The sequence below is a fragment of the Delphinus delphis genome, chromosome 6 (assembly GCF_949987515.2).
Source record: "Delphinus delphis chromosome 6, mDelDel1.2, whole genome shotgun sequence".
In the NCBI taxonomy this organism is placed as follows: domain Eukaryota; kingdom Metazoa; phylum Chordata; class Mammalia; order Artiodactyla; family Delphinidae; genus Delphinus; species Delphinus delphis.
Genome location: NC_082688.1, coordinates 51,826,604 through 52,114,961, shown reverse-complemented (window position 1 = coordinate 52,114,961; position 288,358 = coordinate 51,826,604). Strand labels below are relative to the sequence as shown.

The following is a 288,358-nucleotide window of genomic DNA, read 5'->3' as shown; positions in this document are numbered from 1 at the left end:
AGCCAGTCTGCTGGCAAAATGTCCTCTTCCTCAGAGGAAGTCAGTCTTTTTCTTAAGGCTTTCAACTGTTTGGATGAGGCCCACCCTCACTATAGAGAGCAATCTGCTTTACTCAAAGTCTACTGATTTAAATGTTAATCTCATCCTAAAACATACCTTCACAGAAACATGGAAGACTGAGAGTGGGAAACTGATGTAACTTAGGCAGGATTTTAATTTAAATATGTACTGCTTCAATCAAACTATGTTTGCTAACTCAGAAGATATCATTCCTTGCCTCCAGGCAAAGTGGACCGATCCCTTGCGTGAGGATGTTCGTGGACATTCTGTAATACTTGCCAGTCTCAGCTTTTTATGGAGTCACGACTTCTTCTTTCCCTTATCTCTTTCTCAAGGGAATTGTACTTTCTCATTTCTGGCCTCATCTCTGGTTTTATTTCATGAAAATTAAGTGCACTTCTGCCTTCATAGAGTACGCTCCCCCACCAGGAGACACAGATAGGTAGTTTACATGTCTTTAAAGGAGGGTCAAGTGAAGTACTCCTGAATTCAGGACCTCCCACATCTGTGTTTGTTTTCAGCAAGTTTCTACTGATCTCTCATGAGTGCAGAAAGATGCTAGCTACTCCTAAACTTAAGAGTACTACTACATGTATTACAGACATACCTCAGAGATATTGTGGCTTTAGTTCCAGACCACTGCAATAAAGTGAATATTGCAGAAAAGGAATTCACATGAGTTTTTCGGTTTCCCAATGCATATAAAAGTTATGCTCACAGTATACTGTAGCCTATTATATGTGCAAGAGCATTTTGTCTAAAAAACTGTACAGACCTTAATTTTAAAATACTTAACTATTGCTAAAAAATGCTAACCATCACCCGAGCCTTCAGTGAGTCATACTCTGTTTGCTGTGGAGAGTCTTGCCTCTGTGTTGATGGCTGTGATGAGGAGGCTGGCTGCTGAAGGCTGGGGTGGCTGTGGCGATTCCTTAAAATAAGACAGCAATGAAGGTTGCCTCATCAATTGACTCTTCCTTTCATGAATGATCTTCTGTAGCATGCATGCTGTTTGATAGCGTTTTCTTACAGTAGAACTTTTTTAAAAACTTGGAATGAATCCTCTCATACCCTGCTGCTACATTAGCAATTAAGTTTATGTAATATTCTAAACCCTTTCGCATCATTTCAAGAATCCTCGTAGCATCTTCACCAGGAGTAGATTTCATCTAAAGAAACCACTTTCTTTGCTCATTCATAAGAAGCAACTCTTCATTTGTTAAAGCTTTATCACGAGATTGCAGCAATTCAGTCACATCTTCAGACTCCGCTTCTAATTCTAGCTCTCTTGCTGTTTCCACCACATCTGCATTTACTTCCTTCACTGAAGTCCTGAACCCCTCAAAGTCATGCATGAAGACTGAAATCAACTTCTTCCAAACTCCTATTAATGTTGATATTTTTACCTCTTCCCAGCGAGTCACGAATGTTGTTAATGGCATCTGGAATGGTGTACCCTTCCCAGAAGGTTTTCAACTGACTCTTCCCAAATTCATCAGAGGAATCACCATCTACAGCAGCTATAGCCTTAGAAATATATTTCTTAAATAAGAAGACTTGAAAGTTGAAATTACTCCTTGATCTATGGGCTGCAGAATGGATGTTGTGTTAGTAGGCATGACAACAACATGAATCTCATTGTATATCTCCATCAGAGCTCTTAGGTGACCAAGTACATCGTCAATGAGCAGTAATATTTTGAAAGGAATCCTTTTCTCTGAGCAGTAGGTCTCTTAAAATATTCGATAAGCCATGTTGTAAACAGATGTGCTGTCACCCAGGCTTTGTTGTTCCATTGCAGAGCATAAGCAGAATAGATTGAGCATAATTCTTAAGGGCCATAGGATTCTCAGAATGGTAACTGAGCAATGGTGTCAACTTCAAGTCATCAGATGCATTAGACCCTAACAAGAGAGTCAGGCTGTCCTTCGAAGATTTGAAGCCAGGCATTGACTTCACCTCTTTAGCTATGAATGTCCTACGTGGCATCTTTTTCCAATAAAGGGCTGTTACAGCTACATTGAAAATCTGTTATTTAGTGTGGCCTCCCTCAAGAATTATCTTAGCTAGCTTTTCTGGATAGTTTGCTGCATATTCTATATCAGCACTTGCTGCTTCACCTGGCACTTTTATGTTATGGAGACGGCATCTTTCCTTAAACCTCATGAGCCAACCTCTGCCAGCTTCAAACTTTTCTTCAGTAGCTTCCTTACCTCCCTCAGCCTTCAGAAGTTGAAGGCAGTTAGGGCCTATCTCTGGATTAAGCTTTGGCTTACAGGAATGTTGTGGCTGGTTTGATTTTCTATCCAGATCTTTCTCCATATCAGCAATAAGGTTGTTTTCCTTTCTTATCATTTCTGTGTTTATATTTAATTTCCTTCGAGAACTTTTGCTTTGCATTTACAACTTGCTTACCTGTTTGGGGTAAGGGGCCTAGCTTTCAGCCTCTCCTGACTTTTGACACATCTTCCTCACTAAGCTTAATCATTTCTGGCTTTTGATTTAAAGTGAGAGATGTGTGACTCCTTCTTTGACCTGAAAACTTAAAGACCACTGTAGGATGAATTGGCCTAATCTCAGTATGGTTGTGTTTTACGGAAGGGGGAGGCCCAAGGAGAGGGAGAGAGATGGGGGAATGGCCGGTAGGTGGAGCAGTCAGAATAAAAAAAAACATTTATCAATTAAGTTAGCATTGTCACATGGGTGAAGTTCATGGCACCCCAAATCAATTACAGTAGAAAATCTAAGATCATTGATCACAAATCACCATGACAAATGTAACAATAATGAAAAAGTTTGAAATATTGCAAGAATTACCAAGATATGACACAGAAACATGAAGTGATCAAAAGCTTTTGAAAAAATTGTGCCTATAGACTTGATTAATGCAGGGTTGCCACAGACCTTCTAACTGTAAAAAAAAAAAAAAAATGCAATATCTATGAAGCACAGTAAAGTGAAGTACAGTAAAACAAGGTATGCCTGTATATCTTACTGACTATAGGCAATTGATTATTGCTTTGGCAGAAGCCTATTACAATGCACGGTGCCTGGCATATAGTAGCATCTTTTATTCTTGTGTTGGAGATGAATACTTGAAAACAAATTCCTGGACAGCAACAATCTTTGTCTAGAACTGTGTGGTACCTGCTGCCTGAGTGCCAATGGAGCTGTTATTAAAAAATTGTGAATTTATTGCCTGACTCCTGAACTTACTAAAGTGTTCTCAGTGGAAACTTTAAGGAACCCAAAGGAAAATGAAAGACCATCCCCGACGCATTCCCATTAATGTTGGTCATATAATTCTGCATGTATTGAGTAATGTCTCATCTTCTAGTATTATATAGAAACTCGGAGGACAACTGACCACCCAAGGAGGCTGCCCTATGAAGAAAAACAGTCTATCTTTGATTGACAGAGCAAGCCCAACATGGAGTATAAGAGTGAACAGCATATGCAGGCCATCTGGGGAAAAAAGGAAGAAAATTATATCTTTTAGACTCATGGGCTAATAATAACAGGAAGCTGGAGTGGCCATGGAAGTATGAGGACACAGTCAAGTTCAAGTGAACCTCAAAAATGTGTGGATGGAAAACTGGTTAGGCGCACTAGACAAGCAGTGAAATTCTTTTCATCCCACATCCTGCAGTGAATCCGAGTTTTAAAAGAATATAAATGCCTGCCATTCTGGAAACGCTAAATGCTCTCATCCTGGAAAGGAGTCATTTTGCCAAAATCTACCTTATTTCCACCAACCTTGCCTTTCCTTCTCTTATCTCTAATGTTGCAACTTCAGTAAGAGTCTGGCTTTGAGTAAGAATAAAGCTTATGAGACTGCCTCTACTCGACGAATTTCAACCGTTCCACTTAGACAAATTATTGATGTATTACTTTCAAATTCTGTTGTGTTGAATTGGCTTAATTCCCCTAAGGATTATGGACACCGTAAGTCCAACTTTCTAGGAATTTCCCATTCAACCAACAGAGTGCTAATAAGCACAAAGGAGCCAGAAAGAACGCATTGTGTCCAAGGCAATGCTACTTCTTTTATTTCCAATACTCACATCTATGTAAGGCAATTCAAACTGAAGGCAAAATTCTCCTAGCCTTTTCCCTTTTATTCATAATCAAAATATACCAAGATAAGGACACTTAAAACCAGTACTGTTTTCTACAAGTGGATCAGTAACAATTGAGTATGACCCTAAAAAAATGATTAATTTCACCACCACTTAAGGACAGAGGAAAAAATAATTTCATCTATTTATTTATGTAAGTCCTTTCTTCAAGAACAGAAAAAATATGAGATTATGAGTTGTGTTAGCATTAGAGGAGAGTTTCTTAATATGGAGGTCTAAGGACCCCTGGAAATCTGTGGAGAGAGAGAATTCAGCTGGCCTGTGAACTCAAATGAGAAAAAAAATTGCGTCTTCATTTTTGCCAACATCTAAGTGAAACTTAGCATTTCCTTCAACTATGAATGTTGACTATAAACCGTCGTAGTATTAACAGTACATGCGACAGGTATTTTCATATCATATTACGTTTTTTGTAGATATTTCAAAATATCATTAATACTTATCACTGGGCTTCCGTGGTGGCGCAGTGGTTGAGAGTCCGCCTGCCGATGCAGGGGACACAGGTTCGTGCCCCGGTCCGGGAAGATCCCACATGCCGCGGAGCGGCTGGGCCCTTGAGCCATGGCTGCTGAGCCTGCGCGTCTGGAGCCTGTGCTCCGCAACGGGAGAGGCCACAACAGTGAGAGCCCGCGTACCGCAAAAAAAAAAAAATACTTATCACTGCTTCAAAATTATAGTAATTATTAAACTCATCATGAGATTTGGTTTTTAATGCATTAATAAACATATTTCTGTATCAATTTTTTTATTAATTTTATAACTGTGTTTCATTGTAATTCATTTCCTTTGTAATCATATATGTTTTATGAGTTCAAAAGCATTAGGAGAAGGTGCCCATCTACAGTGTCTGAAATTGAGAAAGACTTTTTTAAAAATTCTGCTTCTTAATGGTTTTCATAATTTCTTTTTGAACTTTACAGAAACATTTCAGGAACTACTATCTCTGCCACTACAACTAGATTAACATGTTTCTGTTTCCTTTCACCTCTCCTTCTCTCTCCACAGAGAACACTTACTTCACCAGGGTTTAACTCTTTTTCTTTCTGTTCTCCAGCTATATTTGCTCAAGTTGTAGCTCTCAGATTTATATCAAGTTTATATTTAGATTTAACAGGTATTATATGAGTTCTTTATTTGGGTTCATTTTTTGGGCAAGGTATCACCAGGGAGTTGATTTTCAAGAAGTGCTCATGAGTGTTTATATTCCCTGATTTCATGATATTTTGAGATGTCTACAACAAATGTAATTTGTTTGCATCCGTCCTCAAATAGATTAAAATCTTAAAGGAGGTTTGAAGGGGGAATGAGCACACAAAGGCTGGGTGGGCAGAGGAAGAGGGCGGAGGGAAGATAGAGTGATTAGGGAAGACTTTCAAAATCGAAATTGAGCCAAGCCTTGAGAAAGGAGCAAAAGTAAGCTCATCGGAGAGAAGAGAGGAAGGACGTCTGGGCAGGGGCGTGGATAGCAGCAAAGACCCAGAGGTAAGGGTGCTTTTGGCCTGTTGGAGGGACAGATAAGCAACCAGTCTACCTGGAATGTGGGCGCTGAGGGGGCTCATGTGTCAGAAAACTGCCATACATCATCTGACACAGTTTTGCACCATTTTGGCCAATTGGCACTTGGCCTCCGAGGGTCTCCTAATTGATAAGTCCAATGGCTGCTACTTAAACCCCTTTGCCCTTTGATCTCTCTGAAGTACTTAACAATCCTGAGTACCTTTCTTTTTGAAATTCTGTCCTCTCTTGGTCTATCAGTTACCTTCTGAGTCTCTGGCCTTCTGTCTTGGTCTCCTCTGCATCATCCCCTTCATCTGGCCAGTCCTTGACTGTGGTGCTCCCATAGGGTCTGTCATTGGCCCTGTTCTCTTCACCTTCTACCATCTTTCCCTGGAAAGCTCCTCCATCTACTCTCACCATGTTAACTACCACCCCAAGGCCAAATGACTTCTCACTAAATATATGTAGTGCAAGCTGGATCTCTCCTGAGCCCCAGATCCCTGCGGATGGGACATCTCTACCAGAGAATCCCAGTTGCTCCTCGCATCTGGCATGCCCAAAGCTAAACTTGTGCTTCTATATACATAATACATAACCAGTAAGGACCTACTGTATAGCATAGGGAACTATACTCAATATCTTGTAATAACCTATAATGGAAAAGAATCTGAAAAAATATGTATATATATTCATATATATAAAGCTGAATCACTTTGCTGTGCTCGTGAAACTAACACAACATTGTAAATCAGCTATACTTGAATAAAAATTTTAAAAATTTAAAAAATAAAAAAACTTGTGTTCCCCACCCCACCCCGCTCTTTTTCCTATGTTCCTCATCTCAGCTTGATTCAGAGGTGGAGGGAGAAAGAAAAGCAAAGGGATAGGGAAGAGACAAAGAAGGGCTCACGAGTCCTGTAGGGCTCTTGCATGTTTCCCCTTCCCATCCCAACAACTAACACTTTAGGTCAGGCTCTCTTCCATTCTCCCCTGTACTCCCGTACCAGCCACCTGGTTGCAGCTGGGCATCTACTCTTCACTTGCTCTAATCCGTCTTCCACAACTGATCACAAAGATTTGGTAGGGGCTTCCCTGGTGGCGCAGTGGTTGGGGGTCCGCCTGCCGATGCAGGGGACACGGGTTCGTGCCCCGGTCTGGGAAGATCCCACATGCCGCGGAGCAGTTGGGCCCGTGAGCCGTGGCCGCTGAGCCTCTGCGTCCAGAGCCTGTGCTCCGCAATGGGAGAGGCCACAGCAGTGAGAGGCCCGGGTACCGCAAAAAAAAAAAAAAAAAAAGATTTGGTAAAACATGAAACTGAGCATTGAGCTTACCTTCATGGCCCACCTGCCCCAGTTTATTTTTCACCACCCACATCCTTGTAAACCCTCTTCCACGTACAAATATTTTTTTTCTAAAATCAAACAAAACTTCTTTGATAACCCCAAGCACACTCTGATCTCTGACTTCAGACTTTTCCCACACTACCCTGGTTCTTACCTCCCTTTACCTGGCCATCATTCACTGGCCCTGGAGGGCTCATCTTAGAAGCTCCTTTTTCTAGAAAGGCTTCTCACCATCCAGGCTGCATTAAGCCAGCCTCCTCTGTTCTCCCAGAGACTGGGTGTGCCCCACGACCCTGGACCCACCAGACTCTTTTGTAATTCTTTGTCTCCAGGCCTGCCTACCCCTCTAGCCTCTAAGCTCAGGGACACCAGAAACTCTAGTCTCTGTCATTAGGCCCTGGCTGCACACCTGGTGAATAGCAGTTGGGTGTTCTATAAATATTACTTATTTTAAGATCATCCCCCACATGACGGCGTTTCTGGAACATCTGAAATCCAGTAAAGACAACAGGACAGAGACTTGAAATGAGGACTACTTCAGAAAATACAGGCGGGTGGTTATTATAACCATACCTGCTGGGTGCCATGTGATTCATTCGGATTTCGGAACTCAAAGCTGTCCTTCCCCTCAGAGAACTCACCACCCTGCCTAACAGATATTTTTAAATAATGCACATTGAAACGACCTGAGAACCCCGAGTGCGTACTGCTCACTCCTCCCGCATAGGTCATCTGGGGGGTTCATTCAGAAAACGGTATCTTCATTTCTCACTAAGCAGTGAGCCCTGCGCTTTGCGGATTGTGTCCCGTCCATGAAGAGAATAACAAGGTTCAACCATACGGATGGGAATAACATACAGAAGCCACCATCCTGGACCTATCAGTCCTGACCAGGAGGCTCTGTGTGACTAGGAGTCCTTCCAGTCACATCGTTACAGTGGTTTGTCTTTCCAGCAAGTTCTTATTACTCATGACTGTCCTCAGTCTCCATTTCTTAATTTTGCGAGGAGTTCCCTGTGCTCTGCTCGGTGTTCCTTTCACGCTCTGTATCTACACCAACATGGAAGCACCAAACACAGGCTCCTTCTGTCGTCTCTGAAGCAAGCCATCTAAGTGAGGGTCCTGATAAGGAAAATATCCTGAAAAGCTCTAGCCTTTTACCAGGTTTATTTTTTTCTTCTCCCAGCACTCAGCGAACCCCCCAATACACCCATGCCTCACCTCTTTCTGCCTTAAACCCTCATTTGTCAGTTTCTACTGGTCTCTGAACATTTCTTCAGTGTTTGCAGATGGAACAAAGCATTTTGCCGGATATGCAAGGTGACCCCCTAGTGGTTAAAAGGATCACAGCAGGCTCCCTTCCTCGTTCCTCTTCATCTTCCCACCACACCTGGGAGTCTCCAGCTCTGAGCCTCATTCTCTACATGTGTAAATTGGAAATAACAATCCTCACGCATCTGTGAGTCAAACGAGAAAGTGCAAAGTACAATCGAAACTGCAAATTTTAAATACTGCCTATAAGATAGAATTTGAGGGCAAAGCCCCTTTAAGAAACAGGTCAGCTGGGAAATTGCCTTGTGACTCTAAGGAACACTAAACCACCACTGGCTAAATAATGCACTAGATAGAAACATTCAGATTTATCAGGGTACCGCTCAGGAAAAGTACTATATGTGCTTAAAGACTTTTATAACCTGCTTGGAAGAGGGAGAACACGACACTTCCAGGGACATGCTAGAGTGACCACAGATGGACACTATACTACCTTCTAGGGAGGGTGGGGCTGTTTTCTGCAGAGCTGCTGCTTTGCTGAGTGGGGTGTGGAGATGTGCCCAGAGCTGAATGACTCTGGACCATCAAGGAGGTATAGGGTGCTGCTCAAGCGGTCGGAATCTCCTTCCCACCCTTCCTCCAGACTATGCCAATGTTCTTTCTAAATAGGGGTTTAAAAAATATAAAGATTTAAAGGACCCCCAAATAATTAGCCTACCTGAATTGTCCCCATGTCTCCTCACTTCCAGGTATACCTGTTAGTATAAAGTAGGGACTATCTGTTTAAAAAGAGTAAATGGCAGCAGCCCAAGGGCCCTTGAGATGGGGAAAAAACTCTCTTCAGGTTAACTCATTACACAAATCTTTAACTCTATTTTCAGAGACAAGAGTAAGACGAGTATGTTATATTTCCTGGGTTCTAGTGAGGTGCTTGGCATTGCATATTGTCTTGTTAAAGGTATGAGATTGTGTTGTGCTGTTTTAAATGTCTGGATGGGAGGGGTTATGTTAGCATATTACATTCTCTTTGGGGTGGATCGTTTTGCAGAGTATCTTCAACAATGATATTAGACACAATTTCCTTCAGTCATGCTAACTTCAGGCCTACCAGAGGCCTGTAGTTTCCCATCCAGGCCCTTCAAGACAGTCTGCAGGTGATGTGCAGAAACTGAATGCATTCCTCCCCCACATCACCTACAATTGCAGCCTGTTTCTTCTGTAGGGCTTCACCATGCCCATAAAAGCTTGGATAATTGTTTGTTTGAATTCAATAAACTCTTCACTCATGTTAACGGGATTTTCCCAGCAGTCTGAGCCCCACCAAGAAATTTCATTTCTTCTTCTTCTCCCCACCCCTGGCTCCACTGTGAGCCACCCATGAAATACTTGCGCCACAACCCCATATTTGCATGGGCCTCCAGTTACAGCTTGAGCATGTTCATACTCCTGGGACACTAAAAGGTGTATAATGGTGCTGTGCCGTGCAGTGTCATCCAGGTAATTTCCCAACATATATATGCAACTATGCCCCAACTACTCTATACTTGGCAAAGTTTATACCCAAAAATCGTCCGAAGGATTGTGTCTTCTCTAAGGGGAATAACATTTAGTATGTTGTAGCTGATTTTTTCATTCTAAATTTCCATATTAAATGCACAGAATGATGTATATCTATATATTGATAGCTATATCTATCTATCTATCATCTGTTTCTATCCCCCAAACCAAGTAAAATCCTATATAATTTTGAGGAAGAGGGATGGAGTGGGGAGGGGGGTCATAGGTTATGCTATATGTGTTGAACCCACTGAGTTCAATTACAGCAAGTCTTGTTAAGCATCCTTATCTACATTCTCCTGCCTCTTTGGACACAATTTGTGAGTTGTGGGTGGTCTCACATATATATTCTACCTTAATTTAGTTTTTTCTTCCAGTTTTATTGAGATATAATTGCCGTACAGCACTGTGTAAGTTTAAGGTGTACGGCATAATGATCTGACTTACATACATCATGAAATGATGACCACAGTAAGTTTAGTGAACATCCATCATCTCATATAAATACAAAGTGAAAGAAAGAGAAAAAAAATATTTTTCCTTGTGAAGAGAACTCTTAGGATTTACTCTCCCGGCAACTTTCATATGTAACATACCACTCTGCCTTAATTATAAATTCCAACCCAATTTATGACTCATCACCTCAAGTGAGAGAATGAATGATGACATCTGCTCCAACACGGAGTACACTGAGTAATTATTCCTCATGACTCAGCCTCCAAGTGGTCATAAATGTGTCTCTGGCATTAAGAACCACTCAAATGTGGTTGCACTAAGATGTCTGGTGTGAATACAACGCATTTTTATTTGAAACGAACAGAAACCATAATCTGAGAATTGGAGCATTTTCCCATATTAACAAAGAGTTGATCTACAGAAGGTGCCACCCCAATTTCTGTAATCAGTTTCCACTGAGGACCACAGTATTCTGAAATAAATTGGAATAGTCACATTGAGATGAATGCCCTGGCTGCTTAACTGGAATCTCCAACTCCAGCTTAGTAAGAGTTATTCCTGTTTAATTCTTTCACTTACATTTAGCAATTATTTATTGAGTTAACATGGTCTACTGGGGGAAAAGAATACACATCTGGAATTCTGAGCTCTGGTCCCAAACACTAAATAGCAAACTATGTGAGCTTAGTCAACTACTTAGCTTCTCTGGATCCACTTCATCATTTATAAAAGGACAGGTTGTAGCTCACAGGGTAGTTGTGAATTTCAAATAAGACAATAGATTTAAAAATGCCACCAGTAAATTACTAAGCAATTATTATTTCCGTTGTTATCATAACAGTCTCAAGACACTGAAAGCCATATAAAAAGTGTTAAAGGATCAAGAGCTCTCAAAGCAGACTGCTTGGGGACAAACTCCAGCGCCACACTTACTACCTATGGGAATACAGGCAAGACACTTAATCGTATGTCTGTGAAATGGGGCCAAGCATTACCTTATTTACAGGGCCGTTATAAGGACTGAATGAAATAAAGCCCATAGAGCCCTACACAATTCCTAGAACATTCTATAAATGTTCATTTTTATGATTCTACCGGACCATCCAAGAAGAGACTCAAGAAAGAGGCTATAAGAAAGATTGACTCATCTCATCATTTTCCATTAAGACTGATAACAAGACAAGCAAAACTTTGGGAGAATTCTCACACCTCCCTTTTGCCCATTTTCATTACCCAATTGCTCTATCTCTGTAGTGTTTCCTAAAATTAAAATGAAAGGGTAGGGCGCATAAAATCTCTGATCTGAAAGGCTGTGATGTAACTGTATATACCGTTGGCCCTCTGTATCTACCAATTGAAATTTCCAGCCAGTCAGTTAAATCCACAGATGTGAAACCTGCAGATATGGAGAGCCCATTGTATTCATCGTATTACACCATTTTATATAAGGAATTTGAGCATCCAGCGATTTTGGTACCTTCAGGGGAAGGAACCAATCCCCTGTGGAGACCAAGGGAGGACTGTATATTCTTTTGGGTTTACGTAAAGAAAAAACATTGGTGTTGGGGAGCTTGCAATTCAATGTTTGCAAGGAAAGTAAAACAACAGAATTAGCTCAGTGTCAGAATATCTAGAATGCGCTATATGGTAAGTATCAGAATCTTAAAGATACTAAGGAGTTCAGAGAAGGGAGACATCAACCCAAACTAATTCCAGACAGTTCATCTCCATCCCAGCGCACTTAGAAGGAGTCTAAGAAACAATACCGTAAAGGTCCTGGTGAATGAAGCAACTAAGTCATTAATAAAAGTCAGTGAAGACTGTCCCTTTCACACTCAGCCTAGCTTTGTCTCTTGAGTAGGGACTGTAGTAACTTTCATTGTCAGAGAGAAGTGTGGCCTTACAGGGCTAAAACCGAGCACTAATACTAAACTCTACACAAGAATCTTAAAGGAATCACAAGATTCCTTAAAGGAATCTTAACGGCATGGTAAGTTTCTTAAGAAACTATTTTTGTGAGATCTCTGTATATTTTTGGTGTAAAGTTATGTGAACATCATGTGGCTTTAAGATTTTGGACGTTGGTCTTTTTTTTTTTTTTAACATCTTTATTGGAGTATAATTGCTTTACAATGGTGTGTTAGTTTCTGCTTTGTAACAAAGTGAATCAGTTATACATATACATATGTCCCCATATCTCTTCCCTCTTGCGTCTCCCTCCCTCCCACCCTCCCTATCCCACCCCTCTAGGTGGTCACAAAGCACCGAGCTGATCCCCCTTGCTATGAGGCTGCTTCCCACTAGCTATCTATTTTGCATTTGGTAGTGTATATAAGTCCATGCCACTCTCTCATTTTGTCCCATCTTGCCCTGGACGTTGGTCTTTTGAGGAGCCATTACATTTACAAAACTCAGATGTTGCATCTTTGTAATGAAATGACCAGCTATAAAGGGGGATTTTTTTTTAAGCCCATCTCTGTTCATTGAACTTTTACATGTCTCTGGGTCACTTACCAGTTCATACACTAATTCTGAATGTGTGACAATAAAGAGTAGAATTTGACATGAAGAAATGTTCTAGCCAGAGTTTTCATATACACTAAAAGTGACCTCTGTTTCTAAGATGCTTTTCATCTAATATATGAGAGAAAACACCTTCCTTACATTTGAGTATACACGTCTCTTGAGGACTCCTTTCAGAAGTGTCATCATCAACTTAGAGGCCTTCCCCTTTGTCCTTCTCTGTCTTGCCAGCTATATATACCAGAGACTACTGCCACCTGGTAAGGACCGCTAGGTTCATGTATTCATGTTTAATCCCAGTTTAGTGGCACTGACGCGTAGGTGAATTCCTGCATGAGCTCCAGGGATACATTTGTCGTGAAGAGAGCATTTTTAAAAAGGAATGTTTAAAATGCGATTTGGGGGCTTCCCTGGTGGCGCAGTGGTTGAGAGTCCGCCTGCCGATGCAGGGGACGCGGGTTTGTGCCCCTGTCCGGGAGGATCCCACGTGCCGCGGAGCGGCTGGGCCCGTGAGCCATGGCCGCTGAGCCTGCACGTCCGCTGAGCCTGCACGTCCGAAGCCTGTACTCCGCAACGGGAGAGGCCACAGCGGTGGGAGGCCCGCGTACCGCAAAAAAATAAAAATAAAAAAATAAAATGCGATTTTGTTGCATCTCCTTGATGAGCTGTTCCCTAAGTTTGCTTGTCAGCTCCATAACAAAAGTAAAAACAGAAAACTGCCAATGGTTTATACCCTAAAAATAAGCTAGTCCCTACTTGTCATTCAGGTACAACAAAAATGTATTAAAAATTGAAGGGATCTGAAAAATACTGGTTTCTCCTTGTGGCAGAAACCTCTAGCTATCTATCCATCAAAATCCTTTCTTTTTTTTTTAAAACATCTTTATTGGAGTATAATAGCTTTACAATGGTGTGTTAGTTTCTGCTTTATAACAAAGTGAATCAGTAATACATATACATATGTTCCCATATCTCTTCCCTCTTGCATCTCCCTCCCTCCCACCCTCCCTATCCCACCCCTCTAGGTGGTCACAGAGCATCCAGCTGATCTCCCTGTGCCATGCGGCTGCTTCCCACTAGCTATCTATTTTACGTTTGGTAGTGTATATATGTCCATGCCACTCTCTCACTTTGTCACAGCTTACCCTTCCGCCTCCCCGTATCCTCAAGTCCATTCTCTAGTAGGTCTGTGTCTTTATTCCCGTCTTGCCCCTAGGTTCTTCATGACCATTTTTTTTTTTTAGATTCCATATACATGTGTTAGCATACAGTATTCATTTTACTCTTTCTGACTTACAAAATCCTTTCTTTGCTTTGAGCAACAGCTAGACTATGATTCCCAACATCCCTTTTCGTTAAGTATGATCATGAGTCTAAGATTTCTCTATGAGAATGTAAGCAGAAATGATACCAGCCTTGACCTACAAAAACCTCTTATGTTTGATCCTCCATCCTCTTCCCTTCCAGTTGACTGGTATATTTATCTCCAGGTAGGGCGGCCAACCATTCCATTTCACCAGGAGTTTTCCAGTTTTAGCAATGAAACTCTACCATTCCAGGAAACCTTTTAGTCCCAGGCAAACTAAGATGGTTGGTCACGCTACCTCAAGGTGTCCTTGGAAGCTATAGGTTGAAGATGGTAGAGCCACTATCAATCTGAGCCCCTGAATGACCACATGCAGGAGAGCTACCCTGCTACACAGCAAGACTGTTACTTGAGCAAAAAAAAAAAAAAAAAAAAGAAAAAAAAAGTAACAAACTTCCATTTCATTGTGCCACTACATGTTTTGATTTTTTTGTTTTACAGTGACATGGCCTACTTTAATAAACTCTAAAAGGAGAAAGCAGAGCCATGTCTAAGTAAAACCACAAGAAATAAACTGTAGGAATAAATAGGTGAGGAAGATTAAGAGGTACAAACTTCTAGTTGTAAAACTAAACGAGTCTCGCGTATGAAATGTACAGTGTGGAGAGTATAGTCAGTCACTATGTGGTATCTTTGTGTGGTGACAGATCTTAACTAGACTCATGGTGGTGAGCATTTTGAAATGGATAGAAATACCAAATCACTATGTTATTTAATAGGAACTAACATAGTGTTGTAGGTCAATTATACTTCAAAAACAAACAAAGAAAACGAAACAAATTTACAGAAAAGGAGATCAGCTATGTGATTACCAGAGGGTGGAGTGGGGAGGGGGAATTGATTGAAAGTAGTCAAAAGGTACAAACTTCCAGACGTAAGACAAATAAGTACTAGGGTCATAATGTACAACATGATAAATATAATTAACACTGCTGTACGTTATATATGAAAGTTGTTAAGACAGAATCTATTGAATAGTTCTTCAATTTTGTATTTATATGAGATGATGGCTGTTTTACTAAACATTGTTTAGTCAACAATTTCATGATATATCTAAGTCAAATCATTATGCTGTACGCCTTAAACTTACACAGTGTTGTATGTCAATTATATCTACAAATAACTAAATAAGCAAACAAATAAATTGTAGGAACAACAGACAAAGGCAAATAATGGAAGAAGGGAAAGAGAGAAAAATGGAGAGGGAGAGGGAGAGGGAGGGAAGGAGGAGAAATGAAAGAGGGAAGGAAGGAAGGGAGGGAGGGGGGAATGGGTCAGGTGGGGTAACTTGATTTAGAGTTATTCAAATTATCCTTTTCATGAAAAACACATGTAACAGGGACTGACATCAGACCCCGAGTGCTGAGTAGAGGCCTCCCATCTCTGTTTTCTTCACACACACACTTCAGAGACCTACATACCTCTTCGTGAGGTGTTAATAATTACTGAGGTTTACTGGGAAAAGTACCATGTTTACATGTCTTGAGGTCAAAAGTTACAAACAGATAGGCTGCAAGAATGTAATTTACCAGCATAACATTTTTAAAACTTTTAATTTTGAAAACCTTGAAGCCAGAGCATACCCTTCCCACAAACACACACACACTTCCTATTATATTGCCTTTGGCACAATATCATTATATAAGTTTTCTCAACATGCATCTTAAAGCAAGAGTTTTCAAACCCTTTATTTGGCAACAGAAGTCTTTTTTTTTTTCAATGAAATCGTGCTCACTGTATATCCCTAATATATAAGCAGATGAAAGAGGTGCTGCTCTTTGAAATGGGAGCGCAAGTTCAAGTGTCAAGTGTTCTCTTCCTTCCCGTGGTCCCCAAGGCCCTTCTGCAGAACCCCCAGACTCCTCAGAACACAGTGTGAAAATCCATGGAACCAAAGAAGTTCCATGACTTATTGTTGTTTCGACAAAAGGTCCAAACATTCTAAATATTCTAAAGGTCTATATATTCTAAAGGTCTCCAAGATTTGGTCTAAAGTCATTTTAGCTTTATTAAACAATCTACTCTCTAGCCTAATGGGACAATTTCTTACTCTCTAAACATCCCCAGCTTCATACTTCCAACTTCATACCTTTTCCCAAGAGCGTTCTTTGGGACCCTCTTGTGCACTCTTGCCTACTGCTACCCTACCAAGCCTAAATGTCATCTTCTCCCTGAAGCCCCCACTATCTCTCCAGCCAGGAAGGCTTTTTGTTTCTCCTCTGTCACTCCACAGCGGCTTTCATGGGACCTGCACAGTCTGCTGAGTATCACGGTTATTTGTAGAAGTCATGCCATCTTATCTCCTTTGCAAGATAAAAAGTACTTTGAGGGATGGTAGTAGAGATACATAGCTATCAACCAAAATCCAGTCTTCACTTCCCCTCTAGTTAGAAAGTAGAAGCTGGGTACTTGTAGAGGCTAGATTTCCCAGTCTCCTTTGCAGCTCAGTGAATCTATGTGACTATGTTTTTGACCACAGATAGTGAGTTAAGGTGATTCTACAGCTTCTAGATCTGATTAAAATACGAGGTACAGGCTTAAACACATTCTTTCTCCCCAGGCCATAAGCTGGATCTTGGATGTGCCTACCTCCAAGCTTCAACCACGTGAGTGGGAACGACATTCTACTGAAGGTAGGACAAAATGCTGGAAAGAACCTGGTTCCCTGAATGACTTTGTGAGCCCAGTTTCCTTCTCATCCTGGACCACTCACCTCAGAATTGTCGGTGAGAAAGAAATGAGCATCTGTTTGCTTTCTGCCACAGTATTTGGGACTTCCCTGTTATAGCAGCTTATCCCTGCCAGTAGCACAGTCAGATCATGTCTTATATTTCTGTGAATTACCCTCACATCTACCACAATGGTTTATATAAAAAGTTGCTCAAATGTGTCTTTTGAATTGAATTACTGCTCTAGTAATTTTCTATTAAATCTTGTGATATTAATTATAGTACATTATATAGAAAGGGCTGTTTCCTATCATTTTAATTGATATTATTCACAAACATAAAAGTCCTATGTTTATTGATTGATGGTTTTGTCCCTCAGTTCCTGAGAATAAACAATCTGACCTATGAATTAATATCACCCAAAGAGACTTGAATAAAGATGATATGAGATATAATATTTGCAGGTTTCTTTATATTTATCTCCATGCCCTGTGTAAGGTACATCAGTCAGACTGGTTTTTATGTTCACGGTATTGTTTCACTTCCCTAGAGAGAATGTGGCACAAATGGAATGTGGTCCTGGAGTTACTGCCCAGGCTAATCAGCCGCTGAAGCAAACAATACCCTTTTTATACATGGTCCATGATGATAATAAAGGCTATAAGAAAGAAAAATAATCAGAAGTTGAAGGACACTAAAACTATTATATCACAAAGTAGCCGAAGTGAGAAAAATATTGCCCACAAGAAAAGGAGTAAAAACAATCTATCACAAGGAATGCACTTATGTCATCCTCAGTCTTTCCTCCCCTTGGCTTCCAGGCTTTGCGCTCTCCTGATTCTCCTTCAGCCTCAGTGATCACTCCTTCTCAGTTTCTTCTGCTGTTTTTCCTCTTCTCCCAGATATCCTACCACTGCAGTGAACCAGGCCCACATCCCTGGTCCTTCCACTTCCTTATAGATACAGTCACTTGAAATCGTGTCTCGGGGCTTTAAACCATCTATTTACTGAAACCTCCCGAATGTTGGCTCAGCCCATTCTTTTGAACTTCTGACTTCAATATCCAACTGTCTACTCAACCTCTCGACTTGAGTGTCTAATAGGCATCTTGAACTTAGCATGCCCTGGATACATTTGTGATCTTCCACCCACAACCCTGCTCCATGGGCTGTCTTCCCATCTTACCTGATGGCAACTTCATTCTTTGACTTTTACCAATAGGATTTCATTTTATAATATTTTCCCTCTCAGTTATGCATATCCATGGGTCTCCTCACCATTCCTTGAATTTGCCAACAAGTTCCCACTGTTCCTTGGGCCTTTGCCCCAGCTGCTGTCTGCCTGGGGATATCCCCCAGATGCGGCAAAGCTAATCCCTCACTTCCTTCCAGTCTTTGATCATATGTCACCTTTTCAAATGAGGCCTTCCACAACTACCCTATTTATAATTGAAGTTATATTTATTAAATAAGTGAACACATATTTCCTGAACACCTACTTTATGCCAGGCGTTCTGCTAGACCTCGAGGTTACAGCCTGAACAGCAGACAAGGGCTCTGCTCTCCTGGACCTCGGGATCTAGTTGTGAGCTATAAAAGAACCACTCACAAGAACTCAGCTCAGATTGCTACATGGTGTTACAGAAACAGGAAAAAGGATACATAACCAACTCTAACAGGGTGCCATGGAGGAGCATACCACAGAGAGAGGTTTTCAGAGGGCCAGCCTATCAGAAGAGCCTGTGGAAAACCTGAAACAGTTATTCAGCGAGATGCAGAGAGGATCCCCCCATCCCACTAAATGAATTCGGTTCTCCATTCCATAAGACTGACAAGGGTCCTGCGAAATGAAGGTTGTGCACAGAATCAGGAGCCCATGGACTCCTATTTAAAAGAGAATTTAGCTTAGATGAAGCATGGAGGATTTTCTCTAAATGTTTCCAAATTTTAGTGTGCTTTGGGAGACAGATCTTCAGGACAGGGATGCACTGTAGAGCGTAGTGATATTCATGCAATGTTGAACTTCGAGTGTTCAGAGGTCAGAGCTTGCAAGAAGAGCTAGGAAGCTGGAAGGCTAAACGTGAAAACGTACACAGCCCCTAATCCCCTCCAGCTCCTGCCCCACGAGCTCAGGAGCAGAATGAGGGCTGTAGAAGGACTGAAGGCTTTTGTAGACTGAAGCTGACCACAGATCTCCAGCACCTATAAGATGTCACCACTTTCACTATTGGCTGTGCGTATCGCACACCACTTCTATAAGTTGCAAGTCTTAATGTAAATTTTTGGAAGGCGTGCTGGTCTTTTCTCTTGGATACTGCCAGGAGACCCATGAAAGAAGCCTCTGCTAACTGGCAAGATACGAATTACCTGGAGAAAGTTACTTGAACAAAGGTACTGACTAAAGTGTTACACAACCCCAAATGCAAGACAAAGACACAGGCCCACGGCCAGGAGTTTTGAAAGTCCCCAAAGAGGCAGGAAAACGTGCTCTTCCTTCTGCACGCCGTATCTCCAGAAAAGAGGCCACCCAACGAACTACCTTAGTTATAGTCAGCACAGAAAGTGAAAAAGTGCAGAAATGGCATATTACCTCTACTTGAAACAAGGGACATACTGTTATATGTCTCAAAGGAAAGGAACTCTTCAGTTCTGTTTTGCTTCCATCATTTCTGTCATAAAAACACAGACTTTTCAGACTGTAAAGGGTAATACTGACAGTATATTTTTAAGTGAAAAAAATCATACTACAAAGCAGATTTTGCATTACTTCCCAAATTTTAAAATATAAACTTATGAACACGCATGTGTTTACATGTGCATGTATGTGAATGCATATATGCGTGTGTGTGCACATATACATGTATGGGGCAATAGTCATGGGAAGGCTGGAAAGACATAGCCCAAGATGTTAAAAGTAATCATCACTAGGTATTGAGAATATGAGGGATTTTTTTCCATTTTTATATATTTCACAACCTACTACAACATGTATTACTTTTCTAATCAGAAAACCACATACAATGAACTGATTAAAAGGAGAGGTTTATTGCCAAATATGGATGACAAAAGACAGAGGAAATGAATGAGTTGAGGTTTCCTGCGCTGCACATCAGATCCCAGGGTACTGAAGGAACACGCAGATGTGGTCACAGAACCAAGGTAAGCAATCCTAGAGGAACTGCAGAAAGCAGGCGTGGTTCCAGACGGCTGCAAATTCACAAATGTTGTCCAGATTCTCAAAAGAGGGAGATTGGTGAATTTCAGAGACTCAATCCCAGGACATATGACATCAACCCTTGCATAAATTCAAGCAGAGGTTATTAAACAGATGGCTTCTGAGCTCTTAGCACAGGAAGCTGTAGGCTCCCCGGAAACACATCGTGCCAAACTAACCTTGTTTCTTTTTTTGGGTGGACTAAGAGATTTGCAGGGGAGAGGGGCTGGGGCACCTGATAGCCTTCACTGACATCTGCTAACGCCAGAGCTTTCTCCACTGCTGGAATCAGGCAAACAAGGAGAGACAAGAGCAAGCACGCCCTCCAGGATGAAAGAGGCATTTGGGAAATTGACCACACGTCTAAGATGGGAGGAAAAGGGAGGAGCAGGTCATGGTGCAGCTCCCTCTACAAGAACACTTCTCGAGAAGCTCAGAAGACTGCTCTTCATCACTCAAATGTCACCTCTTCAGGGCCCCCCCGACCACCCAAATTGAAGTAGCCCCTCTCCAGCCTCTCACTGGTCACTCTTTCAATTTGTTTTTCCTTCAGAGCATGTCTCCCTATTTATCTATTCACTTGTCTGCTGTCTATCTCTTTTCACCAGAATGTAAGCCCTGCATGAGCAAGAATGATGTCTATGTTGTTCAAAGCTGAAGGCCCAAGGCCTGGCACGCAGCACAGTTCAACAAATAATTTGCTCAGTAAATGAAATCCGTTCCTACTCTGCATTCTGTTTCCTGGTGATATCCACAAAACCGCCTTATTTCAGAGAGCCGTGGCCTCCTTCCACTCACCTGTGAGCACTAAGGCCTCCAAAGGGGCCTCCCTGCCTCCAGCATCACTACATTTAATCCCTTCTCCTCACTATCTCACCACTGGCTCTGATGAGAAGCAAAGATATTTGGCAAAATTCCTCTCCCACCAGTAATGACAAGCACCAGGTATGAGGTAGATAAGCAGTGGGGACAGTCTAGCAAATCATTCATAATGATTATTAAGAACAAGGACTTTGGCCTCGGACTGTAATACGGAACATCTTACCCTGGCCAACACAGTTGGTTACCTGTGGTTATCGTGGCCCAGTGTAGGACAGACTTTCATCATTTCAGCAGCCAGACACATCCCTCCTCCACAGAGAAGAGCCAATTAGCAGGTTGCCTGTGGAGCAAAGCCCCTCGCTTAACACTTCCCCCCAGAAGGTAGCAGAGGTTCCCCCCCCGGGCCAACACAGCAATGGGGGAGACGAGACAGGCAGCCCCAGGATCTTAGAATTCTGCTGGTTCCTATGGAGTCAAGTCCTCCAGGGCTTCAGCTCAGCCTTCATAGTGTGACTATTACTTCAGTTTTATATTCTTTAGGCCAGAAAGGAAGCCACCTGGCACAGTTATTACAGGGATAGATGCTGGAACCAGGCTACACAGCTTTACTGTTCACTCTCCATGCTGCTTTGGGCAAGATAGTTAATCTCTCTGTGCCTCAGTTTCCCCAACTGTAAAATGGGGATAGGACAGCATCTAACTCATAGACTTTCTGAAAAAAGAACATGAGTTAATAAATGTAATGGACTTAGAACCATGCCTACATATATGAAGCACTATAGAAAGTTTTTGCCATTGTTATAAATCTGAAAGCACCTAGTATTTCAGTAAATCATCATAAGGGTCCTTAGTACGTATTAGCATTTTTATTACTCACTACGCTCGGCATTAAATTCCAGCACCCACGTTCGAAGAAGAACAAGGAGAAGCAGGTACCACACCAAAGGGTAAGAAAGAGCATCTATATTCACATTCTGTTTACACCACATTCTACCCATGAGGCTTTGGTCATGGCATTAGGGCTGTCCAAAATTCCACTTGACCATTCCTTATACTAAAATAAAAAAAATAGGGTAATAGCAATTGTTCAGATTTTCCTATGGCATTATTGTAGATCTAGGAGAACATGCATGTAGCGTGCTTTATAAAGAAAAAAGTACTATTATTAAGACATGAGGTGTTCTTACTGTCACCAGAACTTACTAAATTAGCCAATCATCAACAAAGAGGAAACACAGTTAGTTAAAGAAAAGAGCAACCTCACTGGTCCTCCAGGGTCTGCAGCTAACTGCCTGTGTGATCTTGAGAAATCTCTTTGGGCTTCGGTTTCCTCATCTACAAACTAAGGTGGAAAATCACGAATGTCCCTTCTGACCTGCCTCTCATGGGAGAATTGCAAAGCAGGAGTTTTGAGATATAGGTTTTGCACATGGCAAAGCACCATATAGAAAATGTTCACATTTTTAATTTAGTGATTAATTAGTAATCAACATGTTAGTACATGATTGTTGGTTTCCACTAATGAGAACATCTAAAACATGCCCTCACCAAATACAGGAATACAGACATTGAGTTATTACTCAGCAGGAATAATTTAACTCAAAGCATTATCATATAGTAAGAAGAGTAGGGTTTTGCAAGTTTATATGTCAAACAGAATAATCAGGACTATAATGCTAAACTACTGCTGATGTGCAATTCACTCATTCCTCAAGCATTTTTGAGTGCCTACAATTTTCTAGATCCTAGGAAAAACAACAAATATGACAGGAAAGGTCCTGGGCTCACCACACTTGTTCTAAGAGTAAACTAGAATACAGATAAATAAGCACAATGATAACAAATAAGTCAAAAAACTTGACAAATGGAAAGGTGTGCTAAGAGGTCATCTCTAGCAGGAGGTGTGCCATATAAAAGAGGGTGGTCAGGGAAGATGTCTTTAAGGGAATGACATTAAACTAAAATCCAAAAGGTAGGAACAATCTACCTTGTGAAGGGATGGGGACAAGTGTGTCAGGCAGAAAAAATAGCAAGAGCTAAGAGCCTAAGATAGGACAGAGCTTGGAATGTCTGAGCAATTGAATATGGGGGAAGGTGACCAAAGCAATACGAATGTTGGGGAAAGAAAGGAGTCGAGATGAAGAGGCCGGATTGGATAGAACTTTGTGGGACATGGAACAAATTTAGCTGTTATTCTAAGAGAAATAACAGAATTTAGGCTTAATTGGGACATGACGTCAGTCAACCTCTCATGGCTACATTCACATAGACCATGATGACAATTCTTCTAGTGTTCCTATTAACCACTTCTCCATTGTTTGGTTTTTTGTTTTTGGTTCTGCAATTTGCTAACAAGCTCCATCCACTTTCTGGATGAACATGTGGTATCTTAGATTATTCCAAAATACACCACATATCCAAGAAATCAGGTCTAATTTGGGTGACAGTTTTGGACCTGAAAGTTGATCAACCCTTCCCTGGATGGTCTTATGACTAAATAATCCCAGAGGCTCCAAATGTCTTTCATGAATGCCCAAGGGTTGTCAGGGACAGACACAAGATCAATAGATGACACTCGTAAAAAGGCAAATTTCAATTCAAAATAGGAAGGGCTTTCTAAAAGTTTAGTTTAATAAAATTGGAAAAGAGCAGGGGTTTACACACTTCTTCTGTAAAGGTTCAGAGAGTACGCTTTTTAGTCTTTGCAGACCATACAATTTCTGTATTAACTATTTAACTCTGCCCCTGTAGCAAAAAAAAGCAGCCACACACAATACATAAACAAATGAGCCTGGCTGTGTTCCAATAAAACTTTATTTACAAAAAAGTGGTGGACTGGACTTGGCCTGCAGGCTATAGTTTGCCAGTCCCTGGAATAGGCCAGAGAAGGCAAAATGACAGCTCACAAATGTCATCTAGCCCCTAGACATGTTTTTTAGGCCCAAACTGTGTTTTAAAATAGAAAACATTAAGAGTTAGAGGGTTTTACAAAAAATCCAGATTCCTAGCTGTTCTTAAGAAAGTGGAAGATTAGTAACACAGGGCCCACATTCCTATGTGTCAACAAGTGTCAACAGTTGACTGGAGCTGGGTAGTAGCTGCCCACTTTGGAGGGAACATGGGCCCTCTGGGTCACCACAGACCCCACCACAGGCCTCTCGCCTTCCCGACTCTGGGGTTTAATATCAGTTGCCACTTAGCATCATGCTCACCCATTTTTTTCCTTATACTAGAGAATTATTTCTCTGAACCTGCATCTATATCAAATGTAGGAAAATAAAAGACAGATTGAAAATGCCACATTTCAAGAAAAATGAGAACAGGCATATGGGTTTAATATGCAGACAAAGGATGCTGTGTTGAAAGAATCATTGTTTCTACTTTTCTGGTTTTTTTCAATTTTGAATTTAAAATATGTACATAGGGCTTCCCTGGTGGTGCAGTGGTTGAGAATCTGCCTGCCAGTGCAGGGGACACGGGTTTGAGCCCTGGTCTGGGAAGATCCCACATGCTGCGGAGCAACTGGGCCCATGAGCCACAACTACTGAGCCTGCGCGTCTGGATCCTGTGCTCCGCAACAAGAGAGGCCGTGACAGTGGGAGGCCCGCTCACCGCAATGAAGAGTGGCCCCCACTCGCCGCAACTAGAGAAAGCCCTCGCACAGAAACGAAGACCCAACCAGCCAAAAATAAAATAAATAAATAAATTTATTAAAATATTTACATATTTATATCATGTTACATCCTTACACCATAGCTCAGTAACCATAAAAATAGTTTGGATCTACTTCTACATCTGATTTTCTTGTTCTGGGCCTATTTCATTCATCTGTTACCTGACCAGCTCCCATAGTAGTTGAGTTTGTACCCTTAGAATAGACCAGTATATAGGCAGTGGGTACCCCACCCCTGGAAGACCGAAAGCTGCTGAATCACTCAACTGGAAATATTTGCATTATGGATGCTACTTTGGGCTAGAGGCTGTGTTCAATAATCTCTAATGCCTTGACCCTAGAACCTTGGCAGTCTGAATCCCAACCATGGCGGGGTAACTCAATTAATAGTATAGTTATTCTCACCAAATAATGGACTGGCCAAACAGCATTCCATCTATTTCATAAATACAGACATAGGTACCAACTTCATGAACAGAGCTCAAAGTGAAAGATATGTGGATAATCAATTTAATCAAGGAAGAAAACCGAAATAACAATTTAGGCATAGGGCAGACGGTGGCTGCGGAGCAGACTGAGGTAATCCCTTAATCCCACATGGAGCAAGTCCTCCCTTTTCTGTCCTCTGAGAGCGATCAGGGAATACATGCTTCCTTCCCCACTGGATGCCCAGCCTCTGGAGTCAGTTTTCATCCCATTCATTTCCTTGGCTACAGAGTCATCCAGCCTTTCTTTTAAATTTGTGCAGAATTAACCCCTTCTAAAGGGGGATGTCAAGGGAATTCCCTGGCTGGCCAGTGGTTAGGACTTGATGCTTTCACTGCCGGGATCCACGCTCGATCCCTGACTGGGGAACTAAGATCCCGTAAGCCTCTCGGCATGGCCCAAATAAATAAATAAATAAATGGGGATATCAAAAAATGAGAAGGAAGGAAAAAGTTGGGGCACATACACAAACCTAATTAAATACTCTTCAGCTTAAAGAACATCCAGGTAAATGAAAAACTACTGACGCTTATGGTGACTAAAACGATTTATACTCAAACACAATGATTGTAAGTGTGTAACAAAGACGTTGAGACTGATTGGAAACAAATATGCAAAAATGAAAGTTGTGGGAGACTAAAAAATTATGGGAGCTTGACATTGCTCTTAAATTCCCTGGAATTTTACATTACTTCTTATTATAAGAAAATAGAAGTGTAAGACATGGCATAAAATACATCATAAAGAAAAAAATCATTTGCAAACAAGTAAAGAGTACAATCTAGTGTGATTCTTGAATAACTGTGATGTCTTCTGATCGTTTAAAAAACACAAACTGAGTTAGCCTTTTTTGCCAGTCGGGAATATGAAGACAGTAGATGAAACTGCTGAGAACATCTGATAAGGAAGCTTTGGGCAAGGCCTGTCACACTATTCAGCAAGATTTTGTGCTCTGGTACTTGCTGAAGGAATTTCAGTTCACCCTTGGATTGTCTAAGGATGCCACTTAAAGTAACTAAGTTGCATATAATTAAAGTAAGTATTCTCTAGATGACTTTTATAGAACTAGAAAAATCTAATCCTTTGTCCTCCCCTGTCATAGCTTAAGTTTTAAGATTATCCCTTACTACTCATAACTGCATGGCTGGTCTCATCAATACAACATAAATAATTTACTTTGCGCATTTCGCTTCAGATCGGTGCTCACTCACTAAGTCTTTGTGACTCAGAATCACAACTTACATTACAACTTACATGTAAGTAAAAATCATCTAGACAAACTTACTCATTTAACAGATAAGCTAGGTTAAAGGGTTTGTACAACATCATACACGTACTCGGCACCAAAGTCAGGAAGTGGGCCTGTGTCTAAACAATTTCTGACGGAGCTCGGATACGTCATAACCTTTACAATGACAATGATAATCACAGACCACAGCAACTAGAACGCAGCGTCTGTGTTTATGAAGCAGGGAGGTGTTTTGTTGTTTCCTCATAACCTTTAGGCAAGATAGTAACACGTATACTGACATTTTTAGTTAATGTATTATATCAAAAATAATTATTAACTCCCATGGAAAATGGTCCAGTTCTTTGGCATTTTCCAAACGGCTTAGACATATCTTACAATAAAGACAAAATCCTTGAAGAAGGCCTTTGCCTGTGCTGAGTAAGCATCTTACCCCACGCCCCATAGACTGCAGAGCACCTACCATGAGCGACACAAACGGTACATTCATTACATTATAAAAACTGTGCCTGTGGATACATTAGCTGGGGAGGCGGGATCTAAATTCAATGGTCATGCACACCTGGGAATTAATTTCTTATGCACGGCTTTTCATTTGAAATCCATCCGTCAACTGTCCTCAGCGCATTTCTTGAGGTGCCGATGTCATGATTTCCCAAGTAAACCACAGTACAGATCACAGAAACCTCAATTTTTACACAACGAGCTTCTTCGGCCTTCCATTCCTCACCCCCCACACCCTTCCTTGTTATTTACCGCATTTTACACGTGTATTTTATTTCATGCTTTTATTAATCCAAGTCTTGCCTGCCTCCATCTCAGCAGTAACAAAAGAAGCTGTAGCAAATCAATGAACTCAGAGCTGAGAAACAGGGCCAGCCCTGCGTACCCTTTCGACCCACCGGGCACGGGCTTGCTGAGTGTAACCTGAAGTCTTAAAACACTTTCTAGACCAGCCCGAAAGTAGAAATGAGAACTGGTTTGTCTCTCAAGTCAATGCTTTACAAGAAAAGACTGGTTGGTGCTGTTTACGTTGAGGAAGAAAGGGTGAAAGACAGTAATCCTTGACCTAGAATTTCTAGGAGAAAGAAAGCAGAGTAGGAGTTCTGTTTTCACTTTGAAATTACAGAATTAAGACAGGAACAGAGGGAAGGGGGAGGGTGGGTGCAGAGTTTTGTGTGTTTGTCCTTTAGGCTCGGTTACACACACCTCACCATGGCTAAACGGAAAGGCCTGGGTTCAGCTAAAGCACTGGTATTTGGGTTTGTGCGGAACGGCGGCGACTCGGGAACCTCAAGGGCCAGCCCTGCTCTGAGAGGCAGCTGTCAACATGCACAGCCCATTACACTTTTCTTCCAACAGCATTCTGAATGGCTTGCAGGGGGGACCATGCCAGCCTGGGACAGCAGGATGTTCGTGATGTCTCTCAGCGGATGGTGGTTGAAATACTAAACCAAGTAATCTAAGAGGAGGTAAAAAAAAAAAAAAAAAAAAAAAAAAAAAAAAAAGAAGTCCCGAGGAGTCCTCAAGTCAGCTGCAGAATGGTAACTCGCATTTGCCTAATGGGATGTGCATCTTGCCTGGTTTGCAGGTTTCATGCCCTGAAATTTCCGCCCCATTGAGACCACACAGGTGACAAGCCAGGCCATGAGGTCTTGAGCCACAGCTGTCCACCTATTCCTCTCAGAGCCAACGTTTCCACTTCTGTAGGACAAAACTGTTAGGGGTGTCTGGCCCTTTTTGTTGGATGGAACTGTCCATTTGATTTGAAATCAGTCGAGCTTGTGACGATATCTTTATCACACACAGGGCACAGAAGCAATAGATATATCCTTACCCACAGAGATGCTATGGATGGTACACTGGAAATTTCTGTGGGGATATGGGCAGATAGGCCAATGTCAAGAGCTTCCCAGGGCAAGATCCCCAGCACATCTCAACATGATTCAGTATAGGGGAAAATTCAAGTAATAAGCACAGTTACATATCCCATAGCACAGGAGTAAAGGGACACACATAAAAATTAAGCTGATTTCTAAAAAATATAGAGATGCAATATTGCTGTACAGAAGCTTATGGGAGTTTGTGGTCTGAGATTCATATTTATACTTCCTCATATTATCTCTCTCTCTCACACACACGCATACATAAACACAGAGAGAGGTTTGTTTTTACCTGTTTAATTTATGCTTCATCTCTAATATTATCTTTTGATTATTATATGGGAGTGTTAATCACTTTAATCCTATAGCGACTTTCTGTTTTTCCCCTTCTATGATCTCTGTAGCTATTTTAGGAACTCCCTTACTTATTTTGTTTCCCTACGAGACAGGGGAATCACTTCTTATGGGGCACATGAAGCGTATGCAATTAACTAATACACCTCATCCTGGACAGTATCGAGGAGTGGCAGCTGGGACCCCAGCCTCACAGCATTCAGGAGGGAGCTGCTGTTTGCACACGTCAACCTGAATGTCAGGATGATTCTTTTGACTGAGTTGAAGTGGCAGCTTCTCTTTAAGCAAGCACAGCCTAATACCTGTCTTCTTCAATCATGTGTGACTGTGTGTAATTTTTTGAAATACTTATTGCTAGTCCAATCTTCAAATCCTGTTTTTTCCATACTCAATTTTAATCAGTCAGTCTGCAAATATTTACCAGGCTCACAGTCGACAATCAAAGCGCCCTAAATTCATATCCCAGCCTTGCTACTTGCCATGTGATCTTGGGGAAGATAATTTCTCCCCCTAAACATCAGCTTCCTTTTACTGTAAAATGAGAATTATAGTACTTCCCTCATAGATATTTTTCTAAAAACTAGAAATAAAGATTGTAAGGTACCAATCACGGTGTTCAACAACACACAGGAAGTATTTAATCAATGGGAATTATTATTATTATTTTATAACATTTATAACTAATGTTATATTCAAAAATACATTTTATATAAATACATATTTGTATAAATATAAATTAAATATAACATATTTTATAAATTTTATGATTTATAATATTCATAATTATTACTTTCTGGGTGCTAGAGAAAATTTAAAGATAAAAATGACATAACCCCTTCCCTTCAGTGGTAAGAAGTCCCATACACATGAAGAAACAATACATGAAGCTATGTATGCTTTACCTCAAACATCACATACTTTGAGATTTGAGAAACAAAAGGGAGCCCTTTGTTATGGGGTGAAGAGAGAATGTTTAGAATACTTACAACGTGACTCTCAGTCACGTAGCAAATAAGAGTGAGCATTCCTCTATGAGATATATTTCCCATGATGAAGAATTCAAAGATGTAGATGACTCAAGGTTTGAGGGCCCAGAAGTATTTCTATAAGCCAGAGGCTGCTAATACAGGTAGACCTATGACTACTTCAGGAGGGAAAAATCTTCTATCCCATGGCCACATAAAAAAAATCAACCAGTCATACTCCTCCCTCCAAGAGGTGATTCCTTTCTCCTTGAATATAGCCTGGACTTAGTGACTCACTTCTAACAGGAGTGTGGAAAGGTAAAAATAAGCATCTTTAGAGTGAAGAAACATGGCAGACCCCACCTCAACCAAGAGATCAAGGTCAACATGGCCAGTGAGAATTCACATAGATATCATGTACTCTGGATACGATGCAACGAGAAGGGCACTGAGGTATCCACCTCTGTGGTGTTCTTCCCGAAAACCCATAACCCCAGCTTCACCATGAGAAAACAACAGACAAACCCAATTGAAATACATTCTTCAAAATACCTGTCAAATGCTCTTCAAAAGCCTCAAGGTCACGAAAAACTGGAAAAGACTGAGAAACAGTCACAGTCTGGAGAAGACGAAGAAGGCATTCTGACTGCATGCAATGTGGTATCCTGGATTAGATCCTGGAATGGAAAAAAGGACATTAGTGGAAAACTGGTAAAAGCTGAACACAGCGTGTAGTTTGGATAATGGCATTGTACCACTGTAAATTTCATGTGTAAGACGTCAACTTTAGGAGGAGCCATGTAAAGGGATATTAGATTTCTGAGTACTATCTTTGTAGCTCTTTTGTAAATCTAGATATTATTTCAAAAGAAAAAGATTTCAAAATCAAGCCATCAATCAATAAATCTTGAATAGATTAGAATAATGGCATTCATTCTTACAAGACATCAGTGAGGCACTGTCTAGTTTTCTGTAGAACAGCACAAATAAATTAGTAATTTCCACCACAGTCTCTCTCTCTCTATATATATTATATATATAACTATGTTACATGTATTTATATACATAATGTATATATATACAAACTTTTAACTTATATAATTTTGTATGTAATATATATTACATACATAACTATATAATGTACCTTTATATAATATATATTATATATACATAATTATATATGGGTATGTGTATACACATACCCATATATAAGCAAAGCACCCCAACTTATGATGTTACAAAAATTTTTTAACCTCAAAAGTTACTTTCTCATAACAAAGGTATAATGGTTGGTTATGTTACCACACCAACTCAAAAATCTGTGTAGTGCAGAACATGGCTAAAATGGGATAAAAACAAACCATGAACCCCAAGTCCTTCAAAGGCCTCAAGGCTAAAGCAAAGTAGCACAAAAGAAAGTATACAGACTGTGGGATCAGAAGGAACTACACTCAAGTCCAAATTCTGGCACTTATTGTGTGATCTTGGGCAAGTCATTTTAGGCTTCTTAAATCTCTGGTTCGTTATCTATAAATGACAGATGTTATCTATATCCCAGAATTCTGGCAAAAATTAAATGAGATGAGGCATGAAAAGCACAGCTGCTAACAAATTTAGGCACAATGATTGGCAGCTACAATAAAAGCTCCAAGGCTTCCTGAGTCCTACTTGGTCCAGAATACAAGAGCTGTGTAGTAATGAGATACACTGGGTTGGGGATAGGAGTTTGCTGATCTGGCTTTGGTGCTATCAACCAGTGAGAGTCATGACAAATTCTCCATAAAGGACTCCAGTAGTGTCGATGGGCTGGGAGGAGAAAAGGGAGCTTTAGCTGTTAGCAAATTAGTAACTGCCTAACCATCCATTTATACTACACTAAACTCTTTGAAAGATCTTAAATAAATCCACATAGGTTACCTTATCTTGTGTTGCAGTTTACCAAGGCAGTGTGACAAGTCACCCTAAAACTTAGTGATTTAAAACAAGGAGATGTATTTTGTCCTCAAATCTGCAATTTGGATGGGACTCAGTGAGAATGGGTCCTCTCTGATCCACATGGTGTCAGGGTGGGCAACTTGAAATCTGAGGACAAGAATTATCTCCAGGCTCAGTCACATTCATCCCTCTGGGGATTGATACTGGCTGCTGAGGAGGACTTAGTTGGAACTATCAGCCAGAATACTTGTAAGTGACCTCTCCATAGGTCCAGGGCTTGCTTACAACATGGTGGCTGGATTCTAAGGACAAGCACACTATGAAAGGGAGCCAGGTGGAAGATACACCTTTTATGCCTTAGTATCAAAAATCGTGAAGCATCACCTTTGCCATAGTATATCCACCAGGACAGCCACAAAGCCCCACATCATCTCGAGGGGAAGGAAAACAGACTTCGTCTTTGGATGGGGGAGTGGTAAAGTTCCAAAGAGTGCACGAGACTGAAAATACCCCTGGGGTTATTTCTAGAAAATATAGTCTGCTACATCTTACAAACGGGTGCCACTCAGTTTAGCAAAATTAAAAGAAGCAGGAGCAAGAACAGGGGTCAGTTATTTTCGCAAAATCTGGAAACAGAAAACTGAAACACAGTCAAGTCTTAGGTGAACTGAGTGTCTTCACTAACAAAGTTCACCTTCCCCATATTTTAGGAACCACATGCCCCATTCTTTGTCTCTGTACACCTGCTACTACATTCTTCTCCTTCTGTCTGAAGATCAGCTTTCTCTTCTTTTATTTTTCTGTGTGTGTGATCATGTGCTATATTATTAACTTTTTAAACATCTTTATTGGCGTATAATTGCTTTACAATGGTGTGTTAGTTTCTGCTTTACAACAAACTGAATCAGTTATACATATACATACATCCCCATATCTCCTCCGTCTTGTGTCTCTCTCCCTCCCACCCTCCCTATCCCACCCCTCTAGGTGGTCACAAAGCACCGAGCTCATCTCCCTGTGCTATGTGGCTGCTTCCCACAAGCTATCTATTTTACATTTGGTAGTGTATGTATGTCCATGCCACTCTCTCACTTCATCACAGCTTACCCTTCCCCGTCCCCATGTCATCAAGTCCATTCTCTATGTCTGCATCTTTATTCCTGTCCTGCCCCTGGGTTCAACAGAACCTTCTTTTTTTTTTTTAGATTCCAAACATATGTGTTAGCATACGGTATTTGTTTTTCTCTTTCTGACTTACTTCACTTTGTATGACAGACTCAAGGCCCAACCACCTCATTACAAATAACTCAATTTCATTTCTTTTTATGGCTGAGTAATATTCCATTGTACATATGTGCCACATCTTCTTTATCCATTCAACTGTCAATGGACATTTAGGTTGGTTCCATGTCCTGACAATTGTAAATAGTTCTGCAATGAACATTGTGATACATGACTCTTTTTGAATTATGGTTTTCTCAGGGTATATGCCCAGTAGTGGGATTGCTGGGTCGTATGGTAGTTCTATTTTTAGTTTTTTAAGGAACCTCCATACTGTTCTGCATAGTGGCTGTATCAATTTACATTCCCACCAACAATGTATGAGGGTTCCCTTTTCTCCACACCCTCTCCAGCCTCTATTGTTTGTAGATTTTTTGATGATTGCCATTCTGACTGGTGTGAGGTGATACCTCACTGTAGCTTTGATTTGAATTTCTCCAATGATTGGTGATGGTGAGCATCCTTTCATCTGTGTTGGCACTGTGTATATCTTCTTTGGAGAATTGTCTATTTAGGTCTTCTGCCCATTTTTGGATTGGGTTGTTTCGTTTTTAGATACTGAGCTGCATGAGCTGCTTGCAAATTATGGAGATTAATCCTTTGTCAGTTGCTTCATTTTCAAATATTTTCTCCCATTCTGAGGGTTGTCTTTTCATCTTATTTATGGTCTCCTTTGCTGTGCAAAAGCTTTGAAGTTTCATTAGGTCCTCTTTGTTTATTTTTATTTCCATTTCTCTAGGAGGTGGGTCAAAAGGATCTTGCTGTGATTTCCATCATAGAGTGTTCTGCCTATGTTTTCCTCTATGAGTTTGATAGTGTCTGGCCTTATATTTAGGTCTTTAATCCATTTTGAGTTTACTTTTGTGTATGGTGTTAGAGAGTGTTCTAATTTCATTCTTTTAAATGTAGCTGTCCAGTTTTCCCATCACCACTTACTCAAGAGGCTGTCTTTTCACCATTGTATATTCGTGCCTCCTTTATCAAAGATAAGGTGACCATATGCGCGGAGGCTTATCTCTGGGCTTTCTATCCTGTTCCATTGATCTATGTTCCTGTTTTTGTGCCAGTACCATACTGTCTTGATTACTGTAGCTTTGCAGTATAGTCTGAAGTCTGGGAGCCTGATTCCTCCAGCTTGGTTTTTCTTTCTCAAGATTGCTTTGGTTATTCGGGGTCTTTTATGTTCTCTACAAATTGTGGAATTTTTTGTTCTAGTTCTGTGAGAAATTCCATTGGTAGTTTGATAGGGAATGCACTGAATCTGTAGATTGCTTTCAGTAGCATAGTTATTTTCACAATGTTGATTCTTCCACTCCAAGAACATGGTATATCTCTCCATCTGTTTCTATCATCTTTAATTTCTTTCATAGTGTCTTATAGTTTTGTGAATACAGGTCTTTTGTCTCCTTAGGTAGGTTTATTCCTAGGTATTTTATTCTTTTTGTTGCAATGGTAAGCAGGAACGTTCCCTTAATTTCTCTTTCAGATTTTTCATCGTTACTGTATAGGAATGCAAGAGATTTCTGTGCATTAATTTTGTATCCTGCTACTTTACCAAATTCCTTGATTAGCTCTAGTAGTTTTCTGGTAGCATCTTTAGGATTCTCTATGTATAGTATCATGTCATCTGCAAAGAGTGACAGCTTTACTTCCTATTTGGTTTTTCTTTCTCAAGATTGCTTTGGTTATTCCTATTTGGATTCCTTTTATTTCTTTTTCTTCTCTGATTGCTATGGCTAAAACTTCCAAAACTATGTTGAATACTAGTGATGAGAGTGAACAACCTTGTCTTGTTCCTGATTTTAGAGGAAATGGTTTCAGTTTTTCACCACTGAGAATGATGTTGGCAGTGGGTTTGTCATATATGGCCTTTATTATGTTGAGGTTAAGTTCCCTCTGTGTCTACTTTCTGGAGAGTTTTTATCATAACTAGGTGTCGAATTTTGTCAAAAGCTTTTTCTGCATCTATTGAGATGATCATGTGGTTTTTCTCCTTCAATTTGATAATATGGCGTATCACATTGATTGATTTGCATATACTGAAGAATCCTTGCATTCCTGGGATAAACCCCACTTGATCATGGTGTATGATCCTTTAAATATGCTGTTGGGTTCTGTTTGCTAGTATTTTCTTGAGGATTTTTGCATCTATGTTTATCAGTGATGTTGCCTGTAGTATTCTTTCTTTTTGACATCTTTGTCTGCTTTTGGCAACAGGGTGATGGTGGCTTCATAGAATGAGTTTGGGAGTGTTCCTCCCTCTGCTATATTTTGGAAGAGTTTGAGAAGGATAAGTGTTAGTTCTTCTCTAAGTGTTTGATAGAATTTGCCTGTGAAGCCATCTGGTCCTGGGCTTTTGTTTGTAGGAAGATTTTTTTTTTTTTTTTTTTTTTTTTTTTTTTTTGCGGTACGCAGGCCTCTCACTGCTGTGGCCCCTCCCGTTGCAGAGCACAAGCTCCGGACGCGCAGGCTCAGCAGCCATGGCTCATGGGCCCAGCTGCTCCGCGGCATGTGGGATCCTCCTGGACCGGGTCACAAACCCATGTCCCCTGCATCGGCAGGCAGACTCTCAACCACTGCACCACCAGGGAAGCCCTTGTTGGAAGATTTTTAATCACAGTTTCCACTTCAGTGCTTTTGATTGGTCTGTTCATATTTTCTATTGCTTCCTGGTGCAGTCTTGGAAGGTTGTGCATTTCTAAGAATTTGTCCATTTCTTTGAGATTGTCCATTTTATTGGTATATAGTTGCTTGTAATAATCTCTCATGATCCTTTGTATTTCTGCAGTGTCAGTTGTTACTTCTCTGTTTTCATTTCTAATTCTATTGATTTGAGTCTTCTCCCTTTTTTTCTTGATGAGGCTGGCTAATGGTTTATCAATTTTGTTTATCTTCTCAAAGAACCAGCTTTTAGTTTTATTGATGGTTGCTACTGTTTCCTTCATTTCTTTTTCATTTATTTCTGATCTGATCTTTACCATTTGTTTCCTTCTGCTAACTTTGGGGTTTTTTTTGTTCTTCTTTCTTTAATTGCTTTAGGTGTAAGGTTAGGTTGTTTATTTGAGATGTTTCTTGTTTCCTGAGGTAGGATTGTATTGCTATAAACTTTCCTCTTAGAACTGCTTTTGCTGCATCCCATAGGTTTTGGGTAGTTGTGTTTTCATTGTCATTTGTTTCTAGGTAATTTTTGATTTCCTCTTTGATTTCTTCAGGGATCTCTTGGTTATTTAGTAGTGTACAGTTTAGCCTCCATGGTTTTGTATTTTATACAGATTTTTTTCCTGTAATTGATATCTATTCTCATAGCATTGTGGTTGGAAAAGATACTTGATACGTTTTCAATTTTCTTAAATTTACCTAGGCTTGATTTGTGACCCAAGATATGGTCTATCTTGGAGAATGTTCCATGAGCACTTGAGAAGAAAGTGTATTCTGTTGTTTTTGGATGAAATGTCCTAGAAATATCAATTAAGTCCATCTTGTTTAATATATCATTTAAAGCTTGTGTTTCCTTATGTATTTTCATTTTGGATGATCTGTCCATTGATGAAAGTGGGGTGTTAAAGTCCCCTGATTGTGTTGCTGTCAATTTCATCTTTTATGGCTGTTAGCATTTGCCTTATGTATTGAGGTGCTCCTATGTGGGTGCATAAATATTTACAATTATTATATCTTCTTCTTGGATTGATTCCTTGATCATTATGTAGTGTCCTTCTTTGTCTCTTGTAATAGTCTTTATTTTAAAGTCTCTTTTGTCTGATATAAGAATTGCTACCCCAGCTTTCTTTTGATTTGCATTTGCATGGAATATCTTTTTCTATCCCCTCACTTTCAGTCTGTATGTGTCCCTAGGTCTGAAGTGGGTCTCTTGTAGACAGCATATATATATGGGTCTTCTTTTGTAACCATTCAGCCAGTCTATGTCTTTTGGTTGGAGCATTAAACCATTTACATTTAAGGTAATTATCGATATGTATGTTCCTATTATGATTTTCTTAGTTGTTTTTGGTTTGTTATTGTAGGTTTTCTCCTTCTCTTGTGCTTCCTGCCTAGAGAAGTTCCTTTAGTGTTTGTTGTCAAGGTGGTGGTGCTGAATTCTCTTAGCTTTTGCTTGTCTGTAAAGGTTCTAATTTCTCCATCGAATCTGAATGAGATCCTTGCTGGGTAAAGTAATCTTGGTTGTAGGTTTTTCCCTTTCATCACTTAAATATGTCCTGCCACTCCCTTCTGGCTTGCAGAGTTTCAGCTGAAAGATCAGCTGTTAACCTTACGGGGATTCCCTTGTATGTTATTTGTTGTTTTTCCCTTCCTGTTTCTAATATTTTTTCTTTTTATTTAATTTTTGATAGTTTGATTAATATGTGTCTTGGCGTGTTTCTCCTTGGATTTATCCTTTATGAGACTCTCTGCATTTCCTGAATTTAACAATTTCCTTTCCCATATTAGGGAAGTTTTCAAGTATAATCCCTTCAAGTATTTTCTCAGTCCCTTTCTTTTTCTCTTCTTCTTCTGGGATCCCTATAATTCGAATGTTGGTGTGTTTAATGTTGTCCCAGAGGTCTCTGAGAGTTTCCTCAATTCTTTTCATTTTTTTTTCTTTATTCTGTTCTGTGGTAGTTATTGCCACTATTTTATCTTCTGGGTCACTTATCTGTTCTTCTGCCTCAGTTATTCCACTATTGATTCCTTCTATAGAATTTTTAATTTCACTTATTGTGTTGTTCATCATTGCTTGTTTGCTCTTTAGTTCTTCTAGGACCTTGTTAAATTTTTCTTGTACTTTCTCCATTCTATTTCCACGATTTTGGATCATCTTTACTATCATTACTCTGAATTCTTTTTCAGATAGACTGCCTATTTCCTCTTCATTTGTTTGGTAGGGTGGATTTTTACCTCACTCCTTCATCTGCTGTGTTTCTCTGTCTTCTCATTTTGCTTAACTTACTGTGTTTGGGGTCTCCTTTTCGCAGGCTGCAGTTTCATAGTTCCCGTTGTTTTTGGTGTCTGCCCCCAGTGGCTAAGGTTGGTTCAGTGGGTTGCGTAGGTTTCCTGGTGGAGGGGACTGGTGCCTGTGTCCTCGTGGATGAGGCTGGATCTTGTCTTTCTGGTGGGCAGGACCAAGTCGGGTGGTGTGTTTTGGGGTGTGCATGACCTTATTATGATTTTAGGCAGCCTCTCTGCTAATGGGTGGGTTGTGTTCCTGTCTTGCTAGTTGTTTGACAGGAAGACAACTTCCTTCCTGGGAGGGGAGGTGTGGATAGTGACCTGTGCTTGCACACAGGCTTCTTGGTGGCTGCAGCAGCAGCTTCAGCATTTCATGCCCGTCTCTGGTGTCCGCGCTGATAGCCGCAGCTCGTGCCCATCTCTGGAGTTTGTTTAGGCTGTGCTCTGAATCCCCTCTCTTCGTGCACCCCAAAACAATGGTCTCTTGCCTCTTAGGCAGTTCCAGACTTTTTCCCAGACTCCCTTCTGGCTAGCTGTGGCACACTAGCCCCCTTCAGCCTGTGCTCACGCAGCCAACCCCAGTCCTCTCCCTGGGATCCGACCTCCGAAGCCCAAGTCTCAGCTCCCAGCCCCCACCCAGCGGGTGAGCAGACAAGCCTCTTGGGCTGGTGAGTGCCAGTTGGCACCGATCCTCTGCACCCCTTTGCTGCACTCTCCTCCATGGCTCCAAAGCTTCCCCCCAGCCACCCCCCCATCTCCGCCAGTGAAGGGGCTTCCTAGTGTGTGGGAACCTTTCCTCCTTCACAGCTCCCTCCCACTGGTGCAGGTCTCGTCCCTATTCTTTTGTCTCTGTTTATTCTTTTGCCCTACTCAGGTACGTGGGGAGTTTCTTGTCTTTTGGGAAGTCTGAGGTCTTCTGCCAGCATTCAGTAGGTGTTCTGTAGGAGTTGTTCCACATGTAGATGTATTTCTGATGTATTTGTGGGGAGGAAGGTGATCTCCACATCTTACTCCTCTGCCATCTTGAAGGTCTCTCCCTATATTAGTTTTTTTAACATCATCTTTATTGGCATATAATTGCTTTACAATGTTGTGTTAGTTTCTGCTGTGTAACAAAGTGAATCAGCTATATATATGCAATGGAATACTATTCAGCCATAAAAAGAAACGAAGTTGAGTTATTTGTAGTGAGGTGGAGGGACCTAGAGTCTGTCACACAGAGTGAAGTAAGTCAGAAAGAGAAAAACAGCTTTCTCTTCTTATTCATCAGCTTACACAAACCTAAAACTCTGCCCTCAGCCCCTCTGTTGAAATCACTCGTCTACTGATAGCAAACTGACTTGGTAATCAGGCTCTGTCACTGCCCTTCTCATATCCTCTCAGCCCTGAAGACTTCCGTACCTAAGACTCCTGAAATCTAGCCTAGTTTCCTGCCACTACCTACAACTCTTGACCCCAGTGTTATCTCTGGCTATTTGGGCCAGATGTGCCCCCAGACAGTGCCTGTGAACTAGCACCTCCTGGAAATAGCCATTAGCTAACAGGCAACACCAACTGATGGATAAAGGCCTTGGCTCCCTTGCCCCATAGCATGGGATAACTCCGACACTAAATTTTCTAATTGGATTAAGCTCTAGTCCCCAGTGGTCACATGTTTGATCAGTTACATTTTACTGGCATATTTCCCTTTCCTATCTCTCTTTTCCCTCCCCTACAGATGTGTCCTGAAAACTCCTCTCAAATAAACTGCTGCACTCAAATCCTTGCCTGGGGAAAGCAAACTAAGACACTTAATCTCTCTCAGTGCCCTGATTTCAGAACCCTAGGGGTGCAGTGTGATTAGCCCAACTCAAGTCATATGACCATTCTTATCCAATCTTCTGTGATTAGGGGAACAGATCATGGTATAATATGGCTTCCCAGACTTCTGATGGAGAGGTTATCGGTGGGAGCAGTATCCAGAGAAAGAGTCTATGGGCAGACTGGTACTCCAAACTATGGCCGCCAAATTCAAAGGATGCATTTCTAACTTGTGCATTCAGAGTTTCCTTTACACCCAGACATTGGTACCCAAATCTTCTAACAGTAAGACTCCAAACTTAAAACAGAATTTCTCACCTGAAATCCTGCCTTTACAGATATAGTAAGTAAAGCCCTTCATAACTTACAGGTAGCAGTCTACCAATTACTTAGAATCTACTGTGCTAGACCCTTTACATGCAAGCTCATTTTATCCTCACACCATGGGCATGTTTTGAGAAGTGGAAACAGATCAGGAAAGATCTTTACATCGAACAGCTCTTTTAATAGCCAACACATTGCAGCATGGAACAATAGTATTTCAGGTCACTCACCATCTCACTATAGATTATTGTAGAGATTCACCATTACTTGAAATGTCTTTTAAAAATAAAACCAAACACATAAATAATATTATCTAGAAAGCTGTGAACGTTTGACTTAATCTACTTTGTTGTAATAATTTACTTATGAATGATGCAGTTAAGAAATTCCTTGCAGGCTACTATCTCTGTAAACATAACCCAGAATGCTTTTCTCTTTTAGTCTAAAAGAATCCTCCAAAAGTGGTTACAATAATACATCCCTTCCTCCAAAGATTTTATTTATAAAAATTAAGATCATGGGCTTCCCTGGTGGCGCAGTGGTTGAGAGTCCGCCTGCCGATGCAGGGGACGCGGGTTCGTGCCCCGGTCCGGGAGGATCCCACATGCCGCGGAGCGGCTGGGCTCGTGAGCCATGGCCGCTGAGCCTGCGCGTCCGGAGCCTGTGCTCCGCAACGGGAGAGGCCACAACAGTGAGAGGCCCCCGTACAGGAAAAAAAAAAAAAAAAAAAAAATTAAGATCACATTGAATTCAAACACCTAAGTTACAATAGTTTTAGCAGCTCCTGTTCCCCAACAGTTAGACACACCAGGGAAGGACTGAGACTTCCTCAAAGTTTCCACCAGTATTTTCTAGAGTCCCCAGAGTGAACCATTTTATAAGCTGCAGTCACTACTGGCCTCCAATTTTTCTCTCCTATCCACATTGAACCTATCAATGTCGAGTGGTGCTACTTGAAGGAACCACCCCGATACTATGTTGATGGTGCCACCTTGAGCAATGGTTCTTGGAGTCCAAGAGCTGCCAATTCTCCACAAGTCAGGACTGTGCTAGATTATGAGCAGAGTCGACGAGACTGGCCTCTCTCACCTTGCTGTGCTCCACTTTCTGACCTGAGGCCAAAATAGCCCAGAATGGACCCAGAGTGCCCCATGAATTCAGTGCATTTCTGACAGTCATCTTCTATCAAAAGAGGTTCAAAGCCAGTGCATGGGATCAGATAGATGAAAGACACTATACAAGTCTCTTCATCCAACATTTCTGCCTCTTATCCAAATAACATTCTTTTATATGCCTACGTATTGAGGCAAACAGATAAGGTGAGAATGTGGAAGGAGGTGATGGTGATATTTCTCCTCATTAGTCTCTGACCCCACTTTGTCAAGTTGTCAGAAGCACTACAATGTTATGCCTCAGTCCTTGAACAAATTTATTATCGTTGCCACTCAGCTAAGCTAATTTTAATTGATGCAAAATGTTCATCAGTCAGATGGTACTGGAATGCATCTACACAATGCTCACTACCCCCCCTTCTCCAGGTTGGATTCCTCAGTGGCACAGGACACCACAAGACAGCCCAAGAGGGACCAAAGTGTTGTAACTGGAAGCAAGAAAAGCTGAAGAAATGCTCCAAATACACACTGAAGCATGGCTTAAAATAATAGAGTAAGTCTGAAGATGCTTGAGATTGAAATAGCAGACATCTCTGCCTGGTGGGAGACAGTTACATTTCAGAAATGAAATTCTAAGTGGCACCAGGCTCCGCATAGAGTAATTGCTATTTCACATCAAAAAATGACCTTTCCATGTGCACACCTTGGAAAGCACTGTTGCACCTTCCAAATGCACACATAATTCATCTCCCCACACAGGGCAACCCACTAAGTATCACCCCTAAAAATATGAGCACGAATATAAAGCAGCCTTCAGTTTTGTTAAAAATGTACTCTATGTTCAGTGGACACTCAATACCTTTGCTGCAATCTGCCCAATGCCCTGCCAGCATGGTCAATTAAGTATCCAGGCCTAAGAATATGAGATGGGGCCTAATGTTTGCTCTCAACTAGTTCTTTCAAAAATAATTTTTAAGGTAATATAAATTGAGTGCATTGTGCCAACACTGTGTTTTGTGTATTGAATGTTTTACCTGGAATATCTCATTAATCCCTATCACAACCATAAGAGGCAGGTCCTATTGTGATTAGAAACCCGGCTTAGAAAGGTGAAGGGATTTGCTCAGTGTCACAGTGTTTGGGCACAACACAGGCAGGATTCAACCCCCAGCAGTCTGACTGCAGATCTCACGTCTTAAATGACTCCAAGGTACAGCCTCCAGATTTTTGGTTCAATGACTCTGTTCTAGCCAGTTCTTCTGACGTGGACAGTCAGTCAGTGTGTTAATAGATGTCTCTTTCTGGAGTCCATTTCCAGGAACTCAATAATCCATCCTCCTTGAGTAACTGTTCTTCCAGCATCTCCTCATGTGCAGTAGTGTCTCGGCAGGGTTGAAAAGGATGGTTTGTGGTAAGTGGTTGGCTCCAATGGGTTTCAAAGCAAGAAGGGTACCATTTACAGAAAGATCAGCTAAAGGTACTGCCTACTTAACTGTGTAGTTAATCAACCCACACAGGGCAGTTAACTTAGTCTGCCTCTCCTCACAACCCACTCATACTATGGCAGAAACCTTTGCAGAACTGGATGACATTTCCAAAACATTCAGAGGCTGACCTCTTGCCACTGTGTGATGTGGCAAACCCACAAAATGTGGGAAGAGCCACTGTGCCCAGTGCACTAAGGGCCACCATCAATCTTCCCCTATGCATTTCTTCCTCTGACATGAGAGTAGCTGGTGTCACATAAAGGAAGAGGGGAGGAAGCTAAAATTCCTTATTTAGGCCTGTGCCGAGCCCTCAGTTTACAAACTTATTTATGGCTCATAAGAAGCCTTTGTGACTGATATTTCCCCTATTTTACAAATGGAAAAATAGATGTTTCAAGAAGTTATATACTGTGTCCAATTATATCTGACTGGTTAGTGCTAAGCAGATATAGGAACTCAAGTTTAATGTCAAAGAGCAAGCGTTCTGCCCACTGACAAGGCAAGTTGTCATAGTTTCCTGATTTGGGCCTGGATGAGGTCAAGAGAATCTTTGGATGCACAAGGGTGGGTTAGAAATATGACAAATGAGTAGACCTGATTTAAGAAACTCTAAAAATGGGAGAGGGAGAGGAAGAGAAAGAGAGCTGCAGAGGTGGGAAAATTCATACCTCTCCTGCCACCTTTCAATCCCCAAAAAGGCAGATTTAATCCTAGTAGTTTCTGGGATCTAAACACATTCAAACATAAATCACATGGGGAAAAAGAATCATCATTTTGGTAACCCACGCATGTGTTATCTGTGGAAATAGCATCCCCTCCACGTAGCGGCTCCAGGATCCCCACCCCTAGCCCTCAAATTAAGTTTACAAACCTATTACAAAGTCATTGCTGTTGCCTAGGAAATCTGGCAAAGGAAGAAAACAGTGGTTTCACAGAGGTCTGGGTGTAAAGTTAGAATAAGATATTGTATTTTAAAAATTGATTTTGTATACTACTTGGGCCAACTTCCTGGGATTAGAAGTTTCTTCCACACTCCACTGTCTCTTCAGACTTCTCAAATATCAGGAAAAATAAAGAAAATGGAGAGCACAGCAGAACAAAACCATAATTCAGGAGTTGGGTAATAGGTGAAAGATGCTAATCCCAGTTGAGAGAGGTTCATAAAAATGAAGCCTGGCCCCCCTTTGGGGAGCAGCAGTGCTGCATCATGAATATTTATGGTGGAATATGGGAAGTGTTGGGAAACAGACCCAGCAGGGGCCAATCTACCCGAACAGCTGGGAATCGTTTGGGTGTTAAAATGAAGTTTTAAGGGACACCATTTAGATAAAAATCATATTTGAAAAGAATTATGTCTGTGTTCCAAATAACGTCTAGTGTAGAGCAATTTTGAGTTTTATATGCTTTGCAAACATCTGCTTGCTTTTAAACTTTACTCATCTTGTGCCGTAAAGTTGGATTCAGTTTCAAAAATCTCCCATATTTTTCTTTTGGGGTGATCCATTGAAAGGGGTTTATGAAAATGTTTAAAAGAAAAATATTGTGTGTACATATATGTATGTATCATGAACTGACTTTTCAAAAACATTACTTTTAAACAGGTGATGCGTATAGTGGTTAAGCACATAGTCTCCAAAGCTGAATTCCCTAAGACCAAATTCCAGCGCCACACTCCCTACAGGCTGTGTGGCCTTGGGCAAGTTACTTAACTTCTCTGTACTTTAGTTTCCCGATCTGTAAAAATTGGGTCATAATAGTGTCTTCTCTTGTGGCTGTTACGAAGATTAAACAAGTTCCTGGTTGATACTAAGGAGACTGTGTTAGTATTAGCTTTCATCATTATTATTAAAATTATTTCATTGGAATCCTGAGGTAAAGCTCATAAAGTGAGAATCACGTTCTTACCCCAAAAAGTGTTTGAAAGAATTAAAAGAGATGAAGGACAACAGTACCTAGCTCAAATGCTATGTACAGGAGTTCTTAGGGGGAATAACTAAGGAGCCAAAGCCCACTTTTGCCACCAGCTCTCATCATTCAGTGTCCCTAAAATCAAAGTCATCATTTTCCAACAAAAGTAGTTACCACCAACTAAACCAAAATTACCATTAATGGTTTAATGTCTCAGTGTCATAACATCTTTTTATGTAGTAAGACTCAAGTTACTGTGTGTTATCCAGGGGTTTAGTCACATGGTATGCTGAGCTGAAGCTCTTCTCACCCTGTTTCACAGGAAATTTTCTTTTGGCCCCCAACCCTGATTTTGTTCACTTCTTATTGAATTCATTTATCCAAAACAAAAATAGTAAAGAAATAAAACCACTGAAGACTCCAGTAACAGACTGCTTGTAGATTTATTATTGTCATTGTAGTTAACTGTTCATTTCAGCTCTGCAATACTTCCAAATGATTCTGTGAATGATTAATAATTTACATATCCCTTTTGAGAAAATGCCTGAAAGCTGGTTCACTGATGTTTGAAATCCAGATTGCTGCATGCACGAAGAACTCTACGTTGCCCAGAGAGAAGATAACTCATTCCCCACAATCCATTTGCTTTATAGCAGCCAGAGTAAAGATGCAAATACAATCATGTTATTTCACTGCTCAAAACTCTTTAATAACTCCCACGTTCCCTGGGGATGAAGACCAAAATCCTTCACAGAGAATTTACAAGGCATGGCTTTGGACTAGCCTCCAGCCTTCCTCTCCCCATAGTTTCACTTGTTCTCTAGTTTTCTGTCTCTCTTTGGTTTTCTTTCGTCAATTATTAAACAATTTCCTAGGGGGCGGAACAGGATATTAAAAGGGCTTCCCATGGAGATCACGAAGACTATCGCTTGTTCTAGCCATGCATGATGTGGTTTTGGAATTTCAGATGACAACTGCCAGTTTCAGACATACCTGTAGTACCGAGAAACAAACCAGTGATGGCTTGATTTTATTTTGTTCTGTTTTGCACTCAACAATCCCCTCAGCTTCAGTGAAAGGGAGATCTCCTTGCATCTCTTCAGGAAGAGAAGAAGCCGCAAGTAGAAACCTGAGTTAGCAGGGACTGCCTTTCATAGCGAGTCTGGAAATGCTGTAGCACGCCTGTAGTTTGGTGGCCTGATGAGCTGTCCAGCTAGTCTGCTCCAAAACCCTGCCCTGCCTCTACTGGGAGACACTTTTCCATCTCAGCTTCTGGATAACTTCTTAGTTTTCAGGTCTAACACTAAATGTCACCCTCTCCAAGAGAAAGCCTCTGGTCCTAAAGATCAGGTCAGATCATTAACTGACTGCATTTCGCTGATCCTGTATTATTTGTATATTTTCACATCTCTGGAATTGGATGTGACTTTCTAACAGTGGGGTCTTCCATACTCAGGGCAGGTCAGATGGGCAACCTGACACGGCTGTCACGCCAGCACACGAGAGAATGTGGGTGTCAGCCCTGCCAATATGACAGCACACTGAAGCCCCTTGCCGTTTCAGTCTACAGAACATTTAAAGACCATATGAGGAAAGAGTAGAAGTCCTCGTCAATGTCTGAAAAGCTTCTGTTGACACCTTTTGGTAAGATGAAGAAAGCACCAGCATCAAAACTCTGAGAACTAGTGTCAGTTGCTGGGAAGAAAATTCTAGACAATAGTGAGGTGGTCTTTAAGAAATGTTGCTCCCCAGCTCTCTTGATGACCAGAGAATGACACTGTATAGAAAAGTATGGACATGGATGACGCTGCGTCAGAAAGTGACCCAAAAGAGTACAACTCTCAATGTAATATCTTATTTAATTTATAGTAGGTACAAGAGTGATGTGATAAAAAAACTATGTTGCAATTGATCCAAAATGAGCTCTTTAAATAAGTATGAAATAAAATATATCAAAAGCATAGGGTATTAATTTCTTATAATTAAGGAAGTATAACGCTGTAGTTTAACTGGCAGGGTTTTATCTTTCTTAGTAGAATATAAAATAGTGATGTGACATAAGCAAGTTTTATGAAACATGGTATATATTCATGCATGTACATTATGATCATACTAAAGGAAAGATTAGACTAGTAAGGGAATACTACTTTTCATTCATTGCATTTACCGTAACTGTAATTCCATTTGGGTAATTACTTGTTTAATATCTATTTTCCTAACTTGTCTATCAATATGGAGTGATGCCTGAAATAAAAGAAACATTCAATAAATATTTTATAGAGAATAAGGTATTCTTAGACTTCTGTTCCCAGGTGCACAAATGTCACCTGGGGTTTTGTAAATCCACCCACTGACCTCCAGTGCTAGATGGCTGCAGGCTGAATCTGAGCTGTGAATGTGTGCTGCTTCATGGAGTCTTCCCCCCGAAAATTTAATAAAATTGAATGTCTCTTGTTGGGGCATGTGGTCTCCAATTCCCTGCCCCTATGGCTCTTATCTATTTACAACTACATTATCTACCTGCCCCTTAAAGGCCTTTGAGTTTAAGATGCCTGCTCTGTGCTTTAGAGTAATACAAGATAATCATATCCTTTGTGTGGTTATAAGGACAGTCATTGATTTGTGGGAAAAAAAAGTCCCACCCAGGCCACAAATGAACCCATGGCAACGTTGGCTGTTGGGAAATTTTTAGACCATCAGAGTCAGAAGGTGGCCCGGTTCTTGCACTCATCATTCATCGCTGGTACTTCTCCACTTCTCCATGTCGGCGCTGAAGCTTACTGCTGTCCACAGGTGGCAGTGGTCCTTCACTATTGCAAAAGCCCCACATGCCAACGTTGTCTCTGTGCCTTGGAATCAAGGGCCCAGGGAGATGATATCTGTATTCCAGGGCAATTTGTCTGCCTTTATCACTCCACCTCTTGGATGTTAATGCTCATGTGCAGTATTTACACAGAAAGGAACTCAGGCCCTTGTGGATCATATGATGTGTTTACATTGCTGAGATTTAAAGGTCAGTTTGCAACTGAAAAGGTATTTTTCCCACGTAGAGTAAATCAAGTACCTTTTCCAGTCTTCCACCTCAAATAAGAGAGCAGGGAGGAAAAGGAGATTTTGCTGCCAATTTTATTCCCTTACTAGTCTAATCTTTCGTTTTTTTTGTGGTACGCGGGCCTCTCACTATTGTGGCCTCTCCCGCTGCGGAGCACAGGCTCTGGACGCGCAGGCTCAGCGGCCATGGCTCACGGGCCCAGCTGCTCCGCGGCATGTGGGATCTTCCCAGACCGGGGCACGAACCCGTGTCCCCTGCGTCGGCAGGTGGACTCTCAACCACTGCGCCACCAGGGAAGCCCTAATCTTTCTTTTAGTATGATCATAATGTACTAGCATATCTCCACCTTGAATTGTCACTATAATGAATTATAAAAACTACGACATTTTCACAAAATATAATATACAGTCTTCTTACATGTTTTGCATTTTTAGCACCATTCTGTGTGTGTAGAGACACACTGGAAAGCTCAGTTTTAAAGGAACTGAAATTAAGCAATATTTTAGCTCTAGCCAATTTTCCCAGGTAACTTAACACTTGATAGATGGAAACTTGAAAAACAAGGTTTCTGTGCATTACCTTTCTTCTATTTAAATCCTGGCAGAGTGTGTTTCACTTGTAACTCAGTGACAAGAGCACTGGTTTTCTTAAGAACAACCCACAAGTATAAATACTCCTCAATAACACATGACAAAGTTTTAAATGCTTTTTTGTTAGAGACCATGACATTACCTACAGCAAGGAATAAGTCACAGCAGATCAGTTTCAATGGACTAACTACCCTAGAGTCCCACTGTATACACGACCATTAGCAACGGTATTTGTTGGTGGTGGTTTACGTAAAATAACTTTCTTCACAAGAGAAAAAAATACATGGTTATAAAGGCAATACTTCCGTGGCCAGGATCAGCCGCTCGCTGCTTTTCATGACATGACATTAAGAAATCCTCAAGAAAAGCATAGCCTTTTTAAAAGCACATATTACTGAATAAATGGAGCCTGTTTTAAACAGGCCACTTGAATTGAAAAATCTTTTGCAAAATTGTTTTTGTACTTTTAAATCAGGAAAGGCATGTTAAAGACAAATGGCCCAATTAGACTTGATTCAGAAAAAGATAAGCTGATAAATAATAAAGGTTAACCATGTTGTTTTTCTCTACTGAGAGAGATTTATTTCCCCTTCCCTCTCGCTCAGAAGTAAAACAACCGGCGTGTGGCTTTTCTTGCTCTGGCAGGGTTAGCTTCCCTCGCACAGCTGTGCACATCTGGTGCCTGAGTCTGCACTAAAACAGAGCTCCACGGCATCATTACACAAGCTCTGTGCTCTGTGAGCTGAGCCCCTACTGTGAACGTCCTCCCCGGAGCTGTTTCTTCATTTGACTCCCATACCTAACCTCATCTCTGTCCAATGTTAACAGAGTGCCAGTTTGTTGACCTTCCACAGACTCTCAAAAGTTAGTTCATCTCCAGCTGTTGCAAAATGATGATACTGAACATGAGAAATAATACAACACCAGGCAGGTGTTGGAAACCACTGCACTGGTGTTTGTACATTTGAGCATTGGAACCTAGGGCAACACCCATCCTTCTACACTTTGTGGATAGGCTGACAAGGTGCTGGTTCCTCCATCATCTTGGGAACGGATCTTTGACCCAGCCAAAGTCATTCCCTTGGAGCTTCTGACTGAGCCAACAAAAGCCGATAAACTTAAAAAACACTTTCAGGGCAAATCCAGCAGATAATTCAAAAGCAATAGCCAAGTTGCTAACAGGATAGAAATGAGCACTTATTAAATTACTACTATGAGCCAGGCACTTTACATGGAGCATCTGAGTGAATGTTTAGAGCAACACTGTGGGGACTTCCCTGGTGGCACAGTAGTTAAGAATCCACCTGCCAATGCAGGGGACTCGGGTTCGAGCCCTGGTCCGGGAAGATCCCACATGCCACAGAGCAACTAAGCCCGTGTGCCACAACTACTGAGCCTGTGCTCTAAAGCCCGTGAGCCACAACTACTGAGCCCGCAAGCCACAACTACTGAAGCCCGTGTGCCTAGAGCCTGTGCTCCACAACAAGAGAAGTCACCACAATGAGAAGTCCGCACACTGCAACGAAGAGTAGCCCCCACTCACCAAAACTAGAGAAAGCCTGTGTGCAGCAACAAAGACCCAATGCAGCCAAAAATAAATAAATAAAATAAAATAAATTTATAAAAAAAAACCAGTGATAAAAATTTTATTAGTCCCCCTTACAGATGAGAAGACTGAGATTCAGAGAGGTTAGCTAACTCATGTGCCAAGTCACCCAGTTTATTACCTACAGCACATTAACCTAAGTCCATTTACTTGTGAGGCCTGTGGTCTTTTCACTAATTCATTTCCAATGTCACCTTTTCCTGTTTTATTGTCCCGAAAATAATTTTTAAAAATACATGCTTTAGAAAGGGCAATCCCAGTGCTTATGAAATGTATTCCCTCCATTCTTCTTTAAAGGATCTTGGCGGGGGGGATGGGGGGAGGAGTCAGGGGGAAGGAACTTGATAGCAACTTTGGATGTGACATTCACTTTTATAATAAATGTTGTTTTCCCTGAGTTCAATGATAGGCATCCTTGATTTTAATGAAAAAGGAGGTTCTTATTATAATGACTGATTTCAATACCAGTAACGTAAGTTACATAGATTCAGTTCCTGGATGTGTATATAATCACAGGTATGTAAGAGCAAGTGTACATTTTTCAGTGCAGTCCATGTGTTTCTGGGATCACTTTATCTCGGCCAGTGTCTTTAGCAAAGACATAATCAAGAATATGAATTTTCCCCAGAGAATTCTCAGAATATACAGCATTGCAGCATGGCCCTAGATTCTTACAGCTCCCACATCCCAGCTGACCAATGCAGAACTGCAAAGAGAGGTGAAAAAGAGATGTAGAATTATAAAGAGCATAAGCCTTTCTCCTTAAAGCTCTGGGTGTCCTACTCCCCGTGGTTCATGCCTGTGTAAAGTGTAAAGCAAGTCACCTGACTTTCAAAGAGAATTTCAGATTGACAGCTTTCCAGGGCATTGGCATCCATGGCGATCTCTTAGACACAGCTACAACATTTTGTGTTTAGCCTGTGGTTAGGTTTCAAAGGCAAACTCTTATTCTCTTTGAATGAGGATTCTGACTGCTGAAGACCTGGCCAGTCCAGTTGCAGCCCCTTCCTCCCTTTACTCAAGCAAGACGGAAGACTGGGAAATATCCAAACATTAACTGAACAGTTCACGTGTAGCCCTGTGCAAAGTACAGAGGGAGTGAACCCCGGTGATACTTGCCTTTTGGGACTTCTGCCCATCCATTTTTCTGAATTAGAAGAAAAAAAAGAGGAATTTGATAAATATTGTGAAAAGGTTCCAGACTGATGACTTTATTTCATTTTTAGAATTTAGAACTCTTAATGGAAAATAAGACAGCATAATTATCAGCCACAAGATCATTCTATATTCCTATATGGAATATTCAGAGACTTACAGTCATCATCTCAATTTTCCTTGTTTCTACTGTAGAAGAAAAAACATTTATCTCCACACGTAATATTTTTCTTGAGGTTGACTAGCTATTTTACAGATATATTTGTTGTTGCAAAGACCATCAATAGAAACTAAAAGTAAGTTGCACTCTAGAACACTCAGAACCTAGGTCCAGATTGACTTCCATTTGTTTATAGTGCAAACTAATTTAATTAAATATTTTTTCCAGAGTCCTGCTTCACTGAGGTTATGACCTAAGACTTTCTATGAACACAGATATGTCAAGTTTCCCTGTGCACTAAAGAGAGGCCTGGGGTCCACGAAAAAAGATCTGAGTTCACACCTCACTTTTAGAATGATATTGCAGTCAGGTGATATTCCAGAAATCTTGGCACCCGACTTTTTAGCCCTGTTTCTCGATCCACAAAGAAGGTGAAAAACTCCGTGATCTCTAGGGCCCCTTCAAGCTGTAACATATTCGTTCTAATGTACCAGGCACGTTTTTTAAAATGTATACCATAAAGAGAAAATTTCAGAATTTTTTTTTAAACTCAGAAATAGTATTTTTGATAAATATCGTATCTAAATTATAAGTAAAACAAAATGAGGATGTAAGTGAGAGAAGACGGAGACACAATTACTTTCCACATTGTGAGAGCGCCTCTAAGAAATTACCACTGTGGAGGAAAGCCAATATTCCTTTGTTTCGTCCAGCAAAAGTCACAATGAGCCACAGGTAAGACCACCTCAACTCTCCCTCCCCAGCAGTGCCGAACTGACAGAGTATCTGTGCAGGGGGGCACTGGGAGCTCAAGATGACTGTCACCACATCTGTGCTTCCAGAGTCCTTTCCAGCCTAGGCTATGGGACGTCCACCCAACACCGTGGCCGGACAGCACAGCCCTGGCCCCCATCCCCGGAGGATTACTATGAATATGGGGCCTCGGGGCACTCATCAGCCCTCTACCAATTCCAGAGTTTGCTTACTCATAATCCCCCTTGGACAGAGACCAGTAGAAACTCCTGTGCTAAAAAGTACCCAGCTGTCACCGTGTTTTGGAATGTAACCCAACCAAGTTAACTGTCAACACTGGCGGGGGAAGGGAGGAGGGGAGCTCGAAAGAGCTGGAGCTTTTTAACCCCAAAGGCTCCCACAACTTAGGGGAAAAAAGCTCTTTTATTAATCATTAGATGTTGCCTGCTAACAAACTAGAATGTTTAGATATCTGGTAAGCATTTAAGAAGTATGACTCACTGAGGCTATTTGACCAAATGAGTTGACATAGCTACTTCTTTCTGGAGAGTTGGGTTTCAGTGAAATCAAACACAATTTCAGCCGGGTTTTTTTTTAACCAGTGACCTGTATGCAACTCCCTCTTGTGCTCACCGTGCCGCGCTCTGTTATGCCCCGATTCAGACGCTGGGTGCCAGTGACTGAACAAAGGGGAGCTATTGAGCTAGGGATTCCCTTCCCAACTCTTGTCCCAAAGTTAGTCTCTGGCCCTGATGGTGGCACATTGGCTGTTTCTCCAGATACCATGGTTCAGTCATTTATTCAACAAGTACTTTAATGTCTGTAGTATGCCCTGGGGATGTAAAGATGAAGAAACACGGTCCCTGTCCTTACACAGTGCCCAACCAGACAGCAAAGACACACCTGAAGTGGCAATTACAATGAGAGAAGTGTGTACCAGGTGCCCATAAGGGGAATAGCCCCTACGTCTGCCTGGTGGAACCAGGGAAATCTTCACGGAGAAGGTAGTGCTTGAGGGTACACAGAGAAGATGAGTAGGCATGTACCTGCTGGACTGGTTTGGGTACATGGAGGATGACAGTGAAGTCTTAGGAAAGGCAATGTGCAAAGACACAGAGATATGAGAGAGCTTATGTTCTCAGAACATCAAGTTCAGAGATTCAGACCTTTGCCGACAGGGGGCTCCACGTCCCCCAGCACTTGTTTTGAATAAGGCCCACCTTATAAAGAAGGCAGAATGCAAGGCGTGAATCAGACCCTGAGGCTCAGGGGTGTATTGAGGGGAGAAAAGGGTGCTCCCTTCACGAGGGGATAGAGGTAGAGGTGGGAAAGAGTCTGGAGGTTCTAACAATGAAGGTCACATATCGCAATTTAATGCACCCTCATAAGGCTCCCTGAACCCCCTCAATACAAAGGGTCTCACTCTATCTCATATGTATTGCATAGGTAACTCTCTAAGTCACTTTAGGTCATTGAGCTGGATTGATGGAGTTATCTTACAAAGCTTAAAATGGCATGGAATCAATTTCTTTCACCTAATTCACGTTTTAAAATGGAGCCATGCTGCTACTGATGATTTGCCGTAACACTTGAGCAGGCTGGTGACAGAGGCAGAAGAAAGGAGAGTACATACGGTATCATACACCCCTGGAGCCACACCCACTTAATACACTGTTGCTCTTTTGTATAACTACGTAGTAGAAATTGCAGGGAGAACCCTCACAATCATCTCACAAAGTAGGAATCCCATCCAAGAAATAATGGAACCAGCAGTGACTCACTTGAATATTTGTTACATGAAATAGGAAAACTTATAATAAATCTTGAAGAGTTATTAGTGACTGTGCTTAGTATTCAAGGAAGCTGGAAGACTTAGTACATATAAAATCCTGACTTTTACACCTACTTAATATCACTGAGGGCCAGGCTGAGACATCACTGAAATCTTAAAGGGAGGGGCGAGCATAAGGATAACTAAAAATAAAACACCCACTCAAGATGACTCTCAAATAAAAGTTACAGAGTACACCAAAATAATCTAGTACTGGGTAAGAGAGCAGGTAATAAAAAAAATTGGCAGCCAAGAAACCAAAAATAATAAAGCAACTTGAAATGACTTTGTAGGTTTCTAAAACATTTAAGAGGAAAACTGTATCTATAAAACAAAAACAACAGGTTATAAAACCAATGCTTGTGATAATAAATTCATGAATAGATGCCTTAGAACCTATCTTTCTAAAACCTCAGCAGATGGGATAAACAAGAGACTGGACATAAAGATATAATTAGTCAGTTACATGATACAATTAATTAAATCACTCAGAACCCAGCACAGAAAGATAATGAGATGAAAATTATTAAAGGAAAGCTGATATATAAAATATATATTGAGGAACTCAAACAAAACTAATAGGTCTCCAGAGAAAATATAAAAAGGCATATCTGGAGATGTAATTGCTGGAATTTTTTTTTTAGGTCTGTAACCTAGCCTGGACTAACAGGCAAAGGCTTGCTCTTATGATTAAAATGAGCTCAAAAGTGAATGGTAACAGAGCAGTATCTCTAATCTTGTTGAATTTAAAAATCATAATCAAAGTCAGAAGGAAGTCTTGTTAAGTATGGATGTGTTGTCATTAGCAATTTGCATAAACCAGAGACGATGGTTATTGCACACGGAATGACACGTTGCCAAATAACAAACCTGTAACGTCCTATCGATTGGTCTCCTCTATTAATCCACTTTGCTGGGCATGTTTAGTAGATTGCAAATATTATTCTTTTAAGTTTGTTCCTTTGCTTAAGTGGTAAGGTATTCAATTTAGATTCCTTAATACACATGCACTAGACTCATTCGAGCTGAATGAGGAAACTTTCCTGGGAACCACAGTGCCTGCCAAATCCTCGTTTCATAAATGTGGAGCAGTAAGCAGAAAAACAAAGACCTGAGATGGAAAGGGAAGAACTTCAAATCATTTTGAGATGATCTTCCTTTTTATTGGTCTTGCAAATTTAACATGAATTTCCCCTCAGTGCTTTTAAACTACTAACATCCAGTGAAGACGACAAATATGTTATGAGATCTGATATTCTGAGGCGAGGCACAGACCCTACACAGTAAGATGAAGCATATAAGATATAAAAGGTAAGTGATGCTCATTTTGCTGGATGGTTGACATTAAAGGATTCATCAATGGAGGAAAGGAATGTAAGGAAAAGACAGTAGATACTGGGAAGCCACAGGAAGGCCAGAAGGACTTGCACTGATTTTAGAACAGATTCCAAGGGGCTGAATGTACCTCCCACTTTGGGGGGTGGCAAAAAATTCCAAAGCACTGTCAAGGTAAGCTAAGGACTTGGTACTGGAAGTTCCAAATTTATACACAGTTGGCCCTTGAATAACAGGGGGGTTAATCCACATATAACTTAACACTCTTTTAGCTGACCCTCCTTGTCTGTGGTTCCTCTGCATACACAGAGTCAAATGACAGCAGCAGATCATATTGTACTGTAGTATTTACCATTGAAAACTATCCACGTATAAGTGAAGTGGACCTGCGCAGTTCCAGCCTGAGTTGTTCAAGGGTCACCTGTAAAGATTTACTTAAGTCTTTTGATAAATTTATCCTCTGCTGATACCATGTCAGTAACTTCCTGAAAGCACAGAGAATGGAAATTCCATGAAGCTCTGAAAACACCATAAGCAAAAGAAATTCTAGTGGCATAAGCAATGGAAAACTTCCCCAAATGTCTTCACCAAAGCTTCCCCCTGCTTTCCCCAGTGAAATTACTAAGGAATTGGTAGACTCTAAGTTCTAGTTGTTAATAAAGAAGCTAATTTGGCCTCCTTATAATCCACTTTTAATCTAATCTCATCTACAGCATTTGTTTAGCCCATGATGTCATAATAATGACTTTAAGGTCACTTTGCTTAATTAGATGATCAAATTCTGCTTAAAAAAATTTTTCCTTACAGCATAAAGTGTATTTCTAACTTTTAAACTGATTGCTATAATACAAAAAATGCCCAGATAGAACAACACCAACTCCCTCATTGAGGGACAGTTCTGGTCCCTCAATGACTCTGAGAAAATGAAAATGTCCATGTTAGGCTGTTATGGTGACAGCAATGTCTTGAATCCTAATTCTGAGTAGTGACAACTATTTCCTAATTAAGAGAATCTTTGTGCCTTCTCCCTGCCATGATGCACGAGATCTTGTCCAAAATAGAACCACTCTGCACATTCACCCGTAAGCTTGTAACAAGTGCAACCCTTAAAAAGTCTAGCTGCCATGTGACCCAGTCTGGACACAGGTTTTCATTCAAAGATCAGTCAGCCTAGAATCATAAGAAAATTGCAGAGCTATATGGTACTTTATTGCAATATCTTGATACAATATCAAAGAAGGATCATACATTCATAATGTATGACCAAATCCTTAAAATCCTCTTTCCATACCTCCTGATCTCATTTCACACCAGGGGGAACTTTTCCCAAAGACTCTCCACTTCACTCTAAACCTCCCCAAATCCTGGCCACACTGACTTCAGCAGCTCTTCTCCTCTCCACATTTTTTGAATCATTCTCCCTTCAGCACTTTCTAATGAAAATCAAATCAGGTCAGTCTTGATTCTCCTCAATTCTTCCCTTCCTCCGTTACCCAGAATCTATTCAACAGAGGATTGGGAAACCCAGCAGACAATGGCAAATTCCCTTTAGTGGATAGGAAGAGGGAGAGGGGCTTCCTATTCTCCTGTAATAATAAGATCATATTAAAAAAAAATACTGATCACTTAAGAAGATGAGTCCCATTGGGATACTTTGGAAGAACTGTCAACAGTGGGGTATTCTGAGGCATGTTGTCCTGGATTCAAACTATAACCATATTTTTAGGCTCTGTGACTATGGAAACAGTGAGAGTACTTTTTACCAGTGATGTAAACTCCCACCACAGGCCCTGGGCTTCATTCCGCTGACTGTTGAATGGCTTTTTCTCTTGCAGAATCTGCATTTTGTTTTCCTGCATCTTTTGGAAGAAAACTTATGTAACTTCTGCATCTGGAATAAACTTTGACGGGTTTAATCAGATATTCACATGCTACACAGCTTCTGTTTCCTATGTTCTACTCAGGCCGTTGGTAAACTCTCTCGACATGCATACTGGGGGCAGCATATACATTAGAAGCTGTCCTTTAATCCTACGGTGTGAGGTAAGGCAGAGCCACGGCTTGAGCTAATGAGAATGCATCCGTCACAGGTACAGAGGGACACCACCCGATTTAAGAACTCTTGCAAAATTGCCACTTTGAGACAGATGGCACCATTCTGGCCCCAAAAAGTCTCTAGTGTTTTGAGTGTCTGGTTTGAAAGAGATCTTTTCATATCATATATTTGAGGCAGACAAATAGCTAGAAGGAGAGAATTGTTTTACTCAGGACTATGTTTTGTTTGTTTTTGTTTTGCTTCGAAATAAAGTTAAAGCTCCTCGTCTCACTAACCCAAGGAAGCTGATTGATGGATAACTGACTATTCAGCATTTCACCAAGTAGCCAGCCATTTCAAGCACAAAGTCTGTTTAATTCCAGGCTGGAGTTACAGTCTTCTGCTCTCTACCACTAATGCCTGAAAGTAAAGTTGAGCTACCACTCTTTTGAAGAGTTGAGGTAGAAGGGATAACTATTTTACTTTATTGATTCTATTAAAAAAGAAACTACTCTCAAGATACACATTTCTATAGTTTTTTTTTTCCTATAATGAAGATTTGCATCTACCCACTGATATTTTCTTATACCTGTTCCCCCAGGCAACCTACTATATGAATTTATACTTCAACCGACTGGAATACGAGTGGAATTAGGAGCAGCTAGTAACTCTGGGGCAGAGAGCAACCAGCCCACTGGCTCGCAATGGGATCAGTCTGTACATTCAGGAACACCAATACCACGCTGGGTCTCCTAAGCTGCCCTCCTTATTCTTTCCACACATATTTACTGAGTGTTAATTACACACCTGATACTACACCCAGGGCTAGGGAGACAGAGGTAAATTACGCAAACATGATCCCTGCCCTCCTGGAGGGGAAACAGACCCAAATGGTAAGCAAAGAAATAAGTAAAATAATCGAAAGTTCTAAGAAGTGACATGAAGGGAACCAACCAGGACAGGTATGCAGGAGAAGCCTCTTGTAGGTTAAGAAGTTCAGGAAGGGTCTTTTTGAAAGATGGCTTTCTTTCTTTTCTCTGTAATATTCCTTCAAAAATTTGAAGACGGCTAAGGCCTAAGAATACACATTTTCTTTTCTGGGCCCAACATTCACTGTTTGTTCGGCTTGTCCCCTGATAAAATGTTCAGGGAGGGTCCCTTCTACATCTTCCTTGGCTACTTCTAGACATGGGTCTTTCATAATAAGAAAAGGATCCAAAAGATAAGAGACTTTCTTCTGCAGGGGTAGTTGACAGACAAGTCAGAAAAGCTTTGATACTGTATCATTTACTGTCATTAGGAAAAAGCTAGAATCCCGAAATCTGATTCTCAAATCTTTGAGTGCAAATAGTCCTGGGTCTCTGCAAAAAAAAATCTCCCGCTTAGTACACTCATGGTGCCAGCTGCTACCAACTACCACTGGGGAGCCAGACCCACCCTGGGGTTTCCAGGGACTTGATATCCAAAGTCATCAGCAAGCTTCTGTTCTTAAAACCACCATCTATCCACCTTTATCTCCTGCGCTTGACTTCCGTCCAGTTCCCCTTCCACTTCCTCCTTGCCCCTGCTGTGCTTCACCCACAGCTGAGCTATCGCAAAGGTCCATCAAGAAATAAGGCGAGGGGATGCATTGCTCAACCCTGTTTACTTAGCTTCAGGAAGAACTGCATTCCCAACCCAAGGTGGGTATATGTGACATTCTGAGTAAATGAAACCAATCTGTTCACAAATGATGAAAACATTTTCAGCACAACAGGCAGATATTGATCATGCTATAAAGAAGGCTTTAATCTTATTTACTAAACACCCCCTTGGCTGGCCTGGGCTGCAGCCAGTCAGAACTATAAAAACGTTGAGTCCAACTGGTTTGCATATTGCTTTTTTTTTTTTTTAATTATGGTTCCTCCAATTGCCCAGGTTCTGTAAACATTTACTCAATATTTACTGCACTTAAATTTAAGAATTCGGCTGTCTCTCTTAACTGGTTTATGAACACCAAACAGAAAAACCAGTTCTTCAGACGGAGGTGATAGCATCTGATTGACACACTGAAACTGGATTACGTATTAAACGAGAAATGCCCTCCTTGAGCCAAGATCACTGTGAAGTGAAAAGCAAGTGACCTTCTCAGTTGATGATGCATCCATAAAATGGTTGGAAAGCTGCCCTATTTGTACATGGAATCAGAAAATAAAATGAAATAAAAAGATTCCATCCCATTCCTCTAATTTCATCATCTTGCTACAGCCATTCTCCCCAGGGCTTTCCTCTAACCCAGTTGCCAAGGAGGCGTGAGGGGTTATCCTCTCTGAAACGCCATTAAGGATTCTGTGGGCCCTCCTGGGGCTACTCTGAAAGAGCACTGTAGGGAAACTGGCTGCTTCTCTGGGCTCATCATATGGAAAGTATATTTCTCAACACAGCTGGCAAACAAATCTCTTTAAAGGAGATAGCCAAGAGGCCCAAGATTGGCCCTCAAATAATGAGTTCAGCATCTTTCACTCTCCCCAGTCTACAATATTCTTCCTCCCTTGTAGTTATTTATTATTATTCAATATTTATGCAAGCTATAAACGTGCAGAGCACTGAACAGTACCACAGAAGGGCCAGTGCAATAACAACACCTTCTCCCAAGGCCTAGGGAAGGACCTGCAAGTCAAGTCCAATGGCGGAGGCATCCAAGGAGAGAGAAGGGCAGGAAGATGGATGGACAGCTGAAGCCGTCCAGAGTCAGGGACCCTTTCTAGACACTGTCACATTCTGCTGGATGAGAGCTCCTCTACGCTGCTGTGGATTACAGGAGGAAACAGCTTGACCTCTCCATGCCTTTGGCTATTCCACACTTGTTTTGTAAACAGAAGTCGAAATAGTGACCCAGAATTAAGACATGCACCATAAACTACAACTCACATTCCTAGGCCCCAGCCAAGGTAGTGGAAACTATTAAAAGAGCAAGAGTTTAGAAAGCTGTGCTTTCACTCAGGGTACATAGCCTGTGAAACACCCCCCACCAATATGACTTGTGTCGATATACAAACTGTCCCGACGTCCTCCAACAATGGCCCGAGCATAGTCTCTGCTTACCAGGAAGGGAGTGTGCTGAAGTTCAGGCCACGGAAGCAGTACCCGAGGTGATGTCATCAGAAAATGACAGAGCTGAGCTCTGAACCACAACTCCCCGACTCCAAGGCCAATATTCCTCCATTACAGAACGGCTGCCTCTGCCTGCTCCTCCCTTGGTTGCTCTGTACCTTGGTTCCCTGGCGTCTTTCCTCTTCAGCTCTTCCATCCTATTTTCCCTAAATGGCTGTTCGCCTTGTACCTTGGACTCCAGGCCTCCTCCAGCCCCTTTCGCTTGTTATTTCTCTCCTCGGCCCCTCTGCTTTTTTAATTTCTGTGTTCTTCCCGGGAAATCGCATTGTCCCTCATGCTTTAACCACCAGCTCTATGTGGTGGACTTTCCATTGCCCCTCCAGCCCTACACTTGAGCTTATGAACTTGGGAGTCAGACAGGCTTGGGGTGAAATATCGACACTGCTCCACAGCACCTGTGAGACCTTCTTCAGCGGTCTAGAACCATTTCGCATCCTTAAAGTGAGAAGAGTATTTATCTCGAAGCTGAGGTCAGGATCTCCAGGGGCTCTGATGTCCATTCTCCCCTCCTTTTTAGTAGCAGAGTCCTGATTCGTAGCAGAGTACTTTACTGCCAGGCTCTGACAACATTTCTCAGCCTCCCCTTCAGCTTCATGTCATTATGTTCTAGCCAGTGAGAGGCACGCTGAGGCATCCAAGGGAAAGCCTTTTCTCTACGTCCCTCTTCCCTTTTCAAGATCACACATGTGATGGCCGAGCTTCATCAGCCGTTCTGGATCATGAGGAGACCTTGAGAGTAGAAGCCAGATGCTTGAGTTGGCCAGGCAGAAAGATATATGACTGGGTCTCCAAAGAGACTGCAAAACCACCATAACAGACCTGAACTGCCTACATTTTATATAATGGCAGGGGGGCGGTGGGGGGCATCACTGTTTGGCAAGTTTCTTTTCTTATATACATAGGCAGCCAAATCTAGCACATCTACCATGTCTTTTCTTCCTCTCCTCCTTCTATCTAGTGAGAAAAATACCCCACAAAAGACATACAGCAGCTACTGACACTGGAGATGCAACTGGAAGAAAAAGGAGAGAAACACCTTTCTCCTGTCCACCCACCTCCCACTATGACTCCCACAGACTAAACTAGCCAGGAGCCACTTCCGAAGAAGTCGTGGAAATGCTGTGACAAAGGACAGCTTCCTTCAATGGAGAACAGAGCAAAAAAGGGTGGGGGGATGAATCTGAGAACAAATGCCTGACGAATGATACGGCCTGCCCAGAGGATGTTAACTACACGAAGGCCCATTCATAAAGCATTTAGCACAGTGCCTGCCGTATAATAGGCATCCCCGAAACGCTGGCTCCCTGCCCTTCACTCACTTCTCTTCTGAGTTATAGATTCACAGAGTCATTCATCTCTGCATCTCTCCATACTATTCCACAAGTACCTCCACCCAGTTCGTCCAAGACAGAATTCGGCACATTTTGCTTCTACAAAATCCCCTTTCTCCTGTGTTCTAACACAGGCGATGGAATCATGACCATCCTAAGTACTGTCTTGATATCTCAGAGTCCTATTAAGCTCTTCCCTTTCCATAATCTTCCCTCCCCCAATTCCATCACGTTATCAAAATACAGATGTCTGCCTCCACGGATTTCCTGACCATCCCCTCTAACTCTCATGACCATGAATCTAAATTGCTCTCAGTGTCACTGCATCCTCTCACACACTTTCTGCCCTTCTCTGTCCAGCCACACTACCCAAATCTCTACCTTCTTTTTCACCAGCTTCTCATTTTTTGGCTCACATGAGGCTTTGAATTCACACTCAACTTCTTGGCCTCCTTTCACCATCAATTACATAACTAACGAATGTCTGTATCTTATAGATCAAGTTCACAAAAGCAAGACTTGGGCCCATTTATATTTTCTTGCTATACCGTTAAGTTGATTGCCTGTGGCTTAACTGCCTGTGAATGATATGTCTCCCATGACCTGTTCATTGGGAACTGAGAGGGGGCAGGATAGCTTATAACTGACATCTCTTTAAACAGCCCTACTACCACAGCTATTCCTTTCAAACTCAGATATGACCATAGCATCCTCCCGACTAAAACTCACCAAAACTTTGATGACTACCCAGAACAGGAAGAAAAAAATGTTTGGCTTACAAAATTTAATAGGAAATACTTCTGTCATTAAGAGATGAATGTCACTTTGTGATTCATGAAATGTTAAGTGAAATGTGCTCACTGGGAATCTTTCACAACATGGAAAAAATTTCCAAAGGATCTTTCTACACTCACCCTATGCTCCAGTGTCTTGGATCCGGTGTCTGGGACTTACTTTCCATTTCCAAATTCTCTTCTTTGAGCTTCTGTTCTCTCTGTCTGGAATGCTTTTTCCCTTGATATTTCTACATGTTGAAATCCTACCTAGCAATCCCAAGAAATTCTAACATGGTCTTTGCAATGCTACTGCCCTTCATCACCCCAGAGTTAGCCACTTCTAGACACAAATGGCCTCCCTCCCTTATAAGCTCCAAGAAAGCAGGCACAGCATCTGTTTTTTTGGCCACTGTATTCCCAGTACTCAGGAGAGACCTTGGCTTAGCACGTGCTCCATATGTATCTGTTGAATAACTGTGCACCCCACAGTGCATCATTTCTTCCCTACATGTCTACTGAAGCACTGATGACAGCCTGCCTTAGATTCCAGCCATGTCAGTTCTTATATCTAACCCCCAATAGGAATTGAATAAGAATATTATTAATCTTGGCATCTTCCATGCACCTAGAAGACTGGTTTAAACAAACTAGATTCATGATAAATATTTGTGAAACTGAACAGTTGAGTGTATTCATTCCTTTTGAGGTCAAAAGAAAGATTTGGATCCAATAAGATACTTTTTTCTTCACAAAGGAAAAAAAATTAATACTTGGAATCACCTACACATACAAAATAGAAATCTCTAAAACTCATGGAACAAAATTTAGGTTTTTGACATTCTTTAATTATAAGGTTTAAAACTGAAATAACTATTTCCATAGTCAGCAATTAATGTTGTTTTCATACTGTCGGCCACTCCTACAAAATAAGATATTCTTAAGTCTCAAATTGTAGAAATAATATATACTTTTTATTACTGGAGAAGTTATCTTCTTTCCAACTTTAAGTCACCTTCGGGTAAGATTCTTTTCAAAATTTATTTGAAGTGTCCTTGTATGATCAACAAATAGCTACGACATGCTTGCGAAGATAACTGTTGCTTTAAACAATCATTTATGATTACTTTAGCAGAAACAAAATGAATTTTAAAAAACACGTTTACTCGCATTAACTCTTTAGTCAAAGGTAACAGTGTGTGGAGTTAAACTAAAAATGAATGATTTTATGTTAAGGGTAAAAATGTCCATTGCAGGAGAAATTCCTTTTTTAATGGAATCAAAGATGAGGACCTAGTCTTTGAGGACAATGCTGAGGACCCGAGGAAGTCAGGAGGAAAATACTATCTATAGGAGATCATACAGATAGCATATACGAATCTACATAATATACAAATCTATACTAGATGAAGTTCAAACTATAAGGAAGAGGGCTTCCCTGGTGGCGCAGTGGTTGAGAGTCCGCCTGCCGATGCAGGGGACGCGGGTTCGTGCCCCGGTCCAGGAAGATCCCACATGCCGCGGAGGGGCTGGGCCCGTGAGCCATGGCCGCTGAGCCTGCACGTCCGGAGCCTGTGCTCCGTGATGGGAGAGGCCACAACAGTAAGAGGCCCAAGTAAAAAAAAAAATATATATATATATAAGGAAGAATAGCTCTCCAACATTCCATCCATGCACCTTAGTAAACAGAATCATGCAAACTCTGCTGTCATTTCAGGGAAGTTCTGGAACTTCTGCTCCTGTCCCCCACCGACACCACACTTCTTAGTCCTCTGAGTTGCCTTCATGGGACTACATTTCTCTTTGAGGGATTCATGTATCCTTGGGTGGCCTCATCTGTCTCCCAGACCAGAACTTCCTTGAGCTTGCAGGTTCTGTGGGAAATGCAGACCAGGCGGGACCTGTTTCTGGAAGGTGCAGCAAAGATCTTCTTCTTGTTCGGTTCCGGTTCCCCTCCTGAACAGTTTAGGTAGAACAAGCCAGGCCAGCCTTTCCATTTTGCCTGTTTTCAGCACTGGAGGAACTGAAGGGAAGCACCACATCGATTTTCATTCCACCTCTGTTGTTAGTAAAGCTCACCCCCTGATATACATCAGTGCCTCTCAACAGGCTGTTAAAAGCATTTTGGGTGCATCCATCTTCATTGTGTGAAACTGTTCGAAACATTGTAGGATGTCTCACTTCTCTGCTTCCCACCATTAAATTCCAGGAATGCCCCCCAGACACTGTGAGCACTAAAAAAACCCTCACTCTCTCACTTTGTCCCAGCTACCAAATGTAAAACCATAGCTAGTGGGAAGCAGCCGCATAGCACAGGGGGACCAGCTCGGTGCTTTGTGACCACCTAGAAGGGGTGGGATAGGGAGGGTGGGAGGGAGGGAGACGCAAGAGGGAAGAGATATGGGGATGTATGTATACGTATAGCTGATTCACTTCGTTCTAAAGCAGAAACTAACACACCATTGTAAAGCAATTATACTCTAATAAAGATGTTAAAAAAAAAAAAACCTCACACATTTCCAAACTGTCTAGAAAGATGGCATAGCCTCTGTGTCAAGGCTTGATTTGGTCCAAAATCAAAACTGAGGATGGCTGAACCTTCATCTCCCACACAAATAGTGAGCTATATATTTAGGTTGTGGTACTGGTACTGCTACTGTTAATACAGCCGGATCAGTCAAGAAAATGTATCATTTTTACTACTCTGAGACATGGGAGGCACGATTCAAAAACTGCTCTTGCCCCACAAAATTCTAATGAAAATATTATCTCCACTTAGGAGCAGATTTACCACTTCATAAACTCAAGAAACGGCAAGTGGAGTGTGTTCCTAGAGTTAAACTCTCTTCAGACAAACAAAGGGAGGCTAATCCTAACTGACCTCACCCCAAAAAACACACATGCAGAGAAGGTGGCTCCCCCTGTAGGTGAGTTATTTGCACCCATAGAGACAGTTTTGACAGTTGGCAGAAAGAAGGGTTTATTTGAGGGAAGTATATACTGAAGGTAGACTTTTCAGACAAATGCTTGTTAGTGCTGTACTGCTCCTCAGAGGACAGGGGGTACATCCTGAGGGTTAAGATCTAATGAGGATTCTTGGAGAAGAGACGAAATTGTAGCCACAGAAAATAAACTATAGGCAATTAGGTCTACATCTGATACATTTTCCAGCACACTAAGCGTCACTCATGACCTGTCTTCAGGTTCATGTGTTTCTGCAAGACCAAACCTGTTTTGCTTTTAAGAATGTAATTCACTGGACATGAAATGAAATGTCTCTGAGTTGACACCCAAAAGTCCAGCTACAGATGAAGCCAGATTATATTTGCAGGCAGCAAGGTATTGAGTTACCAAGTCCTTCCGGAGCATATTGGTTACAATCCTGTTGAAAATCAGCTGGCTTGGCAGAGAAGCTCTCATTTGCAAAGGAGAAAAATGAGGATTGTGATCACTGGGCTTCAGGTCTAGCAGGTGTTTGCAGTGGATACAAAACACTCACTGTAAACCTGGCTATATCAAAATTACCTGAAGACACTGCTGGGAATACAGATTCCCTGGGTTCCACCCATTATGGGCTCAACTGTGTCCCCTCCAAATTCTCATGCTGAAGTCCTAACCCTCTGCCTCAGAATATGACTAGATTTGGAGACTGGGTCTTTAAAGAGGTAATTAAGGTTAAAGTAGGTCAAGTGGGCCCTAATCCAATACCATCCGTGTCTTTATAAGAAAAGATTAGGACACAGACAAGCACAGAGGGAAGATCATGGGAAGATATAGGAAGAAGACAGCCATCTACAAGCCAAGAAGAGAGGCCTCAGAAGAAGCCAACCTGGCTGACACCTTGATCTCAGTCTTCTAGCCTCCAGAACTGTGATACAATAAACGTCTGATGTTTAGTCCACCCAGTCTGTGGTCCTCTGTTACAAAGCCCAAACTGACTAATACATCACCCTAGACAGACTGCAGCAGAATCCCTGGAGGTTGGGGGCAGAGGCGAGCCTCACACATCAGACAGAGTTTGAGAACCACCAACGTGGACTTCTTCCCAAGATGCTAACAAGCTTTCCCAGGTTGCCCATCACCTTGACCTGCTCTGACAATGGCCACATTCTGGGCCCACTCTTGCCACAGAAACACTCCTAGGTATCCATGGTGGAGCCTTGGTTCTTCCTCCTTCCCTTTAACTGGACTCATTATAAATTAAGTGTCACATTTTTGTTCTAGGAGTTTCGAAGGAGCTTCTCTCCTCAGAACCTGCTTCTGTCAAAGCTATTTGAAAGACAACACAGACGAGTATTTTAAGATGACATGAAAATCTATTTCTTGAAAACAAAAATGTAGGGAGAAAAGAGAACCAGGTCAAGTTGACCAAAATGCTGGACAACTGCTATGAGATGGAAAGCTGAAGCAGCTCAGTAGCTCAAGGATTATACGTTTAAGCATGAGGTGTCATGAGTCACTAGCCCTGAGAGCCTGCGGCTTTTCCTGGGCCTGCAGAGTCAGAGTGTACCAACCTCCAAAGGGGGCATCTGGGAAAGCCATGGCCATTCTCCAAGGGGTTATCATGGAATATCACTCCCCTCAATTCATAAACTCACAGGTATTAGGTCTAAGGCATTTGCCATATATGATCTAGCTGGAATATTTGCTTTTGTTCAACCAAAAGCAATGCAGGGATCCCTCACCTGCAGAGTTCCTGAGACTCTAGAATCCACCTACAGACAAGAAATTGGGCCCTTGCCTATCATTCTGTTTTAGCCACGGCCAAATACCCAAGCCTGAAAGGAAATTACAAAGCCGCTCTTATTTCCACCATTTAAAGTACCCAGTTGGTTCTCTAAATCATGTTTCAGGATCACTGCTCCCTGCCCCTAGATCTGCAGCTTTGCATTTTATTTGCCTAGAAGCAAATTTGGCCAGCAATACCTCCTATCTGGGCACAGGTACAAGTGTTTCTGTGGCCCAACCCTACACCAATTACTACCATCTAATATAACCTCTTAACCACTGAACTTCCTGGCATATATTCCCTTATAAATTCAACAAATATGTATTTAATACCTATTATCATTTGGCATATGCCAAGCCTAGGGATACAGTACTGAACATAGAATACATTTCTACTCTCATTGAACTTAATTTCTTGTGGTAGAGACAATAAACAAGTAAATAAATATAGATACAATTTGAGATATACACTGTAAGAAAAATAAAGCAAGGGATGAAATAGAGCAGTGGTTCTCAAAGTTTGGTCTCTGAATCAGCAGTACCACGATGATCTGGGAACTCATTAGAAAAGCAAACTCTCAGGCTTCACTCAAGACTTTCTGAAACAGACACTTGAGAGATAGGCCCAAGCAATCTGATGTACTCAAGTTTGAGAACTACTTATGTAATAAAGAATAATGAAGGGAGGGGCTTCCCTGGTGGCGCAGTGGTTGAGAGTCCGTCTGCCGATGCAGGGGACACGGGTTCGTGCCCCGGTCCAGAAAGAGCCCACATGCCGCGGAGCGGCTGGGCCCGTGAGCCATGGCTGCTGAGCCTGCGCGTCTGGAGCCTGTGCTCAGCAACTGGGAGAGGCCACAACAGTGAGAGGCCCACGTACCGCAAAAAAAAAAAAAAAAAAAAAGAAAAGAAGAAATAAACATGTGGGTAGCTTCTAAGACATGGTATGATGTTGAATCTTAAAAGAATGGGCCCATATTCTTTGAAACCATTGGGCCACTTCCCTAAGAGCAAGGGGTGCATAAAGAGCTAGCAACCCACACGCTCGCCAGAAAAACAAACACAGCATGAAAACATTCGTTAATCGACTAGGGTTAAACCAGTGTACCCTCATCCAAGTAGGACTTGAAGGGGGACTCAAACTGTTGAAAATTTTGAGGTTTGAAGGTCCAGTCTTATTTTACCTCTTATTACAAACTGAAATTACACCTATACTTAATGGAAACAAGTTCCCCTTTCTCTAATCCACTCTGAACTTGCACTGCATGCCTCTACCAAGCAACCAATTGGCGAAAAAAGAAAAGGGTTTCTTTGACTTTGCCTGCCCAAGGTTCAATCCTGAATGCTAAGAGGGACCTCCATTTATGGGCAGTTCCAAGGCCTGGTGTGTGTCACCTCACACGATCGGATGCATCCCTCCAGCCACTTCAGTTCATGAGAAATCTGGGATCTTTCTCACACGTGGTGCCAGACAAGGCACAAAAGCTGCTTTCAGGAACTCAGGCAGGTTTACGAGGCTGAAAGCGCCAAGATTTCAGGGTTACAGCACTATCCCACTCATGTCTTATTAAGATGTTCCTTCATCATCGGAAATTCCTTTCAATCCCAAATGGTTTCAGTCTTGTTATTGAGCCATTAGGTAAAAGAAAAGGCTTAGAACCAAAATCCTCATCTCCCCATCGAAACCATTAGCTTTTGGAGATTGATTTTTACAAGTTACCTAAAGGCTGACCCTGGAGAATACAGTGTTCTCTTAGGTGAAAACATGGGTAACGGATTTATTTTTCACCCTTAAAATAAAGAAATAAATACCTTTTGTTGATAAGTAATGTGTGGGAAATGTTCTGGAAGAGCTCAAAAGTGGACTTTCTCCCCGACTCTGCTACAAAATAAAGAGCTATCTCTCGTACAGAACTTGCAAAGAGGCTGGAAGCCAGAGAAACAGGATGGAGCCCAAGCCCTGTTCGTATCCAGCCTCATCTGCCTTCTCGCTTCAGCTGGCCCATCTGCCTCTCTCACCTCGTCTTCAAGCGGCTGGGCTAGATCAGAGACTTTTAAACTATGCTTCATGAAGTTCTTAGGGAAAAGGTTGCTAAGCCTTGGTCAGCATAAAGAATCACCTAAGAAGTGCGTTCACAATCCATACTCATAATCCTCCACTTCTGAGTTTGACTCAGTAGGTCAGGAAGAAAGGGGGACCCAGGAATCTAAACTGCTAACAAGCTTTCAGCTGATTCTGATGCAAGGACTGTGGAGGGAGCTTCAGAGTTTTGAGGTGAAGGGGTAGATGTGGAAAGGGCCCTACCATCTTTTTACCACCACATTCAGAAAAGTAGCTCAGCCTTCCTGTGGAATGCTTAGTGCCATTTAAGATCTAGCAGAGGACTAGATGTCCTCTAATGCTCTGTGCAAAGCCAATGTCTAGGAGTCCAGAAAGCTCATGGTGAGACACACTGAACTTGAAGGAGATACATGTAGTACATCAGTAGCCTCCACACTTTCTATGGGAAACTTCTAAAGTGGGTCAGAGAAGAGATACCCCCCCCAACACACACACCAGATTCCAGGGTATTCATCAAACAATTTCTTTGCCATAATAGATCAAACAGAGGCACCTCATCTCTTTAAAAAGTGATTTCAAATAATGAGTGTTATGGGTTGAATTGTGTCCCTCCAAAACATATGCTGAAGTCCTAATCATCAGTACCTCAGAATGTGACCTTTTGGGGGAAGAGGACTGTTCCAGATGTAATTAGTTAAGATGAAGTCATGCTGGAGTAGGATGAGCCCCTAATCCACTATGACTGGTGTCCTTAATGGAAGACAATGTGAAGACACAGGGGGAGAAGGTCATGTGATGACAGAGTAATGCAGCTGCAAGCCAGGGAATGCCAGCGATTACTGGCCACAACCAGAAGCGAGGAAAGAGGCATGGAAGAAATTCTCCCTCAGAGCCCTCAGAAGGAACCAAGACTGCCCACACCTTGATTTCAGACTTCTGGCCTCCAGAGCTGTGAGAGGATAAACTTCTGTCATATTAAGCTACGCTGCTGTTTGTGGTACTTTGTACGGCATTCCCTGGAAACTAATACAATTACTAAATTTGCAAATGATGAAAAAGAGCCTTGCAAAGGTTGCTCTTTTATCTTAATTTAATTTTCTGTGCAGGAGTTTGAAAGATGATCCAATCTTTGCCCAGGTATGAGTGAACCTTCTACCCACCCGCCTTCAAAAGGAACAAGGTCCATCTCTAAACTGAGTCTCAATGTGTCATTAAAACAATCTCTAGGTCACAGCAGGCCATGTGGCCCCATCACTCAGTGTGTCTCATCCTTTCACAGAAAGAGGTCATTAATTGGTTTCGGGCATGAAGTCAAAAAGCTTTAAAAAAATGTTTAAAAGGAATAAATGATCTCCATGTAAAAGGATTCCAAAAGCTCATGTTCCTACAGGGGGAAGGACAACATAGTACATTCTGAAGTTTCTGTGGAACTAGGTCACATTTCCATTTCCCTAAAAAGAACTTTCCATGTTTAACCTCAGTGAATACTGTGGTAATTAAAATGCCCTCTCAAAACACCAACCCAGTGGTACTCATAAGCCACTAAATTCAATTAGCCTCTTATTATTAAGGGTCTGTGATAAAATTTAAAATATTTCTTGAAGTAGTATACATTTGAATAGTACCCTCATTTCAGTGAGGGATTCAAAGGGGAATATGGGTTTCACCATTAGATATTCATTTTTATTCTGCAAGAAAAGGAAATAAACAGGAATCCAATTTAAGTAAAACAAATAGTCAAATCTGATAAATGCAATTAAGTGCAGCAGTTAGATTTTACAGGTCAAAAATGCCCATGATCTAATGTTAAAACTCTTCTCATTTTCAGTTTTAAAACTTTTTTATTATGAAAGATGTCTTCCATGTCAACAAATATACAAGATGAAAATATAAAAGGAACTCTGGTGTTCCTCCCACCTGGCTTGTGATACAGATTGGTAACTGACCAATAAATCCCTTGTAAGACCCTCCCCTGCTGGGTGGGTCCCTCTTCTATCTCCCCCACTCCTGCTATTCTGAGTGTCCTGTTTTAATTTTTCTAAGTGCAAACCTGAGGCCTAGGCAGCTAGAATCACATTCAGATAAGCTATACTGTTTAAAGTGAGAAGTATTTGACCCCTGTACCTTGACATAAGCAAAGCTGTGACATGACATGAAGATAGACATAACAAACTATCAGAAGTATAAATTGGAAATGACTATTTCTATCACGAAAGGAATCATAATGAAACTCTTTGAAATAACACATGACATTAAATATAATAAAATTTGATTCAAGAAGAATTCTGTTTTCATAAAGTTTTTAGGATCTTAAGTAATATACAAATTGAGGTAAGATGATTTGTGTTATATATATATATGTGTGTGCTCACTTGTTCAACAAACACTCATTGTGTATACCCATCGTGTGCCAGGAATCTCTTGGTGGTAGGCACATAGCTGAATAAGATGCAGACCTCACTATAATAGTATTTCACACAATCGCATCTCATAAATAAGCACAAGGGAAATACATGAAATGAACAATTGCTTGTGGAAAGTAAACTCCTTGACAAAAACACTAGGTTTCACCGACGGTTGTATGAGTTATAGCCTAATTTTTTTTTCCTTTTCTCTCACTCTGCTGCTTTCTTACACAGAAGGATTCTAAGTCTGGGTTCACCTTCATACAGCACAAAAAGCCATCCCAACAGGGGGGTGGGGGGCTACTGATTCAGAATTACCCAGGAATGTCAAGGAGCTACAAAGCTGAAGTCTCTCCAGTTTAAATGAAAGTCACCATAAATCTCAGCAAATTACACCTTAAAAGTATTTTCATTGGTAGAGTTCTACAGCTATACTTGATCCAGTTCCAGTAAAGTATGTTACAACTTTACCATGCAAACATTTTCAGTTCATCAATATTCACCTAAACAATTACTCCATCCTTCCCATTCCCAACACATATACATTAAAATAAATCTTAAATTGATTATCTTGTATATATAACCAATTGCTAAAAGATATGTTTGTCTGTTTTGTTTTCATGCAACAGAAATCAATTCTGATTAATTTATGCAAAAGAACAGTAACTGCTGGAACCAAAGGAATTGTTGAACAGCTAAGCCTTGAGAAAGACACCAAGACATCCCTAGAGTCTCCGTAACTAATTCTCTAATGAGCTAATTTACTCCTAACTTGGCCCCAAGGAGCCCTGGACTCCTGACTCTTCCAGTCCATGTCTCAGATTTCCAGGAGGAAGAATCTAGTTGGCCCAGTTTGGATCAAACAGTTGCCGCCAGATCAATCAAGGGGCAGCATCAGTGCACATTATGTCTATTTACAGAGACAGGTAAATGGTTGTGAACAGAACAGTTGTCTTTTGCATTAAAGTAAGTGTTTAAAATATTCATCCTCTTTAAGGAGTTAAGTTTCTAAGTTGAGCACATTGCTTCTTTTTTAATGCTTATTCTGTGGATAAAACAATTATGGGGACTGCTTAGAAGGAAGATGGGAGACATCAAGGTGTAAAAGAAGAACGAGTATAACATAGAACCTGACACTCTACACTCATCTCAACATGTAAGAACTACTTCGTGACTTATTCTTCATCTACAGACATGGAGAGCTCAGGAAAAACAAGAGTCACTTAGAGGCACAAACGGATCAGAATTCTAGAGTCAAGGGGCCAGAATGAGATTCACTCCAGAGCCCTAACTAGTACATTATATTCCACTGAACAGCCAGCAGAGCGATTCCACAGAACTAGTGTTTCATGATATCTCCAATATTGCTTACAGGCACAGAGTACCTTTCTTTGTGATTGATGAACAAAAACAAACAAATAACAATATTTACTCCAAAAAACAGGATGAGGAGGAAGCAAGGATTCCAAGCTGACATATGAAGCTGTCTAAATATAGAAATTTACTTCCTCAAGAGGCAACCGCGTCTACTGTTTCTTTCGGTTGGAAAGGTTGCTTGATGAGTTCAGTCTTGAATTACATGACAAGACTTACACACAGTGAACACTTTGAGTCTAATGAGAAATGTCAAATGGAAAATGTAACTGTAAAGGTCTTGCTCAAAAAGTTCCTGCTGATGAAACCTGAAATCAATATTGATGAATGTGGCTTGCTCAATTTTTGCTGAGTGGGATGAACTCGATTGGTAGAAGTTATTTCAGCTGTATTTCCTCCGCACACCAGTAGAGTTTTTTTCAGCATTCCTCCAGCCACACATGTGGCATACATTTATTATTTACAATACATACACAGGAAGCACTTGATTGATGAGATAACCCCCTTTTCAGAAAGATCTTTTCCAAATGGGGCTTTATACCTATGTGTTAAATGAAGTACCTTAAAGTCGGTAAGATATACTTTTTCACCCCTAGATGTTATTTCCGGTAAAAATACTACAAGGGTTTTTTTGGTAGATTTTATGTGATGTAATATATGGTTACAGATAAACATAGATTGTGCCTATATATTTTTCTCTTTACATGCTCTAAGTCCTCGTGCATGTTATTTCCAGTAAAAATACTACAAGGGTTTTTTTTGTAGATTTTATGTGATGTAATATATGGTTACAGATAAACATAGATTGTGCCTATATATTTTTCTCTTTACATGCTCTAAGTCCTCGTGCATGTATTAACATGTATACAAACACATGTTAATATAAGAGGAGAGAGAAAACAGGAGAGGGAAGAGATTGAGATTAGGATGGTTTCTGGATAAAATGCAATCATACAGAATAGATCATCACATTCATGTGGATTTTAATCCATACATAGGTATTTGTATCATACAATTATGTTGAATAAGAACTCTGAAGGTTCAAAGTCACATCTGTGGAGTTCTGTAAATGTTTTAAATTTAATTTTGAGACATTTGTATTGCTGTAATACGAATACTCCCATTTAGTGTTGGAAAGTAAATTTTGCTTTTAAAGGAGGGAGTAACACTGAGGACAATGTCAAATTCATATCCTTTGGTTTGGTATGAGCTATTGGTTTTAAGTTTATCTACAGCCAAATAGACTTCTCCTGCTTTAAGACTCCTTAAGAGTCTTATATATGTCAATATATGAAAGGTGAGGATTTCCTTTTTAAAAATAGCTCTTTTCTTCACAAATCATCACATTATAGGGTTCCTTTCAATAGTATTGGGGTGGTCAAAAAGTTTGTTCGGTTAGTGAATACATTGCTCAATAAAATTCTTGGTGAAAATGAAAAATGTCTTTTTACTTAAAACCGAACGAACTTTTTGGCCAACCCAATATTCTCCAAAAGTACACTTCATGGACAATTATAGTCACAAAAAGAAATTATTCATACATAGTGTATATGTGTGTTTTAATATATATATTTTACATATGTTCATATATATTCATTTATATGTGTGTATATATATATATAAAAAGATGACTAGGATTACATGTGACTTGACGTAATAATAACTTACATTCTTAACATATATCAAGCACTATTCTAAATGACTTACAGATATCTACTCATTTACTATGCATAACAATTCTATATAAAATAGGCATAGCTGTGATTGTTATTATTGTTCTCATCAACAAAGGATGAAACAGAGGTGCAGAGAGGTTCTGTAACTTGCCTTAGGTCTCACTCTAGGATGACTGAGTTAGGATTACTACCCAGCAGATGAGATGCAGAGGCTTCCTGCCCACCTACCATGTTAAAGATCAGGGGTCAGTTTTTCTGCCCCTTTTCTCTTAAAGCTCCATAAGCCACACACAATTTCTGTTGCGTGATCTTCTACTTTTTTAACAATCATTTAAAAATGTTCAGAGGCCATTACAAAAACAGGCCTCATGGCAGATTTGGTCTGTGGGCCGTAGTTTGCCAACCCAAGTTTATTACCAAATTTTCTCAAACAATAATTTTTTTTAATGTACATGCAATACCTGTAGATAAAAATAGCTCTACTTTTTGTGGACAACTACTTTGTTGACTGCACAGTTTCTTTCAAAGACCCACCAGTCATGCTTTCCTGAAACATATCTTCTCCACCCTTTAACCATCACATGGTTGAGCCCTGGTAGTCCAGTCCTGTGTGAACACACCCATCCAGTCTCGGTCGATTGGTCCAAGGTGATCATGTGAACAAATCTGGGTCAGAGAACTGAGAATCCTTACAATGAGTGACATTCTTTATCATTCTGCTTGGGAGTCTATATCGAATGAAAGAGGGGCTTTTCAGTGGCCATGGATTCTACCACCTGGACAGGAAAAGCAGGGAAAAAGAGTCTGCAAAGGGAGAAAAATGAAACCAACACAGGAAGAAGGGCAGAGGCGACAGACAGATGGAGGAAGGATCTTGATGGTGAGTCCTACGTTCAGTTTATTCCTAAGGCCCAGCTACATTCCTGTCCTTGGATTTCCTGAGAAGACCCCTATTTCCTTTTAATAAATCTCTCTCCTTGTCCCCCAAGCTATCTGGCATTGATTTCTGTTGCTTATGACCAGAACTAGTATTTTTAGTACCTACTTACCATTTTTAATTAACCAACATTTTTAGACAGGAAATTATTTTTAGGGAATTGCTCAAAGAGGAGGTATATTTTTCAGATTACTCAAGATGCTTTTAGTTTGGAGTTCTCCATTTAAACATTTAAAATACATCTCCATGGATGGACCTAGAGTCTGTCATACAGAGTGAAGTAAGTCAGAAAGAGAAAAACTAATACCATATGCTAACACATATATATGGAATCTTAAAAAATACTTGTTCTGAAGAACCTAGGGGCAGGACAGGAATAAAGATGCAGACACGTAGAGAATGGACTTGAGGATACGGGGAGGGGGAAGGGTAAGCTGGGACAAAGTGAGAGAGTGGCACGGACATATATACACTACCAAATGTAAAACAGATAGCTAGTGGGAAGCAGCCGCATAGCACAGGCAGATCGGCTCGATGCTCTGTGACCACCTAGAGGGGTGGGAGGGAGACGCAAGAGGGAGGAGATATGGGTATGTATGTATATGTATAGCTGATTCACTTTGTTCTAAAGCATAAACTAACACACCACTGTAAAGCAATTATACTCCAATAAAGATGTTAAATAAATTAATTAAATTAAATATACCTCCAAAGTGAGATCTTAATTAAACTGAACACTTTTCAAAATGTTATAGTTTATCAACACTATTCATTTTCCCCTATCACCTCCAGCAGCAGATCTAGCCATTCAAAGGCCAGAAGCTGATGTGCAGGGTAGTTTAACAATTTTTCTGGCATTTTTCTTATCTTAGGTTGTCATCCATGACCTGGAACAGTGCCCAGGCCAGAGCAGTCACTCAACACATATCAAGTTGAAGAATCAATTAATAGACATTTTCATGATATTTTAATGTTTAATAACACTCAAAAGGTACCTCTTTATTTGAAAGAGATTTTTAGTTTACATAACTGGTTATAGAAATGATTTATTTAAACCTGAAACTTTCCCAAAAGAAAAAAAAAATCCTAGCTAGAAATAAGGAAAAAGGGGAAAATCAGGCTGAGGGGAATCTTTTTTAAGATAGTTATGTTTAAGTGGAAATGTGATGAATGTAGCAACTAAGGAAAGGGCTTTGGTTTTCACCTTTTTGGCGCTATTTAAATAAATCAGATTGCAACAATGTGTACAGAATTTTCAAATCCTTTAGGAACATCTAGCCAAAATTCATGTGTGGAATTAATGCGGGCTATTTCCCCATCATCTCTTCTCCTGGAAGCCACATAAAACAGTCACACTTCCAGGGCAAATGGCAAAAATCACTCTCTCTTTTTTTAAACGTGTTTTGAAGAATGGCCAAGGAATCTGCCATCCTGGTGAGATCAGTCCACCAGCTGTTTTCCTGAGTTTATTCCATGAGACAAATGAATTGACTTACATAGATAACATGCTGTATGGCAAAGTGATTTCTTTCTTTAAAAAGTTCATCGATTGTTAAAGTAAATAACCACATGGACTTTTCAACATCGTAAGACTGGCCTATAATTTTTGCCCTGCATTATCTTCCAAAGGGGCCAGTTCCATTCGGAGTCCTGTTGAGCCTTCTAGACCAAACCAATGACACTGACGATAATTGGCCACCAAACGTTAGCTGGATACAACACACTTGCTATTTCATATTCTCATATGTATACCTGAAGATTCTTTGTTTCAAATACAAAACACCAGAAGACATATTCTACAGTTTCCACAGATCGAGTCTCATTTCATTTCCTCTCCACACAAAACTGCCTTCAATTGTTCTTTAAGTCTACCCCTTTAAGTCAGGAGGTCATTTGGAAAGAGTCCCATCTGAAGAGCAAGAATCTATATTTAAAACACAGAAACCCACTCTTCAGGGTTTGAAGGTATTCTTATTTAAGCACTCTGTCGATAACGACCATGGTCCATCAGTTGCCAAACTACCTTCTCTCTTGGGATCCTTAGTTTTGCTTTGTTATTACACACAATAACAGCTCTTTGGTACTCATATCCTGAAGAAGATTACTTTTCAGTATCAGGCTTCACCAATAAGCCGTTTCCCAGACAAGGACTGCAAATCTACATTGTGACTAAACAGGGTGACCTTCCAGGTAATACTGATGGTAGAAGAAAATAAACAGACAAACAAACAACTAAATCAGTGAGAGTGAAAGAGTTTGCTGAGCTTCACTGCATATTTAAGACTGCTTATAAATGAGCACTTCACTGGGCGGTCTCACGTAAGAGAGAAGAGTTTAGCCAGGACGGTGATGCAACTCCTCAACCACGCTTCACGGAATTGCCAATAAAGGAGAAAACAACATCCATGACTTAGGGTGGACCCACATCAGCTAGAAAAGGGATGTGGGGAGTTTCAAAGGCTTTCAAGAGATCCTAGTTCATCACAGGTGATCGTTTAATGTAGAGAGTCACCCAGGCCTGGTGCAGGCACTAGTTATAAGTCTACACACAATGAGTGGCTATCTTATTAGGGGGAGAAGGGAATACTAGACTTGGAGTCAGGATTTGACTTTGAATCTGGACTATTAAAACTTTCTAGCTAGTTAAATAAAAAATACTCGACCTCAGTAAGCTTCAATTTTCCTTATCTGTTAATTAGAAATCATAGTAGTCCACAATCTTGTTTCAAAAGCTAAATGCAACAATCTGTGTGGAAATGCCTAGCCAATACAATAGGCACATAATGATGAATCAGATTGTTTTCTAATGTCATCCGGAGGATAATGACAACACTGGCCAACTCAAAGCAGCTGAAAATGACAGCTGGCATGGCCACTAAGTAAACGCATAGAAAAAGGCAAATCCACATGAAGATGATGTCTTCCTCAGTGGACACTTTTCCTGCAGCTGGGAATTCAGAGAATGTCTGTGCCTCTAAGTAATGCAATAAGGGGATAGAGGACTACTGGACTACATGTAGAGTACACTTAAAATCCAACGACAATGTCAGGGAAGGCCACTTTATAAAAAAATTGAAATTAACAAAACTTAACCTACAATGGCCAGGAACAGTAGGTATCCCTTGTGTTTTATGATTTAAAAACTGTTTATCGGGCTTCCCTGGTGGCGCAGTGGTTGGAAGTCCGCCTGCCGATGCGGGGGCGCGGGTTCGTGCCCCGGTCCGGGAAGATCCCGCACACCACGGAGCGGCTAGGCCCGTAAGCCATGGCCGCTGAGCCTGCGCGTCCGGAGCCTGTGCTCCGCAACGGGAGAGGCCGTAGCGGTGAGAGGCCCACGTACCGCAAAAAAAAAAAAACAAAAAAAACCCCAAAAAAACCTGTTTATCTGTTATAGTTTGGGTTTCTCAGGAAATAGGCTTTGGGATGGAGATTTGCATGAAGGGAATTAATTGGGGACTAACTTCTTTGAGGGAGCAGAGTAGATGTTGAGCTGCAATGCCGTGACAACAGCCTCAGACAATTCCACAGGGGGTATGAAGCTGGAACGACCGATCATAGGTGTCCCACACTGAGACAAAGGGGGCCAAATATTTGTCCCCATGATTTGATCAGTCACTGAATGCAGGATACACCCAGAGGGAGGGTGTGAGCTTGGATGAGGCAGCTTTATCCAGCTGAGGGCATTTCCCCAAAAGGGACTCAGCTATCAGTGGTCAGCAGCCATCACTTCCGGTGCTTTAGTTCCTAAAGCAGTATCTGGGTGTACCACAGGTCCACAAGACAGCACTCCTTGCCACCCAAACCACTTGCTTCGGAATTGTGAGTCTATTCCATCTGGAAACAACTCTCATGACATTCTTTCTAGTTTGTATCTTTTCCTGGGGAACTTTTTAAGGGGACAGTTATTAAGACAAATTAGAACTTCTGCCTTTGCTGCTGCTCACGGGACACACTTGGTAGCCATGTCTTCTTTATTACCCAATCTACTCCTCTTAACCTTTGCTAGCACCTATGTAGGTCTTGGTGGTTTACCAGGTGGAGACCCAGACCCTCATCCCTAAGGGGTCTAAGCCCACGATCCTCTTGCCTTTCTGAGGCTGTAACTGCAGCACTTGAGCATGTGCCCATTTACTATCAAAATTTTACAGTAGAGAACCAAGAAGCGTCCCCCTTAGATCACCTGGGAACCAAAGGCACTCTTCCCTGTCCCCTGTTATATAAGAGCAGCCCTATCTCTAATGATCAGGGTCAACACTCCTGCTAAGATGATGACTTATTTCCTTGTCTGCCGATGTCTTGTCAACCAGAGCCCAAAGTGGCTCAGTGGCAGTTAAAGCTTAACATGTAATAGGATTCTTGCTGTGTCCCCCGATGGCAGTGTTCTGACTCTGGGAGCCTCTAGAACTAAAGAGCTTAGAGTTGCAGCAACACAAAGTATAAATTCCCCCAAGTAGGTCACCGGGAGTAATGATAAGCAGGGCTCCTTCTATTTCTAACCCCTGGTTCCTGGACCCAATTATTTCACCCATTAAGGACACGGCCTATGTAAAGGAATTTTGAGTGTGTACCACAACCTGTAGTATGGCACTCCATCACTGAAGGTTATCACCTCTAAACTATCATCTCAGCTATATTTTCAAAAGGCTATTCCACCTGCCTTGCAAGCTGATGGTTCTGAGTAGTGTGGTATGCGACAGGACACGTGGACCCTTGGTCGTATGCTCACTGCCACACCTCCTTTGATAGGAGCCTCTTGTCACAGGCACTATTTTGTGGTGTCCTGTTTCAGTGGATAAAACACTCTGTAAGGTATCAGATAGCGTGGGGTGCACTGCTCTGCCACCGGGAAAGGAAAACCCATACCTGGAATTTATATCAGTTCCAGTCAAGAGGAACCGCTGTTCCCTTTTACAGTGAAGGGGGCGTCCACAGTGACTGGCTGGTTTTGAAGGGCAGCGCTATACCAGGAGCTCCAGTTGGATAGGTTGGTAGGTGGGACATTCACAGCAGCAAAAGCTAGCTCAGCACTGTCGAGTGGGAGCTCATGCTTTTGGGCCCATGCATAGCTTCCTGTCCCTGTCATCAAGGATACTCTGTTGCTGAGCCCATTGTGCCAAAAATGGAGAGGTCAACTACACTCTGGCTGACATCAACTGTCTAGTGCCTCTTCAATGAAGGAGGTCTTCTGGTGGTAAATAACAAGTGATAGAAGGGCCTTCAAACTTCACACCCACTCTCAAAAGTCCATCCACATGCCTGCTACTTCCCAAATCTCCTTGTCTCTAATGGTCTAATCTTTCTCTTCCTCCAACCCTTGGCAAACCACCAACCATCCACTACTACTCATATCCATGTATATACAGTCTCAGAGCCACATCTCTTTCTCACTATGTGGATGCCAGATACACTTGCCAAAACTCTGGCCACTGGGAGGATTTCCCCTAGATCTTTCTTTCAGGGCTGCCCACGAGTAGGGCTGTAGTGAAGCACTAAGCCATTTTCATCTTGCACCCACCCATGAGTCAAGTTCAGACTTTCCCTCTCTTGTCAGCTGGACATAGGTACCCTCCCTTTGCAGGTGCAAGCTGAGGCAGAGAAACTGGGATAGTGGTAGATGATATGGCGGTCTGGCGGTGCTTGAGCACCTTATTTGCACCCTCTGGCCATGTTCATGCTCAACCCTAGATGTACCACTTCCATCTTTCAATGGATTTCTGCTGGGCCTGTCAGACTTTGGTAACCAGGTAGTTCTGACAGAACTGAGCTCATTATAGTCACTTGATGCTCTGTGTTCAGGTGTTCCATCTCTACCAGGCCCCAGTAGTACACCAGGAGCCATTTTTTTAAATTGAAATACAGTTGATTTACAACATTGTCTTCATTTCAGGTGTACAGCAAAGTGATTCAATATACATCTTCTTTTTCAGATTCTTTTCCTTATAGGTTTTTACATGATATTGAATATAGTTTCCTGTGCTATACAGTAGGACCTTGTTGTTTATTTTATATACAATAGTGTATATCTGCTAATCCCAAACCCCTAATTTATCCCTCTCCCCCATTTCCTCTTTGGTAACCATAAAGTTGTTTTCTATGTCTGTGAGTCTGTTTCTAAGTTCACTTGTATCATTTTTTCAGATTCCACATATTAGTGATAGCATATGATATTTGTCTTTGTCTGACTTACTTCACTTAATATGATAATCTCTAGGTCTGCCCATGTTGCTGCAAATGGCTTTATTTCATTCTTTTTTACAGCTGAGTAATATTCTATTGCATACATGTACCACATCTTCTTTATCCATTCATCCATCAATGGACACTTAGGTTGCTTCCATGTCTTAGCTATTGTAAATATAGGAGCCAATTTTTAAATAGTACATAATATTCTGCTGCAGATAGCATGGCCTTGCTCCAGAGCCCGTGTGGCTTTTCATAAACTCCACATGGCCTCTTTCCCATCAAACAATCACCTCTAATACCATAGGATCTACTAGGTTGTATGATCTAAGAGGTAACCACGACTTGCTACATAACCCTTTCCTGCTCTGAACCCCACTTAAAGCTGGCAGCCTTCTTGGTAAATGGGTGGGAGAAGTATTCCTAAATGTGGAATATGCTGCTTCTAAAACCCAAAGAGACCTACCAGATATTGTGTTCTCTTCTTAGTGATGCCAGGAACAAGATGCAATATTTTTTCCCTTTATTGAAGTGGATGCCCTAGCATGTACCAGACCACAGGACTCCTTACATTTCAATGATGTTGCAGGACCCTGAATGTTTTCTCCTACTCTCTGGACTACATGTGTTTTACCATGGCCTCCAGTGTATTTTCCATAGTTTTCTTATTTGGTCCAAATAACAAGATGTTATCAATATTGTGGACCAATGTCATGTTCTACAAAATATGCAAATGGTCCTGTTTTCTTTGGACTGTTTTGTGGAAGAGCAAACTTTCAGACTGTATAGAGGGTGGGAGAGTAAGCACAGCCTTGGGGCAAGACCACAAATGGACATTATTGAGCATTCCATATAAATGCAAACTGCATCTGGTCTTCCTTCTTCACAAGGCTAGAAAGAAGACTATTTGCCAAATCAATGTGTACATCCCACATACCTGAGGTCATATTCATCTGTAAAGGTTACTACATTTGACATAGCAGTTACAGTTGGGGAAACTGTAATGTGTGGAAGTCCACCATCATTTTCCAGGATCATTTGGTTTTTCTATGTGCCAGGGTGTGAATTAATTGGAAATATGATGGTAACCACCACCTCTGTATTGTTTAGGCTCTAAGGGCGGCATTAATCAAATTCTAGTGGGATGAACCATTATTTTATTCACTATCTTCAACATCAGTCATAGGGCAGATTCAGAGGCCTCCAATCGGTCTTCCTCTCTAGGAAGGCTCTTACCACATAGTCTAAGGAACTATTGGGGTATTTATTCCCATTGCCAAAGGTGTCCACTCCAATTATACATTCAGAGATCAGGGAAATGCCACTGTATGGGCCCCTGGACCAGTGGGCCCACTATAAGCAAAACCTAGCCAGTACCTCATTTATAACCTGGCCCCTATTTGTTCCTACTTTAATAGGAGGGCAGTGATGATGTTTCAGGACCCTATAAATCAATATCAACTTGGACTGCGTGTCCAACAGCCCACAGAGTATGTGGTTTATGCCCGTTCCCCAGTGTACGGTTTCCCAAGTAAATGGCCATAATTCCCTTCGGGAAATGACTGAGCATATAATTAATGTATACAATTACGGTGGTGTTGGAAGGCTGAATACTTAGCTTCTCCTTTAGTCACTGAGTTTCAGGTCTGAAGACTGGCTCAGGTCCTGAAGCAGAGCCAGGAACTGTGAGTTTCTATTAGACCAGCTACCCTCAGACTCCAGATGATCATCCTTGATTCCTCCGATTAAGTAATACCATCAATGGCTGCCCATCTATCTTGCCCCTAAAAATACTGTATTTTGTTACCTATCTCCATAGCTCTCTGTGGATCAGGCTGACCAGCTGCCATTCCAACCTTGCTGTGCATTACCATCCTCACTCCCATCTGGCTTCTGATGGGCAAGTGCCCCTGCCTGGCCTATATTATCAGGCTCCAGTCAATCCCATTGCATCACAGCCCGGTTCTATTCTAGCACCCCTTCTATCAGCCCTGGTTTCAGAGGGCAGCCACCACGGAGGCTCTCAACAGTACCGTGGCCCCTCTCACCAGTGCATTCTTTATCCTTTTGGTAAGTGGAGTGTTCTTTAAGCCCTCAAACAGAATAGAGCTGGTGGACACGTTTTGCAGACTAGCATGCCCCCTTCTCTGAACGTTTTGATCTATTCACCATGTGCGACAGTTCTGGCAATTCTGCTTCACTCAGTGTGCCCCATCACTTTCTGCAAGCTTTAAGAGCAATTCTAGCAGCATGTTAGATCATATTCTTGGGTCCTTTCCACGCATTAAATCCTACATCATAGGAGAATGTCCCCACATCAGTAAACATCCCTTACTCAACTGCATCTCCGCCTTCCCACTTGATTCAGTACCTAAAGGATCCATATTTTCCTAGTTCCTGCTGGTATAAGCTGACTAAGTCCTGCAGCTTCTTAGGGGTATAGTTCCTTTCCTCCTTAAACCTAAGAGCTAGGTTCCCTGCTAGGTTATGTTGTAATCTGACCCTAATTGTTGGCCTGCTAGCCAGAAAGGTGTTGAAGCTAGATCCTGAGAGAGCTACGTATTGTCATCCAAGACAAATACTTCTGTATCTTCTTCAAAGAGGGGAGAATGCAAGACTATACAGGAAGGAACGGGCCTACTGTAGGCCCAGAGTGTTCAGGGAGAAAAGAAAATATTTTGAGGGTACAAAATTCTCTAGTGTATTTTCACCGTGCCAAATTTCAAGGTCTCATTTTCTTTCAAGCTGTGTCCTAACCTTGGTAGAGCAGACTTGCCAGAGTCGAGATTTTAGCTCTCCCTGGTGCTCTGCTACCCTTAGAATTGAGAATTAAGTTATGGGTCATCTGGTTTTTTTGTTCTCCAACTTCAGGAGATGAGAATATTTCTATAAGCTGCCATGGGCTCTCTCGCTTTCACACTTAGGATTAAATTGGTAATTAATCGCCCTTGGCCTATCATTGTCTTTTTCCAGTTCCTCAATAGGCCCTAGAAAGAGCTATTCAATTCCATAGTCCTGATAACTACTATATGAACCTCTCAAAAACTTGAAATATTGCACCCAGCAGTTCATTCCCTTCCACCTATGTCTCATTCAAGTTCAAGACAAGTGAAAATTTTAACAAATGCTTTGCAACTACATGCCAGGGTTATTAATACTCCATCTACCACCAGTGAAGGAGGCTTTATTGCCAGGAAGCTGGCAGGTGATCTAGTTTCAAAATCCCATTTTGGAAACTGCTTCCTAGGACTGTTCTGGTACCAAGTGTCATAGGTCAGCTTTCCTTGAAACAGACTCTAATGTGAAGATTTGCATGAAGGAAGTTTACTGGTGAACTGTCTTGGGAGCAACACCTGTGAGGAGCACAAGAAACAGGACTGGGTGTGGGGAGACTAAAGTGGGTCACATTTGCCACTGAGGCCTCAGCTGACCTCATGGGAAGGTCTGAAGCTGAAATCGCTCTTGAGGGAGGTCCTTAACTGAGTCACAGAGCCCAAGCTCCTAGAGACCTTTGGACCAGCCATGGGATGTGGGCTTCCTTCAGGGAAGGATGTAACCTTGTGTGAGACAGGTCCCTTTGGCCAAGGGCAATTTCCAGAGAGAATTACAACAATCCATTTAATGTCCAAATAAGCATTCCTATTCATTCGGCAGTTGTATTTCTTAGTGTATGTAAATTACTTTTCATTCTTATTCATTAACTAGGGTTTTATAATATAATTACCTGTTAATAGGTCTAAATACCCCAAGGTGAGCTGATACATATTAATGAACTTAAAATACTGAGGCAGGATTTCCCCTTATATTGGAGAAGCTGGCTCTACGGGAACAAGCTCTCCTGCCTTCAGTGAACTCCATGCACTTTCAAAACTAAACAGTCTCACATTCCTTTATACCCAGAAACTATAGTGGTTATTGCAGGTCAAGACTAAAGGGGAAACGCCTAAGTCATCAGGGTAGACTTTGCCATGTGAACAATACATTACACATTTAGTGAGGAGAGTTGAATTTTTTAAAAGCATATTATGTCAAATAAGGCTTTGGAATTTATAAACAAGCCTGGGAAAGTCATTTCACTATGTTAAGGGACCGTGCCACACAGCAGCAGGGATCATGGGAGTATGCTAAGAAGTACTCTTAGAGTTGGGTTTTACTTTTTCCAAAAGTAAAATGTTAGCATAAGTTATTGGTAATGTGAGGATAAGTTACTGACATGGAAAAAAAAAAAAGTGGTTTCTCAAGGAAGAGGTCTGTATAGAGAATAAATCAATATGCAGCTTGTAGAAACTGTGTCGCAATCACTCAAGACCCCTGCCCTGGATACACTGCATTCACCACTACAGATCCACTTTTTGCCCTCCTCTGCCCTGCCCTGTGCCCTGAGAGGTTGACCCATATAGACTGTGTCAATGATCTGCAATACCTTCCAGCTTCACATGGGGATGATAAAGGGAGGAGATCAGAGCAGTGGAGAAGAGTGAGTGATCGTCTGTTTTGTTTAGTTTTATTTTTCCCCCTCTGGCTCCTTTGCTACCAGATCATGTAGTTTGACTACATCCTTACACCCATACCTCCTGCCTTTCCTGCAGCTGGAGCTACCATCTTCCCGTTTCCATCTACTTGCTCCTTTTGGCCTAGGGCGGTAAGGGCCCCATCGCAGCCAGGTCCAAGCAGTGGCAGCATCAGTGCTGCTTTACTTAATTCTTGGCCACACTTTTACGAATAGTTCCTTTATTGAATTCTCAATTACCTAGTTTGAGTGTGCCTTACACTATCTGTGGGGACTGTGACTTACACAACACACTCAACAAATGCTCGTCCCTTTGGCTCAAGGAGTACCTGTCTCCTCTCCACATTTGCACCCTCCCGCTGAGCCCCAAGCCCCAGGCCCTCTCCTAACCCCTTCTCCCTGCTTCATCATCAGCCACTCTTAACACTCCCAGTCTTTCTTGAAAGCAGTATCTATTGTACGCTGTGATCATTTCTGAGATCTAAAAAGTGATTAGAAAAATTGCAATGGATCCATTTTGTCCCAAACTCCCACTTGGTATGAATTAATACATAAGACCAATGTATTCAAGAGGAAATTCTTTTTATCTTTTAGTCATCTCTGAATCGTTTAGCCTCCAAGCCTGAATTCTGATGGACAACAGGTCATTTCTGCTGGATCAATGCTTAACTCTTTCACCCTTTCCCACATCAACTATGCCCATAGGGGTATAGGGAAGCCTAACCTAATCGCTCTGTTAGGGACCTATGATCATGATCACTGACTCCTTTCCCTACTTGACTGCTCAAGTAATTGCAAAGAGTCAATTGCAAAGCACACTGGACCAAGGATTAGTCAAGTCGTGGTCTAGATTTGACTCCGCCACTAACTAGCTGTGTGACTTAAATATGTCCCTTCCTTCCTCCTGGGCCATCATTTCCTTGTTCATAAGCAGAAGGCAGTTGAACAAGAACTCTTCCAGCTCACATAAAGGCTTCACTTTTCGTCTTTTAGCGTAGATTTTCCAACTTCTTCTAATCCCCTTCCCTTGCTGTATTCCTGAAGCTCCTGCCCTCGGTTCACTCCAGCAATGTTATGTCCTTTCTTCTTAATCATGGCTTTGTTTTTTGCCTTATGTGTGTATATATTTACTCTTACCTTAAACATATGTGTGTATGAGTGTCCACACACTTCTACATACCCACACATGGGAGATCACAACATTGCCCCATTTACCACATCTTCGAACTACAATTTATGATGAAATAAGAATCAGTCTACACGGTATATCTATCCAGACACCCATTGTCCTATCAATTACACACACGTTTTCCAAAAGCATAATGACACTTCAGTCTACAAAAGATGTCAGCTTTTCACTCTTTATCAGATATGTACAAGGTGTCCAGAAATATATTGTGGAGCCCACTTGTAGGAGCCAAGCAAAACACTTCGCCAAGAAGAGACCTGTTAAAAGTATCAAGTTTCTTCTCCTTGGTGATATCACATGAAATTTTTACAAAATCATAAAATGGGCATATTGATTTAAAAGGGGCATAGGGAGATAAGAACGTTCACTCAGGTTATGAGTTTAACAGGGCTCTGGTTTCCATACACACTCTATGTCATGACAGCAGTTTTCCTCTCTCAGTTGAGAAGTGAATCACTACCCCCACAGAATCTAACCATCTGGCTACCTTGTGGGCCCCTGAATATGGACATATACCTTTTTTGTTTAAAGTCAATAAGCATGTGCAGGGGGTCGAGACCCAAGTATGTGGGTTAGGTCAGAGTAGAGCAAAGACTAAACAAATTCCCCTTGACCGCCATACCAGCAATTAGTTCTGTTTTTCCCATCCAGATCATTACATTTTAAAATGCTAAGAGCATGGTTTGAGAGGGACTTTTGAATGTGTTATAATCCAGGCCAAATATCTGAATTCCCTAGAATAAAAAATCATATTTGCTACCATGCTACTCATGTAAAAATATCCTGCAAACCTTCTGGTGCGTGTGGGGATGTATATTACTTATTGCCTTTGATTCAGAGAGAGGAGGACACACATCGTTGTTTGACCTGGCGAGGTCAAGCAGCCATAACGAAGGAAAGAGTCAACTCCTATGAACGGCTCTACTGACCCTGGGTAAATTGAGTGGTACCTTCCGGGAAGCAGATTTCCTTTCTTTCTCCCCACTCACATGCCAAGATAGAGATGCAGCAAACCCTCTGCTCTTCGTCCCATTTCATTCATTCATATTTTTAATTTTCCTGAAGTTGATGCTTACTTAGCAGTCATAGAGATAATGATACTAAAAGGTAGATAACAAAGAACAACAGTCCCCTGACTCACCACTCCTTGACTCCTTGACTCGCCACCATCCTCTTTCCTAGAAAACAACCACTTTCAGCTCCCTGAGCTGTTCTTCTGATATGAAACTATTTTTAAAAACAGTGCTTTAGTGCCAATTTCAATTTTAACCACTATGTATCGATTTCTCACTATGGTAGAGAATTGGTTAGCTCATTTACATTCCATTCCTCATACCTCCACTAACCTTCTCTACAACTTACAATATAATACACTTTATATACACAACCTACAATACACAACCTACAATATAATACACATTATTGTGATTACTGAATATTGTTCACTGCTGTGACAAGTATTAAGCATGATTACATTTCCTTTCTCATAGAACCTTCTGCTTGTCCTAAGATTTGCTTAGTTTTCTAGGTACTTATGACCAGACCCCCCTACACTCTGTCAAAACCTCTCAATACAATTTTCCATATTCTCAAATATATAAAGTAAATTCATTAATTACGTTTTTTTCATGTGCTCTCTTCTTGCTCCAGGCTGAAATGTCACTCTCCAGTCCTGCTGCAGAGTTGATGTCCTGGGAGGTTTCTTCTCGTCACCTAGGAAATCCCTCTCACTACTTTTCCATGATGCGTTGTCTATTTCCTGCATCCTATGTCCTCCTCGAGTAGCTTCTAAGAAGCATGAGAAGAAGACTGCTTGCAAACCCACATATCTGAAAATGTCTGTCTTTGTTGTACCCTCACACTCAATTATGAGTCTCTCGGGATAGAAAATTCTATCTTAATCATTTTCTCTCCAAATTTTGAAGACTTTCCTCTGTTATCTTCTGGGTTGATTCCAGTGTTGCTACTGGACAATGCCATCTTTGTTTCTTTGTGAGTGAGTTGTATTTTGCTCTCTGGAAGATTTCAGAATTTCCTCTTCATTCATGTCATGAGAATGTATCCTGGTTCTAGTCATGGTTTTAGGGACTAAGTGAAATTTTGCAATATGGAAATTCATTTTCCTTCCATTATGGAAAAATTGTTTGTATCATTTCTCAAAAATGTTCCTCTCTTCCATTTCTGTTTCTGAAAATCCTATTTGTGCCATTCTCTAATTTTTTGCACCAATTCTCTAAATTACTTAAGTATTCTCTCCTATGGGTAACTCTTCAACTTTTTCTCTATTTTCTGGAAGTAATCCTTGCCTTCGCCTTCCTTAAAACTGATTACCATCTAATATGCTCTACACACAGTTTACTTGCTTAGTGAGTTGTTATCTGTCTTCCTTGAGGGCAAACAATTTGTCTGAATTCTTTCCTACCATGTCCCCAGATACTAAGACAATGCCTCAGACTAGTATATAATCAATATATACTTATTACTGAGTGAATGTACGAACAAATGAACAGTCCCAGAGTCAGATCTCAAGCGGCAGCAAAAAGACCTTATTTTGAGAAATGTGAGTTAAACAGTGCTCCTAAAATTGCTGCAATCAAAGACTAGGTTGCTCCTGGAGCCTAGGATAAAGCTGAGACTTCAGTTTGGGACTGAGGGGTTAGTTAGGTAAAATTCAGTAAGAGGATCATCAAAAGAGGCCACAGACCACGAAGAGCTACAGAAGAAGAAAAGCAAATAGCTTTACGGAATTCTAAGAGGAGGGTAGGGAGCTTGCACAAAGATGACAATAGCCTTTCAATCTTTCTTATACCTTCCAGAAAGGACTCCAAAAACACAGGGCTAAGAAGCCTGCCCCTATTTGAAATATCAATAGGAAGGTTTAGAGGCTGACTACAAGTCCCCCAAAACAAAGAAATAAAAGGCAATAGATTCCAAGGAGAAGCACAAACACAGCTCCCAGAGAGGGAGAGGGAGAGAGATAGAGATAAAGACAGAGACAGACAGAGAGAGAATGCAAACCACACGTCTTACTTGGCTAGCAAAAAAACCACATGTTCTGAGATATCAGAGGGGAACCTGAGCTTGGCAAGAGCCTCACCCTCCTCACGCTCTTTCCTGACCACTTTCTTCCTCAGATCCAATAAACCTTTTCATCTCTTTTCAAGCTGTCTGGAGGGAGTCATAAAAAGGCAGACCTGACAGATGCTCGTGTCAGCTCAACACTGCCAAAAGCACACATCCGGGCCCGCCACTCCTTGACATGTCACTGGAAGGTTTCGTTTGGGTGTCCTTCCAGGACAAGCAAAGTAAGCCTTTCTGAACCCACTGGGGCCACATAAAGAAGTAGCTCCCAGGAGCTTCTCCGTTCGGAGAAGCAGTCCTATGTCATCGAGTTTGCTAGATGCTCAAGAGCATGCAATGGAAGGTTCAAGGTGAATAAAACCAAGCAGAGCGTGGGAAAGCCTCAGAGGCTGCAAGATTAGATGCTTTCAGGGAAAACATCTATTTTGACATTTAGAAGGCACTGGTTGTACCGTTTTTTTTAAGGCACTCTTAAAGATTCAGTTGATAATATGATGGTAAGTGTTTAAAAAAAAAAAGGCAAGTTAATTTGTTTCCTAGTTTCTTCGTCACTGATGTCTAGTCAAAATGCCAGAGATGGGGGAAAATAAGAGGAAAGGGAACTTTGGAAAATTATTCTCATTTTAGTGAAAGAGCTGGGAGAATTGTTAGTGGGGGGCCGGCAGCAGCAGCAGCAGCAGGGACAGTCATCCTCTTCTCTGAGACTCTGTTTCTGGAGATGAGAAGGTGCTGCCTTCACTCACACAGCCTTCTCCATCTAGATGCTTCTCCTGCCACCTACACAACCACATCTTACTAATCTTCCAAGGCCCACGTCATAACCCACAGCTGTAAAACCAAACTCCTCTTGTTCCTTCTGGCTAAACACTTAAAACACTTTTTTAAAGTACTGTCATACTTTCAACCCTACTCAACAGTCTGTTTCTTAAGTTCAGGGCTCAAATTCATTTAACACGTCACCCCTACGGCACCCATCACGGTCCTCTGCCTAAAGCAGGTCTTCAACAAAGCCTTCATCAATACACAAATAAATAAATTAGAACCAAATGAAGATCTCAGGGGTAACCCCACGGATGTACTGGTGAAGAGTGATTATATTGGTGGGGGGAGGGGAGCAGTGTCACTTTATAAAAGTGGAGACAATGACTTTCCAGAGGAAAACCAGTATATTCCCCATGTTGCCAAACCACTGAAAGAGGCTTTCAGCACCACTACAACCATGGCATCACTTCACCTAAGACTAACAAAAATGTTCCAGATGTGAATTTCAATGAAGGCCACTGGACAAATGCTAGTTGATTACCAGGACAGTGGCCCAGGAATCTGGGACCAGAAGGGTCTTAACACATTCACATGGCTGGTGCTCAACAGAGCAGCATACATTTAAGAAAAGAGTCCTGCATAGAGGGTAGGAATATGGGTCTCCAGACTGCCTTGAACACAAACTCTGTAACCTTGGGCAGGTCCAATAACCCGTTGGACACATGAGGCCATCAGGGACCTTCCTGTCAATGAAGAGCTGCACTAGATGACTTTAAAATCCCTTCCAACTCTAGAATTCAGTGATTTTTCATCTGTTCCGCATCAGAAAGGCATTTTAGCTCTATCCAAAAGGCAGTCACCCTTGAAACAATTTTTTTTAATCCATGTCTTCAAAATTCTATGGACTCCCTGAAGATTTAGCAGTGCCAAGCAACAGATGACTGTTCAGGTGGCCCAAACTAAAGTCTGAACACCTCCTCCCAGATCCTTTCGTTTCATCCTTTTGGTTCCCAGCATCCCTCCTAGGTCCCTCAGCATCACTACCATGCCATGTCCCTCCTAGCCCCTTGTTAACATATGGTCTCCCTAACTCACAGAATTGTCTGCCCTACTTTTGGTAAAGCTACTAGTAAAGAGTTCTGAAATAGAAACCAGATGCACACTCGCACCTTGGGATGTATGTATTATGAAGATGAAACTGCCACATTTCTTCCCCGATGGCTTCACCTCCTTTTCCCCCACCTGGTCATGTGGTGTGCACCTGTGATACATTGACAAGGCTTTAGATTACAACATGAATGGTTATATCAGGTTCTAGGAAGGCCTTGGGCTTTTAATCCCAGCTGAGTTGTGCATGCATCAAGGGTTTTTATTCCCACCTCATCTTTATGGTTCTCAGGGCTTCCTCTTACACTCAAACTAATATTTCATGTAGACAAACAAACCCCTTATTCCCTTTCCATCTTCCAAACTTTTTTTTTTGGAAAATTGGTTTCCCCTCCTCTTAATTGTCAGTAGAAATACAAACATGTGCTATGGCTGGGGCTGTTACTCCCACTGTAAGACTGCTTGCCTCTTTTGACAGATTGCCTCAGACTGGAAGAATGCCTTCAAGCCCACAGTCTACAGGAAACCTCAACCTTAGAGTCCCCCTCACCTGCCTCTGCCCAAAAATGTCTATTAAGCAAATAAAAGTGGAAAAGAAAGCAACAGGGCTCTAAATAACCCCATGAAACTCCAATACCAGAGAGCCAGCCAAGTTAAGACCACAGATGAATGATCTATAAGTACAGTGACCAAATTTTCTGAACCAAAACATAGGATTCAATTTGATGAATGATGTGAGACTAAAGCAGAGCATTTGAAAGTATAAATATTTTGCAAAATGTAAGATCACAGTCGTTAAAAGTCATTACTAAAAAACCTGGCTCCTAAATTTCACGTCAACAAACTATTTTTAAACGCCTACTATGTGCCAGTCATTGTCTTCCTATCTTTACTTTTTTCTGTTTTTATAATCCATATGTAAAGTCTCAACCCAGTAAGAATGCAAAACTTTGGATATCCTTACCTCCTGTGGTGGCCATAAATTCGTTGCCACTCATGACATCAAAAAGTGGAATCTGTTTCTCCTCCCCTTGAATCTATGTTGCATTGTGACTTGCTTTGATTCATATGTTTTAGAAATGATGCTATGTAACTTTCTAAGGCTGGGTCCTAAAAGGTCTACAATTTCCATTTTTGTTCTAGCACTCCCTCCTAGAGTCTCTCCGAAACCATGGTGTAAGAAGTTCATACAATGTTGACAAGCCACATGGAGGAAGGCCAAGGCACTATGCCAACAGCTCAGCTCCCAGCACTAACTGCCAACCATGGGAATGACCACCTTGGATGTACCAGCACAGTCAAGCCTCTAGATTTTGCAGCCTCAACTGACATAACATGGAGCAGAAGAACATCCCAGCTGAGCTCAGCCAACCCACAAAATCATGAGAAAGAATAAGTGAAAGATTTTATTTTAAGCTTCTGTGTTTGAGATGCTCTAGTCCCCCATGATAGATAATAGAAATGCTTCTTTCCCTCAAACTCAATTCTTTTTACTTTATTATGCTACGGTAATTTATTTCTTTTTTTCTATATTCAATCCCTTCTGTATGTATGTACGTATGTGTGTGTGTGTGTATACACACACACACACACACACACACACACTTAGCTAAAACTTAGATCCTCATTTCCAAACCTACCTCTGAGTGGCACAGAACTGAAAAATGCTTTGAAATTTATATTTTTCCTGACACTCTACCTACAGGTATCTCTGAGAAAGAACAGGACAGCAATTTGTTTCTCCACTGATATTAATTAAAGTGCTACCCTTAAAAGGCAGCATGTCTATAGTCAGTTCAAGGTTTAAGCAGAGGCAATTTTACCCCGAAGCAAATGAAGCTTAAGGTCACTTGCACAGGTCCCATCCATGGTCTTGCCTTTGTGTTTAAAACAGAATATGTTAACTGTAATCTCTTAATGCTGCTATTTCCACTCTAGCTGCTTCTCTGCTACACTTCCCCTAATGAAAGGGTGGCTTCCAAGTGGCCACAGATATTTTGGGGGTCTGATGAAAGGGATAGACGAGCATAGATGTTGTTTGACTTCAGGGAGTTATATTTATGTGGTTTACAGTCACGTTTGTATCTAGTTATCACTAGCCATCCTGGTATAGGAGTAACAGCCAGGAATTCTCCTACAGCCCAAAATGCGAACTCACCCAACACTATAATACAGAGATGCAGGGACAAAGGTCACATCACAATGTGTCCTACGGGGCCCAGCACTGGATGAACTCTAGAATGAAAGAGACCATGTTATAAAATGTCCACACCAGATGTTGGTCTGTGGAATATTCTGCCAGTCACCCAACGTGTAAAATTATAAGCAGAGGATTAGAGGATTAGCATCTTATTGACACAGGCAGAATGGAAGTTCTCTCCTTTCAGGAACAAATGTCAGAAATGCACTGATGCCATCATAAACACATCATTTTTTTGTTGTTCTTTTTTTGATGGTAATTATATGAAATTAAATCTAACAGAAACGAATTCCTGGGTTTGATGCGATCTTAATCAGTGCTATGAGGAAGGAGGGCATCTCTGTATAAAATCATGGAGTCTGTGTTTATTGTTACTATTTACCAATAATAATAATCAAATTGTGGTGAACCGTTCTGTAAGTAAGACTGAAAACTTTCTATGCTCCCTGTCAAAATAATATTACAAAATCAGGGCCACGAGAAAAGGCAAAGCAAAAGATAACAGCCAAACAATGTAAGAAAAAAAGTATCAGAGGTGCACCAGACGATAAATTGATAAAAGTAGTTGAACAGTATTGTTTACATGTTTCAGACAGAAAGAAGAGAGAAGATGAGAGTCAAAGAGTGCATGTCGAGTGAATCTGTCCCTTCCTAAGAGCCTTTTCTAGAAACCTCATCCAGCAATTTCTTCTGATTTCTCTTCAGCCAGAAGCAAGTCACACGGCCACGCTAGGGTAAGAAGTAGAAGCAGAGTGTGTCTTCTGTTGAGCTGTTCATTTCCTGGACATTGTTGTTATTCTTCCCACCCAAAACCCTGATTATTTCTAGTGCAAAAGAAGAAGGGGAAAATGGATATCGGTTAAGCAACCAGCAGGATCTGCCTCAGAGTGAAAATCCAATCCAGCCTCATAGAGAGGGATGTCTGTTTACTGATGATTAGTGGTTTGAGAAAAACAGCCCTTTGCTTCAGCTAGAAGCACCAGCTGTCCATGATCATAAGCAAATACTTGATTTTTAGTTCACTGGATGGATCCACCATCTATTAACCTGATCATATACTGAAATACAGAAGACAGCTCCTAAGCCGTAACAGGTCAAAAAAGAACTTTCAAGAAAAATAAAAACATTAAAAAAACAGGGCTATTATCTGGCTTATTCCCTTTCTCTCCCTTCCCTATTGTAATTATCTATATTAAAGAGTTTAAGAAGTTAACAGAGACAACCCTACTACTATATTAAATATCCTTCCTGAGTATTACCTTAGTTCTAATGGTCTAAGAATATTGCTTGGTGAGAAACTTCTGTTTGCTTTGCATTAGGAAATAGTCACTCCTCTGCTCTGGTCAAGATTTTTAATTTGCCTACTAAACTGAGAATTAAGTTGTAGAGTCGCACACACCAGAGGTCACAAAGTGACGGTCCAGAGTAGCCCACCAACACATTTGTTTAGTCCTCATGGCATTTTAAAAATAAAGTAGTTGGGCTTCCTTGGTGGCGCAGTGGTTGAGAGTCCGCCTGCCGATGCAGGGACACGGGTTCGTGCCCCGGTCCGGGAAGATCCCACGTGCCACGGAGCGGCTGGGCCCGTGAGCCATGGCCGCTGAGCCTGCATGTCTGGAGCCTGTGCTCCGCAACGGGAGAGGCCACAACGGTGAGAGGCCCGCGTACCACAAAAAATTAAAAAATGAAAAAATAAAGTAGTTGTCAGCATTTAAGAACCAGGAACTTTGACTCAAAATTCTTGGTTTCTGCCTTTCCTTGAAGATTCCTAGGGTAAGGCAACACTAGCTTGTATTTGTACATAACAACTCTCATCTGTAGCTAGTTGTGTCACTCCTTGGGCACACCCCCTCCTCCTCGTGCAGCTCCAGCCTGACGCACCATCTCATTTGAAGTATCTGCCTGGCCTCTGCCTAGGAGTGTCTGGATTTATGAACCTCCACCTCTTCCCATATATGTAACTATAATAGAAAAATATTTTTAACTGTTAAAATGATTTCAGGAATTTACAGGAACCCATTAATCAATGGCTTCCCTATGAAAGATAAAAAAGTAGTGCTGGAAATAGTTCATGCCCTGAAAAGATCATAAAATCTAAAAGTTTTGGAAAAACCAAAACTTCAAAGTAGTTATAGTAGACATTTAGTGGGACAGACGGTAAGTGGCAACTGATAATTTCATGGTAGCTAGAGACGAACACATATTTCTTTTGTAATAAGAAAAAAAATGTAACCAAAAAAATTGCCCAAAAGAGAGATCATGTTTCTGCACTCAACCTTAGACAGCATCTGTCTATATTGTGGGCCAAATTCTGAAGCATTTTATTATCTTAGCCGACTGGACCCTCTTTAGCCAGCTAGTAGCGTAGGTTTTCCAATGTTAAGCAAAAAGAAAAGCCCTGGGCATATAGGGCCATAGTGGGGGTCAAAAGAAAACTGTCCCATTCTATAATGGGGGCTATTGTAAGCCAACAGCTTATCTGTTGTCAAAACGTTACCCTTTCTTTAGAGAAATGCATGCAGGAGAGAGGTAATATGTTTCTCTGACATTTTGTCATTATTTGCCAAACTGAGCGATAATCTATATGTTTTTAATTGTCATGACACTTAACACTGAGCACTTCTAATGTGCCAGGTACTAGACCAAGAAAAGTACAGACACACTATCTCATTTACTTAAATCTTCATCATAAAGACCATAAAATGAAAAAAAAAAAAAAAAGGAAACAAGGCAAAGAGAGTGATGTAACTTGCTCCAAAAGCTTTTAACCCCTAAAATATGGCATCTAGGAAATGGTGGGGACAGAATGAACTTAAATCTGTGTGACAAGAGTATCTGGGTTTACTGTTGTGCAATAATTATAGCAATAAATACTTTTGAAAAATAGTGTACAGGTTATAAAAATGTCTTAATAGACGTTAGTTCATTTGATCCTGACAATCCTGTGGCAGTTATAACTTGTTAATAAATATAGGATTTTTTTTTCTGTTTTTGTTGGAAAGAAGACTAATGAGCACTGGTTGAATGTGTATCATTTTCAAAGCACTAAGACATCAATGTGGACAACAGGTGAGAAGAATAAGACACAGTTCTGGTCTGTTACGGAGCACCACTGATGCAAGAATGAAGCGCTCTTTATAATTCCTAAGAGAATTAAATCAGTGCTTTAACAAAAATACAACTAAAACTGCAATGGGAACACAGAGAACTGAGTGATCCTGTCTGACTGAAGGAATTCAAGGAAGGCTTCAGAGAAGTGAAGGGTAGGATTTTTACAGGTAGGGATGGGAGTTTGGCAGATGTCTAAGTGGAGGGAACAACACCATGAAGCCATGACACATACATGTATGAAAAATAAAGGGTGTGTTTGAAGAATGATTCAGTATAGATGGAGCAGGTCAGTAAGTGAACAAAGTGAGAGAAAACAAGAAAAGTAGGATGGGGCTGAGTGGTGCAGGCACTGGACACAACACGGAGAAACCGGAGATTCGCGAATGGTGGGCCCGAGCACAACCTCACTTGTTTCTAAGGGTGATATCCAAGTCAGCCATGTGATGGACACACCAGATTAGCAGTGAGCGACTTGGACCTAGGGGCCACACAGAGCTATCCTAGCTTGGTAATGAAGTCTGTGATTTAATTACACACACTTCATAGGATGAAAGAATAGAAAGCCACTTTCATGTTACCACTCTCAAACATATCTAGCTGTTCACTTGCCAGTAGCTCAAAAAACACAGTTTTCTCATTGAAATTCTTCAATTTCATAAATCAATTCCTCTACCTTGGAAGAATCCATATATTTTCCTTTGAAACTTAATAAAGCTATTTTTTTCTTTGTGAATGAAAAACAAAAACTTTGACCAATGAATTCTTTTAAGTTTCCCTCAATTCATCTCCCTGAAAAAAGTATACACATCATTCTCTAGGTTATCCTAAGGAAAGAGGCAGCAAGGGCAGTCAAGAAATTACTGCAATAGTTTTGGTTTGAATATACTAGTGTCTGAGCAGATAAAATAGTGCCCCATGTTCATGTGCCATGCATGAGGCCACAGGAGGCGTCATCCCAGACAACCTCGTGGGGTTCTATATCTTGACTTTATGGACAGGAGAACGTAGACTCAGAGAAGTTACAGAGCTCTCCCAAAGTCACAGAGCTAGTAAATAGAGGAACCAGGACCGGACCCCCAGATCTGTCTACTTCAAAGTCCTTGTTCTTTACCATGATTTGAGAGCATCACCTAGCTGGTTGATGGCAAATGGACGGAGATATGTAACATAGGCAGTACTGACTCATCTTGACGTTGAATTGAGTGTAGAGGTTTGACGGGAAGTCCCGCTCTGTCTGCCATGTTAAGGATCTGGACCGTACACTGTAAGGGACATGAAGACAACTAAAAGATTTCAAGCAAAAATGTGATGTAATTAGATTACTGAAAATTGGAAATTATTGAAAAAGTCTACTGAAGACATGATGTAGACTTGGCCAAAGGCAGTGGCAATTTGGGACCTCTTTTTCTGAAACAAAAATTTCCAACAGCATCGCTCTAAGTCTGGGTTTTCCAACCTCAGCACTCTCGATATTTGGGGTGAATAATTCTTTGCTGGGAAGGGGCGGGGTACCCCCTGCATTATAGAACGTGTAGCCGCATCCCTAGCCCGTACCCACCAGATGTCAGTAGCACCCCCACCACCACCAGTTGGGACAACCAAAAATATCTCCCAACAGTCACCTCAGGCTGAGAATCACCAGCTAGAAAACGATCATAATAATCATTGTAAAAGTCTTGATCAAAACCTAAACATAGAAATATTTATAAATGAACAACAGGAAGACACACACTACAGCAATACTAAAAGTCAGGGTCCCGTTCCATGGACTCTATTTGCCCGATGCCTGTGAAAAATGCAGCTAAAGTCAGTCTCAAGAGCAGCATTTGAGGGTCAGGGATACATGAGCATCTCGAATGAGTGACTTTGATACATCAAAGAGGACTCGATCTATTTTTGTGCCTGAGGCTGCGTGAAGTCCTAATCTGCTTAGGTCTGATTGGATGGCCCTTTGATTGCTCTATTCATGTGTTCATTTAAAGTCTCTTTCATGCCAGGGTTTTCTGACTACACTCATAACCCAGCAATCATCCCACTATATCAAGCAGGATAATGTGGCTTTGCTTTAAGCTGAGCTACTCCACAAAGCATAAGCAGATTTAGATTCAGCTGAGGTTTCCGAAAGTTAAGAACGCAACAGGAGTTACCATTTAGGCAGCAAATACCAGAAGCTCCTGGTTTAGCTTTTCCTCCGGTTGCAAACATAGGACTTGCATGTTTCCTTAGATCCTTTTCATTAAGTCAAACCCTTTATGCCAAGCTTCCCCTGGATGCATCCCTGGCTTCTGTAAGGGCTGGCATTTGGTAGCTGATAGATGAAATCATTTAATGCACATCATCTGTAGTCACAGCACCCCCAGGAATCAGCCCCTGTTAGGTCCTCCTGTAGCACCATTCTACGCACTGCGAAGAATCAACTTGTTACCAGAAGGATAGCATATCCTCGTGTCATAAGCCATGGAGGAGAGATCACACGACTCAGTGTTTTCGCTGCTACCGGACAAAAGCCACTCGTGGAATGTGCCATTTAACCCAAGCCTGGTGAAGAATTCCACCTCATCTTTTATTCTGATCAGTACCCTTGTTACTCTCACACCCTTACAGAGACCCAAGGCACCCCGGTTGGCCTCCACCCCCACCCAGGCACGGAGTGATGGCAGAAGCATATGAGGAAGTCAGTTGACATCTTGACCCTACCCAATCATTTGGTGGCTGTCACAGGGATACCAAATGTGAAGCAGAAGTTTGTCAGAGGTGCACTGGGCTCTGAGAGAAGTTCTGAGAGCAACAGAAAGCCTAAAGAGCCTCCAGGGATCCATCTATCTTCCCAAGGAGCCTTGTGATCTGTGCTTCAGCATCAGGTGTGCCATCTTGAGAAACCATCCCACATTCCAAGCAAAATTAGTTTAATGTTCCCACATAAAAAGGTCCCGAGCCAGGTGGAGGATCATTATATGAGCACACACCGTGGAACTAAAAAGGTTTGCATGCTGCTGGAAGGAATTTATGGGGAAATTTTTTACAGATCCACTTCTTATGTAAATTGTGTCCCCCCTATGATGAGCTCAGTGAAAGTTGCATGGGCAGGAAAGGTTATTTGGGCCAAATATCATTAGGATTTTGCCTTTGAGAAATAAGATATTCTTCATCCAGATAGTCTTATGAGTCCCAAGAAAGAGAAGGGGAGGGGGCAAAAGAAAAAAAAATTCAAACCTTCTGTGAGAGTACCTCCTTTGCCTTTGTGGGAAGTTGATATAAATATTTCTAAGTTCTTCTTGCAAACTGGGCTAAAACTGGAGAATGGGGGGAATGAGAGGAGGCTGAGAAATGGCACTGGATGGCAAACACTGAAGAGCTGTGGGTGGGAGGGTTTTTGGCATTTCAGATTTTTTTTCTTTGTCTTCCACTGTAAATTCAAGGTCCCTAAAGCCATGGACAGGCCAGGTAACAGGACAGCATAGTAGAATGCCAAAGCATGGACTTGGAGGCTAAACAGATCCAGAGCCTAATTCTGGCCCTGTCATTTGCTAGCATGTAATTCTAATAATAGAAAGCAATGAAAATAACAACTAGATCAGGTGACTCCCGTATTCCATGCCTCCACTGGCACTCATTTCACCCAACATGGAAGCCGTGGCACTCATTGCAAGACCCTGGATGGCCCAGTCCCTGCTCTCTGCCCAAACACACAGTGTGACTCTCCACCTTGCACACCACTCCCACCACAATGGCCTCTGTATTGTTCCTGGAACAAGCAGAGCACACTTCTGTCTCAGGGCCTTTGAACTAGTTATCTCCTCTGTCTGGAATGCTCTTCCCCTCACACTTTTTTCAGATCTTTGCTCACATATCAGCTTAACAGTGAGGGCTTCCCTGTCTAAAATCACAAGGGTCCTCTCCATCCTGCCCCAGGATTCCCTGCTTCATTTTTCTCTGTAGCATTTATTACCAAGCAAAATAATATACATTCATTTGTTATATGGTGTCTGCATCCCACCCAAGGATGTATGCTCCATAAGGGCAGAGTTTTTCTCTACTTTATTCACTGTCATATCCCTAGAACCTAAAACAATCTCTGGTAAGAGGCAGTGCTTATGTGGATGTTTGCAATTGACTACCTACTATGTGCCAGGTGCTTTACATAGGCAAGTTTCTCTGAAACTCACTGCCAAGTTATATAAACAATGAATCAATTACACCCAGGTCTTGACGTAGAGCAAGCCAACCACAACAAATTTACATTTCTTTAAACTCAACTAATTATACCCTTCTAATAATACACAGTATTTAAATCAGGTAACAGAAAATGAACTCCTAACAATTGTTTGTTTTCAGGAATTCGCTTCCGGTTATCTACTCCTGCATAATAAATTTCTTCAAAGCTTAGTGATTTATATCAATAAGAATCTTACTGTCTTTCTCACTTTTGGAGGTCAAGAATTCTGGCTAGTCTCTGCTGGGTGATTCTTCTGTTACACATGGCATCCACGGAAGTTACTACATGACATTCAGAGTAATATGGGGTTGTCTGGATGCCAATTCTGCTTCACTCACACATCTGACACTCTGATGGGGAGGGTTACAAGGGGCTGTCAACTAAAGTGTCTACAAACTTGAGGCTTTACTTTTAAGGTTAGTAAAGCAGACCAGAAAGAAATTCAAGAAAAGAATCCCAAAACATTTTGAACAATGATAGTATTACCGAAATGGCATTCAACTTCCAAAAAATGTAACATCTTCATGTCCAAGTTCAGTATGCTTCTTGAAATAGCAATCTCATAATCTGATGTCACAGTTCACATACTTAACATTCAGTTCTTAAAAATAACTGATGCAGAGACAAAAACCAGTTTATAAGCATAAATATAATGAGAACTTAATTTTCTGTTCTTGGGATTAAACTCGGCAGGAGTTTAACTTATCCACTAGTGAAGCAAAAGCATTAAGGTTTCATGACCTCATAACAACAATAAATGAAAGATAAAAGGATAAGACAGAAAACGCATATCTGGGCCACTTTGTACATTTTTAAGGTGAGTATACTTCGTGTAATCTCAGGTTGAAGTAAAAAAATGGATGTGATGGTGGTTTTTTTAAGCAAACAGAAAGGACTATTTTCAGGAGCAGACCTACCATCTCACCTCTCCCATCTTCCCGCGCAATAGTTTGAGAGGTAGGGTGGGGATGTGATTCAAGAAGATCAGAGAAGCAGAACTCCCTCAATCAACTGTATTTAAAAGCCAAAATTATCCCAAACCACAATGAGATGCCATCTCACACCTGTCAGAATGGCTATTATCAAAAAGACAAGAAACAAGTGTTGGTGACGACATGGAGGAAAGGGAACCCTCTTGCACTGTTGGTGGGAATGTAAACTGGTGTAGCCACTATGGAGAACAGTATGGAGGTTACTCAAAAAATTAAAAATAGAACTATCATATGATCCAGCAATACCACTTCTGGGTATTTATCTGAAGAAAGCAAAAACACTATTTTGAAAAGATATATGCACCCTCCTGTCACTGCAGCATTATTTACAGTGGCCAAGATATGGAAGCAACCTAAATTTCATCAGTAGATAAATGGATAAAGAAGATGTGGTATATATACACAATGGAATATTATTTAGCCATTAGAAATGAAATCTTGGCATTTGCAATAACATGGATGGAACATGACAGTATTATGCTAAGTGAAATAAGTCAGAGAAAAACAAATACCATATAATTTCACTCATATGTGGAATCTAAAAAGCAAAAACAAATGACCAAACACAACAAAACAGAAACAGAGTCATAGTTACAGAGAACAAAAAGGTAGGGGTTAGGGGAACAGACAAAACAGGTGAAGAGAATTAAGAGATTCAAACTTCCAGCTACACAATAAATAAATCAAGAGATATAACGTACACACGGGGAATTTAGTGAATACTATTGCAACAACTTTGTATGGTGACAGATGATAACTGGACTTACTGGGGTGATTATTTCATAATGTATAAAAATACTGAATCACTCTGTTGTACATCTGAAACTTATACAATATTTTAATTAATTTTTATTGGAGTATAGTTGATTTACAACGTTGTGTTAGTTTCAGGTGTACAGCAAAGTGAATCAGTTACACATATACATATATCCACTCTTTTTTAGAGTCTATTCCCATATAGGCCATTACAGAGTATTGAGTAGAGTTCCCTGTGCTACACAGTAGGTCCTTATTAGTTATCTATTTTATATATAGTAGTGTGTATATGCCAGTCCCAATCTCCCAATTCATCCCTCCCCTCTTTCCCCCTTGGTAACTATAAGTTTGTTTTCTACATGAAACTAATACAATATTATATTTTAAGTATAACAATAAAAACAAAACAAAAAGAAATCCTGACTTCACTTAGAAGCATCTTCGAAAATGCCTATTAGAACCTTTGTCCCCAACAGAAGTTCTTCTGTCTTTCAAGGAGCATCTAGCCATGCTCTTTCATTTATTCAGACAAAACAAGGCAAGATAATGCCACACAGGACAAGATAATAGATTTAATCCCAAACTGTGCATTTGGTTGCTGTTTCTGTGTGTGTGCAGATTCACAGGAGCACTGGGGGAGAATGAGGGGAGAACGCGAATGCAATCAGACACACAGATCACCCAAGAAGGCTTAGAGCCTGCAGTCCACCTGCCTGTCTATTCTCCTTTTTTTTTATCTCCATAAGCTGCACTTTTAAACTTTTCTTTCCTCTTCCAGTTCCTCATACATGGATTGAGATTTTTGGTGAAATCCACATCCTTGTTAAAAAGTTTACGTGGTCTCCGAAATTAGACCATGAATTCTTCCCTTTCCCCCATTTGATTTAAAGACAGAGGTCATTTTGGAATTTGTCTTATCTATTGATGCTGAATCTTAGCAACAACATTTATAATAAGGAATATCAGCATTAACTGAATAATTTTTATTTGTCACAACTCTTCTAAGTGCTTTACATGTACTAATTCATTTAATCCTTAAGGTAACTCTAAAAGATAAGTCCCAGTATTATCTCCATTTTTCAATGAGAAAATTAGAGTTCAGAGAGTTGAGAAATCTACCTAAAATCACTCAGAAAGGTGAAGCTGGTATTTGAATCCAGACAGTCTGATCCAGAGCTGGTATGTTATGCTAAACTACGTCCATAAAGACACCAGCCTTTAAAGCATACATTTGTTTTCATCTGAGATGATAAATTATGAATTTGGTAATAAGCCTACATACAGATGACACCATACCATGGAATGCAGATTCCATGACAACTCTCATTCCCAGGATTGCATTCCCAGTGCCTGTGAGGATGCCTGGCCAATCTACCTGGGAATGACTCCTAAATTCGTATTACCTACCTTGACCACAGTGTTAAATTCCAGCCTCCTTTATCCACCTTCATACTCGATGTCATTCAATAATTCAAGGATCTCTGTCTTTTTTGTTAATGATGTATCTTAATCACAAAAAACAAGCAGTACTTGGCACTTGGCAGGCACTCAACAGATAATTGTTGAATGAATGAATGGATGTCTAAAAGATGTCTAAATATAACATGGCCAAAATAAAGCTTTCCCCTGCTCTCCCCTGCAAACTTGTTCTTCCTCCATACTCGGTTCATCGACCCAGCTGCTCAGCCCAAACCCTCAGAATCATTTTTACTTGCCCTGGTGTCATCCCCATAGCCAATCAATCAGCAACTAGTGCTTTTCTATTACCAAAGTATATCCCCAATCTTCCTGCTTCTCTCCATCTCCCCAGCTTGCCCTAATTCCAAACCATGACCACCTCTCACCTCCTAATGAGCCCCGTGCTTTCATTCTTCCCCAGGCTTACTTCTAAAACTCCATTCTTTGCTCAGCACATCTCTTCCTGCTGAACTTTGAACCAAACTCAAACTCCTGGCTTTCCTTATAAAGGCCCTGTGTGATCTGGCTCCTCCCATCTCCCTCACAACGCTCCCTACACATTGGCCACACTCCCCTCATTCTACTGTCTGAACACACAAGGTCATTCCTACTGCTACACTGCATCCCTACAGGCAGTTAGCATTTAAATTTCCTATATCAGATCTTAATACCCCAGGAGTTAACTACAATATAAGAGAACCTAATCAAGAATTAATATGTTAACTGGTGGTTACTTAGCACTTAAAATATTGTTATCCAAAAGCTGAGTTAATTACCAAAAGAGAGATCTGATTATTATTGGTAAAATGAGAGAATTCAGTATAGGCAATTAGTCAGAAATATCATTAAGGCTTCATTGCCCTGACATATATAAAGTACAGAGATATACTCAGCATCATCAGTTCAGCACTCAAGGTCCTAGTCTGGTTGTCCTGGATCCCTCCACTTAGATGCCCCGTGACCTGGTCCAGCTCTAAGACTATTTTTGCATCTGCTACAGAGCAAGTCTTGCATGCCAGGTGTTAGCTAGAGTGCCAAGGGTAGATCTACAGAACTGGTTGTAAACCTTTCTTCTGCCTGTTTGTCCACTTGTTAGAATTTGAGTTTGCTTTTATTCTGACAGTCTTGGTTTGAGTTCACCCAGAATCAGATCCTGAGACAAAGATCTCAGTACAAGTAATTTAGTTGAGGGGTGCAGGGAATATGGATGGAAGTATGGGATATGGGGAAAGGAAGGCAACCAATAAAGAGTACATTATCAAGCCAGCTAGCACTGTGGGCCCCTGGAGCTTAATCCCGCAAGGAAACTCTGAGAAATTATGCAAAATGGGAACCTCACAACCATCCCAACCCAGTATGCAAGGGAACAGGGGTATTTGTACACTGATTCCCAAGAGTTGTAGGTTGAGGACTGCTCCTGTGGCCTGCCATGCGCATGGATGGATAGCCTTGCTAGGTTCTGGAGAAAAGCCCTCAGGCACAAGGATGCAGAGGCCAACAGGAGGAACTTGATGGAGCACAATGAAATGTGCCTAAGGTCTGAGGGCTACGGGCAAGGCAGTGACCATGTCTGTGCATAACATCCCACCTTCCTGAACCATCACGAGTGAAGACCCATACATACCAAATGCACACCTTTTGTGTGTACTTCTATCTAACCTAGGTGAGCAGCACATACCAAAAGAATCTACTGAATGTTTGTCATTGCCTGCTGTGGGGTGTAGGCCAGTTTTAAACACACCTCCTTAAGGTTTTTGCAATTGCTGTTCCCTCTACCTGGAATGTTTGCAGGTCATTCTTTAAAGAACTCTATCTTCAAAACGTAATAACAGAAAGCTCTAAGCAATTTACTGCTCCTCTCCTTTCCCCAGAGGCCTCTCTCTGGCCAACTTAGCTCGCTGGAAGTTCCTCTCATGCAAAAGCATCCCCAAGACAGGCCCTAGGCCTCACCACCTAAAGTAACCTCGCAGAAGAACTTCCAAAAGAATTTCTAAGGGAGGAAAAACTTTGCTTCTCCACCAGAGGTTCTACCTCCAGTGAGAGAGGTGGAACAGGATAGGTAATTACTCTTTGATGCTTATAAGACGCCCATCCTGATTAGGGTGCAGTCAAAAAGGAAGAACGGGTGCGGAAATCTCTATCCTACATAAGTTGCTGATTTTAAGTGCTGTATCCGCTATCTCCTGCTACCATAACGCTGTGTAACAAACAACCACATAGCTTCAGTGACATGTAACAGTTTGTTCCTTACTTGTGTGTCTGAGGTCAGTTGGGAGTCAGCTGGCTATCAGCTGGGGCCACTGGGGCTCCATACTCCATATGTCTCTAATCTTTCAAGGGGTCTATCCAGGCAATTCTCCTGGCAACGGCAAAGGAGGAGCAGTGAGCAAGCCCAATCTCACAAATGCTTTTTAACCCTCTATTTGCATTATATTCGCTAACATCATACAGGCCTAGAGCAACAGTTTGCCGGAGCTGGCTCCTCCAGCTTGCAGGAGCCAACTGTGAAATATTCAGAAAGCTTGTGAATTACACCTATTATATCACTGATAGATTGAAATTTAAAAATCTGCCAACACTACAAAGCATGACTTCTTTTTTACCCCCAGAGAGCTGCTACACTACTTTCACAAAGCAAACTACACATTTAAGGTCAGGGCAAAAGGTAAGCCAGAAATACCCAGCCAGTGTGGAAGGACTCTGTAAAGTTACATGGAAAAGGGAGTGGACGTGGGGAGTGGTGAAGAATTGGGCCCATTTTTACAATTTATCACAGGTACTCAACCACACCAGAGGAACCATTTCTTTTCCAGGCTCCACTAAGTGTGGGACCAGTCAAATCACTTTTCAATTATTTATTTTTTTGAATTTTATTTTTTACACAGCAGGTTCTTATTAGTTACCTATTTTATACATATTAGCGTTTATATGTCAATCCCAATCTCCCAATTCATCCCATCACCACCACCCCCCTGCCCCACTTTTCCCCCCTTGGTGTCCATATGTTTCTTCTCTACATCTGTGCCTCTATTTCTGCCTTGCAAACTGGTTCATCTATACCATTTTTCTAGCTTCCACATATATGTGTTAATATACGATATTTGTTTTTCTCTTTCTGACTTACTGCACTCTGTATGACAGTCTCTAGATCCATGCATGTCTCTAAAAATGACCCAATTTCGTTCCTTTTTATGGCTAAGTAATATTCCATTGTATATATGTACCTAATCTTCTTTATCCATTCTGTCGATGGGCATTTAGGTTGCTTCCATGACCTGGCTATTGTAAATAGTGCTACAGTGAACATTGGGGTGCATGTGTCTTTTTGAATTATGGTTTTCTCTGGGTATACGCCCAGTAGTGGGGTTGCTGAGTCATATGGTAATTCTATTTTTAGTTTTTTAAGGAAATTCCATACTGTGCTCCATAGTGGCTGTATCAATTTATATTCCACCAACAGTGCAAGAGGGTTCCCTTTTCTCTATACCCTCTCCAGCATTTGTTGTTTGCAGATTTTCTGATGATGCCCATTCTAACCAGTGTGAGGTGATACCTCACTGTAGTTTTGATTTGCATTTCTCTAATAATTAGTGATGTTGAGCAGCTTTTCATGTGCCTCTTGGCCATCTCTATGTCTTCTTTGGAGAAATGTCTGTTTAGGTCCTCTGCCCATTTTTTGATTGGGTTTTTTGTTTTTTTAATATTGAGCTGCATGAGCTGTTTATATATTTTGGAGATTTATCCTTCGTCCGCTAATTTGTTCACAAATATTTTCTCGCACTCTGAGGTTTGTCTTTTCATCTTGTTTATAGTTTCCTTTGTTGTGCAAAAGCTTTTAAGTTTCATTAGGTCCATTTGTTTATTTTTGCTTTTATTTCCATTTCTCTAGGAGGTGGGTCAAAAAAGATCTTGCTGTGATTTATGTGAAAGGGTGTTCTTCCTTATGTTTTCCGCTAAGAGTTTTATAGTGTCCAACTTACATTTAGGTCTTTAATCCATTTTGAGTTTATTTTTGTGTATGGTGTTAGGGAGTGTTCTAATTTCATTCTTTTACATATAGCTGTCCAGTTTTCCCAGCACCACTTATTGAAGACACTGTCTTTTCTCCATTGTATATCATTGTCTCCTTTGTCATGGATTAGTTGACCATAGGTGCGTGGGTTTATCTCTGGGCTTTCTATCCTGTTCCATTGATCTATATTTCTGTTTTTGTACCAGTACCATATTTTCTTGATTACTGTAGCTTTGTAGTATAGTCTGAAGTCAGGGAGTCTGATTCCTCCAGCTCCATTTTTTTCCCTCAAGATGGCTTTGGATATTTGGGGTCTTTTGTGTCTCCATACAAATTTTAAGATTTTTTGTTCTAGTTCTGGAAAAAATGCCATTGGTAATTTAATAGGGATTTCACTGAATCTATAGACGACTTTGTGTAGTGCAGTCATTTTCACAATATTGATTCTTCCAATCCAAGAACATAGTATATCTCTCCATCTGTTTGTGTCATCTTTGATTTCTTTCATCAGTGTCTTATAGTTTTCTGAATACAGGTCTTTTACCTCCTTAGGTAGGTTTATTCCTAGGTATTTTATTCTTTTTGTTGCAATGGTGAATGGGATCGTTTCCTTAAATTCTCTTTCTGATCTTTCGTTTTTAGTGTATAGGAATGCAAGAGATTTCTCTGCATTAATTTTTTCTCCTGCAACTTTACCAAATTCATTGATTAGTGCTAGTAGTTTTCTGGTGGCATCTTTAGGATTCTCTATGTATAGTATCATGTCATCTGCAAACAGTGACAGTTTTACTCCTTCTTTTCCAGTTTGTATTCCTTTTATTTCTTCTTCTTCTCTGCCATGGCTAGGACTTCCAAAACTATGTTGAATAATAGTGGCAAGAGTGGACATCCTTGTCTTGTTCCTGATCTTAGAGGAGATGCTTTCAGTTTTTCACCATTGAGAATGATGTTTGCTGTGGGTTTGTCATATATGGCCTTTCTTATGCTGAGGTAGCTTCCCTCTATGCCCATCTTCTGGAGAGTTTTTTATCATAAATGGTGTTGAATTTTGTCAAAATATTTTTCTGCATCTATTGAGACAATCATATGGTTTTTATTCTTCAATTTGTTAATATGGTGTATCACATTGATTGATTTGCATATACTGAAGAATCCTTGCATCCTTGGGGTGAATCCCACTTGATCATGGTGTATGATCCTTTTAATGTGTTGTTGGGTTCTGTTTGCTAGTATTTTGAGGATTTTTGCATCTATATTCATCAGTGATATTGGTCTGTAATTTTCTTTTTTTGTAGTATCTTTGTCTGATTTTGGTATCAGGGTGATGGTGGCCTCATAGAATGAGTTTGGGAGTGTTCCTTCCTCTGTAATTTTTTGGAAGAGTTTGAGAAGGATGGGAGTTAGCTCTTCCCTAAATGTTTGATAGAATTCACCTGTGAAGCCATCTGGTCCTGGACTTTTGTTTGTTGGAAGATTTTTAATCACAGTTTCCATTTCATTACTTGTGATTGGTCTGTTCATATTTTCTATTTCTTCCTGGTTCAGTCTTGGAAGGTTATACCTTTCTAAGAATTTGTCCATTTCTTCCAGGTTGTCCATTTTATTGGCATAGAGTTGCTTGTAGTAGGCTTTTATGATGCTTTGTGTTTCTACGGTGTCTACTGTAACTTCTTTTTCATTTCTGATTTTATTGATTTGAGTTCTCTCCCTCTTTTTCTTTATGAGTCTGGCTAAAAGTTTATCAATTTTGTTTATCTCCTCAAAGAACGAGCTTTTAGTTTTATTGATCTTTGCTATTGTTTTCTTTGTTTCTGTTTCATTTATTTCTGCTCTGATCTTTATAATTCCTTTCCTTCTGCTAACTTTGGGGATTTTTTGTTCTTCTTTCTCTAATTGCTTTAGGTATAAGGTTAAGTTGTTTATTTAAGATTTTCTTCTTTCTTGAGGTAGGATTGTATTGCTATAAAATTCCCTCTTAGAACTACTTTTGCTGCACCCCTAGGGTTTAGATTGTCGTCTTTTCATTGTCATTTGTTTCTGGGTATTTTCTGATTTCTTCTTTGATTTCTTCAGTGATCTCTTGGTTATTTAGTAATGTATTGTTTAGCTTCCATGAGTTTGTGTTTTTTACATTTTTTTCCCTGTATTTATTTCTAATCTCATAGCATCGTGGTCGGAAAAGATGCTTGATATGATTCCAATTTTCTGAAATTTACTGAGGCTTGATTTTTGACCTAAGATGTGATCTATCCTGTAGAATGTGCCATGTGCACTTGAGAAGAAAGTGTAATCTGCTGTTTCCAGAATGAATGTCCTGTAAACGTCAATTAAATCTATCTGGTCTATTGTGTCATTTAAAGCTTATGTTTCCTTATTAATTTTCTGTCTGGATGATCTGTCCATTGGTGTAAGTGAGGTGTTAAAGTCTCCCACTATTACTGTGGTACTGTCAATTTCCTCTTTTATAGCTGTTAGCATTTGCCTTATGTATTCAGGTGCTCCTACATTGGGTGCATATATATTTATAATTGTTATACCTTCTTCTTGGATTGATCCCTTGATCATTATGTAGTGTCCTTCCTTGTCTCTTGTAACATTCTTTATTTTAAAGTCTATTTTATCTGATATGAGTATTGCTACTCCAGCTTTCTTTTGATTCCCTTTTGCATGGAATACCTTTTTCTATCCCCTCACTTTCAGTCTGTATGTGTCCCTAGGTCTGAAGTGGGTCTGTTGTAAACAGCATATATATGGGTCTTGTTTTTGTATCCATTCAGTGAGCCTGTGTCTTTTGGTTGCAGCATTTAATCCATTCACATTTAAGGTAATTATCGATATGTATGTTCCTATTACCATTTTCTTAATTGTTTTGGGTTTGTTTTTGTAGGTCCTTTTCTTCCCTTGTGTTTCCTGCCTAAAGAAGTTCCTTTAGCATTTGTTGTAGAGGTGGTTTTGTGCTGCTGAATTCTCCTAGCTTTTGCTTGTCTGTAAAGCTTCTGATTTCTCTGTCGAATCTGAGCAAGACCCTTGCCAGGTAGAGTAATCTTGGTTGTAGGTTCTTCCCTTTCATCACTTTAAATATATCATGCCACTCCCTTCTGGCTTGTAGAGTTTCTGCTGATAAATCAGCTGTTAACCTCATGGGAGTTCCCTTGTATGTCATTTGTCATTTTTCCTTTGTTGCTTTTAATAATTTTGCTTTGTCTTTAACTTTTTGTCAATTTGACTACTATGTGTCTCAGCATGTTTCTCCTTGGGTTTATCCTGCCTGGGACTCTCTGCACTTCCTGGACTTGGGTGGCTATTTTCTTTCCCATGTTAGGGAAGTTGTCAGCTATTATCTCTTCAATTATTTTCTTGGTCCTTTCTCTCTCTCTTCCCCTTCTGGGACCCCTATAATGCGAATGTTGGTGCATTTAGTGTTATCCCAGACGTCTCTTAGGCTGCCTTCATTTCTTTTCATTCTTTTTTCTTTATTCTGTTCCGCAGCAGTGAATTCCACCATTCTGTCTTCCAGGTCACTTATCCATTCTTTTGCCTCAGTTATTCTGTTATTGATTCCTTCTAGTGTATTTTTCTTTTCAATTATTGTATTGTTCATCTCTGTTTGTTCTTTAATTCTTTTAGGTGTTTGTTCTTTAATTCTTCTATGTCTTTGTTAAACATTTCTTGCATCTTCTCGATCTTTGCCTCCATTCTTTTGCAAGGTCCTGGATCATCTTCACTATCATTATTCTGAATTCTTTTTCTGGAAGGTTGCCTATCTCCACTTTATTTGATTGTTTTCCTGTGGTTTTATCTTGTTCTTTCATCTGGTACATAGTCCTCTGCCTTTTCATTTTGTCTATCTTTCTGTGAATGTGGTTATCGTTCCACAGCCTGCAGGATTTTATTTCTTCTTGCTTCTGCTGTCTGCCCTCTGGTGGATGAGGCTATCCAAGAGGCTTAAGCAAGCTTCCTGATGGGAGGGACTGGTGGTGGGTAGAGCCGGGTGTTGCTCTGGTGAGCAGAGCTCAGTAAAACTTTAATCTGCTTGTCTGTTGATGGGTGGGGCTGAGTTCCCTCGTATTGGTTGTTTGGCCTGAGGCAACCCAACACTGGAGCCTACGGGCTCTTTGCTGGGGCTAATGGCAGACTCTGGGAGGGTTCACGCCAAGGAGTACTTCCCAGAACTTCTGCTGCCAGTGTCCTTGTCCTCACTGTGAGACACAGCCGCCCCCCAACTCTGCAGGAGACCCTCCAACACTAGCAGGTAGATCTGGTTCTGTCTCCTGTGGGGTTACTGCTCCTTCCCCTAGGTCCCTATGTGCACACTACTTTGTGTGTGCCCTCCAAGGGTGGAGTCTCTGTTTCCCCCAGTCCTGTCGAAGTCGTGCAATCAAATCCTGCTAGTCTTCAGAGTCTGTTTCTCTGGGAATTCCTCCTCCCCTTGCCAGACCCCCAGGTTGGGAAGCCTGACGTGGGGTTCAGAACCTTCTCTCCAGTGGGTGAACTTCTGTGGTATAAGTGTTCTCTAGTTTGTGAGTCACACACCCAGTGGTTATGGGATTTGATTTTACGGTGATTGCGCCCCTCCTACCATCTCACTGCAGCTTCTCCTTTGTCTTTGTATGTGGGGTATCGTTTTTGGTGAGTTCCAGTGTCTTCCTGTCGATGACTGTTCAGCAGTTAGCTGTGATTCCAATGCTCTCGCAAGAGGGAGTGAGCACACGTCCTTCTACTCTGCCATCCTGAACCAATCCTCCCAAGTCACTTTTTATTGTTACTTACTTTTTAATTTTTTTTACTAGTCAGGTCATTTAAAGTGTCATATTGATTCTTCATTTTGGCAACCTTTCCTCTTCTCATAAAGACTAATGTGGTCTTGGATGTTAAAAGAACATTTTAAGTCTTTCCAAGTACTATAGCTAATAAAAAGCAGGGACCTGTTTCTTAGTGCCTGTGAGATCCAAGAGCTCTAGGTTGGGATCTCAAACACTGAAGAGATGGAAAAATATCTTGGAGAATTGAGAGGTGGAATCTATCCAAAATCAAACAAGTAAGAGCTGAGAGGAGGTCTCACAACCTCAAGCCCTTGGCTGCATCCTTCAAACAATCAGCGTTTTAAGGAGGCCCAAGGGTGTGTGTGCAGGGAATAAACGGAATAAGGATCAGTCAGGTGAATGTCCACATCATCGTGTCTAAAGCCTGCCTCCCTCATTTGTCAGATGCAGTAAACTGTTTCTCTAATGACTTTATAGAGACCATTACCTACTGAACAGGAAGCTGTTGTAAAACTCTCCTACCCTGTGTTGCCTCTGGGTTATCGGGTGATGGGTGTGCTGTGTCAATGACAGACATGGGAAATGTCATAGCCCGATTCACCTCGGATGTGCCACATACTTACAAAAAGCATTTTAAAACAGGTTATACCTGTCTTACCTGTGCTGCTATAACAAAAATATCATATCCTGCATGGCTTATGCAACAGAAATTTATTTCTCACATTTCTGGAGGCTGGAAGTCTGGGATCAGAGTGCCAGGATGGTTGGGGTTGTGGTAAGAACACTTTTCCTGGCTTACAGATGGATTTTTTCTTGTTATGCCCTCAGAAAGAGACAGAGAGGAAGCAAGCTCTCTTTTCTTCTTATAAGGGTACTAATCTGAGCTTAAGGATTTCACCCTAATGACCAAGTTGCCTCCAAAAGGCCCCACCTCCAAATGCCATCATACTGGGAATTAGGATTTCACCATCTGAACTTTGTGGGGGGGGGGGGCGTGCACAAATTTCCATCCACAACAATACCAACCCTCATCCTAGAGGGGCACGCTGCACCTTAGCCTGTGGAAGTCACTGAGAAGTCTTGCAGCAAAGGAAACTGTTTCCCCTTGCATAGCCCAGCATTTCTCCTCTTACTCAACCACAGAACCTTGGAATACGCATCAGCTTCACATGGGACAGTAGTGATCTGGAGAACATGGATGAGACTGTCCTGGCCTTGGTGGGATGCTTGCAGAAGGGGTTCAGAGGACCACTGAATAGCAGAAAGTACAACAAAGAGAGTGTTACCAGGAATGTTTCATAGCATCCTGTCTCCTTGCCACCAGTCACGAGAGTCTAGCAGAACAACCCCCAAGGCTCAGGAGCGTTCATCAACAAATGTTAATTTTGCAGTCACTCTTATGTCCTTTAGGCGTCAACTGGGGAGCTGTGGTCGACATGGTCACTCTGAGACCCAGACCGTCTCCAAACCTGTTTGCTCATCACCAGACAGAAAAGAAAGCATGGTAAAGTACACACTGGCCCTTAAAGACACATCACCTCCACTCGTGTGTCATCAGCTGCAGCAGCCACATGGCTGCATCTAAGTTCAAGTGGACAGGGAAGGGAAGTGAAATCTTACTGGACTAGTTTCCTGGGGCTGCTGTAACAATTACCACAAGACTGATGTCTTAAAGCAACACAGATTTATTATCTTACGGTTCTAGAGGCCAGAAGCTCAAAATCCATATCACTAGGCTGAAACCAAGGTGTTGGTAGGGCCACGTTCCCTATGGGGGCCTCTAGAGGAGAATTCTTTCCTGCCTCTTCCAACTCCTGGTGGCTGCCAGCATTCCTTAGCTTGTGTCCACCTCACTTCCATCTTCAAAGCCAGCATCTTCGAATCTCTCTCTGCTGTGTTTTCATACGACCTTCTCTGTGTGTGTCCAATCTCCCTCTTCCCCACTTATAAGCATACATGTGATTGCATCTAGGCCCACCAGGATAATCTACCCATTTCAAGGTCCCTCTTTTAACCACATCTGCAAAGACCCTTTCTCCAAATAAGGTAACATTTATAGGTCCCAGGGATTGGGACTTGGTGCCTTTGGGGTGCCATTATTCAGCCTAAGGAAAGAGAACAAGAATACTGTATTGATGAACAGCCCAAATGACTATCATGCTCTATTTTAGTCTCCCCTCCCACCAGCCTTCTCAACTACAGACACAGGGTTCTGAGCACTGTGCCCATCTCAGCTAAGCATTCATTCCATTTCAGATGGAGTCAGAAATTACATCCAGAGAGGGTCTCAAAGACCCAGTCGTACAGCGCTCTCCTTTTACAAATGAATAAACTGGAGCTCAGAAAATATCATATAGCCAAGAGTAGTATTGAGTTTGAGATAAAAATAAAACAGAAGTCACAAGTCTTGTAATGAGCTACCAGACACTACAGGGTACTCTGTCAGCTGTGTTATTAGCCAGTTGGTGGTAATCTGATTTTTGCCCTTTGAGATATACCTTTCATAGCCACAGCCACCTCAACTCACATCACTCTGTCATCAGCCATTTTCTTAGAAATTATTGCCATCTGACACTTCATCTGTATTTATATTTACTGGTTTGTTTATTGCCTGTTTCTCTCCACTACAATGTAAACTCGACATCAGCAAAATCTGTTTTGCTCACTGTTGTATCTCCAGTGTCTATAACACCTCCTGGCACATGATTGACATTCAGTATTTGCTAAGTGAATGAATAAGTGAATCTGGAGAACTGACTTCCTAATAGTTTACATAAAAATTCTGCCATCACGTTAATTTTGTGAAGCCTGATAATATCTTCTGGAGTATAACAACGAATTATGTTTTCAGCTTGCAACATGGTTGCAATTTTGTAAACTTTTTGTATTTGTCCTGTGCTACTTTATATTTTGTCCTGTCTTTCTAAACAAATTGCTAACTTATAACAATAAAATATATGTAAACTTAGATATCAATACATCTCATACAGCAAAAACGCCTTTGCTATAAGTAAACAAAAATCTAGAAAGACTTTATTTACATAAATGGTATTTTTTAACTGACTTAGGTTTCGTGGAGGTTTTTTTTCCAACTCATCCCTGTTTTAGACATTTGCAATCAAGTAAAATCCATCCCCTTTAGTTTTCCTACTTGACCTTAGAGTGATGTAATAATCCTAATAAATAGGTTATTATGTAAACTTCTGTGACACCAGGTTGCATTTTAAGACTTGGGAGCAGAGTCAAGCAGAATAGTAACTACGAATTATATAACTTTGGTTTATAAAACAAAGGTCTCTGATAATCAGCAAAAACAAAGTTATGAGCGTACGGGGAGGGTGAACACATTGTTTAATGCAGCAAGAAAGGCTGCATTTCCCTGCTTTTAGAGGTGCACAGAAAAACACTAGCACTTTAGGTGAAAACAACTGACCAAGTCCCTAACGTGGTGGAACAACTACAATGATAACAAGAATTTCATGCATTTCAGAATCTAAAGATTGGTGAAATATCAATAGTAACCAAAATATATGTATAAGGATTTCTAAGGTGATGGACCTAAAGTATTTACAACTAGGAGTCCCCCATCTTCAGCTTGAGTGCACTCAACGTGCACTCGCCACTCCCACCATTTGGATGCCTTCTAGGACCTCCAATACACTGCAGCCTCCCTTCCCTCTAAACCTTCAACTTACCATTCCTTCCCCTGGATGCTTTTCTCCCAAACAAGCCCCAGTCTGCCTCCACACACTCAGACTCAGTCCCTCAACCAAATCACGGGTATAATAATAATCCCTACTCATATAAGGTTATGAGAAAAATGAAATGAGCTAATACTTATTAGTGCAGAGTCCAGTATTTGGCAAGTGGCGAACACAGAACAAATGTCTATCATTCTGTTCACTATTGGTTTTCTCAGCAAGATAGTTTCCCTTGGACCAATATGCTTGAATGACTATTTGGGGCATTTGGCAGGTCAGTGGGGAGATGTTTGGGAACATGCAGTTCATTTGGGGAACTGAATAAACACTTCAGTAAGGTTGATTCTGTACCTGAGGCTTATTTCAGTTACTTCAAAGTGGAGCACAATCAGACAGAAAGCATTTAACTGGGAGTGAAGACCATTTAACAGGGCAATTCCAGGTCTACCGCAGCTCCAGGGCCTCCTCTTTCTGTCTCAGCAAGAAAATGTATGTATTATTAGCATTTCAGTCAACAGATATTTATTAATACCGATCACCCTATCTAGAATGTAGACCTTGGGAAAACAACCTTGAACCAAACAGACAAAAATCCCTGCCCCCATGCAGCTTATTATGCTAAAGGGGACAGACAGGCAATAAAGAAAATGAACAAGTAAATATGTGTTTACTAGACTCTGGTGTTATGGAGGAAAATGAAGCAGGGTAAGTGGGGTGATCAGTGCCAACCAGAGAGGTAGGTAGTAACTTTAAACAGGGTTATCAGGTTAGGTCTAGGTGTAAAGGTAATATTTGAGCAAACACTTAAAGGAGGAAAACGATATGTGGGTATCTGGAAGAAAAGTGCTCCAGGCAAAGGGAAGAATCAGCGCAAAGGCCCTGAGGCGGAATTATGGTTGTGTGTTCAAAAAAGCAGGAAGGAAGCCAGGGTAGCTGAAGCACAGTGAATCAGGGGAAGAGCAGTAAGGGCCAGATGTTGAAGGGCCTTGCAAACTATGTCAGAAAGTTGGCTTTCACCCTAGGAGAGCCAGAAAACCAGTTCAGGGCTCTCAGCAGAGGAAAGGCAAATTCTGAATTACGGGTTTAAACAGCTGTCCCCAACTTTTTGGCACCAGGGACTGGTTTCATGGAAGACAATTCTTCCACGGACAGGGGGAAGGGGGGATGGTTCAGGCGGTAATGTGAGCGCTGGGGAGCGGCAGATGAAGTTTCACTTGCTCGCCTGCTGCCCACCTCCTGCTGTGCGGCCTAGGGGTTGGGGATCCCTATTTTAGAAGATCCAAACATGGTGTGGAATGAGCCTAGTAAAGTCCCCTCTCCCAGCAACCCAGAAGTTTATGAATGGGCAGCCAACCTGCTATGGACTAAATTATGTCCATAATATACTTAATTTGAGCTTTAGGGATTCAGATCTTTATTCTCAGAGAGCCCTATGAGGCACATTACTATACAAATCCTGGGAGGTTGGGGAGGTGTTTCTAGAATGTGGGAATTTTTGCAACAAGAACAGAGGCTCTTTTAGAGGTATTGGCAGGTCAGAAGGCATCAAATGCTGTGGGAACAACCAGAAGTAAACTTAGGTGGAAGGTGCTGTGATGGTCAATTTTATTTGTCAACTTGACTGGACATGGGGTACCCTGATTAAAAATTATTTCTGGGTGTGTCTGTGAAGGTGTTTCCAGATGAAACTGGCATTTCAATTGGTGGACTCAGTAAAGTAGATTGCCCTCCCCAGCGTGGGTGGGCGTCATCCAATCCACTGAGTACTGAATGGAACAAAAAGTAGAGGAAGGAGGAATTTGCCCCTTTTTTGCTGCTGCTGAGCTGGGACATCTCATCTTCTCCTGCCCTCAGACTGAATTACATCACTGGATTTCCTGGGTCTCCCGCTTTCAGACAACAGATCTCAGCCTCTATAATCACACCAGCCAATTCCTCATAACAAATACATATAGATATATTTAATATATATTAACTATGATTTTATGCCATATATATATATATATATATATATATATATATATATATCCATCTTATTGGCTTCTTTTCCGTGGAGAACCCCAACCAATACAAATGTCTATAGGCACTGGCCTTACTTTAAGTTCGTAACTAAGCAACTGTCATATGTCCTATGAACCAAGTATCAATATGTATCATGGATAAACTGTATTTATAAACAACAAATTTACTGTATTTTCAAACTAGAACAGAGAGATGTTTCCAAATTGGACTAGGGGCCATGGTCAGGAAGGATCTAGAAAGAAAGGGCTGAAGAAGCCAAGGATGGCATCTAAAAGGTATGGGGAGTAGACTGATGGCTGGCTCACAGCCCAATAAGAGTCTTGTGGACCCACAACACACCCATGTGCATACAGTTTTTAACCTAGGCCAATTTCCTCATCTTGGAATAAGGTCACTTTCTCATTTTAAAAATAAACTCTAAAAAGGAGTGAAGTAAGTGATGATTCTCAACTATGGTATTTACTTGAGTCACCTAGGAGTTTACAAAGAACCTGGAGGCCCCCAGCTCACTGAAGGAGGAGGGGTGGGTCCCTGTGTTTTTATCAAGTTCTCCGGGTTATTCTGATACACACAGGAGTTTAAAGGCCACTAATACAGAGCGCTGGCTCTCAGACTTGACTACCTGTTGGGATCACAGGGGAGTGGTAAGAATTACTAATGGGGTCCCTCCCAGAGACTGATATAATTGGCCTGGGCATAGCCTGGGCATTAGAACTTTTCAAAGGTCCCCAGGGGCAGCCACTGATGGAGAAGATGAGCTGCCGTCCTCAAAGGAGAATAAGCCATTCCTATATATCCCAAACCCCATTCAATCATCATCTGAAATCCGTATTCTTATCTGCCATGTTTAAAGACAGAATCCAGAAACCTAGAGGCAGTGTTCATCACTGTTATTCAGTAGGATATAATGAAGTCAATAGCAGCATTATTTACAATTACCAAGATACAGAAGCAACCTAAGTGTCTACCAACAGAAGAATGGATAAAGAAGATGTAGCACATATACGCAATGGAATACTACTCAGCCACAAAAAAGGTGAAATTTTGCCATTTGTAGCAACATGGATGGACTTGGAGGGCATTATGCTAAGTGAAATAAGTCATGCAGAGGAAGACAAATACTATATAGTATCATTTATATGTGGAATCTAAAAAATACAAGAAAAAAGCAGATTCACAGATATAGAGAGCTAGCGGTTACCAGTGGGGAGAGGGAAGAGGAGAGGGACAAGATAGGAGTAGGGATTAAAAGTTACAAACCATTAGGCATAAAATAAATAAGCAACAGGATACATTGTACAACATGGGGAATATAGCCAATATTTTATACTAACTATGAATGGAGTATAAACTTTAAAAATTGTGACTCACTATATTGTATACCTGTAACTTAAATAATATTGTATAACATCTACACTTCAATTTAAAAAAGAATAAATAAGAATATAACGAAGTCATGGATTAAAAGAATAAAATAATTGGCAAAACCTTGAAAAACACCAACAGTTCTTTAGTGTTACCATTGTTTTCTCAATTATTATCAATAATGTTATCACTAGTAGTACCTGGAGCTCTGCCCTAACCCTATCCACAGCAGCTATTTTATTTATTACTTGAAAGAAAGCAGAGAGAGCCACTTATCTGAGCTTTCACTGCTCTCAGACAGCTTCGGCTGATGGCAACATTTACTGCAAGAGTCTCTTTTCCAGTGTCTATATCTGCCTGCAGAACATGAAACTTTACAAAATGGTAGGGCTTTCATCTGTTTTCTTGGTACTCTTTTTACCGTTCTTTAGTCCTCCATTGCAATTTCATTTAAATGAGCACCTTGAGTACAACTATAGAGAAATGGAAAACAGTCAAGTTTTGTATTTTTTATCAATTTGATGACTCGTTAGATGTGTGACTTCAGACAAGTTACTTAGCCTCTCTGAGCCTCATTTTTCTCATTTGTAAAACTGGAGCAATAATACCCACAGTTCAGGCATGCTGTCATGATGAAATGAGACCTTGTAGCTAGAGCACAAGGGTAGGGCCTGGCACACAGTAGGTATTCAAGTGCCTGGCACCAGGTAAGCGCTCAACATTGACATTATCCTACGTGGTACGAAAGGGAACATGGCCACAGATAAATCTTCTCTGCCTATTAGAGGGGCAAAGTTGAGAATTCTTTGTCTCCTGCCTCTTAGCAAATCTCAGGTTTATCTGGAGAGAAAAAATTCAGGTCAGTGATCTGCATGAGGGCTAAAAAATGCTGAAATTAGCAACTATCGATTTTGTCAACTTTGGGCCCCTGTACCATATAATCCTTTTCCCGTGTAGATTCTCAGAGACAGAAAGGATCTTGGAGATCATGAAGCCCCATGCATTTTAATAGTAATGGAGTCCCTGAATTTAAATGCTGCTTAGGACATGCTGGATACTAACCTGGGTCAGGATTAGCACCCACGTCTGGAAGAAGCTCTAGTAACACTTTATATGTGTTCTAAACATTTTACAAGAAAAGCACTTAACCCTAACATTTCTCCCCACCACAACCTCTAAGGCAGAGATGCCCAACCTCGGCACTACTGACATTTGGTACTGGATAGTTCTTTGCTGTGGGGCTGTCCTGTGCATTGGATCAATAGGCTGTTTAGCAGCATCCCTGGCCTCTATCCACTAGACGTTAGTAGCACTCCCACACAACCAGTGGTGACAACCAAAAATACCTCCAGACACTGCCAAACATCCCCGGGGGGACAAACTGGACCTCCAGTTGAGAGCATCGTTCCTTTTTTTTCTGTCATATATATATATATATTTTTTAATTTTATTGAAGTATAGTTGTTTACAAAATGAGATCGTACAACCATCACAGAACTAAGTTCAGAGAGGTTAAGCAACTCACCGAAGGACACGTGAGCTACTAACTGGCAGAATTGGGGTGGGGGGAGGTGAGAGGGAAGAAACAAAAACAAGCAAGTGAATGAAAAGAAAATACATATATGGCCTGACTCTTATTCTGGTGATTTCTTCATGTTCCTCTCTCAATTTTACAAATGAGGGAAGGTGAGTTTCATTCTTTCTTCTGTCCCTCTTGGAACAGAAAAATAAATATAAACAAACAAGAACTTGAAAAGCCTGTTGGGGCCAACTGTTTCAAACATGCTCTGCATGAAATATCAACAGTTTCCATCACAAGATACAGAAAGTGTGAGTTTACTGTAATTATGTTTAGATGAGACCATTTGAAAGCAAATAACCCACAGGGTATTTTGTAAACATACTTGAGTTATTCCTGCCCCTGGTATATATTGAACTCAAATTCTTCCAGTGCACAGTTGTCACCCAGCTCAGTGAGAGATGATTCCGTTTTAGCACTGGAGATAGAAAAGAAAAAAATTTCTTTTCTATTACAAATGGCCCATAATTTCCCTGAGGAGTGGTTATAAATGTTTGGCTCAACTCTTCAAATTAAAGCAGTTAGAAAGTATTTTAACAACCGCTAGATGAAGGAGCTAGCAATGATATTATGAGTGTGGACAAGAATGTGAGGGCTGAGAGAAAATGGAAATAAGAGATTTGACTTTGTCAAGGTGAGCGATGTTATCTTGAGTAAAAAGCTAACATGGTCTGCCCACCGGAGGTGGGAAAGGTGTTGGGTTACTGGCAGAGTGGCTTTGGCCATGACCCATAGGGCAGAGACATTTCTCCTCTGGGTTCCCGCCACAAAGAGGCATTTCCATATAACCCTGCGTTGCTGGGAAACCTTTCCTATTGTTTCTCTCATTCCTTCTCTCTGCCTTAGTATAGCAATTTCTGAAAAAGCACAAAGACAGTCAGTAAGCAGGGAAGTAAAACTAGCGGATACCTGAGTGATCTTCCAGGTGGCAGAAGACCAGAAATAGAATTCAGAATAGAAAAGAGGAAGTAAACTTGAACCAAAGCAGGCCCAAAGACAAGCATAAATGAAATACCCCATCTCTCTTAAACTTTGTGGGGAAGTAAGGACCATTTTACATGCAAAGCCTGGGAAGATGAGAAATAACTTTATGATTCAATCAAACTGAAAAAGATAGGCCTACTCCTTTGGCACGGACACAAGTGAGATATTTATCAACCATGCGTCCTTTTGCAATGTACCATATTCCTCTTAGCCTCAGTTTCACCATCTGTGCCTGCAAGGATTAGATGAGATTTATATGTTATAAAGGATTTACATGTTAGTTTCTTAGCACACTGCCTGACACAGAGAAATCACTCTATAATTCCCCTTCCTTCCTTCCTCCCTCCCTCCCTCCCTCCTTCTTTCCTTCCTTCCTTCCTTCTCCAAATCCATACTGGAACAAGGAAAGCCAAGAGAAATGCGGTTTGGGCTTTTAATCTACAACCTTCTCCTTTATTCTCTTCTAAGGGCACCATGAATTTATCCCTGAAGCCAATCCCTGAAAGAGGTCAGTTCTCCCAGAAAGACCCCAATTGCTGCTGCGTGGTTGTCTCAGGAAAGGGTACTGGTCCTTCCTTCCCCAGTGGGGGAAGCCAGTGCACAGCCCAGTGTCCCGACTGGGCTCATCAACCAGGGGGAAACAAGTGCAGCAAAGAAATCAGATCCGAGTCAGGGGTGCTCAGCGATGAAGTAGAAACACCAGAGGTTGAAATCAGGGGCAGATGGGGAAATGCATCAGGCAGCCTCTACCTGTTGCTCAGACCCCCAGCCCATTCTCAACGTTCCAGGGAGCAGCCTTTCTCCTGCTACTTACCTTTCTAGAGCTAAAGGCAACTGTTGACGTCATAAATTCAGTGGCTTCTTAATTTTCAACAAGAAAATTGAGGTTAAGAGATTTATGATTGCCCGAAGTCACATGGTCAGAATGTTTTTTTAATAACAAAAGAAAAAAAGAGGAAAACAAGCTTGTCATCCAAAGCAACGCTCCCTACTGACCAGAATTTTCTCTACTGAACTGTGCTCTCCATCAGGCCCTGATAAAGAATCATCTTTGTTTCTAACAGTAAAGAGAGAGCCAACAACTTGCAGACAGTGTGTTATTCTTGTAAATTTCATCTTTTCACTCAATAGAGTAAGAATTATGCTTGTGTAGGTGAGCATGATAAAAGAGACCGCCCAGTGGCCTTCTGGTTCTAGTCACGCATGTCTGTAGGGTCCCAAACGGGCACAGAATTTATCCCATGTCACTGAAATGAGATATTCATGAGGGACTACATATAACGGTGAGGGCAAGGTTGAAGGAACAAATAAGGGTGGGGAGACACCCAGAGACCAGCAGGCATGGGCACCTCAGGGGCTGAAGAGGAGGAGATAATGTCACTGGAGCCCCTTGAGATGCAGGGCCTGTCACAGAGGGAGGGCGGCAGCTAGCGCACCACTCTCCACCTGTTACCGGAGCCTCCCACTGACCTAGCCCATTTGGAAGCCAGAAGGCCCGGAACCACAGGTAATGCAGTTAGTGGCCAGTGGCAATTAACCAGGAAGGGCCATCTCCAGGACAGTGACAGAGACACCCTGGCTACGGACGTTGGGAGCTAGGGAGCCTTCTCTAAAGGAGTCTCAGATACCGCAGGGGCTGCTGGGGTACAGCTAGAGCAGTGGCAAAAATAAGGTAGACTTCAGGTAGGCCACTAGAAGTGGGAAAGGGGCACCAGAAAAAGGTCAGGAATGGGATGGTCCCTGAAAGAGAAATCAGCAAGAAGCCACACAAAGAGAGATGCTCTTCCCAGCAGTAATTCCTACAGTGTGATATCGAGAAGCATTATGCAGGAGATTAAGGTGCCTTAGAGACGCGGCCAGGAAGCAGACTGCTTGAAAGGATGTCGTGTAAAATAAGCCTCATACTCAGAACCGTAAGGAGTTACGGACGAGTATAGAAATGGGGAGAGGGATGCTGCAGCTCCAAGTGCAAACAGAAGGGCAGCAGGCAGCCCAGGGGAGGAAAGGAGGACTGGACATACGCGAGACGAGAGGCTCCAGCTTTGTCCAGAACAGGGAGTGGTCCTGCATAACATGAAAAAGGAAGAGAGGAACTGCAGCTGTTGGCGGTTGAGCACTGCTAACCTGGTGACCCAGGCAAAGAAAGGTGCTTCATCTGTTGCCATCTCATTGAAAATTTCATCTTCCCAACACTAAAGAAGCTATTGTTAACCTCACTTGACAGATAAAGAAACAGAAATAGGCGAGCTTACTGGTTAAGAGCAAAGGTGCTGAAGGCACATTCCCTGGGTTCCAGTCTTTGCTGTGTGACCTTAGGCAAGTTACTTAACCCCTCTGTGCCTAACTTTTTCATCTGTGAAATGAAGTTAATAATATCAACCTCATAGCATACTCTTAAATACTTAAAAATACTTGTAAGTTAATACTTGCAGGTGTGAATACCTGATCAGTGACTGACACAGACATTTAATAAACGCTAGTTGTGGGCACTGTGTACTTCCTAAATGCACAGAGGAGCCTGGAATTGATTCCAGATTTTTTGAACCCCAAATTCAAATGTTCTTACCACTCTGCCATGCTGCCACCCTGTCCCAAGTGGCACAGAGTTCCCAGGGAATACAGGGGCCTCTGTTCATGGAATCTCAGCCTCATGGAATCTCCTTCAGACCTTCCAGCTCTCCCAGCTCCAATCCTAAATTCCTCAAGGAACCTTGGGATTATTCTGGTTCCCAGGACGCTCAGTTATGCAGAGGAGGGGGCTTACTGATTGGTACAACCTGGAGAAGCTCAAGGTGATAGAAGAAGAAGTGTCAAAAGCAGTACCTGGCTTGGAAGTATCTACCAATCTCTGTTGGGCCTGAGTCTGTCCGTGCGCACAGCCGCCTCATGTGGGACTTAGTCTCAGAAGCTCCATCCTCTGGCAAAAGTGAACGCACTCCCTCCCACTCTCTCAGAGCCTGTTTGCCTCCTGGCATCTCCGGCCAAAGACATCTGTTGTCCTTTTGCTCCCCTCGCTGTGGCTCCACGAGGACCTGCAGCGCCCCCTCAACTGAGTGAGCCCAGGACTTGAGGCATGTTCTGCCCTTTCACTCCAATCTGTACCACGAGCCTTGAGCGCCTGTTCTTTTACCACAAACCGAACTACAAGACTGGAAGTGCCCTGGCTTTGCAAGTTATACAACGAAAGTCTCTGATAAACTCTCACAGTAGCTGCAGCACAGGCCATAGACTGAAAGTTTGTTTCTCCCCAGAATTCGTATGTTGAAGTCTAAATCCTCAATGTGATGGTATTTAGAGGAGGGGCATTTGGGAGGTAATTAGATCATAATGGGACGAGTGCCTTTGTTAAAAGAGGAGAGAAAGGTTTTCCCCCCAACCCCCTCTCTGCCAGGTGAGAATGAGAAAACAGTCGTCTACAAACCAGGTGGAGGGCTTTCACCAGCACTAGGTCTTCTGCTGGTACCCTGATCTGGAAGAGCCCAGCCTCCAGAACTGTGAGAAGTAAATGCCAATTCTTTTCAAGTCACCCAGACTGTACTTGGTTTTGTCCTAAAATATTTTCTGGAAAAGAGACAAATAAATTATGACTCAAGAACCTTTCTAGCCTTCAGAATCAGTGATTCTTCACCATTAACAACCCCTAAACATCAACTAATATAAACAGTTAAGAAAATAATCTATGGGAAGAAGGGAGTATGTATGATATTTACTGGTGTTATCCAGAAAACGTCACCGTGTTTGCAATGAGGAATCCCTTTGCTGTTCAAATGCCCACAAGAAAGTGATTTGTCCCACCAGTCTCAGAAAATGGGGATCCCGTAACCATCCCAGAAAGGCTGTGGTCAGCAGAGAAAGCTGAGCACAGCAAAGAGAGGCTGCAGGCTGGGACAGGAGAGTGACTGGAGAGAGACAGCTGCAGGGCCGTGCTCTCAAAGGCCACCAGGGTTAACAGCTAAGGGAAACGGACAGCGTTTTGCAGGACAAGCTAGAGAGCATCAAAGCCCTCTTTGTAAATCATCTGCTGAAGACTCCCCTTGGAAACGGTTCAAAAGCAGAAACTCAGGAGCAATGGCCTTAAAACCAGCCAAAGAGGGCTACACCCTTGCCTTTGAGAAACAAGAACCAAACAGAGCAGCCAAAAGAATGTTAGCAAAATTTGGGACAAGAAAAGTGCAGGCAAAGCTAGAGAAGTGACCATTGCTTTAACCCCTTTAGTAAAGAGGTGCTATAATTTAATATCAGAATCTACTGTATAGTTAGTATTCACTCCAATAAACAAACATTCTATGTTGCTCTCTAATCAGAGTGGAGATTCTGCCATCCTTTATACAACTTTTAAAAATAATGGTAAGAATAGCTTTTCAAATTTATGAATGTTTCATAGGTACCAGGTACTGCAGTAAGTGCTTCAAAGCCTATCTCATTTCTCAACAGGACCCTAGGAAGCGGGTACCATCATTATTCCTAATTCATGGAGAAGGAAAGTTGGACTCAGAGAGCTTAAAGAGCCCTTCTAGGTCACATAAAGGGGGACAGAACCAGGATCTGAACCCAGAGATACTGAAACTAACTACAAGAGCAGACACTTTCAAAAGCCAGTACAGATTATCTGGGGATCTTGTGAAAATTGCAGGCTCTCAGACCACACCCCCCGAGTTTCAGATTCAGTGGGATTGTGGTGGAGTCCAGGATCTCAAGCACCCCCCAGATGATTCTGGTGGGCGTGGTCTGGGAGCGCACTTTGCTGATGGCTTCACCAGACCATAACGCCTCTTTTGCTAATTTTCAAAAAGTTCCACATTAAAGATATCACTCCAGGTGTTATGTATGCATAGCTGGACTGGGCCAACCCCAGATGTCACAGTCAAGGTCAGGAATCCCAGAATGGGCCGATGCAGGTCAGCAGCTGCTACTCCTTGGAGAATGTTTCTCTCATGGCTTCTTTCTGCCTGGTTTGTTCAACATGAACGATACAGTATTTTCTCCCTTTACCTCATTGTACTGAACTTTGCTTTATTGTGCTTCATGGATATTGCGTGTTTTACAAACCAAAGGTTTGTGGCAACTCTGTGTTAAGCAAGTCTATGGGCACCATTTTTCCAACAATATTTGCTCAGTTCATGTCTCTGTCGTATTTTGGTAATTCTCACAACATTTCAAATATGCTCATTATTGTTATATTTGTCATGATAATCTATGATCAGTGATGTTTGATATTACTGTTGTAATTGACTTGGGGTGCCACAAACCCCATCCAAATAAGATGGCAAACTTAATCAATAAATTGTGTTCTCACTGCTCCACCTACCAGCCATTCCACCATTTCTCTCCCTCTCCTCAAGTCTCCCCCTTCCCTAAGACACAGCAATCCTGAAGTAATAACCCTACAGTGGGCTCTGAGTGTTCAAGTGAAAGGAAGAGTTGTACATCTCTCATTTTAGATCAAAAGCTAGAAATGATTAAGCTTAGTGAGGAAGGTATATTGAAAGCTGAGACAGGATGAAAGCTAGGCCTCCTGGTGCCAAAGAGTTAGGCAAGTTACAGGTGCAAAGAAAAGTTCTTGAAGGATATTAAAAGTGCTACTCCATTGAAAACATGACTCATAAGAAAGTGAAACAGCCTTATTGCTAATATGGAGGATGTTTTAATGGTCTGGATAGAAGACCACACCAGTCATAACATTCCCTTAAGCCAAAGCCTAATCCAGAGAAAGGCCCTAACTCTCTTCAATTCCATGAAGGCTGAAAGATGTGAGGAAGCTAGCAGAGGTTGTTCCATGAGGTTTAGGGAAAGAGGTCATCTCCATAACATAAAAGTGCCACATGAAGCAGCAAGTGCTGATGCAAAAGCTGCAGGAGATGATGCAGAAGATCTAGCTAAGATACTTCATGAAGGTGGTTACACTAAGCAACAGATTTTCAATGCTGATGAAACAGCCTTGCATTGGAAGAAGATGCCATCTAGGACTTTCATAGCTAGAGAGGAGGAGTCAATGCCTGGCTTCAAAGCTTCAAAGGACAGGCTGACCCTCTTTTTTAGGGGCTGATGCAGCTGACAACTTTCAGTTGAAGTCACTGCTCATTGACCACTCTGAAAAATCCTAGCCCTTAAGAAAGATGCTACCTCTATAAATGGAACAACAAAGCCTGGATGACAGCACATGTGTTGACAACATGGTTTACTGAATGTTTTAAGCCCACTGTTGAGAACAACGGCTCAGAAAAGATTTCTTTCAAATTATTACTGACATCTTGTCACCCAAGAGCTCTGATCAAGATGTACAACAAGATTAGCAACGTTTTCATGACTGCTAATACAACATCCATACTGTAGACCATGGATCAAGGAGTCATCTTGACTTTCAAGTCTTATTATTTAAGAAATAGATTTTATAAGGCTCTAGCTGCCATAGATAGTGATTTCTCTGATGCATCTGGACAAAGTACATTGAAAACCTCTGGAAAGGATTCACCGTTCTAGATGGTGAATTAAGAACGTTTGTGATTCATGGGAAGAGGTCAAAATATCAACATTAACAGGGATCTGGAAGAAGTTGACTCCAACTCTCACGGACGACTCTGAGGGGTTCAAGACTTCAGTGGAGGAAGTAACTGCAGATGTGGTGGAAAAAGCAAGAGAACTAGAATTAAAAGTGGAGCCTGAAGATGTGGCTGAATTGCTGCAATCTCAAGGTAAAATTTTAATGTATGAAGAGTTACTTCTTACGGATGAGCAAAGAAAGGGGTTTCTTAAAATGGAGTCTACTCCTAATGAAGGTGCTATGAAGATTGTTGAAATAACAACAAATGATTTAGAATAGTACATAAACTTAGTTGATAAAGCAGCAGCAGAGTTTGAGAGAACTGAGTCCGACTTTGAAAGAATTTTTAATTACTGTGGATAAGTAAAAGGAAATCTACAGATTTGGTGCAATGCCTCTCAAATTGCCAATGGCATTTTTCACAGAGCCAGAAAAAAATTTTTTTTAATTTGTATGGTGACACAAAAGACCCCGAATAGCCAAAGCGATCTTGAGAAAGAAAAATGGAGCTAGAGGAATCAGGCTCTCTAGCTTCAGACTATACTACAAAGCTACATTAGTCAAATTAGAATGACACTGGCACATAAAGAAAAATATAGATCAATGGAACAGGATAGAAAGTCTACAAATAAACCCATGCACCTATGGTCAATTAATCTAGGACAAAAGAGGCAAGAATATACAATGGAGAAAAGACACTGTCTTCAATAAATGGTGCTGGGATAACCAGACAGCTACATGTAAAAGAATGAAATTAGAACACTCTGTAACACCATACACAAAAATAAACTCAAGATGGATTAAAAACCTAAATGTAAGACCAGATACTATAAAATTCCTAGAGGAAAACATAGGCAGGACTCTCTGATATGAATCACAGTAATATCTTTTTGGATCCATCTCCTAGGGTAATGGAAATAAAAACAAAAATAAACAAATGGGACCTAATTAAAAGCTTTTGTACAGCAAAGGAAACCATAAAGAAAAATGAAAAGACAACCTACAGAATGGGAGAAAATATTTGCAAACAATGCAACCGACAGGGATTAATCTCCAAAATATACAAACAGCTCAATAGCAAAACAACACACACACAAAAAAAAAATCAAAAAATGGGCAGAAAACCTAAATAGACATTTCTCCAAAGAAGACACACAGATGACCAAAAGGCACATTAAAAGATGCTCAACATCACTAATTAGAAAAATGCAAATCAAAACTACAATGAGGTATCACCTCACACCAGTCAGAATGGCCATGATCATAAACTCTACAAACAATAAATACTGGAGAGGGTGTGGAGGAAAGGGAACCCTCTTGTACTGTTGGTGGGAATGTAAATTGATACAGCCACTATGAGGAACAGTATGGAGTTTCCTTAAAAAACTAAAAATAGAACTACCATATGATCCAGTGATCCCACTCCTGGGCGTACATCTAGAGAAAACCATAATTAGAAAAGATGCATGCACCCTAGTGTTTACTGCAACATATTTACAATAGCCAAGACATGAAAGCAATCTAAATGTCCATCAACAGATGAATGGATAAAGAAGATGTAGTGCATATATACAATGGAATACTAATTAGCCATAAAAAAGAATGAAATGATGCCATCTGCAGCAACATGGATGGACCTAGAGATTATCATACTAAGTGAAGTCAAAGACAAATATCATATGATATCACTTATATGTGGAATCTAAAAAAAAATGATACAAATGAACTTATTTACAAAACAGAAAACAGATACAGAAAACAAACTTATGGTTACCAAAGGGGAGCTGTTGAGGGGAGGGATAAATTAGGAATTTGGGAGTAACATATACACACTACTATATATAAGATAGATAATCAACAAGGACCTACTATGTAGCACAGGGAACTCTACTCAATATTTTGTAACAACCTATATGGGAAAAGAATCTGAAAAGGAATATATAGATATATATAGTGTTAACATAACTTTTGTATGCACTGAGAAAAATGACTCACTTTACTGCAATATTCACTCTATTGCAGTGGTCTGGAACCGAACCCGTCATATCTTCAAGGCATGCCAGTATTTCAAAAGAGAAGGCAGCAGAAAACATTACAGAAGAGATAGCTACTAAAACCATAAGAAGGATTAAGAAAACATATAATCTCACTCCAACTTGCTCTCTTCCTATTCAGCAAAATGAATCCAAGCACTGAAAGTTTCAACTCGAAGACATCAAGAGTCTCCACACCACCGTCCCTTTTATTTTACATTTAATAAGATTTTTAAACTAAAAGTCAAACACACATTAGGATGTAAGGTTATTTTTAAATGTATGAATCTTGATCAATATAGCCAGTTCAAGAAATGACTTAATGTCAAATGGGACTATTTTATCTTATTGGGAACAGGGTTTTGTGGTTTGATTTTGTTGCTTTGTTTTGGCTGGGAACTCTGTCTGAAGATTATCTACTTTTTCCTAACAGAGTTTTATTTCTTAGTAGGTTTCTCATACCAATGTTACCACTGATTCTGTATTACTTTAGAAAATGGATTTTCTAAGTAAAATTTATCCAGAATTTGCTATAACCTCTTGCTAATGCTTTTTATTAACTGCAAAAGTTACAACTGATAAAACTGACATGACTTTACTGAAATGATATATTTTTCCAACTTCCCTACAATGAACATGGTACCCTTTATCTAAAGCTAATAAAATGCTTATCTAATATCTCTATATTGCTAGCTTAACAGTGCCACCTATTATTAGTCACATTGAGTTTTAGAATGAGTTTATTAAATACTGTTCTTTGGCAACAATTTTGACTTGTCATAAAAAGTTAAGTTTCTTCATGCTGCATAATGAAAATGATGTAAGAGGTCACAGAATTATAAGCTTCTCTCTACTGACATCCTCCAATCCGTGCAGCACAGTGTAATCACTCCTGCATTTCTAGAATAATGTTTTCTAAAGTCTCTTTTTGTTGCACTTCAAAAAGTGCTGCTTAATGACAGAAGACGGCACTAAAAAGCCATTTTTCCTCTATTTAAAGCCAGTATTTTTACCATCATAAGTTACAATTTTCACTTTATCCACTTTAATAAGCTCTGTCATCTCTCTGAATTCAGCCTCACTCCATACAGAAGTCCACACGTTATCACAGAATGTGTACATATGTGCAGAGCCTCTGGAATGTTGACTCTGTCCCTGAGTGTCGGTGCCAGAGCTCAATTTTTAGCCTTATCACACTGAAGTGGGACTTGAAGGGTGAGTTGGGGATGATCTATTAAGACGGTAGGAACTTATCTGCACCCTCCTGAAGACTGTTTCCTAAAGTGCATTTCTGTATAACTGATATGCTACCACTTAAGAGAAAGAAATTCTTGAAGTCCTGGGGGACAGAGCAACACAGCCATGACTCAACAGGAGGTGCCTGCTTTCCCCAATGGCCCCTTCAGCAGCCCCAGAGACTGCAGAGCTGGGTCAGTGACCCAGAAGTACTCACAGAACCTGGCAGTGAAACCACACCAGGAAGCAAGGAGACCTCCACCATTGTCTTTAAAACAAGACAAATCTCACAGTCCCCAAGCATTAGAATGATAAAGCCTATGCAGTTCTTTTGGCAAATGAAGTAGAAAACATGCACAGCTTTCTTTTCTGTAGTGGCTAGAATGACCACTTTACACTTAAAAAAAAAAAAAAAAAAAGTTTTTCAGATTTTTAAATGTTTAAAATAATATGGATTAGGGGAACTCCCAACCTCTTTATAAAACAGCAGTGTTCGTCAAACACCAAGTTACATAAATTTGGTGGGCCACGCAAGAACTAAGAAGCTGATACTTCTATGTAAATCTGTAGGTAATCGATGGGTGAAGAAACTTGGAATACTCTAAAAGCTGATGATTGGGACAAAAAAGATATCAAACTTATTCAGAATCTAAGAACATCATGCTTCTTGACGTAATTTAGAATTTTAAAACTGAAAAGGGCTTAAAAGAGCATCTAATAAAACCTCTTTATTTCACAGACGAGGAAACTAGTTTATGGTTGGCCCAAAGTCTTATGGTTTCTTTTTCTGCTTTATCATTCAGCGAAGTTTACATTCAAGCAGAGCAAAGACCTTGTTAGAGATTTTCGTTTGATAAGCTGGCATCTTGAAACCGAGAGTGAAGAATCTGATTTTAACACAGATGACACCTAAAGGCCAACAGATTTTGAAAATGGAAACTACAATGCCAAAGTACAGGGTGAGAAGTAAGATCAGAGCTGGGCTGTTTTACAGTGATCATAAGTGAACTGGCAGGAAATCCGCATTTCGGTGACAAATAAAATCATCCTTAGAATGCATGGAATGTTGGGCCAGAGAGAAACCTTAGGACTCATCTAGTTTAAGCCCCTCTGCACAGATGAGGAAACTGAGGGTCAGAGAGTGAAAGTTACTCACTTATCCACATTCACACAGCTCGTTCAGAGCAGAGTCAGGCCTAGCATTCAGGGGGCCCATGACCGTTCCGTCAAGTCAAGCTGCCTTGCAGAACCCATATTAAGGTGCCGATTCTGAGACCTGAAAAAAAGAGGTCAGATCTTAAGGATGTGAAAGCAAGCAGCAGAGGATGTCTTTGGTTTTTTATATACTCTTTCCAGATCTTTAAACGTATGAAAGCCAGGGTCAGTGAGTCACAGGTTAATAACAGGAGTGGACTTTGTGATAGGGAAGGGAAGGCAATACAGAACTGGGAAGAGAAAATAAAGAATCTCAGCTTCCCATTCCTCACTCAAGATAGTGACAAAGCTCCCGATGGAGGCAGTGTACTCAGTATGAATTTGCAACAGTAAAGCTGTGAGTGCAGTAAGTGCCTTATTTCTATTTATTTGAAATAAAACATCTATCCAAAAGTAAGGCCCCATTTCTACCATTATCTGGGCTCCTACCCATGGCTACGCAAAGGTCTCCAGGGGTTTTTCGACATCAAAAAATTTTTACAGATGCCCCCTCTGTCCATCTCTCCGTACTCGTTGTTGTTGGGATGGCTCCTGTCCAAACCCCCAGGATTCCTAGCAATCAAGGGACTCCGCTACATCAGTGCCCTTGGGGCCTCGGAATCATTGCTAAGCTGCCTGGGGGCAACAATGCCTGGGATACACCAGCTACCATCCTCTGGAGTTCCACCCCTTCCACATCCTGTCTTTATTTAAAATATTGATATTTGTTCATCATGGATTTTTTTGCATTAATTTTAACTTTTTAAAATATTGCAATAAAATATAATTACCTTGATTACTGAGGGTTTTTTTAGAGTCCTCTCAAATTTTATGCCTGAGTCAGTTGCCTCACTTGCCTCACCCTAGTCCCAGCCTTGTCCTTCCCTTAAGGCACGTGAGAGTGGGTCACAGGTCATCAGCTTTCATGGGAGCCATGGACCATGACCCTCTGTCTCCTCCCCAGGCCAGGAGGAGACTCTCTGTCCATCACTTTCCATCTCCCCAACCTTCTACTCGCCTACCCTCTCCAGAAAAGCAAAAGCCAGCAGCTGAAGGAGGGCCAGGGAGCCACTTCAAGCACCTCATCTTCAGACCCATCTACAACCTTCCTCAAGGCAAGGAAGTCAAAGTTAGGCTTAGAATGGAGATAGGGAAGGATGACTGGGAGGAAAATGATAAAGAGCCACAAACACAAAATAAACATCTCATCACGAATCGTCTCCAGGAGTCGCAACAAGGAAAGAGATGTGCACAACTATGTGTGAAAAGAAAGATGTCTTCAGGAGAGAAAATCAACTTTGAGTTAATGCTCTCTCCAGTGGTGACAATAACATTTTTTGTTTTAATAAAGGAAAACCAAGAGTGATGGTGAGTGAAGGAAGACGGTGAAAGAAACCCAGACTATCAAAAACTTATCAGCATATTTCCAAGCTCTGGGGTCAAAACAAAACTTTAAATTACAGATTGTCTATGAAAATGTAGGAAATGCAATAAGAGGAGATACGATCTGGGAGGAAATCGATGTGGAGTGTAGAGCCAAAAGGAGTCGATGATCAGGTTAATGAAGAGTCAGGAGGGAGAAGGTGGAGAAAATGTAAGAAAAATGAAGTGAGAAGAAAATAAAGTGAAAAAAAGGTCTCCAGTAGTCAAATTGGCTTAGAAAGAAGAGAAACAAACTCTGCCCAAGGAGGCATGAGATCACTAAAAAATTCAGTCTGATCAATCTTTCTCTCCATGAACAGACCACAGGAGATATTAGCCAGAATGGAAGCTTTGGAAGGGAACTGGGGACAGAAACTGGTCACATTGCTGGATCTGAGGAGACACAGTGGGTGTGAATGTTCTGTTTAAGGCTTCTAAAGAGACATGCTAAGGGGGAGAAGGATATGTGTGGAGAGGTGCGGTTAAGTGAGGATTCTCAAGGAGAGGCTAACATAGACATGCTTGAGTCCAGAAAGAAGCAAGTCCTAAGAAGGTGCAGAGGATGAGGGGAAAAGGCAAAGAGAGGAAGAGAGAGAAAACAGGAATGAAGACAGGTAAGCATGAAAGAAACAGAAAAAGCGCTCAGTGGTTTTAAACAACACTCTTTTGAAAACCTGTTAGAAGAGCAGAATTTACTGTCTGAGAACTTACCAATATATAAAGTACCCTACACCCCAATACTGTCAGCTCCGAAAAGCGGAAACCCACATCCTGAGCTTCTTTGCTCCGTTCTGTCGGTCAAGGGCAGCTCTCCAGCTGCTGGGCTGGAAGGGAACATATTCCCCAGAAGCCCAAGCTTTGCTATTATCTGCTATCTTAGTAAAAGCATGTTCCCACTTTGCTTTTGGAATGGTATTCTTTGTCACACAGGCAGTTTTAAAAGCTCTTGCAAGCAGGTAAAACAAGTTTCTGTTAGGTATCTAATATAATCCAACACATGGAAATCATAAGAGAGTTTGACAGTTCCTTTTTGTTTCTAAATCAGAAATAGTCATCTGTGGTAAGTCAGTAAAATAATACCAATATAATTCCGTATTATGCCTTCAGCTCTTTTTCTACAGGGTCTATTTTTTAAGCCAGAATATGAAATCAAAAGTTATAAATTGTTCTATGTAGTTTATTTTTCCATCGCCTCTAACATCTGACAGTAAAGAGACAGATTTTTGTAAGATGTTGGACTCGTTTCCAAAAATGCGTCGTATGCATTTTTACAACATGTCTACTAAGAAAGTGTGACTTCACATGATCCTTAGTGGTTTTGTGATTTGTTTCTTGACCCTTATTCCTATATTTTGCACAACAGTTTAATAATACTTTGACTGATCAATTGAGACAGGGGATGGGTAAATATAACTTGTTATTAGGTCATTTCCCAGGCTAACAGATTGAATTTCTCCATGTATATACATAGACATAAACACCTTCAATAATCTAAAAAACGTTATGAATAGATGAGAAATACCATAAACATATTCTCTACATTGTTGTCATTTCAGTATTATCTTATGGTGGGAACTCAGAGCTTGCAACACTCAACATAAATGCTGCCAGCAATTTATTTATTTTTATTAAGACTTTACTTTTTAGAGCAGTTTAAGGTTCACAGCAAAATTGACTGGAAGGTACAGATTTCCCATATACCCCTGCTCCCTCACATATACAGCCTCCCCAATTATCAGCATCCCCCACCAGAGTGGTACCTTTGTTACCACTGATGAACCTACATTCACATATCGTTATAACCCAGAGTCCATAGTTTACGTTACAGTTCACTCTTGGTGTTGTACATTCTATGGGTTTGGACCAATGTGTAACAACACGTATCTATCGTTATGGTATTACACAAAGTATTTTCACTGACCTGAAGTTCCTCTGTGCTCTGGCTATTCATCTCTCCCTCCCCGCAGCCTCAGACAACCACTAAGCTTTCTACTGTCTCCATAGTTTTGGGGTAAGAACGTCATATAGCTAGAATCATTCATTATGTAACCTTTTCAGATTGGCTTCTTTCACTTCAGAAATATGCACTTAAGCTTCCTCCATGTCTTTTCGTGGCTTAACAGCCCACTTCTTTTTAGCAATGAATGATATTCCATTGTCTGAATGTGCCACAGTTTATTTATTCGCCTACTGAAGATATCGTGGTTGCTTCCAAGTTTTGGTCATTATACATAAAGCTTCTATAAACATTCATGTGCAGGTTTTGGGGGGAAAATAAGTTTTCAAGTCCTTTGGGTAAATACCAAGGAGCATGATTCCTGGATCAAACGGTAAGCGTATTTTAGTTTTGTAAGAAATTGCCAAGTTGTCTTCCAAAGTGGCTACACCATTTTGCATTCCCACCAGCGATGAATGAGAGTTCTTACTGCTCCACAACCGCATCAGCATTTGGTGCCGTCACTGTTCCAGATTTTGGTCATTCTGATAGGTGTGCGGGCAATTTATTTAATAAGGAAAAATGATAATCCTCAAAAGATGGTTTTGTTGAATAAACAATTCTTTAAAAAAAATTAACAGTTAAATCCCTGCTACATAATTTGCTTCCAAATACTGCAACAGATAAATTATAATAAACTTCACAGATAAATATCAAGATGTAAGAAGAGTGTGAGTGATAGACACTGCGCATCTAAACCTGTCAGCAATTCATGAGACCTTCAGTTTGCTTATCTCCATACCAGTAATACAATGACTGTTCAATCTCAGTGGAACTACCATTGGATTTGGAGCCAGATAACCCAGATTCTAATACCATCTAACTTTGCCTCTCTCCCTTTCCTCCTGAATGAAATGAAAGACTTGGACTGATCAGGCCTAGGGGGGTCGAGTAGGTAAGTTAAATAAGTGAAGCAAGAGCTTCCCTGGTGGCGCAGTGGTTGAGAGTCCGCTTGCCAATGCAGGGGACACGGGTTCGTTCCCCGGTACGGGAAGATCCCACATGCCGCGGAGCGGCTAGGCCCGTGAGCCATGGCCGCTGAGCCTGCATGTCCGCAGCCTGTGCTCCACAACGGGAGAGGCCACAACAGTGAGAGACTCGCGTACCTCAAAAAAAAAAAAAATGAGTGAAGCAAGCAAGATGGGGACTGCGAGAAGCTAGGAAGCTCCTGCCACAAAGAAAGAGGGAACTGTGCAGTCGACTGATGCCACGTGGAGTGTGTATCTCATTTTGCCGAATCTGCAGATTTTCCATGAGAAGCCAGAAATCTAGATTGAATACGATATTTCCTAATTTTTATCTATTGGAAACACGTTTTAAAATTTCAAAGATACTCTAAGCATGGGACTTCTACTTCTCACCAAGATGGAGGAGCAGGGATCAAACTTACCTTCCCACTTGAAATAAATAAAAATAGACTAAATATATGAAACAATGGACACTGGACATCAGTCAATGAAGGACACTGACCTCTGAGAAATGGAAAATGAGGTAAGCCCTACAACTGCCCCAGCTTGAGACTGTCACAGCAATGCAGTGAATAAAGAATAGTCTTTCCAACGAAGAGTGTGTGCTGGGATAATTCAGTATTCATATGAAAAAAAAAATGAACTTCCATCTATGGAACCATAGATACAGAACATAGATCATGTTCAAAAATTGACTTAACATGGATGTAGATCCTAATGTAAAACCTAAATTATAAAACTTCTACAAGTAAACATAGGAGGAAACCTTTGTAATTATTATGATTTTTAGATGAATCTCAAAATAATTATGCTGAGTGAAAGAAGCCAGACATAAAAGGAGTACATACAGTATGATTCCATTCAGAAATTCGTAGTTCACAAAACTCATACTAATCTATAGTGACAGAAAGTAGATCAGTGATTGCCTGCAGGGGCTAAGCACAGGAAGGAGGGATTACAAAGGGCAATGAGAAAACTTTCCGTGGTGAAGAATATGTTAATTATCTTGATTGTAAAGATGGTTTCACAGGTATATACCTGTGAAATATCAAATTGCATACTTTAAATACGTGCAGTTTATTGTGTCACAATTATACCTCGATAAAATGTTCACACACACACACACACACACACACACACAAACACATACAGATACCAAGCGGCCAAACAAAACCCAATTGTTGGCAAAATCTGGCATGCTAGCTGCCAGTTTTCAATTTCCATGTTCAATGGCATCTGGAGTCACTTCCAGTGAACTGTCATTGTTTGAAATTTACCCAAGGCTAAAGCTAAAATTCAGTTTCCACAGACAGTGGATGTAACTACATAAAGGCATTCTAGAAAATATTTGCAGTTGAAAAGTTGAATATATTGAATGCGTGTATTAGCATGTATTAATTATTGAATATTTATATTGTGGCATAATTCATAAAACAGATTGTTCGTTTTCAACAGATTTTGTTTCACTGTAATTTGGTTGAGCCTATAATTTTCTCAGTGCTCAAGCGGGTAAGAAGTGCAAACCTCTTGTGCTACATTCCAGGACAATTAAATCACAATGTCGCACGGAATGCTATAGAAGACGTTCTAAGACCATCTCCCTTTTCCCACAATTCTGACATTTAGCAGTGCTTTAGGATTTGTGTATTATGTGAGCAATAGTCACATAATCAATGGGTTTGGGGCTTTGTTCACTCTATAGTCACAGAAGCACTGTTCTCAGAGTGTCTACATGTATCTATATCCACATAGACATGCATCTATACAAACAGAGTCACATTACACCACATAAACAGGTGTACAAACAAACCCATATGCACCCATCATCAAGATACAATGTCTAATCCCAGCATGAATGTGTAATATATATCATATGAAGAGAACATAGGTGCCTATTTTCCTATTTTTCTTGTATATATTCTTGGATATATGGGTATATATCATTGCTCATAAACAATTTTTCAGGGTTAAACTGAAATTGCTAAAAGGACTTGGAAACAGAGGTTGTCCAGTAACCAAGTAGTCATAACGCTGCCCACCAGTATCAGTTTTCATTTGCCATCAGACAAGCCTAAAAGTGCTGGAGTTGATACAAGCTAGTCCCACAGGTAAGAAGAGTAGCAACGTATTTTGTGGTGGACTGCTACATGAAAAGGGGCCTGAGGAATGTCACTTGCTCTGCATCAAAACAATACAACAAAAGGATGTACTGTCCTTGGGTCACCCCCATTTCGGTCAGCTTAGTGTGGGTGGAGCCCCACAAAACCCCATCTGGAATGTTGGCCATTTGTTCAGAGGCACCATTTGCAAACTACTTGCTTTCTTGTTCTTCTTTAAATTGCAGTTTAGAAAAAATGCTGGAGGCATTAAGAATGTTTAGACACAGGACAATTTTCATAGCTCAAATTTCAGGTAGAATAAATGTCTTCTGTCCCTTGTTCGTGGAAGTCCAGACAAGTCCTTAATAGGAAAGGTAGACAACACTTCTTTAAGCTGTCCACCACCTCCCTCCTTCTGCTCCCGTTAATTAATACTGATTAACACACACTCTAATTTCATTTCTGAACAATTCATTCAATATCTGACCACTGGAAGAGTATAATGACCATCTTTAAAACAGATAATTAGGGAAAACAACCATTTTCTTGCTTAAGGCACACTGAAGAAAACTGGTCTAAGGCGCTAAGGGCAAGTTTAAAGATCTTTCTAATTGAGCATGCTTCCGCAAATGCACTGCAGGTGGATTTTCTCCTCTCGATTCTTAAGGGGAACATACATTTTAAAAATACATATATGATTTAAAATACATATAGTATTGAATTAAAACCCATAAGAAATAACTAAAACATGAAAACACAGCAGTCACTCCTGAGTACTAAATGTAAATTGATAGGATTGTTAGTCCCAGAAAGGCCCTAAAGTAGAGTATCTTTCTAAACGAGCAAAGAAATCTAAGTTGCATAAACACTTCTGTTGCTAAGATGGCAGTGAGAATTCAATTCTCTGATAAAGAAAATACCTCTTGCCTCCTGAGATAATAAAACAGCCAGTATTGATGCACCATGTATTATGTGCTAGGTGCTACTCTAAACATCTCATGTACATTGACTCATTCAGTTCTCAGAACAATGCTACGACATAGGCACTATTATTTGCCCCACTTTCTAGATGAGGAATCTGAGGTAGACAGCAGTTGAGAAACTTGCCCATCACACAGCTTATTAGCGGCAGACACAAGATTTGACCTTGCTAGTCTGGTTCCAAAATTAAAGTCCTTAAACACCATACTATCTTGCCCTTTGAGGCTACAGAGCAGTACTTTACCCACCAAGACCAATGTCCCCCACTAACTGACTACATGCAAGGTCTAGCTGTTTGCATGTGGTCACTTAATTCACTTCTAGCCAGCTCTGTGCTCTGCTGTGTGGCTAAGAAACCCCACCATTCCAGCTCTGTCCACTTAGCTTTCTGCAAACAATCTTTAAAAATGAAAACTGTTTGATACTATTGTTCACTTACATTTAAGAGTAAGCAGGCTATGGGCTTCCCTGGTGGCGCAGTGGTTGAGAGTCCGCCTGCCGATGCAGGGGGGCTATAAGAGCACATTGTGATGGGAAGCTATTGTTTGAAAAACACATTTTTTTAAAAGAGGACTCCTGGGAATGAGAAGTGCAGCTCCAGAGGCAAGAGGAGAGCACTGGAAGGAGAACAATGAGTAAAAGTTAAAATACTATTTTCTATAGCAAATTTGTAATAAAACGCTCTGAACACTCTTCTCTGGGATCCCATTCCCACTTTTTCTTAGCTTTGGAGTTGACCTCCGTCTCCAACGCCCCATCCCTCTTCTCTGCCACCTCTCCTCTATCGCAAGCCGTCTATCCTGTCTTACGACCACCTCCTTTGCAAACACCTCTCTCATTAGACTTTCGGGTTGTTTCGGGGTTGTGTGATCCCTAAATCATGTCTTTCACGCCTGGGTGGGAAGGTGGAGAAGAGCAGGTTAAGCCAGGGTCCACAAACAACAGAATCTAGCCTTTTCCAACTCCTAGCGTGGAACGGGCCTAGGGTACAGCAGGTACAGATGTGAAATACTCCTGATTAAAAGAGCAGTTGTTGGAGCATTGATTGGCCAACCTCAGAAGCACTTGCCATCCAAGGTGGTAACCAAAGGACTCTCTGGAAAGAAGTCACCTCCTGTCTGATCTTCAGTATCTGGACCATCACTTGTCTAAGCTGCCCTGGGAAGTGTCAGCAGCTCATGACAGCAGTTGGAAGAAGCTAGGGTCTGAGAGGACTTCCAGCTTATGCCATGAGGCGGGGAAGCTGGAGGGGAGGGTCGGCCAACCCCTTCCTAGCCATAGCGTGACCCGTCTCTATTACCTCCAAGGAGAAATCACAAAGGTTATTTTGCTTCCTGAGTGAACAAAAATTCTTCTGGAAAAGTAGGCTTAAAAGTGGAAAGTCCTAAATCAGAAATCCTCTTACAGGGCTGTGGGTGTTTCTCTGTATCCAGGCAACTGCTGACTGATTGCATAATATTCAGCTCTTAGTCGGTGCTGCCTTTTAGGCCTTAGCCTGCCTGACCCAACAGCTGCTTAACCTGGCTCCAAAACTTTATAACTTTATTTTGAACAAATCTCAAACAATTTCATTTGACTTTTCCCAGCTCGACTATGCAACTCAAAATTTGTTTTAAATTTTACGGTCCTTTCTTTCCCCCTTCTCTCTGTCTCTCTCTCCCCCCCTTTCTCTCCTACCCCTTCTTACAGCTGTAGCTTCGGAATCTGAGTTGGTTTTCTTTAGGCAGCAGATTTTGCGATGCAAAAGAATGGAAGTTTGCAGAAGGGAAGGGGGTAAAGCAGGGAGAAGGGGAAGGTCGGTTTACTAACTCTTTGGATCCCTCCAGAACAAGCTAAAACCTAATACTATATAAATACTGAAGTGCACAGTAGAGTCAAAGTATTCAATAAACATTTACTGTGAATGGAAGCATTAGGGAAGGCTTAGGCCCTGCCTGAATTCCCATGAAATTTGTAAATATTTCTTTCATTTGTTCTCCATTTACAATTAGTTGCGGTCAAGCTGATCAAAGCCAAAAGAGGCCTGTTGCATGTGAACCCGCATCCCTCACAATGACATCCACGAAGCAGAATGAAATATGGAATATCGGGTTTCCACGGATGTATGAACTTGTAAAAAATCTGAAAGAATAGGAGGTTTTTCACACTGAGTAATGTGAAACATTTGGTGCAGATTGTAGGCCTCTGAAGAGGGAAAGGGAGAGCCCAAATCTATCAGGCTATAAAACAGAAGCGGGCCCAGGCCAACATTAGGGTCTTCCCCGGTAGGCAGGCATCCAGTGATTTAGCTGTCACAGGCTCTCCACCCTCTGGACCCCCCTCTGGAGGTCCTGGCAAAGAAGCCCCTTGGGCAGGGGGAGAGAGGAGGCACCCAGGGCTCGGCCTGGGGTGACAGCTTTTCAGCGGCCCACACTCCACTCCATCCCACTCCCTTGCGTTCTGTTGCTGGACTGTTGAATTACTGCTCTCCCACCCCTGCCAAATATACACACCCCTCTATACTGATGCATTCACACATTTCCAATCAGAGAGGGGTTAACGTACTTGATACGTACTTAGACAGGATCTTCTACACACAGTCGAAGTCAATGAAGAACCCCTAGTGAATCCGGAAGTATATAGTAGCACAAAGCTTCAAAAAGCCACATATACTGTTCCCTGGCTCACTTGAGCGTCCCCTCTTTCTTTTCTCTCTTTCCTCATGCAGACCTTCTCCTCCCATAAAGCCCGCATCACTGTCAGCTGGGGCTGTGCTCTCCTTTTGTAACAATTCAGAGCGTTTTGGCTGTTTTTTAGTTCCTATTTTCAGCCCATAATGGAGTCGGAGGCGGGACATGAAGGGGCAGGGCTTTAGCAGTTTACATTCTTTTACCCCCAGAAGTGCCTAAGGCCATGAGGCAATGTCTGCTTCCTTACTGGAAAACTGAGCAGCCACTACGCCAGCTCAAATAAAAGACCTCAGGATAATGCATGAATACTCACAAGGAAATAAGCAAAGGCTACTGCCAAGGCCTTCAAACCAGCAAAGGCAGGCAGCCTGGTATCACGTGCAGCTCTTTGAGAAACACAAACAAACCTCCCTCCTTCCACTCCTCACCCTCCCCTCACCCAAGGGCCCTGTAATTCCACCATCTCTCCTCGCCAGACTGGTGAGGGGGGCATATTTTGTTCAAGGTGCATCCCAGCTGCAAAGCACCAGGAGCAAGAGAAAGGCTGAAATCCACTATATTTTACTAAGGTGGGGAAAGGTTTGTAAGGATTAAAGATTGGGAGTAGGCAGGCGTAAACAAATGCTAAGAGAACTGAGTCATTGCGAGAATCCAGCCTCCCCCATGGAATCACGCATACACCCCTCCTGCTCTCCACCAGTAGCCTGTACAAACGAAGGATGATGCAGGAGAAAGATCAGGAATATAGTGTCACCTTTGAACTGAAAGCCACTCTGTGATACCAAGCTGTTCCTTCAAGGAGAGTTCTCCAAAGCTCTGGGTTGAAGGTGACCTGGGCTTCTACAGCCAAACGGAAAGCTCCTCCCCTGGACTGGGGAGAACAACAACAGTACAGCAGTGTGGGAGGGTGAAACCTTAATGTTCATGGAATCAAAATAGAGAGAAAACCTTAACTTGACCTTGCATGGAGGCCTTCAGCTTAGAAGAACTGAATCAGCCCAAACGTTTCAGAATTTGTAAGGCAGGACAGAAGGAGAACAATTTTAAACAGTGTCACAAATAGTCTCCAAAGACCTTGTGAAAACAAGTAGCTGTACCAAAAACCATATTTTGACAATCTGATCACAGATGATTTGAAACATGATGGGTTAGGTTTGCTTACAAATGAATATGAGTTGATAGTTTTGAAAAGGAGATCTGCAAATGGAGATTTGGCCAAAATTGGCTTCATGTACTTAGTTCACTCACAATGCACGTCCTTCGCCAGGATGTGGTGACTACAGACTCACCGGGCAACGCCATCCAGCCCCACACAGGGGAGAGAAGTTGATGTGGTATTTTTCTTTAACACCCACCCTCCGTTTCACGAAACAAAATACCACCACACCCCAGAAGCCACTTATATACATCACAGATTAGAGCCCATTCCTTCCTCGTTAGAGGTAACTGTGTTGGTAATTTATAGTGTTTACTGCCTATGTATTGATAGCTTTCCTGAAACACTATATAGTTTAATGTCTATATTTGAAGTTTACAATCATGGAGTTAAACCAATATATTATTCTTTTATGACTTGCTTTTTTTTTTTTTTTTTGCGGTACACAGGCCTCTCACCGCTGCGGCCTCTCCCGTTGCGGAGCACAGGCTCCGGACGCGCACGCTCCGCAGCACGTGGGATCTTCCCAGACCGGGGCACGAACCCGTGTCCCCTGCATCGGCAGGCGGACTCTCAACCACTGTGCCACCAGGGAAGCCCTGACTTGCTCTTTTTAATTCAATACTGTATTTGTGAGATTGATCATTGTTGGTGCACGTGAATTTTTTCACATTCACTGCTGTATAGTGTTCCACTGTATAAGTATGTCTTTCTTTTGATAAATCCATTGGGGTTTTCCAGAAAAACAGAACCAAAATATATCCTATCGGCTCTGTTATAAATAGATTATTACTGTTATACACACACACACACACACATACACACACACACACACGTGGAAATTGGCTCATACTATTGTGGAGGCTAAACAGTTCCATGACCTGCCCTCTGCAAGTCAGAGATGCAGGGAAGCTGGAAGTATAATTCCAGCCCACGTTTGAAGGCTTGAGAACCAGGGGAGCTGATGGTGTAAGCCCCAGTCCAAAGGCAGAAGACAGATGCCCCAGCTCAAACAGGCAAGCAGGGAGCAAAAGTGGTGAATTCGTCCTTCCTCTGCCTTTTGTTCTATTTAGGCCTTCAATAGATTGGATAATGCCCATCCACACTGGGGAGTATAATCTACTGAGTCCACCAATTAAAATGGTAAACTCATCCAGAAACACCCTCACAGAAACACCTAGAAAAAATGTTCAATCTGGGCACCCCATGGTACAGTCAAGTTGACACATAAGATTAACCATCACAATAAACCAGTAGGTTATTTTTATATTAATCTATATTTTATTTATGTGTTTAACGTATATAAACATATATGTTATACTACCTCTGCTCATAAAAAACACCATTATGAAAATTTCTGTATATGCCTCCTGGTGCACATATGCAAGATTTTCTCTAAGGTATATACCTGGTCATGTAATTCATGGATCACAGGGCATGCTCATGGCTCAACACTGCCAAACACATTTCCAAAATGGATATACCCATTTCTACTCCTAACAGCAGTGGATAAGAATTCCTATACCTCCATATCCTAGTTAACACTTGGTATTGTTCAACAGCTGATTATGAAATGGTAGCTCACTGCAATTTCAATTTGCATTTCCCTGACTGTAATAAGATTGACCATTTATCCATCAGTCATGTGAAACTGATTTTTTTATTTTTATTTTTATTTTTTTGCGGTACGCGGGCCTCTCACTGTTGTGGCCTCTCCCGTTGCGGAGCACAGGCTCCAGACGCGCAGGCCCAGCGGCCATGGCTCACGGGCCCAGCCGCTCTGCGGCATGTGGGATCTTCCCGGACCGGGGCACGAACCCGTGTCCCCTGCATAGGCAGGAGGACTCTCAACCACTGCGCCACCAGGGAAGCCCGTGAAACTGATTTTGTAAAATTACTATTTATTTCATCTGTCCATTTTCCAATTAGGTTATTTCTCTTTCTTATTCATTAGTTGGAGTTCATATATTCTGAATAATATATTCACACAATTTGTAATATCTCAAAGAAGGACTTTTTAATTTTATTATAAACTATTATAATCAGTATTTCCCTTTAGAGTTATTCTTTTGTGTCTTATTTAAGTAATCCTCTACCCTAATGTCACAATGACATTCTCCTACATTAATTTCAAATAGTCTTACCTTTTAGGGTCTATTTAGTGTACCTGAAATTAATTTTTGAGTATCATGTTAGGTAGGAATCAAATTTCATGTATCTTCCAAATGTATAATCAATTATCTCAGCATCGTGTATTAAAAATACATCCTTTTTCTTCCACTCTCCCAAATAATTATAACAGATATCCTTATATTCATGGGTCCATTTCTGGTCTCTCTATCCTATTCAAGTGGTCCATTTTCTATCCCTCTGCCAATAACCATCTATTGGGTAGAGCAAGTCAGAGAAAAAGAAATGTAGGACCTTCACAGGAGCAATAGGAAGACTGACAGCTGATCTAAAAGAAACACCAGAAGCAAGGAGACAGGAGGAAATAATGTGCCCAGATATGCTTATTTGTCCGTTTCGGAAAAATTATAGCATTTCTTGAGCCTGTGGCTTGAAGCCTTTCGTCTGTTTTGGAAAATTCTCAGCCACTACCCTTCACCAACTACTGCTTCTGTCACTTTCTCTCGTCAACTCTTTTTGGACATTTTCGCTCTGTCACATATATATACCTTATGTTCTTCTAAAATTGTACATCTGCTTCCATTTCATCCTTCAATATGGGTATTTTTTTCTGATCTACCACTTTATTTCTCTTGTTAGATGTGTCTAATCTGAAGTTAAATCCACCCATTGAGTCCTTAACTTTAGTACTTCACTTTTCCATTTATAATATCCATTTGATATTTTTTAAGTTTCTCATTCTTGCCAACAGTCTCTATGTTTTCTTTTAACTATTTTAATGTACTAATCATAGTTATTTTAAAGTCTATATTTGATAACTTAAATATCTGGACCTCCCTTTAGGGTCTGTCCTTATTATAATTTTTTATCTTATTTTTCAGTCAAGTCTTGTCTTTCTATATATCCAATTATTTTTGATAGCATGGAGGACATTTTTTAGGAAAAACTGTCAAGGTAATACGCTGCTCTGGATATTATTATCCTCCAGAGAGGATTTAATTTGCAGTTAATTTTACATACAGTTAAGGTCGAATCAGGATTAAGCTGATTTGAGCTTCAGTCCTATTTGGACTTGTCTAGCTCTGGTTCACTTTTACTCCTAGAGTGTAGCTTTGTAGGGTCCTAACAAAAAGCTTGGGATATTGGGGCTTCCCTGGTGGCGCAGTGGTTGAGAGTCCACCTGCCGATGCAGGGGACACGGATTCGTGCCCCTGCCCGGGAATATCCCACATGCCGCGGAGCGGCTGGGCCCGTGAGCCACGGCCGCTGGGCCTGCGCGTCCGGAGCCTGTGCTCCGCAACGGGAGAGGCCACAACAGTGAGAGGCCCGTGTACCGCAAAAAAGAAAAAAAAAAAAAAAAAAAAAAAAAGCTTGGGATGTTTAACAAGGCATCCTCTTCTTGATGGGCCCTGAACTCTACTTTTCATTCCTCCAGCTCTGTAAAGCTGCTAACAGCTCTGGTCAGCTTCTGGATCTCTCAGCTATTGCTTTTGTTTTCAGAATGTGTGGTTGCCTCAAAATGAAAAGCAACCCCCAAATGCTGAATTCACTTTTCCTGAGGCTTCCCTCTTAGTCCAGATCTTGAATCTGAAAATTATCACTGCCTACATAGCTCTCTGCACCTTCAAACATTTATTTTTGTATTTTGTCCAGCTTTTCTCTGAGGATTGGTTTAAAATATTCTAGTCAGCCATTACTGGAAATGAAACTCTGGTATTTAAGATTTTTTTGATGCTCTTGTAAATGCTATCCTTTTACAACTAATTTTCAATTGTAGTTGGTGTGTAGAAATGATTGGTTTTACTAATTTTTTTATATCCAGCAACATCACCAAGTTCTGAGTAATTCCAATCAATTATTTATAGATTCGTTGGGGTTTTCTAATAAACCCTAGTTATCCATATTATCTGTGAACTGTAGCTTTGTCTCTTCCCTTCTAGTGTTTACATATATTTAATTTCTCTTACCTTACATGTTGGTTGGGAACTCTAAAATAATGTTGAATAAAAATGGTGATAGAGGGCACCCTTGTCTTGTTCACAATCTTAAAGATAATGCTTATATGTTTTCCATCAAGTCTGATAATTTGTTGTGGTAATTTGTAGATGCCCTTTCTCAGAATAAATAAGGTTTCCTATAATCCTAGACAGCTAAGACTGGATGTGTACAAACAAAGTTGGTACAGGGTGTTTAAGCAAACTCAAGAAACGCCAACTTCGTCAATGTCAATTTTCAGAATTCCAGGACAATTATCTTACTCCCAATACGGAGAGAGCAGGAACCTCTTACTTACCCTTTGGTAGGGTCCTCACTCTCCAGGTATATTATTAAGATCCATTTTTGCCTCTCAGGCCCCAAAGCAACATTAGCACATAAAAGTTTCTTTTCCTCATACCCTTTTTCACAGTCTCCTCACATTTTACATCACAAAGTTCTTCCTAGTATCTATTCTCCATTCTAATCTCCTTCTGTTAAAGAGCTCGGCTAATCACCATCTTTCAAACAAAAGCACTTTTTTATATTTAAAAAATGTTGTTTGCCCCTTAGTCTTTTATTCAACGTGCTAAATAACATCAACCTTTTTTACTTTACTTCAGGCCTTAGTATCTCTGAAAGTATCCAAAGTTCATCATAGTTGCACTTGAGTGCTAGCATCCTAACTTGGACAATATTATACAAGGTCCTAACCACATCAAGTACCAGGGGAAGTTTACATCATGGTTTCTTGCTCCCTGCATTTCACATGTTCTGATTTTTCTCTGCCTTTTAAATCATGCCCCTCCCTCCATTGCCGAATCATCACTCACTTGCAATTCACTCTAACCTTTGGATACTTTTCTGATGTGGGAGGATGGAGGCCCTCTGAGACGTAGCAGGACTCTTATACTTGTCCACACTTTCTTCCCTCTTGTCACAGTCACTGAACGTTTTAGTCCTGATGGGTTTCAGGATGTTAGCTTGCAGTCTTCCGCAATTCCCGATCATGGGCAGATGGAATCAGTATATCTTATACCTTTCTACATCACTGACAAACACATTAATTAGCACCACCCCAGAGGCCAATTCTTTCAGAACTCCAATCAGTAAAGCAACATTCCCATTTTCATATGGGGCACCCACCATCTAGCTGTACGTTATGGAACTTTTTTTTTAAATGTCAATACTTGGGCCCTACTCCAAAAGAATCTGATTTAATTGGTCTGGGGTGGGGCTGCCCAAGTGATTCGAATGTGTAGGCAAGACTGAGATCACTGACCAGTACCTGATACCCTGTACCATATCTAGTATGTTTTAGCACAGTGGTTCTCAAACTTCACTGTGCATACAAACCACCCTGGGGGTCTTTTGAAAATGCAGACCCTACTTCAGTAAATCTGGGGTGGGATCTGAAATTCTGCCTCTCCAAGAAGCTTCCCGTCGATGCCAACAACATGAACCACATTTTGAAAAGCAAAAAAGCAGAGACCCTCACTCAAATTGAGCACATAGTTCACTGCTGAACAGCCTAGTCTTTCAAGTCTAACTCTGACACTTGATTCAAAGTACTTTCTCGAATACCCTCAGCCTTTGCCTAGGTCTTGTGGTTATTCCCAGAGTTCACTCTTTGTCTGTTTGCTGATCCGTATCATACATGACATCATTTTCTGGGTTGGCGAAATCAGTGAGCATATGAAGCTGGGTTTCCCAACCTATATCTTGGCATCGTCTACTGCTGGCTACTGATCTCTCCCTCCTTAGAGAAAGATTTTGGCCAAGAAGCCTTCTTCTCTGAGGTTTGCTGGGTGCTCTGGAGGGAAAGAATTCCAACCAGCATTAGCGCCCTTGCCCACACAACACACACCTTACACACACCTGAGTCTCAGCATTTCACACGCAAACCACTGTATTGTCAGACCCCTGCCTCCCTAGGACCTTGAGGTTTCAGGAAAATGAAAACTAGCTGCTCTCCTCTTCCAAAGAAGCCTGGGACCACAGGTATGAAGGGACACTAAGCAAGACCCTCTGCCCAAGCCCTACCTATTTTTAATTCTATCATAAACCGTCCTCACATATATATTCCTTGCTTCCTCCAGCCCACTGTTGGAGCCATTCTACTCACCAACGCTAAGCATCATTTGGTTTTAGGGATGTGTAGCTGGATGCTTGTATCCAGTCTACTCAAGATTATCTTGGCATTGCTTTCAATAGGATTATGAGATCCTCACTGGGGAAATCCAAGAGGCTTTGAAGAAGGCAGCAATCCCAGCTCAGTCACTTACCAGTTGTGTGATACTGACAAGTTATTTGATTGCTCAGAACTTCATTTTCTTCATCTTACAATGATGCAAAATCTACCCCATAGGATTGCTGTAAAGATTATATGAGATGCACATGAAGTGTTCATACAGCGTCTGGTACTGACCACTGGTTCAGTCACGGGTAGTAACCGACATCAGAAGTCCATGTGAGTCCTATCTGGGATATTTCAAGGCCTGTTTGATGTTTCACAAATTCTGTTAGAGGCCTAGGAGAGATGTATAACTTCTGTTTCCAGACTGTGTCTCATAATTATTAAGCTCTGAACCACACTGTACACACTCCTGCTGGATATTCCTACCCCATCCCACCATCCTTCCCCCCGGCCCAGGAAAGTAAGAGAGAAATTTTTATCAGAAAATAAAACACCTTTGTCTTTTGATTTATTCTAACCCAAGTCAGGCATTAAATGTGGGCGTAAATACTCCAGCAGACTCCACTCTCCTTTACAGTTTCATTTTTCTTTCTAAGCCTGCATAGTTGGCTGCTGCAAGGAACTGAAGACAGAATAAGAGCTGTGCCTTTCCTGAGGGGCAGAAAAAAGAAACGGGACTTTCCTTCTTTCGCGGGGAAAATGATGAGCCACAGAGTGCAGCGGAAAGGCAGATTGGCCTCACAAAAGACAGCAATTCTATGCTTCCAGTCAATTTAGGAGGACTCTGGATAAGCCTGCAGGGCGTAGTGAAATCCATGGCCAAGCCTTGGCCTGATCTGGTTGGATGATCTTCCCTAGCTCACCACATTTGCTTTTGCTCAGGCTCATACAGAGTAGGAGAGGGAAGGGGGAACTACTTTCAAGTTTTTTTTATGGCAAAATAATCCCCCCTAAAATTTTTTTTGTAAACATGATCTTTAATGAGATCCATAAAAAGGCTCCATTTAACAGAAATGAACCCATGGCTGGAACTTCCCCTACCTTCCTTTGTGGTGTACTTGGCCATGCAAACTTTTTAAGTTGGAAATTGCTGTCGGAATTTAATTGCTGATCAAGGGAAAGGTCAACTGAGCTGAGACAGTACTGAAAACTATCAACGTACATTTACACTATGTCTCGGCTTCCTTTTTTCAACCAAAATTTAGAATTCCTAGTTTGACAAGAATGCATTTTGACTTGTGAAAATACTTAAAAGATTTTAAAATAAAATCATATTTAGTTACCTATTTAATGGGTTGACCCTCCCTCCCCCCCAAAAAAAATTACATGAAATTGTCATTGGATCATCCTAGGAAACATGTGACACCCTGAATACGCTTCCTCAGGAAACTGGTCCTCCCATGTGACTTCAGATAGCAGTTATTCTGCAAATACACTGCTACACTTGGGTTGGACAGGATCCCAAGTCTTGCTGGTCTCTCAAGATCACCATGAGGCTGTGCAGCTCCAGAGGAGACGGGAAGAAAGCCATAACTGTGTGAATTCAGCTGCCTATGGAAGGCAGCCTCTCCCCTCCAGTCTTCTTAGTTGACACATAAGACACATACACACCTGAAGACCAATAACAAAACTATACAGATTCTATTTGGTCTGGATTTTCAACCCTGTACTCTCAACCTCTAGGCCATTCTTGGGCACAGAGAGGGTACTCAATAATCTCACAACTGCCAAGTGAATGAATAAATGAATAAGTGACATATTACTGTTTCCTGACAAAACATTACTCCAAGCACAATAACCACCATTTTTTTCCAGAGTTATGAGAGGTGTGTAGCGCTGTGAGCCCAAAAGAGTACAATGTAAGTATTCACGCCTAAAGTATGAGGAGGGATGGGAAAAGGAACAAGGATTCCAGAGGTAAGGAGAGATAATCACATAGGAAGCCTATGAAAAGTAAGAGACTTAACAGAAGAGAGTCAGAGCTTGGTGAGCTCCCAAACCAGTGAAGTTAAGTGAGGGCACAAGAGAGAACCTTGGTGGTATTACATGGGGTCCTGTACAGAAAGCAGAACACAGCAGATACCCTAAGCCAGTGAGCCCATGACTTACTAGAAGGTCCTACCATGACTTCACCAAGTATCTTTGAACCCTCTCGCCCTATATCATTAAAGAGGTCAAAGACCCATGGTGGAGAGAGGGGGACACCAAGGTCATCTCAAAAACTCAGCGTGTACTTTTTTTTTCCTATTAAAAAAGAGAGACGGAGACTGAGAGAAAGAGCAGAAAATTCTCCAATTTTTGAGTTTTCAAGTTATGTAGATTTCAGATCCACTGTATCTACAATTTATATGCTGAGTTCATATTAGCTTATGTCTTTGAACACACATCTATCTAGAGGGGGATAGTTAATGGCATCCTGGATGAGAAGAGGAAGCCAGAAGAGATTTCAAAATCTAATACTGACGTTTGCCAAAGAAAACAATCCATAGCCAGACAGACAAATGCTGCCAAGGGCTGTACTGGGTGCTGGGACCACGAGGCCTGCCGTCAACGTGCCTGTGCATCCTTATACAGGCTGCAAATGCAGTGCTCCAGTGGGGATATCCTGCTTAAGGGGGGAGGCAAACCATAGACTCTGCTTCAGCTTGTCCAGAGAATTCTGCCGGAGCAGACTGGGCACCAAGCCAGGTCCACTCAACTACTGAGCATTTGACAGATTAGGAGATAGAGTTAATAGAGTTCTGGGGGTAGTTAAAAGATGTGTTTTGGACTAGCTCCTGGCTGGTAAGAGGAAAAGGAGAAGTCCCAAAGTCCTAGAGCCTTAGGAGAAGAAAGATCCATGTATACTATCAGTGTAAATGAACAGAATTTCAGTAAATCCCTCCTCGGGGGGGGGGGGGGGGAAATATCATCCATTGGTAGATAAGTGGATTTTAAATTCCTACAGGACAAGGAAGCTGAGCACCTTCTTTGCACACAACAAGTAATGCAAAAATGGCTGAAAGAGGAAGTTAGGTTGAAGAGAAATGCAATAGCCCTATAGGAATCTGTTGATTGTAGTAAGACTAAAATGCAAAACGTTCCCTGGAAATTTGCTGCCCCTGCCCCCCTTCCATACATATCAGTCAATAATGGAAATATCTGATGTCATATTAGTACACTTCAAGCCCCTCTTAAAATTCTCCATTTCTGAGACTGGAAAGAAATGGCCACCAAATCATGCAAGCATACATGTCCACCAGTGGCAAATTCTGTAGAACCAATAGGGAAAGTATGACCTATTTGTGACTCCAAAGTGGATCCCACCTTTGGGTGGCCCCTCACCTGCCCCTCAGTTCTCCACCTCAAAATCTAGAGAGCTCTACCATCCATGCCTTGGGAGCCATGCAGAATCGGGTCCATACACACTTGATGTTCATACCTCAAGGAGCCAATCTGTGCTTCCTGAGAGAGGGTAGAACACATGGCAGCTTTGATATCAGGAAGGTAGTTGAACAGAATGGGGCCACGTGGGACCAGAACCCTGACATCACTTAACTCCAGGGGCATCAACTGCATTGGGGGTGTTTACATAGATGACATAAATGGTGCCCCTTGGAGTTATACCACACAGCACTGCAGGGGACCAGAACTGAAGGCCAGATCTACCGGAGTGGTGCTAGAAGATCCCAGAATGAAATTTCTAAGGCTTCTGAGCCCCCAAATTTAAAATCATATTTTTAAGTTGGAAAAAGAAGTCTAGTGCATGACTTCACAGTGGTCTTTAAGTTTATGAAGTAACTCAACCAAACAAACCCTCATTCTTTATTGCCATGGAAGGCCACACAATAGAGATTAGGAATAGATAAGAATAGATTATTGCCTTGGGAAGCTAACCAATTAAGAGAACATTAAAATAGATAGATAGATACTAATATTTTTCTGCAGACAAAAAGTATAACCTCTGAAATCAAAACTACCTGGCTCCATCATTTTCTAGCTATATGACCTATTGATTCTCTGTTTCCTCATCTGAAAAACAGGAATAAAAATCGTACAGAAAACATAAACAAGATTTATACTTTGTTACATGGATTCTACAGGTAATCCCCCTTGGACCCACACTGGTGTTGATTAGCTGACAGGATTCTCCTCATACGCCACAAACAGGTCTGCTTTTACTTCAAGGGGGCCTGCACGTCCTCAGTTTCCCTTGATTCATACTCCCTTGGCTACTACCCTTATTCCTCTTGGTCTGGTCCCCATCTTACGCCCACCCACTCTCCAGCTCCTGTTCTAACCTTCCAGGCCCCACAAGGATCACATTTGACCGCATATTGTTAGAAATTCAACCGGTTTCTGAGTGTTAAATCTCTGGGGTCATGAACAGTTTCTGACAAAACTAACTCAACAAGTAAGACTTAACCAGCGTAAGGCATACAAAGAACACATTCATTCTATTTGCTTTATTTCGCAACTGATTCCCAGTTAATACATTCAAACTTTCTAAGAGCATAAATAATAAATAATTGGTTACAGAATACTCAGACATGTCCCATGTGGTTCAGGATTTTCCCTTACTTTCATGACACTTCCTTCCAGCTAGTAAGATAAGGTTTTATGGTGCAGCAACTGGCCAATCATGGGGACACAGCTTGATTACAAGGGCCCATCTAGGGAATGCATTTAATGGCAGAGAAGCCTGACAAGGCTTTGTTTTCAGCTGCTTGGTTGCTGGGTATGACACCCAACAACGAAGTCTGAGGACTATAACACCAAGATAGACATGAGAGAAGAAGTGACTTAGTCTGCTAAAGGCCCACAAATTACTGAACTTTGTTTCTGTAGGGATTCCTAGAACAAGCCACCTCAAATGCCATTACTGAAGCTAAGAGAGCTAGGTCCATTTCCAGGGCCTGGTCGTTATCATCATGCATGCCGTTGATCAAAGAACAGAACTACATCTCAGGATCTCCAGCTGTAAAATACATCTGATCATAAGCATGATGTGGAGGTCAATCAGTGCTCTGGTGGAGAACGCCAGCCAGTCTCCAGCAGAAGCATTGCCGTCAGCACCAGAAGGCAGTAAGGCAGAGAAACTGAATAATGTGAATAAACCTGGTCCAGAAAAGCCAAAGAAAGGACAAAGTCAGGAAAGTAAATATGTGTTTAGTAGCATGTGGTTTCATGCTTGTAAATTAGGCCACAAAGTTAAACTTTACTTAGGAGCAATAAAAGCTATTCTACCATAAAAAAACACCCAAATGGAAGATACATTATCCCCCGACCTAATCCTACCACAAGATACCAATTGTTTCCACCCTTGCGGTGGTTTCCATGGAGAAGACGAGGCAAATTTCCTTGATGCCAAACTGTTGGGCAGTTTTCAAAGCCAGGAGGCTGATGCCTCTCCTCTCTCCTGACAGAGACAACTGTGTCCCAAGGATGTTAAAACCATCAGTCATTTCGCTGGGAAAGATTTTTCTCTAAAACAAAACAGATGTTTGACAAATACATCCGTGTTTAAAAATACTAATAGTCATTCAACCAAAACCAAACCCTTTGTATTAATGCAGTCTTAAAATACCAAAATCTGGACTATCCCACGTGCCAGTGGGCAATGCCTCAATGCTCTTTAAGGGCATTCAACAATGATGTGGGGAAAATTAGGATGAAAAATATAAATCCTGCCACCATCACCAAGATAGAACAGTCAGTTTAGCGCCTATCTGGACACTTGTATTGCTGCCTCTCAACTGTGTTACCCTTTTCAGTCCATTACACTGCACCAAGCTTCATGCTTCCATGTCCCCCTGCTTTGTAATCATCTGCTCTTGTCCCCTACACGTCAACTCAGCCTGTCCCAAACCAAACTCATCCTCTTCCCCTCAAAATCTGCTTTTCTTCCCCATTCCCTATTCAGTCAAAGGCTCAGCCCATCTACGTCTACTTCCATATTCATGTTTCCCAGAGTTTCCTCCTCTCTCTTCCCACTCACCTCCCCATTCAAGGTAATCAATGTCCCTGACCTGGATTATTTCAAAAGCCTCCTAAGTTGTCTACCCTCTTCCGGTCTCTGCACATCCATCATATGCACTATAGCCTGGTTCATCTTTCTGAGGCATTGTCATGTCACATTCCCGCTCGAGAACTTTTGACAGCTTTCCATCCATTCCCAGAGAACAAAGTCCGCATTTCTTAGCTTGAGTCAAGACTCCCCCGACACACGTTCTAACTTGATCCAATTTATCTTCCCACCTTTATTTTCTACTGCTCCCTTTCATATGCCTTACTTTCCAGCCGATAGTTTTTTCGCTGTCTACTTCCCATTATTCATGCAACATATACCTCTATTCATATACCTCCTTTTCCCAGAGTTCCTTACTGACCACAAATATACATGTACCAATCATAACCCCCTTGAAGAGTCAATCCCAAAGCCACCTCCTTCCACAAGACTTCTCTGCTGATCAAGTTTTATCTCCCGCCTCAGAGGACACGCCATCAGTTGCTTTCTTGAATTGTAAGTATTTATGTGCATAAGCTTATTTATTCTACTAGACTATAAGCTTTTATGGTTAAAACAGAATATTTAAATTGTCTTTCATCCTCCAAGTTCCACATATAATGCCTTTCACATAACAGATGCTCTATGAATAGTTTTGGTTGAATAAACAAATAAATTATAAATTCAGATTTAAAGACCAGTTATCAGATCATGGCTCAAAAATGCTTAGAATGGATAAGGCTCAAGATGTCTTTTGATATGAGCAGTCACAAGGCATAATGAAGGAAGAAAGGAAGTTGGAGCCATTAATGGGCATTCACTCACCAGCTACAGTAACTTTGGGGAAATGATTTAAGCCTCAGTCTTTTATCTGTACTACTTACTTTACAGAGTTGTAATATGGGTTATAAGAAAAACACCTGGGCCAGATTTGGATGCCTAGTTAAGTGTTCAGTAAATGTTAGCGGCTGTGGTATTAATGACTTACTTACTGACCGCTTCCCTTCTGGTTCTCAAGTCAGCTGCAATCCACTCAACAGCAACATGGGTTTGGAGTTAACTGGCCAGTTTCAGGCTTTCAGAGTGGGAAGTTCTCCCATCTCAAGTCAGCCACAGAGTTTTTCATCTGTGTGAGACCTGGGCCAAGTCTGTGTGTTCAGTTAGACCAGTCCCAGCATAATGTTGGTTGTTCCATTTGCCATATTCACTTATTACATCATCTCCTAATTGCAGCAAGACAGGTTATTGATGTTACCCACTAAAAATTTAAGATGCAAAGATAGCCTATCATATATAGTCCAAACATTTGGAACATATTGGCCACTAATAATGTTGCTCTCCACCTGCCATAAAAAGGACTGTCAGGTCTTTTTCATATCCTTTTGTTGCTTTGAAACTTTTCCATGGAAAATATTTTTCAATGGCTTCTTTTCCTATTGATTCCAGATTTCAGTCCCTTTTAGTCATTGAAAGGTAAACAGCTATGCTTGTGGACTGTTTAGTACAGCAGTTTTCCACACATTTTAGTTTTTTGTCTGTTTTTTACCCAAAAAATCTCAATACATGGAGCAGAAATGCAGGGCTGCTCTTGGTGAAGCTATGGGGGATGGTGGGGAGAGATCCTCCTCCCCCAGGCCATCTAAAAGCTGCTTAAGGGACTCCATGTAGCAAGGACTCATACCAAACACCACTGGTCTAGGACAAACATTAGAACTGCTAGAGACCAGAGGAAAATGACATTCCTCCTCTCCCTTTTACAAGAAGAAAGCCAAAGTGATAGGTTGCTCAAAAACTCACAGTGGAAACACAATAAAAGCAGATGAGAATCCGCACCTGGAAGGCAGATCAATGTGCTTTTTCACTATTCCAAACTGCCACCCAATGAAAATCAAATCTCCCTAGAAAAGAACTGTGTTGGAGATACCACAGACCACATATCACATTTGCTATAATTCTTGGTACCGTGTGAGCCCCTGGTCCTATGCAAAAGCAGATATACACACACTGTGCTCTCAGTGCCCAAGACTGACTCTGAGTCACTATATCTGTCTTTCAGATCTTATATTCTCCCGTCCTTCTTGCCTACTCTTTTCTGATACCCACTGGTATGGCAGGGGAGAAGAGGCATGAGTGGATGGGGGAAACACACAGGATCCTAATGTCAACTTCTTAGATGTCTCCAAGTCACCACCTTTCTAGAGGCACATTATTCTTTCGGATGTAAGTAAAGTTGACTTCAACCCTCATTCCTACAGTAGAAATCCCAGCATTCCTCCCATTAACCCCAAGTCACCTCAGGCCCCAAGTTTCTGCTTCTGCTCAGTTCTCTCATTCTGTACTGGGCTTTGCTGGATACCTCACTTTACACCTGGCCTCACCACTGGCTCCCGGTTGTGGACTTAAAAGACTCTACTGAAGATTTCCAGCAAAGGAGAGAGGGTGAAGGTAAAATAATGGGCAGTGCAAAACTGCACAGTAAACAATGTAAACGTTCAGAGTTAGATATTCCTATTATTAAAAGTACCTCAGCCACTTCTTTCTCATGGGAAATTGTACTCACTTTTTTTCCCCACTCAGGGGCCTCTTGCCATGCTTCCGGAACCCCTTTGCTTTTCTTTTTTTAAATTCCTTCTCACTTCTCCCTAGCTTAACCCCACAAACGTCCCCAAATACCTTTTCATTTCTTACACAGAATGAGCTAGCTCTCTCTTAATCCGACCACTTCTTCAACCTACCTGTATCTTAAGGCACCGGTTCTCAAACTTCCTGACTGAAATCCATAATAAAAAATACATTTTCTATTGTGAACACACACACACGCACATATTCACACACATATATGATATATATACATCTATATACCAAAATTAAATTATGTTTGTGTGTATGAGAGAAAAAATATACATATTTATATATTTTTATATATATATATATATATATATATATATATTCCCAAAAGTTTCATGGAACAATAGTTACTACTATGTACTCTGATATTTTCTATTCTCCTCTATTTCCTTTTGAAAAAACTACTGGTCACAATATACTAATAATTGATTTCAGGATTTAATCACTTAAAACCCACTGTCTTAGCTCAGGATGCCATAACAAATTACCATAAACTACGTGGCTTAAACAACAGTAATTTATTTCTCACAGTTCCAGAAGTTGGGAAGTCCAAGAGCAAGATGCCAGCTGGTACATCTCCCCAGTAAGGGCCTTCTTCCTGGCTTGTATGTGACTGTCTTCTTTCTGCGTCCTCACATGGCAGAGACAGAGAGAGACCTCCAGGCTTTCTTCCTCTTCTTATAAGGACACTAATTCCATCCTGGGGGCCTCATCATTATGACCCCACCTAAACCTAATCACCTCTCAAAGGCCCCACCTCCAAATACCATCCCATTGGAGTTAGGACTTCAACATATGAACTTAAGGGGATGCATTCAGTCTATAATACCCTCAGTTTGGAAAACATTCCATGAAGGGCTCTTCTTCCAGGATTCAAATAGCCCATCAAGGGGTTTTGCTGAGAAGCATAATTCCAATCTCATAAAACATGAAAATTACATCAGAAAAGCTTGACATATCCTCCCAATGTAATCAATAGAGTGTAATAAGAAAAATGTATGGGCTCTGGAATGAAAAATGGCTAGATTTAGATCTTTGCTTCAACTTGATAACTTCTCTAAGTTTCAGTTACCTTTCAAGTATACTGATGCAATAATAGCTAATTCACAGGAATACTGCGAGGCTTAAACAAAATAAGGATATTATGTAAAATACCTAATGCAGCATTTCCCCACAAAGTAAGTACAGAACAAATGATGGCCATTATCATTATTATTATTCACAAATGCAAATGATATTTGAAGTATCTGGCTTATTGAAACTATCTGTGCCATTGGTTGCTTTTATTAGCCTGTGCAGTTGGAATGTGGCTCCTGTCTGTGGTCTGCACCCCTCTGGCGAGATAATTCCGCCATGTATGTTACCAAGGGAGAATACAATAGTTAAATGTGAGAGGTGACTTGATTTTTTAATTTATTTCCAAAACTATCACAACATTTCATTGCTTAGAACCAGAATTAGGTATCCAGGCAAATTAGGAACTGAAAACACAACCCACTGGAAAACAAATAGGAAACATTTAAAATAACCTCCATGAAGGGACTTCCCTGGTGGTCCAGTGGTAAAGAATCCGCCTCGCAATGCAGGGGACATGGGTTTGATCCCTGGTCAGGGAAGTAAGATCCCACATGCCGTGGGACAACTAGACCCACGTGCCACAACCACTGAGCTTGTGCGCCTCAACTAGAGCCTGCCTGCCACAAACTACAGAGCCCACGCACTCTGGAACCCACACACCACAACTACAGAGCCCATGTGCCCTGGAGCCTGCACGCCACAACTAGAGAGAAGCCTGTGAGCCCCAATGAAAGATCCTGCATGCCGCAACAAAGACCCCACATGCCACAACGAAGACCCGATGCAGCCAAAAATTAAATAAATAAATAATAAATAAATCTTAGGGGGAAAAAAACCTCCATGAACTTTCACTTGGTTTCCTTTGTTCCCCCATCACCTCCCAGAATTCTTCCCCTTCTCTGAAGAAACAAAAGAATGGGATAAAAGCTACTTCCATGACTGCATCACTAAGTGATGTTAAGAGTGGCTTGTAGAGGCTATGGGTCAGCTGTTTTGAAGCCAAGAACCCAAGGGCTTATAAAACAGAGTCTTCGAATCTCCTAAATTGGAGTGATACAGGGCAGAGCCATATTAGCCCGAGCAGAGCCTGGATTCCTAATACGCTATTCTGATAATCAAAGCCTACGGCCTTTCCCATCATTGAACTGGAGACCCAACATCAGCAAGTAACTGAGAAGCTTGGAGATGAACCCATCTTAGTGCTGACATTCAACGTCATCACCCTCCGGAGTGCCACATTGGAGGATTCACCTGCCAATTCTTTGGGGTTCTTTTAGGTTTATCATTTCCTTTGGGAAACCTGGAGAGAACTTCACACCCTGCTATGTGTACATCAGAAACAAAAGTGGTTTGTTTGTTCTGCCTTTAGTTACAGAACCTATAACTCACAGCCCTGTAAAAAGGAATGTCAATAAAATGGGGCGTTTTTTATCTTGTTTCTTTGTCCTGATCATAAAACTCCTTGAAGATGTCACCATACCTCTCATCAGATGAACCATCTATATGAGGCTACTTGAGCCAGACTCTCCTAGTTAACCCAGCTGCTACTTGAATTTTAACCTAGGGCAACACTAAAATGACTCGCCGGGGACACTGACCTCTACAGACCAAGGCCAACCCATGCAACCCTGTCCCATTGGACTCCATGATCATTGATCTAAATTCAGAATGCTAACCAAACTGGGGAAGGCCACGCTCTGTGGTCAGCCTGGAACTTCAGCTCTCTCACAATGATTGGTATGCCAGGGAAAACTCTCCCAGACTACAATCTCTTGACACTGTAGCCCCCATACCTATCACAGTGTCTGACACATCATACACTGTCAATAAATGTTCGTTAGATTGAATTGACTTGACTTGTGGAGGCCAATATAATGCGAACAAGAGCAAGTTGAGGCAGTTCAATTCAGTGCCTTAACTTCCCATACTGAATTTTTTAATTAAAATTTTAAATCAAAAGCAGGTATATATATCACCCTAAATTCTCTGATAATACTGCATCCTCTAAACCACCTAGCTCTCCCTGACTTTTATAAGCATAAATCAGAATATGTGGTACATGAATGGGGTTTTTGAAGGGTCTAATCTTATCTCATGACCATATTAAATCTGCATTTATTAAAAGTATGTCATTTTACAGGCCATTCCAGCCTCAGTCCAGCTTGTAGGAGGATGTAAGAATGAGTTTATGATTAAAACCCTTTTGGAAAACAGGAACAAATGATAACCAGTTGTGATACTTTTCCACATTTTTACAATATTTAAAAATATGTTCAGATATCCAAAACTGATCCCACAATTTGATTTATTTACAAGTCCCCTGAAGTGCTTAATAAGTACAATATGGTACAGTGAAAATCATGCTTATTACTGCTATTGGGTTGGTAATTCTCCAAGATGAAATCATACTTTTCAGGTTATAAATATACATTTTATTGTTGATTTTATGCTGCATTTTGAAATACTGCTTCTCTGCTTTCATATTTTCAGGGCCTTACAAGGGCATCATAAATCAGCCCCAAACTGGAGGAATGCTAATTGATATCAGGTGATTGCAAAATGAAGGCTAGGTTAAACTTGCTGTGTGTTTCATAAATTCCAATTCTTGTGGAACTCTTTCAAAACCAAGACATGCAAGGAATTCATCTTTGAAGATTAATTAAATAAATGTAAGCACATTAGACATTTTAAATATCTAAAAGAGGGCTTAGCAGAGGTGTGCAGCAACTCAGCTCAAATGCCAAAATATAGAAATATGGAAAAGATAGGATGTACATGATGTCTTGTCATAGGATCCAATACTTTCTTAGTTAAAAAAAAAAAAAAAAGCAAAGTTCTATTACCCACAAGTTGATCTGAATGAATTTTCTAACCCTCCTTTTGCCCCTTTCTCTGTTCTTCTGATCTTACAATCCATAAAACAATTTGTTGCACTGAATTCTAGGTATAGATCAACAGATGTTACTGGGAAGAGCAAAGTTGCCATTTCTCAAAGTCTGATAGACCAAAAACAATGATACACTTCAGATTTGGGAGGCGATGGTAATGGGAAAAAGCCTATGGACCAGCATAAATATTGGCACATCAACCTATGATTCCTATCAGATAAGCTATTCGGGACAGAAAAATTTAATTTTGAGTAGTTGTATATTAATCTCTCTCAAAAAATTACTGTAACAGCATTTCCCAAAATGTGTTATTTCACAGAAGAACACACACAAAAAATGTTAATAGTTGGGGACTGTGTGTATGTGTGTGATCAAGTCTATAAGTTCATGAATATTACTGCTGAGAAGAATAAGTTTTAACAGTTACTGAAATAATAATGAGCAAATAATTGTCTAGTCTTGGTAATGTATAGACAAAGGCAAAAGTATGGAGTGAGGTAAAATGAAAATCAGTGAATTTGGAGACTCATATATTAGAACATACTTCCAAAAACTCCTATGCTCAAATCATATATAATACTAGAACTAAAGATCTTAAAGATTGGTGTTGTGCAACTCCCTCATTTTAAACATACAGAAACTGAGGCCTGGAAAATTAAAATACTAGCTGAAGGCTACAAGCTTGTTAGCAGTAGAGCCAGGACAAGAATGAGGTTTCCCGCTTCTAGACTAGTTCTCTATTCATATGACGATGGTAAGGACAGTGACTGGGCAGTCTGCACCTTCTCCTTTTCCAGAAGGTAAATGATGCAGGAAGTATTTCTCACCTTGCTCAGCTCACAGGTCACTTGGGACACTGCTCAATCACACTAACAAAAGTTCTGCTAAAGGAGACAGTGGTGGTTTTGCTTTTATGACCTTTTAAAAGTTACTGAGAAAGACCAATATTCTAAAAAGAGATTATAAGCTGTGGATTATAAAGACATTTCTTGATCATTTCACTTTGATGACTTCCTTATAGATTGACTCTGACAGTATCCGAGCACCATGCAGCAAATACAAGGCGTCCGCTCCTTGTCCCACCTTTTCTCTCATCCTCCAATCACCTGTGGATATTATTCAAGAGTGAGAAAGGCACAGGTAAGGGCTGAGTGAATCCCACAGAGACGTTCAAACTGTGTATGTGTGCGTGCGCGCGCTTTTGCACAGGACTGGGTATCACCTGGAATAGGTGCTCACGGTGAGTATGTGTGGTAGGTGATATCTCCAACACTCTCCTTTTCCAGGCATATTTTCTTTGATCACCAAGAGAATCGGACAGAAGCCTAGTAGAAGCTACAATAACTTGACCTCCAACAAGAGAAGGAAAAGTGGATTCCCATATTTGCTGCTCTTCTGAGGAGAAAGTGGAGGTCTCCAATAACCAGAAGACAAGGCAAGGGAAGCAAGTAATCCAATACCTGCTATGAACCAGGCCTTGAGATATGTCCCACTAATGCTCACCTTGACCTTGAGAGGAAGAAAGTATCATCTCCATGGAGGATCTGAGAGGCTGAAGAAGTTGCCCAAAGGCACCCAGATCCATCTGACTCCAAAGCCCATTTTCTTAGTCCAATTTCAACTTATAGTTAAATAAAGATCCAAAGAGATGAGGTAACCTCTAGGGTCACAGACCAAGTAGTGCCAGACATGAGACCAGAATCATTGACTCTTAGAGAATTCTACAACTTCTAACTTTTAGAGAATGCTATAACTTACAAACTCAGAATTAACGACAAAACAAAACAAACAGGTTAGTACAAGACTGTTAGAAACTCCAAAGCAGCAAAATAAAACAAATCATACACCATTTGTAACATGTGAGATGTGTTACCATAGGGGTGTGTGTGTGTGTGTGTGTGTGTGTGTGTGTGTGTGTGTGTGTGTGTGTGTGTGTGTGTGTGTGTGTGTAGTTGCATATATCATCTGTATTATGTCAGCTATATGTGTGGCAAGGAAAAAAATTTAAACATTAATGAATTGCGCTTCTATTTACATTTCCATTACTAAAAGCTAATTGTTTGTAAGAGAAAAGGATTTCTTTCCCTTAAGAACATTTCTTCCTGCACTACAGCAGCAAATAAAAGGGTGTTCTGTAGCTGGCATTCTGGATGAACTTAAGACTGATGAAATTCAAACATTCTTGTGTAAAGCAAACAACATCTGTAGTCAAAAAATAAATCACTAAATGAATTCTATTCCCTCCCTGAAGATTAAATATCCAGGCACATTACTGGATAATTTACTTTCAAAAGAATTTCTTTAGTGTCAAATTTATATATCCTCTTTGCTGTTACTTTTTACTCTACCATAACCTTATCACCCTATCTTATGGATTTATTTGTTTTATATTAAAATACAATACCATCTTTGCCACACATTAAATGAGAAGGCAGAAGAGAATATGCCTAAAACACTGGCAAGGATAAAACCGACAGCATAATAATTAACATTAAAAACTCTGTGGCATTACCTGTTCGTCATTTATGTCATTATCTAAATGGGAGTCTCTGAGACAGAGGGTCTCTGCTCCACAGAACCATTCAGGAACCTAGGATTTTTCCATCCTGTGGCTGAACCAACTTCTAGGGATGTGAGGTTTTCTACTTGACCCTTGGGATCAAAGTGGTAGACAAGTGAAGAATGACAGAGCATGGAGACTGGGTGGGAAGATTTCAGGGGCCAGGGATGGAATTATGCTCATACACCATTGACCACAACCTACTTACATGGACCCACCTACCTGCAGAGAAGGTTGGGACATTTAGTTTTTCTGTGTGCCAAGGAAAGTTTTTTTTTAAATGGGGTTTGTTGTGCACCATAGCAGTCCTAACCAATGAAATCTTGATTACGGAAGAATCATATGTAAAAATTAAGGCATACTCTACTTATAGAAAGAAGGTTGACAATAAAGCAGAATGAAGTAGCTTAAACTAGCTCTGAATTTTAATTTAAAATGTTTTCTGTAAGCTGTGTCACATCATTTGTAGAAGGAGATGGAGTGTATGTATGTGCGTGCACACATGAGTATGTTATAAAAAATATCAGATAAACCTAAACCTATGTCTTTATGGCCACCATACCTCTTCCTTCGATGCCTAATCTATTCCTTCTATGCTTTAGTTTTCTCTCCAGATCACATTTCCTCCTTTGGTGTGAATCCTCCTATCCCAAGCAAATTCTACCTGTAACTTCTAAAGATGGTCTTGACTCTATCCCCACCGATACCTTTTCATTAGAGGAACTGTTCCACCAAAGGGGGGCACTTCTATGAACCAAGAAAATACTTCCCATACCAGCTGTATCTGAACTGACCAAAGATGGATTGAACCAAGCAGAGTCATTGTTGTAGGAATCTGTAGTTGTCTACAAAGTCTATAGCCCTGGACATGAAAGGTCAAGCTGCCTGCCTACCACAAAACCATCCTTAAGTCAAGTACAGCCCAAAGTTATGGGAGAAAAGTAAGTAGGAACCTTGCAGAGGAAGATGCTGCAGAAAGCAGAATGGAGCAGGCATGCAGAAAAGTAGACATGAGAGAAATACCCCAAAAAGAGAGCAAGGGAGACAGGAGCTGCCAAAGACAATGAGGCCCAGCTGAACCCCTACCACTGGGTTCCATGAGCATCCCTTACCTTCTCACAATCAATCCCCCCTTTCTCAGGCTAATTCAAATAGGCTCATCTTTTTTATAATTAAACGACTCCTGCCTGAGATACATATTAGCTCCCTTCATCTACTCCATTCAACCTTCCCCCATTTACCTAAGTAAAATGATCCCCAAAAACATTTCCCCTTAGCTTCAGACTTAATAAATGCAATTCTCAGGGGATCCAAGTTTATAAACAATGTGGAAAATCTACGAAACAGAGACAGCCAGGCAAGGTGAAGAATTGGTCCAAAGAAATCATTCAAACAAAAGGGAAGCAGACGAATGGGGGGGGGGGGGCGGGCACTCTCAGGAATAATATCAGTATTCTAGTTGCTTATACAATCTATCCACACCCTCTTATGATTCCCTCAACACACTAAATTGCCCTCCTTGAGGTTTTTACTTTTTTTTTTTTTTTTTTTTCTTTTGCGGTACACAGGCCTCTCACTGTCGTGGCCTCTCCCGTTGCGGAGCACAGGCTCTGGACGTGCAGACTCAGCGGCCATGGCTCGCGGGCCCAGCTGCTCTGCGGCATGTGGGATCTTCCTGGACCGGGGCACGAACCCGTGTCCCCTGCATCGGCAGGTGGACTCTCAACCACTGCGCCACCAGGGAAGCCCGAGGTCTTTACATTTTATAACCTCTGCTTGGAAGACATTTCACCCCCCAAATCTCCCCCATGTCTCGTCCTCCTCATTCAAGTATCTGCTCAAATATTACCTGTCAAAGAGGACTTCTTTGCCCATACCATTCTATGTTCCCTGCCCACCACTGTCAATCTCTAGCACACTGCCCTGGCACTCATAATCTGAACTTATCTCGGTTTTCTTTTTTATATCTTTGTTTCTTTATCTACTGATTTCCCAGCAGAATGGAAGCTCCAACGAGCACAATAGCTTCCTTTACTTGTCACTGCTATATTCCCAGCTATACTCAGAGAGCCAAGTACAGGCATTCTAAAAATATTTTTGTTAAATACCTCAAGTCCAGTGTCTAGACTCAGACTAGTGTCCAGCCACTGAGATTTGGACACAGGACAGACATGCAGAGAGGTATGCCTACATGAGATGAGGGCAGACAGCTTATGTCTGTTGTAAATGGAGTGTCCATGGTGCACAATACAACAAAAATAAAACACAAACTAAAGAGGAGATGGTAACACAATTTACAACACAAATACTAGTCATCAGGAATAATTCAAGGAAAGGATGTGCTTTCCCCACACCTTAAACAGCTGCATGTTGTTAGTAAACCCAGAGGTACGCCAACAAAATGAAGCCAGGCTAAACTAGGACATTTGGGAAGATGAAATTTTAATGTCACTGTTGGCCTATGTAAAGGGAATCCACAGCCAACCTCTTCCTTAACTGTTGACGAAACAACATGTCTTTGGAAATAGTCTCTTTCTAAAACCATCCCTTCCTGCTCCCATCTTTATCTTTCTCCAAACTTTTGTTTTTCTAAGGCTGACAAAAATACGTCATCAAAGGGTGGAGACAGCCACTGTAAGATTTACCAAGATGGAAAATTTTGGAGGAACACAGCTCCTGGAAGACCAGGGCTGAAGTTACTCACACTTGTTTCCCTTGTGCCTTGTCCAGGGCCTGGCATGGAACAGACAACTGATGTTGTTGAATCAATAAATGACTAATAACACTATCATGTAATCCTGGAGCTCGAGAGCTGGGAGGGTGCCTTAAAATCAGCTCAATTTACAGAAGACAGGACTGAGTCTCAAAGGGGATAAACAACTGTTCCGAGGTCACACTGACTCCCAGATCAGGATTCAACACACTCCTCTTTTTTACACTCCCTTCGTGCATTAGCATACTGCCTTCTAGATTACAAACCCTTTCTCACACATGGGAGGATCACATTTGATCCTCAGAGCCCCACTCTGAGGAAACAGCGGCAGGATGATTATTATTCTTATTTTGCACTATAAAGAAAGAGACCCAAAGAGGTTAAGACACTTACTTGCCTTTATATAATTTCTTAGTGATAGGTATTAGGACTAACTCCTGGTCCAGGGGTCTTTATAATCCGCTGAAATTCATGGAAGACGAACGCTTCAGTTTTTGTTTTTATTTTTTGGTTGCACCACGCAGCATGTGGGATCTTAGTTCCCTGACCACGGATCGAACCCTTGCCCCCTGCAGTGGAAGCATGGAGTCTTAACCACTGGACCACCAGGGAAGTCCAAGAGATGAACGCTTTGAGCTGAAAATGTATTCACTTGCTAGGGCTGCCATAACAAAGTACCACTCACTGGGTAGCCAAAGCATAGAAATTTACTGTCTCACAATTTTGGAGGATACAGTATGAGATCAAGTTGCTGGCAGGGTTGGTTTTCTAAGGGATATGAGGAAGGATCTGTGCCAGGCCTCTCTCCTTGCCTTGTAGATGGCTGTCTTCTCCCTGCACCTCTTCACATGTCTTCCCTCTATACCTGTCTGTCTCTGGGTTCACATTTCCTCCTTTCTAGGGACACCATTCCTAATGGATTAGGAGCCCACTCTACTCCAGTATGACCTCGTCTTAACTAATTACATCTGCAACAACCCCATTTACAAATAAAATCACATCTGAAGTACTGGGGGTTAGGCTTCAAAACATGAATTTGCGAGGCAGAGGGGGCAAGACACAATTCAACCCATAACAGCTAGAAAGCGGTATAAAAATAGAAAGACAGCTTTTCAGTGAATTGATTGATGAATAACTCGAATCAGCAAAGATAGAGACAGAGATTGGTGTGGCAGAGCCAATGCTTACTGCAGGAAGTGGTGAGAAAGGTAGACTGACAAGGTCGAGTGGCCCCAACTTGGGATGGAAAGGCCCTCCAGGAATCTCTCCCCACGAAGGGTGTGGCAGGTACCTAAGGACTATGAACATGCCCAGAGATTTTCTGATAGCCTTAGTCTCCTGCTGTGACTCTAAATAGCAAAGCTAATCACTTCAAATAAAGGATAAATCTGTTTCTATTTAAAAAGTGTTCAATGGCATCCATACACAGCATCTGGGATAGATCAAATAACTCGGAGGAGGAGGAAGGTTAAGTTGTTACAGTAGGTGGAAAAACTGTTCTTGGTGTCCCACATCACACCCTCTTGACCCACCTCCGACTCCAGGCCCCCCTCCATGGTAAATCATAAGAGTGTCCCCCTTCAAGTGCATGGTAGGTGCCTCTTTCTGCCATTCTGCTTTGAAAACTTCTGCAGACATGAGGGACCAGAAACACTGGATAAAGAGGACCCATGATGTGTCCTGAAACCCCATGATGATGCTGGACCAACCTCCGTCCTTGGGATGGACAATCCTAGGGGGCATTCTGTACCTTTCAAAAGAGTTCCTGTAAAATAAATCCTCCCAACTGCCTATAGCAGAGGCCTCGATAATTCTCTATAATGTTTTCTTTTGCTCCTTTCCCATCTCGTCACCTCTCCCCCATTTCCGCTTCTTGGGATCACCTCCAAAATATACTACCTACACCCAAGTCCTTGCCTCAGGCTCTGCTTTGGGGAAAATCTAGACTAAAATAGTAAAGAGTGAAACTGAGGTCAGCTACAAGGATCTCAGCACTTAAATGTTACCTACTATGACCGTGCACTTGCTCCCAGAGGATCAAGTTCAGTAAATGGTCTGGGTGTCTGTTGTGTGCCAGGCACTTGCTAGGTGCTGAGACTATGAAGTGGAGCAAGACATGGCCTCTGCCCTCAGGAAGTTTAGAATCTCCTGGAAAGGATTTATGGCTTGGAATATTCTCTAACTCCTGCTGAGACACAAAGATCCATCTCCATTTGGTATTTTTTTGATCCACGCAGCCCCCAGTAATTGCCAAAAAATCCACTTCTCCTGCTTCAGAACATCCCATTCAGTTTACAACCCAGGTTCCCACGGCTCCAATTTACATGTGATTCACATAACGTCTGTTTAATTTTAAGGTTTATATGGCAGCTTTTTGAAATCCCAGAGACTATTTCAACTTTTTCCCCCTCCCACACCAAGAGGATGGAGAAAATTAATTTCCTGTGTAAAAACGCAAGATGACAGAAGGTCTAAGGTTAAACCTATTTACGAAGGAAATCGTTGCCAATGTTTAGAAAAGTCTGCTTTTATTTGAAAAACTCAGTGATCTACCTGGCTTCTAGTGTCTCGTGGCATTATTACGATGAAAGAGTTTCGAACCATAAACTGCAATGGGGAGGAAAACAGTTCGCATTTGTTTTTCCCCAACGTGCAGTGAACTGTTTGCTAATAGGCCGATCAATTTGTTTCACTCAGCAGCCCCCTGGGAAGGTCCCCATTTTCCCTCTGGGGTTGTCTGAGAACACCACACCCCGGAGCCTCAGGTTGGCCCAGCTGCCCCTGCCCTCCTAGTGTGTTTTCTCTTTAAGTGCTGATGGCATGAACAGTTCTGGGCTTCACTTCACATCTGGCCTGGAGTGAGCTGAGCTGGGTTCCCTCAAGCTCACACTCCAGACACAACTCCTCCTGTGGAGGGAGGAGAGAAGGGTTGAGTGTTCTCCACAGTCAGCCAAAAACTGATGTCACTTTCCTTCCTCCATGCTCCATGCAGACAGCAGCTCCCTTCTTTCTCCTTCCTGTCCAAAAAGACTCTTCTAGTTTGGATCTTGATTTGAGTCTGGGGGCATCTTCTCAGTACATGAATGCAGCCTATGGCTCCAGCACAATCATGGGGTTTCAGAATCATCATGGGCCCTGGAAGGCCATGTCTCTTCCAGGTCCAGCTCAGCCACACAGGACCATTCTGCTGCTCTCGCCCCTGTAAGCTGACGCTTCTCTGTGTGGATCCACCACCTGCTCATTTCTACTTTGAGGTCTTAGCATCTAAGAGGAAAATGAGGCACAGGTCTCCTCAGCCCTCAGATCCCCCAAACATGTCAGGGACTGTGCTATGGGTTGAACTGTGCTCCCCCCAAAATTCGTATGTTGAAATCTTAACCCCCAAACCTCAGAACATGATCTTATTTGTAAACAGCGTTGTTGGAGATGTAATTGGTTAAGATGAGGTCATACTGGAGTGGGTGGGCCCCTAATTCAATATGAAGGTATCCCCATAAAAAGGGGGAATTTGAACACAGAAGCACAAACACAGGAAGAATGCCACGTGAAGATGACGCATCTACAAGCCAGGGAAGGTCAAAGATTGCCAGCCAACCACCAGAAGTGAGGCATGAGGCCTGGAACAGAGTCTCTGTCACAGCCCTCAGAAGGAACCAATCCTGCAACACTCTGATCTTGGACTTCCAGCCTCCAGAACTATAAGAAAACAAAACTGTTAATTAAGCCATTCAGCTTGGGATACTTTGTTATGGCAGCTCTAGAAAACTAATACAGATTTTATTATTGCAACCATAATAATCCTTCCTAAGGCAATCAATACTTCCAGTCCACATGGCTGAACTAGGGATAAAATGCATTGGGGAAAATAAAATATGATTCTACTACCATTTCATATAATGTAAGAAAGATCTATACAAAAAGGATTACTTGGGAATTCAACTGCGAAAATGTTAGCATTTTGGGATGCTATCAGCATTTTCCAATCTCGATAAAGTGACTCCTGGGTTGTTTTAATACCCAAGATAATATTATTATAAAAATTATTAGTTTGGGGTTTGCTTGGTAGAGGCAGTGGAAGAGACCTAGGCTATGAAGGCCCAATACTAGTTCCAACATTTGCTAACTGGATGGGACCTTGGGCAACACAAAATCCTCTCAGTATGTTTTCTCACTTGTGAAAGGAGAATAGTATCTTTTGGCAGCATTATTCAGGGAAGTGATAAAACAATTTATCAATAATATGAAGCACAGGGCTTCCCTGGTGGCGCAGTGGTGGAGAGTCTGCCTGCCAGTGCGGGGGACGCGGGTTCGAGCCCTGGTCTGGGAGGATCCCACATGCCGCGGAGCGACTAGGCCCGTGAGTCACGGCTGCTGAGCCTGCGCGTCTGGAGCCTGTGCTCCACAACGGGAGAGGCCGTGACGGTGAGAGGCCTGTGCACCGCGATGAGGAGTGGACCCCGCTCGCCGCAACTGGAGAAAGCCCTCGCACAGAAGCGAAGACCCAACACAGCCAAAAATAAAATAAATAAATATTAAAATAATATGAAGCACAGTGCCAAGCAGTTAAATGTTTTTTCACTTCCTTTCTTCATGCCCCTGAAAAAGTAGGTAGCAGGATCAATGAAATAGCCCTTTCATTTCAATGAGAAACTATGTTTGTGCCCCATCCACTAATATCCTACATACCAACAAGAATAAGGACCTTCCCATACCCCCTGCTTTCTTGAAATTAAACAAGGGACTCAGATGAATTTTCATCATCATAAAGCTCCTCCTCACACTGACTAAAAGAAAAAAGAAGCTCTGCTAATAAATCCTAGGAAATAAGATTCAAGGGTCAAAGTCATTTAAATATTATTTCTATCAGGAGAACATGATCACCTCTTTGATTCTGAAAACTTATTTCTGAAGTTGATTCACCCATGAAACAAAGGAGAAGAAATTGTCACCTGACCAACCGTCACTCACCATTCACAGTGATCCCCAAACCAATCCAGTTGCTACCTTAACAGGACCAGAGAGGTGGCTCTCTCTTCAGTTAACAATAAACAGTCACAGACTATCTCCCAGGAGGTGCCAAGGATCATGGGCTTGGCCTAAGAATCCAACTTCGGCAGCTCAACCACTGGTTCTCATACACATCTAATCAATACTGAAAGGCATAGGAGATACACTCAAAGTAAATAAATTCAAATGGTTAACAGTATATTCTTCCAGAAACTAACTAAATAGACATAGAGATGTATATGAATGTGTATATGCATGTGTACAACTGTATGTCTGAATATGTATATGTGTGTGTGTGTGTATATATACACACACACACCGATATACATACACACTCACACGTGGAATCAAAGTAATCAAATTATTCTGCAACCTTTTTTACTTTAAATATACATGCATATTTTTCCATATCAACACACAGTGATCTAACTTATTCTTGACAACTAGTTAGTATTTGTGCAGATATATTTTCATTTATTTAACCAACTCCACTTTAATAAATGTTGAGGTTGTTTCCAGTTTTTTGCTGTCGCAGATTTGCATGTATATTTAATACTTGTGCAAATACATCCAAAGGATGAAGGAGAATTGCTGGTTTAAAGGGAAGTGTATTTTACATCTTGATAGATGGAATCAAATTGCCCTCTAAAACAAGGTTCTTCCAATTTACAATTCTGCTACCAATTATATGAGAAGACGTACTAGGGATGAGCAGGGGTGATTCTTTTTAAAACACAGATGCCCAGGTCCCATGCTCTCAGAAATGTTGATGCAGTATGTCTGAGGTGGGGCCCAGAGTATCTATCTTTTTCTTAAGTGTCTGAAGAAATAGAATGATCAGCCAGGATTAGGAACCTCTGAGGTAAACCATCTACCCTTGCAGGAGGTACCCCATTAGCTACAGTTCAGATAATACCTGAATAATTATCAGTTATTCATCTTACCGAGAAATTTCTCACACACGTGGCTCTGACCTGTGTAGGGAAAAGTAGCATTTGAAAACCAGCTAGAATTAGTGCCAGAAAGAGAAGCCTGTTTGCTAATCCTACTTCCCTACAAATAGCTGTCAAATTTCCCAGTCTGTATTGCTGGGATCTGTTTTGAAGCTAAAAAAGAATGTTTTGTTTTGCTCTATTTAGGGATGGGGAGGGAGATAACATATTCTTGTTATTATTCCACTGGCAGTTTAGTGTATGAGTTAAAGAATTCTTAGTGCTTTGAAAAAGTTTCATGAACTTGAATGGAGCATTTGGCGGGTGGATAGTGAAAACAAATGACATTTGCTGCTACATGTACCAGTTCCACGGTGGAAGGAAGTTAAATGTTGGACTTGACCTCTTACATTGATGGAGAAGAAATCTGTCCTCAATCTTCCCAGAGAACTCCGGGAAGGAAGAGTAGAGTAATGAGGAGAACGCATGGATGCACGTAGATACTTATGATGTCCATTATCTAAGAAGCATCTCTTCGTCTTCCTGGCATGATGATAAAGAGCATTCTTAAGTTCAAAGACCTGAAAGACCCTATAAACCTCCTCAAAGGCCTAACCCAAGAGTTCTCAACTCTCAATGCACTTACGGAGCTTTAAAAATTACTGATGTCCAGGGCCCACTCTCAGAGACTCTGATTCAATTGGTCTGGGGTGGAGCCCAGGCAGCGGCATGTTCTAAACGTCTGTATAGATTTTAGTGTGCAACCAGCATTGAAAACCACTGTCATAACCTATTGTTCCCAGGACAAACCTGGCTTGCCTCCAATCCCTGCATTGTAATATTCTGGTCTGAATTAAGTTACCTACGAGAGAGGAGAGTAGGAATGGAAAAAGAAGAGTTAAGTGAAACCTAAAGAGATTTCCTGGCCAACCTTTCCTCTTTTTCCTCCCCTCAGTCCCTCAGCTTCAAATTATGTCTCTCTGTTGCCTGACGCCAAACTCAAACAAAAGAGTTTCGGAGCAGAGTGACTTTTAGGGGAGGGGTAGGAAACTAAAGTGCCCAGGGGCCCAGCAAGCCCCACAGATGAGGGAGGCAGCCCTCCAGGACTGTGGCAAACAACTGCCCACAGCCCCTCATTGGTTCTGACCAAGCACTGACATGTAATTATTCAACCCCAAAGGCCCCAGACAAAGTAATTTTCTAAAGAGGCCCAAAATACAATTTTACCTGAAATGTCACAATCTGTAAATGTTGGAAACTAACTCCTTTCTTTACTTTTTTTTTAAATTTTGAATGAGCTAAATAAAACACATCTGTGGGTTCAATGAAGCCCCAAGCTTACCAGCTTGTGACCCATGATTTCAAGGAACAATCCATTTTTCATGGTTCAAATCTGTAAACACCAATCTGAAGAGTGAAAACAGTGAAATGCAGCTGGAACCCGAACAGTGACAGGTTTGGTTAACTTATGAAAGGGCAGGCTTGAGTCTCTTAACCAGATGATGTTCCCCAAACCACAGGTAGACAGTGCAGGCCTTGCAGTTAAGAGTTAACCCAGATGGCCTGGGTGGAGCTGGTTAAAGCTGCTTCTTTCCTGGGAACCATTTCCCTTTCATTTCCTCCCCTCATAAAAGTCCAGGTGTGCCTTCCATTTTGTCATATGTCAAAGAAGAGACTCTTTCCAAGTGATCTTCATTCCTTTGGCTACCATCTGTGCTCCCAAACCCTGCTTCTAACAGGTATGCAGTTGTCAACACCTCAATAGGAAGCATTTTACACAATAAATTCAGAATTTTCTTCTGCATTCCCTTCCCTGAGATTAGATGGGTAGGACTTTGCCCAGAGAACATACAGGTAAGGCAGACCTGTGCTGACAAACCTAAAGGGTAGAAGACATACGGACCACAGCATCACTTAAACTAGTAAAGAAAAGGTAAGCACTAGATAAACTAAGTTAAAGAACTGGGATAGGAATATACTAGAGGGGGCTTCAGAAAGACAGTCTGTCGCTGGTGAAAGACAGAGGAAACCTCGTCCTTCTATTTCCCTTCTCTCATCTGGGAAAGAGGGGTTTCAGAGCCCTATACTGTCTGCTTTCTATGGTTGTTTTGAGTATCAGATCATACCAATGTATGTGAAATTGGCTTGCTAACTGGGAATTCTATACAAATGAAAGGGACTCCTTACAAACGTAAGAGCCTGGCTGGGCAGTAATGCACCTTTGTGGGAGACGTGCTCTGGAGGTTCCTCTCCCCAGCAGAAGCAACTGGCGTGAGCCCCAGTCACTTGGCCGACTGGGGCAGCCTGAACTGGAGACGGGCTGAGGAGGAGGAAGAAACAGCAGATCAAGGCTGCCGGACCCGATTCCTACAGCCCACCGGCCACTGGCTCCACAGTGGGCACCAGGCCTTGCCTGGCTGCCAGCTTGGAAACACAGAGATGGTTGTGGAAGGGAGACTCTTGTTTCTTCCATTTCTCCAGCCTCCGATGACACAGCCATGCCCAGCCCTACGGTAGTCATCTGGAGACCCGAGAACCATGGCACCACCAGCCTGACCTCCTGCATCACAAGAGCCACATGGTTACTGTAGGATGGATTCAATACAACAGTTATTGAGGGCATACCTACCCCATGCTTAGTACAGTTTTGTACTAGGCACTCTGAAGGATTTGAAATGATTCCCTTCTCTCCAGATGGCCACAGAGCTTAACTTTGTCTACGTTAGAAACATCAGAGAGCTACTCACTGAAAAAAATAGACCCTGAAGGATGGAAGAAAGGGTTGCATGAAGCAGGTGCCAGCTTGGGGTGCACATCTAGTCTGGAAAAGGGAGCTGAGTCTCCGTGACGCTGTGATGAGCAGGAAACATTGTATTTGTCACGCGATGTCATGCCCTTTGGTGTTTGTAGAAAGGTTATAGGAAAGATCTAATGGATGTTTAATTTATTTTAGATGTCAAACTTATGTATTTTCTGAATATGGCACTGTTGGGACTGGTCAGAAACAGGATCAATTTATTATGAGTTACAAGCAGAAAAGTTAAATCAAACACAGAGCTGTATTTATTTGTGAAAGTGTTGGAATATATTCTTCTGTCAGTCAAGGTTAGAGGCGATCTGAACAGTGAGAGACCAGCATGGCCAGAGCACCAGGGTAAACCATTATAAAGTAGATAAAACCAAGAAGGGCCCTGACGGTGGAAAGGATTTTATAGGCAGAGGAAGGGGGAGATTTGGTGAGATGTGGAAAAAGAATATGAGCAGAGACATCTTTCCTTTTAGGCCATAACTGCTATAAAAACCCAGGACTTTCCCAAGGGCAAAGTTCTTTCATAGCCATTATCATTATTATTTTCATGCTCACGAAACCATATATCCATATATTGCTACCCCATTTTACAGATTAGAAAACGAAGTTTTAGTTCCAAGGCTTGCTCAGAGGACAGAGCCAATAAATGGAAGAATCAGGTCTCTGATTCACAGCTCGGGAGTCTTTCCACCACACTTGTCCCTAAAGAGGAGCTGGGATGCGCTGAGCCCCTCACATCCTCCAGCACTGAACTTGGTGACTTCCAAAGCTTGCGCATGAGGGAGGGAGGTCAGCGAACAGTGCTGGAGGAAAGGAAGATCTCTGGGCAGGAACAAGAGGTGTGGTAATAAGAAAGGGGAGGCCAGTTGATAGAACCATGGAGAACAGAAGGAGGAGAGTTCAACCCTTATCCTGAAAGCAATTAATTAGCTGAGCACTTACCACTTGGAGATAGCCCCAAACATACCAAACATATGTGCTGTGTGGTTCACTAGGTCTTAAAGGATAGACATGTTCTCAGACGAGGGCCCTACCCTCCCTCTCCTGTGAAAAATAATGAAAACATTGACTCGAGAGCATAGCCACCCCCAGCAGCTAAAGCCTTTTAGAAGAAAGCAATCCATCTGTGCAGATGAAAGAAGTATGTACATAGAGGTAGTTTTGCTGTTGCTGGTGAGAGAGACATCAGCATACCAGCAGCTCAAAAACCCAGCTATGAAGTGTAAGGAAATTTGAGAAATCCAATCTTGCAGTATTTCAGATCACAAGGCCACAGAGGCAACAAAGAGTGTTTGCAATCAGCACCTAAAATTAACTCTCTTTCTCCTCTTTCTATTCGTAAGCATTATCAGGTTAAGAAATCAGACACTCTGTCTCTGGTCTATTCTGAAAGGTATTTTCCTTTTGTGTGTGTCATCACACACACACACACACACACACACAAATACAAGGTGTATAGAATTATTCCAACAGATGACAAGGAAAAAGGAAAAAAATCACTGCTTTCATTGCAGGATTACTAGGTGTTCTCTTGACCGCTCCTCTCTGCTTTCTTTCAGAATGTTAAGCAAATGGCAGAAGGGAAAGCCAGCTAAGTTTCAGTCCTTCATAACACGACCATGGCTGAGAACAGAGGCAGGTGAGAAAGAAAGAAAAAACATAGTAGAATGAAAACATTAGATTCAGTATCTGCATAGACTCCATTCGTTTTTAGAAAGAAATCATGATAGTTATGAGCTAGTACATGAACTTCGCCCCACCTCCTACTGTTTCCTCCTGTCACTTCCCAAGGGGTTCCTTTGGTGCCCCATGTAATGAAGGGCCCATTATTTTTTACATGTTAACTTTCTCTTTCCGAGCCAAACATCACACAGTGTTTCCCTGCTGATTACCAGCTGAGTGACAGTTATAAAAAAGCAATCCCCGTATTTATGTTGAAGAGAAATGTGTACACACTGGAACCTCAATCAACACTCAGTGTAAGTCTAGACGGCCCATTATCTTGTGCCAAAAAAGTCTAACAGGAGGGGATGGAGACTACTTATTTGAAGGAAAAAATCCTTGAGAGAGTCAGATGATGATTGAATATTAAGAGCACAGTAATCTATAGATATCTATCTGTTCACCTCACCTTTAATGTCTCTAAGAAACAGGGATTCCAAAATAAGATGCCAGTATCTTATAAAGCATAACATCCTCACCTGGAAGAGAAAAGGACGGTAACTGAGCTGTAGCGGGCCGCTACTCTGTTCTAGATGCTGTGGTAGGGACCTCACCATCTCTGCTATCCTCATAACACCCTGCAACAGAGGATTCAGCTCCATTTCACCCAAGCAGAGCAAAGAGATCAAGGGGGATGCCCAAGCTCACCCAGGACTTCAGACCTCAGACTTTGCATTTCTGTTCACTCACTCATTCACGTGCTCATAGATTTATTGAACCACCAACTCAGTAATGGGCTCTGTATTAGGCACCATGGATGTTAAGACAAACAAAACATACTCTCTCACTCACGAAAGCTTTTATCATTTGGCTGTTGTAATTTCCAAAACCACAGAAATCTTGTCGAATGACATAACCTAATGACTGCAAGAAGAGGACACTGCCTATGGTTAACGCTCCCTCTCTTCCTTTTTCTTCTTTCTGTCTTCCCCCGCTCCTTCCTTCCATGTCTTTCATTCATGAGGAGCAAAGAAGTTACAAGACTCAGTACATTAGATCCTATAGTGCAATGTATGATGGTCACTGGACCATAATGTCCCAAATCAGAGTTCCTCGGAGGACTATTCCAGGAGAGTCAATTCCAGATATATCAGAAACAGAACTGGTTGCACGGTCAAGTTCGTCAAATTGGGTACATGACACTCCCCTCCAATGATTCACAGAGCAATCAGCATTTGAAAGGCCGCCACAAGGACTTATTTAACATCGCTCAAGCCAGCACCCCCCAAAACTTTTTCAGTCGTTGGAATACTACATTGGAATAACTTGAGTTTTCCAAATATTAGCACCTGGAGGGAGAATTGCACTGGGGCATAGTTTAATACTTTGATTGGGGAAAAATATACGGACCTTTAATCCAAAGTACCACCTTGTAGAGGAGCACAGAATTTATTATCAGAAGACCTTGGTTCAGGTTTATAATCTGCTGTATATGAGCTAAATAAACTTAGACAAGGTACTTAACCTCTTTGAGCCTTCCCTTCCTTATGTAGTAAATGAAATGGATAATACATATCTTGCACTTATTATTGGAAAGATTAGAGATGAGGTATTATATATGTATGTATGTGTGTATGTATATATGTATAAATATATACACATATATAAATACATATATATTTTTTAATGCCTGGCAAACAAATGCACATTAAATAGTGTCTATTTTAAAATATAGAACATAATACAGTTGACCCACAATGAGAAAGGTATGTATTCTAATCTATTGTTCCATTATTTATGAATGTCTTTGAGTTGCCAGCCATCCCCATTTTTACCAGAGATCTTCGGAGAAATGGCATTTTTTTTTTAGAAACAATTGACTAGAGTCATTCCTACATGAAATAACTTTAGAATAAGAAAATTGGCTTTCACCGTGGTTGGCACCACGGTCCAATCAACTTAACTGACTTGCGAGAGACTGAAAGGAAATTACACAAAAGGAAAAAGAAAACTTTGCATGAGAAATCATTATTTTGTCAATTATTTTGTCATTGAGTTTTTCCTTTGTATTGTATTTGTTTCGTCCCGTTTCTTTTTTTCCCCACATGGTGTTTGCTTGTAAATTAAACAAAAAATTTTAATTTACATTTTTCTAGTTATCAAAATCAAGAATAAGTTGGGATTTCTTGACATCCTTTTACCTAAAACAAGGGATTTCCCAGTTAGGCTCTGCAGTCCTCTGTACTTCCATTTCCTAGTCTCTGCAGTAGCTAAAAGCTCAAATATAGTGAAGGGACAATTATTTTAACATATCTTTCCTTTCCACAATTATTTGTATTCAGCATTGTAACCAAATTTACAAAAGTATTTAGACAATCTTTTTTAGTTTTTTAATTAAGAATATTATGAAGAATTAAGTAAATTTATATTTATAACCACTTTGAGACGATCTTGAATTAGGTTACCAGAAGTCTGCATATAATAATCCCATTTCTTTACAAATATACTCAAAAATGTACCTTTAAAGCTGTATATCGAAATGACATTAACAATGGGTATGTCTGGCAAGGGAGATTATGAGTGATTTTAAACTATTTTGGCTACCTTGTATTTTCTGATTTTTCTAAAATGAACAAATAAGCTTTCTTTAATAAAGAAAACAATGGGCTGCTAGGTAAAGAAAGCAGAGCGGGTGCTTGCATTTGCAGACACTGCCCCCCCAACATTCTCCACTAAAATGACAATAAAGATATAACCCATTAGAATAAAGAGAACAGGAGAAAAGACAACAACAGCCAAATTTTGGAAGCTAGAAAGCAGATGGCCCATGGTAATTGACTTAGCAGACCCAAGAAAGCAGAATCCTAAGCTGACAGTGGGAAAACCCATGAAAAACCCAATTTACCCTGAAGAACACCCAACAGACTCAGAAATTGGCAGCACCAGGTATCTCTGGAAATGGGAGGTGAAGGTCAGACTAATGAAAGATTTGGGCAAGTCTGTTTAGAAGTAATGAGATCCCCAAGTCCCCTCCACTACTTCCACTACTTTGTGTGGCCAGGCAACTGCGTACCCCTCCTCCCAAGCTTCCCCAACCTATACATGATAGGATCAGATAGGTGAGAATGAGGGTACCGGGCCATACTGAAAATAAAGGGATTGAGCACATTCTGAATACCACCAACCTCTCCTTCTTTGAGCAGTTCCGACAATGCAGGCAACCAGGTTTTATGCCCTCTCCAAGCAGGAAATCAGAAGAGCTTTATCTGGTGTATCTGACCAGTTCAAAGAGAAAGACTTTAACTAACAGTAGGGCTTCCCCAGTGCAACAGCCCAGTCAGCTCAAAATATAGCAACACCAACAATCTATAAGCCCCATCCAAGTGCTCCTTGGCTGTGAATTGTATTGATGGAGTATTGAGAACATAAATACTGAATAGAAATAAAACCAAAATTGCCCCATAAATATGTAAATATATCAGGGGAAATGGAAAGAGTGTGATATGTGTGTCCGTGTCGGGTGAGGACCCCTGAGAGTGTCTGTCTGGGGAAATCAGAAGGATAAATCCTCACCCTCCATTGTGGGAAGGAGCAATGTAAGTATGTCTTGTGGAGACACAGAGGTAAATGCTAAGAGAATCTATTCAAAAAGCTGGAAGGGGTGGCCTCTGAGAAGGTAGAAATGATAGGAAGTCAGGGCCAGATGGTGGCTGCTTCTCTCCATAACAAGTTCCACTGAACTATCCGATTCACTCAGCTGTGTTAAAAGCAAAATGAGTGAGATGATTACTTTGTTTCATGATGAGGCACAGGGAAATCTTAAAAATATAGGCCACGTTCTTTAAACATAATACAGTGAAATTAGATATTTATAAACCAATGTTAAAAAAAAAATAAAATTAACAACCTTTCCTAATACAAACTCCTAGAAAATGAGGCGGGGCAAGAAGAAAATGTCATAAATAACCCCATATCAGGTTTAAAACAAAATCACTCCTTTCTCGATTAGTTCTGTGCCAAATAATTCAACAATAAAGGAGAAAGTTTCTGCAGCCCATCCTGTGAGACCAATGCAAACCTTCAGCTCCAGAGCTTGGTTCTCTGCCAGTCAGCTCAAAGGTAGAGTCTTGTCTTATATCATATGCCAAAATAACATTCGTAACAGTTAAAAGAGTCATATACTTCTTAAAATATAGTCCAAGAAAACACAGGAAGCTGTTTAACTGATCTGAGGCTGAGGAAAGCCATTCGCACTACGAGACAATTAGTCAAATCACAAAGTAGGTATTGGCATACTTGAGTACAATGATGTTTTTTAACTTCTGTATGTCTAAAAAAGAATCTAAGTTAAAAAAGTGTTGAATGATTAGTAAAAATTATTAGCGATAAATATGATAAAGGATTAACATCTATACTAAATGAAAAAATACGTACAAATTGTCGACAAGAAAAACACTAATAGGTCAATAGAAAAAGAGGGGAAAGAACATTAGCAGAAAATTCTTAAAACAACAAAGTAGATGCTAAGCATCTGAAAAATGGAAATCATGTTCGACTTATTTTTTTTAAATACAAATTAAAATTCCTATCACATGGAAATATATTTTTAAAGGTATTACATAATACTAGTAGGAGTGAGAAAAGCAAGTATTTTTATATATTGCTATTGGAAATTTAACTTGGAAAGCTATTTGGCAATAAGTATTAAGAGCCATAAAAGTGTTCATACTTTTGAATCAATAATACCACTTCCAGAAATCTATCCTAAGTAAATGGGGGATGTAGTAAAAGATTTATGTACAAAACTATTTATCACTCAATTATAATCCCACAATACAGAAAAGATTCAGTAAATTATAGTAAGGCCCTGTAATAGAATATTAGGTAGAAATTAAAAGTCATATTTCTGAAGAATATTTAATAGCATACGTAAATGTTTATGACAAAATATTAATGTTAAAAACACATGGTACAAATTATATATAGTAATGATTCCAACTTTGTAATATTCACATATATCAAACTCTGTTATATATGCATATTATTCTATACGTGTATTCAAAAATACTAGAAGGATATAAATGAAGGATAATAATAGTTAACCTCAAGTAAAAGGATCATGGGTGAATTCTACTTCCCTTTTACTTTTCTAAGTTTTCCAAACATTTTTATGGTATGAATTGCTTTCAACTGACAAATGTAAAAGACGTAAAGCAGTGACTAACTTTACCATAAAATACATAAACAATGACAACATATACATAACCCAAATTCAAATTTTTCATAATTCTGCATTTTTGAAAATTTGGACACAGACTGAAGTGTGACATTGCTTGGTAAATCCTTCGTAAAAGACATAATTCATGAATATGCATGAACACAATTATAAAAGGAAATATAAAGGCTTACGCTTATTGTTTACCATGTGCAAAGCACTCTAACCAAATATTTGCCCTGCATTCTCTCATCTGTGAGGTTCTCATTATGAAGTCCCCTTTTATGGAGGAGGAAACTGAGATTAAAAGGTTAAGTGGCTATTAAAGGTCACCCTGCTAGGAAGCATGCTTGCCAAGCCTCACAGTAAAGACTGACTCCAGCTGCACAGCGTTTGACCTCTTCATGGATCTCAAGCCTGACTACATAGTCCAACAATCAGAGGAGCTTAAAAAAATAAATCCAATGTCCAGACCCCACCCTCGAACAATTAAATCAGAATCTCTGGGAATAAAGACAAGGATTCTTAAAAGAACTCTCCATATAAATTTAAGGTGTAGCCAGATTGAGAATCTGCAAGTCTAGCCAAAGTTTCTCAGCTAGTAGCTATGACTGCCAGGAGGCTCTGCCAGATTCTGATGCATCAAGCCTTGGATGGGATCAGGGATCTGCATCCTTCACACACACTTCAGAGAGTTTAGTTCTGAAGCAGGTGGTCCACAGCTTGCCATTCGATTAAAGATTAGTATGCTCTATAGAAAATACACAGATACGTATGTATATACATTGGTATATGTACATGCACATATGTGTGGATGTGTGTACATAGACATTTGTTCCTAAATAGGCCAGTGTAGAAAACACCAAGATTATTTTCCTATACTTTGCTACTCAAAATGTGACACACAAACCAACAGCATTTGTGTCACCTGGGAACCAATTAGAATCACAGGATTTCAGGCCCTATCCCAGATCTACTAAATCAGAACCTGCATTTTAATAAGATCCCACATAATACACACACGCGTGCGTGCACAGTAAAGTTACAGGAACACTATTCTAAATCGAAATAAAGCTAGCTATGTCCATGCCTGGCAGAATGAGCAGGAACTCCAACTGTCTTAATCTGTTGAGGACTCTTCCCTCATCTTTGGGATCCTAGGACCACCTGGGGGTTTACGTTGTCTGGGAAGACTGGAGAAGGTCCTCTGCTGCTTGAAGAAGCATCTTGGTGGTCATCCCTGAGAGGCCCCTTGTCTAAGCAAGCACAATCCACTTGAAGGTGGTAGCTGCTGTGCTTGCAGTATCTCTCGTCTTTATACCCCAGACCCTTTGCCTGTGGACAAACATTACTTAGTGTTCCATCCTGGACATTTATACTGCCATCCCCCCATCAGTGGGCCTGCTGTTTCTGTGACATGACACAGGAAAGGGCTCAGTTCAGCTTTTAGAGCTAGCCACACTTCTTGTTCACCACATCACAGGAAATTCCAGCCTCCTCCCTTAGAAATCCTAGGGCTTCCCAACAAAGACTTGCCAGGGGCTTTCTTTAGCTGATCACAGAAATCCAAAGAAGCAACTAATTCTCTGGAGATGAGGGAGGCCAGAATATAGATACTGTCCATGGTTGCAAGAGGGTGGAATCATTGCTTTTCCACTTTTCTTCAGTCTCCTAACCAAAAAGAAAGCAGGAAAAAAATGGCATATCAAGAAATCATCCCTCATTATATTATTTGCATGCATTTTATATCTTCAGGGAGAAATGTTAAGCATTCTCAGGAATTTCTGAGATATCTATATGTATAAAATCAATCAATATGCCACTTACAAATTAGCATTGTATCTTACCCTAAGCCTCCTGATTGCTACTAATCAGAACGGTTTGAATGAATGGGTAATGAACAAAGGAACAAATGCAGTAATGGATGATATTTTTCAGCCACAGTTATATAATTTTCAAATCAGTATTTCGTGTAGTCATATTGCTGTTCTGTCAAATAATGATACTGTATTATAGCCCTTTTCCCCACTTACTTTCCATATGACACTTGTTAAATGTTAACTTCAATAACATTGAACCAAATCAAATGTGGGATCTAGATGGTAGGAGCACAGGCCTCTCCAACCTTTGTCCATACCTGGCTTACCATAAAACAGACCTTAATAGGTTTAGAGGCATGTTAATATGCTTGGTGGTTTTGTGATTCAGATTAAAGATCCAGCTCTGAGAGACAAGAATCCATCAACAGTTGCTTCCACATGAAATACTACAGAAAGAACCTAAAATCTGGGTCTGCAGGGAGAAAGACAAACTCTCTAGTCCAGGATACAAGCAGTTCAAATGATCATTTGTCTCATGAAGTGCATTTACTACAGTAGCTTTGGGACTTGTTTCGTTAACTGTCCTTTCTACAAGCCATAGTAAAGATCCGAAGTGCTTTGACCCCAACACCTGCCATAGAAAGAACAGATGACTCACAACCCAGAGGTCTTGGTTTTCAACAGGATGCTTGTGGCTCAAATTATTCATGGAGTGACGCTGCTGTGGTGATTAAAGCAGAGTGGTAATACTTTGCATATGTCTGTGCTATAGGCATTTTTCATGGCGTAACTGCAAATTTCTTATAGGGACAGCCAGACTAGGGTAAGTGAGAGGGATAAATCTTTCAACTCAATAAAAGAGGGCAAATTTAGAAGGAAAATCTTGGTGGCAGCAAGCCAGAAGCTAAAAAGAGTGAACAGAATTGCACCATAAAATTTTGTGGGTGATGATACACAAACGACAAAAAATAAAATATTACCACTTAGTATGTCTCTTAATTAAGCCCATGGATTGTACATTCTACAAACACCTATATATCATAAAGAACTCACAGGGGGGTACCGTGGTATATTCGAAATATATATAGTCTCCCCAGTGGAAAAGAACTGAGAGCAGAGAAATGAACCCTTGCTTACAGAGTCAACTAATATTTGACAAGGGAGCTAAGAATACTCAATGCTCACAGGAGAGTCCCTTCAATAAATGGTGCTAGGAAAATTGCACAGCTACCTGCAGAAAAATGAAATTGGACCCCTGTCTACACAGCTCACAAAATTTAACTTGAAATGAATTAATGATTTAAACGTAAGAACTGAAATTGTAAAACTCCTAGAAGAAAACACAGGGAAAACTTCCTTGACATTAGTCTTGGCAATGATTTTTTAGATATGACACCAAAAGCATGAGCAAGAAAATGAAAAGTTAGTAAGTGGGACCATATCAGACTAAAAAGTTTCGGCAGCAAAGGAAACTATCAACAAAATGAAAAGGCAACCTACAGAACAGGAGAAAATATTTGCAAATAGTATATCTGATAAAGGGTTAATATCCAGAATATGTAAAGAAGTGATACAACTCTACAGCAAAAAAACAAACAATACAATTTAAAAATTGGCAGAGGAAGTGAATAGACATTTTTCCAAAGAAGACATATAGATGGCCAACAGGTAAATGAAATGGTACTCAACATCACTAATCATCAAGAAAATGCAAATCAAGCCGCAGTGAGGTATCACCTCACAACTGTTAGAATGGCTACCATCAAAAAGACAAGAGATAAAAGTGTTGGTAGGATAAGGAGAAAAGGGAACCATTGCACACTGTTGATAAGAATGTAAATTAGTGTCTCTACTGGGAGAAACAGTATGGAGGTTCCTAAAAAAATTAAAAATAGAACTATCATATGATCCAACAATTCCACTTCTGGGTATATATCCCAAGGAAACAAAAACAGGATCTCAAAGAGATATCTACACTCCCATGTTCATTGCAGCATTATTTATGACAGTCAAGATATGGAAACAACCTAAGTGTTCATCAAGAGATGAATGGATAAGGAAGATGTGATATAAATATCACACACACACACACACACACACACACACACACGGAGCTGCCCTTTGAACAACAAAGGTTTGAACTGTGAGGGTCCACTTTCACGCAGATTCTTTTTCAATAGTAAATATTACAGTACTACAAAATCTGAGGTTGGTTGAATCCTCAGATGCAGAACCTCAGATACAGAGGAATCATGGACATGGAGGAATCGTGGTGTATATGGAGGAAGCAAATATACAGAGAGTTGACCATATGTTTCACTCATATTTTCCACTACGCAGAGGGTCAGCGCCCCTAACTCACACATTGTTTAAGGGTCAACTGTACTTGAAAGTTGCTAAGAGAGTATATTTTAAATATTTTAACCACAGAAAAGACATGTTTAATGATGTGATGTGATGGAGGTGTTAGCTAATGCTATGGTGCTAATTATTTTGCAATATATAAGGGTATCAAATCAACACATTGTACACCCTAAATTTACACAATGTTATATGTCAATGATATCACAATAAAGCTGGAAATAAATGAAATGAATAGGTTCTGAGAAAATTATCAAATAAAATATATTCAAGGGGGGAATATATATATATATACACACACACACACACACACACACATATATGTGGGGGGGTATGTGTGTGTGTACATATTCTTTTAAAAAGGTGTTTATTCAATGTTTTCTAAAGATAATGGCTTAAATATTTAAAGATAAACTATTCATTTCATAGAATAATTGTTTTCATAAATTAAATAAGTAACCCTTAATTGGTATGCCTTAGATATTCTGAGCTTTGGAATTCCCTTAAAAGCGTGCCCATCTTAAAGAATATTGTGTGGAAAATTCATTTCATACACTATAAACTCTCCAGCATTTTGTGTTGGATGTAACTTTCTACCTCCCTAGTTGAATGTCACAAGCCATGCAGAATATATCTAGGAATATACCTGGAAAATTTAAAGGCCTTGAGTTTTAAGGAAAAAAATATTTCACTAATCTTCAGCATTTTATTCTCAGGAAAGGCAGAGCAATAAAGACTCTGTAAACATCATTCAAAAAATTTCCTAAGAGTTCAAAAAGTTAAGGAATTTTGAAACATAAAGATTTCACTGAACAAAAAATTCCTAAAGTACTACCCTTGCAAAGTAGTTAGTACTTCTATTTTAAGTAAAATTGTATTTTGTTTAACTCCCTAGCCAACTCACTCAAACTCCCATCATGTATATCATTACAGAGAAATATCTCAAAAATGCAAAAGACCAATCACGTGTGGCTGCTTAGTTGGTTAAAGTTCCCATGAATCTTTCTATCCATGTGGATTTTCTACTTCTTGTCTGTTCTTTACAGGTTAAATCTAGCCAGGCATCATGAAAATTCATGTTTATCATGAAGTTGGGAGAAAATGGCTGCATTCAGAAATCCAATACCAGTTCTGGAAATAAGACCCAAGGGCAATTCTTCCATATGGTAGACCAGTTCTATGTCTGCCATGTACCAGAGTACATGGTTGGTTTGTAAGCACCTGGAAGATGACGACTCCACCTAACTCATCCCTATATCCACGGCACCAAGCACAGGGCTTGGCATGGAGCTGATGCTCAATAAACATTAAAATAAACAGAATATGAGTTTTAAACATCCACGTTTATTTAAGCATCCACAAAATGCTAAATAAAGCCTACCACAGAACCATTTGGGAACTTATATGCTACCTCTTCTTTACCCAGCTATATTCTCAATAATGTGAAACTACAAGAGAAATATACAATACAGCATCTGCTCGAGAGGCAGGGCTGAGACAAGTGTCGAGAGCATAAAAATTGGAATCAGACAGTTCTGGGCTCCTAGTCTGGCTTTGCTACTTGGGTAAGTTATTAACCAGTCTGAGCTGCAACTTTCTCAACTCTAAAATGGGATAATAATGTACTTTACAGAGTTACTGTGAAACTTAGAGGTGATATACATAATTAATGTGCTTAATACCAAATAGGTACCTAAAAATTATCACTACTATTACCAGATACAATGGTTTGGAAAAATTAGTGTAAAATTGTTATAGAATACACAAGACAAGCACTGAATTATGTAGAACTGTCTACAAAAGCAATAGGAGTCTAGAGAGAGGTGGGCTAGAGTGGTCAGGTAAGTCTTTACAGAAAAGGCAAGGAGGTGAGCTGAACCTTGAAGAGCAGGCAAGTTCAGCAGGGACAGTGATGGTGGGAGCAGAGGCCAGCAAAGCTAACAAAAGATGGTGGCTGAGTGAATGATGGGTACAGGGGAGCAAAGGATGTACATTAAGGAAAAGCAGAGGAAAGGGCTATACTGCTGGTGGGACCACTTAGAAGCAGAACACCTGGTTTCTCAATGATAAGCTAGAAGAAGGCTTTCTGTTTGATTTTTTCCTGAGCAATGATTTTCCTAAATGCATCAAAATTAGAGAATGAGGTTGAGACTTTCTCTAATAAAAGGAGTTGTCATAAAGAAAAGTTATGGGGCTTCCCTGGTGGCGCAGTGGTTGAGAGTCCGCCTGCCGATGCGGGAGACACGGGTTCGTGCCCCGGTCTGGGAGGATCCCACATGCTGCGGAGAAGCTGGGCCTGTGAGCCATGGCTGCTGAGCCTGCGCGTCCGGAGCCTGTGCTCCGCAATGGGAGAGGCCACAGCAGTGAGAGGCCCGCATACAGCAAAAAAAAAAAAAAAAAAAAAAAAAAACAAAAGAAAAGTTATAGGGAGGAAGGTAAAGAGACTTTGTGGTCCTACAATTCTTAAGCACTCAACACTGCATTATTTTCAGGAACTTGGGTCTCTGAAGCAATACATTAATTATCATTTGTAATTCTGTTGTATCAGTAAGTAAGACTTCCACACCCACTTACTTAAACAGCATCTCAATACACCAGTGTTCGATGAGAACTGGGGACACTTCAGATGACCAATGCACCAAATATGTCCATATTCTTCTACCCCAAACCACCAAGGGACAACTTGTAGACGTCTACAGCACGTATCCAGTGCCAAAGAAAACCCTGACTGAGGCCTCCCATGTCAGAGTAAAAAAGGACTGGAGTAAAGGCTATAGAACCCCCCGTTACTCACAAAACCCCCCTCTGGAAAAAACCAGCAGGCATGGAGAGTTTATACAATGAGAAAGTTGTTACATAATCCAGTTACGGAGGCCCAATCCCAGAAAGACTTTTGAGAATTGAGGGACTCAAAGACCTCACTGGCATCTGCAAAGGTAGGTCTTAATGTTTTCAGGCTTGTGTTCATGAGGGAACAATCCAATGAGAAAATATAATTGATCATTGCCAATGTCAACATTGTTCTAACAGTTCTCCTAATGCTTTCAGCTGACCAGGCATGGAATCACAAAGGCAGAATCTCCTAAAGGCAGAAGTGCGCTGTTCTTATGCAGATTTTCACTGGGCCATCTTTTCATGTAAATCACGTAGAAGAGCAGCAGGCCCCCAGCCAGCATGTGAGCTGTGAGGTTCCAAATACCAAAATCTGACCAGGACGCTGGAGTAAAGCCCTTTGTTCTCTCAGCAAATATGGCAGACTCATAAGGGAGAAGTGCGAGGTTTATTTTCACAAACACGACATTTTTCCAGCATGTTCCCCTTCCACCCTAGACAGGCTGCAGAGTTCTGATGTGAAGGCTGAGCTCTCTCTCCCAGGTAAGGATGTGTCACCCTCCACTGTGCTTGAATGGCTCAGCTCCCACCACCTGCCATCCCATTTATTTTCCAAATCTCTTTCGCTAGAAAGTTAGCAAAAGCTTTCTTTTGTTTCCCTTCAGCATCAGAGACACATCTGCAGATGTAATTGTCAAATTATGGAAGCACCAATATAATCTGTTGATGTTACTATTTTTCTTTTCACACACATGCTGAGAAGTGAAGATTGTAGGGATACATGAAAAGCCAAACAGGACCAAGGAGGGTTTTATGAGCAGAGAGAGGAAGAGGGAGAGGAAAGAGGATGCAGGGGGTAGGGGAGGGGGAAGGGAGAAGAGGGAATAGAGCCAGAGAAACAGAGAGAGAGACAGAGAACAGAGCCCAAGCAGGAAAAAAAAGTTCTTATAAACCTTAACTGCCCTCATCAACCTTCATCTCTTGTCAAGAGTTCCTCCCGAGTTTTTTACACATGAAACTTAACTCCAGCCTGTTTAGTTAATTATGAAAAAACAACATGGAAACCATTATTTCACCGTGTAAATTTATTCACCAGGTGTTGTCCACCCACTGCCCTCCTGTTTTCAAGCTGACAAGAGTAGCCTGAGGCATGTGAAAAGCCAGGCATCCACAGGGAGCTGTCACATTATTCCAAAAGATGCCAGGTGGAGGAAGCAAGGCTCCCTTTCCCCCACCCTACTGGGCTTGAATATTAACGAGGTATCTACTTGGTGAGGCCACGGCTGTATCCCAGGGTCAGTGTTAAGAGGGAGTTACCTGACTCGAAGTTTGACTAAGTGTCCCACAGACAGACAGACAGACACACACACACACACACACACACACACACCCCTCAGGGGTGTCTTGGAAGCCTGCATACTACTGTCTGAGCTCAAAGCAAAGGGCTGCCTAACCCCCAACCAATCTCTTCTATTGGCCACCTGTCCTAGGTTGGGTCACCTAAAAGCAAAAGGAAGAGAGGGATTCTTATGGAGTCTCAGGAGAAATCTGTAAGGGACTGAGGATAACAGGATTGTGCAGGGGAAGAAGCTAAGCACAGATGTGGTTTCAGCTAATGTGAGGCTTCAGGCCTAACGTCACTGGCAGCCCTGAAGCATGAATTGCAACTCAGCTACCCCCAATTACTACTCCCATAACATGCAGTCATTTGTTGTGGGTCATGCCTGCAGAAGGAGAGAGATGCATAATCCCCTATCTCCTGAGGGGTTTCCCTGCATATGAATGGACTGTGAACCTTAGTAGCCAACACTTAAAGCAGCGGGAGACGGGTGCTCTGGCCCAGAAAGAGGAGCTAGGCAGGATACCACCCGTAGCTCATGTGACCTGCCTCTTGTACTGCTCAGAGCCCTGTCCTTCCCATATTAAGTTCATTCCTCCAGACACAGTTTCTCCAGGAGTCAGATTAGTCAATGTTTCTGTGCACAAAAGGAAGAACAGTTTGAACAAGTACAGTACCAGCTGCTCAGTTAGTCCTGAACCAAAACTGATACTCATCGATGCATTACCCTCCTCTACCACCATTCTAGAACCTCTCACCCTCAGCTAGCACTTCTGCTGAGCTAGGTGATTTGACTGGTGGAGGGTTCAGACCTCACCCTTGAAAAATCGGAGCCCCTGCTTATCATGTCTTAATCAGATCAAGCTGCTTTAATTGCCCATTTCCACTTAGAACCAAACACAGAAGGCAAGTCCCAATCATCTGAATGCAAAACATCTTCCTCCCCACCAGCATGACAAAGCAGCTGCCCCACTTCCTACGATGATCAGTTACCCCTAATTCCTATCTTTGCCTGCTCTTCTCCTGGGAAGAGGAACCCAAAGTGACTGGTCACAGCCATAGCTTTAAATTAGAATCAGAACCTATAGATCCACAGAACCTAAAACTGCAGAGATAGGAAGCAAAAATTCCCCAAGTGGATCACAGGAATTGATGGGGAGTGGGGCCATTCCTACTTTCATTCCCAGGATTAAAGACCCATATATTCTACCCAAGAGCCATGGGTCAAGATGTATAGTACATCCTGGAGGAGCTTCAAAATGGTGGAAGAGTAAGACTTGGAGATCACCTTCCTCCCAACAAATACATCAGAAATACATCTACATGTGGAACAACCGCTACAGAACACCTACTGAAGGCTGGCAGAAGACCTCAGACCTCCCAAAAGGCAAGAAACTCCCCCACGTACCTGGGGAGGGCAAAAGAAAAAACAGATACAAAAGAATAGGGATGGGACCTGCACCAGTGGGAGGGAGCTGAGAAGGAGGAAAGGTTTCCACACACTAGAAGCCCCTTCGCGGGCGGAGACTGCAGGTTGCGTAGGGGGAAGCTTCGGAGCCACGGAGAAGAGCACAGCAACAGGGGTGCGGAGGGCAAAGCGGGGAGATTCCTACACAGAGGATCGGTGCCAACTGGCACTCACCAGCCCGAGAGGATTGTCTGCTCACCCGCTGGGGCGGGCGGGGCTGGGAGCTGAGGCTCGGGCTTCGGAGGTCGGATCCCAGGGAGAGGACTGGGGTTGGCGGCATGAACACAGCCTGCAGGGGGTTAGTGCGCCAAAGCTAGCCTGGAGGGAGTCCAGGAAAAGGTCTGGAGCTGCCGAAGAGGCAAGAGACTTTCTCTTGCCTTTTTGTTTCCTGGTGCACGAGGAGAGGGGATTAAGAGCTCTGCTTAAAGGAGCTCCAGAGACGGGCACAAGCCGCAGCTAACAGCGCGGACCCCAGAGACGGGCATGAGACGCTAAGGCCGCTGCTGCCGCCACCAAGAAACCTGTGTGCGAGCACAGGTCACTATCCACACCTCCCCTCACGGGAGCCTGTGCAGCCCGCCACTGCCAGGGTCCCGTGATCCAGGGACAACTTCCCCGGGAAAACGCACGGCGCGCCTCAGGCTGGTGCAACGTCCCGCCAGCCTCTGCCGCCGCAGGCTCGCCCCGCACTCCGTGCCCCTCCCTCCCCTCGCCCCGGCCTGAGTGAGCCAGAGCCCCCGAATCAGCTGCTCCTTTAACCCTATCCTGTCTGAGCGAAGAACAGATGCCCTCAGGTGACCTACATGCAGAGGCGGGTCCGAATCCAAAGCTGAACCCCAGGAGCTGTGCGAACAAAGAAGAGAAAGGGAAATCTCTCCCAGCAGCCTCAGGAGGACCGGATTAAACCTCCACAATCAACTTCATGTACCCTGCATCTGTGGAATACCTGAATAGACAACGAATCATCCTAAATTGAGGAGGTGGACTTTGGGAGCAAAGATATATATTTTTTTCCCCTTTTTCTCTTTTTGTGAGTGTGTATGTGTATGATTCTGTGTGTGATTTCGTCTGTATAGCTTTTCTTTTACCATGTGTCCTAGGGTTCTGTCTGTCCATTTTTTTGCTTTGTTTTGTTATTTGTTTTTTTAGTATAGTTTTTAGTGCTTGTTATCATTGCTGGATTTGTTTTTTGGTGCGGTTGCTCTCTTCTGTCTTTTTTTATTACTTTAAAAATTTTTTTTAATTTTTTTTTAATTTTAATAACATTTTATTTTATCTTCTTCTTTCTTCCTTCCTTTCTTACTTTCTTTCTTTTTTTCTCCCTTTTATTCTGAGCCGTGTGGATGACAGGCTCTTGGTGCTCCAGCCAGGGTTCAGGGCTGTGCCTCAGAGGTGGGAGAGCCAAGTTCAGGACACTGGTCCACAAGAGACCTCTTAGCTCCACATAATATCAAATGGCAAAAATCTCCCAGAGATCTCCATCTCAACGCCAAGACCCAGCTCCACTCAACACCCAGGAAGCTACAGTGCTGGACACCCTATGCCAAACAACTAGCAAAACAGGAACACAGCCCCATCCATTAGCAGAGAGGCTGCCTAAAAACATAATAAGGTCACATACACCCCAAAACACACCACTAGATGCGGTCCTGCCCACCAGAAAGACAAGATCCAGCCTCAACCACCAGAACACAGGCACCACTCCCCTCCACCAGGAAGCCTACACAACCCACTGAACCAATCTCAGCCACTGGGGAAAGACACCAAAAACAATGGAAACTACGAACCTGCAGCCTGTGAAAAGGAGACCCCACACAGTAAGTTAAGCAAAATGAGAAGACAGAGAAACACACAGCAGATGAAGAAGCAAGGCAAAAACCCACCAGACCTAACGAATGAAGAAGAAATAGGCAGTCTACCTGAAAAAGAACTCAGAGTATAATAGTAAAGATGATCCAAAATCTTGGAAATAGAATGGAGAAAATACAAGGAACGTTTAACAAGGACTAGAAGAACTAAGAACAAACAAACAGTGATGAACAACACAATAAATGAAATTACAAATTCTCTAGAAGGGATCAATAGCAGAATAACTGAGGCAGAAGAACGGATAAGTGACCTGGAAGATACAATAGTGGAAATAACTACCACAGAGCAGAATAAAGAAAAAAGGATAAAGAGAATTGAGGACAGTCTCAGAGACCTCTGGGACAACATTAAATGCACCAACATTCGAATTATAGGCATCCAAGAAGAAGAAGAGAAAAAGAAAGGGACTGAGAAAATATTTGAAGAGATTATAGTTGAAAACTTCCCTAATATGGGAAAGGAAATAGTTAATCAAGTCCAGGAAGCACAGAGAGTCCCATACAGGATAAAGCCAAGGAGAAACATGCCAAGACACATATTAATCAAACTATCAAAAATTAAATACAAAGAAAACATATTAAAAGCAGCAAGGGAAAAACAACAAATAACACAAAAGGGAATCCCCATAAGGTTAACAGCTGATCTCAGCAGAAACTCTACAAGCCAGAAGGGACTGGCAAGACATATTTAAAGTGATGAAGGAGAAAACCTACAACCAAGATTACTCTACCCAGCAAGGATCTCTTTCAGATTCGATGGAGAAATTAAAACCTTTACACACAAGCAAAAGCTAAGAGAATTCAGCACCACCAAACCAGCTTTACAACAAATGCTAAAGGAACTTATCTAGGCAGGAAACACAAGAGAAGGAAAAGACCTACAAAGAAAAACCCCAAAAAAAGTAAGAAAATGGTAATAGGAACATACATATTGATAATTACCGTAAATGGATTAAGTGCTCCAACCAAAAGACACAGACTGGCTGAATGGATACAGAAACAAGACCCATATATATGTTGTCTACAAGAGACCCACTTCAGACCTGGGGACACATACAGACTGAAAGTGAGGGGATGGAAAAAGATATTCCATGCAAATGGAAATCAAAAGAAAGCTGGAGTAGCAATACTCATATCAGACAAAAGAGACTTTAAAACAAAGACTATTACAAGAGACAAAGAAGGACACTACATAATGGTCAATGGAACAATACAAGAAGAAGATATAACAATTGTAAATATTTTTGCACCCAACATAGGAGCACCTCAATACATAAGGCAAATGCTAACAGCCATAAAAGAGGAAATTGACAGCAACACAATCATAGTAGGGGACTTTAACACCCCACTTTCATCAATAGACAGATCATCCAAAATGAAAATACATAAGGAAACACAAGCTTTAAATGATACATGAAACAAGACAGACGTAATTGATATTTATAGGACATTCCATCCAAAAACAACAGAATACACTTTCTTCTCAAGTGCTCATGGAACATTCTCCAGAATAGATCATATCTTGGGTCACAAATCAAGCCTTGGTAAATTTAAGAAAACTGAAATTGTATCAAGTATCTTTTCCAACCACAACACGATGAGAATAGATATCAATTACTGGAAAAAATCTGTAAACAATACAAAAACATGGAGGCTAAACAATACACTACTTAATAACCAAGAGATCAGTGAAGAAATCAAAGACGAAATCAAAAAATACCTAGAAACAAATAATAATGAAAACACGACGACACAAAACCTATGGGATGTAGCAAATGCAGTTCTAAGAGGGAAGTTTATAGCAATACAATCCTACTTAAGAAACAGGAAAGATCTCAAATAAACAACCTAACCTTAAACCTAAAGCAATTAGAGAACGAAGAACAAAAAAACCGAAAGTTAGCAGAAGGAAAGAATTCATACAGATCAGATCAGAAATAAATGAAAAAGAAATGAAGGAAACAAGAGCAAAGACAAATAAAACTAAATGCTGGTTCTTTGAGAAGATAAACAAAACTGATAAACCATTAGCCAGACTCATCAAGAAAAAAACGGGAGAAGACGCAAATCAATAGAATTAGAAATGAAAAAGGAGAACTAACAACTGACACTGCAGAAATACAAAGGATCTAGAGAGATTACTACAAGCAACTATATGCAAATGAAATGGACAACCTGGAAGAAATGGACAAATTCTTGAAATGCACAACCTTCTGAGACTGAACCAGGAAGAAATAGAAAATATGAACAGACCAATCACAAGCAGTGCAATTGAAACTGTGATTAAAAATCTTCCAGCAAACAAAAGCCCAGGACCAGATGGCTTCACAGGCGAATTCTACCAAACATTTAGAGAACAGCTAACACCTGTCCTTCACAAACTCTTCCAAAAAATACCAGAGGGATGAACACTCCCAAATACATTCTAGGAGGCCACAATCACCCGGATACCAAAACCAGACAAAGATGTCACAAAGAAAGAAAACTACAGGCCAGTATCACCGATAAACATAGATGCAAAAATCCTCAAGAAAATACTAGCAAACAGAACCCAACAGCACGTTAAAAGGATCATACACCATGATCAAATGGGGTTTATCCCAGGAATGCAAGGATTCTTCAATATACGCAAATCAATCAATGTGATACACCATGTTAACAAATTGAAGGAGAAAAACCACATGATCATCTCAATAGATGCAGAGAAAGCTTTTGACAAAATTCAACACCCATTTATGATAAAAACCATCCAGAAAGTAGGCACAGAGGGAACTTACCTCAACATAATAAAGGCTGTATATGACAAACCCACAGCCAACATCGTTCTCGATGGTGAAAAACTGAAAGCATTTCCACTAAGATCAGGAACAAGACAAGGTTGACCACTCTCACCACTATTATTCAACATAGTTTTGGAAGTTTTAGCCACAGCAATCAGAGAAGGAAAAGAAATAAAAGGAATCCCAATCGGAAAAGAAGAAGTAAAGCTGTCACTGTTTGAAGATGACACGATACTATACATAGAGAATCCTAAAGATGCTACCAGAAAACTACTAGAGCTAATCAATGAATTTGGTAAAGTAGCAGGATACCAAATTAATGCACAGAAATCTCTTGCATTCCTATACACTAATGACAAAAAATCTGAAAGTAAAATTAGGGAAACACTCCCATTTACCACTGCAACAAAAAGAATAAAATACCTAGGAATAAACCTGCGTAAGGAGAAAAAAGACCTGTATCCAGAAAACTATAAGACACTGATGAAAGAAATTAAAGATGATACAAACAGATGGAGAGATATACCATGGTGTTGGATTGGAAGTATCAACATTGTGAAAATGACTATCCTACCCAAAGCAATCTACAGATTCAATGCAATCCCTATTAAACTACCAATGGCATTTTTCACAGAACTAGAACAAAAAATTTCACAATTCTTATGGAAACACAAAACACCCCGAATAGCCAAAGCAATCCTGAGAAAGAAAAATGGAGCTGGAGGAATCAGGCTCCCTGACTTCAGACTATATTACAAAGCTACAGTAATCAAGACAGTATGGTACTGGCACAAAAACAGAAATATAGATCAATGGAACAGGTTAGAAAGCCCAGAGATAAACCCACGCACATATGGTCACCTTATCTTTGATAAAGGAGGCAAGAATATACAGTGGAGAAAAGACAGCCTCTTCAATAAGTGGTGCTGGGAAAACTGGACGGCTACATGTAAAAGAATGAAATTAGAACACTCCCTAACACCATACACAAAAATAACCTCAAAATGGATTAAAGACCTAAATGTAAGGCCAGACACTATCAAACTCTTACAGGAAAATGTGGGCAGAACACTCTACGACGTAAATCACAGCAAGATCCTTTTTCACCTACCTCCTAGAGAAATGGAGATAAAAACAAAAATAAACAAATGGGACCTAATTAAACTTAAAAGCTTTTGCACAGCAGAGGAAACTATAAACAAGATGAAAAGACAACCCTCAGAATGGGAGAAACTATTTGCCAATGAAGCAACTGACAAAGGATTAATCTCCAAAAGTTACAAGCAGCTCATGCAGCTCAATATCAAAAATACAACCCAATCCAAAAATGGGCAGAAGACCTAAACAGACATTTCTCCAAAGAAGATATACAGATTGCCAACAAACACATGAAAGGATGCTCAACATCACTAATCATTAGAGAAATGCAAATCAAAACTACAATGAGATATCATCTCACACCAGTCAGAACGGCCATCATCAAAAAATCTACAAACAATAAATGCTGGAGAGGGTGTGGAAAAAAAGGAACCCTCTTGCACTCTTGCTGGGAATGTAAATTGATACAGCCACTATGGAGAACTGTATGGAGGTTCCTTAAAAAACTAAAAATAGAACTACCATACGACCAGCAATCCCACTACTGGGCATATACCTTGAGAAAAACCATAATTCAAAAAGAGTCATGTACCACAATGTTCACTGCAGCTCTATTTACAATTGCCAGGACACGGAAGCAACCTAAGTGTCCATCGACAGATGAATGGATAAAGAAGATGTGGCACATACATACAATGGAATATTACTTAGCCATGAAAAGAAACAAAATTGAGTCATTTGTAGTGAGGTGGATGGACCTACAGTCTGTCACACCGAGTGAGGTAAGTCAGAAAGAGAAAAACAAATACCGTATGCTAACACATACATATGGAATCTAAAAAACAAACAGAAAAAATGGTCATGAAGAACCTAGGGGCAAGACGGGAATAAAGATGCAGACCGACTAGAGAATGGACTTGAGGATACGGGGAGGGGGAAGGGTAAAGTGAGAGAGTGGCATGGACATATATACACTACCAAATGTAAAATAGATAGCTAGTGGGAAGCAGCCACATAGCACAGGGAGATCAGCTCGGTGCTTTGTGACCACCTAGAGGGGTGGGATAGGGAGGGTGGGAGGGAGGGAGACACAAGAGGAAAGAGATATGGGGATATATGTATAAGTGATTCACTTTGTCATAAAGCAGAAACTAACACACCATTGTAAAGCAATTATACTCCAATAAAGATGTTTAAAAAAAAAAGATGTATAGCACATTCTAAAGGGTATCACTCTAGCCCCAAGGATATAATCTACAAGATGACATTTCAGCTGTTACCTTCAAAAAGTCATTCCACCATCATATTAGGCCTGCAATTTCTAGAGGGTATGGCGTGAGGTATGACCAGTGTATCCCAAGATCAGTGTCATGGCTATTTTGCAGTAGATTGGGTCCCCTTGATTCAAGGCAATGTTTTTCAGGGTCCCTGTTAGTTTTTTTGACAATCTGTAAGCCCTCAGATTGCCACACCAACGGAGTCATTGTGGGCAGGAAAGGAAAACCCACACCTAGAATATGTGTTAATTCTGTGCAGGATAAATTGTTGATTTTTTTTTCATATGGAAAAGTTTCAGGGTAATCAAATTGTCAGTAAGTTGGCCAAGGACAGGGCTGGCTGACATGCTGTCCACGTGGTTATTTAGTGATACTTCTGCCGTGGATATTCTCTGGTGGCATCACTATGCACCACAAATCCCCTCACACTGTACCACCCCGACAGGCCCATCCACATGCTTCTTTCACAGACCACCTTGTCCCCAGTCTTCTAACCATGCTCTTTCCAGGCCCCTGACCACTCATTAATTTTCCAATGCCCTTAAGGCTGTGTCTATGTTTACGTCTGACCACTTCTCACTCCATACAAAATGAGTGACCAGCTTCCCTAACTGAAGCTCTGCCCTGCATGAGGATTTCCCTCCTTTGGGTCCATTCCTCGGTGGGGTCGTAGTGCAATAGCTATTTGGGGTTTGAACCAACATACTGCACCAATCCCTCCATGAACCAAGCTCAGGGCTTTTCCTCTTCTATCAGTTGGTCATGGAGAACCCACAGGGGTGAACTGAGGAGAGGCATCAGTGCAGAAGTGGTAGGTGACATGGGACCTGCACCATCTGCTCACTGTGCTATTTGTGCCCTCTGAACTCACTCAAGTCCACACTAAATGGAACACTTCCTTCTTACAATGGGTCATTGTCTCAGTGGGTCTGACATACCGAGCTCATGATTGAATGGTTCTGACCATGTGGTCACTTGCTCTCCCATAATTAGACACTCAGTCTCCTTTCAGGTCTCAAAGCTTGCCAACAGTTGCTTTTCAAATAGTAATAGTTTTCTGCCACAGATGATATGGCCTAGCACAAGAATCCTAGCGGTCCGTGCTGTGACGCTCCACCTGGGCTGGACAGAAGCTCCATGTGACTTCTTTACCTACCACAGACTCCTCTAAGGCCATGGAATCTGCAAATTCATATGACTCAAGAGGCAGGACTCTGTACCACAGCCTAGGCCAGTGGCCAGTGCAGAGCTCTTTCTTCTCTGAGGCCCGCCCCAGCCTAGCAGGTTGATGCTCCACCTGGTACAGTCCAGAACAATATTCCCAGGTGTGGAATATGTCATCATATTGTGTCCTCTTGCACTCACTCTCTCATGCCTATAAGGATATGAGAAGACAGAGCTGGCTCTTAAAAGCACTCAGGGCTCAACCTATGAGGGTGTCCTTCCTCTTCTTGCGGGCTTAATGCTCTGGTCTTGCACTAATGTTTCAGAATGACCATGAACTTCCCTTTGAAGTTCTACCATAAGCTGCCATGGTAAATGCAGTCCAGGTGAAGAGGAATCACTCCAGGCTTAAACAGAACCACACTTGTACAGATCCACTATAATCAACACTCAGAGATAACTGTAGAAATAATTCAGATCACATCCTCACTGTCTTGCTTAACCCCTTTCACTGCCCTCTCAAGCTTTCTTGAGTGTGGTACGCAGGGCCCTTCTGGATCTGGCCCCTGCCCACCTCTCCAAGCTTCACCTCCCTCCTGTCCCCCACCACGTTTACTTACTCTGACTGCACTGAGCTAATTATTGTCCCTTTATGCAATATTTCAGTGCATTTGGCCTCCTTAATTGTGTCAGTATAGAGAGGGTAACTACTCATCCCCTTAAACACACACCAATGTCCTCTTCTCCCCTGGTAGGGTCAGGTGCCCCCACTACTCTGCCTGCACTGCCCCTTCCTTATGGCCCTGATCACACTCTACTATAATACTGGTTTACTAGTCTGCCTCCCTCCTTCCCTAGGCTGTGCGCTGCTTCAAGTTAGGCACTAAGCCCTGTTCAGTTCAGTCTTTTTATCCTCATCACTACTGCAAAGACTGACACAAAGGTATCAATAGATGTCCAATTAATAAATGAATAAATACATGTAGGTAAGAGTATGTATGTTTCACATACACACACATAAATGATCCACACTACAACAAAATTATTCATAAACTTAGACAGCTCAAACCGCTCCCACTGCAGAATTCTCCCATTTGAGAATCTGAGGTATTTGCAGGAATGGAGTACTACTTGGTATTTCTGATCATTTACAAGTATCCTAAGCCCTGCCCCCAAACCTCAAGATGTCCCAGTTGCAATAAATTTATAACTCATCCCCATTCTGCTTTCACTGATCACCAGAGGTCCCCAACCTTTTTGGGACTGGTTTCATGGAAGACAATTTTTCCATGGATGGGGTGGGCCAGGGGGTATGGTTCAGGCAGTAATGCGAGCAACGGGAAGCAATGGGGAGCAGCAGATGAAGCTTTGATCGCTGGCCCACCGCTCACCACCTGCCACGCGGCCCAGCTCCTAACAGGCTGCGGACCGGTACTGGTCTGTGGTCCAGCAGTTGGGGACCCCTGCTAATCACCATTACCAGTCTCACCCTACCAACCACCATTACCACCACAAACCCCTTCAACATTCCCTCTTCTTTGCTTTCAAAAGGATGACTCCAGCTGAAATGGAGCAACAGGCTAGAGGTTTCTGGGTTCTAAATTTTCTCTGTTCCCAGTGGCCATTCCTGCTGCCTCACTGGCTATGTCAGCCACTGTACTCTTTAATAATACCCAACCATGAGATACAGCTTAAACCATTCTTGGTAGATGGGAAATTTCACAGCTATTCTCAGCCCTTCTTCTAGAGGGCAATATTTCTGCTAATCACCAATAGCAGCTCCAAGGTTTTTTAGTTCTTTCAGGTAACGGCTCCTGAAGAATGTGTGAATCCCATAAAAATCATATTCTTATCAGGACACAGAGGCAGGGTGAACGTCCTCTGCTTCTCCTTTGATCATAGAGGTGACTCTGACCATCTCAAAATGTTGCACAGTAGTGAGCATCATAGCACCCAGGCACCGCCCAAAATCAGGATGCAACCACAGTCCCAAAGTCTTCGTGGATATTTCCATAGACAGTAAACAGGAACATATACAAACTAGATCCTGGAGACAACCTCGGGTCTCCCCCTAATGTGGTTAGAACCACAGATATTTAGCTTAGCCAAGTTTATCGTTGACTAAACGTTTATGTATGTTTTAATATGGTAATAATTATTCCTAATATTCTCAACACAGATTTATGTCTCAATCTTGGTTTTGAGAAATTTCTTACAATGGATATTTCAGAACAAAATATATCTAATCAAAATTGACATTATTAATTTTGATTTTGAAAAAGATCTCAGCTCTGGGCCACTTTTATGAAGCTACATCTCTCCGAAGAGCCAGCCTGCTGCCGTCAGCATCCTTAAGCATTCACTCTACTGCACCCCGGCCAGAACACACTGGGGTCTGGCTCTAGTATGGATCCCCACATGGAGGCATAGGACATACCAGAGAAATCCATCTGCAGTTGATTAGCGTGGTGACTGGATTTGAACCCAGGTCTTGAGAGGAAAGGTTTAGGAGAGAGGGTGCCTTCTGAAATCGAGTAAACAACAAGTGGTCATGCCCCCGGCAGGCAGTAAATCGCTAGTCTAAAATCAGTTTCAGTTTCTGCTTTAATTTCTTTTTGAACTCTATGTTTGCTGACGAAATTTGGAATTCTCCATAGAGAATATCTGACTGATGTGTTTCTCAAAGGTTTCGAGGGCTTGCAAAAGAAATGTGATTTTAGTTTACAGCTTTTAAAACTCACTCTGCTTGAAGTGGTTTGCACATGAAGGTTGTAGCTACATGTCAACACAGCTTGCTGAAAAGTTTAAAATATCAGTCTTTAAACTTTATTGTTGGTGGTGGTTATTCCTTTGGTCGGTTTATTATATAAGTTGAATAACCAGTCTGACTAGTTCTCCCCCTGACTGATTCGACAGCTGATCTTGGTGTTATTGTTGAAACAACCTGAGAGCTGCTTTGGCTCCCAACTCCCTAAAAGTTAAATACCGAGGGCAAAGTTCATAACTATGAAAACCACCTTCAGGCTTATAGCCTGGACTGATCATCAAGTTTGTATCAGCTCTCAAGGTGGGCTTATTAGAGCAGGACTAGAGGATAACATTTCTATTCCTTAGTTGACATTACTCAGGGGTAGACTTAGCCTTGTCTATACGCTCCCTCACCTATGAGGGGAATTCATAAGATAGGAAAGAGAATGTGTAAACCAGGGTCAAACTTAAGCTATGTGTCCGATGTGTCTATCCGTAGTAGAATCACTTGGCATATCTCACCCCAAAAGTCTTTTTCTACCCTACCTGCCCACAGACACAATCCCTTAGGAACCATCATGACCTTACATTCTCCACCTCCCAGGTTTTACTCTCTTTTAATCACATTAATTAATTTTCAAATTGACAACGAACATGCAATGAAAAGAGAAAACTAGTTCTCATTCTTTCTGGCTTCTGTTGGTCTCTCCCTCATCCTCTCTCTAAACACAACAAAAAGATCTTTTCTCTAAATTAGCAATTTTTCACAAGCTTCCTCTCATTCTGGACTTTTGCCTCCCTGATATCTTATTTCATGTTTTCTAATCCTGCATCTCACACACTCAAGGTCATTGTCAATGTCATTTGTCTAGAGCAGAATGGCTGCCTTACGGGGAGTGGATCGTCTGTCATCAGAGGTGTCCAAACAGAAGGTGAATGACACTTACCTGTGATATTATGGAGTAGGGGTTGTGTTACATGGGTTGGAGGTCCTTTTCAACTCTGAGATTCTATGTCTGATTACTGAAATTCGTGTTTCCCCAGACCATGTCAGCCTGGGATATATGGTGTTACATTAACAGCAATAAATGACCTTCAACAATTAGTACAGCCACCCAAAATCATTCCTGGTTGTTTCTAGGCGTCTCTAGCAGTGTTTCATGTGTTCTTCCAAGTCCTTTCAGCCATGTAAGGTCTGGCCCTTTCTCTCCTGCTCTACCTCCTGTTACCAGTGCCGTCTTCTGAATATCTGCTATACTAACCTGCTTGCAGCACTTGTCACAGTTTCCAGAACACAGTCCAGCCGCCCTTACCAAGCACCATCAATCTTGCTAGTCACTGCCATCACCTCCACCAGGTGCTGCCTGGAGCCTCCAGGTGCCAAGGCAGGTCTGGACCTCGGGTTCCTCAACGTAGGCTGTAGAGTGGGCAGAGGGGAGGAGAGTGTCATTCTCCCCATTGGTGATCACACTGTGCTACATGGGTACGGTGGTGGCTTCACTTCTGCACTCCCCTATGGCATAGCACATACCCACGTCCTCACCATGCCCTAATGAAGGGAAGAGTGTCCTTCCCCGTCCTCTCACTTGTGCCTTGATCATGTGACTTGTTTTGACCAACATGACGTTGATAGATAAGACATTAACAGAGGCTTTAAATCTGCTTCTGGCATCACCATGACAACCTACTCTGGGAAGCCTGGTCCCCAACATGAAACACAGGGAGAAGAGCCACGCCAGATTACCTGCAGACCCACAGCATGAAACAGTCACCCCACCAACCTGAAGAACCATGAGAAGAAATTACTGTTGAATTAGCCACTGAGTTTTAGGGTGGGTGCTTGTGGAGCATTACTGCGGTGATAAATAACTGATTAGGCTAGATGGAGACGTCCCTAAACTTCCATACCCCCATCCTGCTTTGAACAGGGCAGCTTGCTTCATCAGTCTGAGTTTCTAAAAACGATGCCTAAGATTTTGTATTCAAAAGAAGGGAGTCTGGTCTTCCACAAAACAAACTTTAAAACTACTGGATTAGATGATCCCTTACAGTGCACACCATCTAGAACACTGAGGGAGCTGCTGAGGCCCTGCTCTGGCCAGGACTTTCCCAGCTTTTGCACTAAAGTCCCAAGTTCATGGAAAACCCTCTTCCAGGGCCTAACAAAGCAGTCTAATTTAATGCACTTTTCTAAAGAAAAAGCTTCAGGACTTTCTGGCACTCTCCTCTGCCTTCCTTTCCTCTCTGTGGCCACTGTCAAGTACTACAAAGTCTCATGAGGCCATTTCTCCATTTCTGTGCATCCTGAAGGGGGAAATGGAGCTGCTAGACCCCAACCTTTAGTACCCACCCCCCTCAACCATTCCATTCATTTCCAACTGTGTTACCCCCATGACTTGGGTCTCCAGCACTGACAGCTGATGAAGAATGCAGGACAGGCTCTGGCTGTCTGAGTGTAAGATATGCCCTCTCTCCCTTCTTTCTACTCTTCTGGGAAAAACTGCCTCAATTTCTGCCTAACATTATATGAACAAGCAATGGAATCCTAGAATACCTGTGTCTAGCAACTGAGCTGGCTTCAAAATGAATAAAGATATAGAGCCTTCACTAGAAAGACCTTGATTATCCTATATACACTAGTTTAGAAACATGTATCTTTCCGTCTTGGCATTTTCCATCTTTCTTTTGAGCTAGACCAAATGAGTCATGAAATCACTCGACAGTTTTGCAAACAGCAAGATGAAGCTCACCTGATCATCATTCGTTACTGTTCACCCAACTATCACTATTAATGAAGGTAGCTGGCACTGACCCAAGCAATGAAAATTAAACCCTTCTTTAAAAGACAACCTGTTTTAGACAGGGAAGACCAAAAAGAATGCTTATTGAACATAAAGGCTTCCTGAATTCAACTCAACTTGACTGTAACAAGAAGAAGTTAGTATATACATCACTACAAAATTACACTGTTGATAGAGGATACTATTAAAATGTCTTTCTTAAAGTAATGTTCAAGTTTTATTTCTAGTATTGAAAACAACTTAAAAGTGGAATGGCAAAGAAATTGTGATGTATTCACACAGGGAAATTCTACACAGCAGTGGGAAAGAGTGAACTACTCAGATAGGCAAAAATATGCAAGAATCTTTGTTATTGGATGAAAAAGCCAGACACAGAAGAGTATCTAGTGTATGATCCCATTTATATGAAGTTTAAGAAGAGGTGAAATGAATCTGTGGTGATAGATGTGAGAGCACACTTTTTGTATTCTCCTATGGAGAGGTTTGGGGAAGAAGGTGTCCCCACTACCTTCAAGAGAGAATGGCCTCGAATTCTCCACCGAGGGATGACCTCGCAGAACCATAAGGACTCCATGACCCCAGAATGTCACTGTGCCTCTACTATTTCATAATAGAAAAAAGAATAAGGAAAATAGGAATCCATCTCACAAATCACAGGTACTGCAGCCAAAGGTCTTAGCAAACACAAAGCACTTAGAATGTACAAGCCCTTTTCTAAGTGCTCATTTAATCTTTTCAATAACCTGGGCGATAGTACTATTATTATCCTCATTTTCCAGGTCGGAAAACTGACACTAGTAAACAGCAGAAATGGGGCTTGGAACACACAGTCTGATGTCAGAGTCTGTACCCGTGATGAGTATATATTATATTGCCCTTAACCTGCTTGATATTTCTTTACGTTTTCCTCCAATGTAATACCGTATTCCCTGAAATACAACAAATCAGATAGCTTCATCATTATTCTTTATTAGAAAAATGTTATCCTTTTGTTCCTAATGCTATTAGGGTCATGGCAGACTTGGATTCCGAATGTCTGTATCTCTTTTTATCCCTCCCACCCCATTATCCCTTTCACTCTTAGGAAAAATAGAAAATTGCCATTCACTTTCCGTCTTCTCATACCACTTTGACCAAAGCCAAGCTTCCCTAGTTAGCCACGTCCGGCATTTCCAGCAGTAATCTAATGTGCCATAAAATGTTTCAGAAAGATATTCTTTTACTCCTTGGAGTGCTGATCAAATTCTCCTAAACAGAATCAGGATGAATTTTATACCAAACAGAGACCAAACAAGGGAGGAAGTCAAGGGTCTCTGGTTTAAGGTAGAGTTATCTGAACCCTTTTTGTTTCCCCCACCCCTCTGCAGTAAGGAAAAGAGTGCTTTAAATCACAAACATCACTGTCAATGAGTACTGGAAAACTTAATGCACCAGAGGGCAGGCAGATCAAAGCTTAGCACCTGGAGAGTCCCACATGGTGTAGATTAATAAAACAATGCCCTCCATTACATAAATCTTGAGCAAGGCTGCTCACGGATACACACCCCCCAAAAAATTACTGTATGGGTCAGATAACTGATATACAATACATGTAGTCTCCCTACTGGGAAGCCTTCTCTCACCCTAGTTCAGTTGTTGACACAAAGCAGGGAGACTTTACTTTGTTTCAAACTTCTTTTGTCTAAAATTGACATTACAGATTCTGGACCTGGACACAGCACATCTGCAAGCCTGCGGAAATACCAAGATCCTGCCTGCTCCTTTGATTGTTACATTTAAGATATCATGTGTGCTACCAGCTCAGCTGCTGCAAAGCATTAGAAGCCATTACTCTGGGCTTGTAAAGTACTTTGGAAATACTATAGACCAGGATTAGAGAAGATGAGTATTCCACATGGTTTCAGGGGGGACGATCACCAAGGGCAGTGCTATATAGTTAGATTGATCTATGATCCACATGTGGGAAGCAATATCTTAAGAATCCTGCTGAAGGTGTCTATGTGAATATGTGTGTTAGTGGTTTTGAAACGAACATGTTAGTCAAGCTCTAGAGGAAGGAAAAAAGTGGGAAAGGGGGGCATACGCGTGTCCAGGCTTTTTGTAGTTTTCTGTGACAGGCTGAAAGCAAAACCAAAACTGAATCCAAAATATTCACTGCTGAATGTCACTTTGGAATTTGGCTGACAAGACCTGTGGCTTTTTTATAAGTGAGAGGCAAATCATATGGAAGTCGTGAGCCCAAGTGTAAGGTAGCAGAGGTTTCAGGATTACATTCCATGTAGGAAATTTTAGCATGCGTTGATACCGTCCTGGAAACTTTCCCAGTGATAAAAATAAGGTAACTTTCATTTGCGTAAGCTATTTAATGCCGCTAGATCCCAAGCAGTGCATAAAATTCTACTCAGGTATATCTAAGACTTACACATCATTGGTTCATAATGCTCACGAGCTTTAAGCACGCATGAGTTATGTGTACAGGATACTCACATGATGATAAACAGGCACTGGCAGAGAATAAACATACTGCATATACAACCGAATGATGTCTCACCATTGTGTAATATGGCTCCCCTAATGGTTTTCTCATTTGAATCTCACAAGTGGTCTATGTGTTTGGAAAGACAAATATTAATTAATATACCAAAATTACAAATGAGAAAACTGCATCCCAAAGAAACTTAGTGACTTATGCAAGCTTTTGTGATTATTAAGCAACAACTTCATAGAATTCAAGTTGTCTTCCTACAAGTCCATCATAAATTCCACCACACCACATAGAGAGCACAAGAAGTTGACTTTATCTGCTCTACCCTGAACTATTCTCAAGAAACTTTGGGATTTACAGAGACTAAGAGAAATGGAAAAATGAAAGTCTCTCCCACGTCATTTTGTCATCATTACCTCTCTCAGAAAATATATATACACCATCATTTCCTGCAAGGAGTTTAGCCAGACATGGAGGGCTGGTGCAGATACTGCAGTCTCGGCATCTACCATCATTCTATGCAAAGGATCTACATGCTTATCTTTTTTTGCTAAGTGGCGCAACAAATCCTTCAGCTCATAGAATGCATTAATTTTGAGGTGTTTGGCTGGGAGGAAGCGAAGAGTAAGGGAAGATCTGTTCTGAGTTTATGCATATCTTTTTATTGTCTTTTTTGTTGTTGTTTGTCATAAGTAAGGAAGCAATACATGGTCACTCTGGAAAATCTGGAATATACAGAACACATAATCATTCTGTATATACTTTTCTATAGGAGCACATCAAAATTATAAACTATTATCCAGTCTATTTAATTTGAAAACCATCATTTCTGTTATCCCAAAGGAATGAAACCAGAATGGCCCAGAGGGAAGGGGTTGGATGTTGCAAAGTGCAGCATCATGATGTTGCACCCAATTCCACTGCAGATGCTTATGTTACTTTCAGACACTGAGTGTGGACCAAGTGTGGACTTTCAGACAAAGTGTGGACCAAGGAGCTGTTCTACAATGCAGATGCCATAGCCTGTCTCTTTATCAGGGCTGGAAAAGAGGATGCAATGAAAGAGAAAGGAGATTCAGGTTCTGGAGAAGAGTTTGGGAACTGGTTTAGAAAAATAGCCAAACAGACTAACGGAGAGCTCGATCACAATAATAGAACTTTTTTGGAGACCTTACTGTGTTCCAAGTTCTGTATTAAATACTTTTTGTTTCATTCATTTATGGGTTGTTAATTGTACATTTTATGTTTGTTTTACTATTTTTAACAAATACTTGAGGTAGCATATACAATTTTTTATGCATCTACATTTTACTGAGGCACCACACGAAGTTCAGAGACATCAGAGCCTTACCAAGGTCACGGCGGAAGCAGTGGTAGCGCTAGAACGTGAACCCAGCTCTGAAGCCATAGAAGCTGAAGTCTTCAGAAAAACTTGATGCGTATTTAGTGTAAAATACTGAGTCGCGCTCATTTTGCTTTTCCCTCTCAAGTCCTTTCTATCACTTAATCCTCACCCCAACTTCCTGAGGTAGGTATTATTAGCCCCACTTTAAGTGAGAAAATTGAGCCCCCAGAGATAGGGGGGGGCTTGTCTAAGATCATCTTGCTGTGAACTGGCAAAGCTAGACTCGGACACATATATGATGGGTCCCAAATCTTTCGTTCTATCCTCAGCATCACACCCATTCTCTGGCTCACTTTGTCAGCACAGAGAGGCCAAAGCCAAACCTAGTCCCAAGTAAGAAGTACCTTCTTAATGCTATTCAGCCAGGAAACCATCATTTCTAGGCTGCTTCCCTCTTTTCCATCAACCAAAAGTCCATTATCACTACTCAACCCATTAAGACCCCATATAACTGGTGTAAATATAAAAGAAACCTAGCAGAGTATTTTAAACCAGACCCAGTCATTCAGAATGGGACTTAACTATCTTGCAACTGCCATTTCAGAAAAAGCCGGCATGACTGTGGAAGGCCATAGAACTTTCTGAACAGCCGGCCTATCGAAGGCAGATTGAGATGCTTTAAGCTGATTGCTTTGATCCACATTTCTTCAGCTCCAGGCCTCCCTCCTGTGAGTAGCCCTCCCATTGAAGTCCATGAGAGGCTGGAACCCCTGGGAAAATAGGTAATATAGAATACAGCCCTTTGTTCTTTGGCTGGCCTGTCAAAAGTCTTTAATTTAAAATAAATCCCTTTTCTCACTTGTATTCAATTATTCCTTTTTGGCTAAAATGTCTCACTGAGTGTGTGTTATTTCCTACTTAGTCTTTTAAGGTTTTTGTCTAAAAAAAAAAAAAAAGAAAAAAAAAGGGAGGTCCTTCTATCTTGGAGAATAACTGCGTCTTGCAGTTTGAAGCAGAAACCATACTGACAAAAAGCTTTTTATTTTTTCAAATACATTAGCTGCGGTTATAACTTCAAACCCTGGTAGGATTTCAATCACATTGGGATACATGCAATTTATGGCAAAATAAAATAATACCAGGGCATTTGGAATATAAGAATATTCCTAATTTACCTTTTTTGAAATACTGTAAAAATATACCTTTGTGCATAAGTGGATGTATCAGGTTTTAAAAGTTATTTTCTTCACAATCATAACAAGGGTCCAGGAGTTAGGGTTCAGAATGGCTTTTCCATGAGTTTCCAGGAAACACATTTCTGTCCAACAGTTGACAGAAATAGAGAGGTTTTGCTGAACGTGCTATATTTTCATGTGCCTCTTGCCTCACAATTCTGAAGGACACAAATTACTAGCCATAAATCTGCCTTCTCTCCTAAGACCAAATCCATTGATTGAAGTTGTACTGTTTGGGTGATGTTTTTGTTGTCATTCGGCATGCTGTAGCATTTCTTTTGCTCAACTATTTGAAAAAATATTTCCTATTCCTCCAATGATCTCAATTACATATGCATCATATTACAACATAATCTAGGCTGACCATCCTGACTTGGCTTCAAGATTCTTGTAAAGAGTGTTGACAACAGACCAGATCAGCGCCCACACAGTGGACGTTCAACAAACTGATGACGTGAATTAAACAGGCTTATAATCCTGTTTGGTAGCTGCAGATTCAGAGTTCAGTATTTAGCAATAAATGTTACCAAATAATGTTTTAATCTATGCTCCGCCTTTTTTCCTTTTTGAATATGGCCAAAAACACAAAAGATAAAAAGTATATGTAAGTGAATATTTGTGTGTGTGTATGAATGTATTCAGGTTTTAAGCCCTCCCCCTGCCAAATGCCAGAGTTGATATCCGATGAGGTTCTACGCTGGGCTTTTTACACACATTTTAAATGGCTTGCCTTTAAAGACACTTGCTTTTTCACTACATCTCTATTGTATAATATATGCGTATATGCAATTTATATGTAATATAATAATTATAATATGTATAATATTACATATGATATACAGCGACACGTATACATAATTACATATATTTTATATGTGTATACGTATAAAAGCTTATTTCAAAATCCTCACCAAAACTGACCATATTCCTTTACCTTTTTTGGAGCAGGGACAGAGTTTTTTCCTTACCCCCATAAGGGAAATGAAAGTCATTTCTAAGTGTCCCACCATGGGACTGTGTCTCTTTTGCTTTTGCCAGCTGACCTCTGCCTCTGCTGAATCTTTGGACCCACCAAGTTGTCAAAATCCACTCCCTTCTGCAGCTCGTGGCACATCAAGCCAGGAGTTTTACTGCTCAACAGAGATGTAGTGAAAAGGCAAGTGTCTTGGCGGCCATTTAAAATGTGTGTAAAAAGCCTGGAATAGAACCTCATCAGATATCAACTCTGGCATTTGGCACAGGGAGGGCTTAAGACCTACCCAGCACCGTAATTTATTTTGCCAGGAAGTAAGAAACTGAGCAGGATTCAGAATGTAATCCTTCTTCAAATATTATTTCTGGCAACATTTTTCTCACCAAGCATGACCCCACAAATTGAATCTTGCCTTCCCATCTTAGGTCTGCATTCCATAAGTTCTATTCTAAAAGTGAACTGTTTATATGGGCAAGAAGAAAGTTGGTCCTATAATGAAGCAGAGAAAGATTTAAGGTTTTGGGGGCTTCCCTGGTGGCACAGTGGTTGAGAGTCTGCCTGCCGATGAAGGGGACACGGGTTCGTGCCCCGGTCCGGGAGGATCCCACATGCCGCGGAGCGGCTGGGCCCGTGAGCCATGGCCGCTGAGCCTGCGCGTCTGGAGCCTGTGCTCTGCAATGGGAGAGGCCACAACAGTGAGAGGCCCGCGTACCGCAAAAAAAAAAAAAAAAAAAAAGATTTAAGATTTTCTATCTAATCGTTTTTTACCTTCTTCCTTTTACCCCCCTCTAGATTACCTAAACAACTTTTATAGCTCATGTTTTAAGTAGACCTTGTGAAAAGCTGCCACCATACCGAAGTCAGCACTCTTTTAATTAACTGTGGGTATGGATAGTCAGGAATGAATGCAAAATTTCAAACCTTAGATAATGCACAACGCAGAGTACGATCATGGCACACCACGGTCCCTGTGGCAAACCTGAGATGATACAAAAGCCTCACTTAAGTGAATAATTGCGTTTACTTCTCTTTTTCAAACTTCCTCTCTATCTTTTGACCAAAAGAGCATCTGTTTAAAAGGAAATGTTAGCACAACTATTTCAATCAATCAAAACTAATAATAGTTAGCAATAATACCCAAACACTTGTTTCCTATTTGCCAAAGACTATGCATTTTATCTGTTAATTGTCAGAGTCACACTATGAGGGAATCTGTTAGCCCCATTTTAGATGAAACTGAGGCATAGAGATAAATCTAACCTACTACATCACACAGATGTAAGAAGTATCTTTTGACCTAGTAATCCCATTGCTGGGAAGAAAACAACTCGAAAGAAAGAAAAACCTGTATACACAAATATATGAATGGTTTTGAGATATGTATTAAATAACTTGCCCCAGATCACACAACTATTTAGTGAAGAGCCAGGTTTTGAACCCAAGCAGTCTGCACCAGCAACATACACTTAATTACAATGCCATACTACTTGCTCTAAGCTACAGAGTCTATACAAACTTGGCACTGTGCCTTCAAGTGCTTGCAGTATAGCACAAGGGATAATAACACTGGGAAACAATTAGAAGACAAGTAAATGATGAAATGCATGACAGATACTGTAGTGGATTGCGCTGGAGCATCCAGAGAAGTGTTCTGGAGGAAGAGACTTGAGCCAGATGCTGAGGATGACGGGGCTTTGGAAGATAGGAAGGCAGGGCGCTGATGAATAATAATTATCCTTTACTGGGCACTTACTAATAGCTTTACATTTGCCAACTAATTTAACCAAACAGGATGCAATCCTTCTGCTCAGAGATGCACCATATCTGAGGGGTTAATGTTACCAGCTCAAAGAACCAGCTTTCAACTTGAAAACTCAACCATAGAAAAAGACCACACCTCTAACTACACTGTAGCTTTCCAGTGAAAAGTACCTTTTTATTAATCTACCCCAACTCATCAAATAGTATTTTGAAGAGGGCTGAGCAGAAAAAAGAAAGACAAAATGTGCTCCAATTTTCCAGACTCAACCCAATCGGCCTTCCAAAAACACCCATCCACCATATTCCTTGCCTACTAGATATCTACCCTGGCTCTGTCATTTTACAACCACATCCACTCACTCATCCACTTGAACTCATAGTAGGTTGCCAATACTATAAATTTTACAATCAAGGAATATATAAATATTTTCCACATTAAGAATGGTCCTCACTAGCCTAGTATGCTTAACAGGTGCTTAAAAAGTAAGTGCGTTTTCTCTTCCAAGAGTTTAATATTCCATACAGTGTTATTAATCATTTTATTATGAAAATCTTCCCAAAATGTATTTAATTGTTGCTATTTGATCCATCAGATAAAGCTGTGTTAAAGGACCTACCAGTGGACCCTTGTGTTTCTAACTTTTTTCTTCAACTAATTTTAGCCTGTATTATTCCATACATATTCACAATTGTTACATTTGCATTGTGGATTATACATTTATAGATATAAAATAACCCTCACTGTTGATTTAAATATTGCTCTGATGTCCAGAATTTGCATTTGACAGCACAGCCAAATAATCACTAGACCAATAAAAGCTTATTGAGATAGGCTGCTGAGTACAGTGCCACAGAGAGCAAACAACTGACATCAACCATCACAACAGAAAATAAAAGTCCCTCACCCAGATCTAACCCCTTTACCCTCCCAGAGACCATTTATTGGAGGGGAGATCAGGTCTTCTTGAGGAGAGATCTTGCAGTGCAACTATAAGTACAATGGTCAATGTTCCTCTGCTACTTCCCCAAGGAACTTTAAGTTAATTGCCATGGCAACTGTGTACTGGGGAAAGGGAACACGGGCTTTTTGAAGACCAACAGATACAGAGTCTGAGCTGATACTAATAGCAGAGGACTCAAATGCCAGCACGGTGCTCTAGTTAGAGTAGGGGCTTTGAAGGTCAGGTGTTACATTACTATGTATCCTAATTTTACCTCACACTTACTACAACGGCTTATGTCCCCAAGCCCTGAGTGTATAATTAAAGTACTTAGCAGCTGTCAGAATCATCACATTTGTAACCTGACATGTATAGTAGGAGCCATTATGGTGGGAAAAGCCAAGTGGAAGCACCTGAAACTACCCCCAACCTTGCCCAACCAAGATTATAACATGAGAAGCAATACCTCACCACTGCAAAAAAAAAAAAAAAAAAAAAAAAAAAAAAATTAAGGGATACAGGTATATAGATCCCTATCACATCCCTGTTCAATTCAATTGTCTGACTCCTAAATAAATGAGATTAACTGTGACAGATGATGGTGAATTACCATGAACTCATCCAGGTAAGTGCTGCTCTAGTAGATGTGCCATTTTCACTAGTGAGATCAATACAGCTTTTGTCACTTGGTAAGCAGCCACCAATGTGGCAAATGTATTCTACTTAATTCACAACACTGAGGAGAATGAAAGGCAGCTTAGCTTCATGTCACAGGAACAGCAATACATGTTGACTATCTTACCCCAGAGTTATGTTATCAATAACTCTCCTGTTCTCCATCCTAATACCGTTTGTAGGGACCTTGATCTTCTTGAGATTCCACTGGACTTTATGGTAGTCCGCTATATTAATGACAACATGTTAGCTGGACCAAGTTAGCAAGATGCCCAAGAACCATCTGTATGCCAGAGCCTAAGAGTCTTGGCAAGCTGCCACATCATTGAAGTTGTTTAGAGATACAACAGATACAGGTACTATCTCCAGGCCCCCCAGGACATCTCTTCTAAGGCTAAGAGCTAGTTGCTCTGGGCTGCTCATTATATCATGCACATCATACATTCAAGAAAGTGGCACAGTGATTTCTGAGTGTCTTTGGGTTTTGGAAGCAGCATTTACTGTCCATAGAATACTGCTTTTATTTATTTATCACATGTCTTGGGTTGGGTTCCCCAGTAGCAGTTGCCAAGATAAACATGTGAGTAGTACAAGCAGTTTATTTGAAAGGGCAAACTAAGAAAATTAGAGAGGAAAGGGAAGGATCATTAAAGGATGTGTTATGGGCTACCCTGGTGGCGCAGTGGTTGAGAGTCTGCCTGCCAATGCAGGGGACATGGGTTCGTGCCCTGGTCTGGGAGGATCCCACATGCTGCAGAGCTACTGGGCCCGTGAGCCACAACTACTGAGCCTGCGCGTCTGGAGCCTGTGCTCCGCAACGAGAGGCCCGTGCACCGCGATGAAGAGCGGCCCCCGCTCGCCGCCAACTAGAGAAAGCCCTCGCACAGAAACGAAGACCCAACACAGCCAAAAATAAATTAATTAATTAATTTTAAAAAAAGGATGTGTTATATCAAGATTACCATCTTGGGCACCGGAGGCTCAATCCTACTGGGGAATTCTGGGAGAATATGTAGAACACACCTCAAAATCATCCCAAACAAGTGGTTAACCCATCTGTAATTGCTCGAGAGTTGCTTCCAGAGGAATGAATTCTCTGACACTTCTGGTTTGCTCTGTGCGTGGGCTGTGGATGCTTCTAAACCTGCAGAGGGTCGTGGGTATGCAGAGTGAACAGCTTTTGATGTGCACAAGTCACTGCCAAGGATATATGAGCCAGGCACTGCAACTGTTGGCTCTGTGTGGTGACTTGTAAGGCCGCCACAGTTTCAGATGTGGCCAGAACCCAGAGGAGGTCCAGCCCGTGGTAGAAACTGCCCCCGTACAGTCTATGTGACCCAGTGTAAGCAATGCTGATAAGGGTAGCTGTAGTGGATAAGGATGCTCCATGGAGTCTCTGGCAAGCCTCAACAGGACAGTTGCTCCACATGTCCCAGAGGTTCCAGGACAAGGCCTTCTTTAGCAGAGAACTACTCTCCATTTGAAAAACAGTTACTGTGCAGGACATCAAATGATGCTGCACCTGGAGCTATGTTTCAAGAGTTGGGTACTGTCATATCCACCAAGGTATGAGTATGAGTATGCATAGCACAGATTTCTTGTATAATGGAAATGGTATATTCACGATTAGGCTCAACAAAATCCTAGTAAATTTCAAGGACAGGGGACCCAGACTCATGCCACCTACCTTTAAGGCCTAATGCCTAACCCTCAATTGCATTCTCTCCTCAACCTACGGCCTCACTGGGCTCTTTGAATCTTCTTATCTTAAGAAATGGCTCTTCTTTCAAATCCACATTGTCCAATCAAGTTTGGGAACTTCAACAGCTCTTGATTTTGATGTAGATTTTCATTTAGACAGAGTGGTGGCTTCATATGGAGGCCATGCAGCTATTCAGTGAACAACAGAAAGGGTTGGCTACTTCAGAGCCTCTTCCAGCTGCTAATCAGGGTTCAGTAAACTGTGAAGATAACAGATTTAAGTTCCAGCTTCCTTTCTTCCATGAAAAAACATCTATGGGAAAAGCTGTCAGCAAATCCAATGTACCCCTTCTGGGAAATGTCCTTAAAGAGAATGGGAATGATCTAAAAGAACTAGTTTGGAAAGAGTTTCTGAAAAGTTTCCAAATATCTCATTTTCTTGTCCTAAAACTGCAAAGGAATTTATCCTCAAGGGGAAAATGGCTCTACTTACACCCATTTATACTAAGCATTATATGATATGTTTTACATACTAAATCCTAGTAACAGCCCTACGGTGTCGGTAATATTAGGCCTACTTTACAAGTGAGAAATGTCAAAATCACAGAGAGAGAAAGCAATGGAGCCAGGATTCTAACTCTGCCTGAGCACGGAAGCTCATGCTTAATCACTATATTGAATGCCTAGTCAGATGGTCAAGTTTCTGCCTGCTGAAATCATCTACTAGGTGACACCTCCAGGAAAATCCTCTGCTGAAAAGAGCCTGCAATCATTGGCACAAGCATGGAATGATTTTTTTTTTCCCCTCACAAAAGCAAATGGAACCAATAGGCTCTGGTCACTCTTCTTCACTTTCCAAGTACTTCCAAGGCCCTTCACACATAAAATTCTAGAGGCAGACAGTCATAATCCTCAGAGAAAGGGTCAACCCTGCTGTTCTACTATCCTCAATACATGGTTTCCACCTCGAAGTCCAAAACAGAGGCCCTGAACAGCTGTGTCCCTTCTAAAAAGAAAGACTGACGGAAGACAATTCTCTGAGAAGGAGACAGCGATATACTAGCTGCCAACACACTCAGCTGCTGGAGGATGGGTGTCCCAGTCCAGTAAAGGGGAGCTAAACAGGACATCGACAGTGTCCACTACATTGTCCCACCATCAAATCCATATTCTGGACAGCAAAAAAAAAGAGGAAGGAGCATCCTCATTCTCTTTAAGGGCATTTCCCAGAAGGGGTGGATACTGCCTCTGCACGTCATGTTCCTTTTGTCAGAAGTCAGTCCCACGGCTACAAACAGCTTCAAGGGAAATTGCAGTATATAGTCTTTATTATGGATAACTATTGCCCAGCTGTAAACTGGTGGCTCAATTATTAAAAATTAGCAGTCTGTAGTCCAAGTTGCCAATTTGATCCTCAGTGTTCCTCCCCCACGGCAGGGCATCTATTAGTCCAACTATTCCAGGCATCCTTCCCGCTGAAGGTGCCCTGGGAAGCTCCACGTTGAGTTATGATCACGGGGCCTTTTTACACCCACAACTTAGAGTCTTGACATCTTTGTGGTCAAGAGCCACCTACCACCTCTGTTTCCCACTTAGGATCCCTTCTCTCAATCCTGGCTTCTGGGCCTCTGATACCTTTCTCTCCCTCACGTGACTGACATAAAAAGATAACATCACCTTTAGTAGGAAATGGCTCCCCATGCATACTTTAATGTAGCTTTTGCCCTTACTTGCTAACAGTTCCCACAATTTGATAGAAATTGTAACTCCATGCTCAGAATAACAGGACGATGGTTTTCCTACACGTGGAGATGGCAGCAATGGTAAAGTTGCTCTGTGCACAGAGAGTACTTTTTTCCCTTAATTCTCAGGTTAAAAATTGACTGCAAGGCAGTATGCTCCACAAAAAGGGGTCGGGGTGAGCATTCTGCACCAGATTTTTAAATTATAAAACAAGTCATAGAAAGGTATAAAACCTTAATACGAAGTGGGCTAAGAATATGAACAAAAGTAGAAATACAAATGGGCAATATCTTTGAAGAATTGTTCAACTTCATTAATCACCTAAGAATACAAATTAAAGCAGCAATAAGACATCTTTATCTTCTACTTATCTGACTGATAAAGATTAAAAAGAGTCATGCAGACATAGGAAGCAAGGCACTGTCAAATTTAACTGACTGCAGTTGAAATTAGTACAACCTTTGGAAAGCCAATTCGGGAAAATAATCAAAAATATTTTTAAAAATACTTTGATCCCAGAAATCCCCCTGCTGGGAACTGGACGAGTAAGAAAAATGTTTGTACGAGATGGTTGACCTCAGATTTGTTTATAACAGAAGAAAATCCAAATGTCCAATGTTAAAAGAATGGTCAGATATATAAAGAAATGCTCTGTAGCCATCTGAAATTCTGAGCAACATCTAGAGCCACGGAAAGATGTTGTTATATTTTGATTTAGGAACATGTGTTTAGCTTATATAACAATACATGCTCTGTATGCAATACAATTTTTGTAAAATGTGTATAATTGTCTATTTTTCTATATTTACAGTATAAATAGTCTAAGAGGATTCATACCAAAAAACGTTACCTATGATTTTCTCTGGGAAGCAGGATTTCTGATTATTTTATTGGGTTTTTCCCTTTCCTGAATATTTTTATATTTTAAGCTTTCCACAGAGATTTCACATTACTTGAGAAGTTGCTTTTATATGTCACAAATAATTGAGAAGAATATGGGATTGAATAGTAACCCATTCTTCAAAGAAGAAATGACTTTCTAAGTGATAGAAATCACCAAGGAAAAGGTTGATTATTTACCAAAAATGACAGTTTTGTAGTGTCAAAAAAATAAAAAGGCAAGAAGTCTGAGGAAAAATAATATTCACAGTAATACTTATACCAAGTTTCATATAATCCAATCAGAAAAACAGTATTCTAAAAGTTAAATTGAAAAAGATCATGGACTATGTAAACAGACAATTCACAAAATGGAAAAAAACAGTAAACACATTAAGGAATTAATTTCACTATTAATTTAATAAAAATGAAAACTATTAAATTAATAATTATTATCGAGAATTGTGAGAAGTTGGCTCTCTTGTACAATGTTCGTAGCTGTGTAAATCAATGCAATACTTTTGGAACCCATTTGGCAACAACATCAGAAGCTGGAAAACTGGTTAGCCTTTGATCCAGTAATGTTCTAGTGAAACAATCCAATTAAAGAAAAAGCTTCAGGCAGGAGGATGTCTATAATAGAAAATTAAAGGAAATATCCTAAATGTCAACAAAGAATGCTTAAATATACTGTTGGTAAATCTACTAAATGGTATATAATGCAATCATTAAAATTCTGTGATTGATGATTATGTAATAAACAAGAAAAAGTCTCATGCTAAGTGCCAAAAACAGGATAGTGAATTGCATGGTAGTTTTAGAGGACAGATAAAAAACAGACCAAAACAAAATACACAGATATATTCAAACGATTAACAATTTTTAAAGTATTGTCAATATTTTAATTAAAGAATATGTATTTTTAATCACCTATATTAAGTGTTGGCTATAAGAACTATGTACCACCATGGAAAATTATAATACCATGTTATCTGAAGAATGTATATTCAGTTGTATGTACATATATAGATTGCAACAACCTACTACTTTTTAAGAAAACTATTGTCTGCTATGATAATGGATTTATGGGTGAATTTTTAGTTCATCTAATAACCAAAATTGTATAATTCTCTAAAAATAACTCATTTAGAAATGTAAAGTATATGTGGTACAGCATGATAATATATCAACAAATGTATTTTCAGAGCAAAATAATAGTCTGTGAAATATCCGGATGCAGAGAACAAACGTATGGACACCAAGGGGGGAAAGTGGGGGGCGGGTGGGATGAATTGGGAGATTGGGATTGACATGTATACACTAACATGTATAAAATAGAGAACTAATAAGAACCTGCTGTATAAAAAAATTTTTTAAAGTTCGTGAAATATCAAGAGTAAGAAGCTTAGATCTAAATTTATCATTTTTCTTCTTCTGTTCAAAAACTAAAAATCATTAACCAGCATTACTTTTCTTAAGAAACAGAAAACAGCTTGGCAATGATTTTGACAAGAATATAGGAAAGGGAGACAGACAGTATCCTGTAAACTAATTTCTTAGTGGCATTAACTAGCCAAACTCCTGAGGTAAGGACATGAGAAAGGACACAGGGCACTTCCTAGTTCCCGAGTATTTCATAATCAGTTTTCTATGATCAGTCTTCCACAAGCCTGGCCTGGGTCCCAGAAAAGAAAATACGAAACTTTCTACTTCTCCACTGGCCTGCAGTCCAACTAATGAAAGAAAAAAAAAGATTGCTCTAGGTCTGCTCTCTTCACTCAGCAAGTATTTCCAATGTACCAACTGCTCACATGTGGCTTCTGAACTTTCACCATCCATGCACAGTGTTCGACAGGATTTGTAAACTACCGGTAATTCTCAGGAAATGGAATTCTCCTTGCCACCTTGGAGATGAGCAAGGAGGCATTTGCCATGACAGGTTCACCTGCAGGCATCCAGCTGGTATCTGCTCTTCCTATACGTCAGGAGGAAGGGAAGGACTCAGAAACACTGATTAGCAACCATGTTGAGCTATTCTCTATTCAGCACCCCAGTTTTCAAGATGCATTTGAGATAAACTGGAAAAGAAGCAGCTAAGGAAAAGGCTGGCTGCCTGACAGTTAGGTCTTTGAGTTTAGTTAAGAGCCATGACTTAACGAAACTGAACAGTACAATGGCCCTCATCTTCTCCAGAGGGTCGTAAGCATGCTTTCAGCTGCTTGTTAAGATTTAGTCCCACTTGCTCACATCACCTCTTGGAGGTTATTAAAGTGCTCAGGTATTTTTCTAAGCAGCCTGGTGGCTAACAGTACTTTAGCCTAGCAGTTCTCAACACTTTAACAACAACACAGAAGACCAATGACATTTTGCACCTATGGGCAAAGTCAGATCTGAAGAACTCCCCTTTCCTGCCCAAGAATATTTGGCAGAGAAGTTAAATACTAAACTAATTTTTAACCATTACTATTCACAGTACCTCTGAGTGAAATGCCACCCTTCCCTGTCCCATTCAGGAAGGCATACAGAACATCAGTGCACAGGGACATATTTTGAGGGGAACTTTCAAGTCACTGAAATTTGTTTAAAAGCCAAACTATTAGAAAACAGACATTGCAGTTATTAGTAATAAAAAATGACTATGACACAATGCAGAGCTATACTTTAGGTGAGACTTGCTGCCTGAACCACTCAGCAGCTCAGAATGCATTGTGACTTCTAAAGATATGAGAACAGCTCCATTCCTGCTTTAAGAGTGATAAAAATGGGTAAAGATGGGTTTAGTCCTTTGTGGCTTCCATCTTCACTTCTTTGCAAAGCCCATGGGGTGTTCCCATTGCTCTTTCCGTGGCTGATACTCCTACAGAATCAAACCCATGTTGTTCCTCCTCTTGTCGAGAGCAATATCCATCATAGGTTATAAAAGTGCAAGATCCAGTAGAAAGAGCTCAGTGGGGACGCTGAACCAGGCTGCTGCCAGCTGCCGTTCAAGGCCCAAGCAGCACAAAGGTGCTATGCTTACTCCTTTGCACTCTCCAAATGTCATCTGTTGCCTGTTGGATTTTCTCCCCACAGTTTCAAATCCTGCCAGCTAAGATTTGTGGCTAGGCTTATTTTGAAATATATTATGCATACAAAAAATATATAATATCCCTATGTACAGTTAGAAGAATAAAAAAATAAATACCCATTTACCCAACATCTGGCTTAAGAAAAGGAACATACCCATAACTTGAAAGCTCCCTCCCTACTGCTCTCCCCTCACCTACTACTACCCCCACACTTCACAGAGGTAACGACCACTCAAAAATTAATAACTGTTCCTTTGTTTTTCTTTAAGACTTTATTATGAATAATACATGTCCAAACAAATGTATTGCTTGATTCTGCCTGGTTTTGAACTTTATATAAATGAATGATATTAAACATAGTCTTTTCTGACTTCTGAAGAAGTAAAATTATTTTTTCAAGATTTCATCTCTCTCAATATCTATAGCTGTATTCCATTTCTTTTTTACTGCTGTATAGTATTCCATTAAATAATCCTATTTTGTCCTACTAAAATGTTTCCAATTGTGTTTGCTTGCTTTTTAAAAAATTGTGTCTGTGAACAGTCTTGAACCTGTCTCCTGGTGTACAAGAGCAAAGAGTTTTCTAAAGGTTTTCCTTAGGAGTGAAATTGCTGGTTCATAGCGTACCCACATATTCAACTGTATTATAATCATATTTATATATACCCTGACTTTGTTCTGAGCTTCCTATTCCGTGCAACTGGTCTTTTGTCAATTCCTGCAACAATATCACAGTCTTAATTACCACATCTTTATTAAAAGTCATGGTAAGGCAAGTCTTGTTCTTCTTTCTCAAGTCCCTATCCTGCCCTACTTCAGGAGTATTTTTATTCTTCAGGAACACTTCGCTTATCCAAATAAAGTTTATAGCCTCTTAACTAACCACACTTAAAAAAAAAAAAACATCGAGGCTTCCCTGGTGGCGCAGTGGTTGAGAGTCCGCCTGCCGATGCAGGGGACGTGGGTTCGTGCCCCGGTCCGGGAAGATCCCACATGCCGCGGAGCAGCTGGGCCTGTGAGCCATGGCTGCTGAGCCTGCGTGTCCAGAGCCTGTGCTCCGCAACAGGAGAGGCCACAACAGTGAGAGGCCCGCGTACCACAAAAAATAAAAAGAAAGAAAAAAAGAAAAAAACATCATTTGGATGCTGATTGTAATTACTATGAATCTATGAAAAAATCTGAAGAGGACTGACATCTTTCTATCCAACTATATGAAACGTCTCTCCTTTTATTTAGCACTTTAATACCATGTATTAGCACCATAATTTCCTGGATGAAGGGCTTATATTTCATTTTCATTGATCCCTGTGTACTCTATAATTCTACAGTTACTATAAAATACAAAATTCTTTGAAATCACATGTCCAACTGATTGTTGATGGTTTATAGAATTCAATTGACTGGAATATCGATGTAATATGCAGCAACTTAAGTGTACCTACTTTTTCTAATAACTTACTCAAAAACATGTTTGCATTTTTATACAATTATTTCACCTTCAATAATGACAGTTTTAATTCCCCCTTTCTAATCACTAATCTTGGGCTTCCCTGGTGGCACAGTGGTTGAGACTCCGCCTGTCAATGCAGGGGACACGGGTTCGTGCCCCGGTCCGGGAAGATCCCACATGCCGCAGAGCCGCTGGGCCCTTGAGCCATGGCCGCTGAGCCTGCGCGTCCGGAGCCTGTGCTCCGCAACGGGAGAGGCCACAACAGTGAGAGGCCCGCGTACCACAAAAAAATTAAAAAATTAAAAGAAGTTCTAATCACTAATCTTTAATCTTTTTGTTTTGTTGCCCAGCTCACTACACTGGCTAGACCTACAGTAAAATGATGAACAGAAGTGGTTATAGCAGACATTCCTATTCTGCTCATCTCAGAGGGAAAGTTTTCAACATTCTACCATTAATTATGACTTCTCATCTAAGCTTTTGTAGTTGTAGAGGTTAAGAAAGTTCCCTCTATTCTCAGTTTGCTAAGAGTTTTTATCCTAAATGATTCTGTTAGCCAAATGGGACTGCTAATACTGAAACCTAGAATTAAAAAGACATAAACTTAGGCATCCAGTCATGAAAAGAAGGATCTCAACAGCATACCCTCCTCACAGGGGAGACCCCTCCACAGTATTTGGCATCGGAGCAGAGAACTCATGTCCTCTGTGGAAAGGCATAGCCCTAAATGAAAGGAGAGTAAAGCTGAGATAAGCATGACCAATAGTATTTCCAAAATTTACCAGTCAGGTGAGTCAATTTATCTCCCCTAAGGTAGAGTGAGTAAAGGGCCCGATAGGGTTCTTTCCATCAGAGGGTTTAAAAAAAAAAAAAGTGAGAGAAAAAGCATTTTTCCTAAGTATACCCTATTTTAAAGATGAGTCTTTTGCACATGTTGAAGAAGCTGTTATGTAGAAAGTTCATGGGTCAGGGATGCACAATGAAGGGACTAGGGAAGAAAACCACTGTGTCGTCTGAATGACTTTCTTAACCTATGTGCAAAGAATGAAGCAAAGCAGTCATTCCCATTTCAAACCATCTGCTTGAAGGGAAGGACAAACAGGACAGGTTCTCCCCCATCTAAAGGCTGAGTCTATCAGTCCATAAACCCTAAGTACACAACCAAAACAAAAATATCTTTCTAATCATCCCCCATGGAGGAGTTAGCTTTCAAACTTTCTCAACTGTAGTCCACAATAAGAAATATATTTACAAGATGGCCTTGCATATGCCCCACACACAAAAATAAAACTAAAAAAGGTTTTCCAAAACAATTCTTACCCTTACTTCATGTAGAGCAGTAAAGCACTTCAAGAGATCCACGTTGCTCACCTTCCATAATATATGAGTTAGGAAGGAAGCAACGTGTAAGTATGAGAGTGCAATGGATGCTGTTGGTGCCCCACCCCTTTCAGCAGGCCTATGCACCCATCCACCAGCACCTGTGACTGGGGGCTGCTAACAGCTCAAAGCTGGAACCTTCTCTGGGTAATTGCTCTTGGCCTACAGAAGCCATCTTGACAGGAAATGCTCAGAGGTGACAGTCCACCCTAGGTGCAGCCCACAGCCAAAGACTGACTGGTATGGGGTCAAAAGCCTAGCCACACTGCCTTAAAATGAGACAACTCTGTGGTGCATCTCTCCTTCAGAGCCCCTGGAGATCAGGCTGAAACTGCACTTCAGCTGAAGCCAGAGTGTACTTAGTTTCTCCCCTATCTCATCCTGCTTCCCTTACTTGCTTTACTGATTTTTCCTGAAACCCTCAATAAACCACTAGCACAACATTCTTCATCTCCGGCTCTGCTTCCGGGGGGCCCATCCTAAGTCAAGGAGCTGGAAGTCAGAAAGGAAAAAGTACGTTTGAGACATTCCAGTGCCTCTTAGCAGCTCTTTCTTGTATGTTGGTCACCATGTCTACAGCAAAACTCTCACCACTTTAAAAATACCTCACATATCTTCTATAACCACAGTTGGAGGAATCAATGATTCCAATGGATGCACTGTCTTGGTCAATGAAATTCCTTTCTTTTTTTTTTTTATTGAAGTGTAGTTCATTTACAATGTTGTGTTAGTTTCAGGTGTATAGCTAAGTGTTTCAGTTATATAGATAACTGAATTCAGATTCTTTTTCAGAGTTTTTCCATTATACGTTATTACAAGATATAAATTCCCTTCTTGTTGATGAAGGATCCATTGTTCAATCATTCACACATTCTGTGAATTATAGCAGTGTGCTGCTCTATCTCTACCTTCACATTATGCTTTAATTTGATTATCTGACCATTTAATTCCTCCCTTGTTTGTGGCCTCCCTGCCTTGTGTAGAAAAGACAAAGAATGAACCAAAACAGAATCTAGAGAAGGTCGGGAAAGTAGAAGTGATGGCCATATTTCATGCAGCAATGTATGAATCACAATTCAGATACATCATCCCCTCCATGAGAGAGGCAAGTAGCAGAAAATACACTCTCTCACCTTCCAGTAACAACCAGTTCATTTACAGGCTAACCAAATGGAAACTCAGACCACCTGACCACACTTGACAACTGGTGCTCCATCCTTGCCTTTCAACTGAAATCCTGGATCTCTAAGTATTAAAGTGCTAATGGCTCCCACTGGTCCATGGGAGTATGGTATCCTATATTATAAAAATATTTCCTCACAAGGGACCATGTCTCCAATGGGCATACAAAGTGTGGCTTCACTCTTTTAAAATTCATCAGAACACATAAAGGTAAAAGTTTCTCCTTCATATAAAGAGTTAGAAGCCGACAGTTAACAGTGTGGGCTGTGGAGAGATAGAGTCCTGGGTTTAAATTCCAGGTTGGCCACTTATTGGCTGAGTAAACAGGCAAATTATTTAACCTCTGTAAGCCTTGCTTTCCTCAACCATTAAAATGAGGATAAAAACTAGCCCTACTATTCATTTTAGTGAAGACTGATTCTCATGCGTGCAAGCACTTAGTATAACAGCTGACACAAAGGAACTGTTCAAATAATGGCATCTGTTGTTATGGTTATTTTCAAGGCTTGTGTTTTAGAGTTAAATTTAGTAATACGTAATCCCATTTTATAGTCAAACATCAGATGAGTGAATACAAGTTCCCAAGAAGTGCCCAGTGCCAGCGTATTGCACATTCCAGCGTCTCCATCCACACTCTGCCATTGCCATTTACGCTGTGGTGTAACCCTCACTGGGTTGTGAGCCTGGGAAGCCTTACCTGAGTCAGTCCCGTTTATTGCTTATCCTATTGTTTCCTTCAAAGAGACTAATCATAGTCATCCATGTCTGAAACTGTGTCTATACATTACAAATGGCTCCAGATGACTTCGACAAAAAACAAGAGCAAACTGATTAACATGATAAAGTTAAAGCAAGAGCTTGGCAGAAAATGAATATCTGAAGTCACTGATTTTTCAGATGCCTTCCCTACTCTTTGTTTTTCCCTCTAATTCCTTTTAAGCCAATTACCTCTGCTCTATGTTGTTGGTGACAGCAAAAAAATTAAAAATGAAAAGTAAAAAGTTGCCTGCATGATTGTGTGCTGGTGATCATCACTATCACTCTCTTAGAGTGTTTATTGTGCCCCTTTTTTCCTCTTCTCTGAGCACCAAGAGCTGACCAATAGTGGACTGCATCCTTGGGCTCTCTGTCCTCTAGCTTCTGTTTGAGTTTGGCCAAAGAAAGGCACTAGCAAGAAAGTAGAAAAAAAAAAGGGGGGGGAGGAGGTGTTTGAGGTGCGATATTGACCCACTCCCTCCCTCCCAGGCAATTACAGCAAGTTCACTATGTCCCTCAACTGAAGGCAACTCCTGGAAAGTGGCCCTTTTCATAAAGCTCTCTCCTCCCCCTCCGCCTGGTCCTCCAACTCCCTCTCCTTTTCTTCTCCTATTCCTTGCCCCTCGTCCTATCCCTCAACCTCTACCTCTTCTTCCTCTTTCACCTCCTTCTCCCTCTGTTTCCCTCGCTCCCTCTCTCCCTGTGGGTTCCAGTAACCAACAAGTCCCTTTCCGCTTCGGGCCTAGGGACGGGAATGACTTCCCATTGTTACCAGCCTCAAGCTATGACACCATCCTTTCTTGCTTTCTCTAAATTTTGCCTGCTGTTTTGTAAATAGGGTATTTTTATTAGTCTCTTCTTAAATTCTCCAATTTGAGTGTTCCACCTGTTTTTTTCTGGGACTTACAGAATACATTTAAGGTCAAAAGAAAGAGGTCTGAGGATCTAATGGTGACTACAGTTGATAGTACTGTATTGCAGAATTAAAATTTGCTAGGAGAATAGAATTTCAGCATTCTCCACCCTACCCAAAAAAAGAGTAAAGTAAAAGAAAGTCCACAGAGGGTATAACTTAATTTTCATGTAGGGAATTTATTTTAATTCTATTTATAAATGTCCAAGGTTCTCTACCAATAGTATGTGAATTTCTTCTCAACATCATTTCCACCAGTGACAGTAACCTTGACTCAGGGAAGAATAACAGATTTGTAATAAGAGGAATCTATCCTTAAATTGTGTTTATTCCCAAAATAGTCTCATTGTTTTCATTATGATAACTGATCGGCTTAAGCAACTGGAGTGGAGCTTTATCTCAGTCCACAAAATTGAATCTAAAAGAAATAGTACATCTGTCTTTTCTAGAAATCAATTTTGAAATTAATCGCTCATACAGCTAGTAGGAAACAATCACAGTGGTTCTGTGGTCACCTCTCTTTCCTCAGGTTGCATCTAGGTTGCTAAGGCATGGAGGGAAGAGGGTTCGTTGGCAATCATTCATTTACCTACACAGTTTGCCAAAGAGTTGCCACTGTCTTGCCCCTATGGCTCCCTGGGGCCCAATTTCTCTCTGCTGTTTCAATAGTCCAATAACACTTGTTTCCCTGAGAATTTCTCTGGTCTTATCTACCTAGACATGCTTGCTAGTGTCTTGCATCCTCTGCAGGATGCTGTCAGGATCCCACTTCTCTAGGGCCCACCCACCTCTCACTCTCCGCTATCCAGTCCAGGAGAATATTCTCCTGGTCTGCAGTAAGCCCTTCTATGAACCCCCTGCATCTGCCAGGTCACTCTGCTTCTTCCTGTGAACAACCCTCTCCTTTTCTCATCCTTGGTGGATACTTTAAGCCCCCTCTTGACCTTTGAAAACATGGTCTTGACCTTTGAAAACAAAAGCTAGGAGGGATTGATGACTTTGTCACTTTCAACCCTGCTGTTGACCTCCCTGAGGAAATGACTGGATACAGAAGGGAGAGAAAGGGGAAACTAATTATCACAAATAACTATCCCAAAATACATCTAGTTACACCGTCAAAATCAGTTCATTCCAGGAGGAAAAAGCTATCATGTGGCCTGTGACTTTGCCCTCAGTGCCTCTGTTTGAGTTTTCATGGACAGGATAGCTTTCACTCTGCCACTCTGGACCCCCCCGCCCCAGGAAGACAGTGGGACCTGAACCTGGTGACCCAAACGTACAAGCTTATGAGACACAGACACCTGGATTGACCAATATTGTTCCACTCAACCCCATTTTCTATGTAAGAGTATAATTTGCTAGTATATTAATTAATTTAAGGGACTTCCCTGGTGGCACAGTGGTTAAGAATCCACCTGCTGATGCCGGGGACACAGGTTCGATCCCTGGTCCGGGAAGATCCCACATGCCGCAGAGCAACTAAGCCCGTGCGCCACAACTACTGAGCCTGCACTCTAGAGCCCACGAGCCACAACTACTGAGCCCATGTGCCACAACTACTGAAGCTCATGCGCCTAGAGCCCGTGCTCTGCAACAAGAGAAGCCACTGCAATGAGAAGCCCGCACACGGTGATGAAGAGTAGCCCCCGCTCACTGCAACTAGAGAATGCCCTCGCACAGCAACGAAGACCCAACGCAGCCAAAAATAAATAAATTTACAATAACCTGCCATTGCTTACGTTTTTAAAGAATATCATTTACGAAAAGATTTTAAAAGCAGGAAACCTTAGGTTCACAACTCCAAAAGCTTGATCTACCTCTCCTTGATGTCAAAACCCCTACAGCACTTTTCCAACCAGAAATAAGTTGTTTTCCCTTCTCAGAAAGGCAGGGTTCCATCATGAAGTTGATTACCAGAATAAATCACTGAATATTGGATAATTAGCCATTACTGTAGCAGATTTGCAGTTCATTTCCAAAATGAACTTTAAGCTTTAAGGGGATTGTGTCCTACTTTCCAGATCAGATTGTAACTTTTTTAAATAGCAAAAACGGTTAACTACATAGATTTTTCTAAAGCAGTATCACCACCAAATATTACCCCCACACACAAAGTTATTATTTTTTAAAATTTTCAGCTACTGTGCACGCAGCCTTTGTTAGCCAGAAAGAAATGTGTGGTGCATTGTTTTGTGGCAATACCAAAGTCAGACCCAGGAGACTTTGAAGGGAGCATGAAAGGACCGCATAAGGATTCTAATATTTAAGCCCAGCAGGAGAATGTTACAGCTCCTATAGCGCTCCCTCAAGATGTGACAGGACTCCTTGCATTTCCTGCTGTAAATGCAACCTCCTCCAACCTCAAATATCCTGGAATACTTCAAGCATTAAGAAAGCTCATACCTTGGCCTTACATAAGTTTGACTTAACACACCACCTCACTTTACCACAAGGCCTTTCCTTCAGGTCCATCACTGACAAGAGCAGAATCTGAGCTACTTGGGTTAGGCTCATAGTCAAATTCCTAAGTTCATTAACCTAAAATGACAAATCACAAGAGTCCCAGAGGTCGAAAACCTCAAGAAATAGATAGGACCTTCAACTGCCTATGACAAAAACACTCCCAAATCCCACCTTCTCTCTAAGTGGGTCTTAGAATGGTCAAGTGAGGTAAGTGACTCAATCCGGTCTGCTCAGCCTCTCTATTTGTATTCTCAAAAGGCAAGGTGCAGAAACTACTGAATATATAGTTCAAAGACCAAGGAACAACCAAGGCATGGGCTGCCTGGTAATTGCTTTTAAGGCTACAAATAAAAATAAATACTTATTAAAATGTTGAAAGTCCCAGAGAAAATCTGTCAAGCAGGATCCTGTCCCTATTCAGGACATGTTTGTTTCTGTGTATTTTACATCCCATGGAATTAGAAGCTATTATCCAATGATGCTTCTTATCAACTCCAGGCATTAATCTTGCCATGGCTTTTCAGTGAATTTCTTTGTAACTAATGCCCTTTTGTTAGTCGTTAGCTTGCCTGGGAGAAACAGGATAATTTGGAGTCTCTGAAGTCCTAAAAGCAGGTATTCACCAAATTCTTTCCACTTGTCTGAGAATTTTTACTTTTTTTTTTTTTTTTTTTAGCCTTCTAAGTGTAACATTCCATAAACCCCACTGACACTGTTCTCCAAACACGTGGCTTAGTTGTGGAAAGGAAGAGAGCGGCTCAGGGCAGGAAGAGTGAACCAAATGAGCCCTGGCCTGTTTTCATTTATGAAACCTCTCCCCCAGTGGACCAATGGAGAGGTGAGGCTGCAGAAACTTCTGGAGGCATCAATCTGCTTGAATTAATGTGTTGCTACCCAAAATCTTAAGCACTTACATTTGGGGAGAAAACACCATGTGTGTCTGGGTATGTGGTATAGACTGACAGGGAAACCAAGGCAGGCATGTGGCTTACTTTACAGAGCATATCTGGATGCTATAAATCACTATCTGTACACATGTTACTTAGAATATCTGTACAGAGGGAACTCAAGCATTATTACGATATTAGAACCATCTCCCCTTTCGGGGTATTTTTACACCTAGCTTATTGAATTAGTTATATATAAATCATTTTTCATGTCTCTTCTTTTAGTTGCTTGACTTAGGTTCCAAAACTACTGTCATTTGCATACATTGATGTATTCTTAGAAAGCTCAACAAAATTAACTGAAATTTTCTTAGAATTAATACGATTTTTAAGTGTCTAACACAAAATATATAGGAAAAATTTAATAGCTTTCCTGCCTAGCAGAAAAAGACACAGAAAATAAAAGGAAAACTGAATCAATCTATATTTATAATAGTATACACTTCAGAATAACTTTAGTGAGAAATAGGAATACCCTTATAAAGAAAACTACAAAACTTTCTTGAGGAAAGTTAAAATTTTTTGACTAGATGAAAATTTATACCACATAATTGGAGGGAAAGAATGAATATTCTAACAAGGTTAAAAGCTGCCAAGTTAATGTGAAGGTTTAATGCAATTCTAACCGAAATATCAATTTAATTTATTTTTGTAAGTTAATAAAATCACGTTAAAGTTCATCTGGAAGAAAAAAATAGGCAATAACTAAGAACTGAAAAAGAAATGCAATATACACCATAGTAGTTAAAATATAACACAACCAAAAATAATGGCAATAGCACAAGAATATAAAAATAATCAGATAAAATTGAATACACACACACCAGAAACTGATCCTACTAGTCTATACTTTTTTTTAAAATGCAAATTTAATATGCGATGAAGGTTTCAACACTAATCAGTGGTGAAAGGTGCTGAGACACCTGGTTTAGTCACTTGGGGTCACCCAATCCGGTATCCATTCTCCCTATATTTTGATCACTTCCCACATTGTCAGGACTGCCTTCCCAAAATACTTTCCAGAAAAATTGCTTCCTCTATCAAATGCAGCCACATGAGGCTTTTCCTCAGAAGTGAGTGGGGAAACCAGCTCTAAGCATGGCCTGACCTCAGTTTTGCTGGTACAGGTGGCAGCAGAGGCAGCTAGTAGATACCTCACCTGGCCAGTCCTGTGGCACCGCTCTGGGTGTTATTACCAGAAGTTAGCCCTGAGCCCAGAAATTTTGTAAGCCACCTAAATTCCTCAGAATATTCCACATCTGCTTAAGCTAGCTAGAGTGCATTCTGTTATTTACAACTAAGGTACTCAAAAATTGCTTACTGGGCTTCCCTGGTGGCGCAGTCGTTGAGAGTCCGCCTGCCCATGCAGAGGACACGGGTTCGTGCCCCGGTCCGGGAAGATCCCACATGCCGCGGAGCGGCTGGGCCCGTGAGCCATGGCCGCTGAGCCTGCGCATCCGGAGCCTGTGCTCCGCAACAGGAGAGGCCGCCACAGTGAGAGGCCCGTGTACCACAAAAAGAAAAATTTAAAAAATTGCTTACTGATTTAAAGAAAAAGCATATTTATTTATTCTTTAACATTTTTATTGGAGTATAACTGCTTTACAATGGTGTGTTAGTTTCTGCTTTATAACAAAGTGAATCAGTTATACATATACATATGTCCCCATACCTCTTCCCTCTTGCATCTCCCTCCCTCCCACCCTCCCTGTCCCACCCCTCTAGGTGGTCACAAAGCACCAAGCTGATCTCCCTGTGCTATGCGGCTGCTTCCCACTAGTTATCTATTTTACGTTTGGTAGTGTATATGTGTCCACGCCACTCTCTCATTTTGTCACAGCTTACCCTTCCCCCTCCCCATATCCTCAAGTCCATTCTCTAGTAGGTCTCTGTCTTTATTCCCGTCTTATGCCTAGGTTCTTCATGACCTTTTATTTTTTTTCTCTTAGATTCCATATATGTGTTAGCATATGGTATTTGTTTTTCTCTTTCTGACTTACTGCACTCTGTACACTTCACTCTTTCTCCACACCCTCTCCAGCATTTATTGTTTCTAGATTAGAAAAAGCATGTTTAAATTCTCACCTCATACACATGCATTAAAGTAAATGTCATGCAGATCAAGTGACAAATTTGTTTTTAAATCAAACCATTCTTAAAATCTAGAAAAAATATAGATGAACTTTGGAAGGAGAAGAACTCTCTAAAGAAGAAAAGTAAAAAAGAAAACAAGATAGGGCTTCCCTGGTGGCGCTGTGGCTGAGAGTCCGCCTGCCGATGCAGGGGACACGGGTTCGTGCCCTGGTCCGGGAAGATCCCACATGCCGTGGAGTGGCTGGGCCCGTGAGCCATGGCCACTGAGCCTGCGCGTCTGGAGCCTGTGCTCCACAACGGGAGAGGCCACAACAGTGAGAGGCCCGCGTACCACCAAAAAAAAAACAAGATAAATATACTTTAGCACTCAAAATGTTACATTTCTATACCTTGGAAGTGGGTACATAAGACTGAAAAATATGCATTTGTTTGCTTATGTATTTTTTATTAAGCTCACTAGTAATTAAATAAATGCAGTAAAAATAAGATATTTTCACCTATCAAGTTAGCAAAGGTTTTATTAGTAATAATAAATTCCAATAACAATATATTCACTTAATTAGCAGCAAGGTAAACTGGTACAAGCTTTCTGAAACATAATTTCACAATATGTATATTAAGGATCTTTAAACTATATTCTACATAAAACTAGTATTTGTACTTGTAGGAATCAGTCTAAGGAAGTAATTTATACTTTTCTGTATTACTTTTATAAGCAGAAAAACAAAGGTATTACGAAAGTACTAAATAAAGTTTTAATGGAAAAAGAGGCCACAAGCAAATCTTCCAGCAGGACTGCTTTAATATAATACTGCCTACTCCAAACATTTAGAATTACATATGAATGACTCAAAGGAAAGAAAGGCATATTTAGTCTACAAGTCACAAACCTATAAAAGGAAGGTAACTCTGTCCTTCAGCCTCATCAGGAGGAAAATCAGGAGAGGTAATCACGTGATCATATTCGCTCTCCGAAGCAGGAGAAAAGGAGGGTATATCCAGGGGCTCACATGCCTCTGTAAACCAGCCATGTGCAGGGAAAAAAGCAAGGAAAGTTTTAAAGGACTCCCAGGATTTCCTCCAAGCCTGGGCTAAAATGGGTGCTTCCCAGAAATACCCCAGGGAAACTGAAAGAAGATCTCTGAGAAAAGGTTTTATCCTTTCCAGGACAATAGTCTTAACAACCCCAAAGTTATTTACTCCTATCCAAAATCAAGACAACAACTCCCTCCCTGAAAGCTAATGGCAGAATCCAGGGAACAAAATGGAATTCAAGGGTCTGAAGGGCCGCAGGAAGTTTCAGCGCGAAGCCAGTACCAGACCAGATCAGACGTCGACAAGCATCCTGGGAGAGGAGAACCAGCTCAGCTAGGGGAATCCACAAGATCAGAAAAGAAGCATGAACTATTTTCTAAATTAAGATTGGAGACATGGAATCTACACTCCCACTTGACTTACAGGGATGACAGTACAGACCATTAACACTGGAACTATTCCAGGACACCCAGTCACATGGTCATGTGTGATCTGACATCTTCTGTATATGTACGAACCGGTGCCCCTGTGGGACCCATCCTTTTAAGGTAAGCCAGGATATTTTCTACTGCTCAGGTGCTCATAGGGTACAGCTCTGGCTTAGATTAGTCAGAGATATAGTTAGCGACAGAGTAAGATCCAAAATTTAGTATAAACTAGTTTTGGAAGCAAAAGTAAGACCTAATTCTGGATACAGTGAATTCAAAAAGTATAGTAAAATACAGAATAACGGCCCGTCATCTGAATTTTCACTAATACAGCTGACGCAATCACTTAAATCTGGAAGTCATTTCAGAAACTACCATAGATACTTGACTTTTGGATAATTCTTCAAAGACTTGTAGTAAGTTATTAATTATATTCCTCATTTAAAACCGGCTTATAACTGTTTTTAAGTATCACCTGTTTTGTAAGGTGCCTGAGACATTTGGTTCCACCATTTTCAAGCTGCCACAAAATATCAGCACAAGGCAAAAAATTCTAGGATGAAATGGTTCAAAGATGCAAATACCAGAAGCGGGATGTGCATGAGGCTGAGAGGCGGATGCATTTAGAGGGGTAGCCCTGTCCTCCGAAGCTGCTCCCTGAAGGGATGTGCAGTACCCATCTTTCCAACTGTACCCACGTTTACCAGGAATTAACATTGGGAACATCTGTAACATCCCTGAAGCTGGAAAGGGCAGATTTAGGGAGCTGTTTTTACTCATTCTGGCAATTCTAAATTTTCCAACTTTGACTCTATCTAAAGCTATAAATGTAATTGATACAAAATTATTAACTTTTAATGGAAGTCACCATGCCTGAAACACTGACCATGGGTCTTGAGAAATCAGAGAGGGAACCTGAGAAACAGCTCCCATGTCCAAGGAAGGCAGCAGCCCAAAGATGACCCACTCCTGATCCACAGGGAGAGTGAAAAAAATAACAGTACAGGATTCTTTCAAGACAGAAACAACCGTGATTCAAAATACCAGAATGTGCCCTATGGCATAACTAGAAAATAATCAACCATCATATTTTTTGTGACTATCCCAGAAGAAGACTATAGGGATTAATTGAAGGTATATTCTATACTTCTTTAAAAATCCATTTTAGGGCTTCCCTGGTGGCGCAGTGGTTGAGAGTCCGCCTGCCGATGCAGGGGACACGGGTTCGTGCCCCGGTCCAGGAAGATCCCACATGCCGCAGAGGCCCGTGAGCTGTGCGGCCAAAGTAAATAAATAAATAAATGCTCTTAAAAAAAAAAAATCCATTTTAAGAGTTACCATATGACCCAGCAATCCCACTCCTGGGCGTATATCTGGAAAAGACGAAAACTCTAATTCAAAAAGATACATGCACCTCAATGTTCACAGTAGCACTATTTGCAAAAGCCAAGACATGAAAGCAACCTAAATGTCCGTTGACAGATGAATGGATAAAGAAGATGTGGTACATATATACAATGGAGTATTACTCAGCCATATAAAAGAATGAAATGATGCCATCTGCAGCAACATGGATGGACCTAGAGATCATCACAGTAAGTGAAGTAAGTCAGATAGAGAAAGACAAATATTATATATCACTTATATGTGGAATCTAAAGTATGGCACAAATGAACTTATTTACAAAACAGAAACAGACTCTCAGACATAGAGAACAACCTTACGGTTACCAAAGGGGGAAAGGCGGGGAGGGATAAGTTAGGAATTTGATGCGTACACACTACTATATGTAAAACAGGTAAACAATAAGGACCTACTGTATAGCATAGGGAACTGTATTCAATATCTTGTAATAACCTATAACGGTAAAGAATCTGAAAAAAGAATATATATATATGTGTGTGGATATATATGTATGTATATATAAGTGAATGTATAACTGAATCACTTTGCTGTACAACTGAAACTAACACAACATTGTAAATCAACTATATTTCAATTAAAAAAAAAAAGTTTTAGGGAATTCGCTGGTGGTCCAGTAGTTAGGACTTCATACTTCCACTGTACGGGGCCCGGGTTTGATCCCTGGTCGGGGAACTAGGATCCTGCAAGCTGTGTGGCACAGCCAAGAAATAATTAAGTAAATAATTTTAAAAAAAACATTTTAGTATTATTTATGAACATATGAAATAAAATCTATCCCATATGGGCTTCCCTGGTGGCGCAGTGGTTGAGAGTCTGCCTGCCGATGCAGGGGACACGGGCTCGTGCCCCGGTCCGGGAAGATCCCACATGCCACGGAGTGGCTGGGCCCGTGAGCCATGGTCACTGAGCCTGCGCGGCCGGAGCCTGTGCTCCACAGCGGGAGAGGCCACAACAGTGAGAGGCCCGCGTACCGCAAAAAAAAAAAAAAAAAAAAATCTATCCCATATATGCATAATAGAATCAATTAATTATTTCCTCAGTTAATGTAGAAATGAACTCAGACCAAGGCTTTAATTTAACATGAGGTAGAAAGGTGCCTTCTTGAACTGTAAGCCTCATTCAAGGAAGATATATTAGGAGATGTTTTCCAAGAACCTGCAAGGCTGAAAACTAGAGACTATCAAGATCTCTCCCCATAAAACGAACACTTCTCCCAACTCTACCATATGCTCCTCAGCAAGTTCTTCCCCATTCCTGCTCCCTTCCACAGGCCCCAGGTGCACGACATGGAGACTGGCCCTTACTACAACCAAACCAAAAGAGCTCTGGGGTGAAGGAGATTCAACTTGTCTACAAGGCCCTTCCTGGTATGGACGCTGCCTTGGACTGTTTCCTGCTGCACATGGACCTTTCAGCTCCTGGAAACTAACCCTCTAGGCTCTTGGTCCCTCTTAGCCTTTCCCCCAAGGCTTCTGTATCCTCTGTGTGTTAACAAGTCCACTAACACTCAAATCACCCATCCCTATCACCAAGGCTTTCCCCACATATCCCACAGTAACTCCAACAACTGAAACTCTGGCAGGTCCCAGACCCAGCCCAATTCTTGAGCCCATCAGGTTGGAGACAAAGACATCCATACCCTTGTTTCCACTCCCATCTGATGCAACCAAGAACTAAATCAGTTGTATACAGCCAAGGTAACTAGTAAGCCTCTTTCTGAAAAACAAGCTTCCCCGTCTCTCATATTGAAGCTCTCCAGGGGGTAAGGTTCCTGCCTCAGTTTCCCTGTTTAGCACTCGTGTTGCCCAGCAGCACTAGCACCGTGCCCATCATAGTGTGGGCCTGTAGTTTGGAGTCACCTTCTCCCTGTGGGCTGGATCTGGCTGCCTGTGACTAGGCCCAGACACAAACAGACAAGTTACCTGGCCATGAACAACTGCCATGTGGCTAGGTTTGCATATATGCGGGTCAGTCTCTGTTTTCTCCTCAACTCCAGCTATGCTCCACCCTTCAGTGAATGCCTGGCTCCGTGCCCCAGGAGGCTGACCTCATGGATTCCCTCACTTCTATCTTCAGATTGGGTTTCACCAATGGGAAGAGCCAAGAAGAGATGAGAGAGAAGGACAAGAGGTCAGGGTATTTCTTCTACACTCCTCCTGCTACGGTCTGAATGTTGGCGTTCCTCGAAATTCACATTTGAAATCCTCATGTCCAACGCGATGGTATTAGGAGGTGGGGCCTCTGCTTATTAGAATGGAACCCTCATGAATGGGACTACTGCTCTTTTAAAAGAGACCCCCAGTGAGCTCCCTAGCCCTTCCACCCTGTGAGGACACACACAGGAAGACGTCTGCAACCCAGAAGAAGGCCCTCAACTACCAAGCTGGCACCCTGATCTTAAGACTTCCAAAACTGAAAAATATATTTCTGTTGTTTATAAGCCACTAAGCCTGTGGTATTTTTTTATAACAACTTGAACGGACTAAGACGCCCTCCCCAATCTGCCTAGCAGTGGCTGTGGTCCTCTGTGATCACAACACTGGTCCGGCTGCCCCTACAGCACAGCTTCCACTCTCACTGGGCTGCAGAAACAACTGCCCCCACCCTTGCTCCGTCAGGTACAGGATGGTAACAGCTCCCAGCTGTCGCTAGTCCCTGAATACTTCACCATGCTTTGTTGGCTCACTTATCCCTGTCCACACCTTCGTAAGTTGTCCCTTCATCATAGTGTCTTGAGCTGTCTGAACTGGATTCTATTTCTTGCAAGCTCCCCAACTTATATCTTCCATCATATCCTTCCCGCCACCCCATTCCATCTGCCATATTATCCACCCCCTATCTAGGCCAACTCTGCCTGGTGCGCAAGGCATTCCTTTCCTCTGCATCCCACCAAGCGTCCCAACCACACTATAAAACATAGGCATTAGGCTCTGCACACTCCAACTATACAAGCAAGACACCCATGACTTCACTATCTAGCTGGACCATTTCTGACCTGTGACTATCCCAATGCATACCATTCATGCACATCCTCGTTCTGACCCACCTTGCACTCACCATCAGGATGGCGGATGTACCTCGCTCTGGGGTCTTCCCCCTGTATTGAAGCCCAGCTCCACCCTGACTACCAGCTTCCAAATGTTACTCAGGGTCTAGACTGCCCTCATATCTGCCCTTCCATCCCATGACTCTGCTCCAGCTAGCACCTCCTCATTGTAATCCATTGCTGTACCAGCTCTGTCAGCGGACATAAGAAGATGAAAGCCAGAAGACCTCCCATTGAATAATTAGCCTTCCATTAAAAACACTCAAATTCTAGCAGATTCCTTATCCATAAAACTGAGCTATATTTGGCATCATATGTAGAAGCATCATGGTCTTGGGTGACTTTGAAATAGCCAATGATAATTATCCTTGGAATGCCAAGTTCTTTGGAGTTAAAAACTTCCTCTTCTTGCTAGAGTTCTTCATGACTAACTGCTAAATGCCTCCCTCATCCAGTGTCTGACCTCACTCTCTGGGAGACCCACTCCACACTCTGGCAACATCTACCCCAGACTAGAAGCAAAACACCACTTCTCCTGCTCCCTGAGGGTCTGCCTCTTTGCTCTCCAAAACACCACCCCCTTTCTCCCCAGCCTCCCAGCCCTCCCCCTCCAGAACATCAGCCCTCCTGCTTAATAAATAATTCTTACATCTTCCTCCACAACACTTCCTCTTTCTCTCTTGCCGCTTTCATTTACATACTGATGTCATAAAGGAGGCGGGGGTGAGGAAGGGTTATAGCCAGGAGAGAAGATACATTATCTTCTTGGCATTTTACTAATAGGTCTTTTTTTTCTCCTCCTTTCAAAATTTGAAGGGAGCTACACAAGCTGGAACAAATTTCTTTCAAGCTCGTTTAGCCTTTCTTGTGCTTTTTCCATTATCATTTTATAGCGGAGATTTCAGTGAGGATTCACAGTGAGTCATTTTATGAGGCAGCTCCATCTGTACCATCTGCAGGCATGACTTTCCCATCACTCTAGACATTACGTATCTCCTTATGGCAGCCCGGACAGGGGGTGGAGACTGCCAAGCCAGGTCACATGCCAGGAGTCCATCACTCATCTGAAGGGTGTGGGAAGGGTCTGCTTACAATTAGATTCATCTCCTGGTTCTGGATAATATGTCCCTCTGGCTTCAAATTCTTTCTTGCCAGCTCCCTGCTGGCTGGGCCCAGGAGGGGTTGAAGTCCTGCCTTCCTGCTTTCTTTCCTCTTCTCTCTCTCATTCCCATCTCTCTCTCCCCCTTTCTCATTCTCCATTGTCTGCATCTATTTCTCTTTCCCCCATTCCATCTCTTTCCCCTTCTCCACCTTCCTCTCTTTCCATCTCTCCTCCACCTTTTCCCCACTTGGCCCCATTCTTCATCTTCCTGCTCTTATCTTTCCCTCTTTTCTGTCCTTCTCGCTGTTTCTGGTCCTTTGAAAAGAAAATTTTCAGGTCACCCTAACAGGGATCATTGCTGTTTCTCACAGGGTAACCAGACTGCCAAAAATTTTTTAAGTCCATCTCCAGAGGGAGATAATCTCACATTTAACATGTTTTTTAAGACTCATCAGGGCTTGTATATAATGCTAATTGCTGGAGAAAATATACCTAAGCCTTTAGGGGTAGGGATAGGAAAGCCATTTGTAAAATGAAGATTAGTGGGGAGTAGTCACCACTGAATGCGGAAGTAGGACTCCTCAGAAGAGGCATTTCAAAGCTGTTAGTCACTAATGCAGCTCAAAATTTAATTTAGAATAAATTAAATTTTCAGCCATCTCTCCCACGTTCTATTCCATCCATTGTAAAACATCATAACCAAAGATGAGGGGCTTAAGCAATTAATGTCCCTGTAATTTACATTCATTTGCATATAATTTACATCTTACTTGTGAAATCTACCTAAATATATACACGAAGACTCCCAAATCTTTGACACTGTCAATTCAATTTAAAGGGTGTCTAACACTGGCAAAAAGGTCTATCTTTTAATGACTAGTAGAACTATCACTCCATTAAACCGATAAATCTACTTCGTGATTTTGGGGCACCAAGGGGGATTACTGTGGCATGCATGCATGCATTCATTCATTTATAGCATTGCAGAGATACTCATGTAGGTTACATTAGAGATACTCAGTGAGTTATCAAATTCAAATCAGTATGTTCAAATCCCTGTTGTTCTAGCTTACATATTACATGGTAGTTACTTTACCTCTAAAAGTCTCAGTTTCCTCATCTCTAAAAGGTGCACAATAACACCCACCCTTAAAAAATATTATGAAATACACCCTCTATTCTAGTAGAACTTATTGGATGATGCCTGATGCCTTTTCCTTGTCTTAATAAGCTACTCTATTCAGCATTTCTTCATCACAAGATCAACATCAACTCTGACATGGTAGGAAAACCATTTAAAATGGAATCCAAGTTCTGGGTTTGAGTCCCAATTCTAACTGCTAGTTGTATGCCCTTGGTAAAGTCCTATCACTTCTCCAGTTCTCAGTTTCCTCAGCTTTCAAGTTAAAATATGACTGGTATAAAAAGTTGATGAGGGCTTCCCTGGTGGCGCAGTTGTTGGGAGTCCGCCAGCCGATGCAGGGGACATAGGTTCGTGCCCCGGTCCGGGAAGATCCCACATGTCGCAGAGCGGCTGGGCCCGTGAGCCATGGCCACTGAGCCTGCACGTCCGGAGCCTGTGCTCCACAGCGGGAGAGGCCACAACAGTGAGAGGCCCGCGTACCACAAAAAAAAAAAAAAAAGAAAAAAAAAGTTGATGATTGAGCTGAACAATAGCTGTAAAAGTACATTTTACATAAATGTGAAGTATTTTTCTTTTCCAACACAGCTTTTATAAACAACAGTGTGAAAAAGGTGAGCTGCCCTGAGATAAGTATGGGGCTGAGAGATATTTAGTCTGTGAGCCACTTGGCCAAGACAAGTGTACCATATCTGCCATCATCCACCATCTAAAGACTCTACCAAGGGGGTGGGGATGGTGGAAATTTTGACAACTCAACAGTAAAAAATAGAATGTATACATTAATTCACAACAGAAAAGGAAGTGTAAGTCATGGCAGAAAAAAGAAATCTATACCTTTTTCTATACATCAACATTTTTATCTATACATTAATACCACATTGTCATTTGTGAAGTTTAACTTGCAATTTACTCCAAGGCCTAGAAAAAGAATTGGAATATAAGACCCTTGTGGAGTGTCATTCTCTTTGCCCAGAGATGGTTCATGTCCATCAACAACTTCTGGTGTCACTGACCACAAGGGTTTGTTGATTCCTCTGTTAACTCTTCAAGGGGTAGGTGGAGTCACCTTCCTGTAGCCCCTGTCTCTTCTCTCTTGGGAACTTTCAAAGGACTTGGGGTACAACAAATGCTTTCCTGGGCCCTGTGTGGTGAGTTTCCATTTTATCATCACTTATTCAAGATTCAACATGGATATGAACTTAATATAGGAAACCAGAATATAGATTCATGGTTGTAGAGTTACCAGAAAACAGAAAGTACAGCTCTTCCTGTCCTTTCTTTTGTATCCAGGCGGGAAGATTTGCTCCCTACACCATTTCTCATCAGAAAGTAGATAACCAACTAAATAGAAAACTGCTCCCAGATGGCATCATTCAGTAGTGGGAGATCAACATCCTGGAATTTCAGGATCTGCTCTATAACTCTGTGTGATCCTGACAAGTCCCTTAATCCTTCTGATCTCAGTGTTCTCATTTGTAAAAGTATAGGATTCAGTGAAATGGTCTCCATCTAAGCCCACGACATTATCCAGTAATTTTCAGGGTTAACTGAATTGACCAAAGCTAAAATATGGATTTCTGATCAGACACATTATATTTTTTACTCCAAGAGAAAGATTCCTCCTTTTTAAAAAATAGATTAAGAAAAATAAACTGTTAGCTCTGGAGATGTAATGTCATTTTGGTTTTCCTATGTAGTCCATGGTAGACTTTAGGAGCAGAATGATGAGTGTAATTTTAGCCCTGCGATTAAACATGGATTTAAAGCACCTAGCACACGGGCAGATCCAAGCAAATGTTATTTCCCCTTATACAACCTTTCCCAGGGTCTTCAGTGTACTCCTGAAACTGAAAAAGTGAAAGCTGCTCAAATATCTGCTTCCAGAAACACATCTCATCCATGCGATGCCAACAATAGCAAAAGAAATCCCAGTTTTAAGGCAGATGTTGCACACACTCACTGCTTCCTTGTCTTCTGGCACAGGAACTGAGATCTGATACTTGGGGCTTCAGTTTTCCTTTGTGCAAGATGAGCATTAGGTCCTTTGCTTAGAAAGAGCTCAATTGATCTGGCTCCAGGATGACGTGCATGATAAAAAGAAAAACAATGTAAGTGAGGGGAGTTTCTTTTTGTCTTGCAGGTAGCCTCAGAACACTTCTTGCTGCTCAAATGTCGTTTCCCTAATAGTAGGGTAGTAGTGTGGAATGTGAAAAGATTACTCAAAATTAGGGCCATTTTGGAGGCCAGGTGTATTAAAAACTATGCCCTTCCTGCCCCACCTTGACAGAGAAGAACACAGAGGGAAGAAATCAGGACAGGGTTTTCTGTCAGCTCCTGCAATAATAAGATAGTTCAATATATGAATCTTTATTTTTTATAATATATTTTTTTAATTTTTTATTTATTTTTTATTTTTGGCTGCATTGGGTCTTCGTTGCTGCACGTGGGCTTTCTCTAGTTGCGGTGAGCGGGGACTAATCTTTGTTGCGGCGCGGGGGCTTCTCATTGCAGTGGCTTTCTCGTGCTGCAGAGCACGGGCTCTAGGCATGCGGGCTTCAGTAGTTTTGGCACATGGGCTTAGTAGTTGTGGTTCACGGGCTCCAGAGCACAGGCTCAGTAGTTGTGGCGCAGGGGTTTAGTTGCTCCGCGGCATGTGGGATCTTCCTGGACCAGGGCTGAAACCTGTGTCCCCGGCATCAGCAGGTGGATTCTTAACCACCACGCCACCAGGGAAGCCCAATATATGAATCTTTATACCAAAAATTTCAGGGCAAAAATTTCAGTTGATTGGGATAACAAAGCACAAACACCAGATTCCAAAAAGCTTCTCATTCCTTGACTCAGATTCAGAGGCAAAGGCTCACGATGCTGATGAAACAACTATCTAAATAAATAATACAATTTTAATGAAAAACACAAGAGACTGATACAAAAGAATGCAGCCTCCTGCTGCACCAACACATAGCCCCAAGTATAGACACAATCATTTACAACAGGGGTAAAGAGATCCTGTTCTCCCCACAAGTCCTATATGGTAGCCCAAGCCTAACTGATGAAAGATGCCAATTTTTCAATGAACATCCTTTTTCTGATTTTTTTTTCTTTAAAATATTCCAAGAGGTAGAATTATGGATGCCAAGTCTATGCATGTTTTTAAAGCTACTGAGACTTATCCCCAAACTAGTGCATTTTTCTTCAAGGGAAGCCCCTCTGTTTGGTGTGGTGGCATGTGGGATACCCAGGATTGGATGTTAAGTGGCATACAAATCGCAACCTCCTTTCCTTGGCACTGAATAGAATTTAAGGTGCTGCCTGTCATCTTCTTTGCAGCCCAGGCCTACTTTCAGCAGCTCCATTCAGTTTCAAGAGGCTGCATGCTGGACACCAGAGGACAACCACAGAACTGGCTCTTCTCGACACCCTGTGAAGGTCACACGAGCACAAGCCTTTCAGGGGAAGCCCAGATGTCAACAGCCAAAGGAAACAAGAGAGTCGCTCACTAAGGCAGCACTCCCTGCTTTTTTCAACATAAATAATCTATGTTTATTACAGAAAATAGACAGGATAATATTTTAAAAAGCAAAGTCACCCATAACCTCACCACCCAGAGACAACCATCTTTACATGTTTATATATGTCCTTGTATTGATAGAATTCATTCCATATAAATATATAAGTAAACTTGCATTTTATAAAAACAGAATTATAGCATATATATACTATGCTACACTTATTTTTTCAGACTTAGTAATATACAACATTCTATACTTTTGAAAACATCAAATCCTGTACGTTGGCATATTTAGGGTGTTTCCAACTTTTCTCTGTTAAAACATGTAGACACACACACTTGCATGGCATTTAATTCTGGAAGGATATCTATTTTTTTTAAATCGCACTACAATAAACATCTTTGAACATGTATGTTTTCAATGGACATCCTTTTTCTGATTTTTTTTTCTTTAAAATATTCCAAGAGGTAGAATTATGGATGCCAAGTCTATGCACGTTTTTAAAGCTACTGAGACTTATCCCCAAACTGTAGTGCATTTTTCTTCAAGGGGAGCCCCTCTGCTTAGCGTGGTGGTGGCATGTGGGATGCCCAAGATTGGATGTTAAGTGGCATACAAATCCCAACTGCTAAGAAGCCGATGGGAAACAAATTGGAACCCTTTCTAAAGCGTCAAGGTGATTACTGCTTAGTACCCAGATATCTTCCAGCAACTTCATATAAAATATTCCTTCATGTCAGACCCATAATCACCTTTTCAAACTTGTGCCGTGGAGAGTCTCCGATATGTGTTCAGCCTGCAGGGCATAAATCTCTCAGAGCGCACAGCAACCTGCAGAGCTTCCCTCCCACAGGCGTGGGGCTGCTCCGCGGCAGCTGAAAAGCACATGTTGTGGTCCTCCACCCTCACCTCTTCTCCCACACCCTCCTCCAGCTTCCTTCTGCCTTTGGGTTTGCACATTTCTCCTTGACAGTTGCTTTCAGAAAAATATTTCTAAGATGCTTACCTATGCAAATCTGTCTTTCAAAACAGTACCCACAATCAAACCTCAGCGCACGAAAGGCTACACTCATTGGTGGCCAAACGAGCATGTCAGGATGACCAAAGAGGTAGGGATTTGCTGAGCGCCAATATACAGCCCAGAGCCCTTCTGGCCTGAGTTATTTGTCCAGAGGAGGGGAATTTAGATGCTCTGCCCTTCCACTGAAGAGCTGCACACACAAATGAGGACCAGGTAGCAGATGGATCAGGCAGGTGTCGTTCCCCAAGAAGTTGGCATGAAAGTTAACATAAGAGAGGAATCTTTCTCACAGTTCTAGGGTGTTCGCCATCAGACGTGTCATGTCTAACTTCACTAGGAAAAAAACTAATCCATCGAAGCACAAACAGCTTCCCAAGCCCTGTGCTAAGGAGTCCAGCTCGTCCCAAAGCTGCCAAGAGTCCCCATTCATGTTTCCCAGCATCCTCTGAGCGCAGGTAGGCTTGGCTGCCCTCACTTATGTTACCACACACAGGCCTACAAAGCCCTGGCCTGTGTGCATGCAGCATTTTCTGACACTGCAGCACGTGAAATAGCTCTGCTGACCAGAGGGGAAGAGGGGGAGGGCTAAACTGGGAGACTGGGATTGACATATACACACTACTATATACAAAATATATAACTAATAAGAACCTACTATATAGCACAGGGAACTCTACCCAGTACTCTGTAATGACCTATATGGGAAAAGAATCTTTAGAGTGGATATATATGTATGTGTATAACTGACTCACTTTGCTGTACACCTGAAACTAACACAACATTGTAAATTAACCGTACTCCAATAAAAATTTTTTTTAAAGGACTAAAAAAAAAGAAAGAAATAGCTGTGCTGTTATTTCCATTGTGGTCTTGCAGCAAATGCCAAGTGACCTACAAGCACCTGAAATGCACCTGAGACCGGTCACGGGAGAGCTATTTCAAGCCCACGTCTGTGCGGGACCTGGAGCATCAGGGGAAGATCCTAGTGCTGTGCGCTTTGGCCGCCGCTGCTTATGGTCATTGCCACCTGAGTTCATTGCCATCCTCGGGTGTTAGAGCTCAGGGGTAGTTGCTGGGGGAAGGGAAAGCTGGTAAGGACTTGGACAGAATGGTAGGTGTGTATGACAGCTGTATAAAGCTAGCCTGTTAGTGGGAGATGGGGAGGTAGGCGGCACTGGGGGCTCCAGAGGCTGAAAAAATACACCCCTGGTGAGTGGGTATTTTTCTCCAACAGGCTTTCAGGAAGGGGTGAATGCTTTTCTCTCTGCTCAGCATCTCCCAAGTGATGACAAGTTTCTCAGCCAGATCCCCACACTCAGAACGGTCTCAGTCCCTAAACACCACCTCCTGAGAATCCCCAGCCCACTGGTGGGTCGACAGTAGTGATAACAGCACCAACAATAACAGCATCTGTGACGTGTGGAGCCCTACATGCCACTGTACGCTTCCTCGTAAAGACAACTGTACCCAGTTTTATTGAATCCTCCTAACATCTTTGTGAAGTTGGCGTTATTATTCCTCCTTTTATAGATAACTATCCTGAGGCCCAGAGAGGTTACACTGACTGCCCGAGTCAAACAGCTGGCAGACGGCAGAGCGGGGATGGACTGCTCTTAACCTCTGCACCAGGTACACACTCATCTGTTCACTCAGAACGGGGCAGGTACCAAGGGCACGTACTAAGAAGACGAACACATTCACAAGTTTTGCCCATCGGCTGTTTCCCCAGCTTGTATCTCCAGAAGGTTTACTGGGCCACATCATGCTGCCCCCAAACCCACACAACCACCCAAAAACGGTCCCAAACAAAACCGTCCTCTTTCATCCAAACATTTCTTCAGTTCTCACCATGGAACCACCATATCTACATCAACCCTGTGGGAAACTACAGTCATTTATCTAACGCTTCTTCCTTACCTCCATGCAGTAAGTCTTGTTTTTTCTCCTCCAAAATGGTTCTTCAAGGTAGCTGATCATCACTTTCTTATTCCAACTGCCTTGGAGCTGTGCTCCCTGCCTCCAGCACCTAGACCCTCTATTCCGAACACCACACCTTCAGCAGCGCTTCTGCCATTTCCTACCTCCCTCTACACCTACAATCTTGAGGTGAGATTCCTCTGTCTTGATATCAAGGCCCCCTATAGCTGGCCCCATCCTACCTTTCCATACTCCCACCTTTGTTCTACACAATATCACCTCCACCAATCCCCTCACCAACAAGACCCACCTGTCAGTCTGTACCACTCCAACCCAAATCACTGTTCAAGCACCATTCTCATGATTACACAAGTTTAATATTATTGCATTTCACAGAGAACCCAGTGTATAGGACTCAGTCAACACATCCATTTCTAAATTAACTATGATATAGTCTAGACAATTTTCCTGAATCAAAACACGTAGCTTGGGGCTCCCTGGTGGCGCAGTGGTTGAGACTCCGCCTGCCGATGCAGGGGACGCTGGTTCGTGCCCCGGTCTGGGAGGATCCCACATGCCTCGGAGCGACTGGGCCCGTGAGCCATGGCCGCTGAGCCTGCGCGTCCAGAGCCTGTGCTCCGCAACAGAAGAAGCCACAACAGTGAGAGGCCCAAGTACTGAAAAAAAAAACAAACAAACAAAAAAACACGTAGCTTGGCTTTGTATGAAACAGATCTTGGCCATTTATTGACCATAAATTTAAGTGAACCAGTTGAGGAACACAGCCACTTGAAAAAGCCAAGACAAGGCAAACCAGGCCTGTGTCATGAAAAGCATGGTGCCCAGATCATGAATATAGGTCCCAAGACAGCCTCCACCGACCAGGGCACATCCTGAGTGACGCACGCAACTCTGGATGTCCTGCTCAAATTCTGTGTATCACCTGGTCAAGATATTGATCATCCCCAGAAGTGGGATAAAGCTAAGGAAGGGACAGAGAATTGATTACGAAGGAAAAACCGTGGGGCTCGCTTCAGCAGCACATATACTAAAGTTGGAATGATACAGAGAAGATTAGCATGGCCCCTGAACAAGGATGACATGCAAATTCGTAAAGCATTCCATATTTTTAGCTACATGTAAAAGAATGAAATTAGAACACTCCCTAACACCATACACAAAAATAAACTCAAAATGGATTAAAGACCTAAATGTAAGGCCAGACACTATCAAACTCTTAGAGGAAAACATAGGCAGAACACTCTATGACATAAATCACAGCAAGATCCTTTTTGACCCACCTCCTAGAGAAATGGAAATAAAAACAAAAATAAAGAAATGGGACCTAATGAAACTTAAAAGCTTTTGCACAGCAAAGGAAACCATAAACAAGACAAAAAGACAACCCTCAGAATGGGAGAAAATATTTGCAAATGAAGCAACTGTCAAAGGATTAATCTCCAAAATATACAAGCAGCTCATGCAGCTCAATATCAAAAAAAAAAAACCAATCCAAAATATGGGCAGAAGACCTAAACAGACATTTCTCCAAAGAAGATATACAGATTGCCAACAAACACATGAAAGGATGCGCAACATCACTAACCATTAGAGAAATGCAAATCAAAACTACAATGAGATATCATCGCACACCACTCAGAATGGCCATCATCAAAAAATCTACAATCAATAAGTGCTGGAGAGGGTGTGGAGAAAAGGGAACACTCTTGCACTGTTGGTGGGAATGTAAATTGATACAGCCACTATGGAGAACAGTATGAAGGTGCCTTAAAAAACTACAAATAGAACTACCATACGACCCAGCAATCCCACTACTGGGCATATACCCTGAGAAAACCATAATTCAAAAAGAGTCATGTACCACAATGTTCATTGCAGCACTGTTTACAACAGCCAGGACATGGAAGCAACCTAAGTGTCCATCAACAGATGAATGGATAAAGAAGATGTGGCACATATATACAATGGAATATTACTCAGCCATAAAAAGAAACGAAATTGAGTTATTTGTAGTGAGGTGGATGGACCTAGAGACTGTCATACAGAGTGAAGTAAGTTAGAAGGAGAAAAACAAATACCGTTCGCTAACACATATATATAGATTTAAAAAAATGGTTCTGAAGAACCTACAGGCAGGACAGGAATAAAGACATAGACAGAGAATGGACTTGAGGACACGGGGAAGGGGAAGCTAGGACAAAGTATGAGAGTGGCATGGACTTATATACACTACCAAATGTAAAATAGATAGCTAGTGGGAAGCAGCCACATAGCACAGGGACATCAGCTCGATGATTTGTGACCACCTAGAGGGGTGGGATAGGGAGGGTGGAAGGTAGACGCAAGAGTGAGAAGATATGGGGATATACGTATATGTATAGCTGATTCACTTTGTTGTAAAGCACAGACTAACACACCACTGTAAAGCAATTATACTCCAATAAAGATGTTTAAAAAAAAAAAGGAAAGAAAAACCATGGAAGGAATCAGTACGTTCAAAGGACCATCCAATAGAAGGGACATTCTAGCAAAGACAGAGATTTTTTTCTATGTTCCTCCATTAGGCAGAAGCACTAAGGTGCAAGTTTTAGGCAAGGGACGCAAAACATCCCAATTTAATATGCGTATTAAGTCAGTATTATAAGTAGTAATTCCCCTGTCATTAAAAGTGTTGGAGCAGACATGAAATGTCTACCTCCAGAATGTTTTAGAAAGAATTCCTATACAACATGGTAAAGCTACTATACCCCAATAAAATTTTTAATTAAGTATTTTTTTAAATGTTTTAAAGAAGAATTCCTACATTGAGTGGAAGCTACAATGAGACGGTCCACTAGAGAAACTCTACCACTTTCTTTGCTGCTGCTTTTGCTGACATTGAGGAGGTCCCAGATTTCTCTTGCCTCCTAAAAACATGAAAGTAATTTAGTTCCAATATTCCCAGGCTACACTCTTTTCCTTTCTGAACCAGCCACAGTGAGTTGTGACAACAAGTGAAAACCCGAATGCCTATAGGCAGGTGATTAATTTTCTGCAATTAAACAATACAGAATAGAGAGTCCAGTGTACAACAAATAAGTTCATGCACTGCTCAAAGGTATTTAAATTCCAGTTATTTTTAAATATTGTGCCAAGAAAAATGGAATAACCAGTTTACAACCCCTGAAACCATCATAGAACAGAATAAAGTATTGAAGAATTTTGCTTTGTTTTGTTCTATTTTGTTTTTGCTATGGTCATAGATCACAGTGATTAGTAGCATGGGTTCTGAAACAGAACAACTGGGTTCAGGTACAAGCTCAGTAATTTCCAGTTATTTCGCTTCTCTGAACCTTAGTTTTCTCATCTTTAAAACATTAAGTATACTCACCTAATTGGTTTGTTTTGAGGAAAAAATGGAATAATATATACCACATGCTTAGAGCAGTGCCTAACATTTAATAAGCACTCAAAAACGAAGGTGAAATTGGAAAGATATTCTAAAAGGCATTCTTTTTAGGAATCCCCAAGTGGCCTAGCTTACCTTAGAGCAGCATTTCCTGATCCATAGTCTTTGAAAGACTTGATAGTAAGTGTTCTGCACTAAGAGGGGTCCATGATTAAATAATTTTGAGAAATGATACACACTATAGGAATCCCTTTGGAGATGGACACTAGCATACATTAACTTGATTTACTCTGGTAGATTTAATCACAAAACCTCTATCCTTTGAGATACCCAACTAAAACCCAAAGATCCAGTATTTTTATGAATATATTTTAGAAATGCCTCCTTCTGGGAGCTTCCAATTTTTTCTTAAAACATTTACTCTTTCACCATTTATATCCACTTCTGCTTCCAAGAAAGGATTTGAAGCACATGCTAAGGGGTCAAAGAAATTTATTTCTCTAGAGATTGTAAACCTCAACCTCCTCTTTGCTGGGCTTCTTTCCTCCCCCCAGACCCACTGCAAAACTTCAAAGCCAGTTTTGATATCCATTCCTTCATGCTGGTTCAATGGTCCTGAAATCTACATACCTTCTGCCTAAATGATCACCTCTTCTGCACTACTGAGTATCTATAGAACCGTTCCCCCTTCCTGAAGTCCCTGGGCCACTTTCGTACCTCTCCAGGTCAAATTATTCCAACCATTGTGCCACAAATTGTAAGGGACACAACGGTAGCATAAGATAATGTCCCCTAGCCGCATGGAGCTTACCTTATCCTGGAGAGGCCAGATCTACACTCCTGAGCGAGTCAGAAATCAGAATTCACAAGCAAACTCTGTGACCCGAGAGGTGATCTGAGAGCTCCTCCTTCAACTTGACATTGACTTTCTGCATTGCATTTTCAGTGGAACGGCTTAGAGAAAAGGTGAGTATTTTCCCACGGCACGAACTGCCCCTATCAGGGGTAAGTGATGGGTACATCAAACCTCTAAGTGTAAGTGCTATGGTTGAACCTGAGCTGCCTGGGACCTTAACCAGAGAAATGTGGAAGGTTCCCATTCCTGAGAGTCTTCATAAACAACTTCCTCAAATTCACTCAAAACTTGTATTGCTTCTAGAAGAACTCAGAGGAAAATATTTTTAATTAATGACATGGTCTAGAAATCAACTGTGGACTAATTAGCAGGGAATTTTGAGTTTCAAGCCATTTGGATAATTTGGGGTGGTCCAGATCAAGTTTGGAGCAGTCCCCATTTAAGTCAGCCTGTGAGACTTCCAGTGTTTGGAGTGTGACTTTGGGGGTTGGTGGGGGATTTGAAGGTGAGGGAAGGTTCATTCATGAGCTAAAGAGCAGATCTGGCCCCTGAGATAGACTGTGCTCAGCAAAAAACGCCCTTCCGTGTATGAAGATGCAATAACTGGTTCTGTAGTTCCCCACCACAGGGAAAGTTGGGGAAAACAGGGGAAGGAAACCAAGAACAAGAATACCAGGGACTCAGTCCCTTCATTTGGAACAATTACTAAATGAACATTTGAAAAGGTGTTACATAGTTTATGAAACAGTATCACATGCGCTATTTAATTCTCACAAGTGTCCTTTGAGCTGGGATCCCTGTCTCCTATTTACAGATGGAAAAACCACAGCTCAGAGGCAGAGATAAAATGGTTTCCTCAAGATCCCATGGTTCATAAGTGGCAGAACCAGGACCCAAACACAGAGCCTCATGTATCCAAATTCCACATTCTTTTCCTCTTTAATCACCTTTAATTTTTTTTGTTGTTTGTTTGTTTGTTTGTTTTGCGGTACGTGGGCCTCTCACTGTTGTGGCCTCTCCCGTTGCGGAGCACAGGCTCCGGACGCACAGGCTCAGTGGCCATGGCTCACGGGCCCAGCCGCTCCGCGGCATGTGGGATCCTCCCGGACCGGGGCACGAACCTGCGTCCCCTGCGTCGGCAGGCGGACTCTCAACCACTGCGCCACTAGGGAAGCCCAATCACCTTTAATTTTTGACTGGACTTCTTTGCTACCACCTGAGGAGTTGAGATAGCAAGTGGCTGGAAGAGGAAAAGAATGTGGAATTTGGATCCATAAGGATCTGTGTTTGATGTTGTATATGAAAGCTGTTAAGAGAGTAAATCCTGAGTTCTCATCACAAGGAAAACATTTTTTCTTTAATTTCGTATCTATATGAGATGGTGGATGTTCACTAAACTTGTGCTCATCATTTCATGATGCATGTAAGTCAAATCATTATGCTGTACACCTTAAACTTATACAGGGCTATATGTCCATTTATCTCAGTAAAACTAGAGGAAAAAAAAAAATTAAAGGTGAAAAGGCAGAAGAAGTTCTCCATGCCTACGAAACCCCTGCAACAAGTGACATTCCAACGTCAGCGAGCAGAAGAGCCTATCTGCTCCTGACGCATGCAAGTCCTCCAGATCTGTCCAACTCTTTGTCACATCCCTTGTCCACAAGCAGTAAACCAACCATTTCAAAATCATATGGAAATGGTACATCCAGACAGTGGAATATTATCCAGTACTAAAAAGAAATGAGCTATCAAGCCATGAAAAAAAATACGGAAGAATCTTAAATGCACATTACTAAATGAAAGAAGCCAACCTGAAAAGGCTGCGTACTCTGATTCCTACTATATGACATTCTGGAAAAGGCAAAACTAAGGAGACGGTAAAAAGATCAGTGGTTACCAGGGGTCGAGGCAGGGGAAAGGATGAACAGGCAGAACACAGAAGATTCTGAGGGCAGTGAAACTATTCCGTATGACACTATAATGGTGGATGCCTGTTATTATACATTTGTTAAAGCCCATGGAACATACAACACCAAGGCTGAAGCCTGATGTAAACTATGGACTTTGAGTGGCGATGCATCAATGCAGATTCATCATATGTAACAAAGGTACAACTCTAATGGGAAATATTGATGGTGGGAGAGGTGTACATGTGCAGAATCAGAGTTTATACGGGAAATCTCTGTACCGTCTGTTCAATTTTGCTATGAACCTAAAACTACTCTAAAAAAAGTCGGTTCACATACTCAAGTTGTTCCAAACATACTTAAAAGTTCTCCAATGACGTACTTGCCTATCAGTTTTTAAGTTTAAATTAGCTAAAAATAAATAAAATTTCAAATTCAAAACAAAAATCATATGGGGGTCACCACAGAGCCTCGTCGTCATTTCTTTCTAACTAGAGGCTTCTTATAGTCCCTTCTTCCCAGGAGCAAAAGACCATTCTGAGAATCTGTTACCTAGATTTGGAAAGCCTTTCCCCGGTTGAGGGGATGTACATGAACATCCTAGCAAAAGTGAGTTGTTACAGCTGGAACACCACCCAAATATGGAACCATTCAAACGTCCATGCTCCCCCTCCACAGCATCACTCTGAGCCCCAAGATTAGCAAGGGAAGTCTGTGGAACTGTCTTACAAAAGTGGAAGCATATTGCCAGGTTGCATCAGTCATCCTGGTCCAGCTGGCATCTGCTTCTCCCACCAGAATAGGGATACTTCTTCCCCATCCGCTCCTGGAAAACACCTCCTAATGATTGTGGATGGTGCCCGAGATGAGGGGAAGGAGGAAAAGCGCCACCTTCCTGACCCAACAAGCAATCTGTTCACACCTGGCAGCGTGAGCTTTGATTATCCTCGACTCAGGTTGTGTAACTACAGATGTCTCTAGTTTTCACAAAGCAAAGGAGCTCTTGTCTGGAATAAATGAGATAGATAAATTAGAGGGGGAAGGGAAAGAGTCAAAGGTGTCCCCCCCACTTTTCATCTGTGGTGATCTGGGCTCTCTAATCTATTGTACAAATGTCTGCACACAGCATGCCAACACTTGCTTGTAAACTCACGGGAGAAATATCACCTGGAGACAATGAATAATGTCTGCTTCATGCCGTTCTCCCCTAATATACTTTTTGTTTTGAAGGCATCATATGGATTAAGTTAGTAACACCCATCCTCACGTTTTCAAGCCGCTATCTCCCCCTAAATCATCTCTCTTTGGAACTTGACAGGTTATCACACCTTGTCTCATTTCATGCTGCAGCTTCCCATGAGCAGATTAGTCTTGCTTCACAAATCACAGGCTCCTTTCCCGAGTGAAACACCTTCAAAATTACAGCAACTTTCCCCAAGGGGTATCAAAGTTCTCTTTTCCGAGGTCTGTGGTGTTCCACTAAGAGGCTTCACTGTTCTGAAGCACCACACCTTGGATCATCTCCTTGGCTGAGGGTATTATCATAAAACAGCAAGAAGAGGATTCGCCAAGCCCGTGATAACTTCATCTCTGTATTTAACAGGGTGTCCTCCGGGCACGGCTCCAGGTGGTCTCCGCCTTACGAACCTTCAGAGGGGCAGGCAATGCCTGGAGCTGCTCTCCCAGGCCCAAGGTGCAGAGAGAGACAGGAAACAGTCTATCAGCAGCATCCTAGTGGTTCTGTGGTTTATGAAATTCAAGCACAACCGCTTGCAATTTGCCAACTCATTCCAACCTATGGTTAGACAACCATCTGTGGCAGATTCTGTACAGACACACACCATAGAAGTGTCAAAGAATCTGCTTCCTCCAAGTGTTCCTATGATATTCTTCATCCTTGCAGTGGCTGTGTATTGCTTCAACCCACTCAATAGTCATTCCTTTTCTTGTGCTATTAGTACCTCAGTTTCTCCTGGGAGGATCACGTCTTAGTGCATAAAACTTGGTCCTAGCACTCAAGGTGAACATTCGACCAGGCCTAGTCAATGAGAAGACTCCATCACCCTGGCTACAGCGATTGATTCAGTGACAGTCGTATGACCCACATCTGAGAACTTCAAGAACAATTAAGAAAGAGATGATCCCTTTCCACAGGGGGTGCTAAGCTGGTAAAATGTAACTCTGGATCTGAGGGTGGCTATCTTGCTACCACAGGGTGAGGGTGGGGGAGATCCTATGTGAAAATAGTGCCCTTGCAGAAGGAAGCACTGTCAAAAGTGAGAGAAATACACGATAACATTGTTTGACGCCTGGATCCAGCCATGCCTGAAGTCACTGCCACATTCTAATCGTAAGAACCAATAAATTTCCTTTCTTGCTCAAGACAGTTTTAGCTGGGCTTCTCTCTTGAAAACAAAGAGCTCTGATAAATACACTGCCCAATAACTTAAGGAAAATAAAAGGCATCAGCAGTCCCAAATGATTCATACACTGATTTATGGTAAAATACATATTGAATACCTAACCTATGTCAAGCTCTATGTTTGGTGTTAGGGACACAGAGACAAATAGGACACAATCCTTGCCTTAAAGGTTTTATATTCTAGTATCCACTTTAGCAACAAAATCCACAGTTTCAATAGCTCAAGGGATAATGAGGATTCTTGAATTTCTATTAAGAAATGAAATAGCATGGATTAGCACAAGTATCTAGCAACTTCGTATAATCCAGACGAGTGTGCCTCAGTACTTAGGACGCAACTTACTTCTATTACATGCTTTTGTGAAAAGAGCTAAATGCATATCTAATAAATTCTGGGAAGAGGAGTATGTGGCCACGTGTTGTTTATGTTTGCAGAGAGTCCATTCCTTCTTCTGATAATGAATTTGGGGAACCACCTCCACCACTGCTTGCAGTCTTGGTGAGACTGTCTATTTGGTGACTCTGTCAACTAGGCAAGACTGCTCCCAACCCAGATCAAGGCATGGCCATACGACATAAGTTGGTCCAATCAATTAGATCACTCCTTCTCAGTCCCCTTTTCAAGTCTTCCCCTCCCCCATATACCTGCCTCGGGTCTCTTCTCTTTCCCATCTACATTCACTCCCAAGGTGATCTCAACCAACCTCATGGCTTTAAATACCATTCACTTAATTTAATTAAATTAATATCCCCATCACAGATCTCGCCCCTGAACTCCAGATCACCCACTTGCATGTCCAACTGCCGACTCTTGATACTTCCACCTGATCTCACCCTTAGCATGCCCAAACCACGCTCCTGAATCCTGCAGACTTGCTCTTTCCTACAGTCTTTTCCATCTTAAGAACTGCTCAGGTGAAAAAACTTGGGAGTCATCATTGATTCTTCCCTTTCTTTTCACACTCCATATCCTGACGGCCGTCAAATCTGACAGCTCTTCCTTCACAAGAGATCCAGAAGCTGGTCGCTTCTTATCATCACCTCCACTAAGATCACTCTGGACCAAGCCCAAATCATCTCCTCGCTGGATGATTGCAGAAGCTTTCTTATCAGTGACCATGATTCAGCTTTTGGTATATTCAGTATATTAGCAACAGAGCAACCAGCGGGATTAAGTCAACACTATTCCTCTGCAAGGAAATGTCATCTCCCAACATCCACACCAATCTCCTCTAGGTCTTGCCTCAAACCTCACCTTCTAGATCAGGCGTTTTCTGACCACTCTATTTGAAACTGCATCACCCTCCTGCTGCAGGTCCCTATCCCATTATACCCTCCTTCATTTATACTCCATAACACTTACTGCTACCTAACATACTAAATATTTTTGGCCTTTTTTCTTATTAGCTTATTATCATCTCCCCCAACTAGAATGCAAGCTCCATGAGGGTAGGGCTTCTGTCTGTTTTGTTCACTGCTGTAACCATAAAACCTAGAAGAGTGCCTGGCACCCATTACCTGATGAATGGATGAATGAACAATGAACACGGTGGTCTCTTTAGAGGAGGGACCCAGTGATGGAAAACAGTGCAGACTCATTCTGGAACGAGTGCCCAAAAGAGATCACACTTTATTACCTGCCACCTAAAGCTTCTGAACTGTCCTTCTACCTTCACTAAGGCCCAGTTCTTCTGCATTCCCATTGATTCTATGAGCTGCTCCTATCCAGCCAGTAAATTTCCCATTTTATATAAGCCAGGGTCAGTTTCTGTTGCTTGCAACCAAAGATTCCTAGTTGATTCAAGGAGCCAAATATCTAGGCTCTCACTACAACACCATTTATTGTCATAAATGTACAGAGGGGTGGTGGCCTGGTACTTTGGGTGTCCTACTCCACAACAAGAGGTAAGGCTTTAACTGCAAATGACACAAGAGCTGCTTATAAGTTAGATTCACACAAAAGCATTAAGCAACTTCTGAGTCTTTTCTAAAATGACTATGCTGCTTATTTTAAACCAACAAGACCTCATTCATTTATTAAGTATATCTTATCCTTATAAAACAAAGATGTATGCACAAACATTCTAGAGAGGTTTTATAAGGTAATGATGAACAGCAGATTCATGAAGAGAGTAGAATACCTTCACTTCCATGTTAGCAATCAGGACCCTAACAACAGTAAGTCTGAGAAGATAAAACATGAAGGATATGAAAAATAGCATACATGTCTTTAAGCATATTGATTCCAACTTTTATGTGAAGGACAAGAAAAGAAAATATACCAAATCACTAGCAATGGTTCTAAGTAGAGCAATAGCGGTGATTTGTACTTTTTATTTAACCCTTCCTGAATTTTCACAAGCTTAGTAGTTAATAAACATAATTATTTTAATAAAGAAATAAACAGCATTCTTTTGGAATTTGAAACAACAAAAATATTTAGGAGGCATGAGAATCTGAAAAACAGTGTGCTGACACCTTCTAGCTACTAACATAAAGTGATGGGAAATTAAATAAGACCCTCACCTTCAGAAACTCCTTTCCTTCTGGAAATCATCAGAACATTGGTATGAAGAAGGAAACAAGGGAACAGAACAGACTATGTATCCGTGCTTCTCAAACGACACTTAGAAAACCATCCGTAACAGAGTCACCAGGGGCACTTGTTAAAAGTAAAGATTCCCAACAGCCATTTCAGACCTGTTACACCACAATCTCTGAGGGTCAGACCCAGGAATCTGCATTGAACAAATTCACCCAGTAAGTCTGACACCTGCTCAAGTCCAAGAACCACTAGAAAGATGAAGGAAGCTACGTGAAGCTCCTTGGGGATTCACCACGCCTCTGTTTGAATGATTTCAACTGAATAATAAAGCTTAAGTCAGCAGAGAGAAAAAACTCCATCAGTCAAAATCATCGCCAGGTTTCCACTTTGCTTTCTGTAGTGTAGACACAATCTATATCATATGCCAGCAGCATAACATCTGCAGGCCCAACCCCCTGACAAACCCATCAGCCAGTTGTTGGATAATGCAGTGGAATCTTCATTATGAAAGCATATTTGACAAGTTCTGATAATTGATAGTTAAACCATTTTTCCCATAACAAGCCTATCATCAGTGAAAGCCTGATCTAACCCAATTAGCGCTAAACGTATTGGTTAGTCCTGTTTTCAGTATTTTAAAAGGACAGCACTGTAATATTTAATCAGTTCCATACTGGCCTGGTCCTTCCCCATCTTTTCACTAGACATTTTCCAGCCAGAATGAACGACCCTTCAGACTGTTCTGCACCTTGCTCCCCGGATATGCCACATCCAACCCCACCTCTGTGCCTCCTTGAATGTCCCTCCCCTCTCCTCTCTGCTTTCCTGGATCCTTAGGACTTGACTACCTAGAGCATAAACCCAATAACCATGGCTTAACCCAAGAAGCTATGGCTTTTCTTACCCAACAAGAAGTCCGGAAATGTACCTTCCAGAGTTGGTCCAAGTGCTCAAGGATGTGATCAAGGACCCAGGTCTCTTCCCTCCTCTGGTCCACCCTGCTTAGCATGTGGCTTCTGTCATCTAGGTTTTAAGATAGCTAATCCCACCCATGAGCATCACATGTGTTTTACAAACAAAAAGAGGTGAGGAGTAAAGGCAATTACTATTGGTCAGAAATATGCAATTTTACCACTTAAGCTGCAAGGGACTAGTTTGTTTGTTTGTTTTTTTAGCTAGAATTGACTAGAACAAAAGACTGGGGGAAAGGATATTGGATAGACGACTAACAGTTTCTGCCACAAATATCTGCAATGAAGTTTTGAACTCCTTTTTCCCATAAAGATCTCTCCCACTGTAAAAATCCTTCATCATTTACTGTCCCTGCTCCTCCCACTGGAAGTCCAATCCATAATCATGAATCTAATAGAGATTTATCTACATACATATAAAGTAGATGTAAATTTCAACCTACAATCTTGATGTATAAAATAATATCTCCATTTTCTTTAACATTGAATCTGACTCGTGGCTTGTTCCCCGTGGACATCAGTCATTATGTGAAATGAAGGATACTCCTAAGTCACAGTCAAAGGCAAAACACTTGCCTGTTATTATGAATCATCCAGCCCATCACTGTTCTCACCAACATCCTTATTGTCCAAGTCCAGTCTATTTCATTGGAGTTGGAAGCTCTGTATTCAAGTCACATGTGGGCTACAGGGATTCTCGGAGATAGGAGTTCTGGAACATAGAGCCAGCCTCACTAAGGGTACGATGCAGTTATTTCCCTCTGACATTTTCCATTGCCACAGACCAAGAGATGGGCCCCACTCTTCTTTTACCCACCTCTGATTTTTGGGGTGGGGTCAGGGATTTCTGAGTTCCCTGCCCCCTACTGTTTCCTTCAAGGTCATGAGGTATAAAATTCTTCCCCATCCACTCCAATGAGCCAAGACTTTAAGAAAAGTCAGCAAGAGATGGGTCTTGAAGTCAGCCTATGCTTCAAGACCTATGGGAGGGGCCCATGAAGGCCTAACTACCTTTGTAGATCAGGTGAGGGAGAAATACAATAAGGGGATGAAAATGAGTCTCTTAAGAAAGTTTCCTGCTACACGTGTATGACTCGTGTCCACATCTAGGGAGAAGCTCCCAGCCCTCTCAGAAGACACTTTGGTATTCCATACCTAACTTGTCATGAACATAGCATGCTCAATAAATGTCTTTCCTGTGGTATTGAGCAAGTCGCCCAAAAGAAAGTTTTGCTCAGTCACATGAGAAATGAGGAGTGTATGCACAGTGCCTGAAGACGGTATGGACAGCTACTGACTTGATATGACTGGGTCCTTGAAACACATTTTCTCGGACTTAATTGTGGGTACCAGTCAATGTCATCAATAGGGATTGCAAGTCTTAAACCTAGTGAGCAATTATTAAAAGAACTCTGGATATAGAGAAGCCCATAAATACCACAACTGAGAGGTGAAAGCAAATATAGGCCAGGCCAGTTGCGGAGTACAGAGAAAAAGCACGTGGATTTCAGAGGTCTGGGAGACCTCACTTTCTATCTCAGTCTGTGAATGAGTTGCTGAACCTCTCTGATCCTCTCTTTCCTCACCTGTGAAGTAGGAATAATACCTTCTTGAGCACTTTTTTTGAGCACTTCTAATCTTCATATCTTTACCTAAATCAAAGGAGGGTTAAGTGTCTTGAAGATGAAAATGAGAAAGCATGCAAAAACACAAGGCTTATTGCCCAGGAGTTGGTAGATCCTTCGGGAAATATTTGTTTCCCCATCTGCTTTTCTTTCTCCAGAGATTTACTCTGATCTTGAGCTCCTAAGTAGTGCATCATACTGTCAAAATGATTGCCTTTCAGTTCAACATCCCATCTGATTAATATTTTAAGCATCAAAACCCACACACTATTGAGATAAACCTAAGAGTCATCAATAGTTTAATTACTCCTACCTCTGGGCACTTTCCCTTGGATGTTCCAGAACCTTCTTAAAATCACCTTCTCTGAAATTAAGCTTGGCATCCTCTTCATCAAAACCCTCTCCCTGGAATACCCTGTTTCTTTTGGTCCCTCTGATTTGAAAAACAGAGTCATTTGTGTTTTCTCCCAGCCCAGGCACTAATTTTGCCAATTGTCCCTTCCCCAAACCTGTCTTAGTTACCTGGTCTATTCATTTTCTTCAACCACCTCCTGAGCCTCGGTTCCCTTCACCTCACACACAGAGTGTTGCCAAAGCTTCCTAACTCCTTTGCTAGTGGTGATGCCTGAATTTGCCAGCTATCTCTTCACCGAGTTCAATTCTTTGAACCTCATCAGAGGAGAGGAAAGTGTCTCTCTCTCTACAACTAGCAAGTGCAGACACATATGGGGTCCTCAAGAAATACCAGATCAATTGCATCACTGTTACATCCAGGTGAGGTCGGCCATGCATGGCGGCTGGGGTGCTGCTCTTACGTGAACCGGTGCTTTCCCTTTGTACTACACATTTGGTTCCAGAAGTTTTTTCACCTTCCAAAGATGCATTCTTTGAAAAATAAGTGTACCTTTCTTTTATTTAACAATTCACATAACCTTTTTATAAAAAATCTCTTGGTATTTTCTTTAGTAAATGTATGATTTAAACTGGTCGTATCTTTTTTTTAACATCTTTATTGGAGAATAATTGCTTTACAATGTTGTGTTAGTTTCTGCTTTATAACAAAGTGAATCAGCTATATGTATACATATGTCCCCATATCCCTCCCTCTTGTGTCTCCCTCCCACCTTCCCTATCCCACCGCTCTAGGTGGTCACAAAGCACCGACCTGATCTCCCTGTGCTATGTGGCTGCTTCCCACTGTCTATTTTACATTTGGTAGTGTATATATGTCCATGCCACTCTCTCACTTCGTCCCATCTTACCCTTCCCCCTCCCCGTGTCTTCAAGTCCATTCTCTACGTCTGCATCTTTATTCCTGTCCTGCCCCTAGGTCCATCACAACCATTTATTTTTTTATTCCATACATATGTGTTAGCATACGGTATTTGTCTTTCTTTTTCTGACTCACTTCTCTCTGTATGACAGACTCTAGGTCCATCCACCTCACTACAAATGACTCAATTTCATTTCTTTTTATGGCTGAGTAATATTCCACTGTATATATGTGCCACATCTTCTTTATCCATTCATCTGTCGATGGGCACTTAGGTTGCTTCCGTGTCCTGGCTATTGTAAATAGAGCTGCAGTGAACATTGTGGTACATGACTCTTTTTGAATTATGGTTTTCTCAGGGTATATGCCCAGTAGTGGGATTGCTGGGTCGTATGGTAGTTCTATTTTTAGTTTTTTAAGTCACCTCCATGCTGTTCTCCATAGTGGCTGTATCAATTTACATTCCCACCAACAGTGCAAGAGGGTTCCCTTTTCTCCACACCCTCTCCAGCATTTATTGTTTGTCGATTTTTTCATGGTGGTGATTCTGACCAGTGTGAGGTGATACCTCATTGTGTAAACTTGTCGTATCTTATTTTAATCCTCTGAAAATGGAGTTGCAAATATATTTTCTCCCTCACAGGCATATTATTTCTCTTCATGGGAGAATTTATTGCTTGAATTTATTTTTCTCTTTCAGCAATTTAACAAGCCAATGCAATAGCCTCTATCTAAAAGGATGAGTTTTTTTTTCTTTCAAATGTTACTAGCAGACCTTATGTTGAAATTTCCCTTTTCCAAGATGTGAAATGTGAAAATGGAATTATTATTGAAAAAGTCAGGTTCTCCCCAAAATACAAGCAAAGCTTCACTTGTTCATCTCCCTTTCCTTCTCGATGCTATCTGACCAACCTTGTTACCCACTTTACATAATGTTTCAGAGAAAAACAAGATGTTTTGGGAAGTTTGCTCTGTAAACAGCACTTTGTGAAACAACTTTAAAAAGGGCTTAATGTCTATCCATAAACACCTCCTCTGTGATTGCAACAAGGGTCACAGTTGTAAACAGTTTACGGTCAATTACTTGATCAACAATTGTTGAAATAAAAGGTATGCTGGGTTCTTTCTGTACGTCTACATTCCACGCACTCCTCCCTTCCCAGCCAAAAAACCAAAAGCCTTTTAACCAACTGCAGAAGGACTTGTTCACAAATGTTTCTAATTCAGCTAAACATCTTGATTGGAAATATCATAAGTTATATGTATAGGCCTGTCAGTACAATTTTCAACAGGAGTAACATGAGTTCAGTTTGAAATAAAATGAAAACTTAAGACCAATTTTTGAACTTGCTACCTTGAGTTTTAATCCAAAGCCCAACCGAGAAAGAGAAGGCAAAAATTCTAGTCCTGTTGGATAAGAACCTACCACTGAGAAAGATACTTATAGTGCCTTGAAATTACTTTTTATACTCTTCTGGGAGCTGGAGGGAAAATATTCAAAAGCATAAAAATATTCAGGTAGAGAATCAAACCTAGCAAGACCTTTGGTGCATTTAAATACCCACTGCATTACCCAAATTTATGCTTGGCTTCTACTGAGGGAGTCTTGTGGATTTTCCCCATCCTAGACAATTAGAAAAGGGTCTCCTAAGGGCAACAGTATGTGACCCTACTAGACACTAAAATGCAAGAAGAGAGGAAAGGAGAAGCTGGATTAGGGCCAATGATCTTGAATATTAATTACTTTTAATATGTACTCTTAAGGTTTATTCACACAAACTAACACAACATTGTCAGCACATAGGAACGTCTCTCTTTGTTGTGGGATTATCTAGAAAGAAAATAAGCATATTAACAGCTACCTGTAAAGAGCACATTCAACTGACTAGAGAATCAGTGCAATATAGAAAAACAGGAAATACTTTCTTTTTCTTTTCTTAGTGTAAGCACATGTATACACGTGTATTCTGCTTCTTTTGCTTATGCATATGGTGAAAAAGATTTCCTTCAACTCCCCATTCCTAGAGAACAATCCTATACTCCATGAAATAATTTTTTGTTTTTAAGTATAAAGTGAAGAGAAAGGTTTAGCCTGACAGATTATGACTGTAAAAACAATTTGTTCTCCATTTTCACTCACAAAGAAACCTATCTTAGAAATCATTTGGGGACTATTAAAAGTCTAAAATTATATAAACAAAAAAAAAATCCATCCAGGAAGATTCAGTATAACTGATACCAAGATTTTCTTCCTTTCTTAGCAAGAACATTTTATATTAACTTCAGAAACATAATCCCACCAGTTTAGTGTATCGATATGGACAACAGTATAATGAACTTAACTCCTTGTCCAGATTAACCAAGGAAAATTAAGAGTTCACTGGCATCTAAACTGCAGTTGGGGGAGCTGAAATGTACTTTAAAATATCTATTACATCCTGTACGATTCTATTCCTGGGACATTCTGAAAAATGTAAAGCTGCAAGAACAGAAAATACATCGGTCACAGTCAGAGGCCAGGGAAGGGGAAAGGTGACTGACCACTAAGGGGCATGAGGGGACTTCTTCAGGTGATGTACCAGTTCTATATCTTCATTGTGGTGGTGGCGAAGTAAATAAACATTTTTGTCAAAACTCAGGAACTCTAAACCTATATAATATATGAAAATTATACCTCCATGAAACTGACCTTTAAAAATATCTATTGAGAAAACAATTTGTTGAACAGTTTGAGTACAAAAATAAGATTATAAAATTTTGAATTACCCAAATTTTTCAAGCAGATTAAAAATAGTGTCTGCATACAAAGGGTGTGATCCACTGAAATGTCAGCATAAGGAACAAAGGGTAGGCTATTACTGATATATGCTAATAACAATGCTTCCTTCGAGAAGGACCTCTGCTAACATCTGGTGATTATCCTATTTCCCTTTTGTGCACTTAATTGGAAGATCATTTCAATTTCAGATACACTGCAATCAAGTCTAGCTTTTCCTCACTTGCATGAATTAGTCATGTTTTAGTCTAGGCCAGAGGTTGGCCAAATTTTTCTGTAAAGGACTAGATGGTAAATGTTACAACTAACCACCAAGGCAGCCATAGAGAATAATAAATGAATGAGTAGCTGTGTTCTAAGACTTTACAGACACATTTGAATTTCACATGATTTTCATGTGTCACCAAAAGAAATTATTCTTCTTTTGATTCTTTGCAACCATTTAGAAATGTAAAAACCATTCTTAATTCCCGAGCTATACAAAAACAGGCAGTGGGGCCATAGCATATCAATCCCTGACCTAGGCTATTAGTGGTTAATTATAATGGCTTCTTCCTCATGTATTTCTCGTATATTACAAACTCCTTTCTGTTCAGGCTGTCCATCCCAAGAGCCACTGTTTTAAAGTCCCAGAACCGTGCCTTCCACACAGAACTACTCAGATTGCCTTCTCTAAATATCTGAGAAGATAAAAGGTGAGGAAATATATGGACCATGAAAAAGAAATTCTGCCTGCAGTAAAAGAAAGCAGAAGAAAAACACTGGATCCACACATTTCCAACCAAGGTTTTTCAGGTGCCGAGACCAAATTGCCTAGTAAACCAGGTCCAAGCACCTCAATTTGCTCCCCCTCAACGTGTAAGGGGTTAATGTTACCTGTTTGTGTAATAAATTGCTAATATTAATTTTTTTTCAAACAGCGGTTAAACCGACCATAACTTATGAACTTTTGTATTTTTAGATATACAGGATGACTTGATTTTTCTTTTCTGTTCTGTTCTGTCTTAGTGAGGACAGGAATGGGGTGCATTTATCTGAAACAGATTTGTGTGATGGAAACATTTCCAGCTGCACAAGTGTTGTAACATCTACACCCAAATTAGCTCATGAGTCAACATATCTCGTTTGTTATTACATTTATTGCATCAATTATCTACAAATGAAATACAGCTGCGTTGTCAGCATCCCGATGTTCAAGCATCTGCTTAATGAGCTTGCAAGGTAGGAAACATCAGGAGCACTTGCTGACAACAAATAAAGATGAAACCCAATCCTCTCGCTCTGGACAGACACTGCCCAGCTGAAATTCCTTTCATTTATGGGCAGTAGTAGTCATATTTTAAGAGACTAATCAGGTATTTATCCCAAACACGAGCAGCAGTACATTCGATTTATTTGCTAAATAGAAATCGGGTAAATCTGGCATCCAAATCACAGTCACCACTTTGCCTGTACAGCCCAAGGTCACTTAGGTCACCCTGACGGGAGAGGAGGGGGGACAAGGCAAGGGACGAGAGCCGCTTTCCCAGCAGTGCCATGCCCAGTCTGACATTTTGACAGTCTCTCTAATCTTTTTCACATTTCTTTCTACAAAACAGGATGGTGGAACCATATGCTCCCAGTTTCCCTGAAAGTTTTCGGATTTTTTTTTTTTTTAAAGAGATGGGTCTGGAGGCCTGGATCTAGGTAGAGTCGGAGCTGGGAATTATCTCCATATTTCTACCAGCTGAAAGAATCTCCAAGGATCTCCCCCATTGCCAGTATATATTTTATAGGCACTAGGAAGACACCTGTTTTCAATCGCACCTTGAGATCAGAGGAGCCCTCCAGGAGCAGCCTGCGAGCTTAGGCCTGGCCCAGAGCAAAAGAACAGTGGCCTGCCCAGCGCTGTCTTCTCTGTTTGCTTTCTAAATGATTTCTGAGCCACGTGTGGGAGAAAGGCCTGCCCAGGCTCTTGCTTACATCATGCATGTGGAACTCGAGTCTCGCCATAGGAATGCTATAGAGGCGGACATTTGTTTAAGCTGCTGGTCAGCCGGGGTCTTCCTCATTGTAAACGGATTTGGGCTCGTAAACTATGGAAGATTAGCTTTAAGCCCTCACACTAGACCTTGCTGAGCAGATTCCAGGTGACATGAAAGGCAGAGGAGGGGCACCCCCCCTCGGGATGTCTGGACTCAGAACCCAGGGTGTGGAGATGGATGTCCACAGCAGCTGGATCAAGAAGATGTAGCCAGGGCAGGTTCTGCCTAAATCAGCCACATATAACATACCTCCCCCACCAAAAAAAACAGAAAATTCACTGGAAAACAAAACCCTTTCAACTCTAGGTATAAATGGGATTGTCATTAAAGGGCCAGGCCGCCGCCTCTGGTGGAATCTGACCTCTAAAGCACATGTTGAAAAACTCCTCAGCCAACAAGTCCCTCAGGACCAGGAAAAAGGATCTAGGATACTGATTCCCCGCTTAGAGAAACCTGGGTTCAAATCTCACCTTGAGGGCTTCCCTGGTGGCGCAGTGGTTGAGAGTCCTGCTGATGCAGGGGACACGGGTTCGTGCCCCGGTCTGGGAAGATCCCACGTGCCACGGAGCAGCTGGGCCGGTGAGCCATGGCCGCTGAGCCTGCGCATCCGGAGCCTGTGCTCCACAACGGGAGAGGCCACAACAGTGAGAGGCCCGCGTACCGCAAAAAAAAAAAAAAAATCTCACCTTGACCACTTTCTAGGCCTGCGACGAGGACAAGCCAACTTCATGATCTGTAAACCAGTATATAAATGGTAATTACTTACTGCAGACATTGCATAAATGTGAAGTCCTAGGGTGTAGTTGGAGCTATCAGATTCCCTTACGCCATCCAAGTCCCAGCAAAAGCTGGACTGCAGTTGCCCACATGATGTGCCTGCCTGTGGCATTATCCTATCCTCCTTTTCACCATCCAAGCTTTCCTGTTACCAAACCCTGGACTTGACTCTCCCTGCTCCCCACAGCTAAACATGGCTTCTCACCCTCGCTTAGGTTAGGTGTTGTACTGGGGAGACTCAGATAAACCAATTCTGTTCATGTCTGAGAATAAGTGAATAGGATGTTTACTGTAGTCCAAGAGAACATCTCAACCCCAGAGAAGTCAGGGACAAAACATAATCAGGGACTGCACCTGAGAGTGGTCAAGACAGGGAGACTTGTTGATGCCAAAAAACAAAACAAATGCCAAAAAATGCCAAATGCCAAAAAACAAAACAAAACAAAACTTGTGAACCAGACCATCTTCACCACACCCAGGCCTTCATCTTATTATCCTTTCAGGATCAAGAGGAGGGCTGTACAGTCAACCAGTGGCAGTATCGGGCGATGCAGTGGCTGAGGTGCCTGCTGCCCTGACATCCCAAATCCCGATGTTACAGCAGCAATGACTGCTCTGTCACCTTCTCTCTACCCGACTCTTCAAAGGTACTTCAGAACACACTTAGGCTTTGGAATGCTTTAGGCAAATTTTCTTTCCCCATCCCCACTCCCTCTCCCTCATTTCTCTTCTCACCCCCTACCAGGGAAGATGAGGACCTGAGTTTGGGATGTGCCATCAACTAAATGTGTGTTTCCCTTCCCCAGAAAATTCATATGTTGAAATCTAATCCCCAATGTGATGTATTTGGAGGTGGGCCTTCGGGAGGTGACTGGGTCATAAAGGTGGAGCCCTCATGAATGGGATTAGTGCCCTTATAAAAGAAGCCCCAGAAATATCACAGTTAAAAGACAATTGTCTATGAACCAGGAAGTGCAGCCTCATCAGACACTGAATCTGCCAGCACCTTGACTTTGGACTTCCCCTCCAGGACTGTGAGAAATACAACTCTGTTGTTTATAAGCCACCTACTCTATGGTATTTTTGTTACAGCAGCCTGAAAGCACAAAGACAGGATGTAAGTGGCAAGAGCCACTAGCATTAGTATCTGCCACCTCTGCCCGAGGTTTAGTTAACTGGGCCATGGCTCAGAAAGAACTATGTAATTTGGTTTCCATTGACGCCCATGTTAAAGTGTTGGTTAATGATAGCAAAACACCCACAAGGTTTACATTCCTATTCACAAAAGGTTTCACACATGAGTCTCCTGGTGTTTTCCTGCCTATTATCATCACTTCATAGCATGTAATTCCACTCAAATTTTTTAAATAAGTTATTTTGACTCCATCTGACCTGTTATCATGGGGTTGTTTTCCTTTTCTCTCCCACACCAAAGCGGACCAAGTCCCTCTCTCTCTCTCCCCTCCACCAACGACCAAGTCCCATCTCTCTCTCTCTCTCTCTCTCTCTCTCTCTCTCTCTCTCTCACACACACACACACACACACACACACACACACACACACACACACACACACACTTCAATGTGGGCCTGCCCTTCAAAAGCCAAAAACAACAAGATCAAAAAGTCATAAGTGGAGCAAATGTCAAGTGGTCCCCCTGGACTCCTACTTAACCCCTTCCAGAGATCTGGCTGGAAGCTGACAAGGAATTGATTTGGTGAGGAAAGCAAAAGGCTTTGTAAACATGACCCCACTCTTCTTATAAATCTCCAAAATGGACAGTGAAATGATTCCACACAACTGCCATCTGCTCCCAGGGAAATGGACACACAACTGCTTTTCAAAAGGTAACTTTAACTGTGAACAGACTTTGATAATTGGGGTTGTTTATGATCCAGTGTAATGAAATTTGATGTTGCAAACTGGAAGCATTTTCTCGTTTTGTTTCCTTAGACCTTCCTCTCTTCCTACTCCAGAACTGTACCAAAAACCAGGTGCGGGAAATGTCTGAGCAGAAGTTAAGTAACGGGGCCCTTTTATCTACCTGACAGAGACATATGGGGAATTTTAAGACCTAGTGATTACAAATGGGCAGGAAATTAGCATGAAGGAACTTTTCTATATCTTGCCTCTAAACACAGTATGTATCACTAATTTATCATATTATCTGGGGCCATAGTGTGCCGGCCTGCAACTCTTTCATACAGTGAAAAAAAAATTGTAAACCACTTTGAAAGGCCTCAAAGGCATCTTCTCAAATTTCAACTCTTTCCAAAACTGAGGCAATATTACCCAAGTTGTATATACACAGTAAGATGAAAACCGAAATTTTCCAAGGGTGCTTGGTTGGAACAAGCTTACAAAATATTGACAGTAACCAGAATGATCAAGTTAGTTTCCTGTAATCAGATAACTTTTGACTTCAGTTGAGTGGCCACTTGGTGAAGGAGCAACTATGTTTGCAAATCAAACATAGATTGCAATGTAGCATTGGAAAAATTTCCAATGCCCTGAACCAAAGTTCCAGGGTTATTAAATAACCCTCAAAGATGCAAGCAACTTCCTCGCCTTAAAAAGGAAAAAACTAGAGAAATTCACCTTCCATGCGGCTTTAGATTCATGCTCTTTTTAATCAAAAGCATTTGATGGTCATTAATTACATGTTTGTCAGAAACTCTAGGCTGTTTCAAACATTGTTCTTTGAAAGGGAGTATCACGTTCAAGGGCAATGCCAGTCGACAGAAGGTTTTATTGCACTTTTACTTCACCTCTTCCCCAGTGTCAAGCGATTCAGGTTGCATATGAGCTGACAAGCAGCAGCAATGGAGAGTCTATGGCGGGTGGTAGACAGTGGGGTTTGTAACTTTCATAGATGTGGGCTGCCATATTTCAGGGGGCAGGCTCCAGTGACGGGTCTGCTTTCATTTATTTGTGCATGAGTGCTTTGGTTCCAGGGCTCAGTTATGGAGTTTGACATCTCCCAAGGTGCTCCAGAAAGCCATATCCAAGCAAAAATGTGCCAAACGATAACCTAATCATAACCAGGAGATGGGGCATGATGTGGTGGGCCACTGTGGGTACCCCATTCCTGAAACCCAGTCTGCTGTCGCTATTGTTTGCAGGAGGCAGAAAGCAATCCTTTAGGAGCAGCCCTAACAAGAAGAAGCCACAAAGATCCAGGTTCCAAGTGTAACAGAAAGATAAGAACCACCTACACACCAGGAGTGTAAAAGGGAAGAACAAATCTGACACCATATTGGATTTTTTCTTTTACTTTAACCTTTGTATTCTATTGCTTTTGCTACAAGGTAATCACTAAAGGGATGTTGCCTATAGCTTAAAGTATAGATAATGGCTTATCTCCAGGAACCCTGCCTCCCATGCCTGAGCTTAATGTGAAATACTTTAGTTTAGCTCACAGCAAACATCCTGACCAGGCCCACCTCTGAATGGTTGCAGAAAAAAGGAAATTAACACATCCCCTCCAGAGTCTGGCCAGAACCAGGAAATACTGCAACAACTGACTACCTTTTTTACTCTATACCTCCTCACCTCCCCCTCTTTGCTCTATAGAAGAAACTAGCATCCAAACCCAAGCAAGATGGTTCTTTAGGACACTAGTCCATCATCTTCTTGCTGCTTGCTTTCCAAATAAAGTCACTATTCCTTGCCCCAACAATTCATCTCTCGATTTATTGGCCTGTCGTGTGGCAAGAAGTATAAGCTTAGACTCGGTAACAGGTGGACTGCAGGGGAACTGGAGTCCTGGGTTCTGTCCTAACCAGCCCATGTCAAGTTTGGCCAGTCTCTGCTTTTCCCTTAGACTGTTTTGTATAACACTGTAGGCATGCTGCTGATTATGGTAACGACTCCCGCATCTTCCATCCTTGGTGCCTTTGCTTATGCTCATTCTTCCTCCTGGAATATCCCCCACTGCTCCCCATAAGCTTCCTGCTGAAGTCCAACCCATCTTTCAAGGTCCCAGTTCAAACCATCTCTCTCCCAAGAGCTTTCTTAAAATCACACAGATGTCATCTGGCGCCTCCTTCTCCTCAGAGAAGTTAACCTACTGATATCCATGAGTCCCTGTCACTTATTTTCCCATTTCACTGTAGGCAAAACATTTCCATTCTGCCTCACTAGAGCCAGAACATACAACTCAGTCTAGGGAAATGTATTTATATTAAGCATTTAAGAATCTTTTTGGGCATTACTGAAGATTTAGCAGTTCTTAGGGAGGAATTACACTGAGAAGTAAGCAACCTTGCATCACCTCCTGGCTCCATGTCAAGCTCCCCCTCCCTCCCTCCCTCCTTCCCTCTCTCTCTCTCTGTCCCTCTAACAACCAAAAAAAAAAAAATTTTTTTTCTTGCTTTGTCCTGAGTAGGGCAATTCATTCAGGACACTTGGGATCTTAGCTTCCACTTGCAATGATCTGTCAAGAAATTTCTTTTGAAAAAGTAACAGCACTCACCCTGAAAAAAATTTCCTCTAAAAACCATTATTATCGATTGCATTGCCTTTGGAATTAATATCCCTCCAAAATCCCCATGTTGTATGCCTACATGCCATTGATTCTCATGTAACACATAGTCTATTTTTCATCTGAGCTTTTTATATGTGTCTTATTCTTTCACTGTTTCGAGTTTTCTTGAAAGCGCAAACCACATATATTCACTTATTCCCTTAAAGTACCCAGCACATTGTTTTGCCGATATAAGACTCCCAATTTCTAGAATTATATCAGAAAAAGGGTGAAATGGTTTATCATTCTTCAAAGTAACATACAATGAGTTTTCTTTAAGTGGAATTCATACAAAGTAGGCTCAAATACCACCACTCCCATATAATTAGAATCCAAGTAGACAGAAGAGCACATATGTGCTCATCAGATCTTTAATGTGTTAAACACATTAATTTTTTTAAAATAATTCATCTTTCAGATTCAATACAAGGCTGATTAATATTCTTTATGGTTTCCCTCCACGAATTTTAAAATTTGTCTTTTATTTCTTTAAATACGATAAATGTTATATTTTATGCCTAAGAATGCCAGTATCTGTAGTCTTTATGGACCCATTTCTGTTACATGTTGTTTCTGTTGGTTCTCACTTCGGATGACTTTTTGCCCTAAAATGTTTAGAGAACCATGACAGTAAGTTGCCTATTTTCCTGAATAGAATGAAAGTGGTTTCCTCCAGAAGGGATCTGCATTCGCATTTGCTTCTGTCAGGAGCCTGGGGGCAGGAGGGAGATACCAGTCTACTACTACTTTAAACTCGCTTCTTAGTTTTTGTCAGACCACTCAAGTAGTGTGTAGTTTGGCTGCAAACATGATTCAAGGGTGCCATGATCATGCCCTTTTTTTTCAGAACTTTTATTTTTCTTCCTCCACTGAACAGCTGAGCATTTTGCTTCCAGTCCTGATTGGAAGAATGGAAGTAGGTTGGGGAAAAGGTTTATTTTTAGGTCGTCCATATGTTGAAGGTCAACAAATCCCAAGCAGGATAATTAAAAAGGAAATCACACAGATACCGCAGAACACTTAAATCTAAAAGAACATCTTGAAAGTAACCAGAGACAAACAAAACAATTATATTCAAGGGGGTGTCTGTTAGACTGAAAGATATAATGGAAGTCAGAAAAAAGTACCATATCTTCAATGTGCTGAAAGAAAGCTGGTAACCTCAAGATCCGTATTTGGCAAAATATCCTTCAAGAATGAAAGTGAAATAAAGATACTTCGACACAAACAAAAACTAAGATAGTTTGCCACCAGCAGAAGGAAGTTCTAAAGGATGTCTTTCAAGCAGAGGAAGGATAATTACAGACAGCAGGTTAAAGATACAGAAAGAATGAAGAACAAAGAACATGAAAAATACATGAGTAAAATAAAACATACATGGACCACATTAAATAAAAATGATAATGTCTTGTTATAAAAATAAAATACATGACAATGACACTATATAATTCAAGAGTAGGGTAACTGGAGTAAATTATCTCTAAAGGCCTTGTCTTGTTTAAAAAGAAGATACTGATTGATTTTAGACTTTGATAAGTGAGATGTATATGTACTAATTTCACAAGTAATCACTGAAGGAGTAGAAAGAGTCCAGTAAAAGAAAAAAGAAATGAAAATATCAACTGAAAAAAATAAAGAAGAAAAACATAAAAGATCAGACTAACAGACCAAATAAAGGCTATAAAATATGATATAAATTCAAATATGATATAAATTCAAATAAATTCAAATATTTGAATAAATGAACTATATGCTCCAATTAAAAGACAAAGATTAGCAGACTAGATTTTAAAGCAAAAGAAAGCAATTATATTTTTCACCCATTATATTAGTAAAAAGAAAAACTAAAATTCATCTATGATCATACTTCTCAGAGAAAACCATACTAAATATTTGTTTACCTTTTAGTTTTTTTCAGAAAGGCAAAGACACATTTTTATATAAAAATTGTAATACATGTACATGTTTTGTAACTTTTTTCTCTTAAAAACATCATGAATATATTTTAATATCATTAAAACATTCTCAAAAGTTGCTATGAAGATTAAATGAGATAATATATGTAAAGTAAACACAAAAGCCTTTGCATTTACTATTACATCATATGTACGGTGCTTCATTTATAGTTTATTTAACCAGTCTACTATTGTTGGACATTTTGGTTGTTTCCAATGTTTGAGATATATTAAGATACAGATATGTAGATGACATTTCTCTTCAAAGAACATTCTTAGAGCCAAATATTGGTGAATATCCTTGATTATGTACGTGGGCTACATTTCCTAGTATATATAATACATCTGATGCCTATTTCAAGATCACCCCCCAAAATATCTACAAAAATGTGCTCTTCCACAAGAAATGTGTCCATTTTTCCTTGTTCAAAGGGAGAGGTTATTATCTTCCTTAACATTGTTCATAAATGAAAGAGGAAGTCCACAAATTAAAGAGGAAATCCAGAGAATTTTCTAGGTCACCAGATTTACTTAACCCTTCTAGTATCTCCAAACTTTTAAGAGTCAAAAGCAAGAGACACAACAGAATGGACAGAAAAGAATAAAACCCCCTTCTCCTTCAAGAAAAATTTTAAGCCAGGTCATGGAAGCAACCTAAATGCCCATCAACAGACGAATGGATAAAGAAGATGTGGTACATATATACAATAGAATATTACTCAGCCATAAAATTAGGTCATTTGTAAAGACGTGGTTGGACCTACAGACTGTCATACAGAGTGAAGTAAGTCAGAAAGAGAAAAACAAATATCGTTTATTAACACATGTATGTGGAATTTAGAAAAATGGTACAGATGAACCAGTTTGCAAGGCAGAAATAGAGACACAGATGTAGAGAACAAACATATGGACACCAGAGGGGGAAAGTGGGGGCAGCAGGGGTGGCGGTGGGATGAATTGGGAGATTGGGGTTGACAATACATACACTAACATGTATAAAACAGCTAAATACCAAGAACCTGCTGTATAACATAAATAAATTAAAATTTTTTAAAAAGAAAAATTTTAAAACAAGATGCCCAGTTCTACTTCACTATGTCTTCAGACACCAACTCAAATTAGATGTCTTTTGACTTTAAAAAATCAAGATGAGTGTTTTCACCTTTGTGTATTAGAGTCTTGACAAAGCAACACCCAGAAGCCAAACTGCAGAACTGCTAGATTACATCTCATAGTTCCAGGGACAAAACTCCAACTGGCATAAGCCCTGTGTTCTGATATTTACAACCTTTCCTTTCTTCCCATTCACCATCCCACCCATGATACAGTCTGTTATGAACATGATTTTGAGTTAGAGGAAGGATTTAAGTCCTGGCCCTATCATTTCCTATTTGAGACAGCTTGAATAACTTCATCTAACATATTGCTTATAAGCACACTCTAGAGCCACAGGTGTGGGTACATAATCTACCACCTACCAGCAGTGTTTCCTTTAGTCAGCTTCCTTATCTATAAAATGAGTTTATTATGGGGCTTACCTAAAATTAGTTTCTTAACCCAGTATTTGCCTTACAAGTAAGTACTCAATAAATGTTATACAATTGGTTCTCACTATTTGTGGGTTCTGTATTTGTGAATTCACCTACTCAATAAAATTTATTTGTAACCTCAGAATCAATACTCACAGTGCCTTTACGGTCATTAACAGACGTGCAGACCAGTGAAAACTGTGAGTCACTCAAAGCACATGTTCTTACCTCAGGTTAAACAAAACAGTGCTCTGCCTTCTTGTTTCATCTGTCATACTTTAGACAAGTATTCTTTTCACATTCTATTTCTGTGCTTTTTCTTTGGTGATCTCGCTGTTTAAAATGCCCCCCAACCACAGCACTGAAGTGCTGCTTAGTGTCCCTAAGGTTGTGATGTACATCGTGGGAAAGAAATACATGTGTTACTGAAAACTGTATGATGTTAATGGAAGAAACTGAAGAAGACACAAACAAATGGAAAGATATTCCATGCTCATGGACTGGAAGAACACTATTAAAATGTCCATACTCCCCAAAGCCATCTATTGATATACAATGCCATTCCCATCAAAATTCCAACAGCATTTTTCACAGAAATAGGACAAACAATCCTAAAACTCATATGGAACTACAAAAGACCTCAAAGAGCCAATGCCAACTCAAGAAAGAATAACACAGCTAGAGGTATTACACTCCCTTATTTCACACTATATTACAAAACTATAATAATCAAGACAGTACAGTACTGGCATAAAAACAAACACATAAATCAACAGAAGAGAATAGAGAGTCCAGAAAAATACCTACACATATATGGTCAATTAGTTTATGACAAAGGAGCCAAGAATTTACAATGGAAAAGGGACAGTCTCTTCAACAAATCATGTTGGGAAAACTGGACAGCCACATGGAAAAGAATGAAACTGGATCACTGTCTTACACCACACACAGGAAAAAAACTCGAAATAGATTAAAAACTTGAATGTCAGACCTGCAACCATAAAATTCCTAGAAGGAAATATAGGCAATAAGCTCCTTGATTTTGGTCTTGGTGATAATTTTTTGGATCTGACACCAAAAACAAAGGCAACAAAAGCAAAAATAAACAAGTGGGACTACATCAAATTAAAGTGCTTCTGCACAGCAAAGGAAACCATCAACAAAATGAAAAGGCAACCTACAGAATGGAAGAAAATATTTGCAAATCATGTATCTAATAAGGGGTTAATATCCAAAATATATAAAGAACTCAAACAACTCATTAGCCAAAAAACAATCAATTCGACTTAAAAAAAAGTGGGAAATCTGAATATTTTTCCAAAGAAGACATATGGATGGCCAACAGTTACATGAAAAGATGCTCAGTGTCACTAACCATCAGGGAAATGCAAATCAAAACTACGAGATATCACCTCACACTGGTCAGAAAGGCTATCAACAAAAAGTCTACAAACAATAAATGCTGCAGAGGGTGTGGAGAAAAGGGAACCCTCTTGCACTGTTGGTGGGAATGTAAATTGATACAGCCACTATGGAGAACAGTATGGAGATTCCTTAAAAAACTAAAGCTAGAACTACCATATGACCCAGCAATCCCACTACTGGGCATATACCCTGAGAAAACCATAATTCAAAAAGAGACATGTACCACAATGTTCACTGCAGCACTATTTACAATAGCCAGGACATGGAAGCAACCTAAGTGTCCATCGACAGATGAATGGATAAAGATGTGGCACATATATACAATGGAATATTACTCAGCCATAAAAAGGAATGAAATTGAGTTATTTGTAGTGAGGTGGATGGACCTAGAGTCTGTCATACAGAGTGAAGTAAGTCAGAAAGAGAAAAACAAACACCATATGCTAACACATATATATGGAATCTTAAAAAAAATGTTCTGATGAACCTATGGGTGGGACAGGAATAAAGACAAAGACGTAGAGAAAGGGCTTGAGGACACGGGGAGGGGGAAGGGTAAGCTGGGATGAAGAGAGTGGCATGGACATATATACACTACCAAATGTAAAACAGATAGCTAGTGGGAAGCAGCCACATAGCACAGGGAGATCAGCTCAGTGCTTTGTGACCACCTAGTGGGGTGGGATAAGGAGGGTGGGAGGGAGACACAAGAGGGAAGAGATATGGGGATATATGTATACATATAGCTGATCCACATTGTTGTACAGCGGAAACTAACACAACATTGTAAACCAATTATACTCCAATAAAGATGTTAAAAAAAAAAGACATATGCACCCCCATGTTCATTGCAGCAATGTTTATAATAGCCAGGATATGAAAACAAACTATCAAAAGATGAATAAAGAAATAAAATGTAATATACACACAGGAATATTATATTATTCGGCCATGAAAAAGAATGAAATTTTGCCATTTGCAACAACATAGATGGACACTGAGAGCATTATGATAAGTGAAATCAGTCAAAGACAAATACCATATAATCTCACTTGTATGTAGAATTTTTTATAAAACACAAGCTCATAGATACAGAGAACAGATAGGTTGTTGCCACAGGCAGGGGGATACAAGGGGTCAAAAGGCATAAACTGCCAATTATAAAATCATGGAGATGTAATGTACAGCATGGCGACGTACTACATATTTGAAAGTTTGCTGGCAAGCAACTGGAAACTGAACATATTCTGACTACAGCCTTCAAAAGGAGTGCACCCTTCATCTTGTGTTGAGACTTCGTGGTGGTACGAAGAAAAGGAAGAATAACTCTTATACCACTCCCTAAAAGAATAAGCATAAAAGAAAGAAGAGTGGGCTGGCTGTCCTGAAATACTTATAAGATGGATGAGAATGGCAACATCAGTCACCTTTGTTGGAAGTGTCCTTCAGATGAAGGTGGTCTGCAGTTTTCATGGTCATCCACTTTGACACACATTATTGTGTCCAATGTTGTCTGAGCTACTGCCTCAACAAACCAGAAAGCAAGTAACTGTACAAGAGTTAATAAAAGACATGAACTAGGAACCATGTCAATCTTCACACTTAGCCACACTTTCCACTGCCTGAGTGATGAAATCCAGCCTTGACTGTTTAAGCTGACCACGATATGGCTCCAGCCCACCTATCCCACCACCCCCCTTACATAAATCCCCCGCTGCTCCAATATAACCTCATCACTGGACCCCAGGCACATGTTCTTCCCACCTTCACTTAGTCCCCACTTTCCTCCCATCTGATATGCAGCCCTGTTTCTTCTTCATCCTGTCTAAATTCTTCCAATCTATCAAACTCAAGTTAGAGTCCCATTTCCTCTATGGAACCTTTCCCAATCACACAATATACTTGCTATCAGTAGCCAACAAGACAAAGACCAAAAGGGGATCTCTAGATCTATGAAGGGAGAAAGGCAACACAAAAAGGGGAAAAAAAACCAGCTGTCCAATTTAAATTTTCCAGTAAATCTGTCTTGTTCCCCGACTAGGCTGTTCATTTTCTTCTATCAGTTTTCCCCATAGACTGCTCCCTCAATTTTGGGTCTCGCAATTGCTTAATCTGGTTGCGAATATCCATACTTGCTTTCTGAGTAGTCAGCTTCTACCCCTAATCTCTCAATCTCTGCTCTCTGGTCCACACACTAGGCTAAAATGTGACTTTCCCAGTCCAATATTAACAGTTCACATAGAACCAGAAATTTGGCCCATATGTTACCAATATATTACGGAAAAAGCTGCAAGTTTAAGCCCTGTCTTACCAACTAGATTATAAATTATTTGATAGTAGCTCTTTCTTTATGCTCCACCCCAGTTTTTAGACAGTGCAATGATAACAATGATAGCATTAATACCATATAAAACATACAGGAGACAAGAAAACTGAGTTCCAATAGAAAACAATGCTAACAAGATATTTAAATCTACTTAATAAACTTTTGCAATGAAATTAAAATACCTATTTTTCTTTCAGATTCTCAAAGGTAATACATGCAACCCTCTAAGATATTTCTTCTCAATAATTTTACAAAATTATCAGAGTGCTAGAAGCAAAGGGATTCATCTCACTTCAAATTCTCTGATACAGGAAACTTAACAGAAATGCCCTAAGCTCCCAAATTTAAGAAAAACATGTCTCTAGCCATATAGGGATCTTTATAAATCATAAACTATATGTATATGTGTGTGTGTGTGTGTGTGTGTGTGTGTGTGTGTGTAAGAGCTTCTTCTTGCCATCAAAAATGGAGAAGGCAAGTTTATGAGGAATTACATTCTGTTTTTCTAGTTAATAACAGTCTGCTGATTGTTGACCCAAAAAGTTAGTTCCCAGACCTGTACTTCACCTCACATAAATATTGCACAAGCTAAAGTCACAACATTATGGTGCCAGAAAGAAACATTATAAAAGTATGCAACATTTATCAGGTTGATTTTCTGGCAAAGACAGCCCAAATATCTGTTTGATAAGAAAGTGATAGCTTTTGGCAATGAAAATGCAATTTAGTTTGTGAAGCCAGATAACTCCTTCTCTAGACAGAAATGAACTGCCTCCCTACATACAGCACTCATATCCTTGGCAAATCATGGCTGTCTTATATTTGGCAAATAGCATTCTTTTTGGTCCAGCACGAAGCTTGGGAAAGTTGAGGGGTGGGGGACACCCCGATAGCTGACCAGTCCAATGAAATGAACAACAGTGACCATCACAACCCCACAGTGACACCGGCCTTGCACTTGCTGTTGATTTCATAGTACTCATTTCTGCTGCCAAAGGGGCTACTGTTCCCATAGGATTTCACTTAAGATGAAGATTTCTTCCAGGTACTTCTAGAAATAATGCCAGTAAATCCTGGAAAATATCACTATCAAGTTATTATAACAGTTAGAAAGACCAACAAAAAAAACTTCCAGAATCAAAGGTGAATAGCAATTCCAGAGGACACACGGTCCTGGTTCATCACACTGCCCCAGTGCACTCCCTTCCAGAATGTAAGATGCAAGTGTTTGGTATTCAAGTGACTGCTGGAGACACTGAGTCATGCTTGGAGGAACGAGCTCAGACCTGACCTAGGATATAACTGTAATTTTCTTCATACTCAGGAGGAGGGGGGGAAATGAGTAAAATATGAAGGAAATCCCATTAAGAAAAAATAACCTAGATTTTGTCCTCTAGGCTCTCACTAAGTCAAAGCTCACAAAGTCAATTTATCAGTAGGCAAATTTAAATTCCAATTTGAGGTACAGCATAAGCAAAGCACAGTGGACCAGTGAGCTCAGTCTTAAGGATAAGTAAGCTATACTGTGGCCTCTCCTCCTCTAAATGAAACTATATTCATAATAAGAGAACCAAATTTACCCTAGCAAAGCAAATCAGTATTTCTATTATCTTCTCAATGTGTGGAACCACCAATGTGATCACCTAGTAGTCAATTAGATTTGGTCATAAAGTTCCCCAAAGGACTCAATGACTGTGTCACCATTTGCCTTTTGCTACACACTACCTTTCCTAAATACAAAAGGATGACAACATCTACTTCTTCAGGGTGGCAGTGCACTACTTAGTAATGTCAAAGGTATGTACAAAGCACTTCTTATCTATGATAATGAGTGTTTCAAAGAAAAGAAAATTATATAAACTGTAGAATCGGCATCAGTGGGTTAAATTCCCATCAGATCCAGAGAGAGAGTTTGGATGCATGCTACTTCAAATTCAGATTTATTGCAAAGAACTTCTCCAGTTGGTGTGTTGTGACTAGAGTAACCAGTTCTTTCTGGTTTTCCTAGGACTGCCTTTGTTTTAGCACTGAAAGTCTCACCTCCCAGAAACCCCATCAGTCCTAGGAAAATAAGACCGGTTGGTCAACCTAGTCATGGCACAAAAAGTAAAACTAGTATAGACCTATATTTCATCCATCTTGAAACTCTATGCTTTCCTGGTAGACTTACACGCACGTGTAAACAATAATAGTACTAGGCAAACACAGAACATACAACAAACACACTACTAGTCATTTATTTGTGTAATCCCCACAATAAGCTTGTAAATAAGATGAGCAATATAGTTTCCTCATTTTGCAAATGAAAAAACTGAGAGGCAGACAAGTAACTTTCTCAGTCAAATTATTCATTAGAACATAAGCTAGACTAAATAAGACAGTGACTCAAAGATAAGACCGTTCTATTTTCTCTCAGTTAACAAACAGTACAGAGATAGGTGGGCTACAATCAGTGATCAGCTCTGTTCCATGTGATCATTCAGGGACCCAGGTTCCTCCTACATTGTTGCTCTATGCTTCTCTACATTGCAGTGCTCATTGGCCTGATGAGAGTTGGCTCTTCAGGGTCACATCAGTGTATCAACCCATCAGAATGAATACAGACAAGTCATGAAGGACTGGTGATTTCCTTTAAGGAGGAGATACTGATATTTCATATACCACTTCCACTCACATTCCTTTGGGAGTACATAATTATTTGCCCACACCTAAATTCAAAGGGCTTGGGAAATAGAGTCCCAACCTGAAAAGTGATGTCCCATTCTCTATTTTCAAAAGAAGGTAGGAGAAATGCATACTTGGGTACACTTCGTTGTCTCCAGCGATTGAATAGCTGGTGTTTGGAACTGTTAGGATCAGAACCCAATTCTGTCTGATTCTAAAGACCACACTTCTCCCCCCATGCCTTGCTACCCACCCCTAGAACTAATTTTTTTTTTTGGTGTTGTTTTGCCAGGAAATATGTCAGCCAATGAAAACGCTTCTCAGAGCTTATCTTAGGGAAAACAAGCCATTTTAAACACCTAGAGACCACCTTTTCTTCCAACTTATCCTGAATAAGGCTTAAACAAACTATACCCTTTCACTTAAAATCTGAGAGTTGTGCCTCTTGAGTATGAAGTGAAGCCCAAGGCCTGTCAACTTCAGATAGTGAGGTTTATACAAAGAGAAATTAAGGAAACACTCCCATTTACCATTGCAACAAAAAGAATAAAATACCTGGGAATAAACCTACCCAAGGGGACAAAAGACCTGTATGCAGAAAACTATAAGACACTGATGAAAGACATTAAAGATGAAACAAACAAATGGAGAGATATACCATGTTCTTGGATTGGAAGTATCAACATTGTGAAAATAACTATACGCCCAAAGCAATCTACAGATTTGATGCAATCCCTTTCAAACTACCAATGGCATTTTTCACAGAACTAGAACAAAAAATTTCACAATTTGTATGGAAACACAAAAGACCCCAAATAACCAAAGCAATCTTGAGAAAAACGGAGCTGGAGCAATCAAACTCCTGGACTTCAGACTATACTACAAAGCTATAGTAATCAAGACAGTATGGTACTGGCACAAAAACAGAAATATAGATCAATGGAACAGGATAGAAAGCCCAGAGATAAACCCATGCACATACAGTCACCCTATTTTTGATAAAGGAAGCAAGCATATACAATGGAGAAAAGACAGTGTCTTCAATAAGTGGTGCTGGGAAAACTGGAACGCTACATGTAAAAGAATGAAATTAGAACACTCCCTAACACCATACACAAAAATAAACTCCAAGTGGATTAAGGACCTAAATGTATGGCCAGGCACTATAAAACTCTTAGAGGAAAACATAGGCAGAACATTCTATGATATGAATCACAGCAAGATCCTTTTTGACCCACCTCCTAGAGAAATAGAAATAAAAACGAAAATAAACAAATGGGACCTAATGAAACTTAAAAGCTTTTGCACAGCAAAGGAAAACATAAACAAGACGAAAAGACAACCCTCAGAATGGGACAAAATATTTGCCAATGAAGCAACTGACAAAGGATTAATCTCCAAAGTTTACAATCAGCTGCTGCAGCTCAATATCAAGAAAAACAAACAACCCAATCCAAAAATGGGGAGAAGACCTAAATAGAAATTTCTGCAAAGAAGATATACAGATTGCCAACAAACACATGAAAGGATGCTCAACATCACCAATCATTAGAGAAATACAAATCAAAACCACAACGAGGTAGGACTTCACACCATTCGGGATAGCCATTATCAAAAAATCTACAAACAATAATTGCTGGAGAGGGTGTGGAGAAAAGGAAACCCTCTTGCACTGTTGGTGGGAATGTAAATTGATACAGCCACTATGGAGAACAGTATGGAAGTGCCTTGAAAAACTAAAAATAGAACTACCATATGACCCAGCAATCCCACTACTGGGCATATATCCTGAGAAAACCATAAGTCAAAAAGAGTCATGTACCACAATGTTCATTGCAG

The 288,358-nt window shown here is 41.2% G+C and overlaps 1 non-coding gene and 1 pseudogene across 1 annotated transcript; one reads left to right on the top strand and one right to left on the bottom strand.

Moving 5' to 3' along the window:
- Positions 1 to 132,823: 132,823 nt before the first annotated feature.
- On the bottom strand, positions 132,824 to 261,223 carry LOC132427665 (transcription initiation factor IIA subunit 2 pseudogene; annotated as a pseudogene).
- On the top strand, positions 252,534 to 252,640 carry LOC132427795 (U6 spliceosomal RNA). The gene has a single exon (XR_009520000.1). It is a non-coding gene; the product is annotated as a U6 spliceosomal RNA (small nuclear RNA).
- Positions 261,224 to 288,358: the final 27,135 nt, after the last annotated feature.